The sequence below is a fragment of the Chiroxiphia lanceolata genome, chromosome Z (genome assembly GCF_009829145.1).
Source record: "Chiroxiphia lanceolata isolate bChiLan1 chromosome Z, bChiLan1.pri, whole genome shotgun sequence".
Taxonomy (NCBI): domain Eukaryota; kingdom Metazoa; phylum Chordata; class Aves; order Passeriformes; family Pipridae; genus Chiroxiphia; species Chiroxiphia lanceolata.
This window is the reverse complement of record NC_045671.1, coordinates 53,687,433-53,975,790: the sequence shown is the minus strand read 5'-3', so window position 1 is coordinate 53,975,790 and position 288,358 is coordinate 53,687,433. Positions and strand designations below refer to the sequence as shown.

The window sequence follows — 288,358 nt, the reverse complement described above, 5'->3', positions numbered from 1 at the left end:
GTAATATATATATTCCCTTTCCCCGTTTTGAGTCTCATGTGGTGTCTGGAAAACCAATCTCACATTAAGTTGAGATGTGGGAGGGGGTTTGGACTAGGGAATTGGATTTTGGAGCTCTCAAACCATGACATAAGGATATTTATTAATATCCTTATCCTGTATTAAAGAGCAACTAAGACTGTAAAGTAAAGCAAGAAAAAGTTTAGAAGTGCTAGAATTAAAGTGGCATGTGCACTATTAATTCATCTGTATTGGTTTGCATGGCATGCTTTTGGTACTGGGGGGCAAAAGACCTGGTTTCTGTCAGTGGTTTGTGAAGAACTGCAGCCCTTGGGAAGGATTCATATTGGAGAAGTCCATGTCAGACTATCTTCTGTGGGAGGTACCCAAACCTGGAGCAGGGAAGAGTATGAGGAGTCCTCCCTCTGATGAGGAAACAGCAGCAGAGACAGAGAGACAGCATGTGATGAACAGAGAGCAGCCCGAGTTCCCCATCCCCCTACACTGCTGGTGAGGAGGAGGGAGAGAACAAGGAATAAAGTTAAGCCTGGTAAGAAGAGAGGCGTGGGGGGCTGGTTTTAGATTTTTTTTTCTTTGTTTAACTTCTCAATACTCTTCTCTGATTTGAATGGTAATAAATCTAATTACTTTCCTCAAGTCATGTATGTTTTGCCCGTGATGGTAGTTGGTGAGGGCTCTGTCCCTGCCTTTATCTGAACCCCTGAACCTTTCATTATATGTTTTCTACACTGATGAGTTGAAGAGTGATAGAGTGGCTTTGGTGGGCACCTGTCACCAGGCAGGATCAACCCATCAGATCATCCTCATACGTGTGCTTTAATCATATGATCAGATGCTATCTTTTTTCTCCAGACCCCAGCTTCATTCAGCATTCATGGCTCAGTCGCAAAGTCTCTAATGACTGTCTTCAAACTGAAGAATTTTTATAAAAATATGTTGTGCTTTCATTGTATGTGAAAGCATGTTTTCCCCATGTTTTAGAAAATGTGACACTGGCACAAAGTGCCTATCTCTAATCTTTCTTGGCCCATTTTTAAAGATGGACTTCCTACATCGTTTGTCTTTTTTCAATAGCTGATTATTCTTAAACTAAGTGAAGACATATATTTGTTCCTTTGATAAATCTTCCAGAAACAAGTGTGACTTGTTACTGAACAATATAATTAAAAAAAAAAAAAAAATTAAACACTTCAGTCTGAATTTGCCAGTTAACATTTGGCAAACTCAGAAGCATTTACAAACCATCATGTCATGAAAGAGCAACTCTAAACTTAATCACTGTTAGGAATTCCAGCTGTAGGATAATTATCTACTGCATGTAGAATTGAGCTTTTTAGGTAAGGCGGTAAGCCTGTGAAACAGTATTGTGAACACAAGAAGTATATGTGTGTTCTACAGAGAGTGGACAGACACTCGAGAAATGCACCTGTTGAGATCTGTTAAACAGGTGAAATAGATGGGGATAAAGAAAACACCTAAATTAAAAATATCCTGGGAGAGGATTAGTTGGGAAAGGATTGCATTTTCTCACCCCCCTCTAACTCCTTCATAGGTCTTTATTTGCCTTTTTGTCTTCAGACTAGACTATTCTCCCATTTTTGCTATCTCTTTGCTTTGTGGCTCTGTGTTTCACTGGGCAACAGTACTACCCACATATTAGGCAGAGCACAGCCCAGAGGGGTTGTGACTTTCACCCAGAGATTGTTCAGGCCATCACTATGAATGGCATGCTGCAGATGCTGAGTTACAACGCTGGTGCCCTTCTTGACCCCGGACGTGTTCTATCCATCTGGAAGTTGTCCGTCTTTAGATACTTAATCATGGTAAATGCTCACACTTGGGCACTGCCACAACCCATTCCCTTGTTTGTGATCAAGATCCTAGCCCTTGCAAAGCAAGTCGTGTATATTAATCACAAGAAGGGGAACACAGCTTGGAAACAGTGAAACTCTTAAACCTCACCATGACACATTGCTTCACCTCTGTGTCTTAACCCCTTTTACATAATAACTATGGTGCTATTCTGTATGGAATATTGGTCTGAACCAGGAGAACTGTTATGTTGGTGGTAGCAAAGACGGGCTTAATAAACTTCTGCTTCAGGGAAATGCTCAGTACGGTACAGCCCCAGCAGGAATTGTGAGAGGAAATAAAGGCAAGACAAGTAAAATTCATGTGTGGACAGAAAATCTAGGATGTTCCACAGTTTCATTTCAGATTCCTACCATCAGATGGAAAACAAAGGGTCTGAAGAAAGAGTACAACCACCTGAGCAGCCTGCTGCTTTTTTGAGGGCTTCTAACCAGTTTTATGCATTTTATTTCCCAGATAATTTAGTAGTGATACAGAACACCTTGACCATTCCAAAATAGATTAGATGCTTGGCCATGCTTTAGTCTGGGAAAAAGCACACCCCAAATCTGATGTATTTCAACCTACACGTACAGGAATAATCATAGAAAATGTAATTCTAAATACCTTACAGTGGCTACAGCTCTCTAGTTACAGGTACTTTGGGAAACGTACTTGCTATATGAAGGGAATTTTGAGAGGAGAAACTTGAAGATCAGCAGGACAAAAAGAGGAGAATTACAAGTAAAAGTTGACAAGTTGATTGTACATAGCTTGACTCAACAAGTACCAAACAGTAAAAATAAAAAATAAAAACACTTGATATTGTAACTCCTGTCACAGAACTGAAGTTGTTATCCACAGGTGTTGGAACACTTAATTTAAGGGTAGTAGAATAAAGCTTAGAAATAGATCAGGATCAGGAAGCCTACTCTGGAAGTAACATCAGGTGGATTGCAAGTCTCCTAGGGGTGTTGGAAGAGGTTTCTGCATATAAATAATTAAATATTTAACTGGCAAGGTTCTCAATAATACTGTCATCTTGTATTAACACAGAGAAAGGCTGGATAATCTTACAGAGCGTTCTTCAAAATGCTAATGTAGGATAATATAGGATTATTTTTTCCTTAGATCATATACATCTGGAAGCAAGTTCCATTAGGAAACAATGGCTATGTAACTCTTCTTTTGAACCAATCTCTTGTATTTCACTCTGCTATGTACTACGCATAATTATTTTTCCCATGTTGTAACAAAATCTAAGTTTGACGTAGTCTAACCAAATACCTCTTTCAAGCGTTGAAGTAAAAATTACACAGCATACAAGACTTCATACATGTTCTTTCTGAAAGGCAGTGGTAGAACTATATGAGGACAACAGGAAAGACAGGAAGATAATACAATGAGCAGGACATTTATTTTGTAAATTTCATCTCTGATAACAAGAGAAAACTTGACTTCCCTGGAGAAGAAATTACTGTTCTTGTCTCTTGTGTGCTTAGCCACAATTTGAATTTACCACAAGGTCCAAACTCAGAGATGACTTGTGATAATATTTGACAACTCAGTCACAGTCAGACCTCACTGCTAAGAGAGCAAACTCTTTGCCAACTCACACACCTTTCCCGGACTTTCTTTTTCATGCCCTCAAGCAGGCACCAATTGTCACTGCATCTGTAGGGCAGAGAATGAATCAGGACATTTTCCAGAAGGGGTAGTATTTAAGGGCCCCTGCAGTTTTGTAGTAGCTTTTTCTGTGAAAAGCAGAGATTAGCTTTAGCAACCTGAAGGGTAACTCCAGTGCAATAAGAAAAATTCTTCTAGTTTTGTGAGACTTTTCATGTTAAATCAACATTTTATTCAATAATAAGTTGCTTTATATGATGTTTTCTCAAGGTAGACAGTTCTTAGGTTTTCTATTTTATTAGGTTGTAAGAAAAAGTCTTCAACACACTGAAACAGAAATTACAACATAATGTTTGACTATGTTCTTTTAAAAATTGTATGAAGCATCCTGATGTAGGGATGCTTTGGGCGAAATAGGTGCTCTGGCTAGGACACTCAAAGCCTAGAACCTATACCTATGCTCAGCATTCCACAGATCTCAGGATATGACACATCCAGATTTCCACGCATGCATTTTGCAAGTGGTTTTGGGGTTTTTTTTATTTAACCTTTGAAGTTGCTGTACATTTCATTTTGCATGACCCCCTCTAACCAACCTCAAAGAGAATCCGTCTCTCTGTCATGAAGTGATAGAAGATGAGAATAGCCAATGTAATTTTAATTATTTGGAACAAGAGATATTTATTTGACTGAAAAAACCAAACTTCTATAACAGTGCATTATGTGCAAAATCCTGAGGTTTTCACGGGAATCTAATTAAAATTATGACAGTTACTATCTAGTCATACAGTTTGCTTTAGTATCAACCATTCCATGGTGTTGGAGGTGCCTGCAACGAGGAGGAGAAATTTAAACTATTGAAGGAGAAGTTAAAAGACATCTTCGCTGAAAGCTACAAAGAAGAGAGCATGGTATAACTGGACCTAACGCAGAAGCAAATGGACTGAGACTGTTATTGTTGAAGAGTTATAAAATTATTGTTAATGCATGGTAAAGAATGTTGTACCCCTTCATATCTTTATAAAAATCCTTATTTGTCTCTCCCTCATGTCCTATCCCTCTTTCTATTGGTTAGTTGCTGCCGCAGTGCAGCTTTTCCTAATATGGTCAAAACCCTTCCCTATTTTCCCAATATGGTTATGCTCCCTCTTACACATTTCCTTATATGTTAATCTCCCTCCTACCTTTTCCTTACACGTGTTGAGCACACCCACCTTTCCAGAACCTTCCCCTCTCCCTCTATAAATAGAGGGAGCCATCTGGAATAAAGGCAGATCTGCATCCCTGTTGAACCCTGGAGGTTGTCGCATCTTTCTTCCCAAACCGCAATACCATGGTACTTAGTACCAGCATTTCTAAACAGCTTTAAAGTGATGTGGAGAGAAAGTTTGGTAAACTTTCATGACATTTCTTCTTTTTCCCACAGAGATGTGCATATTATATGGCAGTCTTTCTCTCTTTCAAAGAATAATTACAGTTTTCTGTAGAAAAAAGAAGAGAACATACTGAAAAATATGTCGAAGGTAAGCACAAAATCCAAATGGATCAATATCTAATGTTCTAGATGAAGTAACTACAGGGTTAGTGAGATCAACGCATTGATTATGAACCTTGTGGTCCCCATGAAAATGGTCAATAAGAGCTGATGTGACAGTGTTAGGATTCTACATCTGAATCTGTTTGCTTTTTTTAAAAACACATTTCAACTACTTAGCTAAAACTTATGTTCCTTATAATTAATGAAACATGGACTGTGAAGTGCTCCTTACAAAGCTGAAATCTGTGAACCTGTCTCAAGGTTACTTTTGTGCTGCCCATGGTTCTTCATCTACTGTTTTGCTGGGTACTGCCAGACGCACAGAGAAAGAGTTATTTGTGAGAGGGCGTCATCCCTGGGGATGGCCATACTGGACTTGTAGAGCATTCAGAACTGTAATTGCTGCATAGCCATGCACAATTTGATGTAAACAAAACATTTCACTTCAGAGTACCTGGCTACACTTCTCCCTGCAACAGTAGAATGTATCATGGGCTATTCCAAATCTTCAGTTTATGAGATCAGTAAAGCTGCATTTGTTCATCAAAGCTATGGCAATTTAGTTGACACTGAGAAAGAAGCCCTAAATGTTTGAGGATCTGCCTTAATAATTTGATGATCAAAACACTCATTGATTCTACACAGTAGGTAAAGAAACTACTGTTAAGCACATCTTGCATTAAGCAGCATTGCCTTTCCATGAATACCGTTTGGAGAAGGTCATATCTATTCCAGAATGTGTATGTTTCCTGAGAAAGGGCATCCCAGAAATACGTTAACACATAGTCTGAATCACGCTGAATCAATGAAGTAATTTCACTATTGTGAGCCTGCACAACAGTGAAATTAGTGGGAGAATGATACATAAATCAACAGATGGGGCCTCACAACATTCATGCTCTTACTCTCTCAACGTGATCTCCGCTGAATTTCCCTTATTTATTGTCATCACTTTCAGGACTGTGTGATGTTTTGTCTATTGTAACTAACCAAAAAGTGTTGTGCTAAAAATATTCCTCTCCAGACTGTAACACATCATATTATCAGTTTCTGACTGAGGAAAAATTCATAGATTACAGTTTATTGATTTTGGCCACTCAGTAGTAATTCTGATGTTTTGGCAATTGGTTGTCAGCACTGAAAGGTCTGTGGTGCAGAACTCTGTGCAACTTTGTTCAAGCCGTATCTTGATGAGATGAATTCTAATGAATCCCTCCTCTACAGGCTGAGGCTTAATCCCTATTCAGAAGGGATTAGTATTCAAATTTATCCTAGAATCAAGAGTGATTAGTGGTCCACCACAAACAGTATGTCATGGACTATTCACTTGAAAGCTTGTGACATTTCTTGTTTATTTCTCAATTTTTATGATATTCCTACAGTTAGCAGGGTGGTCTTTCTTGCTGTTGTCATTTTCCATTAGAAATTATTGATTAAAATGTTGCAAGGGGTTGGTGGGGAAATTTCAAGACTGACTGCACTGTGTAACACTTAGCAGCTGTATGCAAATTACAAGAAAAGTTCTTCATTTCCTGGGGGAAGGTCAGTACAAAATCTGGTTGGGAGCATTGGCTCAGTAGATGTAGTTTTGATCCTGCTTGTCTAAAGAAGTTTCTAATGGGACATTTGATCACAGTCATGTACTACAGTGGCAGGCTTGTAATGGAGCATTTGCCTGAAGAAGTCTTAGAGATGGATGACATGGGTAGTCATTCAAAGCACTCTTTAAGTTCCTCTCTTAAAAAAGTGGAGCTAGGTTTCTTCCAAAACTTAGATAAGTTTGAATCACCCAAAGAATTAGATAGAACTAGTTTGAAGAAAACAGGAAAAGTAATACCATTAAGTAAGTACCCCACCAATCAATTCAAAGTGGGAGTGGTTGCTGTTGTGAATCAAATAGTTCCTGAGTTCAGAATAACAATTTTTAAGCAAAATTTCATCACAGGAGGCTGTGTTGTCTAATGAACTCGTAATGGACTCCAAGATTTTAGATATGCATTTCAAAAGCACCTTTCTGTTTCTTCCTTTTCCTCCATAGTCCACACATAAAAAAGAGTACAAAAAATATTTCAGATTATCTCATGGTTATAGGGGGTTTGGAACGCAAATAAGAGCAATATTTCTTCCCATTTCTATTAAAAATATAAATGTATACTGGTTTATTACATACTTGTTACAATTTTTTTTCCCTTTTAGTTTGATTCAAAGACCAGTGAAATCAATGGAAATCTTTCTTTAATCTCAATGTTGTGTGGGGTTTAGCACTTAAGAGTGTTGAAGGAGAAGCAGAAGAATAGGGAAGGTTTTCAGGTCAGTAAAAATTACAAGGCACTTGATTACTGTATAGGTCACTGGATTAAAAAAAGAGCAATTATATTGTGAATATGTAAAACAACTGCCCAGTATTTATCACTTGCATATTGATACTATCAAGCAATTGCATCTCCACTCATTCTCCTGCATACTGGTATGTAGACAACCAGTAGAAGCCCAGTACCTTATGGATGTATGAAATATTTGATGTAAATAAAAAGTGTGAGCAAGGGACAGTAAGGGAGGGCATAGAAACATTGAAGGTTGTCCCTTTCCACTTAAGCTGGAAGTTGTCATCTGTCAGTAATGTGATGCTGCTTTACAATTTCTTATACATAGCTTTGGGGGTGTGATGTTTCCTAATCTCAGATGTTAGGTGAATATAAATTCTTTGTCACCCATCACCACATTTTTGGGAGTTTCTGTCATGCTGGCGTTGTGCTTATAGAAACAGTAAGAAGTTTGTCAAATGTGTCACATAAGTACCTTAAAAATGTAGTTTGCACATATATACTTAGTTTTTACAGACTCTTAAATTAGATATAGGTCATGGTCAAAGTGAACTGCAATTTATGTACAGAGAAGGAAATCATGTTCTTAGGAGGTGCAAAAACTGGGTTACTCCTTTGTTGCAATGAGTTTTAGCTCATTTTGGGATCTTTCTGTTAAAATATTAGTGCTTTGAGGGCAACAGAGTACAGAGAGTCAGATTCTGCACTGTTGTAAATAAGTTTACATCAGCCAAGCATCAGTATCACCAGCTGGCAATGCCACCTCTGTAAACAGCTGATTATACTGAAGGAAACAGGACAGCCAGGCAAGTTGGAAAACCAGAAGAGAAAAATTCTAGGAGCTGTGACATTCCTATTATAGGTATCTATGCTGTATCAGATCCCTGGTCACACCAAGGCCAAAGCCAAATAACTGTGGATTAGGTATGTCCCTTCCCCTTGTATAGTCTCGTTACAGCCTCACTGTTTAGTTAAATAAGAAATATTGTACAGCACATGTTGGAGCTCTGGAGTTATTCCCTATTACTAGCAATCAATCATTTCATACCCCAGAACATAGAATCAAATTACATTACTTTCTTAGTTTCCTGAATGTTGCGTTCAGGTTGTGAAAAGATCTCCTAAAGATCAGCTGAGAGGTGGTTATTTCAAAATAAGGTTTAATTTATGGAAGATTCCTGCTTAAAAAAAAAAAAAAAAGAGGACCAAACGAGGAATGCAAATAGTCTAGTGGAAAGAAGACAACGAGAAAGAAATACAAATGGCTTGGAAGACATTCTGAAAGGAGCTGAAAAAAGGAATTTTAGTTGGAAGTACTGCCCTTCAAGAGTAAAAACAGGTCTAATAGGCCTCAGGAAAGAAAGAAAGAAAGGACTGAATCACTTACAATGACTCATCTTACTGTGAACAAAGACATAGCTCACCTACCCAGTAAAGGTGAGCTTTACCTTTGTCTGCTGTAAAACAATGCAGTTCAAAAAATCAATTATCAGTAGTGATAATTGTCACCACCTTCCTGAACCCTAGCGAGAACAGATATTTTAACCCATCTCTGATGAGTTACATGCAGCACTGACAAGACTGCTCTAGAAGCCCTAACAAGTGAGAAGGAAGAGAAGAAGCACAACCCTATAGCAAGAGGTGGGTAGGGAACTCCTGGTAACAGTGAGGCAAATATGTATATGAGTGTGGTGAACAAAAGAAGAGGGAAATCCCTGAGTCATTCTTGAAACCTGCTTTTTGACTACCCTACTTTTGCACTGGGCTAAAACTATCACTCCTGACTGGTTAGACCACTTAGCAGCTTCATCCTTCTCACTGGAGGCTCACGCATGGTAAAATGCCATCTAAATGCATGTTGTACCACTGTTTTCTAAAAAAAAAAAAATCACCAAAAATAATGTGCTGTCCTGTGTACCCTCAAAGCATTCTTGTGCAGGCAGAGTGTGTCAGAAAATCATAGAATCACACAATGACAGAACATGCTGAGTTAGGGACCCACACAGATCACTGAGTCTAACTCTTGGCCCTCTGCAGGACACACCAAGAATCCCACCAGGTGTCTGAGAGCATTGTCCAAATGCTTCTAGAACTCTGTCAGGCTTCATTCTGTGACCACTTCCCTGGGGAGACTGTTCCAGTGCCCAGCTATCCTCTGGGTGAAAAACCTTTTCCTGATATCCAACCTAAACCTTCCCCAGCTCAGCTTCCTGCTGTTTGCTGTCACTTTTCATGAAAAAGAGATCGGTACCTGCCTCTCTGCTTCCCCTAAAGAGGATGTTGGAGATCACAAGGAAGTGTCCCCTCAGTCTCCTCTTCTCCAGGTTGCTTCTCATAAGGCTTCCCCTCCAGACCTTTCACCATCTTTGTTGTCTTCCTTTGGACACTCTCTAATAACTTAATATCTTTTCTATATTGTTGTGCCACATCATTGCAGAGCAGAGTCGGACAATCCCCTCCCTCGACCAGCTGGTGATGCTTTGCCTGATTCTCCCCAGGACATGGTTGGCCCTCCTGGCTGCCAGGGCACTGCTGACTCATATTCAACTGACCATCAACCAGGAACGCCAGCTCCCTTTCTGTGGGGCTGCTCTCCAACCTCTCATTTCCTAGTCTATACATGCAACCAGGGTTGCCCTGTCCCAGGTGTAGAATTAGGTACCTTTATAAAATTCATATGGTGGGTGATTGGCCATCTCTCTAATTTGTCAAGGTCTCTCTACACGGCCTCTCTGCCCTCAAAGGAGTTGACAGCTCCTCCCAATTTAGTGTCCTCTGCAAACTTACTTAGTATTCCTTCGAGTCCTGCATGCAAGCCGTTAATGAAGATGTTGAAGAGAACTGGGCCGATGATGGAGCCCTGTAGAACCCCATTAGAGAAGCTTCTCTCCTCTGCTGCAGTGGTTTTATTTTCATTTCTAGTGCTTCTGAATACATAAGTCTACAATTGAATAAACATAAAATTATTTAGCTACATTCCTTTACTGGTTAATTATTTATTAATCTTAGTAGCTTGAAGTCAATATAGCTAAAAAGGGGAGTAAAAGTAAAGCTTACAGAAAAGTGTCTATTTCTCTTTTATAACCCAAAATGAGAGAAAAAACTTTATAATTGTATACTGTTCAGGTCGTTGAAACAATAGCTGCTCTGTGACAGACTGGGAAGGGGAGACTGGAAGATTGTGTGTGTTAAACTCTGCAACACTAGTTACCAGTGTTAAACTCTGCAACACTAGTTACCATTCAAGAAAGTTTACTGCAGTATTGTCTTCTCTTATGTTCATGTGGTTCGAGTGGTAATCTTGTTCATTGCATAAGTAATATTGCTTGCGTCACAGATGCCTCACAATGTTTAGAGTAAATTTCCAAGGTCTTGGTTACATTACAGCCTGATGGTGCTGCAGCTTGCTGTACTATTGCTAGCTGATCTGGATTACACTGTCTCTATTTCCTGGCCAGGTATTAATAGAATTTCCTCAGTAACCCACAAGTGATTAATGAATGAGAAGATAAAATACTCCACCTGCTGCAGCACCCATGAAAACTGAATTAATGAGTAAAGAAAAAAACAAAAAGAAGTCTCAAGACTTCATTGTACTGAACAAGCAAGATCAGTTGCTTATTTGCCTCAGCTCCTAATGATGCTGTTTGTGAATCAGTTAGTTGCTTCCTCAATTAGATCACTAGCAGACAGTCAATCCAGAGAAAATTATGCATTACTATGATAATCACTGTACAGCATTAAAAAAAATCCTGTCTGTCATTAAAATTGTGATCTTAGGGAAAAAGCTTCACACTCATTACTCCTCTGTGTAGTATTTAAGAACCTTAAAGTGCCTATTAAGACACACGGTGGAATAAAAGCATTCATGAGAGTTTTGTAGGTTGTATAGATTGGTTATAATTGACATACAATTCCAGTCTTTTTTGGTTTTAATATGAAGGAAAAATCTTTATTATATTAAGCAGTTTACTTTAACAACTGTAAACTTTGGGTCCAAACTGTGTGACTCTAGCAAGACGTTGAGAAAGTTTCTCAGTCTTTATTTCAAATGTTAGTAATCTTTATTTGAAACATATGATATGCAAACAATCACTTCTTAAAACTAGATCCATTAATTTTCCCTGTTTTGTTTAAATTGATGTAAATCTTAACAATCCAAATCTAAACAGAATCCACAAGTAGTTTACCAAACAAACAAGCAATCATGTGCCCTCTCTAAATAGGTAAGCCTTTCAGCATACTCTGCAAAGTACTTAAACTGTGGAACCAGAGGGAAATCCAGAGGAATATCCAGAAGAAATCCAGAAAATCGTGATTGAAAGTGTAGTCACCATTTCTGTAGCTTATAAAAGGAATATGTCTCAGCAGCCAGGTGGATGGAAATGTAAAGACTTTTACATTTTAAACTCTCCCATTTTAAAACTAGTTTAGCAACTTTTTTTTTCAAGATCTACAGAATTTTGAAGACATTTTTGCAGCTGATTTTTTAAACTAACACTTGCAGTTTTCAGTGAACAGTCAGGAACTGATATCTGCAAGTGAGAGTTCTCACACTCAGCTACTGACTGCCAGCAGTCTTTCCACTTTCATTTCCATGGAAACTGGGCAACGAAAGGTTGTATTTTTTTTTTTAATTCTTATTTTTATTTACCTGACCACTTAACTTGCAAGGATAGGAATTAGCCCAGAGCATCCAAGGGAGTTCATATGTGACTGGTGTTTTTAGCAGACAGAGTCTAAAGCTGTCACAAGATCTCAAGTTCATTGACTTGAGTTCTCTGTGGTGACATTTTTGTCCTTTTTGGTTTTGTTTACTGGTAAGTCTCAAAAGCTTTGGTGTTTCAGAAGCAGTGTTGCTCCTAAGGTGCGTACTTAGCAGAGGGCTGATAGAAAGATGTAGATTTCTTCTGTAGAGCTCTATTCCCAATTTCTAGACTCTAACCACTGTATAGCTCTGCACCTGTCCTTGTTCCCTTCAGTTAATAGCTGAACATCACTAAAGACACAGGTCCTGATTCTGAATTAATTTCTTTCTTATTTAGCTTATGCAGTCATATCTCTTCGCTGAACCAAATTAACTAGTCCCAGATTTACCTGAAAATTTGATTCAGATCAATTCCATTTAACAAACATGAATGTCAGTGAGTACTTTGGAAACCATTGTAACATAGAATTTGGTAGTCATCTCAACGACAATACTGAAACTGCCCAAACATAATATTACTGCAAGTTCTAGAAACCTACCCACTATAACCAAATTTACCTCTATGAATCTATTTAGTTTTGTACAACACTGTTTGCAAAAAAGAAATTTTTTAAAAAAGAAGTGTTATCCACTGTCTCAACAGCCTTTGCAACAGTGCTGGATCTCATTAGTTTACTGTTTCCAGCAGCCTAAGATATTCAAAAATTCCAAAAGTGGCTGGAATAATCAGACGTCACTGAATATGATAAGGTGAATAATGAAAAAAGGAACCAAGAACCTATGGAAGTATTCTGATGATTGGTAATAAAAAGTTTAGCAATTATTTGATCATATTGTGAATAATTAAAAAAATGGAAATTTATTCAGGAAAAATGTCAAAATTTGTGTTATGAATAATTCATTATGAATAATTCATCCATCTCTACACTATATAGAAATGTTCTTGGTATTCTGCACATACATTTATACCATCACTTTAAGCCTTCATTTCCAGTGGCTCCAGGCAGTATTCAGCAGCTGAATAAATCCAGGATGCCAGCAACCTGCCCATGCAAACCAGAAGACCTAACAAACAATGCTTGCTGGTGACAGTCCAGTTGACACATTCACCATACTAGGCCAGTCGATCACGGGTGCACAGAAACAGTTGAATGTGCTCCTTTTTCAATGCTGGTTGTTGGAGTCTTCAGGGAGAGTTTCAGGCACAAGTAGTCACTAGATTTGTGAAGTTGTATCCCCTGTTCATACGCAGAAACATTTCTAAGATACCATTCTCCCTAGCTTTGTCCTTCAGGGTTGTTATTTCCCTCCCTGGGAGACATCTCAGTCGGTATCGCATTGAATTCGAAAGGCCCTTATTATACATCCTGCCTTATCTGTCTCTTTGAGCTGCTCCTGAAAATTCACAGACCAGAACCCTACCTGCAATTCAGGACCATGTTGTATGCAGTCTTTTCACAGATGCATTACTCCCACTCATTACTAAAACCCGGTATGCTCTTCTTTGGTACAGTATACTGTAGGCTTCCATATAACCATTAGCTATATTTTCTTGGAAAAGAAAATGTTTCAGAGTTGCTTTACAGTTGCTGCTACAGCTTTCACAGCTCCTATTCTAGGGAAGTTGTAACTTGAATGTCTCTTTGGACAACAGCTGTGACCTCAAAGTCCACCAAAAAAACATTTTTGCTTCAGCCTATTAGTTTCATTACTATTTCTAGTAATGAAATAGTAACCCACGCATTACTACATACAGTAGCGTAAAACATCGCAAGTTTTTTCTTTACAAGGAAAAAGCACATGTGGAGATTCTTTTCTAGATGCAGAGGAGCAGATAACAGAATTCCACAAATATTTCCGTTCTACACCAGTTTTGATGTTTCAGTGATTGTTCAGTGATTTGAATAATTATATTTTAGCAAGAAGAAAATATGGTCATTTTTACTTCCTTTTTCAAAAATGTAATCTGCAACGGTGCTCTTCTCTATCAGAGTTCCTGTTTATGTAGTTTTGTGAGTTTATTGTGATAGCATTCAAAAGGCTGTGCCTGAAAAGTTCTATAACATATGGCATATATTTAACATTGCTTGTGAATTAAAAATAACAGCCTGCCATCTGCCATTCTGAGCAGATTTTATCAAAGTCTAAATGAAAAGCTCAACAATGTGAATTTTGTCAATTAAAATATGAAACACTCGGGTTCATGACAGGGTAAAAGTGTTCAGACTTACCTTACTTGAACTTGAGTCACTAACAGCTTAGCCTCAATGTTTGAGTACTCACTTTACAGAGGGATAAAACATCATGCTAAGCATAAGATCAAGTCTTGTTTTTAAAAAATATAAGCTTCATAAGTCAGTTTATCATGTATGAACCATTTGAAAAAGTGTGATATTAGCAATTTTCGCTTATTCTAATTACTTAAATAAGAATTTCTATAAAATGTCATCAAATCTTTTCAGTAGCTATTAGCTGATAGTCTGTAGTTTTTGCTCTACTAGAGAAATACAGTATCAGCAATACCCCCAGTTTTCTCTACTTATCGAAGTTACAGTTACTAATAATTGAACATTGGCTCATTTTTGGCTCCGGGTTGTTTAATTTGGTATTTTGTGGTTTTTTTTTTCTAAGCATGCAGATACTTTTCCCCCTTTTTTTTTTAATTAGATAAAACAAAAATCCATTTTAAAATAGAAAGTCAAAACCTTTGATTTTGAAAATGTTAACAAGAAACGCCAACACTTTTGAAAGAAATCTCCCACTCCTTAATCTCATTAAACTTTTTGTCTAAAATTACACAGTAACTTGTCAAAAGATATGATGTTAGCCAGCTTAATACTGCCTGCCCATATTATTCTATATTTTTGTGAACTTCTCGCTTGATTATTGCAACTTTTTACCTGGACTACTTTCAAATCGGGTACCAGCACCTGACAAGAGAGAGTTGTTCCAGAGTTTTGTCCTCACCACCAATGGGAACCTGTTCAATCTAGAATATAACTTGAAATACACACTGGTAATAGGATCAAAATTTCATAGCTGCTGTCAGCTCAGCTCTGGATGTGCTTTCTGTTGGATGTAAATCCTTTTTCACTTTCACACTTACTTCTTAAATTCTTTACTCACTTTTCAAACTGACTAAGCTTTTTGATAAATTGAGAAGAGAGGAAGGAGCAGCACCTTTTGTTTCTGCTTTTAATATGGAACAGTACTGCAGATGTCATACTGACACTGTACAGTATCTGAGTTTATAACATCCAAAAGTTGTGTCACTGAGAAGAGTGAAGCTAGTCAATATTTCAGTCAGTTGCTCCATCCTTCACTCATGTATGATGTCATATCACACAGAAAGTTCCTAATTCAAGTGAAATCAAATAAATTGCATATATGGATGTTGTTCAACTGAACTTCGTCACCTTTAAGTGCCCTGCACTGTTACATGCTTTCTAAAAGAGAGATTCAAGGCAATATCTGGAATCTGATTGATGCAAAAAAGTGTCCACTGTTGGGGAATCCACCACTTCTCTGGGGAGATAATTCAAAATCGTTGATTGTTCTGATTGTGGAAAATTTTCCTTTTGTATCCAATCAGAATTCCCCCAGGAGTAATTTGTATCCATTACCTCTCATCTTTTTCATGTGACTCCTTGTAAAAAGGGACTCAAGTTAATTTAAATTCAATGCTCAGTTTGCTTTCAGCATTTTTAGTAAAACTTCAGTGACTTCAAAGAATGTAATAAAATTAGGTTATTATAAAACAACTGTAAGCAAGTTCCAGATTTTACACAGAAAAGCCGGGTTCCCTTTTTGAGCAGCACCATGAATTAGGGAGTATTGAGTTTCAACTAGCATATGACCTAGTCAACTCTACCTTAAACAAGCCAATATAGATTTTATTTCAATTTAACTAGGGAAGTGTTGGAGGAATTGTTATCATTGATTTAGCTTAGGGAAAAGACAAGTCTTATATTCTCTGCAACATGTAGAGCACAGAGCATGACTCCAAATAATTGAGGAAAAACACAACTTCTTCATGAAAATGAGTTTTCTCACAGTGAAGGTGCTTTGGCAACAGAAGGTGTCTGGTAATGAAAGTCTTTGAATCAGTTACCGCAAGACAGGAAAAAACAGTTTTTCAAAAATGAAGAATTAACTCAAAATTCACCCTCAAAGTAGAGGGAAAAGAAAAGAAGACATGAATAAATAGGAAGACCTTTTATCAGGCACTCCAGAAAGCTCTTAAAGCCGCAGGAGCTGTGATTCCTCCCTTACATATTCTTTTGGAATACATTTTGATAAATGTGTTTGATCAAATGCATTAGAATTTCACAGCCTGCCAAGTTCAGCATATCAATGTCCTCTCAGACACAATAAATTTGTCTAGCTGCAAACATTCAACAACCTCTCTGTAGGACAGCCTGAACTTTTGGAGTTTTACCTTTTCACAGATCTAGACTTGTTTGATTATTTATCATCATCTTGTTCCATTCTACCAGCTAAATAAATAAACAAAAGCAGAAGAGTTTAAATTTTGTCATGGATCTAGTGAAGCTTTCGTGTAACTTGATGTGCAAGTGAAGGAACAACAATCTGAGGTAAAAACATGGGTTGTAGTTTAAGCACAGGAGTAGAAGTCACGAGATGGGCTTCCTTCCTCAGTTGCCAAGGATGTTCCATGTGATTACAAGCCTGGTTTCTGCATATTGATACTTAGATTTAGCATTGATTTGGATGGAAGTAGAAGCATGCTCCCAATCTTACTCGTCATCTGGAAAAAGAACATCCTCTTTGATCCCACCGAATAGACTGTGAACCTCTTAATTGTCCTTGAAGGGCTCCTGGGAAGAACGAAACCATTTGTGATGAAGAGTAGTTGGTTGATACTCATAAGTTTATATAAAGGATGTACCTACACATATATAATTATACTTTATTCTGTACAGGTCTAAACAGATAACAAACCTTTGGGGAAAAAAACAGCACTGTATTTGTCTCCTAATAATCCTTCCTAATGGTCTCTTCCACATTTGCCTCCAAATATCATGCCCGTTATCTTCCTCTATATTTTTTAATGTGCTGAAAACATATGCTAAACTGTAAGAAGCAATTGTAATATATATTCCCAAGCCACTTCTGCCAGTTAAAAAAAAAAAAAAAAGAAACTGTTGTAGACCAGGAAGTATTTTAATTGGAATTTCTCTCCTTTCACTTCATATTTCATATGATTTGCTGCAGAAATGGAAACAATGTTTCTTAGATTTCATTACAGATTTTTAAGTCTCCTTCAGTTGCACACTTTACAGAATCATAGATTTGTTAGGATTGGAAGGGGCCTCTAGAGATCATCTAGTCCAACCCCCCTTACCAAGGCAGAGTCATTTAGGGCAGGTTACACATGACTTATTCAGGTGGGTTTTGGATGTCTCCAGAGAGGGAAACTCCACAACTTCCCGGGGCAGCCTGTTTGCGATGGACTGAAATGTCACTAATGTCTTAAATATTGTCAAAATCACAGAAAGATTTTTTTGTCAAACTACTGCCACCAAAGCCTGACTGCAACCACCGAAGCCTGACTGGAATTTAGACTGTGAAAGGGGACTTGAGATAAGACTATTGTCTAATCATCTCAGGTCTGAGGAGAAGTGAACAAGGCCCAGAGGGTAGTGGAGAAGAAGGGGTTTGGATGTGTAATGGTGAAATCTCTCCACACCAAACCAAAGGAGTAAGACAAACACACACACGCACACACACACACTTTCTCCAGGAAGACTACGTACACACAGGACATTCATGTGAGAGGCAGCTGAGAAGGGGTCATAAACCATCAAAGTGCCCAAAGCGTCCCCGCAACTCACTCCTGAGGCCTTCCACCACCAGAGGACTGCACATGATCCAAGTGAGGTAACAAATCCAGAACCTGTCACAAGAGAGTGCAAAGCTTCCCCTGGGGATGGACCCCAGGGGAGGTGCCTGCCATCTTCCAAAAATATATTAGTCCACTGGGCTGTATGTTTTGGGGGACCTTCACCACCAAGAAGACCAGAAGAACCAGACCAATGGGACACCACAAGGTTCCATGGAATGGTGATACATTTCTATTTTAATCTCTCTGACACTTTCTTTCTTCCCCCCAATCCTTTCTGCTATTTCTTTCTCTCTCTCTTTCTCTGCCTCACATTTAGCACTAAATAAAACCCATAATATTGACTTTGATATCTGGTCTTGTTTGTACCTTAATTCGGGCAGAGGCATTTCTAATAATTTTAATAACTGGATCATAACACTGTTCCAGTGCTCTGACACCCCCAATGTAAAGAATTTCTTCCTCATGTTGAGGTAAAATTTCTTGTGTTTTAGTTTATGTCCATTACTCCTTGTCCTGTTGTTGGGCACCACTGCAGAGTCTGGCAACATCCTCTTGGCATCCATCTATGAGATATTTATGTGAATTACTGAGGTCTCCCCTCAGTCTTCTCTTCTCTAAACTAGAAAGGCCCAGCTCCCACATAAAAGAGATTCTCCAGACCCATAATTATTTTTATGGCCCTCCACTGGTCCCTCTCCAACAGTTCCTTGTCTTTCTTCTACTGAGGAGTCCAGAACTGCACACAGCACTCCCAGTGTGGCCTCACTAGGGCCAAGCAGAGGAGGAGAATCCCCTCCCTCAACCTGCTGGCCACACTCTTCCTACTGCGACTCCTGACCACAAGGGCACACTACTGGCTCATGGTCAAATTGTCACCCACTAAGACTCCCAGGTCCTTCTAGTAGGTTAGCTCCAACCTGTACTGGTACTTGGGGTTATTCCTCCCCAGGTGGAGGACCCTACACTTGCCTTTGTTGAACCTCATTAGGTTTCTCTTCAGCCAATTTTCCACTCTATCAAGCAGCACAGCCTTCAGGTGTATCAGCCATTCCCCCCAGTTTTGTATCATCAGCAGACTTGCTGAAGGTACATTCTATCCCTTCATCCAAGTCACTGATAAACATGATAAACAACACTTAAGACTTAATAAACTCTGTTAATCTCATCTTTTGAAGATATACTTTTGATATGGCAATTTAAAAAGCCGTATCAGCTACAACAATCCTTTCCACACTAGGCTACGTGGACAAAGTTTTGGTAGTAAGGGTTCTGGAGTCATACCATGAACCTGTAGAAAGCAGCAACACCAGTTGTGTGTTGCAGTAGGTCCTCCCCAATGGGAGCTGAGAGTGGTTCATTTTCTTTGTTTCTTCCAAAAGTAAAGGCAAATATTACAGAATTAAGATATTATTTAAATGGGGGATAGTCAGGTTTTTTTGATTTATGGGGTTTTCTTTCTTGGTTCTTTATTCAGAATGTTGCTACATTTCAGAATGTCCTCTGCTATAGGGTTGAAAAGGAACCCTCCACAACCACATTTTATTGAATCACACTGAAATTTAAATATACTTGACATTAATTGCTTATTAGTTTGGATTAAGAGAAACAAAAAAAAAAATCACAGGAGGAATCCTAACTTACAATGCACCTGTAGGTAAAATAACAGAAGTACCTATTTTTAGAAAAGAACAATATTTTTAAAAAACAAACAAACAAAACAAAACAAAAACAAAAAAAAAAAAACAAAAACAAAAACAAAACAAAACAAAACAAAAAAAAAAACACCTCCAACCAAGTAACCCAGTTTTGGCAATCAGAAGCAAAAGATTTGATTTTCATCCCAGTAGTTTTTGGGAACTTATCTACAAAAAAAAAAAAAAAGAAGAATGATCAAATTCAGGTGGTCTTGAATCATGACTAAGTGCTTGTTTTAGGCTCCTACAATTGTCAAACTCTCTGCGAACTGCTCTTTGCCTTTTTCATGTCAAGTGTATTGACTTTAGACTGCCTTGGGATAGTGGCTCTCAGGTGGTCCTCATTGATAATTCCAGCCTTCCACCTCTGGTGACAATAGATGTTAAACCACGAAATACTTTCCAGATCTACGTTGAATTAAACTCTGTTGCCCATTAACAGAAATAAGTTGAGATAACTATATTCCTCGTAATTCTAAAAGTGAACAATATGGAGAAAAGAAAGAACTCAGAGAATGAGTCATCAATACCCAGTGTTTGTTCTTACTCTGTCCAGGGGCTACTAACTAATAAAAATGATATGCCAATGCTAAATTCTAAATGATGAATCCTAAAACCAACAGGCCCTAAAGCCAAGAGATCTAACAGTATATTACATATAAATTCATATATAGTGAAATATCTGGATAGTCCTTTCCACCTTCCTTCTATAAATATCTATTCTTCTTTAGAAGAATGTTTAGAATTTATCTGGAAAAGGATTTATGCATTTCTCTGAAGTGGTTTCTTTACTGCATTCATTTTACATATTTGGGAAAATGACAGTAATTCTTTTTACTCCAATTTTCTTTACCTTTATAGTGTAAATTAAAACACTGGTGTCTTCTGTTGGAAAATGAATTCCTGCTTTTGTACTATTCTTACAATTCCTGCTTTTCTATATAAGTGTCCTCTGATGCTTCTGGTAACCTGAACAGGAGGCAGAGGTCTCCTGGATGCATGTTCCAATCACTGTGCTTTATTAGAAGGACAACATAGTGCCAGTCATCCCACGTCTCAGTAGCTTTATAGTGTTCATGGCCCCACAGTACTTTGCAGTGTCAAGCGTGCTATGCCCGACACACACCTCTGTAACTGCACAGAAAATCTAGGGGTAGTGGAATATTACAGGTGGATGACTCCAAACCGAAAAAGGAAAAGCATTTAGCCAGGGCGAAATGGATAGTCAGCCACTGAAGGACTGAGGAAGCAAAGCAGTGTGACCTGGGATGCATGCAGGATTTGGTAGTTAGGCCAATAGCTAAGCTCTTTTGTTTCATCTTTGATGATGCCTGTGGGGTCCTAGCACATTACTGAAAAGAGCAAGGACTGCCAAGGGTTGCTGACAAACAGAGCTTCCAAAACCGCAGATCACCATGCAGCCACACCCATACCACATGCCTACAGCCAGCCCAGTCAAGCAACTGAAAATCTAGCCTCCAAACAAAGGGAACCAAGATGTCAGAAACAAACAGCCTTACACTTATGGGCAGAAAGCAGGTGCCAGAAATCTGAGATGACAATAATAAAACATCTGGAGCTCAAGCCTCGAGTCAAAGTGCATAGAAAAGGTAGGAACAAGAAAATAATCCCAGTGACACAGTAAATCTATACTGGAAGACAAAGGTATGAAAAGATGCCAGAACTCGTACAAAGAAAGAGTAGCCGAAACCACTGTGTCACCACCTACTCTTAGTGTGATGCTGTGGTATCCTATTAGTTGTATGGCATAGCCTGTTCTCTGTAATTTACGTGGTCCAAAAAAAGAGGATTATTTTTTTTGGATCTATACACACTGGCATTACAAAGGGACTCTTGAGAAGATTTACTTGCTTTAAACCCTATAGCCACTCTGAAACAAATAGTTTGTCATTAAAGAGATCAGTTGCTAGCAATAATGACAGATGTTGTTAGAGTTTGGTTAAATTGTTCTCTCTCTGCAGCAAAGTTTCCATTAAAAGACACATCTAAGTGTATCTTTCCTCAAGGATTACATTGGTAATAGGTACATACGTTTTAGGTAGCATTTTTGCCTGTATTTATTTCCCACAAAGATCTACCAAATAAATTATTTTTCCTTTGTATTAAATGAAAATGTTATGTTGATAAGGAACATATTTTTTTGAAGGAAAATAAATCTTTTCCCTGAGTAGTTTAAAAATATCATTCAGTATTTCCTACTGTTTAACAGTGCTGAGACTACCACAAGTTGAACTAATAAAACTGTAAACCAAGGGTTCTGAACAAGTTTAATAAGAATTAATGATTTCCCTTTTGAACATCTGTTCCGATCTGCTTAGATGCAAAGGGGAACCAGGTTCTAAAACATTCCCATAAGCAAGATTAAGGCACAAACAAGTCCAGATGCTGGATCCCAAATGGTAATTCACCCTCAATTTGTAACACAAAAGAGCAGAGAGAAAGAAGGAAGATAGAAAAGTGGAAAAGCTAAGGGTAACTGCTAAAAGCACAGGACGGGAGTTACCACCACCATGAAGTGCTGCTGGCTTGCAGGCTGGTAGATCTCCATGGGGCTTCTACCCTGATCGCCTTGAAGCCTCCAAGAAACGAGCTGAACTGGCAGGGTAACAGGCTGGCAGCAGCTCCCACAGCACTCCTCCAACAGCCCCCTCAGCAGTCCCCAGGCATGGCCTTAAACACCCTCGCCGTGGTAGCCCCCGGGTGCCCATCGGCCTGTTCACCAGTATCCGAGCAAAGTTCACCAGGTACCAAGATGGGCCGTGAGTGTCCATCGGCTGGTTGCCCAGTCTCCAAGTGAGATCTGCCTGGCATGCCTTATTTGGGAGAGTAAGTCCCTGACGTGTTCTTGATTGTAACAACTTTTTATCTTTATTGCTCGTCTGCCCGCCTCTGATAGCTTGCTAGGGGCCTCCTGGAGCTTCAGCAGCCTAGCTGTGGCATCAAGACTTTTTAGCAACATGCTCGAGACAATGGCGAAGCAGACTCCATTTTGTAATCAGTCCGTTACAACAGCTACTCCAAAAGCTAAGGGACTGGTATAAGTAAGTGCTGTTTTACACAGTATGTGAAGACTAGGAGGCTTTAGCAGGAGCTATGGAAGTCCTCTACTGTATCATTCAGTACAGTTTTTGTGTGTTGCAAGAAAAATAAGGGGTATATTAAGATTTGCCCCAGGCACTGAAAATTACTGGACTTGTTATCCATATAAACAAGTCTGACATATAATTCTTGCTAGCTAACGTCTAAGACGTTGTGTTAGGACATGTTAGTGTAGTGCTGCACAGAGGTAAGTGTAACCAAAATTTATGGTGCTGAAAGAAAAGAAACTAGATCCTTAAGTCCCCTTAAGAGTTCCTGTTAAATTAAACTTTAGTTTACATTTCTCCTGCTAGAAGATAAAATAAGTTGGTTTTTTTATTTAGTTCCTACACAAAACTCTGTTATATCAATTGAAATAACCAACAGCCAGCAGAAGAATAAATTAATTTGTAGATGTTTTTCCTAGGAATGTATTTACCTATCTGATGCTGCTGGTGACCAGATAGCCAGTATCTAACCTTCAGAAATTCTGTTGAGGTATGCTTCAGTATGAAATTGCACAGTAATTGTAATTTCAGATTCTGTTGCTGGTTTGCTGTACAGGTGACATGTAATGCATTTCTTTTTCCTTGCTGACATGATCTTCATACTCCTTATATCTCTCAATTATTTTGTGCCCCAGCAAGGACTAACAGGTGACCTTACAGTGTTACCAGTACCATTAAAAATATACCAAAAAAAATCATATGCAAAATATGCCTTTTTTACAAGAAAACAGCTTGAAACACAAACATAATGTAATATCTTCGAAGGCTAAAATTTGTTACATTTGTTGGAGAGCAAATCAACAACATGAGACTGTTACCAAAATGCTGTGTTTGTATCCATTTAAAATTCAGCAATATGCTGCTGATGGACTTAGATCAATGGAAAGTTTTTACAGAAATATCCACCATGGGCTTTACTAATGTGACTTCAGAACAGTAGTACAATAACCCTATGATCTGTAGCAGGTATCTGACTTAAAGTGCCAAAAGAAATATATAATGGACATGACAGACAAATACAGTGTATTTCAGTCAAGTCATGACATAGTGTGGATTTACTACAGAACATAGAAGCAGTGCCAGTGGTTGAAGATCAGGTAAGATTCATACTGGACACTTGAGGCTTTTGAATTTGTTTTTCTGTGTTACCTCCTGTGAGGAGGAGGAGGCATGTCTGACTCAAAGGGGGAAATAAAAGTGCTCTGTTTTGAGGTTTATTGAAGTACTTCTCTTTTCTAAGACAGTGACATTTTTGTATTTGCCAAAAAATCCTCAAAAGTCAAAGAATCACAGAATCATAGAATATCCTAATTTGGAAGGGATCCACAAGAACGGAGAGGTGCCTGCCACTCCACTGCCCCTCACGAGGAAGTTGTAGACTGCAATGAGGTCTCCCCTCAGTCTCCTCTTCTCCAGGCTGAACAAATCAAGTGACCTCCACTGCTCCTCATAAGGCTTCCCCTTCAGACCCTTCACCACCCTCATTGCCCTCCTTTGAATGCTCACTAATGGCTTTGCATCTTTCTAGTATTGTGGTGCCCAAAACTGCCACAATATTCAAGGTGAGACCACACCAGTGCAGAGCAGAGTGTGACAATCACCTCCTTCGTTTGGCTGGAGACGGTTTGCTTGATGGGCCTCAGAACACAGTTGGCCTGCCTGGCTGCCAGGGAACTGCTGACTCAAATTCAACTGGCCATCTACCAGAACCCCCAGGATCCTTTCCACAGTGCTGCTTTCCAGCATCTCATTCTCCAGTCTGTACAAACATCCAGAGTTACCCAACCCCAGGTGCAGAATCCGGGGCTTCCCCTTCTATCTAATTTGTTGACAACTCTCTGTAGGGACAAGGGAGTCAACAGCTCCTTCACACTTTTTGCAAACTTGCTTAGTATCCCTTTTGCTCCTGCGTCCAAGTCATTTATGAAGATGTTGAAGAGCACTGGGTCGAGGATGGAGCCCTGTGGAACCCCACTAGTGACAGGTCACCAGTCTGATGTTGCCTCAGTCACTGTTACCCTCTGTGCTTGACCCATGAGCCAATTGCTCACCCACCACATGATGTGTTTATCCAACTGTGTGGTGGACATTTTGTCCAGAAGGACACTGTGTAGGACAGTATTAAAAGCTTTACTGAAATCCAAAAGGATTACATCAACTGGCTTCCCTTAATCAACTAGATAGGTTATCTTATCATAAAAGGAAATCAGATTTGATAAGCAGGACTTTCATGAAGCCATGCTGGCTGTGACCAATGACTGTGTTGTCTTTCAGGTGTTTTTCAATGCTTCCCAGAATAATCTTCTCCATAATTTTACCAGGCACTGAAATGAGACTGACAGGCATGTGGTTTCTGGGCTCCTCCTTCTTGCCCTCCTTGAAAATCAGGATAACATTTGTCAAATTCCAGCCAGCTGGAACCTCTCCAGATTCCCAAGACCTCTCAAAAATCATCAAGAGAGGTTGTATGATGACATCAGCCAGATCTTTGAGGATTCTGAGATTAATCCTATCAGGTCTCAGAGATTTGTATGGATCTAGCTGGAGCAGCAGATCCTCCACAATTTCAGGGTTGACTGGGAGTTGATCATTCTCGGAGTCATGGTCCTCCAGCTCAGGGCACTGAGACTCCCTTGGTTCATCATTTGTGTTGAAGACAGAGGCAAAGAAAGCGTTAAATACCTCCGTCTTGTCTCTATCTCTGATGAAGAGGTGACCATCGTCATCCTGTACTGGGTTGATGTTATTTCTACACTGCCTTTTGCCACTAATATATTTTTAAAAGCTCTTTTTATTGTCCCACACATTTCTGGCCACCTTCAAGTCCAGCTGAGCAAATTTTCAGATCAAGAAGGGTATCTTTCTGAGTTGGGTCCCTTAGGACCTGTTCCATAAAGTTGTCATCTAAGTTTTTAGGAATTTTCTGGCCCAGGTTGTACCAGCTGTGTGATACTCCCTGTTAATTTCTGGCAAGTTGAAGTCCCCCATTAGGGCAAGGGCGGTTGACTTGGAAGTGTCCCTTAGTTCCTCAAAGCATAATTTGTTTGCATTATCGTCCTGGCTGGGAAGTCTATGGCAGACTCCCACAATGACATCTGCATTATTTGTTTGCCCCTTGATTCTTACCCAGAGGCTCTCAACTGTGCCATTGCCAACTGTGGGCTCCATATATTCTAACACCGATGTTACATACAGCGCCACCCCTCTGCCTCTTCTGCCCTGCCTATCCCTCCTGAAGAGCCTGTAACTGTCCAACAGGGCACTCCAGTCACAGGACTCATCTCACCAGTTTTCACTTAACACCAGTGATGTCAAATCTCTTGGACTGGGCCAAAGCTTCAAACTCCTCTTGTTTGTTCATGATACTGCATACTTTAGTGTAGAAACATTTCAGGTATGGGACATTGTAGGAAACACTGCACGAAGAAGCTTGAGGGGTCCCGTTAGTGCTCATTTCCTCAAATTTTGGCACTCCAACCCATCACTCATGACTGATGAGCCTAATTTTGTCCCTTTCTCCTTTCCAAGGTAACTTAAAGCTCTATCAATGAGCCCTACTAGCTCCTAAGCTTTTTGCCCTCTGAAATAGGTGCATCCTGTCAGGTGTCAGTAGACCAGATGAATAGAAGATCATCCTATGGTCAACAAACCCAACATTTTTCTGCTTATACCAACCTCAGAGATACTCTCAGACCCGATAGATCTGCCCATTCCTATCAATATTATTCCTTATTACTGGAACAATGAAGGAAATCAGTGTACTCCTGATCCCTCTATCAATTGTCCCAGGGCCCTGAAGTCTCTTTTGATTGCCCTCAGACTTCTCTTTGTTATTCCATTGCTGCCAGTTTGAACAACTAATAGCAGATAGTAATCAGAGTACCTTTTATGACTGGAGAGTTTTCCAGTAATGTCCCTTACCTGAACCCCGGGGAGACAACAGACTTTCCTGTGAGGTGGGTCCAGTCTGCATATCGGGCCCTCCATTCCCCTTAGAAGGGAGTCTCTTATTGCAACTCCCCTTCTTTTCCTGTTAGCAGAGAAGGTCGTGATGCGGCTACAGGTGGTGCTGTTTTAGGAGTCTCACTATCCCAAAAGGACCTTCACTCACCTCATTACCTCATAAGTTGTCCGGCCTTCTGGTTCCAGAGCCTTGTACCTATTGCAGAAGGTACCAGGCCTACCTGCCAAATTCTGAGAAAGAGGAGGAACCTTCTTCCTTGTACATGCAGTGATCTAATTCCAGCCTTCATTTTTAACAGACCCTTGACCAACTGTCCTTTGACTACTTACCCTGCAGGATTCTGAATCCATCTGCTTTTCCACTATCATGGAGGTTCGAGATACCCGAGAGCCTTGAGATGCCTCTGAAAATGATCAGTCTATCTCTTGCTCATTTGCTCAAATACTGTGTGGCCTATTCAGTTCTTCCTGTAGCTCCTTCATCTGGCAACACAGCTCCTCAACCATAGCTCTTTGCTCTTCCTTACCAGCTACTGAGTCTGTTTGCTGCCTCTATTGAGTACTCGTGGATGGTCAGAGAGGAATCTCTCCTGCTCATCCTGCCTGTGCAAACTGCTGTGCCACACCCTCGCTGATGTGCCATGCCCCTGTTTGCCCGCTCCTGTTCACCTTGCTCTGGGTTGCTTATGCTGCCTGGAGCCATTTAAAACTCCATCGGTTGCTCCAGCACCACCCCCTCCTTGCCTGGTTGGCTGCCAAGGGCTTCCAGGTTGTACCAAGGCACAGGGGCTGTTGCACACGTTTCTGAACTCAGGAACTCCCCTGTACAGTTGGATCTCACTCCCTGGACTTCTCCATTTATTCAGCTTTGGCTGTGTCATTTAAGTGACAAATACAGTTTCCCCAACTGTTTTTTTCCTTTGCAAGACAATGCCCTACTCAAAAGAGGAATCATTCTGGGTTTTTTTGCAGCAACTGAATAGATTATTGTACAGAAAATAAGACTACAGAAGTAACTAGTGGAAACATTCATCTAAGGGATTTGCCTCCCTAGTCATGAAGACACTACATAATGCCTTTGCAGTATTTCAGAGCATCCCTGGAAGATTGCTTCACAATTAGTATTTCCAGATTCTTTTTGTAGGAGCAAAGTAGAGATTTCCTGTTCATGCTGTTGTTGTGGATAGCTGCATTCTCTGTTCTTCCCTTGTGTTTCAATCCAGGAAATATGAATTTCGATTTTACTCACATTCAAACATAAGTAATTTTAGTAGGGGTAACCATAGATTTTTACTGTCATTTCACAAAATTCCTTTAGTAATAAAGAAAAAAACTTCATTTTCTTAGGACTACAACTGTCCTCGCAGATCTGCAGCTCAACAATAAAGAAGTAATAGGGTGCAATTGCCCAGGCTGAGCAGTGTGTCCTACTCTCTACACTGAAAAAGTCAAAAACTCTTCTGTAATGCTCCAGAGGGCACTTCGTGGCAATGGGTAGCTTACCAATGAAAACAAAAGACACTGATGTGAAAAGACTCCTCTTTTACATTCAGTCTCTGTTCTGGTCCCTCCTTGGCTCTTTGGTTGCACTCCAAAGGTTGTATACAGTAAATATTGATCTCACTGCAGATTCAGAAACACCAGTTTGTGATCAGATAACGATTCTAATTTTCTTTCTTTTTATTTTTTGTTCTTTAGTTGAAGGTTTTTTCCATGACATAAAGAAAAATAAATCTCCTTTAGGGCTTTTCTGTGTTCCTCTGGAAACTGCAAGTAACTTTTCTGTCAAAATCAGTTGTGTCACCTATCATCTTGTTTCATGCTATTTTCATGAGCATCTTCTGATCCCTTTTTTGCCTAATGCAGAGACCTTGAAAATGTCAGTAGTGACGGTGTAGAGGACCATAAGCAATTTCTAGATTTTATGACAGTAATTTGTTTCTGGTGGGACAATGTAATCCCTGCTGTAGAGGAAGTAAAGAATAGAGAATGGTAGTACATTTATAATAGTATTATGTGATTTATTAGGGGCATGTATTTGATCTCTAGTAAACTGTGACATGCCTTTGACTGAAAAGACAAATCTTTATACTGTCATGTGCTAATACATGGCTCTAGATGTGTAGCTTAATGAAGCAGAAGTTTATTGTGGGATTTTAGGTCACTGTGGGGGTTTTTCCTTTTATCAGTGACTTTAGAACTTTGTGAAGAGCTTCTTCAGAGTAGTGAAGAGCTTTTTTCTTTTTATTAGCAACTTCATCTTTTTCTGTATTTTAGCCTAACTTTCCAAGAATTTTAATTTCTGTGGAAAAGCACAACATTAGGCCAAAAACTATAGTGTCAAAGCTCTATTCTTTAGTGTGGAATTCACTTTTCTTAAATGGAGATGAATTCTTGTATTCTTGTGATGCCTTCATGGTCCCATACCTGTTGGCATAAGTGTTATGCCCTTTTACTAAAACAGTAGCAGGCAGGCTACACCGTGCTTGTCCTTTTGTGCACTGACTCTCTGAGAGGCCCTCTGACATTGCCTGGGTAGCTTCTTGTGACAGGCTGTGTGCAAGAGCTCATAATGTGACCTCCAACAAATACCAGTAAAATTATAAGTGACAGAAGCATCAGTGGAATGGGGCACAGTATGTGTTCAAAATGGTAGCAGAATGCTGACAATGTTTGAAGGGAAATATGAAGAAATCAGAGCTCACTCTGCTCTCTCTGCACCTAGGACACTGGGTCATGTTTGCCATTTCATTCAGCTAAGCAAGCTCACACATCTGGGCTGACAATCACAGTTCAATTATGTTTGTTTTTCTACTAGCGCTGGTGACTTACATCACTACTGCAACAAAAGGAGAGCTTCGTTGAAGTCAGGAGACACAGCATGTGATGCTTATAGGAATTGGTAATGGCAATTTAACTACATTTGTGTTCTTAATAAAGCCAACCATTTTAGAAACAGACAGGAGACGTATAGGTAAGAGGATATGTGCTGCAGCTTTTTATATTGCAGTACTTGCCATTTCCTTCAAAATGAGATAGCATGGTGAAGTGACTCAATTAAATAAGAGTCAATTAACCCTTTAATTTGTTAATTTCTCTTTGTGATCAGAGCTCTTCCTCATGTATAAGTGTCCTAGTTTTGGCCAAGAATGTGAGGGGGCAGAGCCTTGAGCCTTGTGGACATGTCTATGCTGTTGTTCTATATCACACCATGTCATTACCGTGGAGAGGAAGTAAGGGATTCTCATTTCCAATAAGAAAGAGGTATGGCTTTGTGTGGAGGACAAAAAGGGGGCTCACAGAGGGTCCACAGCCATTTTGTCTTTTTTCTAGGAGAGCAAGAGGTGAATGGAGCCATGGGGTAATGCTGGTCCCAACCAGAGTGTTCGTCCACCATTGTTTTACATCGTCTCCGGTGTGGGAGAAATATGTAGGCACAGAGAGTCCAGGGACCATTTTGTTCTTTGTCTCAGGGGGCTGCGCTGTGCCTGGTCAGATCAGTCAATCAGTGAGCATTTTTTGTATGTAAATTATCCTCTTTTTGCATACTTTTGTTATTATTGTTGCTGTTACTGTTCGCTTCCTTATTATCTCACTGCTGTTTCCAGCAAATTATTCTTATCTCAGCTCTGGATCTCTACCTTTTGTCTCTCTCACTGGAGGGGTGGGGGAATTTGAACCGCTGCATGGGACTTAATTTTCAACTGGACTTAAATCGCAACAACATATTAAATTTGTCTCCTAGACTTTATTTGAGGTGATTGAGACAGATCCTTGCCCTATTCTTGGCTGCATAAGAAGTGTTGTATAGAAATGAACATTGGTCTATCTGGCTTTCAGGCAAAGAAAACATCCTGTTGTTTTAAAGTGAGGCTGTATATTTGTTTATTTTGCATGTCAGCCTCTTATTTCATCATTGAGAATGTATCAGTTAATACCAGTCTCTTAGACAAATAACAGTCTTACTGTTCTGTAACTGGATGTCACCTGCCAAGGCACAAAGCTTTGGCTAAAGTTCTCTCTGTATCAGTTATTAAGCAGAAAAATATATGAAACATGTATGATAACAGAAAGCAAACTGAATTTATTGCTTTAGTTGCTGAATATGACTGAGCAACATGAAATATTAAATAATTTAAAAATCAGAAGCAGAATTAAACAGTTTTACTACTTTATGAGCATTTAAACCTCAATAAATATCAGTCTGTTTACTTTGGTACAATTATTGGCCCAGCCACATCCACTTCTTGCAGGAGAGTCTATAATCTAGCATATAAAAATGTTTTACATCTACCGAGGACATTTTCACCAAGTGTACAGAAGACAATGATAACACCTTATCCCTCCAAATACAGTGCCTATTCAATGTGTCATCAATAAAAGGCTGAAGTGTTCTTTTGGAAAGCTTTGTAGCAAACACACAGACACAACCAACAAAAGACTTGTTCTTAAAAAGTGATTTAATACAGAGTCTATTTGTCTTTAAACTAAACAAAACTCTCATACAGAGAATTATTTCTTTCAGGGACATTTCAAAGCAGGGAACTAACCTGGACACTCCAGGTAACTTCCCTGAATGAGGGCTTTTGTACATCCGAGTGGCAAAGAAAGAGTAGGAAAATTGCTACTTGTGGGTTTGTTTGCCTTAAGTGTCCTTAAAGTTATAAAAATTTTGCCTGTAAGATGAGCCTAAGTAAGGTAGTTACATATTAAAGAAATAGTGTGTAAATAAACAGGGAAAATATTTTTTGCTATAAATGTGATCAAACAGATGATCTGAAGGACTGGTGAGATGAAACAGAAAATAAAATAGTTACTTCTCTAAAGAAAGGATCTCTTTAGAGAAAAGAGCACTTTAGAATATAAGTATTAAACTCCATAGATGCTTCCAAACAGGATTGTTATCTAGTTGCTGGATAATTGATTTCATCCTACAATGTTCCTGACGTCTAGGAGACATTAAGCAAGCCATGTCAACATCTCTATCTTCATGTCTGAGAGTCTGGGGATTTTCAGTTTATGGTTTCAATCCTATTTTGAAATACTTCCTTAAATGGTCCAGATTTGTTTTCTAATTGTGCTTTTCATGTATAAGCTGGAATTTTTCATTTTAATGAATTTGAGCTATAAATACAACAAACCAGGCAAATAGTATGGTGAATATTTTCAAAGGATTTTGGGACTTTTGTAACCTTATTTAAAGTCTTTTTCTTATGCAAGGTGTTAAGTCAATATTAAGGCCTAAATCAAATGCTTGGTGAATCTATCAGCACAATATATACCTGAGTCTATTAAGAACTGCTGAGTTTATTGTAAGCATGGCAGAGTAAATTCAGAGTTACTTGCTGAGTTTTGACACCTAAACATAAACGGTTATTTTCTGATCTCAGATTGTCTATCCAGCAAAAAGAAATGTCTCTCCTAAGCTAAATTGGCAGGTTGCAATACCAACAACGAGGTCACACTCACATTGGCTGTGTGGGCTCTACATCTGTGTTAAATTGAGATTGGTGAGCTTAGACCAAAGCTGAAACAGGACGATTTTGTCCTGGAGTGAGTTAGGACAAAAAATGGGTGCTGCTTCTTGTCTTATTCCAGCTGAAAACAAAAGATATCTACTACAATTATTCTATCTGGGTTCACTGGCCTCTTGCAGGAAAGCAATTAGTTTCACATCTGTCTTACAGACACGATTTTTTGCCTTTCTTCTCTCCCATTCTCTGCATTTCTGTAGTCTAACCACTGGCAAATCCATTCTGACAATGGCCAAATCAAATGAGAATCAAATACATGTGACTATTACCTCTATCTAACTACTTATCTTCATTTTGTTTTAGTAAGGCAGGACAAATTTTTCCCTTAGAAAAATTTTCATATGCAGTGTGAAATAAAGCACATAGAGAACTAAGATCAAAAAGTAGATGAAATAAATTCAGATTACATGAAATTAAATATCTTTTTTGCTAATTTTAGTTTTGACTTATAATACATACCAATAGTTTCAGAGGAATTAAATTAGCATCAGTCACAGCTCAAGAACTGTATTTCCCTTTGAACTTACAGTTACGATGTTTAAAGCAGGGTTAGGGAAGAAAGCTCATAAACAATGGACCATGTTGATGGCTGGAATAAATCAACTCTTCTGAAGCCTGTTGAATATGCTGATTTAAACAAATTTTTGAGGTTTCGCAGTAGTATTCCTAAACTATAGTTTCTGTGTAACTTCAGATGGGAATATTTTTGTTCAATGTGGTAAACAATTTAAAACTTCTTACTAATTTTTTTCAGCATATGTTGTTCTTCCTCTCTTATTTGTGCTTTTCTGGTTTTTTCTTTAATATGTCTTCTTTTTCACTTGGTAATAGAAATAATCATGATTTGCATTGGGTGATTTTCAAATGTCAACTTTACTTGTTCTTTCATATGCCGTAGTCGGCTCCCTGAAGCATTTTGTTCTGGTTCCAGCCAGGACAGGGTTAATTTTTGCAGTGGCCACAAGGGGGCATGGCCAGGACCCAGAGGTTGTGCTATACCATCTCACATCCTTGCTGGGGTGGGGGAAGGGACTCTCTTCTGCAGAGAAAGGGTTCTGGTCCAGTCAAGAAAGTGTGGTGGAGGGAGCTGTCTGGTGTTGCCTATTGTCAGGAGTTTCTGTGTGAATCATTTCTTTCTTTTAGCCTCTGACATTAGTATTGTTGTTGTTACTATGCATTATCTTATCTCATTGCTGTTTCCAGTAAATCGTTCTTAGCTCATGATTAGTGCCTCCAATTCTCCTCTCCATCCTAACACAGGAGGAGGTAGACTGGAAAAGCTGGGGACTTAGAGAGCAATGCATGGTTTAGAGAATCTCAGTGGGACCACTGAACTGGGGAGTACTATTCCTAAGTCATGACATGTTCCCTCTGCGATACACAGATATTTCTTAGTTATGATGCTTTGTGAAAGAGCTGAATATAGTCCCAGATCTGCAAGGAAGGTGATTTAGCTGCAAAATTGTATACTACTATCTAAGCCTCATGCATTCAGTTGAACTTCTCATCAGTGGAATATTACATGCAGTGGTGTTAGTAACTTAGGGTTTTTGACAATAATCTCTGATTCTCTTCACTTGATGTATAGAGTATTGATCATGTCACTTTATTGTTAGGGAAAGTAAAGTAATGTGGATCTCATAGAGTTGTGTTCCTAGAATGGTTACTGCCTAATTTTTGTAGACAGACCCCAGAAATTCTCTAAAAAGGTGAAAAATCCTAGTGATAATATCTCAGCAGGTCCTCAGACTTACTGAACTGCTCAGTGTCATATCACAAGATTGACAAGCAGACATATTATGTGACCAGAATTTATAATAACCAGGAATGTTAAAGAAATGATATTTTATGCAAGGGTTCTATTTATTTTGACCATGTAAAAAAGTGTCATATAAACTTCAGTCCTCTCAACCAGAAAGTGAATTTTCTGTGTTGTCTTCTATCACAAAGTCAACTGCGAAAGAATCAAATAGCAGAAGTCTGACAACGGCATACATGGACCTATAAGAATGCAATTAATGCTGTCAGTCGGTTCAATCCTACAAGACCCCAGGGACTTTTAAATAGTGAATAAAATATCACCAACAATGATGAGTTATTCATGGCACTCTTATCTGGCAAATTCAAATAGCCTTTTCTGTTGAAAAGATATCAGATATTAGAAGCTGATAATTTTAATTTTTTAGCCCTTCCAGCCTGCATGCAGTTAAAACCTCCATGAGAGCTTTATCTCTACTGCACTAGTATTTATCTCTTAATAAGCAGTGCATGATAGAATAGACAGAGCACGTGTTTTTCCTTTTGCAAAAGTTATTCAAAATAATATTTTGGTATCACTAGGAGATAAACCAGTGCTTTCTGTTTCTTGCATTTAGGACTACTGTTCACCAACATCTGGCTTTTCACATTTAATTATATGGATATCTCAATCCATTAGCTAATATCTGTTGAAACATAATGCTCAAACAAGAAGGTTCCAGGAGGAAATCTTGCCTGTTATATAATAAGTCAACCTAATAAGCTTACAAAAAATTGGACCCCCCCAAAAATCTAATGTTTAATATTTAGTTTGAATACAGTTTGCTATTCTAAAAAGCTGCATTTGTAACTGGCAGCTCCATCAGTAGATGTGAAGCTGAAACAAATTGAAAATTATATTAAATATTCTACTGCGTTGATTTGATTCAGTCACCTTTGAAAACTAACCAGTAGGTGCTTGAAATTCAAAACCAAAACTCAGCAAAAACCTTTCACAGACTATAGAATGGCTTGGATTGGAAAGGACATTAAAGATCACCTAGTTCCAACCACTCCCTACCACAGGCAGGGACACCTTTCACTTGAACAGGTTGCTCAAAGCCCTCTCCAAGTCAACCTTGAACTCTTCCAAGGATGGGGCATAACAGCTTCTCTGAGCAACCTGTTCTTGTGCCTCACCACTCTCACAGTAGAGATTTTTTTTCTAATATCTAATCTAAACCTACCCTCTTTCAGTCTGAATGCATTCCCCCTTGTCCTGTCCCTACATGCCTATTTACATAGTCTCTCTCCGGTTTTCTCCTAGGATCCCTTCAGGTACTTGAAGGCCACAATTATGTCACCACAAAATCCTCTTTGTTCCAGGCTGAGCAACACCAATTCTCTTAGCCTTTGCTCATAGGAGAGGCACTCTGTCTCTCTTATTATCTTCATGATAATTCCTCTTCATTTTCTCCAGCAGGTTGATGTTCTTCTTATGCTGAGGCCCCCAGAGCTGGATGCAGGACTCCAGGTGGGGTCTCACCAGTGCAGAGTGGTAGAATGACCTCCTTTGACCTGTTTCCCACGCTACTCTTGATGCAGCCCAGGATACAGTTGGATTTCCAGGCCACAAGTGCACACTGAGGGTACCTGTTGAGGTTGTCACCCACCAACACCCACAAGTGCTTCTAGGCAGGGCTGCTCTCGATTTGTTCATCCTCCAGCCTATATTAATACCAGGTACAAAGTTGACCAGCGCAGGCAACACAGTGCTTGCTTGGTATGACAGACAGTCACTACAGGAAAGATATGGAGTTGCTAGAGCATGTCTAGAGAACAGCAATGGAGATGGTGAAGGGTCTAGACCACAAGTCTTATGAGGAGTATCTTAGAGAGTTGGGCTTATTTAACCTGGGGAAAAGGAGGCTCAGACCTCTCTCTGCACTCTCTAGAACTACCTGAAAGGAGGTTGTAGACAGGTGGGAATCGATCTCTTCCCTGAGGTAACAAGTGATGAGACGAGATGAAATGGTCTCAAATTGTGCCTGGCACGTTTAGATTAGATATTAGGAATTTATTTTCATTGAAAGGGTTGTGAAGCACTAGAAGAAAGTTCTCAGAGAAGTGGTAGAGACATCTTCCCTGGAAGTGTTCAAAGAACATGGGGATATGGCACTCAAGGACATGGTCTAATGGTGAACATGGTGGTGGTGTTAGGTTGGCAGTTGGACTTGATGATCTTAAAGGTCTTAATGATTCTATGATTCTATGAGAGAAATACTGCTGAATGTGCAAAATTTAAACATAATTTTCTCATCATTTTTTTACAATCTGTCTGGAGGCTAAGTTTATCTTGCCTTCATGATGCACTTGAATCTGAATTCTGTTTTCTGCCTTTTGTTGTTTCAGGGGAGTGGATCTGCAGTGCAACTCACACACTTGGAATATAGTTCTGCTGTCATGATGGCAGTGTCTAAAGTTAGTCACTCTTCCCTGGTTTTTTCTTCCCACTCTTACCTTCTGGTATCCCTCCTCCCTGCTCACACCCTCTTTCCCACCATGGGAATTTCATCTTGAGGTGTTCCTTTCAGACCAGTTATACCGCAGCAGACCTACCCAGCCTGAAATAACTTAGAGAGTGAAAAATGCATAGAAATATTAAAATATATATTTATTTCTCTGGAAGCTTTAATAAATCAAGTCAGACAAATCTACAGTGACTTGTTGCCTAAAGATTGGAAGCTAAGAAAACTCCAGGCAAATCTAGTAGAGACAAGATAAGATAGAGAGCAGTCCTTTAATGAAGACCTTCTGGCACAAGGAGTACACATGGCATGCGCGCACCTCCTTGTCCAGGGGTTCCACAATTTATAGTAGTGTCAATCCAATCCCAGAACTACCTTCCCCTTGGCTCCTCTCCCCAGCACACCTCTTCAGAATTGAGTTGGGGGTTCCCAAGACCCCTGTTCTTCCTCATCTTCCTCTTCTTCATGTACTGTCTTTGAGCTTCTCCAGGGTTCCAGGCTTGAAGGTTGCTTTAACTATGATAATATCTTGTTGTTCAGGCCTGGGGTGCAATTGCTCTTAAACAGAAAGAAGGCCTGCCTTGAAAGGAGTCTAAACAAAGAATTTAGAAAATTCAGTATGAAATGGGGGTATAGAGTTTGGTGAGTGTTTAACTACAATTCTAAAGTGTGACAGACTATACAGCTGCATTAAAACCTACAAAAGGCTAAAAATCTAAAAATTCAAAGGCAACAATTAACACCACAGAAAACTTGAAAGGACAATACAGGAAAACAGTCTCAAGAAGACAAAAAGTAGCAAACTTAGAGTTGCTGTAGTCTTTTTACAGAAAAGTTAACTTGTCGTTTAATTTGAATATTGTCCTTAAATTGAGTCCCTGTGGAAAAGGTTTTATCATTTATCTTTTGGTGGGTTTAGCTTTGTATGAGTAGGTAGGCATGAAAAATACACTACAGCTCATCTTAATGTATCATTGTAGTGGGTTTGGTTGGGATGGACTTAATTTTCTTCATAATTAAGCAGTCTGAATAGTGCTATGTTTCAGACTAGTGATCAAAACACTGCTGATAGGACAACAGTGCTTTATTCATTGCTTAATGGACTCATGAGACACCAGGACATCTAGGAAAGGATGAGCATTGTGTTTGCAGGGTGGACATGATCAATTGAGACCATTGCGCAGGTTATGCTGTGAATGCAAAACATGCTATGATCAAAAAAGCCAAGCAGGTAAAGCTTGGATCTATGGCACAGAAGATGATGGCTGAGATACTAATATATGGAGGTCTAGCAGCCTGATTGTATCACACTACCAGGAGTTTGTGTATATGTATGACCAGTCTTTGCGAACGAAGATTTGGGAAAGGTCTTTACCCTTCGAACCTGCGCAATGGACTTTTTAGGCGAGATACAGTGTGCGCTGAGCTGAGCCCACCCTTTAATCCTAAGGTTCATCTGCCGGGGCCGAGCAAGCTTGGACAGTGGTAGCGAGGTCCTCAGGACGTAGGTTTGTATAGAGTGACCTTCTCTTAGATGGATGGCCTTACAGGGCTGACGAGCTCCATCTGCCCGGGGGAGTTTCCCTGATCAGGAATCGAACCTGGGCTGCAGCGGTGAGAGTGCTGCATCCTAACCACTAGACCACCGGGGCTCCCACCTGGAGTTTACAACAGTGGAAACTATTACCAGATGGCTGAAAACATAACTCATGACCCATATCACTGCCTGAAACACCTTTCTGGCCCTTGAAAAACAAGCCTGTAATGGACTGATTGGAGTCTGCTTCGCCATTGTCTCGAGTATGTTGCTAAAAAGTCTTGATACCACAGCTAGGCTGCTGCAAGAGCTGAGCTACTTGCAAAAGCTCCAGGAGGCCCCTAGCAAGCTATCAGAGGCGGGCAGACGAGCAATAAAGATAAAAAGTTGTTACAATCAAGAACACGTCAGGGACTTACTCTCCCAAATAAGGCATGCCAGGCAGATCTCACTTGGAGACTGGGCAACCAGCCGATGGACACTCACGGCCCATCTTGGTACCTGGTGAACTTTGCTCAGATACTGGTGAACAGGCCGATGGGCACCCGGGGGCTACCACGGCGAGGGTGTTTAAGGCCATGCCTGGGGACTGCTGAGGGGGCTGTTGGAGGAGTGCTGTGGGAGCTGCTGCCAGCCTGTTTCCCTGACGGTTCGACTCGTTCCACGGAGGCTTCAAGGCGATCAGGGTAGAAGCCCCATGGAGATCTACCAGCCTGCAAGCCAGCAGCACTTCATGGTGGTGGTAACTCCCGTCCTGTGCTTTTAGCAGTTACCCTTAGCTTTTCCTACTTTTCTATCTTCCTTCTTTCTCTCTGCTCTTTTGTGTTACAAATTGAGGGTGAATTACCATTTGGGATCCAGCATCTGGCCTTGTTTGTGCCTTAATCTTGCTTATGGGAATGTTTTAGAACCTGGTTCCCCTTTGCATCTAAGCAGATCGGAACAAAGCTTCAGGGCAATAAAGCACTCCATTATGAATCAAATCAGACTATGGTACTCATAGATACTTGGGCCTATCACACACCAGCCTTTAACTGAACAGATAAAAACTATACTTGGGGTGATGGGTACTGGGTCTTTCAAGCATTTGGGATACAAATCCAGCAGAGGTCACTTGGCTGATTGACACCTGAGGGTCTGCTAAACGACCTGGCCCTGCCCAAACAAAATCTCTAGATATTGTAGAAAGACATACAATCCCTATAGTGCACAGTAGTGACACTTAGGATGTATAGATTACTCCTTGCCTGGGAAAAGGCAAACGCATTCATGGGATTCCTTTTGCCTAAGAACCCTGCTAGATAACACTGAAGGATGGGGAAATCCAATGTGCAGCTCAAGAACCTTGGGTTTAACCCTGGATGAAAATAACCCATGGTCTCAGTTGTACGTTGTCATTGCTTTGAGATACCATAGCTCTATATCAAAAGTACCAAAGGAAGAGTCACCCAAACCAGTGGAGGAAGACCCTTGTAAGGAACCAGGCAAACGCAGCAATGATCCAACAGCCCAACACAGCACACCATCTCTCCTGTCCTGAATGACCATCATGACCAGTGGGACCCAACTCGTCCACTAAATTGACTGAATGGACATTTGAATGGATATATGAATGGGGATGGCCCATGGAGGGAATGAAGGGAATTACATCTCTGAATATATCAAAGAGTAGGAAAGAGTGTGGAGGTGTCTTATTAAATAGAGTGAATAATGTAGTACCTAAGCATAATAAAAATGGTATGGAAAAAGGTAGAAACTGTAATAGCATGGAGCTAATTTTCTTCACAGCAGCTCATACGGTGATGTGGTTTTTGTGACAGAAAGTGTGTTGATACTCACTGATGTTTTAGTTATTACTGAACAGTGCTTGCACAGCATCATAACCCTCTCTATTTCTGTCTCTGACTGTTAGTGAGAAGGTTGGCTGGGAAAGGACACAGCCAAGACAGCTGACTGTATTAACCAGAGAGCTATCCCCTGCCATAGAATGTCGTGTTCAGCAACAAAGGATGGAGAAGAGTGGAAACTTTTCCAAAGTCTCTTTTGCTTGGGAACTGGCTGGACATTTATCTGCTGGTGATGATGGATTGTTTTTTGCATCATTTGTGGGTTTTTTTCATTTTTTTGAAATGTCTTTATCTCGATGCACCAGTATTCTCATTTTTGCCCTTTGGACTCTATCCCACATGCCACCAGGGGTGAAGTTAGTGAGAGTGTGCAAGTGTGTGTTCCTTAAGTAGCTTGCCATTGAAGGCACACACCTGGATGGAAGACTTAGACTCTAACTCGTTATTGACTCATTTTAGAAAAGGATTTATGTTGAAAGCTTATATTCTGTGGAGAAAGCTTGCATGCTACCTATAGATTGCTTAAGTGTCTTCCTCATTTCAGCTGATAGGTGTTCACTCAAGAAGATGTTAAATATTGGGTTCTGTCAGTCAAGGAAAGGAATTTTCAGAAATTAGATTTTTTAAATTTTTCTCTTTTCTTCTCGTGCAACAAAACCTAAACTTTTTACACTAAATAAAAGTTTTAGAAAGTTATTTCTTGTTAGAGTTACAACAAATTAGACTAAAATATTTACCTTGAAGGAAGGACTAAAATTCATGTTCTGGACATGTTTTCTACTAGGTCTGCAAAGTTAACACCTAGGGGGCTAGATGGCAGTAATGGTGATGGACACATCTTCCCTTTCCTTATAAAATGCCTTTTCTTTTACACTCATTCAGTTTTAAAAATATTTTAATTGCCAAAATAACAATAACAACAAAAACAAGATAATGATTGGGCACTAAACCAAAAAGTCCATTATTTATAAAGAGGAAATTATGCAAAAGCAGAACTCTGTAATGATGATGATGATGTCTGTAATGGATGAAATAATGCCAAAATTACAGTAAAATAATAATTCAAAGTTCGAGAACTTAAAATGACACAGGTAATTTTTAAATAAAATCATATATCATCCCGTAAAGATTAGTTAACACACACAGACATATACATACCTGGAGAGCAGTGCCATGGAAAGGGACTTGAGTGTCCTGGTCAGTGGCCAATTGAATATGAATCAGCAGTACCCTGGCAGCCAGGAGGGCCAACCGTGTCCTGGGAGGCATCAGGCAAAGCATCACCAGCTGGTCAGGGGAGGTGATTGTCCAGCTCTGCTCTGCACTGGTGTGACCTCACCTTGAATACTGTGGCAGTTGTGGGCACACAATCTGAATTTGAATTGAAAGGTTAAGATGGTAAAGGGCACCGCAGTATAAGAAACATTAAGCTCTTAGAGAGTGTCCAAAGGAGGAGAAGAGCTTAACCTTTAAATAATCATTTTTCTCTCATGAAAAAAACTTGATGCCTTTCTCATTGACCTCTGTACTTACCACAAAATACATTTATACTTGCTTAGAAGCTGTGATTCAGGTTGAACAAAGTAAAGGGACATCTCATTCTTAATTGACCTGCGATATCTCCAACCCATTCATCTATAAGAAGTGAAGAAAAAAGCAGTGTTTAGAATGAAAGTTATATATTCTAACCTTTTACTTAAGTATGGCTCACTTGTTTAGCAATCTTCTCTTCCAATCATTTTTCATTTCACCTTTTCTTTTCATTCTATCTTTTGACTGAAACTCTTGTGAGCATGGTGCTTTTTCAATTAATATACAAGTTATTTATTGTGCCAAAAACACATACAGCAGAATTCTTGTGCAATACAACACAATATGAATTGCTCAAATGCAGACTACTTGTATATCAGCACATAAAAGCACATCAGGTAGTTTCTCAGATAGTATTTGGTGTTATAGGGGTACTGTATAACAAGAAAAACGCGGCAATAGAAGCTGTTTACTTTCTGGTGTATATTTAAGGAATTATCTTCAAAGTCACTGGAGTTACTTCACAATTTATTCAGATCTATGTGGAAACTGAATGTGCCAATACTTTGATTTAATTAAGCTTTTGCATATAAAATCAAAATGGACTACACTTGCTTCCTGTTGTATTTCAGTCTAGCCAGTGACAACACACAGGCAATAAATCTGGCATTGCGTGTGTAGAATATGGAAAGCTCTGATGAGAGCCAGACAAAACCAGACATGGAGCCTGGTTTTGGAACGCAGCCCATGCAGTAATGGAGAATCATTTCGGAATAGCAAAAGTCCGTTTGGTCTCATTCTTCACTTCCTAGTTTTGTTTATGGCAGTGAATCTCAACTGAATGTTGCAGAGTTATACTAAGCTAAGTCAGTAGGGAATTTGTACTAGTGACTTTAAGAGCATCCTTACTCATCTAAGTGAGAGAATTAGCCTCACAAGTCTATCCAGAGTTTTATTTAAACCAATTGAAATAATATTTAAAGCAGTTCTTCATTTAAAGAGAACAATTGCATTCAAATTTGGGGGAATAATATTCTCAAAAATGGTCATGTTGGTCATATGGCTCAAATTCTACTAAATTCCTTCTGATATCTGTGTATTCAGAATATTTTTTTTCTGTGCAGGAGTTCAGGATATAAAGGCACTATTCCTTATAGATGATAAGTAGCTCAAGTTAAAAGTACAGTGAATTCTCATATCTAGCTGTCACACATATATCAGCAGAAAGGCTCTAGGACTTTGGAGATACTAGTGTATCCACCACTTAAACTCACATCAGAAAGCTGGTCCTTCTGCAACACTTAGTGCCATTTTTGCCATCACAGTTCACAAAACAGTATTCAAAGGATTTATATTGTTAATCATCTGCCCGGATCATATATTTACCTCAACCTTAAACATCACAGAGATTTAAGAATATGTTCTGTTGTCTGTTATGCTGATCTAAACGCAGAATCATTTCTGTGAAGTCTGTGAAATTAACCCAAAAGTACATATGTGACAGACAAATATTTCCTATCTCATCTCATTTGTTCAACATTATGCCTACCAGCTTGGAATTTTGCAGGATAAATTTCAATAGAGCATACAGCATTAATATTGCATAGTTTAATCACCTTCTGACAGTGAGTAATAATTCCAAAATTAAGGCTAGCACAATGGTCTGTTTTGGGAATTTCTGGTCTTCATTACCTAGAGAATCACTGAACCTCCTCTAACTTATTCCTGCTCTAAATCAGTTCTTTCATCTTCTCCAGGATCACAATTTTTCAAAACCTTTTAGCTACCACTGCTGGATGAACAAAATAAGGGTATTACAGGAGAGCTTTAAGGTACAAAATTACATTCAGCTCTGGGGCACAAGGCATGATGTAGCCCTAGCCACCTCCTATTTCACCTTTCTCCCTTCTAGATGTGCTGTTGATAGTGTGAGCAATTATTTCAGTTATAAGATAGGAAAGAGTTCTACAGAAAGAATAATATTTTCAAAATTTACTTCTCTTCTTTAGGGAAAATGGTGATTTTTAGAGGTGCTTCAAAGCTACCTTTGGACAGGAAATTAGGACTGGATAAGATGGATAAAGAGTCTGCTGATTAAGCTTTTTAGCACCTTTTGATGATTAGTGTTATAATGGATGTTACGGTGGGTGATAAAAGTGGCACCTTTATCACGTGTTTATTCTAACTGGGTAAAAGAAGATGAAAGCTCTAAATGCCTTCACAACTAAATAGCATTGTGTTTATCCAGGCTCTTTTAAAAATCTCAGCCTATTGAAAAAATAGTACATAAGTACAGTAGAAGATGAAGGTTACAGAATGGAATAAGAACAAGACTATATATTTTCCTCCGTCACACAGAATTTTTAACTTATAACAAATTGGTTTGCATTAAATAAGAAAAGCTTAGTCATGGATTAAATTTAAGTTTAAGTCAAAAAACTGCTGTAGTTAAAATGTTTTTGAAGATCTAAAAATGATGACTGGTATATATCTACTTACTGAGTTAATAGTGTTCTTTTCATTTGCCTATTGTCTTCTCAATTGAATCGATAGTCCAGAATATTTTGGTTTTAAATTGTTACCCAAAGAAGTAAAAATATAAGCCTAGGGGCTTGTATTACTAGAACAGTGAGAGCCTACTTTTCAATTATAGGATGGAACTTACATAATCCACATGGTAATGTTGAAATTCAGCAGCCATAAGCTATAAATTGTGTCTTTTTATTATAAAATATTTAACATAATGTTAAGCGTACAGTGCAGGCCTGCATGTTTGCCTGAAAAAGATCTAATGCCACATGCTGCAACTGTAAAATGCGGTATACTCTTCTGTGATAAGAAACCACTAGTGCAATTGCCAAGCAAAGGAAAAAATTAAATCAAATTTCTTCCAGTTCTATGTCTCTTCTTGACTCAAAATCGCTATTATATTTTAAGTGTTCATGTAAATGTATTAGAAAACCGCTAAGAGTTGGAAATCATTGTAACAGAAATTTAAAACTTATTTGCTTCAAAATAAATACTACTATTATCTTTACCTGACGGAGAATTTCACTATCTGAGTGAAATTCAGGTTTTGTAGTCTCATTACCCTTCCCAGTGAAATACGAAAAATGTTGCCATCCAAGTATAGATGCATTTTTTGAGCTAGAATGTCATGAAAATGTTGCTGCTGCTATTAAAACTGCTTAAAAAAACCCAGCATCCAAGGGTTAAGGGGAAAATATCCTAATCACAAATGTTCTTCTTTCCACAAAATTTTTATTCAGAAGCACAGAAAGGAAAAAGAAGCCCAAAATAAGAAAACAAAGTCTTTTTTGTCTGACTGTGTAAAACTTAAAGTGTGACTACCTGTCCTTATGCTCCTGTGATGTACATACTTGTAAAGCATACAGAGATATTCTTTAAAAAGTGTACGCTGTGCACCGTCTATAAATCTCCACTTGTCTATTTGGTGTATTTCAACAGAAGAAGCCTTGCAAAGAAGATCCTTGAAAATGGACTGCATAAAAGCAATAAAAGTGTGAGAAAAAGCATAGGCCAGGGCATGAAAGATTTTACCACCACTGAAATAAATGCCAGTATTGAAGCCCACCTCACAAGACATTTGTTTAAAAATTCATGTTGCTGGTTAGCAGGTTAATCTGTTTAACTAGAAAATATTTACAAAATGAGCTTCCTCAGTTTTGTAGTTCATAATAACATATAATGATAGTGATAAAATTAATAAGCAACTGAAAAATCAGATGTGTAACTCTCATGAAGAATACTTTGTACTTAATACAAAGTCTGAAACATCACATCTTACATGTATTCGCTTATTAGATTGCTATATCCTAGCAATACAATAAAATGAGACATATTTATCTGCAGTTACCTTGACAAATACTGACTGCCATAAATGTTATATGAGTACTCATCAATGATTAAATGAACAACACGTTACATCTTTTTTTACTAAGGCTGGACTGTAGCTGATATTGAAATACTTGTCTATTTCCTAATCCAAGTAGCAGAACTTGATTTGTGCTCATTAGGATTGGCTTTTAGGATGCTGAAAATTTAGCAGAATGTTATGTCCATTGAGTTGTAGCATTTTAAAGGCTAAAAAATTCAAAAGCCTAGTCTGTAATGGAATGCTGGATTGCAAGGGAGAAATTACAAACCCAGGTGACAGGGAGGTGAGACCAAGCCAACTTTCTCCACAACAGTGTGGACAGCTGGAGTTCATGGGGCAAACTCATGCTGACTGGTTTTCTGTATCCCAGAGGGAACAGACACATGATGGTACAGTTGAGTGAAGAGGAAAGCTTGGTGCAGGGTTGCAGATCTCACACAGAGTCATTGGAAAGTTGTGGCTGCATCAGAGAATGATGGTCTTGCCTGCAAAAGCCTGTGATGCTGGGAATGTAGTGGCAAGCCATGGGGCATTCAGCTGTACCACATGCAGTGCTATTTTCTGTAGTTAATCTTTGTGTGTCTTTCCCTTCTCCCATGCAAAAGCACACAAAAAATTCAGATGCCATGCTGACTAACATCTTTTCAGTCTTTTGGGAAAAAGATGTGCTTTTAAAGTCTGTAATTTTTTTTCTTTCCCTTCCTTTAACTCGTAGCATTAGGAACCTTAATTTATGATCTTGTGGGATAGGCAGGGCTCAGCACATCTCCACTTAACTTATATTTTGCCCCTGGTTTGTTTTGGAACAAAATCTGGGGGAAAAAGAATAAAAGAAAAAAAAAAGAAAAGCCACCTATATTTCTAACATCCCAATATTGAAATGTGCTTATCCTATTTGGAACTCCTTTTTTCCTTTTGTGGTTGAAGACAATAAAAAATGTATTGGCTGTTATATGCAGCTACCTATCACCATTATTATTCTTGTTCAGTTAAAAATCTCTTCTGTATATTTTTAATAGTAATCTGCCATTACTTGCTATAAGCATTTTGCACAGCTATGGTTTTTTTAGGGAATGGTGGCAACATTGTGTCAATTTGCCATAGTAATTGCTGAAAATAGCCCATCCACCCCTGTGCTCAAATAACCCCTAATAAAGTATCTTTCTTGATCCTTTCCTATGTTCATTCCCCTGGGAATTCCTATAGCTATGGCTATCCCGAAGGCAAAAATCTGCTACCTGTAGTAAAGAGGTGGCAATTATTTTCTTTGTCGTTCCTATAAGAGGCCAACTCAACAACGCTGTCATTTGTTAGTCACTTAAAATATCTAGCTCTTCCAAACCAGTCTCAAATACAAAATAGCCATTCCCTGAAAACGAAGTTCAGTTTTTGAAGAGTAAATAAACATTTCATTAAAATAGTGTCACTAAAGACAGGCAGAGAGATCTGAACTGAGCTGTCACCTTATATTAGTCACACTCATAAATTCTACCATGTTACAGTGCTCACTTGCAGTATCCCAGAGAGCTTGGAAGAGGCCGTTCTTCAGGTTTCCCTCTCTTTGTTTTGTAGTTTTGTCTGGGGGGAGGTTATCATCTTCCTTACAATGTCCAATATATGTTTGCATCAGTAATGCCACACTCGCTTTGTGAACATGTACTCAAATACTGGCTCTGACAGCAATAATTCACATTAGGCCATTGTAAATATATACTTATGTTACAAAGACTGCTATTTTTGTATTAATTCCTCTCAAGTCTCAGACACAGGACTTCTGATGTTGATGGTTTTCTAGTCTTTTAGATTCTTTTTCTCTCAAAAGCAGTGACAGTGAGTTTGGTCCTCACATTCACTTTGACATTCTGACAACTGATATCACTAGGCCACAGCTAGGAGTGGTTTATTACTTTTAGTAGGATTTATTTAATTCAGCCTCACAGCCTAAGGCAGTGGGGGAAGAGATTTAACTCAAAATTAAATTCTTGCAGGAGTCCTTTTAGTCTAAGAAAAATGGGTGAGAGAAATATGGAGAGAGGGTAGGAAAGCAAGGTTGGAAAGCATGTAATGTGAATGTGGCTATTAAATGCAATCAGTCATGGAATTGCACATGGTAAAACATGTATGAAGCAAAAAAACAGAGGAAAAAGAATATCAACAGACCTTTTAACACATATGATAGGGTATGAATAAAACCTCAGTGTCTGAGATTTTATGGGAGTACTGGCTGGATGTTTTCTTTCAATGTACAGCATTCAAAAAGGAAATACAAACTGAAGTCTAGATGAATAAATCTTGAAAGTTGTCTTTCCAATAAAAAAATCCAACAGAAACGGCTTTTTATTAAATAAATATTACTTTGCTTTCCACAATTCCAATGCTGTATTATTTTTAAAATAATAAGGAAAAAAATGTAGTGTTTTAAAAAACAGGCATAAAAGTAAGGAAGGATTAATTTGATTTTTCATGGCTTACTTCTATGACCCCTTGTTAAAAAAGGTTATGTAAACAATGAAAGTATAAGGGCTGCCTATTGCACTCAAGTATTCAAAATTCAGATACTATTCCTGGCCCAGTCCTCCCAACTGATCAGGAATTTTCCTCTCTAACCTGGACTGTCAGAAAGCAATTGTTTCTTTCACACAAACCCAAGTGCCAAACAGGGAAGTTTGATACTGCGTTTCACTGCTCATGTTGAAATTAATTTGTTCATAAACTAAACATAGGAAACAAATGGGATGGAAATAGTTAAACATAATTAGAAAATGTGCTAATCTCTACCTTTTACATAACTAACATCAGAGGACTTTTGTTCCTCTTTCCCTACATGTATTTTTTTGAATTGGTGAACCTTTCTTCTCATGACACCATGAACTATCAACTTTCTTTGATATTTTATTTGGGTTTTGGGCACACAGACCATCCAATTTGCTGAGAAAGTGAGCAGTGCTTAGTAAAAATCCATAACAGCTACCTAGCCCACAAGGAAGTTGAATGTTCTTTCCCTGCAGGGCTGGGGAATGCTTCATATCCACAGGTAACCTTTTCATGTTTATGAAGTTGGTGGGTTTTTGTATTAATGAGAAGCTTGCTGAAAAAAAGTGAATGGTTAGCTAACTGGGATATGCAGCATCTCCTTGAATGTCAAATGTGATGATAAACAATAGCCTCAAATAATAATGGAGGTAAGACAAAATTACTCCCATGCCTGTGCTTCAAGGACGTTGAAAAAAAGAAAATGGGATTACCATTTGATATTTCATGCATTCCAAGTTAATATCTGCAGTGAATTTACCCTGAACTTACTGTCAGTCGGTGAGGTGACAGCAGCAGCAGCAGCGACTGAGGCAAATCCGGACATGAATGTTGGATTGTGCTGTACAGGGAGATTCCCAAACTTAGGGATGCCCGAGCAGCAGCCCAGAGCCCTTTGTGAACTTGGAAGCCCTCACAAGCCAATCAGGCATTGAGGGGGAGCTGCCAGGAGCATCCACAGGAGATATAAATGGTTGCAGGGAGCGCGGCATGGTATCTCAGTCAGAGTGTGGCACAGCAGATCACAAACACAGGCCACAGCTTCCTACCCAGTACCCGAGGAGAACTTAGGGAGTTAGTCATCCCCCATCCAACCTGAAGAGGACTAACTGTGGTCTCCACTTGGTCAAAAGCCACTGTCAGAACAAGCGCTGTCAGATGTCAGATGGATCTCACACATAAACATGCTGTTGTACAGGTCTCCAGCTGCAGTGAGTGACTGAGCTTGTCACGGATTCTGGAGGGCAGCAGAGACAATACCTGTTTGAGGTGTCAACAGGTGGGCTATCTACTGGTGGTACTGAAAGAGTAAGTCTAGGAGTATCAGGGATTGCATGAGGGGTAGTTCACTGAACAGTAACAGGTGCACTCCGGTGAAGAACCTCCAGAAAATGGTGGTCAAGCTGCAGGAGGCGGTCAAAAGGCTGAGAGGTATCATGGAGGCTGACAGAGAATTGGGCAGCTGGTTCCAAGACCTAATGATGGGGGCAATCACAGCACTAAGAAGAGAGCAAAAATTCACCCTGTTGGCACTCGTGGAAGGGAGGGAGGGCATTAACACAGAGGGTTGGGAATTAATGAGGAAAAACAAAAAAAAAAGAGGGAAGAAACTAATGAAAAGAAGAGATGCTTTCAAAACCAGACATTCCTACTCAGCTGGACATTCCCAAACAGAACCACTTGGTAGCTCTGCAGGATAAGAAGACAACACCCAACACACACTGGAAGAACAGCCAGAGATAACTGGAGCAGCCAATATGCTTCACAAATTCAGAAATTAAGAACACCTAAGAAAAGGTAGCAGGTGATAGTAGTGGGTGCCCTACTTTGAATGGCACCAAGGCTTTCATCCATCAGCCTGACCCACTTTTGAGGGAGATGTGCTGCCTTCTGGGAGCCTGGATTAGGGATGTTACTGAGAAGCTTCCAAGCCTAGCTAAACCCATTGATTATTAACCACTATTAGTGTCCCATGTGGGCGTAGGTGATACAGCCATCATCAGCCTGGGAAGCACTAAGACAAACTAGAGAGCCTGGGACACGTGGTAAATGGCTCTGAATCTCAAGTAATTTTTTCATCAATTCTCCAGGTCTAAGGAGGGGGGTTCAAAATGGCCAGCTGAATTTGGCAGGTCAACAAATGGTTAGAACAATGGTACCATAGTCAGGGTTTTGGTTACTCACACCATGGGACTTGCTTTGGCAAGTCTGGTCTACTGGGGGCCAATGGGTCCATCTGACATGGAAGGGAAAAAGTATCTTTGGTAAGGGACTTGCCAGATTGGTGAAGGGGGCTTTAAACCACATTTGTCAAGGGAGGGGGTCATCTATCCATCTCATTCCTGCTGGTTGGATGCCAACATCTGTAATGGATGCCTGGAAGAGTGTAATGGCATTCCAGATACTCCAGCCAGCAAATCAGCTTTATCCGAGGCCCAGCTCAGATGCCTGTACACAAATGTATGTAGTAGGGAGAACAAACAAGAGGAACTAGAGACATGCACATACCTGCAAGGGTATGATATTGGTGCCATCACAGAGACATAGTGGGATGGCTCCTATGACTGGAGCACTGGAATGGAACACTTTAGGCTTTTTAGGAAAGACAAACAAAGGAGACAGAGAGTGAGTGTAGCCCTCTAGGAGCAAATTTTGGCATCTTCAAGGACTTACTTGGTAGAGTTCCTTGGGATAGAGCTCTGGAGGGCAGACAGGTCCAAAAATGCTGTCTGATATTCAAGGATCACCTCCTCCAAACTCCAGAGCCATGCATCCCAACACGGAGGAAATCAGGCAAAAATGCTAGGCGTCCATGGATGGATAAGGAGCTGCTGAGAAAACTCAGAGCAAAAAAAAAGAAGATTTCAGAAGGTGGAAGTGAGGACAGGTGGCCTGGGAGGAATACAGGAATTGTGCGGGATGCTAGGGATAAGGTCAGAAAAGCCAGTGCTGAGTTGGAATTGAGTCTGGCCAGGGATATCAAATGTAACAGGAAGGGCTTCTATAGATATGTTGCCAAAAAAAAAAAACCAAAGAGTATGGATAATGTGGACCCTCTCTAGAAGGAAACAGGAGATCTGGCTATCCTGAACAAAGAGAAAGCTGAGGTTCTTAACAATTTCTGCACCTCAGTCTTCAAAGTCAAGTGCTCCAGCAACACTATGCAATTCAAGAAAGACAAATGCAGGGACTGGGAAAATGAAGGCTCCAAGTGCACTGCAGGAGACCATCTAAAGAACTTGAATACACACAAGTCCATGGGACCTGATGAAATTCATCCACAGATCCTGAGGGAACTAGCAGACAAAGTTGCTAAGCCACTATCCATCATTTTTTAAAAATCGTGGCAGTCAGATGAAGTCCCTGGTGACTGGAAAAAGGGAAATACAACCCTCATTTTTAAAAAGGGGAATGCAGAAGACCCAGGTATGGTGGGTTGACCTTGACTGGATGCCAAGTGCCCATCCAGCCACTCTATTACTCACCTTTCCAGCCAGACAGTGAAGAGAGTTAGGTGGAAAAACAACTTGTGAGTCGGGATAAGGCAGTTTATTTAAAACAGAAAGTAAAGCGGAAGCTTGGGCGCGAAAACCCAAAGCAAAGTGAAAGATAGCAGAGTTTATTCTCTACTTCCCATCAGCAGCGGTGGTAGGCCACTTCTGAGATGCAGGGCTTCAGCATACTTGACAGTTCGTCAGTAGGCAGCCATTGGAGACAATGAATTCCTGCCTTCCTGCTCCTTGCCCCAGCTTTTATATCTGAGCTGACATTGTATGGTCTGGAATATCCCTTAGGTTAGTTTGGGTCAGTTGGCCTACTTGGGTCCCCTCCCAGAATCTTACCCTCAACTGAGGAAGGAATGTTACAGTGCTGATGCTGTGCTCAGCAGTAGCCAAAACACTGGTGTGTTATCAACACCCTTCTAGCTACCAATGCAAAGCACAGCACTGTGAGGGGTACTGTGGGGAAATGAACTCCAGCTCAGCCAGACCCAATACACCAGGGACCTATAAACCAGTCAGTCTCACCTTTATACCAGGTAGGATCGTAAAGTAGATTCTTCTGGAAACAATGCTAAGTCATGGAAAACAAAGAGGTGATTGGTAACAGCCAACATGTCTTTACTAAGGGCAAATCATGCATGACAATGTTGGTGACCTTCTATGATGGGACTACAGCATTGATGGGGACAACTAACATCATCTACCTGGATCTATGCAAAACATTTGACACTGTCTCCAAATTTGAGACACGTGGATTAGATGGATGGACCACTTGGTGGATAAAAACTGGCTGTCTGACTGCACACAAAGAGTTGTGGTCAACAGCTCATTGTCAACGTGGAGACTAGTGACAAGTGGTGTCCCTCAGGGGTTGGTACTGGGCCAGTAGTGTTCAACATCTTTGTCAGTAACATGGACAGTTGGATTGAGTGCATCTTCAGCAAGTTCACTGAAGACAACAAGTTGTGTGGTGCAATCAACATGCTGGAGGGAGGGGATGCCATTCAGAGGGACCTTGTCACTCTTGGGCTGATGCAAACCTCATGAACTACAACAAGGTGAAGTGCAAGGTCCTACATGTCATGGTTTAACAATGGTATTGTTCCCACTGAAACACTCTAAACCATGTGCTGCTCGCTCACTCCCCCATCTTGCTTACCCTCTCCACTACAGCAGGAGGGAGAGGAGAATTAGAGGCACAAAAATTAAAGATCATAGGCTGAGATAAGAACAATTTACTGGAAACAGCAAATGAAATAAGAAAATGAACAATAACAGCAACAATATTAATAACAGAGTGTACAAGAGTGGTGACTGATTGACATCCAAGTGCTCACAACATGAAACCTGGCACTACCCTGACCGCTCACTTCACCCCTGGCCTGACTGGAAGGGACCCCGTCATTCCCCACCACCTCCTGTGCATGACGTGAGGTAGTATAAAATAACCTCAGGGTCCTGGCCATGCCCATCCTGTATACTCTTAAAAATTAACCCTGTCCTGGATGGAACCAGGACAATACACCTGTGTTGCGGCAATCCCAGGCACACCTACAGGTTGGGTGGAGAAGTGATGGAGAGTAGCCCTGTGGAGAAGAATTAAGGGCGGAGGCTTGATGAAAAACTCACTTTGCGTCAGCAGTGTGTGCTCACAGGCTAAAATGCCAACCTGGTCTACATCAAAAGGAGCATGGCCAGAAGGTTGATATAGGTGATTCTCCCCCTCTACTCTGCTCTTGTGAGACTTCAGTGGGAATACTGTGTACAGCTTTGGTGCCCCGACGACAAGAAGAACATGGAACTGTTGGAGCAAGTCCAGAGGAGGGTCATAAAATTGATAAGAGGACTGGAGCACTTCTCCTGTGATGACAGACTGAGAGAGTCAGGGCTCTTGAGCCTGGAGAAGAAGTTGCATGGACACCTTACATCCACCTTCCAATATGTGAAAGAAGGCCTAGAGAGAAGCTGGAGAGGAACTCTTCATTAGGAACTGTAGGGATAGCACAAGGAGTAGTGGGTACAAAACAAAAGAGTTGAAATTTAGGCTAGATGTTTCTGAGAGGCTGAAGCATTAGTGGTTAACGACTCAAACTATTGCCTGATTACAAAATGGTAGGGTGCTTTGCTGAGGCCCGGTTTACACCCCTCAAAAGAGCGGGAGGAGGAGATGGGTGTGTGAATTGGGAGGGGAGGGGAAGGAAGGAGAGGGGAGGGAAGGGGAGGGGAGGAGAAGGGAGGGGAGGGGAGTCAGTATACAAGTCCGTCATCTGTGCACCATTGCACAGCTTCTGTGAGTTTTAGTAATGGTTTTGTTTAGAGTCTGCAAGAAATCTGAATAAATCAGTATTCTGTCAAAATTGTACTTGATCTGCACAGAAACATCATCAGGAAATCCAGATGTATAACTTAAGAGAATCATCCTGAATTAAATTATCTTAATAAAAAGGAGGCATCATTGACAGTAATTTGGTAGTGTACTATCCAGATCTTTCAACTTGTGCGTTAATATACAATCTGTACCTTTTGCCAGATTTGGGCACCTCCCTTTCAAGCTCTGACCTCACATACAAAGTCAAAACAAGCTATCTTTGAGTTTTCTGTGCTATATAGTCACGATTTAAAGACCTCAGGTAATCCATCTAAATGAAAATATAAAGTTTAGAGCCCATATTCTTTCTCACAAAAGAAACAGGTACTTGTAGGGGGTAGAATTCAGTCTTGAAAGTATAATTTTGACCCTGTCTGACTCTTTGGCATTACAAAAGTAACAGCATGGGTTTATGTAATTTCAGTGTAACCGAGGGAGAGCTTAGAAAGGTAATTATTGGATTGTGTGAATCACTTCAGCTCGTATTACTTTATTTGCTACAGTAACAAATGAGAAAGTTAAAGGACTACCATTCTACACCTATGTTTCATTTAATTGCAAACATTTCAGAATAAGTGGCCTTCTCTGAGTTAGTCAGCACTTGGAATGAGTGTGTCTTCCCAATCACAATAATTTTAAAATCTATGGCCAGTATCAATCTGACTTGACAGACAGTGCTTGGATGTGATGATGATTAAAGTTGGTAGATGAATAGGCAAAGAAGAGTATGAGGCCCAGCTGAAGACAAAATCTACAGAGCATGTTTGCATCTTTTTTTCATAAAGGAGGGGAAAAAAAGACTTTGAGAAACCTCACCTAAATTAAGGTTATTGGGAATTCACACCTTACAAGCCAAATCAACCCATCACAGGAAACAAGCTGGTAAGATGCAATCTACAGGTCTCAGAGAAGTGCTTGCAACTTTTCATTTGTTATGCAAAATTAACAGGAGACAGGGACATATGCTCCTCAAAGAGGAAAGAACCTTCAGGCTTAATAAAATTGTGTGCTCTGTTATACAACAGGTGTCTCCAGAGGGGAGGAAAAAAGCAAAGCACTACTTGAAAAGATTTTCTACTTTAACAGCTTTTTACCAAATCATGCAAAATAATTTCTTTTAAGTGTTTAGCCCCTGAAAGTACATGCTGATAACTGTAGCACTAAACCTGCATTATGTGGGGAAACTGTTGTTTAAACAGGTCTTAAAATGGCTTTTGGTGGTCTCTTTGCAAACACATGCTTCTTCTTCCCAACACCCCCCACGGTAATGTTATCTCAGGAATGTTCTGGGAAGGTGTCCTGAGGTGTTTCCCATTGGCCTTTGTTAACCTCTTCCTGTGGTTGGGTGTTCCTTGTAAGCCCCTTGAGACTTCTAATTGGTTACTCCGTAAATCCTCCTGAACCCTATAAAATGTAACATCCCCAACAATAAACCCTCTCTTGCCTCCTCTCCAGGCCCGGTGTGCTGTCTCTGTGCCGGCCATGGGGCCACGTGCGGGGGGGGAGGGGAGGGCACCTCTCCCCTCCAGCCTCAGGGACAGAAGAAACCCCTGAGAAAACCCCTGGAGTTCCCTTTCCCCATCCTTCAAGACGTCAGAATGGTTCTTCAGATGGAAATGGAACTAGAACTGGGCTGCCCCACGCCGTGGGTGGGGAAAGGGATCCAGAAGATAACAGATTCCTTAATTGAGGCATTATGAAATCAACTCTCTAGTATTACATATACACAATGTAATTACTGGAGCATTAACTTAGGTGCTTTATTCAAGGCTGTAGAACAGTTTCAATGGATCCGTGTTTCATAAAATGGACTAAGAGCTGTGAAAAATCCACCATTTGGCCAAAAATGTTTTGTGCTGAGTCACTCAGTAAAGACCATAATTGTTATTTTCTTAAGCTGAAGAAAAGTCCCATTTGTTGCACTTGGATACTATTGTATTGAAAATTGCCCCAGGTATGAGAAGTACCACAAAAAGAAAGAATTTCTGAAATTCATAGTATTAGGAGTATTAGATTACCCGATTCCATCAGCTTTTCATCATCTAAGAAGACTAAATGATATGAGCTGAATCATCACATAAACCCATATCTACTGTCTTTCTTAGGCACTTTTCTTTACACCTGAGGTACATATGAATAGATGACTGATAGAAGTGCTTTTCTACTCCAGTTGTGTCTTATATAACAAAACTAACAAATGAAAGTTGACACAAAATCGGAAAACCAAGTTGTTTCTAAATGCCTATGAGTCTTCCCTGAACAGACATGCTATATAATCCAGAAATAAAATTATTGCTCTGAAATTCAAGAAAGTTGAGACAATTTTCTCTGGCTCACAAGCCTCCTTGGGTGATCTTGCATGTGTCCCTTAGATAAGTATTTGTAAGCGCATAAATACTCCTGGAAGAAAGGTACTTAATTCAAGCTTCTGGTTTAGATTTCTGGACTATAAGGCTTATTTTTTTACGTATTATCCCTCACCTAGTTTTTGGAAGTTTCTAAGTTTTTTGGCATCTGTACTACTCCATTCTCCTCTGTTCTATTTTCTTAACTACTTCTTTTACATTTACCTCTCAAAACAGAAGTCAGGGGATATTTCGATTAGTGGAAATATTGAGTTTAGTGGTTTTCATTTATGTCACAGTGTTAGATTACATAATCAGTTCTTACTTTCATTGGTTCTGACTTTAGCACAGCTTCCTTCTCCTCAGCAGTGCTCCCCAGAGAGGCATGCTGACAATCACACAGTGCCATGTTGCTGTAGTGGGAGCAGAATGTACCCCATGCTTACAGGAATCGGGAATCTCACTGTGCATCACATCTGTTGTAGAAGGTGAAAGGGTCATTATTGTATTGATTTTTAGAGCTTGAAATGCATGAATCAGGGTCCCCAGGATTATTTATTTGTACAAGTAAGAGCTATAATTTTAAAATTAATTTTATTTGGAGACTTTTGCCTCAATCAGAAATTAAAGTTTTTAATAAGAAAGTCAGTAGCCTGGTCTGTGACAAGGAAGACCTCCATATGGTCTGTAATATGACTCTGGATCCTAAAATCAGTGTGGATTAGCATAGGTCTCCTTAATTAAAAAAGGGAGATTAATGGAATACCTTCTCTGGAGGTAGCAGATGTGAAGTGTAGCAAAGGCAGATACATCATAAGAAAGTCACATCATAAGGAAGGCAGGTTTGGGAGATTTTATTTACTAAACTCTGCCAAATATTTAGTTAGTCAGGTGATAACTTTGGTTTCTGAAAGATTCATAACTTCATCAACTAAGATGAATTTTTATGAAGATGGCAAAAGTTAACCCTTGGCAGTAAAAAGTTGGTTTTTTTTTAAAAAAGAAACAGCTTGAAAACTCCATAAAATTCTGACTTTTCCTAACTCTGAGGTTTCTTTGTACATGAAAGGAAAAGGTTGCCCTCTTTGTTAAATTTATTCTAGCACAACTGAAGAATACAAAAAAACCCCAAATATTTGTCTAATCAGAGACAAGATAATAAATTTGGGACCCTATTAATTGTTTTTGTCAGAAATATTTGTAAAATTATGAATAATTGAGGAAGGAAAACATTACATAAAAAGGAACTTGCAAATAGGAATAATTAAGTAATAAACAGAAGTGCCTGGTACAGTCAGCTGTAGTTTTGTTGGTCTCAGGTGACATAAATTTCTGCACCACACTCAGGGCAAATTATACAGGGGAAAACATATATGTACCTATTTGGAATAAAGTTTTTTAAAGAAAAAGAGAGAGACATTTCCTTAAGACAAAATGATGTCAACATGTGATTCCACAAATAGCCAGAAAAGTCACTTCTTCACTGAATTAACTCCTTTTTTAAAATTATTATTCCTTTAGCGGATTATTGTCCTTTCTAGATCTTCCTGGTTTTCCCTTTTTAAAGAATTAACCAAATAAATGAAAAGCAAAAAGGAGAACGTAGAAGAAAAATGCAAAAGCAATGTTAGAAATGCTTGCTTTTCTCCCCAGCCTTCTCCCACAGAGAGGTGGCTCACCTCAAGGAATATCCCTGTCTATGCTCAGGCCACCTCTCTCCAGAGCCAGCCCTGTCCCTGAAGATGGCTGTCCCTTTCAGCTTTACGATTGTTCCAGTGCCACTGTTTTTGCAGTGCTGGTTGCTACCCAGAGAGGTTACCTGATCCATCTTGTTCTGCAGCATCAACATGACATGCCAGGGAGGGAAAGGGGCAGGATCAACCTGTCTTATAAGCAATGTAGATTTTTTTTTGGATTAAAGTGCCTCTTTGCCCAGTCTCAATGCAAGACAAAACTGGAGAAACAGTCCTTTAATGTTTTTCAGATTCTTCCTAATTCATGGGATTATGATACTTTCAAGAGTTCTTCAGTCTGTCTCAGCATTAGGAATGATGCTGTACTGTTTTTCACATGTGACCTAAATTAAACCAGTGTGCTACCATATAGCTTTAAAGGTGCCCTTCACAATGAATAACAGGCTTTTAAACGTTATTGAAGGTGCTTAGCCATTTTTGGTGTTTGGTTTTTTCCACATAAGTTTTTCTCCTTCTCATTGACATCCCATACTACAGCAAATATTCTTTACCTAAATCTGGGACCAAATATGGGCAATAATATAGCCATTTTGAGAGGAGAATGATAGTCTTTTCACCAAACAAATATTCCCTAAAGACTGCAAAGACAAACACCAAGGCTGAAATCAATTCTGGTAACCTATGCCATCAAAGGCATCTTACTTTTTCAGAAAGCAAAGGACTGTATTTGTTTCTTGGCACCTATAACTTTATTAACAAGATGAAAATTTTAATGTCCTCTTTTATATAGTATTTCAAGACATTGCACCATCTTTTTATATATAGATTAGCATATCGGAAACTATAAGGAGCTTTCTATGGTGATGTATTACTCTTCTTAAGTCTCATTTAAATAATCTGACCCATCTCTAATGTGTAATTGGCAACATCACTCTGCATAAGTTCATCTCTCTCTGTTTTCCATAATGTCATAGGAACTAACTGCAAAAATATTTGGTATGATTTGGATCTTAGTCTAGAACTTACTTTCTCTTGCTTCTTTGGTTGAACAGCTAAATTTTATAGAAGAAATCAGTTTATATTCATTGTTTCCCAGTGATTTTCACTGTCCCTTATTCCCCAAAATAACTTTAAAAATCACTAAAATGAAATAAAAAACTAATAAATTTTGAAATAAACTATTTTATTCTAGTATATCAGAGAGAAATCAAGCTGGCATAGAATGATGTTTTGGTAGTTATGCCAACCTAAGCATGAATCTTCATTTGCAGTTCCACCAAATTGCTTGTGTGTCAGCAAAACAAACTGGATCAGGAAGCCAATACGGCTGGAAAATAACCATTTAAATTATTACTCCAGATCATGCTGTTTTTGTGGTAACAGAGGTGACTCAGAGTTTTCCAGCTTTCAGAAGGATGTTCAAGCCTACACGGCCATACCATCATGTTCATTTCCTCTGGTAGAAAAAAGCTGTATTTTTGCACCATAAAATGGATCTGGAACAACTAGGAGAATTCAAAAATATTTGTGAGCACCCACTAGATGTTAAACCTGCATTGACCAAGTTATCTAAGCCAAAAAGCAAGAGAGAGAGAGTAACTATAGGTGTGAAAATACTTGGAAAATAATATGAAATTTCATCTTATTCTTTCTCCATCTGTGCTTTTATATATACCCAACACAGAACCTTTATTACAATGGATTAAGGCTCTGTGAAGTACAGCGGTCTGTGAATAAATAATGTTCATAGTCTTTTACAACATCCCCCTAAAAATAAGATAAATCTGCTTCTGCAACCTTGATGTAAGTGGGATAATGCTTTTGACCTTTTTTCCTTTGTAGTATAAGGATTCTTCTTACTTCCTTTGAATTTTCTAGCTTAATGAAGACATTCTTTTCTGAAAAAAAAATCACATAAATATGTCAAATGCTAATAGCCTGTGTGGTGTTTTACATAAACAACCTACCCCAAATAATTTTTCCCAGATCTTTTAATTCACACATTTGAGATGCTAAAAATATCCTGTGTCAGCCTTGAATGCAATGCTGTCAAGTGAGATATATAAGAACTGCCAATTAAAAAAATGCTCTCAGTTTCTTTGAAATGCAACATTGAGATCCATTGTCAGTCATTTTTGGCTTTTTTTTTTTTTTTTTAAGAACGAGATGTTAGATGATAAAGGAACAAGACTTTATTTCAAATAAAAAGGAGCAAATGAACATGTATTACATACACTTTAAGTCTCAAAAACTGTTGCGCTATGCTCACAGTCTCATTTCACTGTCATATCCACATGAATCTCAAGACATTGGAATCACTTTAACTTTTAGTGTTTTTACAGAAAGCAATTTTTGTTCCATAACAAGACCCATTTCTCATTTCTGTTTTGAGGGATTAACTCCTGTAAGGTGGGAAAGGATTTCTTTGGCAAGTACAAACTACAACAAAATGGAGCTGGGTGTATGGCTTGCAGCTTCTGCCTCCTAAGTCCCACTGCATTTTGGGGGACTTAGTGCAGAGAATTAATATGCAGCCTCGCCTTGCAGCACAAGTCAGAAGGAAAATGGTGGAGTAACAGAACACGGGGTAGTAGAGATGCTTATTGTATAAAAATTGTCTCCCTTGAGACTGGTGACTGAAGAATAGACACTAGTTAACCATCTTTGCTCTAAAGCCACAGAATAGGTGGAATTGGAATTAACTATACCTCCCATACCAGGAAAAACATGAAGTAAATATTTAAGCCAAGATGCTTACAATTTAGCCACAATTGGTTGCTGTATTTTATTATATAAATTTAATATTATCAACTAGTTCTGTAAATCAGCAAAATATTTTATTTCACCAAATCAAAATTAAAGCTTTTATTTTTTTTTTCTCTTTGAAGTACATCATATATCTTCCATTTTAAAACAGAAGTTGCATACAAAAAATGCCTCTTATGGTTTTGGGAACCTTAATATTTTCTTTAAAATGTTAGTTTGAAAAATATCTTTAGCATTGTACTGCTAAACTGAGGGAATGAAGATGATTTTCACTGAAGAGTATTTTCCACTGGGGACTCCACTGGTATTCAGTTGTCTCATTTAATTATCACTTCCCTGATTCAACCATTATTCATGAGCTTCCTTGTGTTCTTAAAAAGCTCTGAGCTGTGCTTGCCAATGTTATGGCACATTATGAAGCACAGTTATGCAGCAAGAGGGAGGGGGTGATAATGCATTGGTCTATACTACTGGCATATTTTCTGTTTGAGCTCCTTGGCTGCCAGTGGAATGCAGAGCTCTTTATTCAAAATCTGCTGCTGTTTCTTAAGCACTGTGCTGGCATTATGATGCTTTGCATTGCTTCAGTAAAATACAGCAATACTGAAGCTGTATGAATCGCTTGCATGGAGTTTACACTAGCTTCATTTGACTGTATTTCTCTTTTGTAACAGTGGTGAAAGAAAAGCACAGAAAGAAAAGTTACTAACAGATTAAGGGAAAATATGCCTGGGTAGGTTTGAGATGAATTTTAATTGGCATCAGTTTTATTCATATATGAAACCAGAGCATACTTCATTTCATTTCTTGGTGCCCTCTCTGCCTAATTTAAATGTTTAGACTTTTAGCTGAAATATATGCTGCCAATTTACTAGGTTTGGATTTTTACTAAAAATACATATGTCCAAGGTAGTCAGACTAAAGATAAGGACAGAAAGTCTAAATTAAAAACAGCTGTTCTCCTAAATGTGCCTCAAATCATGCCATAGCTAATTTAAAGGTAGACAGAGCAACTGAAATAGTATCATTTCTGTTCTAAACCACTGAATTTAGTTTATAATATCAATAACTCTTTGGAAATTAGTCATTAATGAAGTTAACATCCAGTTTGCTAGAGTGTTATCTACCCTTGGCTTCACCCTATCATATTAAGTCTAAATCCATAACTTTTTAATAAAGATTAATTTTTAATTTTTTAATTATTGCTTAAATATTGAATTGGCACTTTATAAGCACATATAAAATTCAGGATACAGTTAAGGTGGAATATTGATTTACTGAGAGTACAGAAACATTGCTATCATTTTTTATTTTCAGATATGGAAGGCAAAACCAGGAAAAAATCTCAGCATGTTTCTTAGCAGTCTTGTATGAAATATATACAAGAGTAAAATCTGATTCTCCCAAACTTATGCTAGGGTGAAAGGAAACACCTACTAACACTTTCTACATGGCCTGGCTGAAACATTTATTATTCCAAATTCCTCTTTCAAGCATGCAGAGGTTTAAATGAAACCATGAAGCAGTTTGAAACAAGCTGCAATTCCAATAAATTCAGCAGAGTTGCTTTCACTTAAGGGTCAAACAAGTTTGAATTTGCAAAAATTATACATTAACTGAATATTTACAAAATTCTGAAGTCTTTGCTTAGTCAAACCTTGCCTTAATTTCAGTAAGGACAGTAATATTACATGAGTGGGAGGTTGCTTGAATAAGCATTAACTTCATATCCAAAGTATGAGCTATGAATGAATAAAACAGGTCAGCGTCTATTCAGAATTACATCAGTGTAAATAAGAACAGAACTTGGCTCCACGTGCTTGGCTGGGGCTACATTTGCTAGTCTATGAACTAAAGGAGCTGCTGCAACTAGTATGTGCCAACTGAGCAAGTGCTGGAGCTGTTGCACTGCCTTCACTCCACAGACTCATGGACAAAGCTACTTGCACAAAACCTATATCTCTCCAAGTGAGGACCATCCGGACTGATTTCCATGCTATAGGCCATTTTCAGGTCTACATCCTGTGGTGTAGAGCAAGATATTCAGCAAGTCACACTAAGAAAGCAAGACAGCAGTGAAAGGGATGTTTTAAAGACAAAGCCACAGTAAATTCACACAATGTGAGTTTAGTTTGGAGACAGTTGCTTAGACTTCTAACATGATAAGTAAAAACTGTTGCTAGTGCTGCTTTACAAAAGGACACAGTAAATTACTCACTGCTGGCAAATTTTAAATTAGTCTTGCTTGCTTTGTCTAAAAATTATGCTTTAATTCAAACAAGTCCCTGTGGAAACTCTATGGATTTCATTGTAAGTGCTTTCTTTCTTTATACTGCATAAATATGTTTTCCTGTAGATTTTTTTCATTACATCTACTGAATGCTACTTCCATTATTTTCTTCCCAGTTTTTGAAAGAAAAATTTTGATTTCTTGCACTTTATTTTTGCTAGCTGCCAAGTAGTCAAGTGTGGCTGACCCTGTAAATTTTTTTCCTTAGTGTTCGTGTTTTGAATAATAGCTTTTGTTAATGTTTAAAGCAATATCATGTGGGTTTAGGCTCTATATTATATTCAAAAGTTGATCTTTAGGATGTGATTTTATTTTTTTTAATTTGATTTTTATTTTAACACTAAAAGTAGTGAATCCAAAATTACTCTGTATGATAAAACAGTTTTTGTTTTCAATATTTTTTTTTTTAATGTAGGGTATGCAGTTCAATATAACAAGTACATGACCTTGCTTAAATTCAGGTTTGACATGTAAAAGAAGCCTTACCAAGAACAGCAACCCCTCACTTTTTCTGTACTCTAATTTTCCTTACAAGCCAGTATAATAAATGGGTGGTGCAGAAGAATTATAGAAAAATTACACGAGCAAGAATTTCACAGGCTGCAAGTAAAAAGGTAAATAGAGGTCTTATTTCTAGATTTTACATAGTAATCTTTCTTCTAGGTGTTGTATTTTCTTTCACTTATTAGCTTAGTTACACCTTTTCTTCCTAAGCCACTAAATTTTAATTATTATTTCTCAGTTTCACTGATAAATATTTGTTTGCCTGGGACCTTAATTTAAAGTCCCCTCTGAAGGAAATCTGGGATGACAACTGCATAGACCCTCAAATGTCACTAGGGTAGTTTTCTCTCATAGTGGTAATTCACAATTTTTTTCTGCCAAGTACCAATACAGGTTTACTATATATTTCACTTAACTGAATGTTTTGCTTTGGTAGTGCCTATATAGGTTGACAATATCACAGACAGTTTCCCTTTCATTCCATCTGATCAAGGAATCACTGCTATATGCAGATATTTCTCAGTGACATCAAGATCTGACTCTGTAAACAGAGTATACTAAATAAAAATTATATTTCTACAGCATGTACAAAGAAAACTGCACTTCCTTAAATACAAAATTTCATGGTATTTACTATGTACTTAGAAAAACATGTTTTTCAGATTCTGTAGAATGAGGTATCTGGTGAAAATATGAGACCAAACCAAAACATTTTGCCTGTACAGAACTGGGGGAAGGGAAGGAGGAGGAGAAGCATAGAAAATTTAAAATTCAGAAAAGGCAGTTTTCACTGGAAACAAATATTTTTATGTACTAGAAATACAAGACCAGACCATAAGAAGTCTTCATCTTCTGCTTATTTACCCTTATCATAGGAAGTCCTACTGTGCAGAAGAACACATGCATCATTCCACAGCTTTAAACAGTCTTCTAGGTATCTGGGACCACCTAGAAATATAAGACTCATGGAATTAGATTAAAAATTCCATAGCAAACCAGTGGAAGGTCTCTTACGCTTGGGGTAGCTGTGCCACTGTGAAAATATCACAGCTGTCTGAGTTAGTTGGAGTTCCCTAATCAACAGCAGCTTCACTTCCAGCTCTGTTTCAGGGCTGTAGTGCAGTCACAGGAAGTCATTCTTCTGGCAGAACTGGATGACGTTTCCTAGACATTAGTACATTATTGACATTTTTTTAACTGATACTTCCTGGTCTGAGTTTAGCATCAGCAAGCACCTGGGAGCAGCCATACACTGCACACATACCAAAGTGTATTTTCAGAATGATGTGGCAGGACTGCCCATAAGTAATCATTTTCTTGCTATCTCCAGATAGGACTGAGCTTTGGCTGGTTTTGGCCAGCCCATTTCTTCTTAACCATGCTGGAGGTCATAATGAGATGTAGCACAGATAGAGCTAAGCATCACATACTTCCCACCAGCATGAAGGTACTCCTCTGGTGGTTTACATAAATTATGTAGAGAGTTGAAGGGAAACAAAATTGATCCTTGTGCAGGGTAAGTTTTTACATTAGGCATCAACTGACAGAGATAGAGTTTTGCAGGCAAGACAAAGGTATGATCAATAGCTGTAAAATGCTGCAGAAGGACCTAATAGAATGAGAAGAGATTTAGTAGAGCAAGAGTATAATGTCCAAGGACAAAACAATATTTATCAATGTTGACTTCACATCTTGCACTGAAACAAAATTGTTTAAGATTGAAACTGAAGCCTTGACTTTAGCTTCTTTCTGCACAGGTATATTTGGGCATGAAAGGTTTGATTCAAAAGTATGATAGAAGCTGTTCCAAATGTGTCACGTGTAAAGTGGCTGGCCAGGGGGATGTGCACAAAGGAGAGGCTTGATTTGTTTGTTTATTTGTTTGGTGTTTGATTCTCTATATTTGGAAAAACTAAAAGTGGCTGCTTCTTTAAAGAACATGTCTGCTTCAATTGCATAGTTCATAAGACCAAGGAAGCAACAATTTTTTTTTATTTGTTTGTTATTTTTTTGGTTTAGTTTTTCGTGATGGTCGTGGTGCTGTTGTTGTTGTTGTTGTTGAACGAAAAGAAAAAGGAAATTAAACCTCCTATGACTTCACACAATTGTCATTTGAATAATGTTTCCACAATTGTCATTTGAATAATGTTTTCATCATCCTTTTGACTCCTTAGAATTATTTGTTTGGAGGTTTTTCCTGTAATTTTGAAGAGGTTTGACAGTGCTTGACATTATTTTCCTATATTTCTTGATAGTGGACTCTTTTAGTATCTTCCCAATCAAAAAGAAACACTGAGTATAGCAGTCTAAAAAATATCTGTAATATATAACTACCTAATCAATGTTGATATTATACTACCAAAGTTTTCTAACATAATACTTTTTCTCCTAAAGACAAAGCTTTTTTAAATTAGTTTGACACATACAAAAGCATACAAGCATAATACTTACACATTCTAGCAAGCCTTTAGAAGTATAGAAATTATCATACTTTACCATAAATTATCCAGGACAATGTTTATTCTCCAACAATGGTAAGCACTGTACTCTTTTATTTGCAAATAAAAAAAAAAAAACAAACCTCAACAGCTTATAGATTTCTTCAAGAGCTGAAAAAAGAAGTTTTAAAATCTTTTCCAAAACCTATCACTTGTCAGCCTTCAAAAAATCCCTACTTCTATGGATTCCAAGCATTTTCAGTCTGGTCAGACTACTGTTGCTGCACAGGGTAGAAGGAACTGTATAACATTTGCAAATTCCTCTAAAACTCAAAAGGTCTACAAGAAGCATCATGTTGCCTCCCATCCCCTCAATATTCCCTCTCTCTGGTCTCATCACAGTAATGTGTCCAGTGTGCTGGGCAGAGTTACAAAAAACATATTATACAAAACATGATGTAATACAGTAACAAGTAGAGCTTGTAAAGATCTCTCGTAAATTTATTTGGTTTTATTTTGTGTTTCTGTGTCTATTAGTACTTATCTTCCTCATTATCTCTATCCTGTTGTTCTTTTAAATAAGTGATTTTAATACAAATCCTGAAATACTATGCATAATAGATGGGAATATGATTCTTTGTCCCACGTAAGGTAAATCTCTTATTTCATATGACTAAAATGGCAGCATTTACAAATCAGCAAAGATTTGGAAAGACAATAGGATAATAAATATTACATTAATTTGAATTTGTTGTAGTTAATAAGACAGTTACTTTTGTACTTTTCTGTTTCCCTATGTAAAACTAATCTTGGGTTATAATCCCTAATTTGTGAATATGGGGGTTTTAGCCTTTCTTTTATTTCTTATTCTTACAGTTTTGAAAAATGTGTCCCTGCTGTTCTTTCTTGAATATTTTCCAAGTGTATCAATATTTTGTCTGCTAATTGAAATTACTGTTATGTTTTCATATTCCTTAATCATTGGGCCTAATACCTCTTTGTACAGTCGTCCCTTGCCCACCTGCCAAGGAAGTTAATGTGTTCTGACACATCAGCCTTCTCCCTGCAATGCAGTGGCAACCCACCATGGGCCTAGGGGACACAGGATCTTGTCGTTGTGACTGGCATTAAAAGTAAAGAAGACACACTTGATGGATTTTTACTCTGCCCTATTAGCAGCAGTAGTCTTGAAGTTGTTAATTTCACCTGAGTCTTGCAATAATTGTAGGTGTTTGGAGATTTACCTTTCATTGGCAGACACGTCTCAATAAATAGTGAGGTAGCCTTCCTTCAGAAATGCTTCTTTCATGTCACGTAAGTAGGTTTTTTTCTTGACAAAGAATCTCAAGATCAATCTCAAAGCATCTCAATAATGGCCACATTTCATGCAGGAAAGTTCTGAGTAAGGGGGAATGATATAATGAATAGGCAAAAGTTGTTAGAATAAACTAAGTAGTGTATATAATATAATATAATATAATATAATATAATATAATATAATATAATATAATATAATAAACTTTGTAGTGTATTGTATTATAGCATATAATATACATTATTACATTTTTAAAGTATATTTTATTACATTATATGGCGTAGTGCAGCTCTAGCCCAGCGAAGTGCTTTTTGCCATGTGCCTCTGCTTTGTTGGATACCTTCTGCATAAGAAGTATTACATAAAATATTGTGTAGCAGCTACCTCACAATAGCATGAAGTGCAGGACAGGCTGCTAAACTTGCCCATGTAGCAGAATAAAGTTCTTACAGAGTAAGCTCCGTGCTATCACAACTTGAGTGTTGCCAGTACCAAAAATACTTCATTTAAAGCTAACTCACTTCTTTACGCTACACAATGTCTTAGTGGGTTTTACATTTTCCTGTTCTTAGGATTAAGCTGAAGATACCAGTGGAGAACATTGACAGTTTGCCAAGTGCAACTGGTCATCCCGCAGACCTGAGATTTAAAAAACATTAACTCCTTGATCTTGCTTATTTGTGTTCAACTTGTGCATTTATCCACTCCTGAGCCAGATACGGCTGGAGGTACTTAAGTGCTGACCACTTTTATGTTGTAGTGACACACTACAATAGCATGGGCTGGTATATGTGCCTAGAACATGGTTTATACCAGCATTTATTTGTTTCAAATATATCTTATAAGAGCTTGTCCTTGCATATCTATTCACAAGTACGAGTAGTTCAGAGCTTTTGTATCTCTGTATCTAGAAGGTATCACCTGGTCTCAGTCACAGTCATATCTTATCACAGTAATTATAGCAAAAATAATTTTGAAAATCAGGCAATGTTTATGAGCTAGTTTATGTCTCTCATGCAAATATCTACATATCCTATGTAGCTTACCCAAAATGTATAAAACAAAAGGAATATTTAGAATAATGCCGCTATCTGTATTAGGTCAGCCAACATGGAAAGATTTTCTTCATATCACAATTGTAGCTAAATAAGCGTTCTGACACAGATTTTAATTCAGAAATGCACATAACCACATGTTTAATCTTAAGCATTTGCATTAGTACTTTCTCAGATCAAGACTTGCTAAATCTGTCTGTCTCGTATAAGGGGTACAGCTGAGGACATTTTTTCCCTCTTGGGATTGGCCTATGAACTGGAAGGAAAAATTAACTGCAAGAATTAAAGTGGTTCTAATACCTTTATATGAGAAAGAGCTTTTTTTAAGGAAAGAGGAGCATGGATAGTCGCTTCTGCATTCAGAGACTGTTTTTGTTATCTGGTGTAACCATCTTGTTTACTTTGCATTGGACTGTAAATGTACCATGACAAAAATAGGGGTAAGCAATCTGTAGGCTCTTTTATTCTCTTTAAAGATATGCTTTAACATCAAAAAAAAATCTGCTTTTTAGGCTGTGTATTTTAAAAAGACTGATTCTGTTTTCATCTCCTTCCAAAAACTAGGCCAACAATAGGCACTTTGAATATCCCTGGCCTTAATGCTGGGACAGTGTTTAAGCATGGCTTTTCCAACTATCTGAAAATAAGTGTATTTTCGGATATCAATTTTAAAGGTAGCTGTGTCAAAAGTAATTTTATTTTTTCCCCATAAAAGTAGGAGGTAACTGATGTATATCGTTTTCAAACTGTTTGGAGTATATACATTGCAAATAGGTAGGGGTTCTTTATGGATATCTTTTAATTATTCTTTAAAAACATAGAGGGGAAAAAAATAAGAAAACCTTTGTATATATCTCAGGAATATTGTCATGTAGTAGGTGGGTATTCCATGATGGAAAAGATTCTTTCTTTATGAGGTCATTCTATAAATACCTTCAGTCAAGAAAGAAAGAAAGAAAGAAAGAACGAAACAAAGAAACAAAGAACAAATGTAAAAAAAAGTTAGAAGAAACTAAAAAGCCGCTTTGGAATAGAAGTTCTTAAGCATCCTTAACTGTAACTGTTGCTACGAGCTACAGCTAAAGCTGTGGCATGCAGAGGTAGACTCGATGTGCAAGGGAGATTAGTCTAGAACAGAACACTAGATATGAATACCCCAAAAGCCACAAGAAAGGTAAAATATTGAAACCTGAACATTTCTCAATTGAGTGAAAATTTGAAAGAAATATGTATTATTCAGTTCAAAACCACTGAATACAGTCATTTTAAAAATGCTTAGTCAAAATTAACTTTTAGAACCAGCCCATCCTTATTCTGCAGGTATACTAACTTATCGTAACATAGTACATTACTGAATCATCAAGAGAAGGTTACAGATTACTCATTGTCAATATGTTTCATACTTCTTGCAAAGCCCAGAATGTTAGACCCTTTAAATTTTGCTGTTTCATATTCTTGTTATGCTTTATATCCAAGATTCCAGTTTCAGTCATAATGTATGTTGAAATGAATATACACCATTTGTTTTCCTTAATTTTACCTTTTTCAGAAAAGAATTATAAGTAAGCATATGCTTATCATTTACATCCTTCTCATAGTGAAAGATTGATCTAAAAAAATCATGTAAACAGCTGCGATATACTAAACAGTATGATTTTCTAAATAGATATTAGCACAGAAATAATAGTGATCTATTTTGCATACAATGAAAAAAATACAATTTTAGAAGAAAGGTTTTGGACTTCTTTGATCTTAAAATTTAAAACTCTAGTGCACAAATATGAATAGAAAAGCTGGGATTCCACATGAAAATTAATTAATTTCCTGATGAATAAAATAACTGTGGGTTGTATTTCTCCAGTGAAACAACACTAAAAATTTGAAAAATCAGACTGCTTCCATTAGGCAAAAAGAATGTTTAGCTGGGAGGTCACCATCCATTTAAACGGAAAAATCATTGGTTGTAATACATCCTCACTCGTAAACTACTTCATGAGAGCAATGCACATTTAAAGATACTCAGGTTATTTTTCCCAAGCTTTAGCCTCTGGTGCCTCAGAGGCTGCTAGAAGGAGGATTTGAAGCACTGATCTGAAGGTAGGTCTTCTGTCTCTTGCTTCTTTCCCAAAGCATTTTATTTTGCCCACATATTCCTTCTAATTTTTCTGTCTCCTTCACTGAAGACCATTCTTGGTCTTGGGTTGCCTCAAAACAAGTTAGTACCTCTTGGACCTGCCAAGGAAAGAGAAAGTGGACACAAATCTCAGAAGGTCATTGCCTCTTGGAAGCTTTTTGCTGCAGGAAGACAGTCTTTCACTGCTGCCTCCTCCCTTCATCAATATTCAAATATGCTGCAGTTTCTGCAGAGTAAACTCCAAGTTATTTCGGCATAGGTACTACTGTCAAATTTAGTTCCTTCTCTGACTGAATTTTATAACCCAAACTATAATTTCAAGTTTGTGGTGTTCTAGGGTTAATGCAGCTCTGACCAGCAATTATATCCTTACAGATAGTTTTTTCAGTTGCTGAACATTTTAGGTAAACGTCGGGGGTGGGGTGGTGATGCTGTCTTAGTATCTCAGCTAGTATCCTTTTTGTGCAAAGATATATTGAAATGGGACATTCTATAAAACGATCCAGTCATTGATACTGTACATAAAGCAGGGGAACTCACTATACAACTTCTGCCATTAGGGTAGGGGAGAACATACAGAATGAAAATGGGTTCAGTAACACTTAAAAAACCAACACATTTGTAAGAATAAAATTTTTACATCAACTATGTAAATTTTATAATAAATTTCAAGTATTATAGAAAACATCAGGTTTTAAATGTCAAGAAGTATTTGCAGGAGTTGAAATTCCTTCTTTGTGGCTAGGGATTGCTTTTCACCTCAGAAGAGAGAGGAAATAGTCAAGTATGGGTTTTAGTTTTAACTTTTTCAAGTTTCTGGTTATCCTGTCATGCATAATGCATTACATGCTTAGCCTCTAAAACTAAATTGGCATAATTAAAGATTTTCAATTGCTAAATGTTGCTTCTGATTGTGTCAGGACTTTCTAGGTCTGCTTTTAAAACCATTTTACTGGTTTGGAAGAAAATGCACAGTTCTTGAATTAAATAATATTCTGTGGAAACAGTTTAAAATTACCTGATGGTTAAAAGGCTTTACAGAAGATAAAGATAGTATAGTGTAAATGCATATTTTTTTGATTTCAAGCATAAAGAAATAGGAAAAAATTTAGAAAGTAAATCTGAAGTGAAGAATCTGTGAGAGAGCTCAGATTCCTCAGTCTGTCAATAACTCGATGCACAAGTCATAAAATGAAAAATTAGAAAGTCTTCCTCATGACTTAAATAAAGTTAGGAATGTCTGGCAATGGAGTTGTATTGGCTGGACACAGATGAGATGAAGCAAATTGTAACCAATTTAGTTCCTATTGAACCTAAGAAATAAATTTGGGCTATGGGATGCATCTGGCATCCTTTCATGTCAACACAAATTAGCCATTGACACCAGGGGAATGAAATGGGGCCTGCCTGACACGGTTTGTTTTGACCATTTTCTATTCAGTACTTTTTAATGAAGCAACTAAATTTAGGCATAACTTGCTGCAGCTCTAATGAACATATTGCAAATTATTAAAATGATAAAACTATGTGGCCTTAAATATTGTCTTAGAAGATTTGTCATCCAAAAAGCCTTGGGAAAGGAGCTAATGCAAGTGAATGTTGTGAAAGGCCATTTCTTATTGTTATTCTGCAGTGAGAATATATAATAGCAATAATATGCTTTTTTATCTATAAAATATTTATTTATATTTTAAAGTAAACCAAATTATTTCTAATACTTTAACTCTTTTTCTCTGGTGTTTTCTAAACTTTTTCTCTGAAGCACTCATCTGAAATAAGAAAAACCTGAAAAGGCTCTCTTTGAAACCTAGGATAACTAACATCTTACAAGAATAGTGGGCTGAATTGTACTACTCAATTTATTTAGCTCCTGAAGATATGTTTTCATTTTTTAGATATTCTATAAATTCCTCTATGACCCCAGATTGTATGGCTTTCTTGTGTATTGTTAACCTGCTTCAGCATATAAAAGTTTAAAGCAGCCCTACCCTATATTTTGAAATAAAGCATTTATAATTTGCCTGGTTCTCACTTAAGTTCACATATGTTTATTACATGTAGCATTTTATCGCCACCATTACTAGTGCTTAGTAGATAATATCCTAAATATTAGAATAAATTTCAAATTTAACAACTTGCTCCAGCTAGTGAAGACGTTAGCTCAGACATCATTGTACATAACATATATTAGAACAACACAGATAAATTAACTAAAAATCTACCAGGACTTCTGAAAATAGCTAAATAAAAATTGCCAGTCTGTATGGTAGTGAGAAAAATAAATGAAACCCAGGGGGCAAAATATGTCGACTTCGTAGACAGAAAAAAAAAGAAAAAGGCTTTTAATCAAAATCAAATCAAGCTAAGAGAAAATAATGGCATTTTTCTCCTCCATTGTCAAAAGCAATATAAATTCCCAATAAAGATGCAGTAGTGCAAGAGAGTAAGGTATTCTGAATGAACTGTATAGCAAGTAGACAGCTTGTTATTTACCAGTCAAAGTTTTGACTGATGTTAAGATGCGGCTTTAGAACAATTAAATCTAAAAATCATATTGGCATAAACAAGAACAACAAGACTCAGAATATGAAAAAATAGCCATTGCCTTCTCTTGAAATTCATCTGTATTTTCTTCCTGCTGCTAGGAGGGTATCCAGTAGGGAAAAAAAAATGTGTCCTGGTTGCAATACACCAAGTAGATGGAATCTCTGCTCTCTCTCCCAAGTTGCTTTTCTAAAGCCACAAGCACTATTCAGGAGCTCATTAATCTTTCACTTAAATTCCATATTAGATATTAGGTAAATTATACCTATTATGAGATAAGATGAAGATCCCATACTTCCTAACTTGCTTTGCAAAGTGATGTGTGAAAGTTGTTTTATTGCAATTATCCCAGAAACTTTTGAACATGATGAATGGGTTGAAGAGATGGCTGGTGGGAAAATCCACAGAAGAGAGTCCCAGGGGCAAGCCTGACTGCTGCCAACCACATCTGCAGAAATCTCAATTAAAAAGAAAATATGCCACTGTAAATTCCTGGTCTTGTGAAGTGTGAAGATGGAGAACATGTAACTGATATTGGAAGATATGCTGATATAAGTACAGTAAAAACCAAATATTTGGTAAGAGTTTCTGGATGAGATCTTCAGAAAATGCCCTACATGAGTATTAACAACTTTGCATGCAGTATATAAAATGCATAAATGCAATGGTGAAGAATAAAAACCCCGCCTAGTATCTTAGGAATTAGGAATGAATTTTTTTATTTTTAACTGACTGTCTTCACTACAGTGGATGCAGTTAAAATTCACCACGGTTCAGGTAAATCTAGACGTTTTCAATAGTGGCAGAGCTGATTCTTCATGTCTGTCTCAGTTTCAGTTCAAACAGGTGTTTTCAAAGAGGCTAACCACTAGAATTGCTTCCTCTAAACCTGTAACCTTGTTTCCCAGAAATAAAATGTTGCAAGTTTGCACCATGAGTGGACACTTCACTTTGCCTCTTTCCTAAAATAAATCTTAACTTTTTCAGAACAAAAGAGATCTTACCTTTGATCTCTTGCATAACAGACCTAATAGAACTTAGTCTGATAATTCATGTAGGAAAGAACAAATCTATTTGGGCAGATCCATATTTAACTTCAGAGTATAAAATATATAACCCATTTTATGAGGTCGATATTAATAATTTTGCATGGATATACTTCAGTTAAATCAGGGGTTTTCTTTCTCATTTTAGCCTTGGAGTTAGGAACTGTGAACCTCGGTACCAAGGACTTGTTTTTAAGATGATTCACTGAGATGTGCTGTGGTTGTGTGGCACGATTTACTATACAGCTGAAAAAACCTCAAAATCATAAAAACCAACAACACCCCCCGACCCTGACACCCCAAATTAAAAAGATCACGGAGTTTTGGAGAGGTTGTTTGTTTGGTTGGTTTGGCTTCTTGTTTTTGGTTTGGTTTTTTTTGGTTTGGTTTTTTTTTTTTTTTCCGTGGGGAAAACCAAAAAACATCAATTAATAAGAGGGGGAGTTTTAAGTCAAGAAAAAGTCCTGCTGCCTGTGGAACAAACCCGCTTCTGCAGAACCTTTTGCTAGTTTTACACAGGGAAAACAAACTGCTTTCGACGTCCAGATTGGCTCTTTAATGAGAAAATGACTCACCACGAAACTTTCCCACTCTCGTCGCAAAATGCGGTTCCCCGATGATGGTCACGGCGGGGAGACCGAGCGCTTTCATCTTTCTCCCCGGAGACACTGCCTCCCCACTAACAACGGCACACGAGGTGATTGATTTTCTGCGCCAGTTACTTTTCTCCACAAACTCCAGATCTCCGCAGACCAGACTCATTTCTGATTACCACCACGCCCAGCTTCGGCTGCCGGACAAGACCCGCCAGCGGCCAAGAACTCCCAGGGGGAGCAAAAGTTTCCGCGAACGGGCGGTGAGGGGCGGGCCAGCGCGGCGCGGAGCCCCCGGAGCCGCGCACACCCTGCGCGGCCGGGGCCGGGGCCGGGGCCGGGGCCGGGGCCGGGGCCGGGGCCGGGGCCGGGGCCGGGGCCGGGGCCGGGGCCGGGGCCGGGGCCGGGGCCGGAGGTGGCGGCGGCGGCACACGGGGCCACCCGCGGCGGCGGTGCCGGGCGGGCCGCGGCGATTGGCGGCGGCGCTGACAGCGGGCGGGGCTGTACCGGCGGCGCCGCCCACCCCCCGCTATAAGCCGCTTTGCCGCTTTCTCACTGGGTCTCATTTTCTCTCCGCGCGTCCCTGTGGTTGCGCAGTGGAAATCCGCACCGGGGAGCTGCTGAGGGGCGCCGTTGTCATGTGAAAGCGCACATGCTCTGCCATCCACGCGCACCCCCCTCTCTTCTGCCTCCGCGTGTTTTTCCTGTTTTTTCCTAACGTAACTCCTTTCCTCCTCCTCCTCCCCTGCTCAGCCACCCGCCGCCGCTCCGCCGCCCGGGCGACCCCCGCAGAGGCTCCGCGAGGGCAGTCGCGGGGCGGCCGCCCCGGAGGATTGCGCCCGGTGGCGGGCAGCCCGCGGAGCCGCGCCCCGCGGAGCCGCCCCGGAGGTATGGTTTTCCCGGCAGAGCAGAGCTGCGGCGGCTGCCGCCTTCGCGGGTGTTGAGACGGGATCTGTGCGGTGCGGCTCCCGGGCTCCCAGCTTCATGACTGCGCGGAGCGGGGAGCCAACACCATGCGAGGTAAGCGGGCCGGGGGGCGTCGGCTCTTTTTTGGGAGAGCTGCTGCGGAGGGGGCTGGAGAGAAGGTTTCGTGCTGGAGGAGACGGTCCGGGGGAGAAAGTTGATGGCTCGCACCCGCCTGCCGGCGTGGCTGCTGGCGGCGTGATCCCCGCATCCGTGGGGGCCGCGACACAGCCCAAGGTAGAGGGTGGGTGGACACCCCTTACGTACCTGTGCTAGGTAGCCCGGCGCAGCCCTGGCCCGTGGCGGGCAGGCAGGAGGGTGGTTGACAGTATCCGTGCCGTGAAGTCCCCATTTACAGCTGCCCACGGGGCGCGGTGGCCCTCGGCAGGTGTCCCGTACGGCAGAACCCTGCAGCTTGGTCGCGGGTCACTGTCATCACGGAGAGAGATTTTCCCTTCTCTCTACAAAAGTTTTTACTTGGACTTTTTCGCTGGCATAGTTCTATTCCCCAACCGGCATGCCGCCTGGGGATCCCCATTCCCCATGGTTTGCTAATTTGGCGGGAAGGGTTCCGCTGCCCGGGAACTCCCTCCCCGTGCCCGCAGGACTCTTCGGCCCCCCACCCTGTGCCGCCTGCGCAGTCCTGCCGTGAAGGGCAGCCTTACCCACTGTGGGTCCCGTAGGAGAACACAGGGCATCCTCACAGACGGGACACCTTCAGGAATGGAGAGCTGCTGGGCTTCTTGTCCTCTGGGGCTGGGAGGGGGGGCTGCATGCTGCTGCCGGGCGCCCAGGTGGGTGTGGAGGGTTGCGGAAGGCGTGGGAATGCGTTGTTTCCATGTCTCCAGAGCCAAACTCTGCTGGGGCCCCATCTCCGGGTCACGCGACCACCGGCACCGGGGCAAGAACAACCCCTGCCAGCCTCGGGCATCGGCGGGGGTTGCACAGCTCCTCCGACCCCCATCTTCCACATTCCCTTTTATCGCCCAGTTCTTCAGGGCGGCTGCTTGCCTCACCCGTCGCCGTGGTACAGGGACAAAAAGTAGTCTCTATCGGGGTCTTGGAACGGAGGAGAAGGCCTTACGAGGAGAGGGACACGCTCCGGGTTGACAGCGACATCGCGTGCAGATTTCCTGGGACTCTGGTTTGCTTTAATGACTGGAGACGCGCTAGAAAGAACTTCTAGTTAAGATTTCAGCTTTTGGGATGCCAGCTACTGTGAGAGCGTGCGTTAACAGCTCTAACAAATCACGTGCGCCTGTAATTTGCTTACAAGAAATTGTAACTGTGACATTTGTGCAGATCAACTTAAAAAGCCTTCTTTCCCCCAGCTTTCTTAGGGTGTTCGCTATGGGCCATCTGGCAGGAATTTGTTTAACAGTGTTTTTCTTAGGAGCAACAGGAAATTGAGAGAAAACGCTCAATTCTGTAAAGCGGCCTCTATAGCAGCTTTGCTGCTTGGGCTGGGGTTTTTCTTCTTGTTTGAGGGGTTTGTGGTTTTTTTTCTTGATGTTCTTTTTTTGTGGTTTTTTTTGTTTGTTTGAGTTTTTTGTGGTTTTTTGTTTTGTTGCTGTTGTTGTTGTTTGTGGGATTTTGGTTTTTTTTGTGGTTGGTTTGGTATTTTCTCCTCCCCTCCCCACCACTGGAGCTCCTCCAATGCAGGTCAGTGGGGGTTATTTTCGAAACGAGCCCACCCGATGCCCCCTGGGCAAGAGCCATGTCTCCTGTTTTTGTGGGCAGTTTGTCCATCTGAGCCACAGCGCCCAAGCTTTTCCTCCCCCACCTTGGGTCAGCCCGTTCTGTGGAGTGCAGGATACCCTCTTGGCAAGGGTGAAGTGAAATATCCTCCCTCTTCTCTGACCTTTTCCTTTTAAACAAGGCCCAGGATGGCCAAGCGGTGCTGGGCAGGGAGAGGGAGACAGATCTCGTTGCGCACCTGGTGGCATCGTTTGTGGGACGTGCCCCAGCACTGCCACCCCTTAACCTGTGCTATCATCTAATGTTCGTGAAAAATTGTAGCTCTTGCCCTAGAATGCAAATTTATATTTTCATTGTATTTATGCTTGCTCAATAGGGAATTTACAGGTGGGGGGAGAAGGGCTGGGATAGAGGGAGGAGAAAACAACAAACATGCAACTTTCATCTTTGTACAAAACTCATGTGCAAGAGATTACTAAACTGATGTTTTGCATCATCTTTAAATTGACATGACAGCAGTGCTTGACCACCCTCTCAAATGAATAAGAACACTGTATGTTCATTGAGCATCTGTCCATTGCATTTGTGGCTTTCCAAATAGAGGAAATTAATGAGTATCACAGTTCACAGATTGTGAGCTTCTGTGATTTTGTGCTTTTAGAGAACTGTAAGCCTTCTTGCGAAGGTGTAGTTGTTTTGTTGTTGAGTTTGAAGGAGGAAGCTCTCTGTCTTGTACATGTGAGCTCTTCCTCCAAACTTTCCCAGCTGAGCTGCAATCCTTCCAAGGTGCAGTTGGATGCAGTCAGTGCAACATGCCTGAGGTGTACGGGCACTGCTGTGTTTCTTACCCACCGCACATTGAAATGGAGGCTAAAGAGCTTCTGAAAATACCCAACTTGTGTTACTGCCTGCTGCATCCCAAAGCACTGGACAGTCACAGGGGCTGTCAATCACCCCATCCTGTGGAAGCACAACTACCTTTGGGGTAACCTCAGCTATTGTGCCCGTACATTACAGTCATTGGTCATGTCCTATTGGTCATGTCCTATACCAAATAATAATTTTCTGTACTTCAAATCTTGATTTGAATCCTCTTGAGCATTCATAGCCATGCTGCCTTACATCAGAACAATGTATAGGAGACTGAGCATTTGTTGCTTTGGAGCTCTCATTGGATATTTCTTTCTGAACTGGAAATGAGAGGTTTTGGAGTTGATAACTTTTTTACCTCTATTTTATAAAGGCAAACATGGGTATAAAAGTAACTTACAATGAGCATACCCAGGTACTCCGTTATTGAAAAAGTAATATTTAAACTTGTAGTTGGAAATCATACTAAAAAGCTTTATGTTTTATGCTTTCAAAAAAGGCACTCCACAAAACCCTGAAGCCAAGGTATCTGAGCAAGTTTTTCTGTGTAGTTTTCTCTTGTTGGTGTCAGGAATGAGAAACAATACATGTTATATGATGTTACATAGTTACTCTATTTTTTTAGCATCACTAAAATATTTGTAAGGAATTAGAAAAGTGTGATCAAACAAATCCTATCTGCAGTATTTCTGAGAGAGCTTATTAAGTAACATTTACAAATAGTCTGAATAACTAAGAAAGTTCTCCTTAATTGAATAAATGAGTACATGGAATCTTTATAAACTCATTAACTCAAAGGAAAATTATTTCACAAGTTATTCCAGGAAAAGTAAATGCAACTCTATTTGGAATATGTAACATTAATATCCTAAAATATTTCAATGAACAGATTGACTATTTAAAGAAAATATGATAAGGGAGAACTACTGATTTTGACAGACTTAAGACCTTACCCCACCATAGCAAAACCTATTTGTCATCACAGTGTAGTGCATCCAGCTAATACTAAACTGAGTAATGTTATTTGACTTCACTGAGACTCCTTGATATGTAATAGAATACAAGTTTCTGGTGTCAGGCTTTTGCAGGTAAAATTTTAATAAATGTCAGTAAATGCTTAGAAAATCATGAGTCAGTAATAAACTGTTACTGCGTCACATAATCAAAAATACAAACATGTACAGTCAATATACACCTCTCCAGAATGAACAAAAATTAAACCAGAAGCGTGAGAACTTATTTGTACCTCAGCAATGCTTTTAACTTTACATTTCATCATACTTACATTCCAAATGATATCTTCCATTATCTTAACTGTTGTATTATGCTACAGTGTTGGAGGCAGGAGTGAAGTACATAATGAAATTTCATCAAAAGAAAGCTATCTGATTTAATATCATTAGAATTTTTATCATATAATTTTTTTTTAATGACAAAATTGTTTTTCATAGAAAAAATCTGGTGGCTGTTAACTTAACAACTATGAAAATATCACGTTTACTGACTGGAAACAATTTCTCTTTTGTGATATGGAGAATGTCAGGCATCCACCATTGGTCCTTTACAAATATGGTGAGAAGCAGTAACTTGGTATGATTGTCCAATTTAACAATACAGTGATGATTTCAAGTAGAGGTCATTAAAATTGTGTTTTGTGGTTAAAAACTGTTAGCAGCATTTGGGGAGTAAATCTTTCAGATGAAAATAACCCATACGTTCTGAGTAAGCAAGAATTTGGGAAATCATAATCTGTGTTAAAAGCATACTTGTGCTAATTTGTGGAAAGTCTTCAGCATGGCGTCAAAGGTACTGCTATATGTGATAGTGACATATGCCTATTCAGAAACATATGGATAAAGTGTACCTTCAGTGGTACTGAGTGTTGTTAATCGATTCAAGGAGCTAGGATTGCTGTAGTGCAGGCACTGGTTACCTGATAAAGAAAAACGAATCAAAGGAGTGAAATATTCCCAAGCAATCCAAGAAATCCTTTTCCCATCTCTCAAGCAGTGCAGTGAATTCACAGAAATCAAGGTCTGTGCTATGAAATTGAAGAATGTATGCTTTGTAGCTGAAGATGCACAGAGGAGTAAATATTCATGAAACTAATCATCAGCTGAATAGAAATGAGTTTCATCAGTGGAGTAGTATAATGGGTTACGTTAACCAGCCCTCTTGTCCATACGCTGCCCTTTCAACCCATGACCCTGTCCATTTTGCTTTTAATGAGGGAAATCACAGGTGTTCTAACAGTATTTATGATAAATTGGAGTAAATATAGTAGTTATATAAATAAACAGTTGTAGTTACTTAGGACAAAATGGAAATTATTGGAAAAAAAAAAGAAAGTTTGAGCATTGCTACACAGTCAGGAAGTAATAGTAGTGTGTTAGTTTTACAGTTCTAAGATACTGTCCTAGATCACTTGCTGTTAAGCTTAGTAATAAACCTTGTATATCAACTTAAACCAACGTGTAAATTTTAAAAACCTGATACATTTGAATTTAAAATCAGTTTCTTTAAAGAGCATTTTTAACAGCTTGTACATTTAGCACAGTTGGGGCTTTTCATAATGACTTTCATAGACAAGCTATAGATGTCAAAATGTTGTTCTTTGTGCTTCGTGTTTATGAAGTTCAATGTTGTTCCTTCCGATTCTGTATGCAGTCTGGGCAAAGTCTGCAGTGCAGCTTTGAGAGTAAGATATCACACAGTGTCACTGGGGGTGGCAGACAGAAGGTGCCTTTTGGATTGTGCCGTTTTCCTTTTTGTTTCTAATATTGCTTTCATGAGTGTATTGAAAACTCTAATTTATGCACAAGATTGAGAATACAGTACAGCTGTGATGGCCTGGTCCTTGTTTAACTGCACAATGCTTACTCACTTGAGTGGTCCTATTAATAAGACATTTGGCCCTCTGCATTTTTGCAGTCTTGGAACTATTTTTTATAAATCAGAAATGTTCACACTTAACTTTGCCAGACACATTCTGCTGAAAATTTATGCAAACAGAATAACAGCTGTTTCTGCCTCTGCTACAAATATATACACTAATTTAGTTTGACATAAATGTTGTTATTTTGCTGCTAATTGTGAATTATTTTGATGAATTGCCAATTAAAATGCATCTACACCATTTTTGTGGAGGATCTACACTTTTATTGCTGCACAAAAATGCAATAGATTTTTTAAATCTTATGTTTATCTGGATCATGGCCATTTAAAACCACATACTCATTAAAGACTAAGCATCAAGTAATTATCCTTGTTTGACAGACAAACTCATTTAGGAAGAGTTATCATGGGCCTTCTTTATGTGAGTAGTTCAGTGAGATTTTGATGGGACTGCTGTCATGAATAAGGCAAGCTGAATTTGAGGCTGTTTGTTCTGGGTCCCTTGGAAGCTCAGTGACTTGAGATTGTAAGCAGCATGAATGATTATCAAGGCTTACAGGGAATCAACATCGTAAGAAGCATACCATGTTAAAAAAAGTCTTCTTGCCCTGAAATTTCAATAACAATAAAATCACGTTCTGCTCCTAACTGCCAATTACACTTAGGTGCTTGAATACAGCTGTTGGCTATATAAATATTTGCTGGAAAGGGATGTTGGTAAACGTGCTGCATGTTTTCTCAGCTAATGCTGACATAAAAAGTATTCCAAAACATTCTTCTGCTAATTATCAATAAACTATTTTGATTAATTATTATACTTATGCTCATTGTTGCTGGTAAATAATGGCCAAATCAATCTTGAAGTAAAGATTAAGAAAATACATATATTTGTAATATATTTAGGTATTAATATGCTGCATAGGGTTATAAGCATTTGAGCATGGCAAAAAAAGTAGTATAATTTTAAGATTAATTTTGATGATTGTTATAAAGTCATTCTTTAAAGCAGTTTGTTTACTTACAGTTGTTCTTGAGGTGGTCTCACATTTAATTGCTTCCTTTTAGTTATCCGTGGTCATTGGGTCACTTAGATTTCCTGAACACAGCAAACACCTATCACAAGAAAGTTATTCTTTTTAAGAGTCATGTTTCTACTTCATTAATCCATGTTATTTATAACTGACTTTACCCTTCAAAGTAACATTTCTAAGCAACACATGCATTCCCATTGCATTTAATTTTTTTTCACTCTCTGAAGTAATCCTTTAGACTAAAAATGTCTTTACTCTTATAAGTAATGTATTTATTACAAGTTTCAGTTGTTGGGTTTTTCTTTTCTGAGTGAAGGTGTTCATGGGGGGGAAAAGCTAGATCAAAAGAATACAAAGAAAAAGAAATTGTTAAATTGCAGTTCAGTCTACTGTCAAAATAATGAGCTGTCAAGAGGGTAGCATATTGTGTTTTGTTGGTCTCAGGTGAAATTATGGTTCTCATAAAAAAAAAAACTTCAAATGTAAAAAGTAAAGACAAGGCTGCTTATAAATCAGCAACTCCTAAATTACTATTCCCACTATAACAGGAGGTAAAGTGTGGTAGGCTTTATGCACTTTGATAGTTTGCAGAGGTTAGATTATTTAGCGTGCATTGCACATTATGTTAGATTATTTAAAGTGCATTGCACACTTATTTCAAAGATATTTGAAAGCTATAGACTCAGACCTGAAGTTGATGGCATGTATCTCTTTGTTAGCTAGCAGACTGAGAACTGTGGAGTAAATAATTTTCCAAAAGATTAATTGGAAATAAGAATCTTTTGGAGAACAGTTTAGTGAATTTACTATATGTGAACTGTGTAAAACTGGGTTTAATGAAATTAAGGACAATATTTGCATTAAAAGTGCTGTTTAGAGACATTCATACGTGTTGTCTTCTCTTTCGTTCTTGAAAAATTTGTCTGATTTTACTAGATGATGATAAACTGCTGCCAGTTAACTTTTTGATTTAAGAGCCTGCCACAGAAATGCTTTTTGGAATTCCTGATGCTTTGCTGCTAGTACATTTTTCCTTGATCGTTTGTGCCTGTCAAAAGTGCAGCACTAGTTTTGTTTCTCTAAATAAGATGGAAAAATGAAAGTAAATGTTATATTTCAGGTCCTGACAAAGTAATGAAACCAATGATCTGTTGTTTCCTTTTTATATTTGTCTGTCTAGAAGAAGAATGAAGTGGCAACTGGCTATGAAAAGCATTGTTTACTTCAATGCACATTGTTTGGGGGATTTTGTGCAATATTTGTACAATGAATTTATTTATTATTTAATTGGAATGAACTGAGAGACCTTGTACAAGAACTGAGGCCAGATATTCAAATGCAATGGCAGCATAAATATGAACAAATGCAGCACAGTCTAGTGGCACAGAGAAGTAATGACATTAGAGAAGAATACATTAATAAGGCACAATGCCTTCATCTTTGTGGAGAAAAGAAACTTTTCTTTGGGAGAAAGTTCCACTGATGACCAAGCAGAGATTAGTTTGTTTAGGAATTTATATTAAACCTGTCATTGTTTTCTTTCAGTGCATTATACAAGTGATCCAAGTACTGATCATTACTAGTATCTGTTAGCAAGCCAGACTTCTTTTAAATGACACAAATCATTCTCTCTATAGAAATATGTATGTAAATGGGAAGGTGATACAAGAAACACCAGCTTAACTGTTTTGTTTAATGTATGGAAACCTATAATAAATATCATACTATAGGTAGTATGTAAGCAGTACTGCACCAGTAATCTCTATTAGATATGCCAAATAGATTAGCAGTTAAAAGTAATGTTGCATAATATTGCGAAAAAAAAAAGTAGAAATTAGCATCGTTTTTACAAAATTTTATCATTCAGAAATCTATACATTTTAATTAGAATACTAGTTTCCTCTTAGCCATAGCCAATTTTGGAAAATTCATTTTGTATTAATCTCTCACATGATTAATCAGAATAGTGAAGAAGAATAAAACAACGTCAGTGGAGGCAAAGTATGGTTGATTATTATCCATTGAGAATAATTTAAACTACAAATTGATCCATGGCATAAAGTATGTCAACATCATGCTCCCCTACAACTTGGAAAGCAATTCTATATGCTTATGAAAATAAAATCTTTATTCAGAGCTGATTGAGAATAAAGGCATTACAAGTCTCGTGGCGGGTGTTACAATATTAAAGATGAAACCTCAAAAGTATCTAGTAACCTCCATAATTTAGGCATAATTTAATTCATAATTAATGTATTATTTAAAAAAAAAAGAAACAAAAGTATTGAAGAAAACATTGCATACAATATCTGCACTGACATTCTGATCAGCAACAATAATCGCACAAAGATTTTTTTGAGAAACTTTTCATATGTGGCAGTGTTTCAAGCAAATGTATATTATATCAACTGAGTGAAATCTTATCTGCAGATTTATGTATCTTTAATTTTAAAACAGAATTCTCTATAGATTTGGCCAGACCATTTTACTGTAAAACTCAGTGCAATATGTCTCACTGGTTGTTTACAGCCCACTGATTTTCAGAAAATGGGAGAGCTAATCACTTTTGAGTTCAGTGCGTAAGAAGGGAGAGAACTTGTGCTGTCTTAATTCAGGTGCCTATGCAGAAGTTGCTTTCTTTGTTTATCATTGATTTGAGTTTACCAAAATTCCAGTATGTATTTTTGAAAACACCATGTACCAAGATGTGTTCTAAATCAGCAATTCCTACAAACTCTAGTGAGAGTGCCATGAAAACAGAACATGAAATAAGACCTTTTGCAGCAAGTTATTTTCAGGCTTCAACAGGATTGAGAAGAAAAAGATTGTACCAGCTGTATCATAAAACTGAAGGAGAGAAATGTATGTTTTAACATTTAAGAGAAAATGAGGAGGAAAAAAGATGGTGAATTTGTATAAAAACCAAACTAAATAGAAAGGATGCTCTTTTGAAGGAGAGAGAGTGATGTGCAAGAAGTGAGTGGAAATGTAAAGGAAAACAACAGGATATAAAACAGAAGACTAAGGAAATGGAAGGGGTTTTTTATGTGAACAGTCCTGTACTACAAAGTGCTGGACTTTTCAGTTTCCACTCATTGCAGAAGGAGTTAACTACAGTGGGCATGCTGTTAAAAATGAGAGAGAAAAGTGTAAGTAATATAAACAAAGAAGAGAAATAAAGTATGAATGTACAATATCAATGTATTCATTGTACTACTTTCTATTACTTGGTGTTACAAGTAGATTTGTTGTAATGGGTCTTCAAACTGTTTGGTATTCAACTAAACACTAACATTAGACATCCTTTCCCATTCATTTCACTGTGTATATCTAGAGCTACGCTACTCAAGAGTGCTGCAAGTTGGAACATCACATATACAGTTATGTAAGCTGTCTGTACAAGTTTGGCATTCACTGCACTTCAGCCAAGTTAGTATTTCAGGAAATTAAAATGTCATTTGCAAAATATGTCCAAATCTGATCTTTTCAAACTCTGTATCAAATCAAATTAGGGGGTTTCTTTTCTATTTTCCAGTTATTTTCCTGTCCCTCTGTCTTTCTCTGTATTTTTTTTCTGTCACTTTTGTTGAAAAGCAGTACACTCAGGAAAGCACTTGACACTGAACTTCATTCACTTGTCAGAAAATGTGTAATTGGTTCTGTAGACCATGCATCATACAGCTCTGTGTGTTACAGAAAGTTACTTTGTTCTTTTCAACCTTTTGTTTCTTTTAGTTTACCTTTGTTTGGGATATGCTACAGAGAAGAAATAAACAGTTTTTTAAACCTTGGCCAGGCTACATTTCCGTCATGTACCTCTATTACATTTGTATGCCTGTAGCCTTGAAAATAGAAGAGGTCCTTGCAGCTGAATCTTGCTTGCCAGAACCTGCTTTTTATCTTGTCTGGTAAAGGAATATACTAGTATTTTTCAATTTTATTTTTTTGTTTGTTTGTTTTGTCTTTTAACAATGATCTATTATGTAGATTTTAACTTCTGGAGATGGTGGAAATGTGTAGCAATAAAGAGAGAATGTTCAGTCTGATTACAGCATAACATTTTTTTGTAAGGCAGAAATAACATCTTTAAATCTGTTTTCCATGCTCAGAAGATAAACGGGGAATGCTCATGTGATGCTCTACATTTCTACAAGAGCAGAGTGATTTTTAAGTATATAACCTTGACTAACTTTTCCTTCTGTAGCAGGCCCACAGAAGTTATTACAGAACCAAACAATTGCAGAACTCTCTAAGAGAAAAGAAAAATATCTCAATTTTCAGAAAACTACATTGGTAGTGTAGGAAGTACATTTACATGAAATCCCTTGATTTCCCACATCCTTCCTGGAATTTTCTGTAAGTCTTAGGCATAAAACAGGCAGAGAGCCAAGCTGTCATCTGTTAACATCTATTTCATCCTTTCTTAGTATCAGTTGAGCTAGAGGAGGGTGAATGTCTCAGAGGAAAGTCTCTATGCTGTTACAGAAATGTTTAGAAATGTATTAGATTTTGACCCACCGTTCACCTACATTATTTTTTGGGCAGAAATGAGGAGCAGGATAAAATCATTTCAGGAAGACAAATGCTATTAAATGTATATTGTGATTTTTCATAATCTCCAAAATAGCATTTTTGATACATGATTCACTGTGGAACAAGAAAAAGGATGAACTCTTAGTTTACTGTCAGGAATAATATAAAACATTTAGGAGTTATATTTCATTTAAGGAATAAGGCTCTTTCTGTGGAACTACTAATCATTGCCTAGCCGCTGACTGTTAAGGATATTTTAAGGAGCACTAAACAGTATCTTACTTACTGCTCAGAAAGGTAACTGAAATGGTTTTGGATTTCAGACGTATATATAGAAATGTTTCATCTTTCTTGAGGGAATAGGTGATATTTTGATACAATTATGCATAAAATGGCTTAACAATCCCTTAAAAATTAAATAATGTTGTTTTCCCATTATATGAATTTAAAAAAAAACCTTTCCATTTACAATAGGAGATATATGCACATCCATGCATACAAACTTGCCTTAAATATCTATGTCTTTTTGTACTTTATAATGAAGATGGAAAAGAGGAAATAAATTACCATGTATATGAGATTTTTCTCTTAGACCAAAGCAGTTGTTCTGATGTATGTTTATTACTTTTGTCTGTTACTGCAGTACACCTTTTAAATTTTTTTGTGCTGTATTCATTTAAGTTCCCGCCTCTACTGCTCTTTGATGACTTATTGCTTCTTGGTATGTTTCATACTCTTTAGTCTTTGTGGTTCCTAATTTTGTGAGCTGCTTCTGTCACAGGTATAGTGGAAGACTTCATAGAAAAAGGCTATTGAATAGGTGTTAAGGGTGAATTTGAAACACGAACCTTCCACACTGTTTTTTAGTCATTAGAAAGGGAGATTGAAGAAGAGCTTGTAACTCTCCATACCAAACTATGGTTACACACACTCATTAATGCTTTCTGTAGTGACGTTTAGCAAATATTCATGTACAAGAAAGCCAAAAAAACATATTGAGTTGTGTTGTTTATTTATTTTGTTCTCCTACATGGCCGTTTCTACCTCTATGAGAGGTAATAGTTCCCCTTCTATTGCAGATACAGTCAGCATCTTTGTACAGTAAGGAAAAAAAAGCCGAAACTTTTTGTACTATGAAATTTTGTCAAATCAATTAAATCGAAACTTTGCTAGGGGGCTTGCTCTCTAGTGCCTTCGCAGATGGTGTATTCATTACTAGAAAAAGGTACCAGATTGATGCTTCTTCTGTACCCTGCAAAGGTTTAACACTCTTCCTGAAGGAGTTTTTGGTATGCAAGTAGTAGAATTGGTGAGGTGACTGATTGGCAAAGGTCCTTGTAAGGCTGATCTTGTTTGGTGCAGACCTAATGGAGGTCTCAGGAGCTGAACTGCCCATGGCAGTGGAGCTCCCTCTCTCCCATGCATTTTCCCTATTGTGCCTCAACAGTGACCTTGAAAGACCCTTTTCCTGTGGCTGTTAGAACCTTGGCCTAGCCAGTGACAGCACCAACAGGGGTGCCAATTAGTGCTATGTGGTGGGTTTTGTTTTTCCTTTCTAATGAACAAAGTCCATTGAGGCCTGGATTGACACCACCAGCTTACTTCATGCAGGCCACCAAGTGCCATGGCATTTTTATTTTGCTCAGTCACTACTGACCTGGTGTTGAACCTTCGTCTGTAATCTGTATACAGTTTCTGTGTCTATCATTAATTTTAAATTGTTGCATGTGGTAGAAGACATTGGCTTCTGAAGTAAGATATGTGAATAAAACATAGTAGTACATAACAAATATGTAAAATATCTCGGGTTGCTTCTTGTAGATAGATGCTGAATTTGACTCTGCTGTTATAAAGTTCACAAGTTTTATGAAAATTCTGAAGACTCAACCAGGCATACACCAAGTTAACAGCAGGAATGACAGGAGCATTAGAATTTTATATAAAATAAAGAGGATCTTGTGTGTTACAATAAGCTTTGCCATCTAGTGTAGAAACATGAGGGTCCCTATTTTGTTACGTGCTTCTTATAAATGATCTTTGGACATTTCTCATTACCAGGGACTTTTCTGTCAAAAGTATTGTATTTAGGCATATCACAACCTTCTAAGATTTCAGAGATAGAAAATTGAGTTGAAAAATGAAATTATTGTCATAATAGGGCTGCAGGTTGAACTGTGGATATATCCTCTTCAAATAGCTGTCTCAGTGCTGAAAAGAGTATGTATTAAAAAAGAGAAAGTATTTTCAACATATATATGTAAACACACACATATATATATATCTATATATATCTCCTTGAAGAGATTGTAGAAGGAATCATGTAAATGATGAAATAGCTTAGCAAGTTATGCCAAAAAGAGAAAAAAGTATTCCAGTTCAGTACATTCATCTGGCTGAATTTCTGAGAAAGAGAGAAGACTACAAGCAGGGGGGCAAGTGTATGAGTGAGTGTGAGTGATTTTGTAAAGAATTCTGTGTTAAAGATGGGAGAACTGGGGGAGGGAGTTTAGCCTCTCCTTTCAGTACTTCTCCCTCCTGAGTACATTTACTTCCATCACGATGGGCTAGAAGAAATCTTTGTTCAGTCGTGCAGTGCCCCTGAGACCTAATTTAGCTTTTATAGCAAATTCAGAAAGCGATAGAGTGAGCAAGATAGAGCAGAACAAAGATGTGAGTTTGCACCACAGATATTGATAGTGTGAGTTGCTTCTGTAAATCCTTTAAAATTAATTCTCCTGACTTGAATTTTCTACTAAAGGAAGGCAGAACTTTAGAGATGCACATTGTTTGATTATTCAGCTGTGATAATTAGAAGGTATTAATGTGTGTTGTGGGGCAGCAGTGGCTTTATCACTCTTAAATAACAAGTAGAAAGGCATTAAAGACAAGAAGAAATGCATCAAAAAATGTTTTTGCTTCTTAAAATACATTTATTAAATCATGCTATTAGAAGCGTATATTGAGTCTAGTTCTTTGAACCTTACAAAAACATTCTCAGGAGTCTAAAAACTTATTGTACAGCATTTCTTATTCCTTTACTAGAGTGACTTCTCTGTATTTGAGAGTTCAGAATGGTTTTGCCTTCTTTTAGCACAAAATTTTGCAAAGGGCATCTTTGGCCCTTTGGATTTAGGGCCATCATGATGGTTTTGCATATTTTTTCCTGTTGTTTGCAAGTTATTATTTTCATAATGAATAAAGTTGTATTGTGTACATGTACCCCAATGAATCTTACCCAGTAGGACCCTTTACAACAGAGCATCGACATCAACTCTCAACCACAGTACAGATGTGCCTTGTTATTATTGCTGTTTTAAAAGTACAACATGAAAAAATCAGATGCGGGGGAAGTTTGCTTTGGAATAATGTACTATTCTGTTCTCAATGCACAAATAATACTTAGACATCTAGAGGTATGGACAGCCAGGTAATATATTTTTGATTAAAATGAGATGAGATTAGGTGAATCACCCATTAGTTAATTCAGTTGAGGTTTTATTGGTACTTAAATGGCTGATCCAGTTGTCCTGCAGGTTCATATTTTACTTTAACATTTCCTTCAAAGAATAGTTGATAAAACATAGGCTTGTCAACAACATATGAAAAGCTGGTTTGAGTCAACTCAAATGCATGCTTTTAAAAATGCATGCTTTTAAGGAAGTCACATTTATACTTTATTTATCATCTAATTTCAGTTGGCTTCCTGTTCCTTCTCTAAAGAGCTCTCACTAGTAAATATCCTACTTCCACAAACTTGTGCCCAGAAAGGCAATCACTGGTTTGTGTGACTTCACCTTGCTGAAACTTGTTGCTGCAGTTGCTAGGCAGCCCCGTTAGAACCAACGGAGAGCACAGAGCAATTCCCCTCAGCAGCAGATTTCAATTAAAGATCTGGATATACAGCTGGTTTCTTTGACTGGTCAGCTCCAGTAGCCAAATGAAAGGCTTCAAGAGCTGTGCTGTGCAACAGCTTGATTCCTTAAGGTTTTCTATAGTAAATTCAGGCTATCTTAGAAAAATATTTAAAGAGATAATTGAGCTGTTTGTGTTTTCTCTTGTATCAATTTGGAGAGGAAGCTACTGTTTGCACTGATAGGTTTTTTTCCTTAATTTTCAAAGTAGATTTTTTTCCAATTCTGTGGGTTGAGGAGAAAACCGACTGAACACGAACCAACGGAAAATCCCCTTTTAATCTGTTGTGTGATTAGGAATCCATCAAAAAGATCCTGTGCAAATGTTCTTTTCTGCCAAAGAGGGAAGCATATGACACATTTTTAATAATATTTTGGGGTCTTGTTGCAAGTATTAAATCTTAAACATTATTAATCTTCTGAGATTAATCAAGAAGCTTTGGGATTAGCACATTACCTTGCCATTCTAAAATTAAAAAAAAAATGGTCTGCTGAGGAGTTAATGCAGAACTCAAAATCTGGGTAAAGGAAATTATTTTAGAACAATGTCTTGGTGTGATGAGTCATGGCTGGAAAAACCGAAGTGACCAGAGCAGATTTTGGGATCATGTCATTTGTTAAAATCTAATTTAATTCTGATAATTTGACTTAAATGAGAGATTGAAGAAGCACTTTTGTAGACATGTGGCTGTCTTGTCTTACCAAAGTGTAAATACTTCACTTTTGCCAGTTGTGTTTGTCGGCAGGTAGGGCAGAATTTAGCCATTTACTTCATGTTGAGAAATATTTTGTATCCTCAATACTCTCTCAATATACATCTTTCTACCAAAGATAATGCAGAACTTCCTTCTCAGACTTACACTGATCTCAGCTTTGCTGTTGCTGCACTAATGTTTTCATCCAAATTCTGATAATACATAGAACTAATCTATTACTTAATCTTTATGTTGAGAAACATTACCAAAGGAAGAGAGTGAAATTTATTATGATTTGTATTCTGATCTGTTTGCTGGCATGCAAATCTGTAATTTTCCTTAATTTGCCAAAGTGTTACTGTGGAGATTTTCTGCAAAGTATTTTGTTTCATTAGAGGGGTGTCCAAGGGCTTGCTTTCTCACCAGTTTCTGTCCAAATGCAAAGCATGTTCCTATGCTCTGCAAAGAAAGAGATGCCATGCTTCCATTTTAAGGTAACCATTTGGTTCTTGGGCTGTATCTAGGTTGTTCAAGGCCTCCTAAAGATTTCCTGAAGTTTGTTCCTGTCTTCCACTATTTCTCATTGCCAGAAATAGTCTCTAGGGCACCTTTGGGCTGGATACTTAATTCATGAGCTCTCTCAGCATCTGTATTGAGATCATTGTAACCCTTCATACCCAAAGCTGGTGCTCCATACAAAACCCCGTGATCTACTTCGTATTGTGTCTTTGCTGTCTCATCTAATGCCATTGTCCATCTGTTACAAGGTTCCTCTGTCATCTTCTTTTCCACCCTCTGTGGACTTCATGTAGCCTGCTGGAGGTCAACATAGCTGAGTAGCACCAAAGGGGCTTGTCATGGAGGGATAGGGGGAATTAATCAAGAGAAGTTAATCAGGACATTAAATCAAGAGAGGGATTCCAGGATAATATATTCACTTAACACTCAACAGGGGCAAACAAAGCTTATTATTGACAAGTGTCAAGTACTTTGTGTCTCCTTGTTCAGACTGTAGATAAAGAATTAGTACAACTCCTCCTCTAAAAAGAAAAAGCTAAACAAAAAACGTCTGTTATGTTTTTGTTGGTTTAGGGTTTTTTTCCCAAAACTGCTCAAAACACTGGATAAGGAGTATGTTGTTGGTACAATGTGTAATGCTGTGAAATTCAGCACTTGTTTGAGAAATGACGCTGAAGCCACAAAGGTGAAAAATGGACAGTAACAAAATAAGCATCTTCCACTGTGGCTTTCTGCAAGACTGCTAAATTAATTGTACCTCTGCCTCCACAGCAAGTGGTATTAAAAAAAAAACACACCTTGTCACCAATGGCAGGGGCGTCTCAGTCCAGCTTAAAAGTAAGGATTTCCTTTCCAGACACTAAGCCTGGATGAAAAAAAAAACAAGACAATTCCCTGCCAAAAAAGTATACCATGCAAACTGTTCTAATGGCTTAAGGGTTATTGCAGTGTTCGCAGCCTTCATTTTTACTGTCTAGCCCATCACCAGACTAGTTATACTAGGGAAATATTTTTGAAGGTTATGTTGGTTTTATCTTAGCAAGATCTTTGTCTGGAATAAAACCATGCGAAATACCATGAAAATAAATCATCTTTCCTCTGTTTACAGACAGACAGGAGGAAAGGATAGACATCTTTTCTAGGATGGTAGCCCAAATGAGGATGAGTTTAACATGTGTAAGGATAGGACGGGCTGATATAATGGTCAGTCCCATCAAGTCTTGTGCTTATTCAGAAAAGATGGAGGTAAGGAGGAGAGAGAGCAGGGTGGAGCAGAAGGTCAAGAGTGGGGTCAGATCAAGTGCTGTAACTGTGAATCACTCTTGGAATTTAGCCCACTGTTTGTATTCCCTGATGTGCTACCTCTGAGAGAACCTGAGAGGGAACAAGGCTTCAGAATGCAATGTAATATCACTTTCTTTTCTTACCTTCTGAGTGAAGTATTCTGTATATCTCTATCCTGAAATAGTCAATAACTTTTTTGAGGGTGTTCAGCATCTTCCCATCTCAAAATCTAGAGGCTACCCTTGAAAGTTGTAGTTGCTGTGTGCCTTGTAGGAATGGTCTGATATCTTATGTGGCATGTTTCATAGTAATTGTGCTGTGAAGACCACCAAATGGATACTGCTGACTTGATTTTTGGCCTGTGGTAATGATCTTGGAGGGAGGAAATCATGTGAAGTCAGTGTTGCGCTTGCCCTTACGCAGCTTTCAGCCTTCTCTTGGTGACACATTTCAAACCATAGCTGAAGTCCATCTGAATGATCCTTCTTAGGAAGCAGTGTTTAATTTTGCAAGGAGTCAGCTATAGACAGGCCAGGAAAAACTGACTGTGGTAGAAACACAGCTGTTTCTGGGCACCATTCTGGGATGTAATGATGGAGTTGCCATCAGTGGCCAGTATTTTGAAGACTGCTCCTTCACAGGCTTAGGGATGCTGAGCAAATGATGCTTTCAGGCATCGCCCAAGGCAAAGATAGTATGCACAACAAGGAGGTTTTGACCAAAGGAAGTTTAACAACTGTGTTCTCACAGGACAGTGTAGATGCAGTTTAGAAATATTATTTGTTATTTGGGCTTTTCATGACACTGCTTAGATTCTCTAAGTTTGCAAACTGAATGGGACTTGGTAGGAGAGTGATGGGACGCTCGAAGAATATACTATGATTGACAGACATGTTCTGACCAACTAAAGCCAAATAGGGAATTGTGGAAGCACTGTATGTCAGAACCATACTAGCAGATGTAGGTATTATTCTAATGCTGACATTCATGTGGCTGCATGGCATACATTCTGCTCCTTTTTTCATGTAAGCAGATCAATCAAGCGTTTCTCAAGTAGCAAAATTAGGGTTCATGCAGAAGGCAACTGCACTGACCAACATTATATTCACCTACTAACTAAACCACAAAGAACAAACAAAGAGATAGGTAATTCTATAAGTCTGCTATCTGTAAAAAATATTACCTGACTGTTTTTCAGAATTTCAAATTCAACACAGGGTCACTCTGGTAACAATGAGTAATATTAGTAGCCTTATCAATGATGATTTTGTGATACCACCTCTCACCAGAAACAGTTAAGAGGACCAGATATGTTAAAAGTTTCTGAAGTGCACATTTGAAAGGCATAGCCTGCAGTTGGGTGGAATGTGCTTATGCCCCATTCACAATCTCTTTTAAGATTCTTCTGAGGATAACAGTGTTTCTCCTGAGGTTAAGGAAGTCATTACCTTGTACATCGGAGGACTCCTTCCCAGCCCTAACTTTGTAGGAGAAAGATGAAAAGAATAAATAAGGGCCAAAATGTTTTCTTGCCCACCTCTCATAAAGCATTCCAGCCACCTGTTCCAGTTTTCTTCTACTCTTGCCTGTAATTCTCTTTTACTAGTCTCTTTCTTTCATCTGAGTTTTCTGTGTTCTTCTCTGTTTTCAGTTATTTTTTTTACTCTTCGATCTCCAAGTGCCAGCTTTTGTCCCTCAGCACGGATTATTCCTCCTCTGTAGTTCTAGCCCTTAAAAGTCATGACTTTTTGCTAGTCATAGCTTTTAATGGTCAAGTTGTATTCCTTAACCCTCTGAATCTCCAAAGGTAATGCAGGATTTCTAATAAGATTAAGTTAGTTTCTTAATGTTTTCATCGAGGGTGTGTCTGCAAAATTACTCAGTGTTTTATCCTGGACATACATAGCTCTGGTTGGTTTACACAGCTTGTATTCAAACCTGTGACCTTGGCATTATTAGCACCATTCTCTAACCAACTGAGCTAATTCTTAGTGTCTGTACTCCATGAATGTTAACTATTTTAAAAGAAATTGCTGATTTCACTGTAACGTCTCACTGATTTTAAAGATAAGTTTACTCTGGCAAAGATGCACCAATATTTTTCTGGTACCATAAAAACTTAGATTATTGTCCACCAACTCATTATAAACTCAATTTGGCCCTATGATAGGGGTCAACTACAGAACTGTGACCCTAAAAGCCTTGTCTTAGCTGCTGAATCCTTAAGCTCTATGAGTCCATTTGCTTTTGACATTTACGTTCTTCAGAAATTCAAAGTTTCTGTTTTCTCCTGCATTTGTTTACATCTCCCAGTGTTTAAACACTCTTTGCAGTGTCGAGAGTGTTCCTCCAACTGTGTTCTTTTTAGGATCAAATCCATGAATACACAAGGGTATGCCTAACAGAGCAGGCTGTATACTGACAACAAATGGAGATAGAAGTGATTGAGGATTTTTATATGTTAGGGCAGAGTTAAGAATAATTCCTCAGGACCCTAGTAACTGTGATCATGTTCCCCCTCAGAAGAGTACTGTAATGAGATTGCTGTGGGCAATTTGTAACAAGAAGGGAGTGGAAATGTTAGGTTGCCATCTTACTTGTTGATGCTTCTCATTTATAATACTTCTAAATATTCACTGGGTCAGAAATAGGGCAAGCATGACCCTTTAGCCCCATAAAGCATGACTGAACATCCAAATTTCATACTCAAACCTTGGTTCTGTTTTCCACATTTGAAACTAACTGCATAAAATATGTAATGAGTCTGGAACTGAAGGAAGATCTTCCTCCCCAAGAGACTTGGTGACAATGCTAAAGAACCATGCTTGCTCTCATTCTCTTTTGATCTTCACCTTACTTCCACCTTTTACTAAGGAGTGGATAGTACAAAATTGAACAGTGACATGGGTAAAAACTAAGAATATTCATCACCCCTGTAATGTTTCTGAAACCTCACTGAGTTCATAAAGGTGAGTGTTATGGCCTTAGTTGCCATACCACAGCAGTAAAAACAACTGTCTGGATTTTCAACTTGTATTAATCATCACTATTCTGCTGTAAATGTTGAAGTTGTGATAATTTATCCAACTAATAATTTGCATAAATGGGTGAGTTGTGTTAATGTTTTTAAAGATTATAATTAGAAATGCGTAAAGAGATCTCTGTCAAAATAAAAAGTCATCATTCACTTTTAATGGAATGATGATGGTGTCTTCTAAATTTACAACTCCAAATGCCAAAGAGTAAACAAGGATATTGAAGGATAATCAAAGTCCTAAGAAATGAAACTAGATAAGGATAACTTATTTTGTTTGATGTGTATTGTCGCCATAATTTTTTTTCCATGTTCCATAACAAGACAAAGTGTCTTAGTTCCCAGTTATGTACAGTGTATGTATCCACACTGAACACAAGTTCACAAAGTCATGCTTGGTACAAGTGTTATGATAAGTGGCATGGATTAGCAATAGCTTCTGCAGCATGGAACAATGCTGTCCTCAGAGGGTAGTTCTGCCACCAGCAGCAGTCCGACTGTGGACGGTGGTTCAACAGAAGAGCAGCAGGATTGGGATTTCAATCACTTCTTGTCCTACCACATCATCAAGGTACTGTTGAACATAATTGCCCAATCAAGTTAATGCACCTTAATTTATGGACGACCCTGTGTAGCAGATTGTCCTTCAAATGGTCCCCTTGGATTTCACTGGAGAGAGTAGAGTAAGTTTGTAATCCTTACTGAATGTAAGGATTATTTTCATTTTGGAATATATTGTATTTCTATCCCTCAGCTCATCCCTTGTACACAATAAAGATATTTCACAGAAATTCAAGGGGGTTTATTGTGGTTTCTCCTAAACTATTTGATAGCCAATTGAATAATTTATTCTTTTATGTAAGCTAAACTTGATCCTCCTGCCTGGCTTCTGAGTAAAATCACTCAATCTTTTTCCATTTGCTATTTGTAAGACAAAGGCAGAGGGTATCCAAAGATACACTGATCATGTGAGCTCTGTATCTGACTTCAACACAGATAATGCAAGGTTGTTTTTTTTTTTATGTTAAAAACCTGTTTCTATAAGAAATAAGACCTTGCTCCTAGCAATTAATTTTTTTTCTCTCCACCCCCCCATTTCTTTAAGTGCTCAGGACAACATCTCCATGCAGGAGAGAGACACAGTATAGAATTACTGCTTGCATATTCCTTACATTTTCTCCTACTTAGCTCTGAATAACTCTTCAAAAACTTTTCCTTGTGCCTCATTACCAAGTTGTCTCATTGCATCTCAGTATTTCAGGTCCTTTCAGCAATTTTCTTGTCTTTTCTGCTGTTACTTGGGTGTTTCCAGCTGTTTCTGATGTGATGCTTCCTTGAGGTTTGAAGCAAACTTGAACCAAAGAATTTTTTCTCTGCCAGTGAAACCTCCTTCATATTAAGCATTTACAGCCTGTGCAGCACAGCTTGTGTTTAGAAATCTCTGCTATTAATAATAGATAGTAGTTAATTATAATTAATTAATATCAGGTCATTAATAGGTAATTAATAATTATAATATTAATTATATGTTACTTGATTGTATTATATATTATATTATAATTTAATCTTAATAATAACAAATAATGGGTAATTAATAATAGGTAATAGTTGAAGAAAATACTGCTTTCCATTGCTTAAAGACAGATTATGCGTAGCTATCTGAGGTAATGTATGCAAACCTGGCCCTGCATTTTGTGTTGCCTTATCCCTTCAGTGCCACATCCTTCTTCCTGTGTCAGGCTTTCTTCAGCAATGCAAGCCTACAACTCTATTCTCTAATTTCTCTTTCCTCGACACACTTCACTTACTGCTTCAGACAACGTGTCTGTTATTAACCACATCGTAAGTACCTTGCTTTGTGTAAACCTTTTAATGACACCTGTCTTGCTAGCCTGCACTCTATTTCTTTTGATCTTTTCCCTAGGTTAGCATCTCTGTTTCGTATTCTCTTATCCCAGAGGTGCTTTTGTGATGGACCTGTTGGAAAACTGTATTCTAATTGTCTCTCTCCAGCTATGGCGATATACTATCTGACAGACTATCTCTTTCTGTATGTTAGCAACATTTACTAAGGGAATCACAAGAAATTTCATTAACTGCATGCCCACCTAGCTATGCTCTTTGTTACTTTTCAAAAGATACTCTGTAATGTTGGTTTCCTCTTGGGGAAATCTGGCTGAACAATCAAAACACGGTCAAACATAAAAAGGTAAAACCACAGACTTTCTGACCGAATCACAGATGTGTTAAATGTCTGAAATTCTGTTATTACTACATGAAATCATGACGTCTCTAGTAATCTGAAGTATTTGGATAACGATAAGGTTCTGTTCAGTTGCCTTTGTAAGAACCTCCAGTCTGGAAAATATAAATTTTCTATATGGTTTTGATGCTTTATTAATCGTTCTACTACCTCTTTATCCCTGCTTTTATTTCCAAACTTTTTGTTGCTGTTTCCTTTCAATGAATACTTTTTCAGTAGTAAAATTTCCAGTATTAACTTGTATGCCTAAACTGCACTTTGGTAAGCTATCACAAGGTTACCTTTTCTGATAGTTCTCCACGAAAACAATTTTCTAATACCTTTTAATGTACATCAGCCTCTGTGATATTTTTTGTAATGTGTTATTTAAGATTGCCGGATCGTATCATGATCACTTTACCAGTCAATTCCTGTCACATGTCAGTGAGTGACTAATAACCCTGAGCCGTTGGTAAATGGGTTAGAGCAATAACATGGGAGCCTTTTCCTGTATTTTGACTCACATGTGTATTTGAATTACCATCTCTTCTGCAAAATTTTCTTATGAAGTTGGAGGTGATGGGCAAAATATTCAGAAGATGCACTGGAGTCAAATTTCTAATGCTCTTTTCCATTCTACCTTTCAGCTTTATTCCTTTGTAAGGTAGGTGCAACAATTGCTATACTCCTGGGACATCTGGATGTTAACTTGCTAAGATCTGCATATTGTTATATCAATACCAGGGTATTTTTAAAGTTTCTTTTACTAGATAGGAGATTTTCCCATGAGGCATTCAAACATCAGTGGCTGAAATTGGAAGCCACCGCTTTAGCCTCTCACTATCACACACTGATACAAACAAAGAGTGATTACAAATAGAAGAGGGAAAATTGCTGGAAGGAGAAGAAGGAGAAAAAGCTCCTACTGAAGTAGTCAATTAAAAGTTATTGTCATAGTTCTGAAACAAACCACACGGTGAAGTTATCTGGTATCTGATTGCCTTTTCTTGATGTTAGTGTATTGGCCTAAATAAACTATCAGGACTTTTCCCAGAACCATTGTCTAAAACATTCGGCTCATTAGGCATAGAAAGGCTTTGTATTGGAGTCTTCCCCTGTATTTTTGGCACATTTACTCTTTTTGCCTTCAGTACAGCACAGAGTAAGACCTTTTTGCAGGCCATTAGTATTTTGGAAGTGAAACGTAGAGAAGGTACCAAAATGTTTGCACATCAGAGTACATTGGAGCTTTTTAAAAATTTGTTGTTTTTATTTTAATCAAAATTGTGTATAATTGTAACTATTAGAATTTTAGTACTAAAATCTTGAGTGTTTAATTGCACAGGCATTCAGTCTCCCTTAGCTTTCCTTAATTCCTCACAATGTCTTGGGGGAATTCTCAAAAATTCCATTGAAATCTGTGTCTTTTTTGTTGATTTTAGTAGCTTTAGCGTATTTACTCTGGCACAGAAAACTCTGCATTGTGATAGGTGTTACTCTCATCAAGAGAGCTAACCAGATACCTGTTATGTTTCTTACTATAACTCATAGTATTTGACATAAGAAACTGTTTTATGGAGGAATAAGTTCAGGCTGGTAATTCATATATGTATTTTCTCCCACTATATTCTCTGCCTGTATATAAGGGTTCCTGTTGAAGTGATTTTGTTGTGCCACAATAAAGCTTTAGACTTACACTGTTGAGTAAAGAGATCATGTTTGTTTGTTCTGTCCAGGATGTGGAAATATGTTAGTTGCTTTTTGTTCTTACCTAATAATGTTTTTCTGTGTGTAAAATCATTGAAGTTAACTTTTCAGCAGAGACAGTGTTTTTCATACCACAAGGAAGCTGGACCCTTTTCTATTGCAGCTGCAAGACTAGAGATAGCTCATAAACTTACTTGTCTCAAGTTAGAAAGTTGATTAGAAATTTGAAAACATAAGCTTCAAAGTTTCATGAATGCACTTAGTACGTAGAATACATAATATAGTTAAGATGTGACATTAGAGTTCGTCAAGATGGAAGTTTAGAATCTGTCAAGGCTCACTTATGTTGTCTCTAAATAGCTGTGGCTGGTAATGCTATTTTAAATACCTAATAACTAGGTATTATTAAACAAGCAATGGATTTCTTTGCTTAATTTGTTAATTTTTATTTTAAATTTTGTGTCTAACTTAAATGAGAATAATCAGTTCATGTCATAATTACAGAACCACTATCGCGTAGTTGGAAAAAATACTGAAGAAAAAAGCAAAATAAATTTCTACATTACTGTGTATTGTTAAAAACTCAGTGAAATGGAAGACAGACATTATAAAAATAGAATGGTATATTGATTTTTCATTATTGCATAAAGGTTTGCTTACAGCTGAAAAATCATGGCAGCAAGTAGGGGCTTTGAAGTCCTTTTGTGAAAAACAACAGAAGCAGGAACACCCATCTGCCTTAGTTCTCCAATTCGTCTGGTGTGTACAGATAGTGATGCAAAACTTTTTCGTTTCTGATGTTAAGGACATGGGTGGGAAATGTTTGGTTATTTTGGCTTGTTTGGTGTATGTGTGTAACTAAATCTACAAAATGAAGGCAAATTACCCTTTTCTAAGCAATTTCTTCTATATTCTTGAGTATGCAAAATGGGACTGCAGTTCCCTTCAACTATCCACATTTAGTTGTTGAATTTCCTCCATAAATAATCTAAAGTCTATAAATTGCCCTCTTTTTTTTAATATTTGATATTTAAAATTCCAGGTGGGCTCTTACTCACTTATTGTCTTCAAAAATCTGACATATGGTACAGTTTCTATTTTTTAAGTAATGAAGGGTATTTTAACAAGTGACTTTCTAGTCTAAATATTCGCAAAATCAGAATTCCTTTTATATTAATTATTATATTTGTTCTTTTATATTTATTCAAAATCAGTTTTTTATGGAAGTTAGTAAATTTTTTTTTGCTAAAATATTTGTGGAAATTGAGTTTGAAAAGTGCACAAAAAACCTGACATTAAATACAACTTTTTTTTCTCAGAAATATTTTCTGAAGATATTTTTAGATATTTATCCATACTGCATCTATATAAAATTCTCTCACAGAGGTGCACACAGACAAATAATACATGAAGGAAAGAAGAAAAAAAAAAGGAATTGCAATTAATAACCACAGTAAATATCCTGATCTTGTACCATTGTGATATGTAGTGCCATTGTGATACTCCCCACCATGGCTAGTGGAGAGTTGTTTCTATGACCTGGTACTGTGATACATGAGCTTGCTCAGTGCCTCTAAGGGAGTTTGTGAGCACATTTTAATATCAGAACATATAAATTTAATTTCGGGGTAATAACATTTTGTTTAATTGAACAGTCATTTACTTAATTTTTTAGTTATGATTGAAGGGACAGTATCACACTACTTCTGGCACTGATAATGGTTGCTGAGTTGCTGGTTTTATAACAAATAAATAAAAAATAAACCGTTCTTTTCTGATCTTCATGCTGTGCTCATTGTAAGCACATTTGAAATAGCTGTTCTGGGGAACTTGGAGGAAGTACTAGGAAAGTAAGCTGGTTTAAATCGTTTGTTTCCCTGATAGAGGTTACTTAGTGCACAAATACGTATTCCAATCATTTACAGTTTAGTGTGAATTTTGCAGAACCATCTAGATTGTTTTATAGTCTTGCTCTAAGTGATTGGGAGGATAGGCTCCTAATTTCCGTAGAGGTTTAGCCACAGAATTCTCAAACAACTTAAGCACCCACTCTGCTCCTTTATGCATTCTTGTACTTTATAAAACTTCCTATTCCATATAGATGCCTAATTTTTCAGAAAAAAAATGACAGTTGCCAATTTTCCATGAGAATTTTTGTGAATTTGACTATGCCGCTTTCAACCTCACGGGTTACATAGCCACTAGTGAGGACAGTAATCAAGCTGTCAAACCTTTTAAAACGTTATGAAATACATCTTGAACTCCTCAGAATTCTTACTGCCAATGTTCTGTTTTCAGAACATTGTGGCTATGTGTTGTTTTTGCCAGTTTGTAACTCATTTCTGACAGTTTGCATATTCCCAACAGCATTTTTATGGTAGCTTTATTATCTAAATAAGATTGTCATTAAAAATTGAACAAGCCTTGTTTGACTTCTCTTTGGAAGAACAGCTCTTTTGAGACATTTATTAAACTTTACTCCATTACAGCCATTGTAATTCATATAACAGGAGATCTGGCAATTATGGGAAACAAACAAGCAAAAAACCAAACAAAAGCCCACAAATACTTTTGATTGATTTAAAGGGTGCAGGGGCAAATGAAGAAGCAAGAGGGCCTTCTGCCAGTAGGTTAGATGCAGACTAAACATGGCATTTAGACCTCCCACCTAGAACAAGGCTGTTCAGTTCCATTCCTAAACTTATTGTCCCAGCGTGAATGAGAGGCAGGCATTAAATTTTGTGCAGAAAGGTTTCCCTTGGGTAGCTTATTTATATACAGAAGACCTTTTTAACCTATATGACGCCCAGCTGTGTCAGCTGGGTGCCTGAAACTGTATGGGGTGTGGTGTGTCATTTAGCACCTCTGGCTACTGGTCCTCTTGGGTGGGATACAGGGCCTGACTTGCTCCTTTTGGGGTTCAAGCCCATAGCATGACAATCTTATGGGTCCCAAGAAACACGGTAGAAGAGGAATGAGAGCACAACAAGCATGTTTTGTGACTGAAATTGCAGTAAAAATGTGGCTCTTGGTGCTTAATTCAATAGTCGAAATTTACATAGTTTGGTGTTCTCATACAAGTAGGCCTTGAGTGCAAAGGACCCAGGATAGTACTGCAGGAGGAAGAGGGGAAGTCTAAAAGATGTATTTTGACAGCTTGTCAGTATTTTGACAGCAAGACCTTCCAGGAAGAGAAAAACTCAAAATAGCAAAAGAATTAATAGGAAACTGTATATGTTAAAAATAGTTCAAAAGATGGAAGTCGCTGAAAGAAGGAGAAAAGAAAACAACAACAACAAAGTAAATGCTAGAGCGAGAGGAGAAAGATTAAGAAATCTGAAAACCTGCTCTCAAAATTATTCATTATAGTAAGGCTATATGAGAGGCTTAAGTGGCTGATAGCATTTCATTGATATAAGAAAATGGTTTTGTAGAAAATTAATATTTATTAATTCCATACTAATTCATGTAACTAAGGAAGACTGGGGAGATCCAGGAAAAGTCTATTTTGACATGGTAACCTAGGAGTTGTCTGGGAGGTCTGTGCTTGCATTTACAGACAAAGTTCCTGCAACTTTTCAGGCTGCATTTCAGGTGAATTCTTTGCAAAAATGTCTGCCCAGTGCTTTTGTATCAAGATAGTGCTTCTAGTACTAAGAGCCTAGCTGCAGATGAGCACTGAATAACTTGGTAAAAAAGCAAGATGGCTGATTCACACCAATAATCATCAATAGACCTAGATTAGCTGGCACTGAGAAGCAAGAAAAGGAGGGAAATGGATTTGCCTAATATTCAAAGCTGGGAAAAGTTTTTCAAAAGGAAAATGATAAACCTCCCTACTGATTGTGTTGAAGGTAAACCAAACATAGGCCATTTCTCAGATTGTGTGGACACTCCTTCCTAAATATGAATATCTGCTTATTTCTAGACTGCTAATACCAAGATATTTCCAAGCAGTTAAGTGGACTCTAGGTTCCAAATGCACAGCTGACAGAATAAGGCATATGTAGTTATATAGATCTGTCACTTTTGCATAGATGAGGATGAGCCATTGAACTTCAGTGTCTGGGTATATAAATCCAGATCCTAGCCCTCTCTTCAGTCTTGTTCATGCACAGAGATGCATGTATGTATCCTGCAGGCGAAAGTACAATATTTGCTTCTAAATCAGACTTCCACATGGCAGAGTAATGAAGTGCATCACAGGAGCTTATAGTAGTCATAATTCTTAACTCGAGTTTTAACACAAGTGTTTCGCTGTTGCCTTGTTTTTCTTCTGCTGGGATGGAGGCAGTCCATCAGCCAGAGACTGAGACATTCCTTGGGAAAAGTCTAAGGGAAAGGTGTTAGGCATATTCCTTCTTCACAACTCTTACAATGTTATACAAAGTAAGGGAATTTCCCAGTTCCTAATTGGTAGAGGAATGTATCAGAAAAGAAGTTTTAGTTGAGACATGACTCACATAATTGGATTGTCTCAACTAGCACATCAGCTATTGTGAATGTGGTATAGCTGTTACTAGCTAACACTGAAATATGTGTTATTTTGGGGGCTTTGTTTGTTTGCCTTTTTTTTTTATAATAGCCAGTGGGGATAGCATGGAATAACTAAAAAGGGAAAATTTTTCCGATTGGGTCCTTTGGTTCAGCTGCATCATTATTTCCTTTTTCCGCATTGTTGTTTCTTATAGAATTTTTAATCTTTCTTTTCAGAAAATAAGATGGGAGGGATTGCAGGAATACACTGTGACTCCTGTTTTATAGGAAGCTTGGTAGTAAACAAGACTATTAGATATCAAGTAATATGCATTTTTTAAAAAAATATACAAAATTAAGTTTGTTGTTAATAAATAAATCTATATTAAAAGGACAGTGTTGCAGCAAATTGTTTATTTTCTATGGCATAAAGAACTTTGTGGTGATGAAGTCAGTAAATCTCAAGCCCTTTGTAATAGTCCATGAAGCCTCTAAGATCCTACCTTTTAAAGAGCCAAACCTTAACATGAATTAGATTGGATATGATGCTGAACCCTCTGCAGGGTGCTGTTACACACAATGGCTATATTGTGAGAAGTCTGACTGGTAAAGATTGTCTTACATAAAGCATATTATATAAAGTAGCTCTTCACCTGCTGGCATACATTCAGGACTCCAAAAAGTTGTGCAGATCATCCAAAGTTTGGATGTGTCACCATGTTTAAGTCTGTCTGTGCATGTAGCATATGAGATCTTATAAGCACATATGCACTGATCAAACCTCCTAGTGCATCTGAAAAAGCAATCCATGAGGAAAGAAGAGCCTGACTGTTGAAAAATTTGGCAAATACTGGCTTTGGCCAAAAATACTAGTGCAGTTTTAGTATCTGCACAGAACAAATAAGAATTTAACATGTGCATGAAAGATTTTGGGTAGTCAACTGCCTGGAATGGAACAGGAGTCTTCCTCCATATGCTGGTATAAGAGAGTTCATCATTCTGTATATGATGATTAATAGTTATTATTTTTTTATTTTACTTTTTTTTAATTGCTAGTATGCTGAAATGTGCAAGAGGAATTATATCGTAGCCTACAAGCACATCTCGTTCAGCTCAGCTTAGCTTTACAGCTCACAGGCTCTCAGCCCATTAATCAGGAGATGGCACTCCTAAGTGGTAAACCTGATGATACATATTAATATTTATGGTTTTGCTATACTGTACTCTTGCTTTTGCTATACTGGGAAAGAGCAGTGCTGTCAGTATGAGCTAACACCTCTTTAAAGCTGTAAACTGACAAGCAGCCCACTGGCATTTTTACTAATTATTTTACCAAGCTGATGACAACTAATCAAACTGAGCTGCCAGGCGGCCTGCCTATGCAGTGGTGGCACTAGTCGCTTTCAGTACCTGCTTTGTGGTTTTAGGAATTTTTTTTCTCACCAGCATCTGCTGAATATAGCATACTTCTTGAATGCAGATTGATTTACTAATCTTAAAGGAAAAACAAACAACTGTAAGGTCAGCCCAAAATCTTCCAGCCTTCAGATATTCTTTTATTTAATGTAGACAAAACATTTTCAGTGGAAGATACTGGGTCATTTGGAAATCAGACCAAGTGCCCAGGTATATGAGTATATATGTGTGTGTGTGTATATATGTAATGCTTTCAATGAAATAGTACTTTTCTATACAATATTTCAGTGTAGTAGTACTTTGCCTATAGTTGCGTACTAATCCAGCTGGCATTTTTAAAATAAATCTCAAGTGTGCAAGACATGAATTTTTTTTTTTAAATATAGGAGTTTTCTTTTGTATGTGGTTTTGGGAATTTTTTAAACAAATTTTACATTTTAGGAAATGGTGTGGTTATCTGTGGCTACTGGAAAAAGGAACTGTTAGAAATTACAGACTTTTCACATCAAAAGTGAGGACACCATTTGACTTTGAAAAGCAGAAACATTTTTTCAGTAGTCTGAGGATCTCCCACTGCCCTCATACACACAGTCCTTGAGATTCAGTCTGTGAGTCACAAACATGGATAGAGCCAGTTGTGTGAAATTTCGTTTGAAATATTCTACCTTGAAAATATTGGCTCAGCTGGTGTTTGGGTCCATGAGTGCAGAGATTTTTGGTAGCTCTTAAACTTCTGTAAAGCTAGCACTGCATGACAAAATCCTTGTGATCTTTTTTAGCCAAGCTGACAGGATGTCTCTCTAGCTGAAAATAAACTGATCCAGTGTGCTGAAACCGGATTCCAGGCTGTGCATTCTGTTAAGACTATTTTTCCTTAAGCAACTCTCCCAGTCCTTACTAAAGTCTTTAAAATATATATGTAGTGCAGTAGATAATAATGCATCTAGTGATGTTGATTTATGGAAATGATAAATAGTGGATTGGGAATATTCTCAATTGCCAACATCTGATCACTGGTACATGATAGGTTCCGAGAAAATCTGCCACCAGATACTATAAAGACATACTTGAAAGCATCTGCAGCTTTTTTGTGTGTATGTGTATCTATGAATACATATGCAGTTATATGCATTATTATATATAATATAGATTAATTTATCTATGTATACACACAGAGAGAGGCACACCTGTTTATAGAGCCACATCTTTTCTGGTCATGTTTTGGCCATCTTCCCTCACCTTTCTCTCTGTTTGAACCATTAATTATCAATTCATTCTATAATATCAAAACCAAAATAATAGAAGGGTTTTATTAATCAAAAATACTATAGATTTGATATACTAAATATTCTTTCTTAAGTTGTGTTATCATACATGTACATTGTTTGTGGAAAACTCCATCATGTTCCCTTAGGGTGCATGTATATAGTTACACACAACTCCTTTTGCTAAACCTATTATTGTATGTTGATTCAACAAGCTCTGATTAAATGTGAGACTGCATTTCAGTTGAAAAATTCAGGAAAAATAGGTTTCCATGACAGCTGTTTTGCATGTCAAGTACAGTGTTTAGTTTTATGTGAAAGAAAGTATGAGAAGTACTGCAACAGCACCAACAGGGTACCTTAGTCTCCTTGATGTACTCATTTCCTGCCACCTTGATTCCTCATCATACTGCAGTACACAGAAAGGTTATGCCTGCACTGTGTATGGGGTTTGCCCTTGATGAATCCAGTCATTTCAGCTTTCACAAACAGCAAGACTCTCTAAAACCACAGTGACTTTGTAAGGTGTTTACTAAGCTTTAAAACCCAGCATAACGGGCATGATTAAATATTACACCTATGACAAACAAATAGTTCTGTAAGGAACAGCACAGCATATAACCGTTCCACAAGTTTACTGCTGCTTGCTGCTGCTCAGGGAAACTCAAAATGTGCAAAACTTTTTCTTTCAGAATTTCTTGGAGTACTAGAAGAGCTCCATTTAATATTTATTTGGGATTTTTTGCCAATTTATTGTAAAATAGTGTTCTTCCACTGGAACCCCAAATAAAAAGACTTGTGAATAATAACACTACTGTGCTTCAGGTGTGAAGGCACTGCTGAACAAGCAGCTGGTTATTTCACTCTGTGGCAACAGACAGTTTTTTTGCTTTTTGGATATACCATAATGATGAGTGACTAGTCCATTTTATGGTCTCCCATTTAAGGGACAAACCACTGATGACCAACTTTGTGTGCTATGATTGCAGCAGGGTCTCTCTTCTGGGGACTAGCAGAGACATTTGGGCAAGGAGAAGAATCCCAGCTGCACTGAGAGAGCACCTGCAGTCCTAACACAATTCTCCATGTGAATGATGTGATAAATGCATTGCCCAAGATCATGCTGCAAGTCAGAATCAAGACTAGAAATATCACTGAGGAACACTGATTCTTTATCCGGTCATTACAAACTGCTGCATACCAGCAGTTACCTTGCTCTATACAAATGAAAACTAATACAGCTACTATTACACAGTGGGGAAAAAAGGTAAAATACATTCACTGCTATCCCTTTGATAAGCGGTAAGGAACGCAATATTCTGAATGGAGCCTTCTGTCCATCAGCAATAAAGCTGCCTTTAAGCAGTATAATTAAATACACTTGATACAGCTGATACTATCTTCCTAAAGACTCCTTTAGCTTAAAAAATAATAACTGAGAATAAAAAGCACCACCGCAAATGGGAGACCAGCAGCCACATTGCACAGGAAGGCCTAGACAACATTGTCTAAAAGCCCCGAAGAAGGTCAGATGTTGACCTACATTTAGGCCAGCACTCTCAGTTGTGTCTTGTAGAAAAGCAAAGAGAAGGGCTGGGAAAGGCTTTTGTAAATCCCATGTGCCTGACACCTCACTTTGTCAGTTTTATGCCACTATAGCTCTACTCAAATCTCTCTGGAAGTAAGGTAATTGTGATTTTGATGTGCTTTTTTGTTAAAATATTTAAGTTTACTTCTCAACTTTTTACGTCTAATCTGCCTGTGGTCAAGAGTTCTGACAAAACACATATCGGAGAGATTGAAACGGAGAAAGTTACAGGATCAACTGCAAAAAAGAGAACAGACAGAATAAAGAGGCAGAATAAAGACAGACAGAACAGGCGGAATAAAGAGTCAGAATTAAATCTGCAGGCAACCAGCACATCCCTCTTCATACTGTTCATCTCTTCTTCCACTCCTATATATTTTTATTTTTGACTTGGAGTGGATGCCACATGTGGTTTTCTGTCATCTGTCACCCATGTCTCTAGTAAGAGAGATCACAGCATCTCAGAGGAGTATAGATTTGCAGAGACAAGAAGGGCTCTTCTTCTTGCGGGTCACATGAGGTCTGCTTGAGGAGCCAGATATTTGAGCAGAGACTGTGATTTTCTTTCATTCCCACCTCTACCTGAACTCTCTACTGGGATAAGCATAAACCATCTCAGTCCACTGAGGTATGTTGGTACATGGCAATGCTTGCACTTAAAATATCAGCGTCATCCAAAAATGTTATTGCTCGTTGAACACCACACTAACAGGTCTTCTAGGCAGGCTTGGTTTTGTCTGAGAATTGGCCCGCTCAGGGCCTACCTGATTGTAGCAATAGCTTTGCAATTTTAAAGCAAGCCTTAAAAAACCAAGTAGACAATTGTTCACTACTTTGGCAGCAGTTACACGTATTGAGGCCATGTTGCTGAGAACACAGCTGTGCTGGGCAGGGCACGTCTCCACGATGAAGGACCACCGCCTCCCTAAGATCTTGCTTTATGGTGAACTTGCCACCAGCTGCCACAAGAGAGGAGCCCTGGAGAGAAGATGCAAGGACTCCCTGAAGCAACATCTCAGCCTTGGCCATATTGATCTCCATCGCTGGTCTACTCTGGCCTCCAGTCGGGAGGTCTGGAGACACACCATCTATAACGCTGCTGCTTCCTTTGAGAACACACGCAGGATCACCACTGAGGAGAAAAGACAACGCAGAAAGAATCAGGTCCCGCCGATACCATCCAAGGAGTCTTTCCCCTGTGCCTTTTGCAACCGATCTTGTCTATCTCGTATTGGCCTCTTTAGCCACCAGCGTGCTCGTAGCAAATGTGGGTAGAGCCCTTCCCAAATCTTCATTCACAAAGCCTAGCCATGATGTTTTGTGGGTTTTGGAAGTGACACATTTAGCTGTACAAAATATCTTCATTACTTGACAATGCCACAGGAAAGGTAGGCACCTGCTACCGCACTGTGCTGTGCTGGACTGTGTTGTGAGTGCACTGCAGGGACAGGGGGAGATTATGAAATAACTCCAGGACCACTGTGGCTGCCCTGGAAGACAGAGCACAGCACCACAGAGGTTCTAAGAGTGTTTTTTTCCTCCAAAAATGACTGTGTCAGGACATACCTACATATTTCTCCTGGGTTTTTAACCACAAAACTGGGCTCAGAATTTGATTTGGCAGCCACCGTAACATAGCACTATATGAGTCTAGGCAAAGAACAGATCTATCACTATATCTGACTGATCTCTCTGCTTATGCACACTGACAAATTCTCACCTCTCCACATTGATTAGCAGGCTCTGTAACCAGTCAGTCATGCATAAGTTGTGACAGCACATCACAAGCTTGGCATTTTGAAACTCCAGAGTACAACATAAAACACTCTGGTTTTTTACCTGAAAACAGCAGCCTTTTCCATTCCCATACTTTTTACCACACTGACCCCCGCAAACATCCTTTCACTAGAAGACCTCTCTATCTTCCAAGATATAGGAAAAGATGCAAAGCAATAAAGTAATGAAAACAAACCTTTGAATTTTCTGCAGTGTTTATTTCTTTTTCTTTCACATATTTTTGTTCTCTCACTTCAGGACTGATTGAGAAAGAAATTCCTCTTTGCTGTATTACCTTTAAAATGTGAAGTTGAAAACCTCAGTGTTGAGATAAAAAATCAGGTATGTGAATGTATAGAGAAAGAGAGATGGTCATGAGAAGAATAGTATAGATATGATAAATACCAGTAGTTGTCTTTGGCTTCAGGGAAAATTTGAAATACATGACTTGGTTTTACAAACTAGTGATATGGGTAAGAGATATTTTTAAAGTAGCTTTATATGTTACATTGCTTTTCTGTAGACTTTGAATTACTAAAATGCTTCGACATATCAGAAAACCCATCCCAGTTAAAGGCACTAGCTCTCATTTAGAAACACTTGGCCAGACATTCTAGAAACAAGGTATTTCAAGGAGCTGCTGAAGAGCGTGTGAATTTTGTGTTGTTTTCATGTTGAATTAAGCCATTAGTAACCACAGAAATAAGAATATGAAGTTGAAATAATAAATAAGTAAAATAATTAAGTGGACTTACAAGGTTTTTTGTTCTTAACAACAGCTATGAGGCACAAAGTGTACTTATTCTCCCTAACATAAGAATATTGAAAACACTTAAAATTACAAATAGTTGTGTTAGTTTTCTTATCTCCTCTGAAAGTGTTAGTTAAAATAAATAAGTTTCCAAGTCAGAAAGCTGAAAGGAAATTTATAGAAAGACAAATTAATAAATAAGTTTATAAAGCTTATAAGTTTAACTTTTGGGTTAAACTTGTTCTATTTTCTGTTGCATTATATGAATCTAATGGAGATCTGCCCATGACATTGCAACATTGGATTATGAAGTAAAGGCTATTAATGGCATTGCATTCAATATGATGGTTGTCAGACTTTTTCTGATCACTGTACCTAATATGTTTTCAAATTTTTTTATGAATCACTGTTCAGCCCTAGCCATAAACTTTTAATTTAAAACTTTCTTTAATATCATGTGAATGAAAATAAAGTGCTAGCTTCCTTGGAGCAGCTGCAGGCTGCTAAGCATGAACTCACAGACCGCTCAGTAATCTGTAGACCATGGTCTGGAAACTACACTTTAATGGACTTATCTGATTTATTTTTTTTAATACAGTTTGCATATAATTAGCAAGGCTCAGCTAGTTTCCTAGACTGTCATCCACTGTCTGAAAACCCTGTTTCGTTGTTGGTAGAGATCACAAACTCCAGGTTGGACATGAAACAGCTCTATATCTGCTTAAGAGAGAGTTGCTGCTTTCTGAAGCGCCAGCATGAAGGATTTCAGAAAATACTGCTCTACTGTAGCACTCTGTGCAGTGAGAGTGACTAATAAAAGAACACGTCACAAAGTATGGTCTTGGTCACTGAGACTGACATGGAAGCTAGGCAGTCCTTTGATATTAGAAAACTTGTGTGACAGTATAATAGAAGCTTTGAAACCATCCAGTATATTTATTATGCAGGGTGTATTGTTCTGGATCCCTGGTTTGCTAGGCCTGAAATAGCGTTGTTGTACAAGCCTGAAGTTGCTTGTACTGATGATTTGGGCTACCCATGTAGCAAGGAGAACATATGCTTGCAATGACTTACTTTCTTCATGAGAGGTGAAGCCTCAAAGCTTTCATTTTTTAAGTGAATATAACAGATAGAAATTCCTGGTTCATCAGTATACTTTGGTGTATACCTAATTCTGGGGCCTTGGTAGAAATAACATTTTCAATTGATACGAAATAAGACATCAGCTCTGAAATTATTATTGCTGATTTTTCTATTGTAAGAAATAGTGTGCTTTTGCAATGTTGTAAATTCTGAAATTATATGGCCATGTTCAAAATGTCCACATGCCAGTGGTTCTAAGAGGCTATTTATTAAATGAGGGAGCTCATAATGGGTGACTCTGAAGGCAGTTAAAGCTGTTTGGGATTTGTCTTCCCTCTGTAGGTTTTAATACATAACTTTGAAAATTAATTTTTTTACTTTATTTGACAAGATGTTGGAATTATTTTGTACAGGACTTGGAGAACCTCAGGGAAATGCTGTTCAGCCAGTGGTGGAATTAGCAGTTAAAAGTAAATAAACAAATTCCAGCCTCCAGAGGTGTTACCTTGTATGTGAATATTTTTAGAATGATCCATCTTATTCTCCTCAATTCATGAGGATGACCTGCTTTGAGCAGGTGGAGGAAAAAAATTGAGTCCCAGGTGAAGAAAAAAGTATAAGACTCTAAATGCTTCTACATAAGGCAGAGAAACCATCTTTTGAGGAGAGACCTAGGAAAGAATCTTCATTGCATGTCAGTGCTTTCAGAAAACATGAGGCAGCATGTGAAAGAATGGAGGGACTCTAATGAGCACATACCTTCTTCCTATCAAAGGTACCATGATATCTCTTGTGTAATTCATAAGCATCATTTCTTGAGAACCCACGATAGCAAAACCTAAACTAACAAAAAAAAATCAAAGCTAGATATTACTTCCAGCACCACAATGCTAATGATATTTACTATGGAATACTGAAATATCAGTCTGACTCGAGTTCTTAACCTGATTTCAGTTCTCCAAAGATTTATAGAGGAGGGATAACCTAATGCTTCTGAGGCTCTCTTTCCGAGTAGTAGGACAAGTCCCTTTGGCAAATACTTCTCATTCTTTTTGACCAAAAATATGAACTACCTTTGGGTGTTCCATAAACAAGCTGCCAAGGTACTCTCCAGCTGCTACTTAAAAGTAGGTGGATTTCTTTTTTTGTTTTGTTGAAAGGGGAAGAATAATTATCTGCCTAACAGAACAGTGCACTAAATTTTCAAGAAAACCGGAAAAATAACGTTAAGTTCTGCATTTACTGCCAACTCATGGTGTAATCTGAAGAAGTCTAGAACAGGTACTTTTAAGACAAAGTAACATCACATAACCTTTACATTACAGAAGGGAGAAAGGCCTCTATTTTAATCTTAACTACCTGTTACTCAGCAAACTTCCCTGTCCAAGATCAGTTTCACTTGCCCTTCCTACAAGCAACCTGCAATGCAAGACTTGGAAAAGCTGTTGTGGATTAATATTGTGTAGCTTAGTATGGAAAATACCCACATGCCCTACTCTTTTCACATTTTCTAGGGCAAAATAGTCACAATGCAACAAAACCAACATTAAAAATCAGAAATCTGAGTCGAAAGTACATCTTATTCTTTTATATCACAATAGTATGGGAAACACCTTATACTTTCTTAGTCCCCAGATGTTTCCTTCCAAAAGGTGGAGGTAATCAATGAGATAATTTTTCCTCAAATTACTTTCCATTTGTCGAAGGCAAATATGTATTCAAAGTGTTCTTATTTTTAGGTGTTCAGGTGGCTGGAACACCTTTCTTTGTTTAGCTGCTTCACCTTTAATTGCTGAAGGATGTTCTAAGATATTTTAACTTCCTACATTTCACACCATGTGCTTTTTGATTCACTGGGAGGTTTGCTGCATCTTCTGATTACATTCGCAACTTCTGCATCTATTCTTTACTTTAGGAAGGAGGAAAATACTATCATGGTGCTCTCAGTTGCACTGAAGGCAGTACAGAGACTGAGAAACAGAGAGTTGCTCCAGCACTTCCAAGATCTCTGTGACAGATAGATTATTTAGCCTGTGCTGTGCTTGTGAGTCATGGACACCCAACCACTGTGCAAGGAAGAGCACTGGTTCTGCCTAGCATCCGAGGTCAGCTGTGCCAAAGAAAGAGTCCTCAGTAGGGTTCTGGTCAGGATATAAAACTGGAGCAAGTCCTCCAGAGTTATCCCAGGGAGGTGCCTGGACAAGATCTGAGCCTCAAAGAGTGTGAAATTTGGGGGAAAGAGACAGTGTTCCTGTTGCCTGTGATCTTTAAGTCATTGTGCAAATCTGTGAGAACATTCTACAAAGATAATCACTACCCTCAATAATTGTAGATACACAATCAAACAGTCATTGGATATGTGCTAGGCAGAACGTAAACTGTTTGTTTATAAAAGATTTCTTTTTCCATGCCATGTGAAACGCCTGTTGTCCTTGCTCCCTTGATAAAGTATCTATTTCTTGGTAAGCTTTTTCAGGGAACAGAAAACTTCACTTAGGAGAATAGCTTTAATTCTCTTTCATTTGACTAAGTCAATGAATAGTTGGTAATATAAATCCCTAAGTAAAAAAAAAGAAATCAAGTCACAATCAAGTGTGCTTAGAAATGGCTTATGGTTTGTATTAGAAGAGGGGGGCTGAAATCAAGAGGCTACATTTTGCTTTTAGTTTCATACTAATTCCACTGAAACCAGAGATGGAACTGGTTTTGGAAATGGATGCAACTGAAAGTCTGATTTATACACGTGCTCCTAAAAACATAAAATAGGAAATTATCCCAAATATCTTTTCCTATATTAACAAAATGAATTTATACTGGCATAAGCTAAGAGGGAATTAGGTCTCCTGTCTTTAATCTCCTGCAATCATACACTTGCTAAATTAAATTTTGATAACCTTTACTGAGATAAGACCTCTGTTTAGCTCCTTTCTGTTTTGCAGATAAGTAACTATAATTTAGGGAAAAAGTAGGAGGACCAAAACTTTTGGGAATCATGTAGAGCTGAAATGCTTTCCAAGATTAAATAATAAAATTCTCATAGTCATACCCAACCAATGAACTGATCTATAGAAACCTTAAAGTACATTATGTAGTGCCAGGAGCTGAGTTATGCTGATAAACTGTTCAGCATTCATAGATTAAAAACTTGTATTAAGATGGTACTAGCTGATAGTGGACCATTTTGTGTCCAGAAATATTAATAGCTTGTATATGTGCATTACAAAAGGTCATAAGAAAAGTTCTGTATTCTGGTATCAGCTAGATGATGCTGGGAGTAAGGAAGTCATTGTTCAGTTCTCTGTTCAAGCAGAAGGTTAGACAAGATGACTCCAGAGCTCCCTTTTGACATGAATGATTCTGTCATTCTACCAGCTCTGAAACTAAGCCTGGGCAGAGACTTGTGAAATTCTAGGTGCTGTTACATCGGTCTAAAGAATTAGGACTGTCCTATATGGACGGAGGATATAAAGGTTGTTGGACTCTCCTCTCTGGTCCTTTGTGACATATCCTGCTTTTCTAAGTGTAATGCAGTTTAATTGGTGCCTGCATGACTTCATTTTTTTAAATGTAATTCAACTAATGAAATGTGACTTCAAAAGATGAAGCCCTTTTTTGTCATCGACCATAATGTAGGCATAGGGAAGGAGACTTGGATGGAATCAGAGGAAATGGTGTATATGAAAAGATGTAGGTGAATAGCTATCTCTTTAAAGATTTTCCCTCTGCACCAGTAAATATGCCTGTAATGAGGACAGTCCATGCTATAGCATCGAGATGTACATCAAGAGGTTATGTATTGTTCTAGCCAGATGAGGAAGAGAATAAAGGTTTTGCATAATCTCTCAGTCAAAGTCTGTGTTTAGCTTCCCAACTTGACAAAGTTTAGGGCATTTTGAAACTTTAATATAAATTCTTTTAAACAAATATTATCATTTTGGTTTTGGTGGTTTTATTTTCCTAAACAATCTAGCTAAATTTTGTGCTCGATTGTGTAAAATGTGGTCATGCATGGATGAAGCATGAACAGAAGCTCAAACTACTAAAAAGTTGACATTAACTTCTTAAATATCTCCATCTCAGGTAAATTAAGATCTCCAAGTGTCATTTTTACCATGGTACTTTGACCATGGTACTTTTGACAGTAGAGTACTATATCAGCTTCACTCTAGAAGTCATTCATAGGGGCTAGATTCATGCAAAACATGTACAACTTTTGAAAATTGTGTGTATTCTTAAGAATAATCTATAAGTTCTCTCCATCACCCTCACTGATTATGCCATAAGAAAGATTATATGGGTCAGATGATAATCTATATGCTTTTTTTCTTTTGTCTTCTCCTATATGCATATATATATATTTTAATTTTTCTTCTGCTGTTAGTCTTCTTTTTTGTGAATGTTCAGGGTCCTCCTAGGTAGCTGTACACAGCTGTACACAACTTCTCCTAGGTGGTATAATTTTGAATCCTTCCTTCTCTGCACTCCATAGTAAATGTGAGGACAAAACACACTGCTACTGAGATTTAATTTCTTTGAAAATAGTGTTTAAATATCTTTAAGAAATAAATGAAGGGCCATTATTCCTTTCACAGAATCCTTATCTGATTGAAACTCGTAGATAAGTTCCTTTTTTGTCAAAGAATGGATTAATGCAGACAGTTCAGAAGAAACAGAAAGTATTTGAAAAACTAACCTGGCTGTTATGATGATCCAAAAGTACTTAGGCAACAGAGATTGGGTGACATTTTCTTCCTTCTTCCCCAGAGAGTTTGGGTTAAATGGTGTTACACAAAATCTTGCTTGTAGTTTCTCATTACTGCTCAGGTTTAAAGTGAAAAAGTGTCATATAATTGTTCTGGGGAACATATAAATGGGAAAAAGCTGAAGCTTAGAATACTTTGTAGGACAACAAAACCAGATTGAACCTTGCTTTCTTTCCCAGTTCCCCTTTTCCCTATTCCTTTGACTGCTTGATTTCGTGATGTGCTGAAGATAGAACATAGTCTGCCTCTTAGGCAAGTCTGAAATCAGAGCTGGCATGTGGTTTCTTTCAACCTCTCAGAGATGCAGTATTCTGTATTCTATTCAACAATGCTGCTCAATACAGCATATGACTGTAAATCTTTTTACGTACACTGCAGTAGAGACCCTTGTCCCTTACGATTTACCGGGTTTTATTCAGCTGTAAAAGGACTCGTGTTCAAGAACTATTTTGGGAGGAACTTAACTAGTTGTGAGAGGGAGCATAAAGAAGGTAAAGCTCTATTATTAAACAAAAAAAACAAAGAACAGCAATGACAAAAATCCAAACAAAAAAGAAACACCACAAAGAAATAGGAACAGATCAAAATTTTAATTTTATGATTACAAAAATTCTGCACACATGTTACTTACAAAATTATAGGTCCAGAGCTAATAACTAGAGGCATAACTCTGAAAGCCTTTGTGGTCAGGAAGGCAGTATTTTGTTTAGTAACTATGCTTTTTAATTGCTGAAAGTTTTTACTGTTTATGCTAACACATAATTAAGCTAGGGCTTGGACTCATTTTTTTAAAAGTAACTGCCAACAAGAGCTAATAATGCTGTGTTTAGCTGCTTCTGAATGTAGATATAACAGGGCATCTTGTGTATGTCAGAAAGAAAGAAGGAATTACTATCTGTAAGCTTACCAGAAGTTTCCATAGAAGACATACATCAGGCAACACTGCTGAATACACAGTTTAAGCATTAAAAAAATATATATTTAAGTCTGAAAGTCCAGTTATTGTCTTTTTATTGCCAAGGTTTAACTAGACTCCACTAAAATCATGTATTGTATTGCTACTAAGTGTCATCTCTCTTCTGCCTGTATGTCATTTCAACCTAGATTTCTGAATAAAGCATTTTGGAAGAATTAAACCATGGAATTAACCAATGCTACACTGAATTTCTGAGCCATTAAGAAGATTCTTATAGATTAGTTTGAAAAGATTGTGCCAAGGTCTTTATCATTCTTAATGCCAACATCTCCCTGGAAGTACAGGGCAGATTTCCTGATCTCTGCAGAGTGATAAGGCTTAGCTGGCCAATGGAACATTTGTCCCTCCTTATAATAGGTAAATTGTAAATATAAATGTTTAAGAAACTGCTGATATTGCTATTGACCCATAACATCCAACATGCACAGGTCAATCTACTGTTTTTCAGACAGCTAGGATAAACATGAAGTCCAGAAAAGCTCACACCTAAACTCAAATAATCCAAACGTTGATTTAAAGAGGAATATTAATTTTAAAAAAATGGTTTCTTCATTTGCACAGTTTAAAAAAAATAAAATAGAAAGCCTTGGGATGATTCAAAAGCATGTGGTATCAAAGGAGACATAGGGACTAAGACAAACTCATTAATACTCTAAACATGATGCTCCAATAAGCAGCAAATGCAAATGAATGTGATGAAGTAATAGTGAATGAAGAGTTTTCTCTTGGTTGTTTATTAATTGTTCTACTAAGATGTGAAAATGCAGGGGAATGTATCTTGATTATACTTAAATGTTTACGTGCGAGGCAAAGGTTTGGAGTTTTTTTGTATTGCAAATAAGTATAAGGGAAAAATGGTGGGAAAACTGTAGTTAGTGGGTGAAAAATTGCAGGAATATTGAAATCAATGTTGTTTGATCAATAGTTAAGTTGAAATATGAGCTATTTTGTAAGTCAGTGAATAAAAGGAGTTATACACTAGATTGCAGCATTTGGGAAATGTTCAAATTCTTACCACATTTTAGGGATCATTTCTTTATATAATCATCTGAAGCAGAGTTAATTTTAGGTAATCCTTCTACAGTGCTTGAATTTGTAAAAACATTTGGCTCTCCCCTGCCTACTCATCTTGTTATTTATGTGGGCTTCATGCAAAGATAGGAATTACACTCATATTGGGATGATTGTATAAATTTTTCACAGGAAAAATTTATTACAATGCATACTGCGTTGAGTGTTGGATATTCTTGTTACTAATGTTAACTCATGTTGACACTAAAATTTTGGGATTTTTTTAAGTGTAACATTAAAAATGCATCTCCAAGTAAGAGTTTGAGTGTTTAATTATAATTTACAAGCTTTAGGGTGAGTTGTTTTCACTCAGGGAACGTAATTTTCTTTTTTCCCCAGCCAGACAATGTCTCCGTAAAACAGTAAAAATGATTCAGCTGTCAGAACATACCACAAAGGAGGGAGAAATTTTAATTTCTGTAGGAAAAGCTGAAACATGGAAGTTTTTTAAACTGAATTTTTTTTTCTCTTGCCTTTTTTATTTCTTTTGAAGTGGGACTTGGCCTTGAGTTTACCTTAAGCCCATCTTGCTTCTAATTCTGTAAAATCTTTAATGGAATATGTGATAATTTTAAGTTATTAAATGTTCCTGAAACTTTATAATTTCAGCTACTTTTGTGGTAACTATATAGTCAAATAGTTGTCATATAATTAGGGTCAAAATGCATAATCCTAGAAATGTTTAGAGCCATGTAAAATTTACTGAATTTAATTGAAATGGTTAGAAGGTTAGGAATGATATTTTAAAGGAAAGTTGTGATAGAGAGTTGGAGCTACACTTGTACATTTTTATAATTAGCTAAACTGTTAAGCAATTTCAGATTTTTTGATCATCAAATAAAAAAAACTGTGGCAACACGAAAAAGAAGGGCAGGTAAAAATACAATATAATTTCAAAACTGTGTCTTGATTCTTCTGTGGATTTTCTAGGAATACAAAGTGCAAAACTATTTTTTTTTCCTAGAATTGTGTCTGGAAGCAAGCCGTAGCTAATACCTGGTATTTAGAATCACTAGTTTTAACTAAATCAAGCCATTTGAATACCTTAAACTTGAAAGTTACTGCTAAAATCATGCACAGTGGAACATAATGCCCAAATTACTTACAGGAATGCAGAAATTGATATTACTTCCAGCTGAGAATAAATGGTGTTCAGAGGAAATGTTTCATTTGGTAACAGGCTCTGAATTCTTAGCAGATTCATCCACAAATTATTTTATTTTACAATTCAGAAACAATTTTTGCAATTTATAGAATGCAGCAGCCCTCAAAACTCTAGTGGTATGCTTTTTGCTTTCATAAATGTCTGTTATCATAGTTAAGGTTGCCAGATTATAGTCAGATAACAGTTCTCCCTCCCACTTCAATCTGATGTGTTCAATTAGCTGGATTTCTGTTCATTTGGAAATTTTTTTTCACTCCTCCATTTAGACCAGGTCATCTAACATTTTGACTAACTCTTAAAATACCCTGAAGGCTGGCACCTGCAGGTGGTTGGTATTTCTTGCAGAAATCTTCTGTGTCTTGCACACGTCTTTTGTGTGCAAGGACTGAAAGTGCCAGAAAGTAGGGTTTTTTTGGCTGATCTGTTTTAGGTGTCTGATAATAAAACACTTTTGCAAGTTTTTAACTAGTTATTTTTATTTTGGTTAATTAAAATTTCCATATGTGGTAAATTGGAAAACAATTTACAGAGTTTCAGTAGCAAAACATGCTAATCCTTTTTCATATATGTCACTAGGCTCCTTTGTCCTCCCATCTCTACACCTAGAAACACATATCAAAATTCAGCCTGCAGTTATGATATTGAATATGTATTACATGGTAGAATGCAAAATTAAATATAAGTCAGCATAGACAGCATTTTTTGAAAAATGAGTGAGTCGGATAAAAACTGCTTCATTTCTGTGTTTGGCTGCAACATTTATTTACATTAATTTTCTAGAAATTAAAGTCAATGTGATGATGATGGTGATGGTGATGATGATGATATTTCTTATTTTATTCAGTGATACAGGAAAGTGACACAGTGAGTGTGGCTATAAACAGAACTATCACTTTTTCTCCCCAGAAGATCCAATTAGAATGTAACAGATTTCTTTTCATAATAAGTAACCTATAGCTTTCAATCTTCTGTTCGTAATTTAAAACAAAACATTAAAAAAAAGGCAAATTAGAAGTGTTCTGCTGTTTAACATTCTGGGACTTCTCAAATACAAAATACTACTCTGACCCATCAAGAAAAATAAATATATTGCAACCATTTCTAAACTTCTGACGTTCTGGAATTCATGCTGTGAATCCAAACAATGAAATTCATTAGTCTCAACACTGTATATTCATAAATGAAAAATTCAGAAAAAAAACCAAGTGCTACATTATTATGTCCTGTCTATACATGCAAGCTGTCACCATCATATAGTGAACCCTGTGAAGATGCTTTACAGTGAATGTTTGAAGGGGAGACGAGGTGGTCATCAAAGACATTTAGAAAAATTGTCCTTGTACTACTGGTTTGCTGTGAAAGTGGTACTGTATTCATAAATAATCTAGCCTGTGAGTATTATGATAATAAATGTACAGGATGATTATGTATTTGGATGCATGTGCTGGTTGAATGGCTTAACTATACAGTTATAAACTCCCTGCTCATATCTTGGAAAAACAAAGGCTTTGTGTTTGTTTGGTTTTATTTGCTTGTTTTGGTGTTTTGTGGTTTTGGTTTGGTTTGGTTTTCTTTTTGGGGGGGGGGGGAAGATGGAGGTTATTTGTTTGGGTTTTTTTACCTGAATATATAGTGCAACTCACAAGTAACTAGTTTAAGAAATTATGCAACATTTTGGTAATACCTTCTATAGTAGTTAAAAAAAAAGTTCTTAAAGTACATTTTAAATCTTGTCATTCTCAAATGTGAAATCATAAAAGTAAACTTGGCCAGGTCTCAGCTGAGGTAAGTTAGTATCTCCATTAAAGTCAGTGTAATATTAGTGTACTACAGCTATGAATTTGAAGTCTGGAGTTTTACTTTACATTGCAGGTCAGGTGTCTGTGGTCAGATACACACATTTGGGTGGTGACAGACCTCACTGTCACAGGCAAGAATTGGAAAGTACTCTGGATGTAGGGAGTGTTTACAACAGGTACAGTGTACACTTTAGAGGGCCAAGACCACCATCTTACTCCTCTCACCCACTGCAGTGATTCATGTCTCTTACAATTATAGAGAGAGGAATGCACATATAAGAGTATATACAGATGCATTCACATAGATTTGCATTATCTAATTAATATAATAAGTCTTCTTAAATTACTATGGTCTTTTATACTAAAAATGCAAGCTTAACAAGTATTAAACAAAAGACCTTTAGGAAAAATGTTCCTGTTGTTTCCAGCCAATGGTATGCATGTCATTTGAATAGTATTACTTAGTCTCAAAAAACTGTCACTAGGGTAGGGAACCCAATTCTGCAAAAACTGATTTTTGTGGAACTACAGAGTTGATCTAGAGATCCTATGTAATTTTTTGCTTCCTCATACATTGTCATGGATTTGGCCAATATTCAAATACATAGCCAGTTCTTAATGATCTACTCAGTTATGGTCAGATATGTAAATTAGCATAAATAATGTTAATGTTTTCTAAGCACTTAAACTGCAAGCAGATCCAAGTGACTTCCACTAGATGGAACCAGATTGGCTCCTGCGTGCTTCTTTATCAATATAAAGTATTTAAGCTACTGTAGGAAACCATGTCAAATGAACGCCATTGGACATTTATTTGCTCACCTCATCATGGCTGGGCTTCGCGAACGAAGATTTAGGAAGACTCTAACCACATTTGTTACAAGCACGCTGGTGGCTAACGAGGCCAATACGAGACAGACATATCCGATCGCAAAAGGCACAGCAGAAAGACTCCTTAGGTGGTATATTCAGCAAGACACAATTCTTTCTGTGTTGTCTTTTCTCGTCAAGGGTAATCCTGCGTGCATTCTCAAAGGAAGCAGCAGCGTTATAGATGGTGTGTCTCCAGGCCTCCCGATTGGAGGCCAGAGTAGACCAGTTATGGTGATCAATATGGCCAAGGCTGAGATGTTGTTTCAGGGAGTCCTTGTATCTTTTCTTTGGGGCTCCTCTCTTGTGGCAGCCGGTGGCAAGTTCACCACAAAGCAAGATCTTAGGGAGGCGGTGGTCCTTCATCGTGGAGACGTGCCCTGCCCAACACAGCTGTGTTCTCAGCAACATGGCCTCAATACTTGTGACTGCTGCTTGTTCTAGAACAGATGTATTGGTCACATAATCTGACCAGTGGATGTTTAGGATTGCACGGAGACAGCGTTGATGGAAGTGTTCTAGGAGATGCAGATGGTGGCAGTAAATGACCCATGATTCATAACCATATAAGAGAGTAGACAGCACAATGGCTTTGTAAACACTGATCTTGATACTTTTCTTCAAGTGTTTATTACGCCATACTCTTTTATGGAGTTTTCCAAAAGCACTATATGCCTTTGCTAACCTGTTGTCTATCTCTCCGTCAATCTTACCATCCGAGGAGATGAGGCTACCCAGGTAATTAAACTGCTGGACTGATTTGAGCTCTGATTGGCCAATGGTGATATGGGGATGGTGGAAGACTTCCTGAGGTGCAGGTTGATAGAGAACTTCTGTCTTTTTTAAGCTGACTTCCAGCCCAAAGAGCTCAGCAGCCTCAGCAAAGCAGGATGTTAAATGCTGCAGAGCTGCTTCTGTGTGGGCAACAAGGGCGGCGTCATCAGCATAAAGGAGCTCCCGGACAAGATGGTTTAAGGTCTTAGTGTGGGCCTTCAGTCGCCTTAGGTTGAATAGGCTTCCATCAGTACGATATCAAATGTAGATACCGTCCGTCCTGATCATTGAGGTCTGCTGTGGCCCTTTGGAGCATCATGCTGAAAAGGATTGTGAATAGGGTTGGAGAGAGAACGCAGCCTTGTTTCACACTACTCTTTATTAGAAAGGGCTCTGAAAGTGCCATATCTGACTTGTCTGTGCTGATCCTCATGGAGTGAGATGATCATTTTAAGTAACTTGGGGGGACATCCTAAATGTTCCAAAATCTGCCATAGACCTTTTCTACTCACAGTATCAAAAGCCTTGGTGAGGTCAGCAAAGGTTACATAGAGACCTTTGTTCTGTTCCCTACACTTCTCTTGCAGTTGTCTGAGAACAAACACCATGTCTGTGGTGCTCCTGTTGGCTCTGAAAGCGCACTGACTTTCAGGTAGAATTCCTTCTGCTATAGCAGGTATTAATCTGTTCAAAAGTATTCTTGCCAGGATTTTGCCAGCAATGGAGAGCAGAATAACACCACGGTAATTTGAACAGTCTGATTTAACTCCTTTCTTCTTATACAAAGTGATGATGACTGCATCACGAAGGTCTGATGGGAGTTCGCCTAGTTCCCAACAGCGCACCACAAATTTGGCATGGAGCGCAAGGCCCCCATGTTTCCAGATTTCAGGTGGAATTCCATCAACCCCCGCTGCCTTGCTGATTTTCACCTGCTGTATGGCCTCAAGGGTTTCTCCTAAAGTGGGGGCAGTATCCAATTTGTATTTCACCAATTGTTGTGTGATGGACTGAATTGCTGAGTCTTGGACTACATGGTTGGTACTGAAAAGAGTCTGAAAGTGTTCAGACCATCGATTCAGAATGGAGGTTTTATCTGTTGGAAGCGTTTGACCATCAGCACTGAGTAGAGGGCTTTGGACTTGGAATGTAGGCCCGTATGCTGTTTTCAGGGCCTCAGAGAATCCTCTGTGATCACCCGTATCTGCACATAACTGAGTTTTTTCTGCTAGATTGATCCACCACCTGTTCGGGATATCACGGAGTTTCTGTTGAAGCTTGCTGCATGCAAGACAAAAGGCTGCTTTTCTTGCGTGACAGGATGGCAGTGCAAGGTGTACTTGGTGGGTGGTTCTCTTCTTCCTCAACAATTCCTGGATCTCTTGATTGTTTTCATTAAACCAGTCCTTGTTCTTCTTGAAGGAGAACCCTAAGGATTCTTCAGGATTGCAGGATGCTATTTTTAATATGGTGCCAGATTTTTTCAGGAGAGGAATCTGTAGAATCTATGGAATGGTTTTTGAGCCTAGTTTGAAGGTTTGCCTGGAATTTGTCTCTCACTGCCCCTCGTCCGGCGTGGCAGGCGTGGGCCGGGGGCCTGCCCCCGGACATTTATTAAGCTACTCATTAGTAATAGATGGCCTTTCCTTCCATTATTTTAGCCTTCTGCAAGAGTAATTAAGGAAAATAACTTTTTATTATAGTTAGTTTTAAGTTGGAACCGGACACAATAAATGGAATATAAAATATGGTAGAATCAGAAAATCAGTTGTCATATTGAGCTGTAGTCATATAGCAAATAAGGTTTTGTTTTGTCACAGCTGCTAGTGTCAGCATTATGATGGAAACAAATTGCCTCCCCATTCTACAGGTCCAATGCTAGTATATGCTTCGTATGACAACTGCTGCCAGCATCTTAATGCTTTTTGGGTACAAAAGTCTAAAGAGAAAAAGAATCCCACAGCTTCGTATCAGAAATACTCCAAACAAATAAACAAACAAAAAGCTGTTTTATACCATGAAAAGTCAAAAAGGATCAACAATGCATTTGTATGTGGAAAGATAGAAACTTTAGACCAAGCTCAACCTTGTTATAAGTGACCTGTTTCCAATGAATAAATAAAGTAATTATATCCAGGTTAGTTTTTTACATACTATTTCTTAAAACTTCACATTTAGGATTGTGTAAATACCCATGACATCATACAACTGATAGCAATTGGTACAGCCTCATCCAGCTGATGTAATAAATCTATCAGTACCATAAAATGGGCACATTCTATTCTATTTGATACCCAATCTGTGAAAAAAATAATTCTGACTGTGCATTACCATTGTAAATTTCTAATCAGAGCCTGAATTCTCTCTCTTTTAAATAAAATAAAATTTTAAAAAATACCAAAAAAAAGAGTTTGTCCAACCATTTTGCTTGCTTGTAAGGTCAGTAGAGAGACATGGAGTGACTTGTTGTTTTGTCATTATATTAAAATAAAAGAGGTTTTCCAGAATGTGTGAATGACCCACACTTTTCTTAAGGCTCATAATGCATATTAGTTTATTAGACAGTTAACAGAAATACTATGGTCTGAAGAATTCGAAGGCATTTTCTGAAATAACTGTGATGCATATTAAGTAACAGGATTTGCCTGGGCTTGACTCTAAACTCTGAGAGTGCCCAACAAAAGAGGGAGTTGTCAGTGTTGGAATTAAGTTGGGACCCACCACAACAAAGATCTGGTCACTTGGAGAGCTTCATACTTTTAAAGCAGAAAGTTAGAGCAAATGGAAAACTGAAAACTGTGTTTTCTATAGTATAATCATCTAGCAACTTGTGGGGCTCAGACAGAACCACCGGACAGTGATTAGAAATTGTATTGATAAACACTGAATTGAGAACCAAAACTGTTTGTCTCAGTGGACAGATTTAGTTGTAGCTCTATTAAGTGTCGTTATTATTGAAGTGCTATTAAACACAAGTAAAAAAAAACTTTAAAGTCTGAGGGAATAAAAGAACAATTGCCTGCCGTTCCTCTAAGTTAATGTAATGCATCTGTAGGTCCTCAATTTTGTCATATTGTAAAATCAAATCTGTGGCATTACTCAGTGAAATAAGGTAGCATTTCAAGGAGATAGAATGTACTGAAATTACTTTCCCTGCACTAATGTTGATATTGATGAAATAAGTTTGACAACTCTAACATTTTGGAAAGCAATTGATTCTGGTTTGGTTGAGATTTCTAAATTGAGCTGATGAAACATGTCCAGTGATTTATTTTTTTTTTTTCAATCTGAAAATGTTTAATATTCAGAATCAAAATTGCCTCTGGGAACAGATATACCGCATGTACAAGGATAGTGTATTTGGACCAGAACCAAAAGCCCTGATGAGGAAAAGTGAGAACTAGGAAAATCTTCTCCTGTGGCAAACTCAGTCTTTGCTGGAGGCTAAACTAGCCAGATGGACTTTGGTGTAATGTAGTTAAAGTCTCTACTGCAAGTATTTCAGTATTAGTTTGAGGTAGCATAAGCCTAAGTGGGACAGAATAGCCAATTGATGAGTAATGAGAAGATCATCTTCATTATGAGACGGCACAGATTTTATCTTCAATTAGAAGAAGCAGGACAGAGAATTAAATTTTGCTACATTCATATAAATTATTTACCCAAGTCCTGAGCTATTCTAAAGCTGATAGATATCTCTGGCATATTTTTCACAGAACACTTCTAAAGAGTGCTTGAATTTCCTATTACAGAATGAGAAAACCTGTGAAATACCCAAAATATTCACAAGGGCAGCAAAATACCTTCCCACTATATCCAAAACAACTTCAGCAGTCCTTCACAATTGGTGGATTGCAGTAGATGAAGTCAGGTACTTGGCCAGGAATGATTCAGATCAGATTCTTCGGTGACTTGAATTGTCAGTTCAATTGATGGTTTTGAGATTTTGTACATGGGTTTGGGTTTCTGTTCCCCTATTTAGAACACATACATTTATATGATGCTTTGCCAGATCTTGAGAGATATGAAACCATATGTTTTTATTTACGTTTTTGAGACTTTTTCAATCTAAGCAGGTATTCTGTAAATCAATCTGTCATTCTAGGTTCCTATCTTCAAACATCACAAACTGTAAACCACAGCTTTCAGCTGTGTGAAGAGTTTGTCATACTGAACCTAAGTGGTAGCTGCATATGAACTATGCTGTGAACAGTTCACAATATAAACAGTTTCAGGAATATTTGCAGTTTGAAGTTCCAGGAATATTTTTAATATAAATATCCCTATGCCAATGCCAAATATGTTGACTTTCAAAGTTTGAAGAAAGACCATATGACTTAAAAATATATAACTTGAGATGCAACCATGCAAAACTTCATATTGCAGTTCTCTTGAAATTTCTGCACTGTCAGGTCAGTAACTCTAGGCATAAGTGCTATCCAAATCCTCAGATTTGGATACGAAAATACGTCTTCAGTGTTTTGTATGATATATTGACTGTACAGTACGGTTCATTAACACTTTCTTGAACATTAATACCGTGACCACAAGATCACAGGTCTGAAATTACTTACTCTTTGTTAAAAATTGCTGTTTTACTTACTGAACTGGCATATGGCTTTATAGCAGTTATCTTAGAAATATCTCTTGCAGTGTTAAAGAGGCATGATCTCCTTGTGACTTTGCACTTCTGAATTTGTCAAACATTAAAGTACCAAGGTCTTATTGAGATAATAATTAAAATGCCTGTACATACACCTGATCTTCTTTACTTATGAATAAAGTTTTGGTGCAGTCAACATGTAATGCAAAATATTTTCAGACCAGGAGAGGTATATTAAATAGTTCCATTGTGATCTTTTCATCATCTTCATTCTCTTGAAAATAGGGAAAACTTAATCTGCTATCTATCTCCTTTCTGACCTTTTAGAGAATATCAAAGGTGGATGGTTAGAAGGAACAGATGAAAAGGAAGATTATTTATATCCATTTCTAATGAAAAAATCCAGGTTGTGTACAATTTTCATCTGTAAATGTAATAGAAAGTACTTTCTACTTGTAAACTATAGTGCAATACAAACAAGTGTAATCCCTCAGTGTAAAAATCTTAGAAACATGAGAAAACATCAAACTAAATTAAGGATAAAACAGCAGCCTTATTTCTTAATATTACTTTGTCTGCCTTAATTCTCTGTATCCCTGCATTGCCAGTCAGGCAATTGGCAATTAGGTCCTCTGGCCAGATAATTGGGGGACTGACACAGAACTTAAAACAGCAAAACTGTACTGTGGAAGTTTGATTTCCTCTTGGTAATTAGTCATGTCTTATGTAAGCGGTTGGATTTCAGCAGCTTAAAAATGGACATCTTTTTATACTTCATTTGGTTGTTGCTAACTGGAATGACACAAAGTTGCAAAGTTTAAAAATACATACTAGACAACTGAGACGTCTGGTCTGTTTCTTTTACATAAGGACTACATTTTTTCACAGAATAGTCTAGACAGTGGCAGAATGAAGTGAGGGAGCAGCCCACACACAGTTTGGGGAGCAAATGCTTAAACAGGTTTCTGAGTTCTTCTCCCACCCAGAGATTTTGATATGGAAAAGACTAAAAAATTTTGAAGCATCTCTAGTCCCTCTAAGCACAAGGTAGGATAGGGACAAAAGACAGCAAGTGATTAATCCCATTATTTTGACCTTTGATAGTAAGGGCACACTTTTGTGACTCAAGGTGGATTATGGGGAAAAGGGAACAAGGAGAGAGCTGGTTGTTAGTTTCTACAAGCCAGTTCTGGAGAAGTGGCAGCAATTTGTCATGAAAATCCTGATAGGGAAGGATATTCTTATAGACACAGAGTAAGGACCCATACCCTTCATGAAAGGAGGAAGGAAATGGCCAGCCTAGGTGAAAACAATCTGTAAGCAGCATAGTATTGTCTCTTATCAAAGCTAAATAATTTCCAGCCCAGAAGGGAAAAAGAAAATTCAGAATCTGATGGACCAGACAATGAAGTGTCCAACAGACAAGTCATCATACTCATTGTTCAATTCAAAGCCTGTCTGAAAAAGACAGACTTCAAGATCATCAAAGTATGTGTCTTAGGCCGAAGAAGACCAGCGAGTTCCTAGGATGTAGGGTTTTTTCTGCATTAAATAATACCCATGGTAGTGTTTTAGCATAAACAAATTAAAAAAGAAATGAGATTACCCCAATGATTCTGAGTTGCAAGACAGAAGAGCATGCGGATCTCTCATGCTTTATTTTTCTGCAAGATGGAGTATGTATTATATTCTGTGTTGGGCCAGCAGTAAGTATATTTAGACACACTTATGCAATGCACCTTTTAAATAGACTGCCCTCTGAATATCAGAATATTCCTCAATAGTTTACAGCACTGTTCTTATGACCAAAGCTTTTGAAAGAGTGAGGCTGTAACTTGCCAGAGGAAATTATACACTACTGAAAATTATTCAGCGTGGGACACCAATGAACAGTGGTTTCAGAAGGGAAACTTCCAAAAATTTTGTGCCTGCAGTGTACCTGATCAGTCAGTTGCCCTTTCTTAGTGTCAAGACACTTAGGTATGTCCACACTGCACAGAACAGTGCTGTGTTAGAGCTTAACAAAAGCTCAGGTTAAGGCCAAGGTACTCATACATGCATGGCAAAGTATAACTGTCCTGCCTGATTTGTCTCCACATCTTCATGGAAAGCTGTCTGTAACCCCTGAAAGTTTACTCTTGTGATACAAACATTTCCCTGAAATCATTTGGGAATTATTGACTTAAAGTGTTTGATAAGTATCATTCAGAATACAAAAAGAGAATAAACAGGCAGTTATGAGTGGAAAAGCTGGATTAATATGGAATACGAAGTTTTGGTTATTTCATCTCAGGCTTTTAGAGAAAGAGAAAGTAAATGATATGTTGCTGGCAGGGATATACAGTAATGGACTGAATAGAATAATTTTTCTAGGGAAGCCCCTCAGGCATCAATTTCTGTGCTGACCTTATTTAATATTATCGTTAATGACTGTGGCATTAATGGTAATACAGTCATACATAGGGATGTACTGACATCACAGAATTGGGAGGTTTTATTAATCTGGAGAATGTTTGGGATCAACTATAAGGAAAAACTATACACATGTTCATAATAGGAGTAGAAAGGGGGTGAAATTATATAATATAAATGTCATAGTCTATACTTGAGGATATAATGACTGAAGTCCTGTAATGTGGGAACTTAGCTGTGGAAAATGACAAGGAGAAAGATCAACATAAAATGGTCGATCATCAGATCTCAGTATTTTCACTGTGGGGTTTGGTTTGGTTTGGTTTGGTTTGAGTGATTGTTTATTTTGTTCATTTGGAGGTTGTTTTTAGTTTTCAGGTGAGATTCCAGAGAAGATTTAAAATATATATGCAGTATTGACTGATGTCAATAAGGCTCCCCCCCACTACAGAACTTCTCAGTTTTCCAGTATTGCAGTATTTATGTCAGTTTCCTGCGTCTTTGAGATCAAGATGCAAAGACACTGCTGCAGAGATAGAGTAACCCCCCCACTTTGGTTTGTTCCTATGCATAAAACACTAAAATAAAAAGATGTGATGGAGCATCATGAACCCCAGAGCTTCATGAACTTCTTCCTCAGGAGAGAGAAGAAATTCTACCTTATGTGATTAAATACTCACTAGTCTTAAAAAAGACAATGTAACTGCTTAGGTAGATGATAGGAAATCGGCTTGGACAATCAGTCCTATCAATGATTCTTTACAAGTCTGAATAAAACCTTCAGAATTTGAGTATTTTCCTTCTGCTTTCATTAATGCTCAAAATCTGAACAATATTTTTTCTTAGGGTTTTGTTTTCTTTTATTTCATTTTATTACTAGTAGTGGTATTATTATTTCCCAAAAGCCCACAGATATACTATTAGAAACAATTTTTTGCTGCTTATTTTCTATTTGATTTGGTCAAAAAGCCAAAAAAATCTAGCCTAACTACTAGCAAGCTCAGTATATAAAAATCCACAATTATCAATGACATACTTTAAATACATCTTTTCCTTCTATATTTTTAATCTGTTTATTCAAAAGGAGATTTATATGGGAAAAAAACCCAAACTAATCATTTTCCTAACACACTCCTTCTTTCAAATCTCTATTGCTATGGGGTTTTGTGTTTTGAAGAGGGTAGATGAGACCAGAAACCAAAAAAAACAGCCAACAGCAGCATTTGTGCATGTCGTTTTAACTAACGAATTTCTTTATTAATCTTATATTTTAGATGGCAGCTTTCACACTTTTATTTATTTCACATAGCAGCTGAAATGCAGAGCCCCTGCGAGTCTGATCTGACAACCTTCACCACAAAGGCAGAGTTCTATTGTTAGACAACTGGACTTAATGATCACAGCAAGCAGGATTGAAATTTTATTGGTGTGCTTCTATGTGATTGTGACAGTGTTGACACTAAATCAAATTCAATTAGCAAGGGCTTGCTAATGAGTTATAATGCTTTGCAAAGTAGAAAGGACAAAGCATTTTGCAATCTCCAGCCTGCAGACTAGTTACTCCCAGTGTTAACGGAGCAATAGCTTAAGGAACTGCTACAGGATTTTCTCCCTAGATTAATGTTTAAGAGTGCTTTGCTAATGAATCCCTGAACAAATGTGTTGTGTGTTACTGGAGAGGGGGGTGGCAGGAGAGAAAATACGAGCAGCTTTTTTGTCCTCAAGTGCTCTCGAAGTGATTTATAAAACCACTGTGCAGCACAGCAAGCAGTGGAAACCACATCAGCCAATGACAACATGGCTGAACACAGTATCACATAAGGAAATGTGCCCTGTGAGCCACCAGGCCTAATGCCGCTGCCCCTCGCACTGTGCTAGTGGGTGTTGCACATCCCAGGAGTCTGCAGCTGGCAGCATCTTGCGTCACTGGCCACACCCAGCAGAACTCTTGGGTAAGCCTAAAGGCTGAGGCCATGGGCCTTGGAGCCTTGGAGCCTAGGAGCCTTGGCCAAGGCTGCAGCTCTCAGCATCCACTGAGGCTGGGCTCTGTCAAGTGAACAGTAGACAAACACAGGAGCTTTGCTTATGTAGCACCCACCAGGGCAAGGTGGAAGGTGTGTGCTGTCTGCCTCAGGGGCTGTTGGACCCCTAGCTGCCTTCGTGTTCCATTTATTGCTCACTTTGTAAACCTGTCTGTGTAAATGAGGTCTTTTGGAGAAAGAACATGTAACAATCTATTGCATAATGCAAGAATGAGATGGTCCCCATTTAAATTACAGAATAGCAATAACAGTAATAATTTCCCCTTTAAGGTCTGCTGACAAGTCCAACATTTAATTCTTAAGCAAATTATGTATTTGTCATTCAAACTGAATTATCTCTTTTGTAGTCCTCTATCAATATATCAATATTAACTTACAGTGATATTTTAATTTAATATTTTGAAATATTTGTATTCCCATTAGATGTGACATCTCTCTTTGGTTTGCACACACACTTTAAATTGATAAGTATGAATAAAATCAGTGTTATATCCTGATATCATATGACTCCAACTGATTATACCTTTGTAAAATTTGAATAATTTGAACTGATGTTTTTTCCCCCAAAACTGATGATTTCCTTATCAATAAATGTTCCTGGAAAATTTTACTGAAGTATTTCATTTACTCCCAGAATGAAGTTGTGAGGACAGTACTTCATGTTGTCCAACCTGAAGCCAAGACCAAAACTAAACTGTGTGTCACTGTGTAATCAAGCTCTTCAAATTTGCTCTGTTTTGCCTCTGAGTATACATATGGCTGTTGTGTTAGCAAGCATATATAACGCATTATTTATGGCAGCTAATAAGGGATTCCAAAGTAAATCTGAACCAAATCCAGTAATTTACTATTTCAGTCCTCTCCACTGACATTTTCTTCTAAGTCAGAGCTGATCAGGGCACTCATGCCCTCACGCTACAATTCACCATGTCCTGACCTTCCTTTGTGAGAACTGTGCTGTACACCAAGTCATCGAAATCATCAGAGATATTAACATAATAATAGAGTCAAGGGTGGGGAAATGCCCTTTAGCCCTTAGCATCATCCTTTGGTGCAAACTACACTGCACTGGTGCAGCCCTATTTTAAGTCCTGTGTGCAGTTTTGGTTGTCTCATTATAAGAAGGACATAAAATTCTTAAAGCGTGCCCAGAGGAGAGTGACTAAGACAATGAAAGGCCTCAAAGGCTAGACTTAGGAGGAGTGGTTGAGGTCACTTGGTTTGTTCAGCTTGGAGAGGAGAAGGTTGAGGAGTTACCCCATTGCAGTCTTTACCTTCCTCCGGGGGCAGGGAACAGGCAAACACTGCTCTCCTCTCTCTGGGGACCAGCAACAGGACACAAGGAAAAGGAATGAAGCTGTGTCAGGGACAGTTCAGATTGGACACTATAAAAAGGTTCTTCACTGACAGCATGGTCAGTTACTGGAGCAGGGAAGTGGTCAGGTCACCAAACCTGCCAGAGTTCATGGAGCCTGTGAATGACACTCTTAGCTGTGTGGTTTAGTTTTAAGTAGTCCTGCCAAAAGCAGAGAGTTGCACTCGATGATCCTTATGGGTCCCTTCCATCTTGAGATATTCTGTAAAACACTGATGGTTTGATAAGAGTTGCCTGATTCTCAGACATACATATCCTTTCATTATCTTGGAGATGCACCTCCAGGGAAATACATCTTGCAGTTGTGCTGTACAGGCACAACATTGCTTTTGTGGTACATTCTTTGTAACTTCTCTTTATTCTGGACCTATGGCAGGCTTGGAGTAAGCAGGATTTTCTCCTGGAGCTTACCTGGGCTGTGACTAGAGCTGAAATCTGGGAGTCATCATACTATGGCCCTTCATGAAAGAATTCGCTTCAAATTGTGGCCCTCAAATTGTCTTCTCTCAAAGATGATGCTACGTAAATCAAGAGAAGACTAGGTAACCTTTTCCTCTGTCTTTTTGGGGGGGGGATTTTAACCATCAGGATTTCAAAAATTCACTGTTTCTGCATCAGATTGGATTGTTGGAGGTCTCTCACATTTGTACACAGCTATGTGCAGATAGTCATCTGTATGTGCAAAGATGAGGGGTGAAGGCCAAACTGCTTGATGGCTAATTGCCTGGAATTTTTGATCCCCAGTTGGTGTTGCTGTCCTGCCTACCTGAGATCTGCGAGAGGCTTGAAACATTGACTCCTTTTGTTGTAGCTGAATGTCATTCTTACTGACAGATAGTTTTTCTATAGCTTTTATGTCATGGTTTGAGATAGCCCAAAATCCAGTTCTCTACCTCCATTCCCCCTCCCACATCTCAATCCAATGTGAGATGGGTTTTTCCAGACAAAACACAACCAGACTCAGAATGGGCGAAAGGGAATATGTTACAGTGACTGTACAAATAAATACTACAATACATTATACACAACCTTAGCTATCTCTACTATGACATAAGTATTTACAATGGATCAGATCTCTTCTCCCCTCCAAATAAAAGTCCAGGAGGGAAAGAAGGACAGATCCCTTCCAGTCTCTCAGGGCAGCAGCTTCTTCAGAGCAGCAGTCATCTGTCCTTTTCTCATGCAGCAGCTGATGGCTGGATCTCTGCCAGCACACACGAGGGGGAATCCAAGCCCCTCGTGGCCCCGTCGCCAACCAACTGAGGGGTCTTTCGTGGACTTCGTCACCCCAGACAAGGTCGTATCACCACGTCATATCACGAAGCACAGGGGGTCTTCGTGACGGTCTGATATCTTCAGGAGTTTCAAGCTCCTTGCAGGGCCTCTGTGCCCTGTCTCAGGCTGCGAGCTTCTTTGTAGCTTGCAGCAAGGGAGGGCCCTCAAGACCAACCTCCCACACTCCGTCCTGGCTGAGCTCTCAGGACAACCGAGCTTCTTAGCTCCTTTACCCATTTAGGACTTCTAATCAGTAAGAGTCCACCTCCTCCATTTTTGGAGGGATCTCCAACGAGGTTTAGGGGAGTTTTGCAGTCCTTACCCCCAAGCTTTCTCTCTGTAGAAACTTAGTTCTGTTCTCTGCTGCCGGTTCTCTACCTCGGCTTGAGCAGCTCTGAGTCTTCCTTGGCTGCATGCTGTTTCTGCTGCTTCCCTGGTTCAGGCCTTATCAGTTGGCTTTTAGCCATAACCTCTGGACACTGCCGCCGTTTCTGCTCTGTCTCTGCTCACTCACGATGGAAAACATCCTCCAGCTCACAGCTACAGACACATAGTCCAGCTTAACACTGTTCCAAGTCTCTGTAGCCCCCAACTGAGGCTGAAGGGGGGCGGGCCCAGAGGCCCAGAGGGGCTCAGAGCCCCTTCCTCTCGTGGCTCACAACATGGCTACTTCTTCAAACCTAAAACTACCACTCTTCTCTTCCGGTCTGGTTGTGATATGTTTACACTTTCGCAGGAGCGCCTATTGGGCAGAATTTCAAAACTTCCAGGGGTTTCCACCCCTTGGGGGCTACCACTTTCTTATCCTCTGGGGGAAAACAAAGTCCAAACCACTACTAGTTAGGAAACAGCAAACATCTTAAAATTACAAATCCTTCCTTTCAGTTTCCTCAAAACTGTTTTCGTACACAGCTGACAAATCAGCATCTTAGAAGATAAACCATCTAATTAAGGAACCTTCTAAACAAGTTTACTTTTTTATTTTAATATATTTTAATATATTTTCTTATATTTGCTCCCTATTCCTCAGCTGCTGCTTTTGAAATTTGGCTTATGCCTATCTGGTTAATATACTGTAAAAATAAGTATGTTTATAATTTTAAATATTTGAATACCAATGACTATTAAAAAAATAGAAGGCTAATGAGAAAATTAAGCATTCTCTTTTTAGATCAATATTGTGTCGTGTACAGTAAATAAGACCTCAGGCCAAACATTGAACAACTAGCAGAAAACAACCTATTGACTCATTGCTTTTCAATGAACACCATCCACCCTATGTATAATGTGAGGTGGAGTTCTGTGGAGAACATGTAATTCAATGTTGTAGTTCACAGCTGTATCATAATGCATGCACACCAGAGGGGTAAATTGTTTCTGGTATTTACTGTCTTCAGAGAGTTTGAACCGTCTTCTTGTGTATGTGTTACGCACATTTTGTAGTGTGAATGATAACACTATGAGACCAGGAGATGGTTTGATATGGTCGAAGTATTCAGTCAGGAAGACTTGTAAAATACAGTATTTTGCTTAGCCAGTGAATCAGATGATATTCTGCATTTTCCACTGATGAAGAATAATGCAAGGGGAGAGTAGAACTGCAAAGCTTTTAATTTCTATTCTAGTGTTTTAAATTCATGATTGCCTTGGGGCAAATCACTTTATCAGCCTCTGATCCTGGTTATGCTGGTGAGCCTGAAGTAATTCAATCTAAAACAAAGGAGTTGGAGTCAATTTATATGACCCAAACAGATGAAAATCTATCTCTAAAAGTGCAGTGTAACAGCTAAAGGGGGTATAATTATTATTTGCTTTATTTAAGCCATCAAATTTTTACTGTCCTCATATAGAATTTCTGTAATTATTATTAAGTTTTAACCTTTGCTTGTTCAGAATGTTTCCTATCCCCTCTACAAAATGGCAAAACAAATAGTTTTGGAGGAGAAGAGAGTACTTTCTTTCCTGTTCCAACAGTATTTCAAAGATAAGATGCTATTTGAAATATCTTCCATAGAGAGAATTGTTTGGGGTAAGTATGTGGAATTGTTGTATTGAAAACAATTAAATCATGGCATCCTGCCATCCTTGAGTATATTGCATTGGAACCTAAGTGCTTCATATTGTTTTCATATAGTAATTACTTTAGGTTTTTCCTTTCGACTTTGTGGAAAGTTTCACTGTAGCCCAGGAGTTATGTTTTGCATGCAGTAAAGCCTTCCATCTATGAAAGGCCTGCAAACAAGTAAAGCCTCACAAGCAAAGCCTGTCCTGAAGGAAGAAAAAATATCTATGATAATTAACACTTAAAATGACATAACCATTCAAGTGGCAGAGCTCCCTGTTTTGGCTCTCACTTTCCAGATCTAGCTACATCACTGCCTCAATGGAGATAAAAGGTCCAGAAAATAGCTTTAATTAAATCATGAATTATGAGTCTGGTTTAGCCCTCTGCTTAGAACAGCGACAGGTATGTACAATGTAGGTAGTCCTGCAGAAAGTTTTAATTGCGGTAAACAGACTTTGATTGGGTCTAAAGCTGTAACAATGTGAGAGAAGGCGAAAAAAAGGTGGAGCCATTAACGTGATTGGAAGCATAGCGATGGTTAGGAGGTGGAAACGCCTTGATGGGTAAACACATTGGAGCCATTTATAGAGGTAAGAGAATTACAAAGGATTTTTCTCAGGGTTAAATCCTCTTGTATTGAAGGATTAAGTTGCTGTAGTTAACCTGATCATAGGTAGGCAGCAGTGTGAGTAGCAATAATAAAGTAATTTTTCTTTTCTTATCCAGAACCAAAGAGGGACTGGGCTATAGTTGGATGACTGCATATAAACCATATAATCCTTCTTCCTTCTCTGCTTTACTTCTCTCTACCTAAAATGTTAGTAACAAGTAGATAGCTATTATGAAACAGGTAAAGTAACAAGTTCGTTCATAATGTGATAAATTTGATAAACTATCGGAAAGAGTGTGATTTCTTGTTTAACTGAAAACGATTTTTGAAGTGTTTCTTTATTATGACCAGTCCGTGAGAAAAATCACTGATTCAGACTTGGTCCATATTCCAAAATGGAATTTTAAATTTTTGACTTCACTGTTAAATATTTTAGGATCTTAGTCTGTTGCTGTTAGCTAACTGATCTATTCTTCTATGGAAGAAAGGCTGCATCTCCCTATAAACTAAGTGAGCATTGTGAATGGGGAGCTCTGGCAGCATTTTAAATGTATTGGTCAATAGATTTATTTTATTAGTACTGCTGATAAGAGAGACTTGAATTTTGCTTTTTCATGATTGCATCCACGCAAGACTGCAAATAAGGAAAGGGATGCTTCCCATTCCCACTGAGACTGCAAGCCTCAATACCAGTATAACATGGGGTCTGGGGGGAAGCTAGGGCAGGAGTCTCTCCAGGCAGTTGAAGTGAAGCTGAGAAGTAGTAAAAACAGGTAGGCAAATTAGGATTTGACCATGGTTGTTAGAGAGAAGGTTCAACAGCAGATCTCTTGGGCTCTGTATTGTATGCTGATTGTGCCATGCCTTTGGGGTGGTCCAGATTAGACCTTGTATTAGGCCCCAGACTCTCCTCACAAGCTCATAGAAGGGATTTTACATCAAAAAGATATAAGACCCCAAAACCTACCTGACAGATTTATTTAAGCGCCCCTCAATTGTTTTATACTTTGAGGCCACACGTGGGAAAAATGCTACAACTTCTTCCAGGTCAAATTAATGCACTTTTACTGGCAAACTTCAGAAAATAAGGGAACTTGGCAAAGGTTTAAAGCAAACATTCAAATCAACATAAAGCATTTCACAAAGCAGTGACTTAGCAAACTGCAAGCCATACAGTTGTAAGTTACCCAAATATCAAGGAAAGGGATTTAGGAGAAGAAGCAGCAGTAAAGAAAGAGAGACAGACAGACAGACAGAAAAAAAATATAGCTACCCCCTTAGTTCGCACATAGAACCATCCAAGAAAGACCAAAGACCAATCCAAGAAAGACCAATCCAAGAAAGACAGAGCCACAACCACACAGAGGTTTTGTGCCGTGATTTTTACCTGCTCTGACCTCCTGTGGCCACCCCTTTCCCCCCATGTGGGGCTTCCAGTCTGCCAGCCTTTTTGGGGCTGAGTTCCAGGAGCTCCAGGTGGTGTGGTGTGAGATTTCAGGTCTGCCAATGGCTAATAGCCTTTCTGGGGCTGGGTTAGGGGCTCAGGGGAGGGTGTGGGTGTGCCGCTGACTGACAGCTGCACTAGAGGCTGTCAAGGAGGCGGGGTATGGGCAGCGTTCCACCTTGGCAGAACCTGACCTGGCCCTTCCCACACACACCGACTTGTTTTGAGCCAGTAATTTTTTTGATTCTCAGACTGTGCTTCTCAGTTATCAAGCTCTACCGTGTCCTTTAGAAACTGCAAGTATTATTTTGTATTCAAAGTCACTACTGGAATGACAGATTCTTGGTGCTGCCTATGCTACAGCTTGTTTTGTTGACATAAGAGTCTACAGTGACTCCTCTGGATCTTGACAACATGATCCGCCAGATTCCTGGACACTTAGCAAAAAAACTGCTGAAAGACTTTGCCAGTACTCCTAGAGCTAGGGATAAAACCAGTCTCATCTCCTTCCTGTACATCTCCCTGTTTGGAAAGAGATGTTTAGGCAAACATGCCTCTCTAATTCAGATCTACTAGACCTTTCAAATTCAGACTGTTCTTCCTCAGATAGAAAATAAAGCAAGTTAAACAGCATCTTTAGGTGCATTAAAACTGAATCTAGGAGTTGAGGAAGTCAAATGTGATTAAATGTGGAATGGCAGTTTGACCCCATTTGCCTACTACTGTAGTTGTGACTGAGCCCACCCTCTGGTGAGTGTTCAGTGCCATCATTTCACTGGGAGTTATTAAAATTCATCACCAATGAAATATTAAGTGTGCAAATACTATGAACCCTCAAAGTTCACTCTGTCTTAGACAGTGGGTTTGGGTGTACTTTTTTCTCCAGAATGGCAGGAAGCCTTGGGTATTTTGAACTGTTCTTAAAATTATCTGTGTTGGTCACTGAGTTGTTCTTAAATCTTTTTCTTGAGATACTGAAAATGTGTTAAGAGCTGTTCAAGAGTGAGTTGTTGGGACCTCTGTTCTTTCTGAAATGCAGGGGTTTAATTTTTTTACTGTATGATATGTTTGAGAAGTACTAATAAGCAATATTGGATTCTGTTGCAGATTGTTTTCAGTTCTCGACTTTTCCCCATATCAACAAGAATTTGTAATATACTAAATCATTATCATCTCTTCCTCATACTTCATAAATATTTTTCTTGTTTGGATGACTTTTGTTTTTGTATCTATTTCTGTGTCGGTCAGCTCTCAAAGCAATTAATTTATTAAACTGTTAACTTGAGTTCAGTTACCATGTCAGTTCAAAATAAAGGAGGTTTGTTGTTTGGATATTTTTTTTTATTGTTACCTGATAGCAACTTAGAGAATTTCTGAAATAAACAGGTGATGATCTGTTTTGTATGTGAAACTGTTCAGAATGAACGTGTACCTAAGGGACTGAGGGTCAGGATATTGTTAGGCAGATGAAGATCCTTTTACATTCCACTACCCTTTCATTTGATCTAATAGAAACAAGCATCCTTTGAATGAGAACTCAGAACTTGGCCAATATACATATAATTAATCTATAGGACTCTACCTAATATGTAGGCAAGAATCAAAACTACCACCTAATTTCATTATACAGACTCAGTGTACATGCATGGTAGCATAAATAACAACTGTGCTAAGAACTGAATTTGTGGTTGCAGTGATATACACACCAATCACTGTGTATTTACACTTTCATATGTACAGATACACTCTTTGTAAGGAAGGGAACATGGATACAAGTGGAAATCAAACACACTGGCTGGCTTTTGTGTCATTGGGGTTGATACTCTATGAAAATACAACTGCTGACATATGACAGCTACTCATACACCTCAAAAAGTGTACAATTAATTGTCATGGCTTGTAGCTTTTGTAATATATGTCAGTCTTTTGCAGTTTTGCAATACATCTAACTGGTTACAGGCAATAAAAATGCATGTGCCTTTGTACAGCTGGCATGCTACTATTTAGTTGAATGACTTCTGCCTTTAACATTTAATTAGCTGTTTTTCTGTGGTAGGCATAATTTTTTTTTTCTTAGATATGTGATTTGGCCTCGTTTCAGAAGCAAGTAAATAAAAAATGGGCTACCTTTAGAATGTTGAGTCCATGAACATCTTGTATTTTTTAAATTCTCCATAGGATATAACAGTGGATTAAAAAAAAATTATCTTTTAGTGCTTTCAGTACTCATTGTGATGTATTTTTTACAAAACAAGATCATGTCTACCAAACTGGAGTGTTGTACTATGCGCTGTAAGCTTTAATGAGGTCTATTCTCATTGTAGACCTAGAGACAAACTGGAAAAAAGCAACCATCTAGTGAGGGCTGAGGACATGTAGAAGAGACTATTCTAGTTGTCACTGCTGTTGCTGAATTTCAGAACTCGACAGTTTATTTTTGTCACCACTCAAATGCAAGGCATTTTGTTAACATTCTATGCTGTTATGGCTATGATTTTTAACTAAAGAAAAAAAAATTCTTATAGCTTCCCAGACTTGAGCAGAATTGCTTACATAGTTCTAGCCACCTTTCACCTGCCTGAGCGAAAAGTGTGTCATGTAGTGCAACTGATACTAGTAATTTTTGTGTTAAAAACTTCACTGCAGGTCAAGTCTGTAGTTGCTGTCAAGAAAACTGAGACTTAGATATTATGCGGCTGATTCCAGTAAGTGAAGGACAGTTATTTGATCTCTATATCTCAACTACATAATTACTGAGAATTTCATGCCAAGGAAGGGAATGGGACACATGACAGAGGAATGTAACAGTGTATGTAACAGATATATTAGACACATGACAGAGGAATGTAACAGAGTGTGTGTATCCTCTGTGAATGTACAGAGGATGTCCTGGAGGCTTTAAAACTCCTATTTTAAAGGCACTATCCAGGTATTAGTATATAACACTAATAATATAAAAAAGGACCCACTAGGACTCCCATGAGTATTTGTGTGTACAAAGCTACTGGTGACAAATGCCCTCTTTTAAAGTGAGTGCATTTAGAATGGTAGTTATTGAGAGAAAAAAATGCATATGTAGCTTTACAATGCTATTTTTTGTGAGTTTTTTTTAGAGAAAAACTGAACTTTTTTACATATTAACACTGGCAACTGTAGCCAATGCTACTAAGATTTGTTGTGTACAGAAGATTAAGGATGACAGGAGCTACCCAGTAGCAAGGGAAAACATGCTAAATAGAGTATCTGTAGATTGCTTTTTATTATTGCACAGATTTATGGATGGGAGGGAGGATAAGGCAGCTCACCATTAACCTTTTGCAGAACAACAAATTCACCACATTCTATGTGTCTGTCTCAAAATTGCTAGACCACAGACAATAAAGATGGTTGCATTTTGCTTTCAGAGTGATTCATGTATCCACTGTTTTACAATCTAAGCCAATCAGTTGAATTTCTTTAATCTATTTTAATTATTCCAGAAAAATTCAGATCTCTTAGGCCCCACTTAAAACCAGTAACTTACAATATGAGTGACTTCATAGAAATTTCATAGAATATTCTGAGTTGGAAGAGTCCCACAAGGATTATTGAGTCTGACTCTTAAGTGAATGGCCCATACAGGGATCAAAACCACAACCTTGAGGTTAGTAGCACTGTGCTCTAATCAACTGAGCTAATTTCAGGACTTGTAGACATTTATGTTGAAATTGATGCTCCTTTCCTACCCAGCCTAAAGGCAATAATCAGTTATTGCACTGGGGAAACAAGATCTGTGTGGTTGCTTAGCAGAATTTCACTGACACAAGGATTGAAACAAGCTGCAGATTCACACTATAGTTATAAAGAAAATATTTACATCCTGTGAAGAAGCAGTGATTATTTCCACTGGAAGAAAATATAAAGGAGAGAATGTTACTTAAAATATATGGGAATGACATTTATCTGTGAATGAATATCATAGCTGAGAGCCAACTTCATAACAGAGAAACACTGTAGGAAGATATGCCATGCAGAGCAGAGAAAAAAGTTACTTGTCAGGAGAAAAAATAAAAATAAAAAATAATTCATATTGACAAATGTAGAAAAGGAAAGCATATACTTTACACGAAAAAATTACAGTACCTTTTCAAGCAAAGGAAGCATTTCAATACACATCTGGAAAAAATATTTTTCTTTTGGAATTTCCTAAGTAATTCCAAAAGTACATAAGCTGAAACAATGTGTTTTGATATTTAAAAAACACTTTGTGCTTTTAAAGAGAAAAAAAAAAAGAAAAAAGATGACTTAGGTTGAAACTGGGTTTGGTAATACTCTTGTTCAGCTGTCAAGCCAAAAATCAAGTCTTTTATTCTTTTCTGCAAAAGAAGAGACTAAAGAAGGGTCTTGTTCCCTACCGCCAGGAACATGAACAGCAGAGAATTATTTTGGTTTATCAAACCTGATTTCCTTTTATGACAAGGTAACTCACGTAGTTGACCAAGGGGAGCCAGTTGGTGTAATCTTTTTGGATTTCGGTAGAGCTTTTGATACTGTCTCTCACAGGATCCTTCTGGACAAAATATCCAGCACACAGCTGGATAAACACATCATGTGATGGGTGAGCAATTGGCTCACAGGTCAAGCACAGAGGGTTATAGTGACTGGGGTAACATCAGACTGGTGACCTGTCATTAGTGGGGTTCCACAGGGCTCCATCCTTGGCCCAGTGCTCTTTGGTATCTTCATAAATGACTTGGATGCAGGACTGGAAGGGATACTAAGAAAGATTGCAGATGACACAAAAGTGGGAGGACCTGTTCACTCCCTCGAAGGCAGGGAGGCCCTGCAGAGAGACCGTGACAAATTAGAGGACTGGACAATCACCAACCATAGGAAGTTCAACAAGGGAAAGAGACAGATTCTGCACCTGGGGTGGGGCAGCCCTGGATGTTCATACAGACTGGGGAATGAGATGCTGGAAAGCAGTGCCATGGAAAGGGACCTGGGGGTCCTGGTCAATGGCAAGTTCAATATGAGTCAGCAGTGCCCTGGCAGCCAGGAGGGCCAACCGTGTGTGGGGACATCAGGCAAAGCGTCACCAGCCAGTTGAGGGAGGGGATTGTCCAACTCTGCTGGGGCGGCCCCACCTTGACTATTGTTTGCAGTTTTGGGCACCACAATACAAAAAAGATAATAAGCCATTAGAATGTCCAAAGGAGGGCAATGAAGATGGTGAAGGGCCTTGAGGCGAAGCCTTATGAGGAGAGGCTGAGGTCACTTGGTGTGTTCAGCCTGGAGAAGAGGAGACTCAGGGGGGACCTCATTGCAGTCTGCAACTTCCTTGTGAGGGGAAGAGGAGGGGCAGGTGCTGATCTCTTCTCTGTGGTGACCAGTGAGAGGAACCGAGGGAATGGCCTGAACTTGTGTCAGGGGAGGTTCTCATGGAAATGAGAAAGAGCTTGTCCTCCCAGAGGTTGTTTAGACCCTGAAACAGGCTCCTGAGGGAAGTGGTCACAGCACCAAGCCTGACAGAGTTCAAGAAGCTTTTGGGTGATACTCTCAGGCACATGGTGTGACTCTTGGGGATAGTCCTGTGCTGGGTCCAGAGTTGTACTCAATGATGCTTGTGGGTCCCTTACAACTCGGCATATCCTGTGATTCTGTGATTTATCATAATTACCCTCAGGAAACTGTCTTGATGCTATTAAGTCTCAAGATTGAGGACATTTTGTAAATTATATGTATTTTTATATATATTCATATGTGTGTATTTAGATGATTAGATGTTTAGATACATTTTTTGGTCATTTAGGGGTTTTTTTCCCATATAACCTGTTTTTTTGTAAATTGTTACACTTCCTTTTGCAGCATGTTAATACTGGCTGTCAGACATAGAACATAATGTGTTAAATAATACTTCATTTGACCCTGCAGGTATTCCACTGTCTAACAGTGAGGCATGAAATGTTTCTTAGATCTCTGTTTCTCTGCCCACTGTTTGCATTTTTGGGTTGGGAAATGCTGGGGGAAACCTCAAGAAAACTCAAGTAAGTGCTCAGTGTGTAAGCCATCACCTTGCTCTCAGGCTCTACTTCTCTGTTCCTTCTCCCATCTTAAAACTCAGAAAGTGAAAACAAGACAACAGAAATTACCTAAATCAGTCCATTAAATTCCTGGATTGCTTGAGTTATTTATATGAAGTGTGTGCCTCTGGAAATGGACATGAAAGTACTTTCTAAAAGTCTTTGATATGACTAGGATTTGTGTTTATTCCTGCCTAGTGCACAAGGTTGCCTAAAACATCATGGGAAATGGCAGTGACATGCTGTCTGAAAGGATCTCATGAAGATCACCTTGAATATGACTACAGCAATGGGAGAGTAGATATTATCAAAGACCAAACGTAAATGAATGTGGTACTTTGTACTTTAATGGAGAACATTTGATCAGGGCAATCATGTGGGGTTATCCAAATCTGTCAAAGTGTAAAGCTAGTCAAGAATATATTTTGTTGTCATTATCACTTTATTCACAGTTGCTCTATTTCTCTCCCTGGAGTTTTGACACTTCCAAGAAAATTTTAAAGCGCAAAAGGCTGTTCAGCCAAGCTCACTTGTGATCTGTGTTGGACTTTCATCATCCCTCTGGTTTTGCACTGGGGTAAATAAATACCATGGGCAATAAATGTGCTCCCATGTGTTGTTCTCAGTGGACTAGATTTTTCTTTGCTATATACTTTTAAAGATATCTATGCATTTTTAATATAATTAAACAATAAAATAAGAGCACAGCTTTCACTCTGAAGTTTAAATCTGAAAGGATTGGCTAAGGAGGACTTTCTCTTGTGAACCCATGCTGGCTATGACCAGTGATTGCATTGTGTCTTGAGTGAATTCATATAATCATAGAGTGCTTTGGTGTGGAAGGAACCTTAAAGATTATCTAGTTCCAAGACCCCCTGCTGTGGACAGGGTTATCTTCCTCTAGACCAGGTGTCTCAAAGCCCCATCCAGCCTGGCCTTGAACACTTTCAGGGATGAGGCATCCACAACTTCCCTGGGCGTTTTTTATCAGGCACGGGTAATACATAATTCTCATATAATACATACTTATTCTAATATAATGTTTCAGTATCTACGTTGAAATACGTACTTTTGTTTGCTTAGTACTGAAACATATCTGCTTTATCTCTTGAAAAAGTAGTTTTGAGCAGAATTTTATTGTTCATACAGAACTTAATGTAAGTAGCTGTGTTTGTTCCTAAATAGCATTTTAATAGCAATTTTTGTAAAAGTTCCGTTTTTATAAGAAGTCCTTTGGAATAACCAGTATAAATATATTTGTAGATTATATCAAACTAAATTAAATTGTTTACTAAATTGTTGGAGCCTTTTCTCAAATCTTTTCTTTCCTTGTTTCACTTAAAGAAAATCTCTAGTAGTTATAACTTATTTCCTTAGGACTGAAATCCACAGGCCACAGGTATTTTATTTTTTTTTAATGATAGGATATTTTTAGGTTATTTTTGTGCAAATTGCAGGTCATTTTTTCTTTCAAGATTGTTCTTTATCCTATTCATCCCCTAATGTGGATTTTGTAGCATTTCTCCCTCATCTACTGGATTATTCTTGAAAGCCTGCATAATGCTTAAGCTTCTTTTCACAGTAATATTTCTGTATGGAATATCTATTTTACTCAAGATTTGATACAAAAATCACGCAAAACTAAATTATTATTTGATTATTTAGATAACATTTCAAGCAATTTACAATAGACTGCTTATGCTGGGAGAAGCATCCACTGTAAATGAACCATTTTAAGACGTTCTTTGAAAAATAGTACAAATAGAGAAAGCATTTGACATATTTCCTCCAGTGTTCAGAACTTTCTGGTTCTTTCAAAGTTTCCAAATAGAGTGTCTTAATACCACCAGGGATGCTTTTCTTACCATTCTTCTAGGGTAAATGAAAATTTAATATATTTCACTTGGGCCTTTTTCTAACACCATATCAATAAACTGTGGCCCATGTTCAGGTCATGATTAGCATGAACTTGTCAATCTGTCTCTGACAATTAAGCTGATTTTATGCAGTGATGATTTAAATTACCATTTTTCCCTTTTGCTCTTTCAGATCATTCTACTTCCCTTTGGACCAGGTTCTGCTTATGAATATTTTGAAATCTCTGCTGTTACTATTAGTACTCTTTATAAATATGCTCTGGGATTTTTTGTTTGGTTTTGTTTGTTTTTTATCATGAAAAATACAATTTTTGAAACAAAAAAAGTGAAGCAAAAAAAGAAGGTTATTTCTGAATACTGGAGGGGGAAAGACAAGATGATTGTACCCACTCTACTGGTCAGATTCTGTTGTGGTATCTTATTCAAGTTGCATGACCTATTACTTTGTATATATTTCCTGCAAATCAAGTTTTGGCACTAGTCACTAGTTCTTTGAGAAAATAATTTATTTTCAAAGTCTCTCTTAAAGGGTGGAGATTGAAATAAGCCATGCAGGACCTGTTAAGTAGCTGACACTACAGAAGGCGTTCATGCTAGCTATATTTTATTGTAGCTATACAGGCATATTCCTAAAACCTTCTCTTCCCAGCTTAACTTTCTATGTTGGTCCAATGCCATATAACTCATTGTAAACATTAAGCACATGCTCCTTGTGAAAATGCCATTCATTTCAGTCCATCTAAGCATCCTGGTGTTCAGCAGACCACTCCAGCACAGTTTTGTTTTTGCAATTGCCATTAATATTTCCCTTTGCTCTGTTTTTCTATCTAAGAACAACTGAAATGGCTGAAATATTTACATAGTTCTCTTCATCCTATTTTTGTCTTACTCACTGTTTCCCAACAAACTTAATCACAATATTTGCTTAAAGAAAAAAGTGAATTAGTGAGACATAGTTATTTCTTTTCATGGGATGCATATGTTTATCATGCAGTACCATGTTGTGAGATAAATTTGTCTCATCTCCTAACAATATTAATGTCAAATTGTTCTGGTTCTAGCCAGGACAGGGTAATTTTTGCTGTACCCAGGAGGGGGCATGGCTAGGACCTAGAGGTTATTCATGTCACCTCGTGTTATTACCAGGGGCTGGGGAAAGGAAATCTCTTCTGAGGGGAAGGGTCTCCTAGTTGAGAAAGTATGGCAGGGGGAGCTGTCGGGTATTGTCTATTGTTGGGGTGGGGCAAGGGTGGGGCAGATGGTTCTTGTGAATCACTTCTGTTCTTGTACCCTCTGTTGTTAGTACGGTTGGTGTTACTGTTCATTTTATTATCTCATTGCTGTTTCCAGTAAATTGTTCTTATCTCAACCTATTCATCTTTGGCTTTTGTGCCTCCAATTCCCCTCTCCAGTGCACTGCAGGAGAGAGGAGAGGGGGAGTGGTATGTGATTTTAACAAGAGTACTAAATTGGAGAATACCACTACTAAACCATGACACAAGTGGTTGTCCAAATGCACTAAATGTTTATTTAAAAATGCTTGGGAAAAAAACAATAACTTTATTCTGGTACATATAGATGTAAGATTATGACTAGGAACATAATTGTCCTTTGTCTATTCTCAGACAATAGAAATAAAATATTTTAGTGTGACACTACAAGCTTCAAACCACATGATATATGCTTCACCTCCATTGTGTGCATTCCTTTCATGAGTTCTGTGCTCAGAAAAAACAGTGTGTTAAGCTTGATGTTTATCTCGTTGAGAATTTTACACTTAGGATGTCCAGAGAGACATGAGGTGTACCTGTCAATGCACAGTAAAGGTACCTCAGAAGCTGAAATTTCCTGTGTGCCAAGCTAGCAATGCATAATGTGTCTAATTTACGTAAGTTACCTACATTGCACACTAGTTGTGTGCATTATGTCTTTAAAGTTGCCCATGCTATATCTGTCAGGGATTATAAACTGCTTACAGATGTGACTATATGGCATTTATTCACTTATGGGTTCCAAAGTATTCTAGGCACTCACAAACCAGCATTATATCTTGGAACTGTGAATTTTGTATTTTGTATTTGGATCTCCACAATGGGTGAAAAATTCATACAATCTGATGATACAAAACTGGACTGATACACCTGAAGGCAGTGCTGCCTTTCAGTAGGTCCTTGATAGGCTGGAAAATTGGCTGGAGAGAAACCTAATGAGGTTCAACAAAGGCAATTGTAGAGTCCTGTACCTGGGGAGGAATAACCCCAAGTACCAGTACCAGCTGGGGGCTGACTTATTAGAGAGTAGCTCTGCAGAGAAGGACCCAGAAGTTTTGGTGAATGACAAGTTTACCATGAGCTGGCAGTATGGCCTTGGGGCCGGGAGGGCCAATGGTATCCTGGGGTACATTGGGAAGAGTGCAACCAGTGGATGATCCTCCCCCTCTACTCAGCCTTAGTGAGGCCACATCTGGAGTACTGTGTCCAGTTCTGAGCTCCTCGGTAGCTTATGAGACAAGGAGACAAGAAGACAAGGAGCTATTGGAGAGGGTCCAGCAGAGAGCCATGAAGATAATTAGGGATCTGGAGTATCTTTCTTATGAGACTGAGAGCTGGGCCTGTTTTGCCTAGAGACTGTACCATTGGTTATATAGAGAGTCAGATAACAGGAAATTCATTAATTGTTTTTTAACATAGAATCATGTTAAGAACGTTACAGTGTTAGAATGGACCTTAAAGTTCCAACCCCCCCTGCCACGGACAGGGACATGTCCCACTAAACCAGGTTACTCAAGGCCTTGTCCAACCTGGCCTTGAAAACTGCCAGCGTTGCGGCATCCACAGCCTCCTTGGGCAACCTGTTCCAGTGTCTCACCACACTCACAGTAAAGAATTTCCTCCTAATATCTGGCTTAAATTTCCCCTCTTTCAATCAGTACCCATTACTCCTTGTCCTATCACTACAGTTTCTGATGAAGAGTCCCTTTTCGACTTCTTTGAAGGCCCCCTTCAGATATGGGAAGGTTGCTGGTCTCCATGCAACTTTTTCTTCTCCAGGCTGAATAGCGCCAACTCTCTCAGCCTTCAATAGGGGAGGTGCTCCAGTTCTCTTATCAACTTTGTGGCCATTCTCAGGACTTGCTCCAACAGTTCCCTGTCCTTCCTGTGGTCAAGGCATCAGAACTGTATGCAGTTCTCCAGGTGGGATTTTATGAGAGCAAAGTTGAGGGGGAGAATCACTTTCTTCAACCTTTTGGCCCCACTCCGTTTGATGCAGCCCAGGAGTGCACACTGCTGGCTCATGTTGAGAAAGGGCTGAGAGGGGACCTCATTAATGCGTATAAATACTTCAAAAGCAAGTGTCAAGAGGATGGTACCAGATTCTTTTCAGTGGTGCCCAGAGACAGGAGGAGCAATGGCCACAATCTAAAACACAGGAAGTTCCATCTCAGCATTAGGAAGAACTTCTTTTGCTTTGAGGATGGCAGAGCACTGGAACAGACTTCTCAGGGAGGTCATGGAGTGTCCCTCTCTGGAAACATTCAAAGCCCACCTAGATGCATTGTATAAACTTCACTAGGTGACCCTGCTTTGGCAGGGAGGTTGGACTAGATGATCTCCAGAGATCCCTTCCAACCCCAACTATTCTGTGATTCTTTAATTTTATTAACTGCATCTATGCCGAGAGTTTCTTATTATCAGTTCATTTAAAGAAATGGCTACTTCGGATATATAATATATAATATATGCACACAAGCATAGAAATATGGTTTTGAGACATTTTTAGGCAAATAAAAGAAGTGTTGTTAACAATTTGAATTTACAAACATGCTGACACCTTACTTGTGTGCTAATATTATCATAAGCTTAAGGTAGACCCACTGTTATGTCCTCATATGTAATAGCATTCTAAAATAGCTTTTAGTCTGAAACTCTAGAAACAGAGGGGGAAACAATATTGAAAACCTTACCTGTCACAACAACTGCCCAGCCTTGCACATATTTTATATCTGATCAGCCAATATCTGCTTTCAGTTGTATTGCCTAAAGTGTTACTGTGTAAACTGTTACCAGGCCTGTATTGCTCAATGAACCTTGGGCTTGATATGTGATTCAGGAACTTAAATAGATCTTGAATCTTCCTCAAGGGAAAGGGACAACACAATTATACTGAAAAAAAACCCAGTAGTGGAATCAGCCACTTATGATCAAAATAACCATCAATGCTTTTCAGCACTCTTAATCAGTACTAAAGCCATATTGTTTTAGGAAAACAAAGAATTAACCTGCAATTTGCAACTTCAAAACTGTACATTTTAGAAAGATCAGATCAGCTGACTCCTGAAACAGAAAACACACCTTTAAAATTGTGGTTAAATAAATTATTTCTTAGCTGTATCAAGTTTAACACAAAGGATTGATTCACTCAGCAGGCTAATTCTGGAGAAAATTTTCCTTTGGTTCATTGTAGATAAAGAGGGAATAGCACAGTTTCAAGTTAATCTAGATAATATATGAAGCTACATAAACTTTTTACAGTCTTGTACACTTGTTTGTATTCTGAATTTTCATTTCTCTTTTTTTAAAAAAATCCTTCATTCTTAGTTTTTTGTTTGTTTATAAAAGCATTGCATTGGAACCTCTGTAACGAAAACTTCTGACTGAAATTCATGTATTCAAATTTTATAGTACCTTTAGTCTAAAAGAAAGATTTAGTTTTATTTTTTTAAATCCTTTATACTTTTGCTGGACTTTTAAGTTTCAAAGCAATTGAGAGTGTGTTAACTGTGTTCTGTTTGGTTTTATGCTTCAGCAAGTTGATCGTTAACTTTCAAATAGCTATGACCACTCAGGTAAGGCATTTGCACATTCAACTTCTACTGGAGAGAAAGCAGGGGAACTATGTTTTTATATGTGGCTGTATAAAATTCATGAGAACCGTCAGGAAAGAAGGTAGCAAGAAGGAATGGAGCATAAGACGGGTAGTTGGGAAGCTAGCAGGGAGACATCATGTGCCAGCTTTTGCAAAAAGAGACTGAGCAACATGCAACAGTGCTGATTTCATTTGTTCTGAAATCAGTAAGAAAGAGGAAAAAGAAAAGACAAAAGAAACCCTAGTTACTGTTTTCTAGATGCCTGTAGACATCCTGACAAAACAAAACATTCAAATTCATCATGGACCTAAACTGGAGAAATGCGCGATCCGTCCCATCTTTTGCGTTACCCAGTACTACACTGTAATTTAATTGCAAGCACCCTGCTAGGAGTAAGAGTGGAGGCCTATAGTAAAAGGTAATCTCAATTGTAATAGCTGTTCTCAATACATTTTTTATCATTTCAGTGTCTGTGATCCTGTTGAGAATGTATTTAGGTGCATTACTTATGTAAAGGATTCTGATGTCATGTCTGCCACATAATCAAAATTTACTGAAGTGAATGTATCATTGTGGACCAGGATTATCTGTCTTCCATACATAGAATAGAGATGAGTGTTTGCTGTTGGATAATTCTTGTACATGGGGTGATCTAAGGTAGATGTTTGCAAATGCAAATTACTCAAAGTTAAATGAATAGGTAATATTTCCTAGAAACCTTACAGTACCATATGACCATCTTGCTTAGAAAAATTAGCTGTCATCTGGAATTGAGATATAGAATCACAGAATCACAGAATCATTTAGGTTGTAAAAGACTTCTGAGATTATCAAGTCCAGCATTTGACTGATCACTACCTTGTCAACTAGACTGTGGTACTAAGTACCACATTCAGTCATTTTCCTAAACACCTCCAGGAATGGTGACTCCGCCACCTCCCTGGGCAGTCTGTTCCAAGGTTTAAAAACCCTTTCCATGAAGAAATTCCTCCTGATGTCCAACATGAATCTCCCGTAATGCAGCTTGAGGCTATCTTCTCTCATCCAGTCACTGCTTGCCTGGGAGAAGAGGCTGACTCCCACCTGAGTACAACCTCATCTCAGGTAGTTCTAGAGAGCAAAGTTAAGGCTTTCTGTCTTGCTCCCTTTCATAGAGGCCTCTGCTTATGTTGAGTCTGTTAGGTAAAATCCTACTGAAGCAGTGTACGTGGCATAAGGACAAGTGAGGATACAAAACCATCAGATATGGAGAATTCAGAAATGCAGTATCAGTGAAGAACTGTGACACGAGTCATCTAAAATTCCCTTTTTGCTTGTTTGTTTTCAGTGATTTATCTGCATTTTCAGCAAATTATTAAATGTATCAATAAAAATAGGAGGCTGTATAGTATTAATTCTTGAGGTTGCAATCAGTCTTTCAACTTTATGTCTCCTTCTGGGGAGGATTTTCTTGGAGATAAGAGAAATTCTTTCTGCAGAAAATAATTTTGGAAGTTGCCCAGTGAAGATTTGTTCTCTCATACCTAGTGACTGACATTTGGATTTGACAAGAAGGAGATTTTACATTGCCGCAAACTAACTGTTAGTAGCATCCACGTTTGAGAAATCCTTAAGCAAACAGCCTGCTGTTACATGTAAAAGATCTAACTACATTTTGGGAAAAGAGCACAAGTCACTTGAAGAAAGAAGATTCATATTTTCTCCCAGACATGTTGTTTCTTTGCATGCTCTTTAAAGACTGAACTATATAAAATAGGATTGACATTATGTGATTATTTGCCTCCTAGACTGTGCTAACTCAATTTGCTTTTCATTCCCAGGTATTTAAAAGACTATTATTTTCCCATCAGATTTTACTGTCTGCCAATTAAGGCTTTAGATCTATGATGTGGAGAGAGAAATTTGTTACAAAATGTTTCAGGTAGACATATTGAAAACATCTGTTTTGAATTGCATTTCTTTCCTTTTTTTAATGTTTTATGATTTTCACCAGATAAAAAAATTTTTGTGACATTTTCAATAATGGTTTTCAGCTTTTTTCTGCAAAGCAAAACATTTATGTCTGAATTCCAGATTTGATTAGTAATATTTGCTAAGAAAGTACAAGGAAAACCTCCAAATAATGCAGAATTTTATGTTTCTTTTGCCTTCTTGGCTTTAACAACTAAAGCTACAATGAATAAGAGGACGTCAGCATCAACCACCCGAATTGAAAGTACTAATGCTATTCACGGGTATTCAGTGTCATCTTAAGTAATAAGAGCTATATTAGTAAGGTCTGTCTCTTGTACAGTAATTTGAATTCATCTCATTTTCTTTCTGTGTAGTTTTGGGAAATGGTTGCACTTTTGAGGTGCAGAAAATCATAGTAATTGCATTATGCATGAGACCTGTGCAAAGGGGCAGATGATACACACTTTTCTTTCCCCAGAAATAGCATTTGCAGAGAAAAGAAAAATGGGTAAAAGGTCTTTATAAGCATTCATGAATATACTGTACCATTAAAACATTTTTAATAGCAATTCCCTTTTTGACAGGTGTAATATGACTGTACTTCCATGTTTAAGAATGCAACATACAGTATTTTAGTACCTAACCTTGATAAATACCTTCTTCTCCTGCATGCTTCATTTAACTTTTTAAAACAAATTAAGTTCTCAGTCTCAGCACTTACAGTGGGAAACCTTTCAAGCAGACATGTCTTGTCTAGATAAGTATGAGAATTAAAAATTCTAATAAAAATGTTTTTATTGTACCTTTTTTTATTGGATTCTTAGATTTCATCTGCTATTCTGCCTCATTAGGAAGTACCAAATTTGCATCTAATCATTTCAGTGTCTTCATCTTATATTTTTTTCAAGAACAATCAATATATACTAGTAAAGAAGGGTTATATTTCATGGCCTAGGAAATCAGAATCCTTTTACCATATATTCTTGTGTTTTATGAAGATGACTAACAATGCTAGTGAGTTATTTTTTGTCCCTAGCTTTGTTGATTGGCTGCTCTCAGAAGGGGAAGCCAGAAAAGTACACTCAACATAATGACAGCAATGCAACAGTGATCAAAATTTACAGTAACACCACTGTTCTACTGGTGGCCTCTTCTCTTTTTACAGCTTGTTCTCATTTCTTTTAAAATGACATATGAAAGGCTTCTGACAAGGATGTATTATTTCACTAGCATGGCAGGAAGCTGTACTTGTGATTCACTTGATATTGCTCTTTACTTTTGTTCCCTAGCTGGTGATAGGCTTTATCAGGGATGAAAAGGGTGAGTGGCTCTTGTTGAGGGCTCTCACCATGTCTTATGAATGTGTTCTGATACATTGTTCCTAGTACACCAGTACACAGTACACTAATTACTTAAATGTCCCTGAAGTTCTGTGTGGCTTAAACATTTCACACTTCTTGGTCTGCACAGCTGTTTGAGGTTTACAAGCCATTGTGCTTTGTCTCAGATGTGGCCACATCCCAGACACTAAATGATAGGCATAGGCTTACAAACTGTCTCTACTTTACTTTGTAGCTTTAACAAAACAAATAAACAAACAACAATAAAACCCCACCACCCAGTATGTTATATAGAGCTAGAATGACAAAGCTGCATTCCGTTTAGCCTTAATGAAATTACAGCTGTGTTCATGAAAATTTTGTCACAAAAAATGTCAGGTACTTTGGGCAAAGAGGCAAAAACACCTCTGTAAGCAGATGCTTACGTTTGGTGTATCTAATAAGAGCATAATATATGTATAAGAATAGCTCATTCACTACTTCTTCTATATTTTGATATCACTATCTATATTTTGATATCACACAATTTTATTGATTAGTTGCTGTTGAGAAGGAACTTAGGTAAATTTTCAGAATGAAAACATTCCCAGAAATGTTGCCCAAGCACCTAAGATACTTCCTTTTCTTCTCCAGCTTTTGTGTGTTACCAGTTCAAAACCAGACAGACCCAGTGGCAAATCCCTGGACTGCCTCTACCTTGTAGAAACATTTAATCACTTTATACAGCTTTACTAATCCCATTTTGAGTGAAACTGCTCTCAAGAGACAGGTGTCTGACTACCAAAGTCTTAGGAATCTGAGTTCTTTGGTGTGTTTTTGTTTCTGGCCCTAATGTATCTCAGTGTGGATGAATATCTTTTTCATGTCACCAGTCTGAATAAAGATGTTATACTGACTGGAGTTTCTCTCCATTTTATGCCTTCCTGGAGGACTTTCAAGGACAATGTCACAAGCTGTGTCATATGTTTGAAGATCCTGTTGAACACAATAACTAAAATAGCGGCACACTACATTGAGTGGCTCACACTCACCCGGTTACCTGTCTTCTGCCTGCAAACAAACATGGTCTTTGATTAATAATTAATTTTTTTCACTATTTTTAATTTTGTTGAACTCTGCATCTATCACATGCTGTGCTTGGAAACAGAGGCCTGTGGTAGTATTTAGAAAAGTTATTTGAAAGCTCTCACTTTTTCTGCCAAAAGCACAATATGTGTCCTCAGGAGGGCAAAGGAGAAGTGCTGGAAGAGACATTAAAGCAAAGTTCTGGGCTTCTTGTTTTAGACAGGTTTGACGTTCTGTTGTGTATTATTAATGAGCATGAGATTCATGTTTGGAAACCGAGCAGTGATGCTTTCTTTGTGACTGACATTATAATGTGGCAGGAAGTGTTCTTGTTTGTGAAAATTATTTGAGTTTAATGTAAGAGACAAGATCCCCAGTCTCCCCCAAGCTAGATGGAGCACTAATTCAGATGCCTACTGAAATATTTCTGCTGTGTTTGTCGTTGCACATCTCTATTTGAACTATTTGAGCTTGACAGACTGAAGGGACATCATACAAGCTTATCATACAGTTCAGAGGCAGCATTGTTGTCAGTCAAATACTGTTTGCTAATACATGTAGTGAAGAGGTCCTGAAGAGAATTTTTTGTTTCCTTACAGTAAAGTGGAATACAGAGATCTCAGACTGTATTGAGAATAGCAATTGTGGCCATTGAGACATAAATTGTCCCAGTTTAATAAGTTTGCAACTAGACATTATGGTTATAGAGCATATAGAGTTTGAATTGGAATACATTATAGAAAGCAGAGCGTGATCACAGCAGCTTATGAAAATAAAACCAAGAGGTTGTTTCATACTTTGCTTTAAGTATTGAAGAGTAAAGCTTACATTTAGATACTAGAAAACTCTTGAAAATGTTTCCTTTTAAGATGATTTATTTAATTACTAAACTTGCATAAATCCATCTATCTTGTTTTTTAATTTCAATGTGGAGTCACTACTCTTAGCAGATCACTTCAGTAATTACAGAAAAATATTTGGGTTGCTGGTATTGTTTCTTTATAAAGAACCATAGAAAGCATTTTACTCTCCTTAAAGAAAAAAAAGAAAAACTCACTTAAATTTATCTCTGCATTTCTTATGAGACATGAGTCTGTAAAGCACAGCTTTCCTTAACAGATCAGACCAAGTTCTCAGGAGATAATGGTTGTGTTGCTGCAGAAAGCTGAAATTTATTGTAGACACACAAAGAAAAGAGAAGAGCACTATCAAAATAATTTCTCTAAATGGTCAAAATTTGGGATATTTATCCTATGCAGGCAAATAAATCTACTTTTAAATATCCAAACTGTGTAGTTCATATTCAAACTATTAAACAAAATGCAAGTAATACAGATCCATGCTTTCAATTTGAAAGCAGTCATCAAAGTATTCCTGCTTCTCAGAAGGTGACTTGCAATTAAGAGATTTGCTGGCTATTTAAATCGCAGTAAAAATATCAGTTGGCCAACCAATGAAGATTGGAGCAAAGTGTGTTGGCTGAGACTGTCCATTGCCTTGTAAATGTGTGTGAATGTGGAGTGAGTCTGCTCCTTGTACAGAAGTGCTGCAATTTCTTATATATTGGATGTGGGATGGGAGTGCTCCATTTATCTCAAACCTAATATGAATATTGGTGGTAGTTTTGATGATCTCCAGGCACAAAAAAGTAAGCCTAATATGTCTATCGTTAGAGGTGTCCACACTGCTTCCAAAAGAGACTTGTTTAGTGCACCTTACTGATGGTACTGATAGTTGCAGTCACACTAGAAGAACTAAATTGACCTATGGAAATAATCAATAGTTCCACAGGCAATAGCCAATTACTAAAAATTTGTTCCAATGCTGAAATCCAATAGCAAGAGATTGACACATGAGACATGGGGCACACAAGGTTAAAAATAATGAAAACAGTGACAATTTTTTCTGGAAAATCAGTGGTTTCCTAAACCAAGGTAGTTGGTAGTCTGATTAAGTGACGTGTGAACATCTGGACTGTAAGAGTATAAAATACCTGACTCACTCCTGAATGTATTTACCTGTGAATTTCTCTTTACATGTGTCTGGGACATGCATCATCCATTTTAGAGAAGAGACATTTTTATCAAGAATGGGTCTATCACTCCTTGGGGTATAAAACAAATAAGTGGTGAGACAAAAAAGGCACTCAAAACAAATCACACAGTTCTTGCAAGTTTCCATGGGGAAGTGTAATAAAAGACCAGCTGAAAATCTGAGGCCAGCACTTTCAGTTTGGTTCAAAGGTACTATTTCTTACATATCTGTGGGTTGGGTTTTTTTCAGTTTCTCTATAGGTAACACTCTGGTCCTTAGTTCTTAACACTCATTCAATGTTTGTCAAAGACCTAAAGAGGTCTTATCAACAGAGGAAGTCTGTCACCTTTATGTTATAAGGTTGTCTAAAGATCCTTCTTTTCTGTACGTAAGGGTATAGCCTCTCTTATCATGTCTGAACTCTTTGAACTGAAGATTCACTGCATGGTGGACTAATAGACTTTTAGAGCAGGCTCTATCTCATTCATGGCTCTCCTTTACACAGTCTGCTGTGATCACTTTTCACCAGAAAAATAAAGTAAAAAAACTGACAGAAAACCCTGCTACCAATTTTTTGTGCTAATCCTTCTGCTATGACTGGGGGAATCATATATGTATGATACCATCTATATGCTATAATATAGAGCAGGTCTTATTAAAGCATCAGGATTCTTGGTACATTTCTATTGATTTTTCTTTAAACCAGAAGGTAGCATCACCATTTTTGTATCTTTAGCTTGCAAGTGGAATAGAACTTGATTCACCTTGCTGAAATGTCCTTAGGGCTGCAGAGACTTAGATTTACAGATCACAAGATTTCAGGATACAATAAGTCTTTTCTTTCTGTTATGTATCCACAGAGAAGGAAGGCCAGCGTCCGCAAGGGCATTTGCAAAGTAGATCAGAGCTGCTATGGCTGAAGAATATAAAAAGCAAAAGAGAGAGCAAGGTTCATCTCATAGCATTCCCCAAGGACAGTACCTACTTCCTAAAATGAATGAACAGAAGTACCTTCTTTGAAATTGTGCAGGGCCGCACTTAGACGCTGCTGCTCAATTTTCTACAATTACAGCAGTTAAGACCAGGAGGATGTAACATATGCAGCCTTCAGGAGGAGAACGATCCAGTGACTTACAGCCTCTGTAATAGCACTCTTTATTTTTCAGCTGTTGTGTTACGTAGGAATAAATGAGAAGAGAACTTGACCCACATGAATACAATTTAGCACACCTTCACTAACTTCAGCAACCCTGCACCAGTTCATACCAAATGAGGTTCTGAGCCAGTACAGTCTTACCTGTGCCCAGACACACACACATTTTTTTTAATTTTGCTTACTCCACAGACAGCTGGATATGTTCTGGTAAAATTATCAAGAATAGCAAGAAAAAAAAAATTTATCTACAGGTGTGTTATGGTATAGGAATGGTACTCTCAAATAGGTGCTCCCACTGAAACTCTCCATTTGCCGCTCGCTCACTCCCTCCTACTCCTTCTGTGCCCCCTCCCCTGGTTGCAGGATGGAGAGGGGAATTGGAGGCATAAAAGGTGAAAATCACTGGTTGAGATAAGAATGATTTACTGAAAACAGCAATAAAATGAGAAAACAAACAGTTAACAGCAACCATACTCATGACAGAGGGTACAAGGTACAGAGGGTACAAGGTACCATTCATGCGATTACTTGAAACTGACCACTGTTACCTGACAACTCCCTCCAGCTTGGAACTGGCATTACCCAACTATTCCCTCTGCCATGCTTACTTGACCAGAAGGAAGCCCTTCTCCTCCTAAGAGACTCCCTTGCCCCCCTCCTCCAACAATGAGGTGGTATAAAATGACATGAGGTGGTATAAAATAACCTCCAGATCCTAGCCATGCCTCCTCCTGGCTACTGCAAAAATTAACCCTGTCCTGGCTGGAAACAGGACATTATCCACCCCATATTCTATACCATCTACATCATTCCTAGATCCTATACCTTCCAACTATATACATTTATATACATATATACACAAGCACAGGTATAATTTCCATGATCAATTGCTGTCCCTCCAAGATGTTTGTTGAGTTCATTTAGGCCATGACTGTGGGTTCTAACCATTCTAGATGTCTTCCAGGACTTCCAGGAGGGCTGGTGTGCTGCCAGCTGGTTGCAAGCTGCATCAGGAGCTCATGACTGGTTATCTGGAGCAGTCCATACACACAGTAGTTATGGCATCCAGTGGCAGTGTCATCCAGCAACCAATATTATAAAATTCAACATTACAGACTGTTGTCACCCATAAATCAAATCGCCTTGAGGTGCGCATCATATTTCCCCATCCCTCTGCATTACCCACCAAGTGCGCTCAGGTCTTTGGGCAAAAATAATACCATGGATGGGCTTGCCTTTGCTTGAGACAGGACTGATCCAGGTGTCTTCCCTGACACCTTCCTCATATGCACCACAGGAACTTTATCCCCTTTTATGGTACATGCGTATTTTGAATTGGCAGGGCCAGCTTGATGTTTGGGAGCCTCTAATATTAACTAACTAGGTGACCTTTGCTAAATGTAGATCTCAATGTTTGAAGGTCTCACCACCCATTGCTTTCACTGTAGCAGTCCATTGTACCGTTCAATTTTCCCAGAGGCTGGAGCATGATAGGGAATATGGTATACCCACTCAACACCATGCTGTCTAGCCCAGGTGTCTGTGAGGCTGTTGTTGTCCAACTCAGTTCTTTCTGAGGTGCCATGCCACCACAGGACTTGCTTTTCAAGGCCCAGGATGGTGTTTCAGACATGGTGTGAGGCACGTGGTACTTTTGCAGCCATCCAATGGATGCTTTCAACATTGTAAGCATGTAGTGCTTGCCTTGGCAGGTTTGCAGAAGTGTGATGTAATCAATTTGCCAGGTCTCCCTGGAAATACTTATATTTCGACCATTGGCCACCATACCACAGAGGCTTAACCCGCTTGGTCTGCTTGAGTGCAACACGTGTTTCAGAGTTATGGATAACCTAGGAAATAGTGTTCACGGTTAAGTCCACCTCTCAATCATGAGCCCACCTATATGTTACATCTCTTCCCTGATAACCTGAGGTGTCCTGGGCCCACTGAGCCAGAAATAATTCACCCTTATGTTGCCAGTCCAGATCCCCTGAGACACTTTAATCTTTGCAGCCCGATCCACTTGTCTATTGTTGCAATGTTCTTCAATAGCCCAACTCTTGGGTACGTGTGCATCTACACAACTTCTCTACCCTGACAGTGATGTCTTGCCACAATTCAGCATCCCAGATGAATTTTCCTCTGTGCTGCCAGTTGGCCTTTTTTCATCAGTCTAGCCAACCACACAGAGCATTTGCTACCATCCACAAGTCAGTCCAGAGGTACTGCGCTGACCATTTCTCTCATTCAGTGATATCTAAAGTTAGCTGGGTGGCTTTCAACTCTGTAACCTGACTTGATTCACCTTGTCCCTCAATCGCTTCTGTGACTCACTGTGTAGGACACCATACAGCAGTTTTGCATTTTTGATGTATCTCTACAATATGCAGGAATCAGTAAAGAGAGCATATTGCTTTTCATTTTCTGGTAGCTGATTATATGGTGGGACCCCCTCAGCACATCTCACCTTTTCCTCCTCCTCTTCTGATGATAATCCAAAATTTTCACTTTTGGGCTAGTTCATGAAGACTTCCAAGAGCCCTGGTCAATTAGCATTTCCTGTTCGAGCTCACTGCATAATCAGAGAGATCCACTTAGTCCACATAGCATCAGTGGCATGATGTGTGGAGGAGACTTTCCCTTTGAATATCCAGCCCAGCACTGGCGGCTGGGGTGCGAGGAGGAGCTGTGCTTTGTGCCAATCACTTCTGAAGCAGCTCAAACCCCACCTAACCTGCCAATGTCTCTTTTTCAATTAGGGTGTAACAGCCCTCAGATTCTTTGTATTCCCAACTCCATAACCCCTGGGATCACCCTTATGTCTCCCCAGGTACTTTTTCACCAGAGACTCCAGGAAGGATAGTTCTTCCCAGCTGCAGTGTACAGCACATTTTTCACATCTTCTTGTGTCCTGACTGGCCAAAGGTTTACTGCTTGAACAATCTCCTGTGTAATTTGTTCAAAAGCTTGTTCTTATTAGGACCTCACTTAAAATTGTTCTTCTTTTCAGGTTACTTGATAGAGAGGGCTTACAATCTGACTCTAATCTGGAATATACATGCTCCAAAAGCCCACAGCACTTAGGAAAGCCTGTGCTTCCTTCTTGCTTGTTGGTGGGGACTTAGATGCAGGTTTGTTGACCACATCCATTGGAATCTGATGATGTTCATCTTGCCATTTCACTCCTAAAAACTGAATTTCCTGGGCAGGTCCTTTGACCTCACTTTGCTATATAGCAAAACTGGCCTTCAGTGGGATTTCTTCTGCTCTTTCTCAAAAACTTTCTCTGCTGTGTTGCCCCACACAATGATGTCATCAATGTATTGCAAGTGTTCTGGAGCCTCACCCTTTTCCAGTGCTGTCTGGATCAGTCGATAGCAGATGGTGGGGCTATGTTTCCATCCCTGGGGCAGTCAGTTCCAGGTGTACTGGACACCCCTACAGGTGAAGGCAAACTGTGACCTGCACTCTGCTGCCAAAGGAATGGAGAAAAACTCATTAGCAACGTTGATGGAGGCACCACTTTGCTGCCTTGGACTCCAGTTCCTGATGAAGTTCCAGGCTGTCCTGCACAGCAGCACTGAGTGGTGGTGTGACTTCATTCAGCCACGGTAGTCTGCTGTCAGTCTCCACTCTCCATTGCACTTATGCTCTGGCCATATGGGACTATTAAAGAGTGAGCGAGTCTTGCTGACCATTCCCCAGCTCTCCAGTTCACAAATCATCTCATGGATGGAGGTCACAGAGTCCTGGTTGATGAGGTATTGTTGATGGTGTGCTGTTGTGGTAGCAATCAATACCCATTTTTCTTCAATCCTCAGCAATGCCACAGCAGAAGGATCCTCTGAGGGACTAGGCAAGGTATTCAGTTGTCTAATTTCCTCTTTCTCCACAGCAGCTATCCCAGAAGACCAACCACACCCTTTTGGGTTCTTGAAATACCGTCTCCTGAGATAATCTATTCCAAGGCTACACGGGGCCTCTGGGCCAGTCACAACGGGGAGTTATTGCAGTTCATTCTGAGTCAGGCTCACTTCAGATTCCAGTACAGTCAGCTGTTGGGATCCCCCTGTCACCCCAGAAATCGAAATGAATTCTGCCCTTACATATCTTCATGGCATCAAGATACATTGCACACCGGTGTCAACTAAAACCTTATATTCTTGTGGGTGTGATGTGCCAGGCCATTGGATCTACACAGGTAAATAGATCCAATTGTCCCTTTCCCTCACCTGACTGGAGGAAGGACCCTTCTAGTTCTGATCATAGTACTTGTTGCTTACCCCCTGTAAATATGAAATGGAGGTCCCTTCAAAAGGATTGGAAGTAACATCAGCCCTTCTGTTCTGTGTGAGGACTTGCCCACTGGAAACTACAGTTACATTTATCCTTGAAGAATTTCCTTTCAACTCATGTACCCGTGCTGCTAGGGCAAAGGTGGGTTTTCCATCCCATTTAATAGAATCATAGAAGGATAGAATATGCTGAGTTGGTTCCTGACCTATCAGGAACATCGAGTCCAGCTCCTGGCCCTGCACAGGACATGCCAAGAATCACACCATATGCCTGAGAGCCTTGTCCAAACACTTCCAGAACATGGACATGTTTGTTGCTGAGACCACTTCCCTGGGGAGCCTGTTCCAGTGCCCAAACAACCTCTGGGTAGAGAAGCTTTTTCGAATTTCTAGCCTAAACCTCCCCTGACACAACTTCAGGCCATTTCCTTGAGTTCCGTCACTGATCACAAGATGAAGATATCTGTACCTGCCCCTCCACTTCCCTACAATGTGTGAGGATATTTTAGACTGCAGTGAGGTTTTCCCTCAGTCTCCTGCAGGCTGAACATGCCAGGTGACCTCAGCTGCTCCTTATACAGCCCTCCTGACCCTTTCCCATCCTCGTTGCTCTCCTTTGGATGCTGTCTAATAGCTTGATATCTTTCTTATGTTGTGGTGCCCAAAACTGCAAACAATATTCAAGGTGAGACTGCCCCAGTGCAGAGCAGAGTGGGACAATCCCCTCCCTCGCCTGGCTGGCAATGCTTTGCCTGATGCCCCCCAGGACATGGTTGGCTCTCCTGGCTGCCAGGGCACTGCTGACTCATATTCAACTGACCATCAACCAGGACTCCCAGGTTCCTTCCCACAGTTCTGATCTTCAGCTTCTCATTCCCTAGTCTATCCAAACAACCAGGATTGCCCTGTCCCAGGTCCAGAATCTGGCACTTCCCTTTGTTAAACTTCATACAGTTAGTGATTGCCCATCTCTCTAATTTGTCAAGGTCTCTCTGTAGAGCTGCTCTGGCAGTCCACAGTTCCTCCCAATTTAGTGTCATTGGCAAACTTACTTAGTACTCCTTCAAGTCCTTACATCCAGGTTGTTAATGAAGATGTTGAAGAGAACTGGGATGAGAATGGAACCCTGTGGAACCCCACTAGTGCCCAGTCACCAGCTTGATGTCACCCCATTCACTACAACTGTTTGTGCCCAACCTGCAAGCCAGCTGCTCACCCATCACATAACACGGTTATCCAGCTGTTGCTGAACATTTTGTCGAGAAGGTTGCTGTGAGAGGCAGTATCAAAAGCTTTGATGAACTCCAAAAAGATTACATCTGCTGGCTTCCCTTGATCAGTTAGGTGGGTTACCCTGTCATAGAAGGAAATCAGCTTGGGCAAGCAGGACTTCCCCCTCATGAAGCCATTCTGTCTGTGACTGATGACTGCATTGTCCTCCAGGTGTTTTTCAATACTTCCCAGAATAACCTTTTCCATGATTTTACCAGGCACTGAAGCGAGACTGAAAGGCCTGTGGTTTCCGTGCTCCTCCTCCTAGCAAATTGCAACGATGTTCGCCCGCTTCCAGTCAACTGGGATCTCTCCACATTCCCATGACCGCCCAAAAATCATCAAGAGAGTTTTTGTGATGACATCAGCCAGCTCTTTGAGGATTCTGGGATGAATCCCATAACACCCCATAGATTTGTAGGGATCCAGCTGGAGCAGCAGATCTCACACAAGTTCTGGATCAACTTGAAGTTGATCGATCTCACAGTCACGGTCCTCCAGCTCAGGGTTCTGAGACTCCCTTGTTCTGTCATCTCTGTTGAAGACAGAAGCAAAGAAAGTGTCAAATACCTCTGCCTTGTCTCTGTCCCTGGTTGGAAGGTGACCATCCTCATCCTGTAACGGGCCAATGTTATTTCTACACTGCTTTTTACCACTAATATATTTGAAAAAACCTTTTTTTATTGTCCCCCACATTTCTGGCCACCTTCAACTCTAATTTAGCTTTAGTCACAGGAATTTTCTCCCTGCAGTGGCAAGCAGCATCTCTGAATTGTTCCCATGTCACTTGACCTTTCTTCCACTGGACATACACCTTCCTTTTTTGCCTTATTTCCAAGAGAAGGTCCCTGCTTAGCCACACCGGCCTTCTGCCTTGCCTGCTTGACTTCTGACATTTGGGAATTGCCTGCTCCTGTGCCCGTAGGAGGTGATGTTTAAAAAGTGACCAGCACTGATGGACCCCAGCACATGTAAAAACATTTTCCCATGGCACTTTACTTACTAGTTCCCAGAGCAACCTAAAGTCTGCTCTTCTTTTCCAGACTTGAGATTTTGCTGGCACTTTTCCTCCTGTCAACAGAGATTTTAAAGTCAATTGCTTTGTAGTCACTGTAACCAAGACAGCCACCGGTCTCCACTTCTCTCACAAGATCTCCTCAACTGACAATCAGCAGATCGAGGAAGGCATCTTTGAGTGGGCTCCTTTAGGACCTCTTCCATAATGTCATCTAGGTTTTTTAAGAATCTTTCCTCATGTCCTCCCTGTGCTCACACAGAAAAAACCACACAGTGTGTACCCTCTCTCAAGCAGGGGGGTGCTTGCTCCCAATAGCAGGCACTGTAGTCTGTACTGGTGGTGCATGGGATATTTTTCTGACTTGATCAAGTCTTTCCAATCTGTCCACAATCTTGGACAGTCTTTCTACAGCCAAGGCACAGGTCAGTAGAGTGGAAAAAAGATGTTCTTCAGAGTACCAGAGTCAGCACTGTTTGTTCTCCTTCTTCCATTGACATCAATGCCAATGAGTTGGCATATGATTATGGCACACTTCATACAAACTTCCACCACATGGATTGTGTACACTGGACCTCTCTGGATCTTTAGGAGACTGCTCGTTATTTGAATCCCTATAGATTACCTCCAGCACAGCTAATTCTCTCAGGTACTGCATAAATTTCTCCAAGGCATCCTACCTGGCTAGGCACACTACTAGATCATCCTTGAGAGAATACCTTTTCCTCAACACTTGACAGGAGTTGCCTTCAAAGGCAGAGAGTTTCTGTCCTATTCCCAATCCCCTTGTCAATATCCACATCCTGGGAGAGGGATCCCAGTTTCTTGGCTTCACTATCATCTAGCTTCATATCACAGGCTATGGTGTCCCATCATCGGAGCAGCCAGGTCACCAAGGACCCACCCAACTTGTAGCTGAAATCTTGCTTATCTTGCAGTTCACCCAGGGATAGGGTTCTCTGGCCTTGCTTCTTCCTCCTGTTATGAGGGCCCTACTTCCTCTTCATCCTTCACTAAGTGAACTGATTTGGTCTTGGATTTCTTATTCTGCTTTTTGACGTGAGAAGTTGTTTCTCTGGTTCAGCTGCAGTTTGAGTGGCCGTGGTGCCTGTTGGTCTGCTTTTCTCCTCCTCCCCCTGAGGGTACCTTGCAGTGAGGAGCAGTGTCTGATAGATAGTAGCCAGGGCCCAGCACATCAGTGTGCCTCTGTGTAACTGCCACAGCGTTTTCCTTTCAAATATTCTGCCACTTTATAAGGGTCCTGTCGTTGTTCAAGGATGAGCTTCCAAACCACTGAAGCAGAATAATCCTTCAAAACTTGGCCCATTTTCTCCCACATTACATGCCACTCATGACCATCCACCCTTAGGGCAGATCTCTCAGTAACCGTCCTTGACTCTAAGTGTGGTGTGACTGCACTGAGGAGATCTGGCTGATTTAGCAACAAGAGCATTCTTTCCTTAACTATGCTCAGATCTGTTGTTATCTCAACTATTAGAGCCCCATATTGGGTTACAAATTAGGCTGTAATGGGAATGGTACTCCCCAGTTTAGTGCTCCCACTGAGGTTCTCTAAACCACCTGGTGCTCGCTCTCTCACCTGCCCCACTCCTTCTCCTCGCAATCCCCCCATCGCAGGCTGGGAAGTAGACTTGGAGGCACAAAAGGCAAAGACTGTGGGTTGAGATAAAAACAATTTACTGGTAACAGCAGTGAGATAAGAAAACAAACAGTGACAGCAACAATACTAATAACATACTGCACAAGATTCATATGTGATTGCTCGGAACCGGCGTTACCCAACCTCACCCTCCAGCTCAGAACTGCTGCTACCTGACCGCTCCCTCCACCGGGTTTACTTGACAGGAAGGAAGCCCTTCTCCCTGGAAGAGACTCTGTTCCCTCCTCCTTCAGCAATGACATGAGGTGGTATAGAATAATCTCTGGGTCCTGGCGATGCCCCCTTCTAGCTACTGCAAAAATTCGCTCAGTCCTGGCTGGAACCAGGACAGGGTGCATCTTGCGTCTGCTCTTAACAAGAGTAAGGCAGGTAGATGGAAGTGAATCCCACTGTGCCTCCCTCATAATCTCTACATTTGTTATCTCTAAAGTGTTGGCCAAGTTGTCTTTGGTTTAGCCATATAATTTTTACCAGACCTATGACCCAAAAAAGATTTTATCTGCAACAAGCTGAAGGACTCGCTGAACTATCGAAGTGCACAGGGTGGCTTCAGCAGACCATTTCCTCGAGTATTTGTAGTTTCTCCAAAAAGAAGTAATAACTTTGACTACCTTTGTCTTTCAGGAGGATGTTCTTAATTTTGTGGAGTTTTTTTAAAATCAGTTTGTGTACAACAACTTTTATAGCTTATTTTCTTTCTAAATTACTGAGATAAATGTTTACATTCCTCATTTCCATAGTTAATTGCTTGTGTTATAAGATGCTATTAACTGCTGAGCAAATTAGAATGATGAGAGAATTAACTCATTTAGGTTTCCATAGTGCTCATTGGTGTCAAGCTCCTGCCTCTATTATCTCAAAAAATTATACCATATTACAAAAATCTATTTTCTGTTGAACATCATCAGGCAGAAGTGAACACAGGCAACAGTTAAAAAGAAAGCAAAGCATGATGATCCCTTTTATTCATACTGCCTGTTGGTTCAGGCTATTAAGCCAGCTCATAAGAAAGCTTCCTGGTCAAAAGGTAGCTAGCAATGCAGGGATGTTAGAGCTTGCTTTAATCTGTGCTGCAGATGAGTATAGTTTTCATTTTATATTTGTTCAGCTCGTCTAATTATTCTTCAGTGTAGGTTTTTTTCAGCTGAGAGTCAGTGGGGTACATTTCCAGAAATACGAACTTAGAACTGAAAACTATGTTGTATCATTATATTTCTGTAAGAGTTAAAATAATGCCATTTTCTTCTGAAACTCAGGTCTCACTACAAAATATGAACATTACCTAAGACTTCTGCATCCAAGTTCTGCCTACCCTGATGCCTGTAGAGGCACAGCACACCCAACAGGACGTTTCTTATTAGGCTGCTAGTCAAATGATAATTCTTGACTTGAAGGTCAGTGTGTCTGGAATCATTGCTCAGTACCAGTTATATATATAGTACCAGTATATATCCTGCATAAGAAGGGTCTGTAATATTTGGCAACAATCTATTGATTTCTTTCTGACTCACGCAGAAATAATTTTCATTTACACAAATTAGAGACGCAGAAGAGGGAAAAAAACCTCTTAAATGTTGTTAATTTCTTTTGGCCATTTCTTTGATCCATGATTTTTATCTGAGAGGACAGTAGTGTGTCTAATGGGGAACTGTAATATTTTATGGAACAGTGAGACTTAAAGACCTTGTGAAGCAATCAGTACTTCAGCAGAGTGAAATGCTGTTGCAACAGAAGAAAAATTATATACCAGTTATTTACCCAGTTAAGAAAAATTATGCCCCTTAATATCAAGGGCTTCCATTAATGAAATAATAGAGAGAGGGCAATTCCTATTTTTTTACCAAGCCAGGGAATTCATCAAAATGCAGTAGGCCAAGAATTTGGTACTTTAAGGTTATAATCCCACAACAACATGTGTAGCCTATGTGACTGGTTTAGGAACAGACATTTAAAAGTAGCTGTGTAATGTTTATGCAGATTTAAGTGAGTTATTGTAAAGTAATTAACTCATCCTGTTTCTTACTATCCTTCAAATAATGTTTTCCTAATTATTGGAAAAATATTTTTTCAGCCTGACTATTCCCATGTATTTGTTTGTTTTCTGTACTTTTCCTAATCTTCAGTAATTCTGCTTATTTTCATAAACTTCAGAACTCTCCCCTAGTATTTCCTCTTGCATTGGTTTCTTTTGTTTGAAAATTCCTCAACTGTTCTAGCTAACCAGAGCAAGCATTCAAAGCAAAGTGTCTGAGATGGCAATTTTGAACTTTTTTTTTAAATAGTGTGTAGGATTAACAGTCTTTTGTATGTAACAGGCTTATTGAATCTTGAAAGTTAAGTCCTCTGTATTTTATCTTTGGCGTGAATTCCAAGGGAATGAATATGCAGATAGCAGGACAGAACTGTTACAATCTGAATCCCTTATTCCAACAAGTTGTTTATGCAAAGGTTATGACACAAGAAAATGGATTAATGAGGAAAGGTTACCTGAAAATGAAGTAACTTCACAGAGCTCTTCCAGCAAAAGAACCTGGGAATGTGTAATGGGGAGGTGAGGGGAATTCTGTCAAAGCACAGAAAATCCACAAAGACTCAGAAGGGAAAAGTGAATTAGTGAGAAGCAATGCATTTAATGTATTAGCTGTCTTGTAGAAATGCTCTCTACCTATACCCTGTTTTATTTTGTTTTGGTTTTTGTCAGAAAGCTTTTGTGAATCCTGCAGTGCTTTGTGTTCAACTGTGCTGCATTTGGTGCATAACAGCCACTACATGCCTTTGCAAGTGTAACCTATGAACCAGGATGCAATTCTAGCCACTATAGCAGCCTATGGGGGAAAAAAATTAGTAGTTACAGGCTCTGAGCAGCTCTGTTAGAGATTGATACTGATAGCTTACCCCTAAGTTCCCCCTTACTGCACAAACTTAGGGCAACTGGGAATCAATTGATACTCCTTTAATGTAATGGATGTTCAGTGGGGGCAATTCAGACAGGTCTGTCACATGACATCTAAAAACACTGGAACAAAATTTACTTTTTAGCTCTAGCTGCAGGTAGGGGTGTCATTTTGCAAGATGGGTGGATGAGTGGTTTATCTCTAGTAATTTGACATCTTATGTCTACTATTCTAATACTCCATACCTTATATTATGTCTGAAATGAAAACTGATGGCAAAGAAAAGCTGAGATTTATTTTCAGAATTTACAGAAAAATACTAATTTTTAAACTATTGTACTGGAATAAGAAATCCATTCCACATTAGCAGAGTATCAAAAGAAAATATTGTTTCATTACTTGGTTCCTCCAGCACTCTTCTTCCCTTCCTTAATGAAATGGAACAGTCTGTGCCTTTATTACTTCTTCCATTTAATCTTGTTAATGCAGTCTGTTAAGACTCCACTTTTGCAACAGCACAGGTGTAACTGTGAATAAGTAGGCTAGTAGGAAGACTACTCTTCTGCTCCTGGAAGTCTTATTTATTTACAACAAAATGTGTGACATTCAACCTAAAATAAAACTTGATGCAACTGGTGAGTTGAAACATTTTTATTCTTCACTTCATTGGCAATATGGGGCATTACAGTGAAAAATAAAAAGGGAAATATTAAATCTGCCGTACCAAGTGTACCTTTGAGACAAGTGCACTTGAAGTTTTACTAAGATCAATTCTTCCTACTGTGTTTAAAAAGATGGCAGATTAAATTGGTAAGTAGACAGTTGGTAAGTATGACATTTTTTTCAGACAGCAGCAGATGCAAATCCAAGAATATCTCCAGCTGATTTAAATGCTTTTCAAAAGATGGGGCAAAGATTTTAAATAGGAATGTGCAAAAGTAAAAATCCACAGTGATGATCAGAAATATGAAGAAATTCAAAAAGCTCTAAGAAAGCAACATCAGGAAGATTTCAGAGTCATTTCAGGCTGAAATCACTATTATTGTTTGTTTGTTGTTGCCCATATCTCCTATAGTTTTGCATTTTAGGAGTTATATTGTGTCTAATGTGTGGGGGAAGGTATTGCAAGGAAAGTGATCCAGGGAAATGTATTGAAAACGGGTTTTTTTAAATGTTATGGCAGTCACACAAAGGCCCAGACAATGCAAGTTAGATCCTCATTTTGCAGCATTGCTATAATCCTACCTGAGTGTGTTGAATTACTCATTGTTTGCCTACTGCAAATCAGAACCAAAATCTGTACCAGCAGAAATACAGTTCCCTATCCCTTCTTTTCCTTTGGCAGCCAGCTTGATGATTTTCTGTCTTAAAATTTAAAAAAAAAAAATTAAAAACAACTCCCATTTTTAAGAAAACTTTTGCTACTGAATCATGTTCATTCACAAAAATAAATATATAAACTATGCTTATGTATTTTTCCCTCTCAACTTTTCCTTGAGCATTGCAATTAGCTATCTTGGCAAGAAGCTTTAAGCTGTAAAACATTTAACATTAAAAGCTGCATTAATTAGTGGTTTATCAGTACTGCAAATATACAGTGTATATTTATATATTTTACGTGTTTGTATGTAAAATGCTTTGTGTTTTTAAGTTGCATCATGCCCTGTGGTTCACCCAAGTATTATTAATCGAAGTATATGACTGCATTAGTCAAACCACCTAAAATTTTTCTGAAGATATCTTGCATTAGGTAGTCAGAAAACAATATAATGAAGCATTTTTAATTGTAACGGAGAAATAAATTTGTATAGAAATTCCAGAAATTAGAATAATTCCACAAAAAAGGAGTGTTGAGGGTCAGGAGGAGAAAAAAGCAGGAATTGACAAGAATTTTCCTTCTCGATGTGCAAAATAACCCTTTGTACTCCCCTGTTATGCCATTTCCACATCTTTTTCATAGTCCACATTCTGTGGTGCTTGATATTCCATGTGTAGGTCTTCCTGAAAGTCCTTTATCTTTTCTGTAATTAAATGTACATGTTCAGGTGACTCGGTGTATACACTTCTTCACTGGTTGATGCTAGGCTACCTTTTGTGATTAATTTTCAGTATTGGAGGAATGAAATCTCCCAAGACTGGATTTCCTGAAATGTAATAATTGTGATATTTACTTGCTACAGTGAGTGATGAAAATTCATGCTGTGGATGTAATATTTGGGAGAAGCTGAGGATATATTAACACCCATCCCACATGATGATGCTGTTTCTTAGCTCTCCATCTCAGGTGTTGGTGCAGCCTTTATCATCCCTTTGTAGCAAGTGCTTGAGAAGCTGCTCAGAAAATAAACATTTGTAGAAGGGGAATTAAATAGGATTATACTTCAAGCCTCTGGTTCCAGAGGCTGGCTTCAGGCTCGGTTCAGTGACAACTGTGTCATGAATATTCAAATTCATCCATGTCAGCTGGTTCTGTGAGGAGTCCTGAACAGTGCAACAGTCCTCATTCCCCTTCAAAATTTTGCATGGCATAGAATTCTGGGTTGGAGTGTTACTGGAAGTACAGGAAACTGTGGACATTCAAACAAAACCGTGCAGGTAGGGTGGAAGGAAAACATTGAAAGATTGTCAGTGTGCTGCAGCTCCGATCCTATAGCAAAGAGCTGGAGAAGAGGATGCTGCCACAGATGGAGCTAAGAATAACCACTACACCGTCCTTCCACTGCAAGATGAAGTAAGTTTTAAGTTCATTTCCATCCCACTCCAGCAAGCAGTAACTCTTGGCTGGGTGAGGGGAAAGATAAGCTCATGTTGATCCCACAGCCTTGAAAAGAGGAGGTATTCACAGCATGTTCCTGCCACACCTTTCTCTGTGCTGTTTGGCTTTGTAACTGTACAGCAGAAATCTATGCATATCTAACATAAAGAGTTACCACTAAGTGTACTATAAGAGTGTCACTAAGAGTACTCTATAACCATTTCAGCCAGCTTCAACAGGTAAAATGGACTGGAAATATTTATCATGATATCCGGGCTTTTCCTTTGCCAAGTTCATTAGTTCATTTATCCATAAGGGAAAAAAAAATTAGCTCTCTGAGTAAGTACAATTTGTCCTGCTAAATGCCTGATATTTAGTAAAACATTTGAAATGAAACATCCACAAATTATGACAAACACTTTGGCAGGGTAAATACTAAGTGTAATTTTCATAGGAAAGACCTTTGCATATGCCAGAAAACATGGTCATCGGTACTCAGCCATCCTGACCAGCTTACGTAAACACTAGCTAAAGCTGCTGGAGATTATTTGCAGAACATTGGATCTGATGAGCTCAAATATAAGATAACTTCAGTAGTATATTTGGGATTACCATAATAATCTCTTTAGGGAAAGTGTGTAGTATCAGCAGCTTGAGTCTTTGAGGGAAGTAGGAACTGTACAGCATTTATTATAAACTTTCCCTGTATATTCCCTTTTTATTATAATTTTTATTATAATCTTTCCCTGTGAATAAGGCAAGTTTCTGAACTCTTTGTGGGGCCCAGGACAAGGCCTTGATACTTTTATTAGATAACTCTAATTTAACTTATCTATTCAGCCCAAATCATCAGACTAACATGTTTTTGATGTGTCACAACTTGTTTTACTATAGCACCATCCTTTGCAGTTACACACATAACTTCCATTAATTTGAATTACTAGGGAAAAGTATTCATAGATTAATATAGAGAATTCCATTATGAGAGACAACGAAAATAATTTTATACAGATTTACAGAGTGCTAGGTGAGCTGTCAAAGTTTACTGATCCTTTGACACTTCCTGACCTCTTTGAGCACAGCCTTTCAGGGATCAAGATTTGAGCCATAGCTTCTGACAAGGGAACCTGAATTCTGTCTTTTTGGATCTGGGCAGTGGGTTGTACTTTGTGTTAGTCATCACTGCCCAGCAGAGGATACAGGCAGTTCTGTTTCACTTCTGCTGTCGTCCTTGCCTGTGAACCATCCTGAAAAAGTCCAGGACAGCCTTAAACACTTGTGCTTCTTATGCACTTCAGCCACTCTGCCTTATCCAAATTAAAGAAACAAACAAGCCGCTAGGTAGCAATTTCTGCACCTTTGGCAGGTTCCTAACCTTTCAGTGTTTCATTTAGTGCTGCGCTGAAATTTTTGGCAAAAAAGCTGCACTGTATCTACCTGGAGTCCAGGAAACTGCATCACCACCACTGTCTTGTAGTAATCCCATGAAAATCCAGATTTTCTGTTAATTCACAGGTGGTTTTAATAAATTGAAATTATCAGTTCCACAGGAAATAAAAAAATACTTGTGATCCAAAATATATCCTTATCTCACTGCTTTTCAGACTCTTGTGGTTCTTTTGCTTACGGCTACCTTTTCTTCACGGAGAATCTTCCAGCCTTGCAAATCTTGCAGCTCTTCTAGTTGATTAGCATAGTGAAATTCACCTTGGAGCAATTATCTTTAACTTGTTTTAAGCTTGAAGTCCTTTGCTCCTATCTAAGGTGTGATAGAAAAGCTAGGGGTCCAAAAGCATTTCTTTTAAAACTAACGTATCCCTTGGTCTAATAAAAGATATTACATCTATCTGAAAATGTCATCTATATTCTTGGACCATCACAAGCATAACAACTTTTTACTTTTCAAAAATTGTTAAATAGCACTACTCCATTAATTCATTGTAGTTACACTTTGGAAAGGAAAGAAACAGTATTTGAATGAAACATTTTTTCTTATTTTGGTTTGTATCATGATGGGAAAAGGTTGTTATACTGTGCTCATTTTTTTCTTTATAATTTCACCTTCTCTGTAAGGGAAAGTAATCTGTGCATACCATTCTTTCCAGACTTGTTCTGAAACTACTGTGTAATAATAAGATACAAAAAGGTCAGATAGTATGAGTGATTTGGAGATTACCTTTAGCTCATGCAAGATATCTTCAAAGTATGTATCTACAGTGCAGTATGTATCTACATAAGCATATTTCTTGATATGCAGAAAGGCTAATATGTAGCATGTAATTTTAAAACTTCTAGTCAGTCTACAGACATCATCATGCATATTTCTAAGTTTTTATCTTTCAGTAAATTTTAAATGCACACAATAAGGATGCACAGAGTAACTACATAAAGACTTTTCATGAAAAAAACTTCAGGTTTTAAAATACTTTTTTCCAATAGTCTTTAGAATAGCTGTGCAATAAGAGACAGAGTTGATCTGTAAGAAGAGTAAATATACAATTCAGATTTTTGGTGGTTTTGTGGTCTGGGGTTTATTTTGTTTTGTGGGGTGAGTGTTTGGTTTGGTTTTGGTTTGGTTTGTTTATTTTTCCCCTCACAGGAAAATCATAAAAGAGGAAAGAGAAAAGAAAACATATCACCAAGTAACCTTCCAAGTGACAGTGATTGTAAACTAAAAAAACTTGCACTAAGAGTGTGAGACCGTGAAAGAAATCACACATGACAATTGCATGTATTTATGCAAGAAACATTCTTTTTTAGCAGTAATCTGTCCCACTTCTATTTTGAGCCATGATCTGTCAGATTTCTCAATATCAAACTTCACTTACCTTGAAATTTATGACAAGTTTTTACATATCACATACAGATCACATCTAATATGCTTGACCCATGAGACATAAAGATATACAAGAACTTCTCCTTGGAAATTTGTACATCTTTACTCATGAGGTGTAGGACTGGCATATTTGGGAATCGTCAACTTTGCTGTACATGCAGAGAGTCTTTGTTGCTCTAACAAAGTCTGAGTCCAGACTCACTGTCAGAGTTTAATGTATCACTGTCCAAAAGTGCCAAGATTTTATGAAAACATTACTTTCCTGGGAGAATTGCACCATATTTGCTTACTGTAATGGCTCATTTGGCTCATTTGGGGTATGTAGACAGCAAATGTGTCTACAGACACACTAATTAATTATGTGGCATTAATTAACTTGCAGAGATATTACTAACAGTATAGGTCTCACTGCATGACATTTGACAAGAGTCTGTAAACATAACTAGTATCCTCAGCTGTGTATTTTCAGGTTACTAAATACAAAGCACCTGAAGTCTTGCTGCGAAACCACAGAACATCTAATCCAGCAGCAAAGGGGATAGCAAGATCTAGCTGGCAGTCTAACTCAAAGTGGAAATTTCTATTGACAGTAATGTGCGAGGAAAAAAGCATGTCTTACCGAGGTCAGGATAAAAAAGGTAGAGTTGGCAAGTAAATAAAAATGCCGAATAGACTTACTTTGAAATCACTAAGGTGTAGAAACCTGGAAGTGAACTGGGCCAATCTAGCATTTTTTGGAGAACTCCAACTAAACGATGATAGGAGTGAAGCAAATGTCTTTTTTCTCTGTCAGTTCTCTGATTAGCCTCAATGTTTCGAAGTGCAATCCCCCCTGGATCAACAAATTATACAGAGGACTTCCTCTTCAAAGTTCACGTCCATCATGCTTTGGTAGCCTCTTTTGATCAAGAACTAAATATTGAAAGCTCAAGTCTTTTTTCCCCCTTAAACAAAAGCTACAGGTCTGGGAGATTATAATCATATCTCTCCCAACTGAAGTTCCTCAGCTATAAAACAGAAATTATATAAAATTTGAGGTTTGTTTTTTCCTGTTAGACAATATATACATGAGTGACAATCCCCACAAATACACATCAGACACATTAGCTGCCTTGTTGACTCTTACCTTTCTTTCAAGAGGAATTCAGAAAATTAACAGTGACAGTTTCAGTTACAGATTCATTCCTAATTTCACCAATATAACAACTTTTGTAACCTGATTATTTTCCTCCTTTTAGGATAATAAATTTTTTAACCATGAGTAAGCTTTTTGATGGTTAAAAAAAAAAAAAAAAGAGAGAGAGAAAGAAAAAGCATCTCAGTGTACTTGGTTTGAAGATGTTTTTAATGACATATTTGTTCTTATCCAAGTGTTCATTTCAAATGTGTGATAAGACCTTGTATTTGCTTCCTTGATAGAATTCCACCCTACTTCTTGTTATCCTGAGAGAATGAATTAGGTTCCAGGTGGTTCTCCTGTCATCTGTGGATTATTATTACTGATCATATAGAATTAATCAATCTCCATTGTGGCATTATAATTTGTATAGTGTCATGTAAAACTGGAGATAGTTCACAGCCTTAAAGAACTTTCAACTTAAGTGTAAAATAAGAGATGAATACTGCAGAGAGATGACCCTGTGGTGCTGAGGAAAGAAGCTACAGCTGGTGATAGGGAGCAGTCACAATGCAGCATGTATCCAAACATTGTAAATGTTTTTTTAGACATCAGGGCGATGGTGGTTTTGCAGGTTCTTATCTCACATCTTAATGTGCTTATTGAAAAATTGAACTAATAGACTCGAGTTTGGCTTGAAAAGAGGCAGGAACCATTATTCTTACTCATTTTATTAGAGTTGGTAGGTAAGAAGGCAAGTGGAAAGACCTTCAAAGTGGAGCTAAGTAGTTTTGCACTTATTCCTTCCTCATGTTTAATACATTCAGAGAAAATAAGTTCTATTCCTGTGCTGCTGAAAGTTATCATTGTGGCAACTCCACTATTGTTCATTCATTCCTATTGTGCCTCAATATTCAGAAGTGGTACTTAGTCAATGCATTTTAGATTTGTGAGAAATTCAGAAGAAAGCTGCTTACTTTATAATAGCTATAAAGAGAGTTGGAAATATTGGTCGCTAAACTGTTTGTTGGTGTAATACATGAAAGAAAGAAGAAAAAGAACATAAAATTGCATAAACAAAGATGGAATGTTCAAAAGGTGTAGTAGCCTCTGACAATTATTAAATCTGCAAAAGAAAAATGGTACATTCGGTGTTAATTACAGTATCTCAAGAGGCTTCTGGGAATACAACTGCTTCATTTTTTATCTGGCCTTTAAAATCAATGACTCAACATTCTGAGGTTGCTCTGCTGCTTTGTGAACAAAAAGAAATGGTTACAAGACAGTAGAAAAGAATACTTTTCCAAACTTACTCAAATGCTTTCTGTATTCTAAAGATGCTGTCTTTGCTGTGAGCAATAGTAGCAATTTCCCAGACATCCTTTAGTTGCTAATTTATAGAATGGTTATTTATGAGTAAGTGTTTGAATCAACTGATGACTTACAAGTCTACATATTAGCTGAAACCCAGAGCCTTAGCATTTTGAGACATAGTCCACAAATGCTTACCATGAAGGTGGAGATTATAATTGCAAGTCATATATGAAATTATTGATTGCTTACAGTGCTGAATGCAATGAGTGTCACAGGATTGATTCTTCTCTCTCTGTTCCCATCAGTTACAAGTGGTATATGCAAGTCACATTAAAAGTACCTTCATTTTTTTGTTGTGTTTTGTCTTGTCTTGTCTTTTCCTCAAGATCTCCTCACATTCTCACTGCAGTTCTGCCTCTGATATTGACATCTTTGAAATTTGTCAACATAAAGCAGCGCGTGGTCCCAGAGCTAAGCCTTTCTCCCTCCCCATGACTCTCAAGCAGAGATCTGAGAGCAGTTACCCAACTAGCCTCTCAAAACATCAGTGCCTGGAGGCACAGTTTAAATATTTTTATTATCTCAGTGGGGATAAGGCATAGGAATTTTTGAGCAGAATCAACCTGGCAACATTTCCAAAGAACTACAGATGCTTCTCTGTAAGGAGTTCCCTCTATATGGGATTAGGAACAGTTTGAAAAGTGGTTTGCTTGCCTAAGCCTTGCCTTGTACTTGATCAGAAACAGCATCTCAGGAAACTGAGCTCATGGTGGTGAACTAAAGTCTCTTTAGCCATCCATGAAAGTCGTTCTCCCTGGGTTCTTTTGGGATATGCTGTTCCAAGGGAATAGTTGCTTGACTTTCCAAGCATGCTAGCATTCACCTTGTGCAGTTTACCTTACTACCATCTCTGACAGTGGTATTAGTATCTTTATGTCTTGAAGCCATAATCTGAAGGATGTGAAAATTTCATCACCTCTTACTTTTTTGAAAAATGCATCAAAATATACCATGTAATTCTACCTTATCAAAATGGAAATGTGTAAGAAAAGACAATCTAGATTATTATTCAGGATGTCTAATGACTGTTATTAGCAAAAATGATTATGAAATTAACTAGTAAAAGAATTTTTTTAAAAAGCGAATATGAGGAAAAACTTACTAATTGTGAGACATCTTAAACTTTTGAATTTTTGTAGGATATGGCAGAAACTACGTAACATGAAGCATTTCAAATTTGCCACACCAAAACATTCAGAAACACACATACAATACAAAGCAGTTTTATATTGTTGGGGGTTGACCTGGTAATCTGCTCTCTAGCTCTAGTTTTCAAGATTTTCATTTGAGAGAAAAAGAAATGGAGTTGTATACTCAAAATATTTGTCTTGTTTTCTTTTTCAGCACAAATTGAAGTGATACCATGCAAAATCTGTGGTGATAAATCCTCTGGAATACACTATGGAGTCATCACATGTGAAGGCTGCAAGGTATGAGATTTTAAAACAGCATACTCATCAGCATCTGCATTAGCCTCAGGCATCTCTGTACAATAATACACTCTTACATGCTTTCAAGCAAGTGGTGCCAAAGACTGTAAAGCCTACTGCTGATAGAGATGCGTTTCATGCCTAGTTTCATTAGATGCTTTCTTTTTTATCAGATAGACTTAAGAGCTGCCTCCTTGTTTGATACTTGAATTAACTACATCTGATGCAGTGTAAGTGCTGATACCAAGGCTGGCAACTGCAAGTCACACCTGTTCTAACTGAAATCAGCTTGAGAGATGGATTTCTTATCTTGTTTCCTATACAACCCATGTAGTATTAAAGTTGGCACATTATTTCCTGTCAACATCTTAAGAGCTTACAGGTGTGAATTTGGTCCTGGTTTATCCCCTTTGCATTCTTTGCAGACCAAATTGCAATCCCCAAAGGTTAAAATTCCTTACAGTATGAGCAGTGTAAAAGGATCCTTTGTCTTCTCTTGCATAGGCTTCAGTGCAGGGCAATTGCTGGGAGTTGGAGATTTAGAAAAAAAAGGGTGGGGACGCATAAAACTGTTCCATGCTGCTTAGTCATATTAACGTATTATCTCAGGCACTAGATCAAATACCACAAATCAGACCACAAGCCAAGAGAAAAAAGGCTTCAATTTTTGACTTTAAAAATACTCTGCGATTTTGTTATCTGAGGGATTATATTATTATTCATGGAAAACCAGAATTCCATACTACATGTTAGTATTTCAGTTTTGATTGTAAATATGAAGTTGCAAAGATAGAGAGGCAGCATCTCTGATTGCTTCTATGTGGAAGCACACAAACTGGGCCACTTGAAAATGGGTGCCTATTTGTAGAGTGAAATCTCAAGTCTGTACTTACTTAGTGCTTTACAAAATTTTAGAACATCTGAAAAATCTGAAAATTTGGGTGCACCCATTTGCAAAAGAAATATTTTAATGCCAACACATTGAGAAGCAATAAACTAGTAAAATTCAGATTTCTTTCAGGAACATTAACACTTGTAAGGAGAACAATTTGCAGTGTGTCACTGTCTTATTGTGACACTAGACTAGAAATAAGCATCTTCTTATTATGATAACATGAAACAGGATTAAACTAATTGATCTGATACTACAAAGCTGGCACAAAAGCTACAGAAGAAAATTGTTTCAAGCAGAAAAGGAACATCTCTCAGCACTCAGAGCCCACAGAACAGTTAGGGGTATAGTCTTCTGTAGAAGTAATTAGGGTTAATGTTGGCCCTTGTGTGTGCCTCAAGAGGAGATGATACAAGTCAGCTCTGTGAATAGAATGCTTATTGAGATAAAGAGCTTCTCTTCCACTTATGACAGTTTTAACCCTATTGGTTTTGTGCCAGTTTTGCAGTATCAGATCAATTAGTCTAATCTTGTTTTGTGAGCCTGTGTGAAAAAAAGATGTCAGTTTTCAGGTCGGTTCCACTGGGAGCCATCTCAGACTGTCAGAGCTCCCTGTTAAGGTAAGCACTGTTTCAGGAAGTGCAGCTCTGCTCTTCATTTAAATGCTCAGCATTTAAAAAACCATTCAGCCCACGTACTAGTAACTGGTCATTTCTGGCTCCTTTTGTCTGAATATGTTAGAAATCTGAAATAATTAAGAATGGAGGTCTTATGTGGAAGAAATAGGCTAGAATCACTCCAGAAGCATGCACACACATTGAGCCAGGCACTCGATAGCTGCAGCATTTCAGGACACGGCATCCAAGAATTAAGCTGCCAGTGGCAGTGCTACAAATTTCAAGGAACAGGAAACCCTTAAAATCTGTGTCCCTACATTAGCTATGGTGCTGCAAATCCATATTATAAGTGCTTAAGGATCATCATAAATATTACTGTTGTTCTGTGTACATGCCTGCATATGCTGAATAACCTACTGGACCTGGAAAATTGCATCTCTGCCAATATCCTTACTGAAATGGTAAAACCTGAAGATAAGTTTCCATCCCATCTGTTTCTGTGGCTTCTTCTTTGCTGAGAAGCCTTTTACCCTCTCTTCTGCCTATCCCCCAGAGCAAAGTACTTGCTACCATTCTTTTGTCATGATTTAGAAAGCAGTTCACATGGCCATTTCCTTTCTCAGACTGACTGTGGGTGGTGGATGAAGTGATTTGTTCACGATGCAGAAAGACTTGTTGTCAGTGTTGGGAACATTGGGAAATCTGTCTTTAACTCTTTAGCTCCTCAGTAATGAGCTGCCTCTTTTTTCATGCAAAATGAAATTATTCTAAGTAAATATAGCCAATGCTATATAAAGATTCCATGAAAATGAAATGAAAGGATTATCTCTACTTTATAAGAGAACATTTAGATCATATACTGGAGAAAAAGAGCACAAAATTCTCCTCAGAAAAATGAATTATCTGCTGTAAATTAATTTTATTATGTAACCCTTGATACATAATGTGGTCCTTTTTTCCTAAGAGGGGCAAAGAAGAAACAAACAGATTCTTCTGAGATGAGATCAGCATTAATGGGAACAAAAAGCACTGCAGAATAAGGCACAGTCAATGCTAAATGGTTGTGAGGGGTTTTATAACATCATTTATTTAATTTGTTCTCTCAAATCCATATTGACATAGATGTTGCTAAAGTCTAAATGGTTGAAGCAGAATACCCTTCACAAGTCAAAACCAAAATTGTCTGTAAAGTTCAACAAAGAGAGTAAAAATATCTGCTATTAGCATCCATTTAGCCTTAAATTAAATGCACCTCCACAATTTCAGGAAAGTTTTGGTCAGCCAAGACCAGAGAAGTTGCCACCAGAATTTTTCTGAGAGTTCCCCTAGAGGACATCCATGTTCTCAAAAGTGCAAATCATAAAATTTAATTAGATTTTACATATACTATAATCACTGGTAAAACAAGCTCAGACCAGTTCAAGTGAGCCTCCGTATGCTTGACTTCAAGAACTAGTGCTGCCAGTGTCCTTGGTGGAACACAATGCCTGTCGCCTGTTGTTACTGACACCCTACAACACACTCATTTGGTTCGCCAGGACTTGAATGAGAATTGGGGTATAACTGTTAGCAAGTGAATTAAGCCCTGACCTCTCTACTCTCATTCCATTGCTCAGTATTACCATCTGTCAGTCTGTACAGAGATACACTGTTTTTTTCTGGTAAACGAAATCAGCAGTTGCTTTCTGGCTCCATTCAGTGGTGTTTGCAAACCAGCCCAGAAAGACACAACCACTTTGGTATCACTTCCAATGGCTGGTGTAACTCCAGTAATGATATTACTGCTCTTTTACTCCTCATAGTCTCCTGCAGTGGCTAGGCTGTCCTTCGGCTTTCCCACCACACATCCTGCAACTGTTTGCATCTAAGGGTGTCAAACTTATCAAGGAACTTCTCTTTGTTTTTTTCTCTCCGGACATAACAGCTCCTCCTGACCTTTATTTTTTTATTATTTCTTTATTTTTAAATAGATTTATTTACTTTTGTTTATCCTCACCCCCTGGTTTCATTCCTCTTGTCACCTCTGCTATTTCATGTCCATTCTACCATAACAGTGCCTTTCAGCACAGCTTGTGGCGCACCTCCTCGCAGCTAGGAGCTCGTAAGGACTTCGGTATATATGCTTTCCCTCTAGCCCTCAGATCTCTAGCCAAATAACCCACAACTAGCCAGAAAAACCTCCTAGGAGATAGAATACACATTTTTTTAAAAGATAAAATGGATAATGCTATATTCTATTGAAATGGAAAGTGTCGTTACTTTCTCATGATAGTATCTAAAGGTGTGACTTTCTCCTTTGTGTGTTGTCTTTACTTGATACAGTCATTATATCCTAGTGCTTTTGTGAAACTTGAATTTGAATTACTTTTCATTCTTGAAGGGTATAGCCCCTCCAGATCAGATCAACATTTTCCAGGTTAAACTGAAGAGCAGACTTCAGCTTCTAATGCTGTTTGTACCCAGTGACAGTTATTACCAGTCTCTTCATTAAAGGAAGAAAATATTCAAAACAAGTACATTTAATTCATCTCTTTACAAATGCTGACAAGCTTTTCCTCTATTAGGACCAAGTGTTAGATGATACATGATCAGTATTGCACAATAAAAATGCACTTTGTAACATTATTGTTTGAGTTTTAACAAAGTAGAATTACATTCTTTACAAAATAAGCAAAATTCTCCTTATAAGCAAATGTTATTTAATTTCACTGTGCAAGGCCACCATACCTGCAAAGCCACAGCATGAGCAACATTGCACTAAATAAATTTATTGTAGCCATTTGCATGGTTCTGTGTGTGTGTGTGTGTATGTGTGTGTCTGTGGATGTATGTGTGCGCACACTCACATATATGCTCATGGTAATAGTTGATCTCTCCTTGCACCCAAGGGATTCTTTAGGAGGAGTCAGCAGAACAATGCATCCTACTCCTGTCCAAGACAGAGAAACTGTTTAATTGACAGAACCAACAGAAATCGTTGCCAACACTGCCGACTGCAGAAATGCCTTGCCCTGGGAATGTCTCGAGATGGTAAGGAGTAAAATTTGTGCTTCATACCTAAGCCCTTTGAAACTCTTCTTCACTTCTGACTTATTTAAATTCCCTGTAGATTTCTGCAAAAACAGAAAGGAGAAGCTTCTTGCTTTGTAGTGCATGCACTGTGAGATGATCTTTTCCCTTTTGTTAACAAAAGAGGCTAATTTCATGGAAGGGGTGGGGAAATCACAAAATGGAGAGCAGTATTAGTTTGAAACAGAAGGAATCAGAAGTGAAATATGTGATTTTGGTCAAAAGCACAAAGCACAGATAGGTCAGCTCTGGAGAGGTGGGTTTATATTAAGCATTATATTAAACATTAACATTGTTTTTGACATTAAATATTGTTGTGTGAAAGCATACCTTTCCTTGAGATCTCTGAGGGTCTATGCCAGTAACTGGGCAGTTAAACAGAAATTTACACCTTGATAGCATTAGAGCTTTCTGTTTGTTTTATTCAGAGCACTTAACCAAATATTTTGGAGTGGAAAAAAACCCAACCTTTCTTTTACCTTCACACTGCCTCCTGTCCCTGTCTGGGTCTATAAAGGAAACATTTCCTAATTAGGCGCTGAAAATGGACCCTTTGCCAGAGGAAAGCTCAACAGTGTATCCCATCTCAGGATCCTATGGTCCTTGAAGAGCTCTGGTCCACCTTCCAAGCTGTGGTGTGATGAGCCAAGATTGCATCTGAGAATGTGCATCACAACAAAGCTGCAGGTAGTGGGAGGCTTTGGCAAGACTGCCCACAATTTTCTTCCCCCAGCCACCACTCCTCATGCAGGGGATTTCCAGCTTACAGGCACGTTTTAAATAGTCAGAAAATATAAGAAGAAAATGTTCTCTTTTTTGAAGGCAAGTTATAATAATTTCATTTGCCTGGAAGCTGTTTTCTATCTTAGAAAGTTTACACAAAATATGTATTTTGAAATTACCAGTCATTGATGGAGAAATTATCTAAAGAGCTATTTCTTTAGATGGTCCACAGATTATAAACCTGGTTTAAATTTGGACCGTAGTAGGTCTTCTTTTACCACAATGTATCTCAAGTCTCACTGAAATGACTTGGTCTCCAGTCTCACAAATCTGGGAGGAGCCATGCAGTCTGGCCTTTAATCCATTAATTCTTTTTGGTCCTAGCATCCAATTTACTTGACACCTTAGCTCCTAATTCTTCACAGTAATTAAAGTAGTAACATTTCAGTAATTTTGCAGCACATGATTTCCTCCTAGAAGTATTATCTTCCAGTGATTTAAGGTATCACAAGGGCATTTTAGTGTGACAGACAGCACTGTCTTCCCAAGAGTAATCTGGGGATCACTGCATACAGACAAAGCGAGTGATTTGTCCAAAAGCTTCGCTTTATTCTCTCGTAGTTTATGTAAGAATGTTTAAAATTAACAATATTAATAGCTCTTGCCAATTTAAAATAGACTGTATGAATTTTTTAACAGAAAAACTGAATGTGCTTTTAACCTCTCAGACATGTAATAGATTCATTTTTATCGTGCAAATGCAGGATGCTAATTGACAGCAACTGGAGAATCCAATTAATGAATATATAATCAGGATAAACAGTGGGTATTTGTTTTTATTACCGAGGCCCTAAATTTGAAGAAAATACACAATTACATTATTCAAAATACAGTCACTGTATATGTCCGTAAGGATATGCAGGAGCAGGCTTAGTTCATGTGAGGAAGCTTGCAGCCTCAGTGAAGGACTGCAGGTAAACTGAAGTTGGCAAGAAGAAGCAATTTTACATCCTCTTGGTGTAACAAAAAAAGTGAAAAGAAAGGGAAAAGGCTGCCATCTTCTTGTTCTGTCACTTTATTTTCATATTATGCTTTTCTTTTTCCTGATTGAAGAATTTCACATTTATCCATGTGTAGGCTCAAACTCCTCTTGAGGGCTAAAAGAGAGTCCTATGCTATTAGCCATGCTGTGCTAGTAAATGTGGAGGTTCTGAATTGATCCCATTTTGAGATGGACTGAAATTACATAGTGTGAAAATACACCTTATAATGAGTGGAAATGTGTGGGTTTGGAGCAATGTCCTTTTACCTGTGTTCTGACTAATTCTGCTGAATGTGTCCCTCATTTGTTTTAGAGCACAATGAACAACTACCTCTGCTCTAAGATCCTAAGATCTAGCCCAGTAGAATATCAGAATTTATAGAGACATGGTGGGGTGGGGAGTGAATGAAGAGATAGTCAGCTATGATCTACTGTATATGGAGGCTGTGTCTTTACTCCTTCTAGTTCCATAGCAGTCAGCCTGTCATTTTTGAAAATTTCAATCTCAGTATAATGAACCCTGTTTCTGGGGAAAGTGTTTTGCCCTCTGATGTTTTCCTCCCTTTCTCATCGAAAGGAGTACATGATTTGTGCACTGAGATTATGTAAATTGATTGTGTAAATCCCTAAGATTTCCTCTGTGGAAAAGATAACATTCTGTTATTCTGTTGTTTTCCTCTAAGTTCTAACTCTAACCTGTAAGATTATTTTTTTAAAGTGTGAAGATAACACCCCATTCCAAGGATGTGATAATAAGGCTTTAAGGCTCGTTTTCATACAGAGTACTAATCTTATTAGTGTACTGTTTAAAGGTTTGTGAAAAGTTAGTAAATCACATAGGATATGAATCTACATGCTGTAAATTCATACAGCTCTAGGTTGTTGTTTGGTGAACACAAAGATATAAAAGGATGCATAGTCTTTTTAACATTCTCAGTGGGATGTAAGTTGCTTGACTGAGGGCCTTCTGTCAAATAAGAGTCGTCAGTTTGTAAGTTCAAGGACTTAATACTTTTTCCTTTATGAGACGCATATGGTGTAAAGCTTTGCATCCTTTCTCATTTCCACAGAAAAAGATGTTTCCACAGCAAAATTAACCCTGAAAGTAAATATAAAAGTGAGGGGGTTGAGGGCAATCAAGAAAAACTTGTGCTTTGCTTTTCAGCTGTGAAATCGTGCTTTGCTTTTCAGCTGTGAAATTTGGAAGAATGTCCAAAAAGCAGAGGGATAGCTTGTACGCTGAAGTGCAGAAGCACCAGCAGCGACTACAGGAACAGCGGCAGCAGCAAAGTGGTGAGGCAGAAGCCCTTGCCAGGGTTTACAGCAACGGCATCAGCAATGGCTTGAACAACCTGAATAACGAAACTGGCAGCACCTACTCAAATGGGCATGTCATCGATCTGCCGAAGTCTGAGGGTTATTATAATGTGGATTCTGCCCAGCCCTCCCCAGACCAGTCTGGATTAGACATGACTGGAATCAAACAGATAAAGCAGGAACCTCTCTATGACCTCACCTCTGTACCAAACTTGTTTACCTACAGCTCTTTCAACAACGGGCAATTAGCACCAGGGATATCCATGAGTGAAATAGGTAAGAAAAATTCCTGTTCCTGTAGTGCAATGTGTACATATAAGCTAAGCTCCAGTGCTGTCTTTATTGAAATGTTATATAGCCATTCCATACACAGGTACACAATAATTACATGTTCACATATGCGTGTATGTGCACACGCATACCAAGAGTAAAGGAAAGAAAATCAGTCTGGCACTAATTGACATAATATTAAGACAGCTCTGTCTTTACCAAAATCTGCAAAATATGCAGTTTCTTAAACCCGGTACTTCATGTTCTGTTTATGAAATAGAACCATCAAAGCAGGTGACGAATCAATCATAACCAAGTGATAATTAGGAGTGGGGAGCTTGTTTCAAATGAGCTCATTACTAGCAGGGTTAAGTGATCTCTTCAGCCAACCATCTGTATTCTTGTCAACACCCAGAATCCCCATGGCAGCTAATTCTGGGATATTTACTGTGAAAAATACCAGCTTGCTACTTCTAGTGCATGGATGTCAATGCAGACCACGTTCACTGAATTTGTGAAGTGCACAGACTCTGAATGTAGTTGCTTGGATATTCCTGCTCTGCCTGAACGCCTTGGAGAACCTGTCTCTTGATTTCATCTTTGAAAAGTGGCAAAGAGACCTCTCTGTGAGATGAGACTGTTTGAAAGACAACAGCTAACCGTGATTCTTCTCTAAGGAGGATTTCTGTTCATCTAATGCTTCTAGCTGTACTTCTCCAAAGCCACTGGAGGAACTGCTTCTATTATAAGAAATAACATGAAAGAAGATTGGCATCCTAATTAGGTACCACAACAAGTGACATATGCTGCATCAGTTGTGGTTGAGAATATAATCAAAGGGTAACAATTTGTTAATGGAATTTAATTAAAAAGAAAGAAGAAGAAGAAAAAAAAATCGTATTCAAGAGCACTCTTAACAACCTAATTATTTTCACATCATAAAAATCCCTCTGTAGTTTTGGCCTGACCTTGCTGCCTCATGGATGTACATCTACATCTGTAAATTTATGTGTGTACTCAGACCTATTGAGAACCCTGGAGATGTGGCCTCCACTCAATATAGGTTGCAGTAGTGATGTATACAGTAGTTACTGTCTGATAAAAAAATGAAGTTGCAGTTAGAATCTGTAGTATGTTTTCTGCCCATGCATGCTCATGTGCAGGAGGATATATAACACATAGTGTGCTTTAGTTGCAAATTGTGCACTAGAAAGTTATGTTTTTCTGCCACTCTGTTTATTAGGACATGTTTTACTATCACATTTGGCCTAGGACTGTCCAGTGAAGTCCTACACCCATAGCATAGAATTAGCAAGGAACATCTGCACTAACTTCCCTCTCAGCTTTTGTGGGTGTATGAATATTACTTACATGTGGCTTGTGCACACCTCAGTCCTGCAACAGATCACAGTACTGCAAACCAGCTGAGAGGCAATTTAAGCCATCCTTAAGAGCTGTTTCCCTGCATCCCCCATACCAAAGGGAAATGCTTCCAGAGACTCAGAGGAGGTCTAGAAATGTGACACTTCTGATAGTCCATGGATTATGGTTTGTGCTCAGTTACAGAAATGAGCCCAAATAGAGAATATATCCTTAGTGGCTAAGGGATCTCACTGAAGGCAATGAGTTCTTTTCACTTATGAAGCTTTAGAGAATCATTTAAATTTTATCTCTTGCTGGTTCTCTTAGAAATAACTTACCATTCTTAAATTTTCACCAATTTTTTTGCTCTTCGAGCCCTAAACCAACTCCACATTTTCCAGTCTTTCATCTTGTGTGTTATCTAACCAGTGCTCACCTTCTCAAGCACATAAAGCAGGAGATAGGAAAGAGCCTGTCTCTGAGCTGACAGCAAAATTCAGATGCTCTGGGATTTACCTCTTTTCCTTTTGAAATTGAAACTGGGGCTCCTAAATTGCTAGGATTTTACCCATGTACTGCTCCCTGTCATTTGTGGCACCTACAGCTGACAGATAAGTGTGACAGTGAGAGGTACTGTAGTATAACAAATCAGCTGGCACAACTGAAAAAATAGAAGAGATATACCATAAAATACTGGGATTAGTGTACAGGCAAGTGATATTTTCAGTGCTTAAAAACAAACAAAAAGTGCCTCAGTGCTACAGCGGATTGTTGGACCATCTGTAAAGCTGAGTCTTGCAGTCGAAGTAGGAAAACTGTAAGCACTGGGATACATTGATTTCATATTATAGTGTTCTTAAATTTCACTGCAGAATCGTATCTTACTCCAGTAAGATTTGGAATAAACTCAACTCATTCTAAATAGAAGTTACGCCTTAACTGTTAGAAGAAATCATAGAGAATATATAGGAGGCATAAAAGCTATACTGCATTGATTCTTGTACCTGATAGAAGTTTCTTTCTACCATCATGACTTGTGATACACTAAAACACTAAGTACCCCAGATCTTGTTGGTTTTTTTCTGCACTGATTATTTTCTGATTAATTTCCAGTCTTAGTTTTCTTCTGGTCTTTAAATTCTTCCAATACATATATATATATATATATATATATATATATATATATATATATATATATATATATATTTAAGCACAACCTCACTTGTCACTTGCCTGATCTTGAGTGCAACCATCCTAATTTTTCCTTCCTAAATCAATGTGTGGGATTCCTTTCATCCTTGAGCTTCTAAAAGTTGCTGCAAGCTCTCCAAGGGACAGGCTTCTTCATAGGCATCCCAGAGCAAAAGTAGTCTTTGCAGCTTCTGCCTCTCATGTCAAGCAATATCCAGTTCACTTACTCCTTTGGTGTTAATGCTTAGCTTGTTTCAAACTCACTTCTCTCCAGTTTTTATTAAGATATAATTGACTGCACATTTCCAAGTTTGAATCTCATTTTCTCTTTCTTATTTTTCTAACCTTTTCAATCCTATTACATTATGTCTCAGTCTTCACTGATGCTTTGTGACTTCCTTCAATTTAGAATTATCTCTTCATTTAATTAGCATGCTATGAACCTTCTCTTTCAGATTATTATGAAAATGTTAAATGCTTGTAAAACAAGTCCTAACAATGGTCCCTGCTGACTAAAAACTTGCTGTAATTGCATATATTACTTTAGTATTTATATTTTGCTTGCTATCCAACAGTAAGTTCTCTGAAAAATCCAAGTAACAAGTCTTCCTTTCCCTGTCAGTTTGATTCAGTTATAAAAATAATATTTTCTAAAATATTCTATAATGTAATTTGCACATCACTTGCATTCTTTTCTTCAGATGTTAATTTTCTAGTTCCACCAAAAAGTAATCTAAATGGTTAGAGCTACTTTGATCTTTAACAGTTCTATGCTTTAATTTGAATGTGAAAGTGTTCTTTTTCCCAAATGTACATTCGTCTACAGAAGACTTTGTAGTGGAAATGGAAATTGTTCAACTTAACAGTTTTGAAATTCAAAATTTTTTGCACAGCAACTGTTTCAACACGTATTAGAATGGAACAGCAAGAAAAATATAGCATATCTTGCACTGCATGCTTACTAGTGTCTCTATATACTGTGCTAGCAAGTGGGGTTTCTGTAGGAGTAAGACGTGCTGACAAGTTGAAGTTATATAGAGCTCTGTCACACATATTTAGTACTCTTATATTCCTTCAAATGATTTAAATAGTCCTGGGTACAACTGAACAGTCTGATCACTGTAAGAAGCAGGATAGGAAATTTCTCCTATGAAAAAGAATGTTAAGTATAACAAAAAATTATTTTCAGACAGAGACACAAATTTCTCATGTCAGAGCTTATGATGGAGAAATGTATAAAATCAGGTAGTTTCCCATTTCCTATTAGAAAAAGAAACTCAAAGCAAAAAGAAATCAGTCCAAAGCTCATAAATAAACATACAGGATCAGAGCCTCAGCTTGGCATCAGCTGCATTTCCAGTCCAGCTCCTTTTTCTTAAAAGAGAAGTATTTTTGTCCTTAACTCAAGGCATTTTGTTGGAGACTTAATATGGAGTTGGGTGTACAGAACACGAAGTAGGTCAGATGCAGCGACCAGATGAGTTGGGCAGGTTCTTTCTCTGCTTGTCCTGCTGTCCATGGGTGGCATGATCCAGGTGTGTTCCATCAGGCAGTGACACTGCCAGCAAGGGAGACACGCATGTCCTAAGGGTGCGTGCTGCCAGGGACCTCACAGCACGGTCCTGTTTATCCCTGACCACTGTGGCATCTGCACATCTGGGAAGGCAGAAATTTCTCATATTGTGGGGACTTCAATCTGGGAGATGAAATCTTCTTGTTGTATCAAAAGTAAGAATTTGGTCATTTGCAGAATGGCTTTTTCCTCACACAATTCACGGAGGTCAGCTGGTACTGGGAAATTCTAAAGTGAGAAGGGAGCTCCAGTTCCTGATAGCAATGCTTGCTCCCAAGTGTGATTTTAAATTAGCAGGTATTAAAGACTTATTTTTAGACTTGATAAAATAAACACCATCTTGTTTAAATATATGTGCATAATATTATCTATCAGTTTTCCTCACTAAAGATGTGGCTCCAATCTTGATCTGTAAAAGTTATTGGAAGTTATAACTTCCCTGCCCTAACTGCAGTTGAGATTACAAGCCTATGATTTCTTAGAGACGAGATAAAACTATTAGCAAACACTGTTGTGGAGAAAATAAATTGGGTAAGGCTTTACTCCAAGTCAAATTGAAGAATGCCTTATTGCTGTGTATATTTAGGTCGTCAGTAAGGAACCACTAGAACATAAAGGAGGTTACATAGCCCAACCTCTATAATCACAGAAAAATGGGTTTACATAGATTTACATGATGTTTCTTCGACATTAGGGCTATTTGAAGGTACCTGATGGCCTGGAGAGCTTACATTTCTACCAAAATTAAATTAAGGTTTGTAGGCTTGGGTTTGATCTTCCCTTTTCCCAGCCCCTCTGACCCTGCTCGGCTATGTGCATCTTAGGGTGGGCAGTAACTCACTAGGACAGACACCTAATATGAATTGGAGGAGGCACCACCTGCCCTACACCATAACGCACAGCTCTTTTGATGCTGACACTTGACTGGAAAATGACAATAAGGGAAAACCTTAAAAATTTATTAAAGACTGGCTCAGGATAGTTATGTAGAAGATAAGCCCTCTTGAAAACTGCAAATGACACTGTGCATATGTAATTTATCTTAATTTAGCTGGGTGAATACATTCATCTCAGGACCACAGTGAACAACTTTATATTCTGTAAAGTTATTTAATTTCCATTGCTGCAATATCATACAAGCAGGAGCTTAGCATTTAGTTATTTCACTGTCTCAACTTGAAGGGAGATCTTCACCTTTAAACATTCTCAACTCCTCTGCTGAGGATTGGTTTGAAAGTCAGTTCCACACCTTTCTCCTTTCAGCAGAAATCTTCCCATTAACTTTAAAAGAATTTAGTTTATTCCTACATGCCTATACTTCTCATGAATTTCCACAACACTGTATGTTGCATATGCAGTATATATATGTCAGCATCAGACTGATGTCTTAAAAAGTCTGCTGTGCTTTGTTTTTGAAAGTTGCAAAAGCACTTCTCGCATGATGAGCATTTCCTACTATTATTCTTTAACTCCCTTCTCTTTATCTCCAGGGTTTGTTCCCTGTGCCAGATCAAGTGTTAACAGATAGCTTACTGAACACTTATTAATCAGTTAGATGCTCTTTAAAGGGACACTCCAAATCACACTCAAAATGCAGTGAGCTTATGTAACTAAAGTCCATACCTGTGACATTAGTAGCTATGTTTTATGTTCCCTTTACAAAGCCACCACCCACCACGCAGTGAAACATGATATTTTTGTGACTGTAGTCCTGTGTAATGTTCTTTCACCTCTTTTTCTAGGCCATAATTTAATATCTCTCCTACCAACCTGACAGTAAAAACTTGCAGGGCTGTTGTCGACACTCTGACAGCTGTACTTTAGAGGAGCAATGTTGCCACCTAGTGAGCATTTAAGATGTGGTGTGTGCATTTCTGCGCTCATGCGATCAGGGCACTGTATCTTACCATCATTACCTATTTAAAAGCGACAATCAGAATAAATTAATATTTCCGTTCTGTACTCAGTTCATGTGACAAAACTTGGAACTTCTGCTTGTTTTACAAATTAATTAAAAATATGCATAAAATGGTATTAAAAACAACCTTAACTATAGCCTGCATTTTAAAGCATCATAATATAGTTCTTTAAAGTAAGCACATTTCTAATCCATTAAAGTAATTATATAAAATAACTCCTTTTCTGCTAAGAAAAGAATGTTTTCTTGCATTACCAAGCTTGACAAAATATGTTCATTCTATTGAAAAGAAAAAAAAAGCAATTAGAAATCAAACATTTGTAGCAGTCAAAATATGTAAAATTACACATCATATATCCCATATATTACCCTATATCACGACAGTATTCTCAGAAATAACACTGTGCTGTTCACACTGAAAGATCAATGTAAATCTAATGGTATAAAGCGTACTGAGACATGCTTTAGCTGCCAGTTGTAAGAATAGCCTTTTGGTTGATTCTCTGTTGTATGTTTTGGAGCAGAAATTTCAATAGCAGAAGAAATGGTAACAGGTTTTCTGCAAGAAACCCTCAAAAAAAGAAGGCTGGAGCAGGTGCCAGAGTGTGGAGGGCCTGGGACGTATGAAGGGTGTGTGATATGTTCCAGGACTGTCTCACTCACAGCCTCCAAGGAGGCAAACTACAGATGAAAATCAAGAGGTCAAGGCAATGATGCTTTAGGAATCACTGTAGTATATGGAAGTGGCATACTGTCTGCCAAAATTTCTGTGGTTTGAATTAGTGATTATATGTTGCTTTCTTCCTCATGTGAGTAAGCCCTTTACTGGTTTAGTGTCAATGCTCCCTGTCCTTAATATTAGTGTATGGTGTTTCAGGGCAGTCAGCACTGACAATGTGCATACTTGTACTTTCTGAGAACTTAATCTGGTGTCCATAGTGTATTTCTTTGTCATTCTAAACAACGTTAGTCGATCATTCCTTAATCCTCAAGCACAAGGAAGCCAACAGAAGTTTGATTTTACACATTTTTTTTCTTCTCCTAGTACCCATGCAACATCCTAAGTTTGACTTCCGAAGGCTGTAGTTCACTTTTTCACACTGTTCGCCTTCTGTCTGGTAGATTTCATCACTCACTTCATGCTTTTCGCTGCTTTCCACTTTATTCCTGAGAATAGTGTAATTCTGCTTGTTTTGCATTTTGTGATGCTGTTCCCAGCTCCATAAGTAATGATGTCTTTCTTCAGTCCATTCAATTTCATATTTTATTTCACAGAACAGCAACAATTCTTTTATACAAGAGTGAAAAAATATGAGAAAAAGTTGAAGTGAAATGCATGGGAGAGAAACATAGATGTGTGTAGTGGAAAAATTCAATGCTACAAGATATAGGGCTCAGAAAAATGCTGAAACTGATTATCAGAACACAGATTTTACAGTGCAGTAATCTTGCACAGATGAAAGTCACATGTAAATGGGAATAGTTAAAGCAAGATATTAAGGCATGGAGCCCTGTCTTGTGTTCCTTTTTGATTGCGTGAATATTTTTTCTTTTGATCTGGCATTGCTTATGGTAACCAAATTATTTCACTTTCTGACACTATACGCTAACACAATTTCAATAAAACTTATTTGCCAAACTACAGGAAGATAGAATCATTGTTGAATATTTTATTATTACTTTTTAAAACGTTACTATAGACTGCTTAAAATCTTTACAAAAAGTGAATTGTAAGCCTGTAACAGTGAAACAAGCACTAAAAGATATGTTAAACTCTCCCAGTCTTTTGCAGATTAAGACAGGGCAAACCCTTCAAGCCCTGGTTTAAAACCATTAATATTCCAATTAGTCCATGCATATTTCTAGGTTTAATAGACAACAATTTCCACTCTACATTATGTTTGCTTAGTCATAAAAAATGAAACCACTTTTTTGTTTCAGAACAATCTCAATTTTAATATAAAGATCTCTTTCTGTAAGCTGTGCTGGAAGAAGCTAGGAAACAGCTCATCTCAATAAATTTTCTATAATTATATGATGCCTTTAGAGTCCATGTTCCATAAACTCAAGTTATTGCCTTGGTTAGTGCTGCCAGTTAAGTGATCTCTAATTAGTACAAAATATACATTTTTTACTAAATTGGCTGAGACCCGGGAGAAGTATTATTAAGTAGAGACCTTTTAGCATTTATAAAAATCCTCTAGGATTTAAAAGAATTCTGGGTCCATTCTCTAGGTTCCTTAAGATAAAGACTTCTTTCAGTTGTACTGGCATTTCTAGTAATTTATGAATGCTTTTTAGAAAGGCGAATGAAACACTGATTTACTTTGAAGGAGAGAGAGGAAATAGACAATTCACACACATAACATTTACTCAGTGGTCAGTCTCTTCGTGACAGTAACCACTGAATAACTTGAACACAGGAAAGGGTTATTCATTAACTAATTCTAGCACTCCTAGTCTCATATGAGTGTTTTTGTGTTTCATACCATCTTCTTAGGCTGCATATTTTATAATACTACAAATTTATTAAACAAATAGGGGTTATGAAACTTGCTAGTCTGTTTATAATAATTTTTGAAAGGGAAATACTCTCTGCATGATAAAGTTGAGAATGCCAAGGAGAAATGAAAAATGTAATGAGTTTTTACAACCACTTTTAGGACAAAATGTTCCTATTCTTCTGTGGAAAAGAAAAAAGTTCAGACTTTTCAGCCAGTTAATTTAAAAAATTGGGACCTATTATTCATGTTTGAAAGCAAACTCAAGACATACTTTTACTTTATTCCCTGTGTTGCTGCCTCTACGACTGTCAAAGAATTTCTTAATATACTCTGTGCAATGAAACCAAGTTTTAAAATTTTTAATTTTGCAGTCTTAATACCCTCGAGTCAGGGTGTGGAATAGTGTAGATCCAATGCTATTTTGGCAGTTTTTTGGGTCATAGAACAGAGATTTTATTTAGAATACTTGGCTGGAGTTTTGATAGTTGTACAAATTGATATGCATGCTTACAGCAGCCAGCCAAAACTGTGATGTTATTGCAGCATTAATTCAAAGTAGATCCCTACGAGAGCTCAACTTAGGGTATAAGCTGAGATGAGCTCTTAGCTACCCAACTGGATCCTAAGGGTAAGTGGCAAATTAAAGATTCATTATTCATTTTAATTGAAGAAGATTATCAGTGTTTTAGGAAGCACACTTCAAAGTTCTTCAGTTCCCTGTGCAAAATAAGGGATTGCTGAGAAAAAACTGGAGCCTCTCCTGAGAAAAGAGAGACAAATGAAAGAACTAAGGAGCCTGTAGGAAGCAAACACTGCCAAGTACTGTTGATAATTTCTACTTAACAGGCAAATTTTACAGTTAGTGAATGTTGTGTGGAGTCCATGGATTGCATCCATCCCCACCAGCATTGTACTTGACTTCAAGTTGGAGTTTTTTCTCAGTATTGTAGTTGGAGATTTCTAAATATTACAAGGAGATGCATGAAAAAGGCAGGACTGACTTATCAGCTGACAATAGACCCCTGTGGGTCTGTGCTATGCTGATTTTGGTTGTTACTATCTAGGTTGCAGTGTTGAGTTTTCTCTATGTATTTTGGATTTCAGCAATTCCTACACTGCTGATGCAATAAATGTTTGAGCAAATGTAATCTTTGGAGACTGCCTTTTGTGAGGTGACTGCTGAAATCTAAAATAAAAAATATAATGGGGGGTGGGGGGGAAGAGGAATCAAAACCAAAGCATAACAAAACCAAGAACGAACAAATAAAGAGCCCAGGAGAGCAGCCAAATCTGGAAACAGAAAGGGTCATTTATTGTTCTGGAAGTGGTGAGATGTAGTCCTAAGTTCATGCAAGAGGGCTTTTGCAGTCTTTCTGTCTGCCCAGTCCTTCTGTCAGGGCTGTCCAATGCTTCCTTAGCTACTGGCCCACTCCTATGAAAGGAAGCAGCAGTCTCAGACACTTGGGTTCCTACAACTTTTGAAGAGGAAACTACTTAAGAGGCAAAGGAGACAGACAACCTCAGGGAAAGGCAGAAACAGCAGCCAGCCCCATGTTCACCCCAAAAGGTGGTGGCTGCTGACCAATCAAACTGACCAGACCGCACATGGTACCTATTACCCACCCAGACACTGGAGATGGAAGGCCATTTCTTTTGCTGAAATGGCACTGTTCTCTTTATGGTCCTCCTCAGTTTCCTGATATACAATTTTCAATTTTCAGCTTCTTCTGGACATCTACTACTATGCATTAGACTTTTTTTTTCTTTTTTTTTTTTTTTACTGCTCCTGGTCTGGATCAGGAACAGTGTGGCCAGCAGGACTAGGAAAGTGATTCTTCCTCTCTACTCGGCACTGGTGAGGCCACACCTCAAGTATCGTGTCCAGTTCTGGGCCCCTCAGTTCAGGAAGGATATTGAGGTGCTGGAGCAGGTCCAGAGAAGTGCAATGAAGCTGGTGAAGGGTCTGGAGCACAAGTCCTGTGAGGAGAGGCTAAGGGAACTGGGGTTGTTTAGCCTGGAGAAGAGAAGGCTCAGAGGAGACCTTATCGCTCTCTACAACTACCTGAAAGGAGGGTGTAGCCAGGTGGGTATCAGTCTCTTCTCCCAAGCAACCAGCAATAGAACAAGACGGTACAGTCTAAAGCTACACCAGGGGAAGTTTAGGTTACACATTAGGAAGAAGTTCTTTATAGAAATATATGGGCTGCCCAGGGAGGTGGTGAAGTCATTGTCCCTGGAGGTATTTAAGAAGAGACTGCCATGGTGTAGTTGACAAGGTGGTGTTAGGTCAAAGGTTGGACTTAGTGATCTCAGAGGTCTATTACAACCTAGGTGATTCTGTGGTTATTCCATGATGCATTTTGTTTGAGTGTTTCTGATTTTTCAAGACCTCATATTGGTTACAACTACTGACTGTTTTCTTGATTGAGTAAGTTGTTTCTGGTTTATCTCTCTGGAAGCAAATACTTTTTTTCTAGATTTTATTTTTAATGAAGCATAGCATTTGTACAAAAAGCACCTGCTTTCTAAGAAAAATTTCAAGGCACCAATACTAAGAAATCTTCAAATTTAGAGCCAATCTACCTAATGCAAATGCTTTCAGGTCCTAGTGTATGCCAGAGTTTGGACACTGGGAGCATTATTTTCTGTGGACCATGTTTCCCAGAAAGAGTTAATCTGCCAGGATGTGGTGTGACTTTCAGATTCCCTGTTATCATTTAATATCAAGTGATCATGATGAATGGTAGGAGATTTAGCCCTAATGTAATAAACCCAGTATGTAGGCAAAAGGGGAGGAGTAAAGCAGCTAATTAACATTGTTTTCATATTGTGTCAGATAAGCTTTACAAATTCTGCAATTTACAGGCTACAGTTATTGTAATGCTAGTGGTGTACTGTCATGCAGGCTCAGGAATTCTTTCCTTTGGAATTACTAATTTTCACTCAATAGTTGCAGCAGTTGGTGCCTAGAAAATAAAATGTTGCTGACTTTGGTTCTCACACCTCTGTGGTCAGAATCATCTCTTTTGTTTTCCTTTTCATACAGCAAACCTTGCAAGCCTACTTTAGCTTATGTAAGATGGAAGCTGACAGCATTTCAAGGAGAAATGCTGTTCATATTGAGGTCACAAAAATGGAATTGCCTTTTGTAGTCCTTGCAGCCCATCCAAACAGGATTGCTAGTTGTGTACATGCAGTTTCCCAGTGAAAGGGAACCTTTGAAATCTCTGGCCTAAGATTTTTTGAAAGCAAAATAAACTAAAAGTCAGGAGTGATATGTGAAGTAACTGTAGTAGACTCTTCTAGCCTGGAAAAGAGGTCACACATAGATGTTGATTATCAACCCAGCAGGGTACCTTCACAGGCTTGAGGCCACAGCCTCAAGGCAATATCTCTCCTCCCACTGTGTATAGATGTTTGCTTGCTTTCTTCATTGTCCATTTTTCTAGTTCCACTAAAAGAATTAATCTGTTGAAGTCAGTGGTCAGCAACTTTCAGAGCTGCTAGGTCTCATAGAAATTTATCATATTTTGGGTACAGCACAGTACCTGTGACAGGACAGGTTTACATTACACGTCAGTACATTATTCCCAGTGGTTTAGGAATGTCTTTCTGCATGGGATTTTCCAAGATGCGTACTTCATTGGCAAAACGATGCTAAAATCTGAAAATGTGAGAAAAAAAAAGACAGCTATGGTCTGTGAAACCCTTTGAGAGTGATGTTCTTAGCTCTGCCTGCTTTGGATCTTCTGTTGCTGGACCATCTGAGAAGCCAAGACAAGCTTATACTCCTTTTACTTTTTGAATCATGCCAGCTCTGCCACCAAGTGTATGCTGTATTTGCATAAAGCTCCTTCCAGGGGCTTCAGCATGGAGTGTAAGCAAGCAGGCTCCTCTGCTGCTTATGCTGAATGAGCAGTTCCCTCCTCCTCTCAGACCCAGTGTACCCTTTCCATCACACGCTCAACATTGCTTAGCCTGTGGCACAAGAGTTTCAAGTCTGTCTTGCACCTGATTCCTCTTTGTATGTCAACATTCAGAGCTGCTGCTTGCTGCAATTGCCCCGGGCCTTTGCACATCTAATTGGGTTTTAATGTCAGATCAACATAAGCACAAGTACATAAGAAAAAGATGTATGGGGTAAACACAGAATGCCATTCTACAAAACCCTGAAGAGTTTCTGAACTCTTCGTTCCTAAGGTAAATGCATAAATGGGGGGAAAAGGAATGGAGCTGAGGAGCTTTGCAGTAATGGAGACCTTCTAATAAAGTATATTTTGAAGTCAGTGAAATCAAAAGGTCTTGTTTTCAGGTTGTTGGCATAGGTCACCTTATCTGATTCAAAATTTTTCTATGCAGTAATGTGAAATTATGTGAGACATTTATTGTAAGCATTTTCTCTATGCCAAGAGTGTGAATAGCTTGACAAATTGTAGCTTGTGTAACAAATTGTGGAGCTAGGAGAGCTGGGCTAAGAAGCACAAGAGAGAAGAAGACCAGACAGTGGCTGCAGAGAGCAAAAATCCTTCACCCTTGAGACTGCAGAATTGTAATGCAAGTTGAAATCATGCTCCTGCACTGTTTTTTTAGATACAAGGCCTAAATGTTCCTCTGACCATATCTCAGTTCTCTCCAGTTAAATCCTTCCAGGAACATAATTGACAAAAAAATATAGCTTGAGTTGAACTTCTGCAATGGGTTTTACAACAGCTAAGGATGTTTCCAAAAAGATAATGTAGTTAAAACTGTAAATAGAACAATCTGGGGGCAAAGTTCTCAACTTTGATCTTCTAAAAAAGGTAGGTTTTGCTTGCTTTTCTTGGTTAAAGATCCTGTAAAAAATTTGTTTTAAATCATCATCCCTTTATTCCAAGATGCCCATTTATCTCTAAGATTTTTATTATGAAATGCAACAGTTTATTATCGTGGGTTAAGAGTTGCATTCAACCTTCCATAAAAGAACAGTGGGTAGGTCACTGTACTTACTAATGTACGCTCTTGGTTGTCTTTATGCCTGAGCCAATTCTTCCATCAGGAAACCTAAATATAGTGTTGACCTTTAAAGGGATACCTGTACAGATTCAATTGAGCAGGTTTTATTTTTCTATACAAATCTACAACTCATTTATGTTTTCTTCACTGCCTTTCCACTGAGTCTCAGCTTATTAACCGTGACAGTACCACAGACATCTGTCCTTTAAATAACACTCCTATAGCAGCATTTACAGAGAGCATATACATGTTTACATTCTTTCTTCAGCTTTCCTTCTTGCTGGTATTTTTAAATTCAGTCAGTATTTGTCCAAAGAGACAGTCTTATTTTGGAACTCCAAGCTCCAGGTCCATAAACTCTGTGCAGACTGTTGAGGATGTGAACAAGTAAATGACGACATACTTAGTTCTTTCTACATCCCATGCTCAGGTCTGGCTAATGCATTGCCAATGTCCTTTCCCTTTTTTGACAAATGTTTTCTGTGCAATGCCGATTCTGCCACAAACACTTCAGTTCACTTCTGTGCCTTTGCCTTTGTTCCTTTGTTTGAAAGTCGTTTGGCTTAAGTGATGTCTTCAGGCTGAAGCACTGAGGTTTCAAAGTCACAAAATAGGAAATCATCTGTTTTCTATAGCATGTTTTATCAAGACATTTCAACTTCCAGTGTTAATGAATTCATGCTGGAAGTTTTTGTGAAAATCTTTTTAAGCCACTCAAGTAGCTTAAAGGGCAAAGGTCTGCTTTAAAATACTTCTCTAAGAAGTTTACTCCTAGTTTCAGTGGGTTTCCAGGGCACCACTGAATGCTTCCCTTTCTACTTGCATCTTGCATTTTGTGTTGAGAAGTAGTTTCTAAGGCTGCTATTTCAGGATAACTTTAAGGTAACGTAGTGTTGTATATGAGATCTATGTTCCCTATCTCTCCTTCTAAACCCCAAGATACTAGTTTTAGCTTTCACCCATTGCTAAAACCAGTCTCCATATTCTTGCTCGTCAAACTAAATCAGAAAATTAACTTGAGAAGAAAGATACCTGTTTCCTGTTTCTTTATGAGTCCGCCCAAGGTAATGCAAATGTCTGTGTCAGGTTTGAGCGATCAGTCAATTTCTGTGAGACCTAGCAGCTCTGAAAGTTGCTGACCACTGACTTCAACAGATTAATTCTTTTAGAAGAACTAGAAAGAAACTGACAATGAAGAAAGCAAGCAAACATCTACACACAGTGGGAGGAGAGATACTGCCTTGAGGCTGTGGCCTCAAGCCTGTGAAGGTACCCTGCTGAGGTGATAATCAACAGCTGTGTTCTTCATCTTCTCCAGCTTAGAAGAGTCTACCAGTTACTGCACAGGCATGAGGCAGACAAAAGTGATTGGGTAGCCAAATGGCAAAAAAATGTCCAATTGACATTTATTTAAACACCTTAAAAAACACCTTCAGAATGAAGATTCTGTATAGTTTAACAGGTATCATTTACTATGATGTACAGATCCACTGTTTATCAAGATCATTTGGCTTGGCATACTGAAACATTTTGCAATAATCATCTTCATAAATAAAAAAAAAATAGGAGAAAGGTAGCATTGGAAAGAAAATATTAATTCTGTTAATGTGCATTTTCCAACCGTTTCAATGTTTTCAACATTTTGCTGTTTCAAATCACTGTTCACTGTGTTTTATTCTCCTCTTCACAGATCGAATTGCACAGAATATCATTAAATCTCATTTGGAGACATGTCAATATACAATGGAAGAATTACATCAGCTAGCATGGCAAACCCACACATATGAAGAAATTAAGGTTTACCAGAGCAAGGTACAGTCCTGTAATATGCTTTTTCTGCTGCTTGAAATTGTTAACTGTGTAATCTATTTGGCAAGAATACACTGATGAGTTTCATGTAAGTGAAAATAGGCTGCTAAATATCTCTGAGGAACTGGTTACTGAAAGCAAAGGAGTGACACTTCATAAAAAGAAGCAGCAGCTTTCCAGCATATGGACATATGTGCTAATGTTGAAGCTTATGTACAGTCATGGAATTCAGTTTTCCATTTTTGTTATAACAGATCTAAACCTTACGCAGAAATTCAGTTGACTTTATTGTGATCACACCTGGATCCGTTGTTTTAAGGATTTTAAGAAAATAAGACAATATAACTTTGTTTCCTTATAATTTTAAAAACATGTCTGCTTTTTATGTAAATAACAAATATCTGTCACTTATATACAATAGAGAATGACAAACTGAAAGTACTCCTTAAATTGAAGCTATTCAAGATTGGGTGGAAAAATCATCTCATTGCACTATATTTTTGTTCTGCCTCTGCGATTCTCGGATCAAGTTCAGTCTGTTTTTCACTGATACCTCTTCAGATGTAGTCCAGTCAACAGAAATCTCTGTGGCACTTACACTAGTTTCATTAGCAATGGGTCTTTGGTCAGAGTTCAGTTGGCACATTGGCTGGTCAGGTAAGAGACAGGAGAGACTCCAGCTTGTTCTTTGAAATCTGAGGGTCTGGGGAGAATTAGCAGGAACAAAAGAACATCCATTTATGTTTACATGTGTATGTGTGCAAGGAAAATTATTATCAAGGAATCAAATTTTTATGTAATCCATTTCCAGATGGCAATGATATTTTAATTATATATTACTTTAAGTTTCAACTAGTAAAAATATTCTGTTGAATAACTTAACAGCATTTTGCCACTTCTTACCTAAGTGTACTCTGGGATGGATGATTGCATTTTTTATGCAGCTGTCCTGCACAAAAGCCAACATTAGAACCACATTTTAACATAGGGCAATGCATTCTGCTCCTTTGAAGAGGAAATGCCAGAGTTCAGATGACTGGTGCAATCAGCTTGTGAAAACAGCCTTCTAATGAAAAGTGCTGAGTACACTGAGAAGCAGAGATGCTGCTAGCTCTGCCTGGGAATGGGAATGAAGTCTGGGGAGTTCATCTGCAAGGCTAGCTGGAGAACTTAATGCATTGATGTACTTGCTTGCTCACCACTTTGCTTTTTCATGTGTGTTTTCCCGGAAGACCAGAGAAGCTCTGTGGCAGCAGTGTGCCATTCAGATCACCCATGCTATCCAGTATGTGGTGGAGTTTGCAAAGCGCATAACAGGCTTCATGGAGCTCTGCCAGAATGACCAAATTCTCCTCCTTAAGTCAGGTGAGTAAACACCAGAGGCTTGGGACTGGTTTGGCACCCAGCACCCTAGAAATGTGCTCAGCTGTCTTGTTCTGCAAATCATTTTAATTTTGAAGGAGTCCTAATTTAAGTTTGAAGGGGCCCTAACAGACCCCTAACTCTCTTTCATTAACCCTTCTGTATTTTTCCACATTAGTCATGTTACTGCCTTCTAATCTCCTTCCCTCTACAGTCAGTTGTAGTTATTAAGTACATACATACACACAACCGTTGCAAAAACTGCAGTCTACAACCTGACATGTGGTGGAAGGACCCTGCAAATTGAGCTGGTCCAATCAGTCATCTGCCACCCCATGAAATCACTCAGGCCTGCTTCTGTGGTCATCTCTAATCTTTTTAATGAGACTACAGAAATACCCTACAGCCTGTGCACAGGAGGGAAAATCCCTGCTGGTGCCAGTTGGTTTCAGAATAAATGAGAACAGATTACAGCAGTGTGCTCCAGCCATACTCTCTGTGCATGCCAGGTTTGCATGTGTGTGTGCATAAGGGCAAGGGGGAAAAGGCTTTCCTTACTTGTCAAGGAACTTGGTAATTTCTGTCCTCTGGAAAAATCATGACAAGATTTATCATGACTATGCAGTAACACTGCCAAACTCAGGAGGACAAAATGGCATGACCAAGTGAACCACAAGAACCACAACTGGTAATTAATTACATTTACCCTATAATATCAGTTTCTTACTCCCTTCAAATGTAAAAGGTAGGATACCGTGTGAGGCAGCTCATTAAAGCTTAAGTCTTCCTATTTCAAGAGAGGTCTCTTCCTTAAGGCTGAAAGCCCGTGTGATTCAGTATTCTGTACACAAAAGACTGCAGCTCGGTGTGGGGCTGGACTCTGATGGTGGGCACAGGTGCAAAGGGAAGTGATACAGAGACCCTGGGAACATACAGACAACATTCTGGAAAAAGGGAGTTGTAGCACAAAAACTATTCTTTTAAATCTTGTACTAATTTTGAAAATTCTCTAGATACCAGTGCACCCCTAGGAAACTTCCTTCTTTTGACTGGCAAAGCTAAGAACACAACTGCACCTTCAGGAAAAGACATATTTGACTGTACTGTCAGAAAACACTGTTAAGCTTTAGCATATAAAGATATGCCAGGTTTTATTTTCTGTTTCACTGTTAACACTGAGCAGGAAAGTCACGACTTCTCTCTCAAAAGCATGTTTGCAAAAGAATCCTCAGATTCAGAGTTCATTTTACATAACATTTGGATTTAGTTAAGGCATGTTTAAAATTTTTCCTTTCATTTTCCTAACTGCATATTTCGCAGTTAGGAAATAATATGCAAAGATAAAGAATAAAAAAGAAGTCTTCCTTTGGCTAATCAACAACCAGAACAACAGCAACAAAAACAACAAAAGAAATAAAAAAAAAACCCCAACCAAACCAAAACAAGGAAAATAAAAGTAAAACCTATTTTAGGGATGATCTTGACAGAGCTTTAACCTTTATTTTCTCTCTAAAAATGCTTTGTGATGATCTCCCTCTCCAGTCAAATTAAACTGGGATTTTTATACACATTGAATGAAGATGCTTTTTGGTATTAAAAAAAAAAGGTTTAAATATTAAAAAGAAGATTCAATAAATGCCTAATTTTAAGGATAAAATATTTCAAACTGAAATTATTTGCCCAGGTCTAAACTCAGGCTGGGGACTTAGTCCAGGCTGGGGAATTTTTTTTGCTGCGAAGGGAGAAAAAGTCAACTGAAAGAAAAGGTGGTTAGACTGGACCAGCAATGACCCCTTTCTACATGCAAAACAGACAAATATTTTTCTGCCATTCAGAGACATATAATCAAGATGTCTTCAAAGAGTGTCTATCCCTGCTGATGACTCATGTCTTCCTAAATATCTTCTTGACATTTCCTACACTCTGATATTAGGCAGTAATATATGGTTCCTTTGCTCTTTTTTCTGTCTGATAGGCTGCTTGGAAGTGGTTTTGGTGAGAATGTGCCGTGCCTTCAACCCACTCAACAATACTGTTCTGTTTGAAGGAAAGTATGGAGGAATGCAAATGTTTAAAGCTTTGGGTATGTTGCTCTTCTTCTTTTCAACCAGTTACATTGACCCACATAGCGAGAGATTTGTCTTTATGAAAATAGTGACCCACAATGAAAATCTCCAGTAAATGTTGAATCCCCAAGCCTCCAAATGTCTAGGCTGGAACAGAAAACGAAAAAAGGTGAGTCCACTTGCTCTTAGCAGTGATAGGTATTTTTCTCTAATAAAAAAGAGCAGCATCAGGGTTTTTTCAAATGGATTTCTTTGCCATCTGAAGTTTTGATAAAACATGAGTTTATGGCAGCAGCCAAGCTGTTTATCTTCACTGTTCAGTTATGCTTGATATATCAAATCACTGCCACTAATTGTGTCCTGCAGAAGGCAACTTTAGCCCCAGCAATGAGGTGACTAAAATGATGAACTGCTACGAAATATAGACAAGGACTTTCCTAAAGTATTGTTTTGCCTAAAACTTTTAAGTAAGTTCATTTATATTAATTTATTGAAAAAAATTACTTAATTTCTTAACATGATATTGAGTACGTGAAATGTTAATAGCTAAATGGATGTGTTTTGCCCATCCAACTGATATTATCAGGAATTTATTCAGGACCGAATTCAAAGATTTGAGCTATTTCCTTCAAGTGTATATATCACATTAGTATATATTTTTCTTATTGGGTATCATACACAAAACACTCTTTACAAGTTTAAAGCATTTATGAATGTGTATTGGTTGATTTATTTTGGTGTTTATGATGTTTTCACAAATTTTCATAAATATTTTTACTGATAATTAGTAAAATTATATATGGGAAAATTATTTAGTGTTGGTCTTTCATACCTCTTAGATTTAATATCTATCTAGAAATAGTAATTCTTTCCAGCTTGGGAAAATAGTGCTCTCTTCTAAGATGTCCTTGCAATTTTTGTACTTGCCCCTAATTCTTGATAATTTTTTTGCTTCAATGTATGTTTTAGTGACATTTTCAGGTTTGGTGGAATTTTAATAGTTAATGAAAGGCAGACATTCACTCACACTTTTTTGTCACAAAAACAATCCTTTTTCATGGCACGTTAAAGAGCTAATTTCTAGCACTGATTTTGTCCTCTTTGGTCTGCAGGCTCTGATGATCTGGTAAATGAAGCGTTTGACTTTGCAAAGAATTTATGTTCCTTACAGCTGACTGAGGAGGAGATTGCCTTGTTTTCATCTGCTGTTCTGATATCACCAGGTAATTTTTCATTTCAAACACCACACTGGTTTTTTTCCTCTTTGCCCACCTCTATTTCTGCTTACTTAAATATGTGTTTAAGCTGTATTAAGCAATGTTGAGCAATGCATTAAGCAGTGGAAGAATACCTGAATTACCCCAAATACACCTCACTGTCTCATTGGTAAACCATCAGGAATTACACATACTGGAAGTAGATCCAAAGTGTGGGGTAACAGACATGGAGCAGGATTGTGTGAAAAAGCAGTGAAGGCTGACGTTCTTCCAGACTACATACAGAGAAACATGGTATTTGAGGAGGTACATGTTCCTCCTGACTTTCTCAGAGAACACAAACCTCACAGCCCTGAGCAGGTTATATGGTCCATAATGATGATGGGCTTTTTCTGTGGGAATAAGAACATGAGCAGTTAAAATCTATATGGGATCCTGTCTGAATTAAATTCCAGGTGAAATGATGTGATTAGAGGTGCAACATGCTCTTTTTATGTCTTCATATTATAATTCTGCACAGACAAGCATGCATTTAAGTGAGTGATGGCTGGCTGACCACAGAAAAGACTTTTGTGATTAAGTTGACCCAGAAGATAGATCTAGCAGAGAAGCTCACCGTTTAGTGTGGGATTTTTAAGTATACCTCAGGGAACGTAGACACCCAGTTTCCTCCAAGGGTAACCTCTTGAAAGGCCTTACAAAAAACCTCACCATGTGTCTCAGTTTGAAGAGACTGGAATGTTTGCTAAAGAGGATGAGTTATGAGATAGACCAAACTCCTCTCTCTCAGCAATTGTAAATTCAAAATTAAGGGGCTTTAATCGAGGAAGTGTGGAAAAGCAGAAGAAATAACAACCCTTTATTAAAAGGTATATGTATGTTGGCAAGAACAGTAACAGAACATAAAACAACTAGACAATAGTCCTGTACCCAAAAGTCCCCTTCAAACAAAAGAAAAAGTCTGGATACTTCTCTGTCCTTTAGCGCAGTCCTAATCGTGGCCGGCAGGGGGCGCTGTTGGATCGCTGGAGGTGCAGAGCTGCAGTGCTCTGTGTTGTCCTGCAGGGGGCGCTGTTGGGCTCTGTCGGTCACCACACAGGGAGGGGTCTGGGGGTTGGTCTCGGGTCACCGGAGGAGCTGAAAAGAAGATGGGGGGTCCTTCCCCCAGTGGAAGAAAGGGGAAAGGAAAGCAGTTCACCCCCACAGGACTCACTGTTATCTCAGATGACAGTGTCTCAAGGCTCCTCCCTTTTTTCCCGTGGGCATGTAACTCTCCAATGAAAAGCCAGTAGGTCCCGGCTGGAGTCACGAGACAGCATGCGAGCCGATCGGGGCCAGTGGTCAGGCCTCACCAGGACGAAAAGCCAGAAAGACCGGCTTCCAGGCCTTTTCTCCAAAAGTACCTGAACACAGAGCCTGTCTCCGTCCTTGAGAGAGAACTCCACAGCCTGCTCCCTCCCCTCCAAGCAGAGCTAGCCACCTCCTCCCAAAACTCCTCCCCTCTTTCCCCAGCCTCTGGTGGACCATCAGTTAGGAATGCGGCCTGGCCAGACCCTTTTTTTTCCATTCGGCCTCCGTCTTCCTTACAGTGGGGGGCAGGGGGAAGAAAAATTCCCTTCTCAGATTTATCACCTATAACACCATGAATTATTTTTTCAGCTTTTTCTGCTAAAGACTTCCTCTAGGTCACTTTGCCCTTTTGCACATCTGTGGTATAGATTATGTTAGTCAGAATTAGACTAGCACAGATGGTGTCAACATGTTCATTCTCATCATTAATGACACCTACTGAAAGGACTCTTCTCCTTTTTAGTTTGACTTTGAGGAGTTCTTGCCATCATCTGCTCAGAGATGAAATAGTTGAGCTGGTGGCTCTTCATGGTGTTGGGCCAGCATATTGCAGAGATAAAACAATAACCATTTCCACCTCAGAAGTGTCCCAGCTATGTGCAGGCATGAGAGTTGCCTGTCACTATCCCCCAGAGGTCCTGACTTCCTCTGGGAAAGTGGACTTGCAGTGTCCTTGTGGGTCCCTGCTTATCAGCCCTCCCTCAGTCTGAAAAGACCAAAGCTGTGAGGGTGTCAGAGAGATGTGCTTGCTCCTGGAAAACATCAAGTGGACATAAAAATTCTGATTAATTTCTGCAGTTCTACATATGACCCTCTAGTTTGCAAGCAAGAGGATACATGTGGTATGTCCTATTCCTTTTTAAAAAAGAGAATAAAAGAAGCAAAAGTCCTTTATTCATGCAGACTGCTTATTTCTGTAGTCAGTGAGCATGTGTAACTTTAGTCATAAAACACACAGTAAGAAAGAAGTGGTGGGCTACAGCAGCATGTACATGAGTGAAAGCAGTCTCTCATCCATAAAAAGACAGCAAATTTGGACTGAGAGTGGGAAGAAAGGGAAAACAGTCCAGATTGAACTGACATTGTAATTTGCCATTTCTTTTGTTTACTTAGAGAAATAAACATTTCCTTCCACACTAGATGCTCTGGTTTCTTCACAATAAAGACTTTCATCATGGAAATATCACAGAAGTACTTGCACCAGGCTTTCCATCAACTAATACAAGCTTACAAAGTTTCCTTATGGGAAGTATTCATATTCATATTCAAGTTTCTTTTCTACAGAAGTCACCACCCTGAAAGGTGATTATTGTGCCCTTGATCTTAGTGTTTGGGCAGTTTACAGAGAACAGAGTGGTTCTATAGCGAGTAAGGGACCTAAGAACATCCACTAATAGATTTGCTAAGGTTGCAAAGCCCAGTGTCAGACCCATTTTCCATCTAATTCAGAGCACAAATCCAGATTTTCCGCTTTGGGATATGTAACCACGCTGCTTGAAGGTGATTCTTTACCTTGGTTTCTGATTTCAGAAATTAAAACAATATAAGAGTCCATAAAAGTTGCAGAGGCATCTCTACTTGCAAACTTACCAGAGCAAGGTGGTAAGATGCTAACCTGGCTGCCCCCATATGCCAATCCCTCTCCTGAAATTCTGACTTGCCATGTTCCTTCATTCCATTTTAGTTTTTGAAAAAGCAGGTGTTATAAGCTTTCTACATTTTCTTTCCTACACTATTGTCTAATGTAGTGGGCTGTGCACTCCTTAAAGATACACAAGTTCAACACTTAAAAGGAAAAGTATGTAGCTGAAGTGCTGCTTCCTTTATGAGTAGTCACTCATCTATTGACTTTTTCCTGAACTATTGTGAATAAAGCTAGAGTTACTTGGGAAATTTCAGCCAAATTTCCAGATGGTAGAAATTACATTTCAGGTGGTAGAAACCACATTTTGGGAGACAAACTTAACATTCATTATAAAAGTTTTACCTAGCTCTTGTCATGAATTTAAGAACTCTTGTGCAATATACAACATGCTTCATGACAGGCGAGAGATTAAACCTATCCTCTAACTCTCAGTCTATTTTTAAGCTTATTTTTGTGACAGAAAGGTAAATACTTTAAGGATAGACCTCTATGATAAATCTTTTTAGCTCTAGATTGCCACAATAGGCATTAATTTAATGCTGTTGAAAGACGTGTTTTTTCAATAGCATAAATTTTGGCACCTAACCTGTGAAGTCTAAATATTACTGTGTGCTTATTGTGTAGACGGTGCATGTGCTCTCAGGTAATTCTGTTTCTGTGGCCTCTGATGGCACAGGATCCATTGGCTGCAGCATGATTCTCTAAGCTTTGCATAAAGATTATTTTCTTTTCCTGATCATCTGTTAAGTAGCTGAGGTTGAGTTTTGTCTCTTTTCACAGTACTTGACAGTGAACACTTTTTATACACCCCTCTCCACAGAGAGTCAGACAAACGACAGAATTGTTTTCCTCCTGTGATGAAATGCTGCTTGGCTCCAGCCTGTGTGGCATCTGTGCTTATTGAAGCAGTTGACTTATATAATTTCTATGGGTTATTTTAGTGATGGGGATTGTGTGTAAAAGAGCTATAAAAGTGAAAGGCCTTTTTCCTGTACTTTTCAATTTGCACATGAAGATTCATGCCTTGTGATAAAATATATTTTCGTATTTCCTATTTGAAAGCTAAAATCTATACCCAATAATTGGTCTGGATTAAGGGTGGAAGAAACAAATTTGTAGCATGGGAAGACAGAAAGTTCAGTGGTGCTGCAAACACGCTGTATTAATCATTTTGGACTGCCTTGTGGTCTGCTACTTCTCTTTCTTTGTGTTTTTTCCAGAAGTTATGACTTGTGAAAATATAGATATTAAGGACAACCTCCTGCACTTGGGCCTTGAGTTCAATAGAAGCCATATGGGTTTTAAACATCTGTATCTGTAACTGTTATTCTCCCAAACAATCTTCTATTTTGTGTTGTTTAAAAGGAGAATATTTTTAAACAATGAGAAATTTACACTTCAAGGCATTTCAACAACTCATAATTTTTTTGAATTATTAAAGAAATTCTTTTGAAGGAAGCCATTTTTTTATGTAGAATATATTTGGTCTCAAAATTTTAGCCTAGTAAATAATGAGATATATTTTATTTAAATAATTGTATTCTCTTATTTTCAAAGAACTGTTTTGATCAATGTTTATTATTTGTGTATTAAGACACTGAGACAACACGCATGTTTATCACCTTGCCAGCATAAAGTTAGAAGAACACTGATTGTACCAACAGAGAATAATAAAATGGTTGGGCCATGTTTCATTTCTATTCCCATCTTTATACATAACATCCTGTTTTAAATAAAGAGGTGCAGAGCCAACATTATGTTCCTGTATGTTTTGTATATGTTAGTTAAACACTCAGGTGATCCTTTAATGTGTCAAGACACTTTGCCTCTGAAACCATGTCTTCATTACCATGCAGTCCTTCTTCATGGGAATTACGATTGCTGTAAATGCTTGCCAGCATGGCACACTGTGTGCACCATGAGCATGCCCCACATCTGTGCATTCTTTACCTCTTGTTTTCCTTTTTCTCAGATCGAGCCTGGTTAATAGAGCCAAGGAAGGTCCAGAAGCTTCAGGAAAAGATTTACTTTGCACTTCAACATGTGATCCAGAAGAACCACCTTGATGAGGAGACACTGACAAAGGTAAGTTGTTAAAACAAAAAGCCAAACACTCCTTGATCATGACTCTTTTCTTTTTGTAGTCGTTTCTACATGCACTGCCACATAATGTAAGATGAAAGTAGCGCACTGTGTGCTTGCAATGCTTAGGAGGAGATAGGCTTGTTTGATGCTTGTCTCTATTTCTTCTTACTCCATTTTTTGTTCAAAATACTAATCTTTTTAATTGATACCCTATTAAGAATGAGACTGCCTTAAAAAAATAATCCTCCTTCTAAATGTATTTTTGGCACTTGGCTAAAACTTCTGGGACAATTGTTTTTAGGCTTTTATGGTAAGAAAAATGTCTTTTGGATGGGTGGTTTTGATGAGGCTTAGAATATTGCATTCAGTTACTCAGCAAGATTCTAACAGTTCATTTTGGAAACTGTAATTTATACAAAATTTGATTCTTCCCTCTCCCCTTTTTTTTTTTTAATGTCTCACAGTTAATAGCCAAGATACCAACAATTACTGCACTTTGCAACTTGCACGGAGAGAAACTACAAGTATTTAAGCAATCTCATCCAGACATAGTGAACACACTGTTTCCTCCATTATACAAGGAGCTTTTCAATCCAGACTCAACCACTGGCTGCAAGTGAAGGGGATAATAGAATTTTCACGTAGTCATGGAATGCATCACTATTAAGACAAAAAGAAATGTTTTCATGAAGAACTTATTAAAAATGTCACTACTGCAACACTAGGAATGTCCTGCACTTAATAGAATTATTTTTCACCGCTACAGTTTGAAGAATGTAAATATGCAACTCTGAGTGGGGATGTCATTTTTCTCTTTTCTTTTTTTTTTTTTTTTTTTTTAACTGACAATGATTATACGGATTTAGGACACTGTGTGTTACCTTTTTTTTAATTTACGTTTATTGGGGGATGTTTTGGGAGACAGCTGTTCCTAGAATTTTATTGTAGATATACATGAGAATAGAGCAGTACTTTGCAGTATTACTCTTGCTGTTTATTGTTCAAATATTATTTAAGAAAATTCCACTTATTAGATTGCCTAGTTCTATGTTTTTAGATAGTTTAATGCATGTGGAAATTTGTAACTGTCTTGGAAATTATGGTGCATATATGGAATACACACATATATATATGTGCTATATACTTATATATATATATGAATATATAGATAGATATATATATGTAGGTATTATATGCATACATGCCGTCGCTTAAAAATCACATGCTTACATTTAAAGGATGCTCAGCCCAGCTGTAATGTATTTCTTAATCTCCAAGTAATGTATTAGATTTATTTTGGGCAATCAAAATTTGCTTTGCCAGTCAAGAGTTAAATTATCGGTTGCCAATGTGTAATGACAGGATCACTTCTGAGATATGTATAATGTAGTGCATGTGTACTGTGTGTAAATCAAACATCAGGAATGTAACAATGGTTCAAAAGCCTTGTCTGGATGATTTTAGTGGAGAAAGGAGTAGTTGGGTTTTTTCTATTTTCTCACTGTTGCAGGGATAGAGCATATATAAAAGTGAACATAGGACCTGATGTTAGTAAAGTGTCTGGAGTAAAAATGTAGACTATCTCATATGTACATTTTTCTGATTCCACCCATTTTATTTTATATATATTGCTTTGAAAAGTAGTTTCAAGTCTTGGTTTGTTTTTTGCTGAACTCATTAGAAAGGTAGGTTGGTCGTAAGCTCAGTGAAAACCACAGCAAGCCTAAAATATGGCTCTGAAGAGTAGTGGCAGAGGGAGAAAGGGAGGAAAGGAGGAGGAAAGTCAAAGTGGGCAAAGTCCGTGGTTGTTACAAAGGACACTATAACTATCACTGTTTCTGAGAGTCATCATCTAGATGGGACTGAGTTTCCATTACACACATGCATCTATGTATGTTTTAAACACATGCATATATGTATGTATGTATCTGTATGTATATAACTGTATCTATATATATGCATATAAGGATTTATTTTAGGCTCATTTCAGCAGAGGAGCAAAGCATTGGGGTTTTCTTTTTGTCTCTGAATGGACTGTATGTGCATTTGCTTGCAAAACCAAAGGCAAACACAGAGGGGGGTGGAAGGCTGCCATGGACTTAATCTTGTGGATTAATTAACTTAATTAGCAGTCATGATTCATGTATCTGAATTCTGCCAGTGATACGAAACACAGACTTTTTAGCTATAGAAGAGGGATTCAGTTTCTGCTACAGCTCTCTTTACCACCCCTTTTACCCATTGTGAACTTTTCCAGAGAAGTCTCCTCCTGGGATGCCAGCGGAGGGCATAGAGCACAAATAAGAAGCAGCAGCCAGTAGAGAAGAAAGGAAGTGAGACCAGGATCACAAGCAGATACCTTTCTTTATTTCAAACCATAGAGCAGTGCAATCTGAGGCAAGGCAAGGGGAAGCATGTTGGCAGGGAGGCCAAAGAACCTGCCCATCTGCCCGGGTTTACAGCAGGACAGTGTCACAGGAAGGCCCCAGGGACAGAGGTGGGCCCTAGGGTGGGTGCAGAAACTTGGTTTGTTGTAGCTATAACTTAATGACTGGCAGAGCTCTGGTCTCAGTCTTGTCTTTTCTGCATGACCAAATAATTCACTGGCTATTCCGAGTATTTCATGGAGTTTTCCCTTGAGTTTCATCAGTCAGTTTGCAAGTTTGCATACAGGTTTCGTGGTAGAATCGAGTCTAGACAACATCACAATTTGTTTGTTCTGTTTTAGCAATGTCAGAACAGGTACAAGAGTGGTTACAAACTCTCAGCTAATAAATATTTCTCTGTAGGTCCATTACAATGTAGAAAAAATCTGCACAGCAGATTTAGTTGTGCTGAGAATTTTGTTGCAAATATGACATTCTCTTTGAAATTATTTAATCCTATAGAATAGCAATTACTAAAATATCTTTTTTTGCTCCAAATTCAGAGCACATTTCTCTAGTGATTACATTAAAATGTCTTTAATTAACATAATAAAGCATTGCTCTAGATGCTTTTTTATACCACTCTAAGACTGACATTCCTTTATAAGGTGATTTATCTGTTTGCAGCCCCTTTTGCATGGCAAATCCATGAAAAGGACCACAATTCCACTTGTTTTTAATATCAAAAAACTTAATTGTGTCTGTCTACTATTTGTGTGGATTTATTTGGGAAAAAATGAGCCAAATTGAACTCTAGAAGTGCTCAGTTTTAACTGCAGGGAAGTCGTGTTTTCCTTGTCTTTTCCAACACAAGAACACACACATATATATTTGTTTGACATATATTATAAATCTATTTTCAGTATATCAAAAGTAACATATTTAACCAACCCACAGAAATACAGAATAAGTGAATAAGTACTACTGTTTATAGTGCTAACTAATAAAGAGGTTTGTCATGTTTATAAATAGTCCTCCACAATTGCATTTTACATCTTGAAAACGTTTTGTTCTTTTCAAATAAGCTAATTGTTCCTTGAGATTTTTGAGTAATTTCTTAGTCAAGATAACCAAATGGAGATCACCAGTGTAAAAGACATTATTTAATCATTATCTGCAGGGCTTTTAATCCTTAAAGCACTATTATTAAATCACTCCAACCTCATGACCTTTTCAATCAGTAACAATTGTAGCCACATTTTAAAGATGTGGAAATTAAAGAAATAAAAGTTAAATGACTTGTAAGAGACCACAGAGATAGCAATATCCAATTCAGGAATATAAATGGATTCTTGCCTTTTGTCCTAAAAATATTAAGACACTAGCATACAAAATCTTAATTGCCATTCATAGGCATTAGCCTCTGCAAACAATTACGAATATTGCCAAACAAGTTTTTACCCTCCAATAAGGTTAATTATCAGCATCTTACTCTGTTTTTATTACTACTTTTACAGAATTTAAGCAAATAGCATTATTGTTTATTTGGAAAATGAAAATTCATTTTCAAACATTATTTATTTGTAGTAACTGTAGTGTGGTAACTGTAAATATATTTTATTTAATTTTCTCTGATTTGGGATTGGCCACGTAGCTGTAATACTTCTTTTGCCCTTCATTGACTGACTGTAGAACAACAAATAATGATCACATGCTACAGGCTGGATTTTTGTGATTGGTCTTGATACATAGTCATTTACACTCAAAATTTCAAATATTTGATATTGGATTTCACATATGCAAGTTATCCAGAGACTTTAAATAATAAAATAGCATGAATTTTAGTAAATAACTTCATAATTCACTCAAAAAATCGTTTCAGAAAATATTAGTTCTTGATTTTAGTTTGTCTTGGCTTTCATTAGTCCACAGTAGTGCCTGAAGCTCTTCAATTAGATATCCAAAATTAGAATTTGTCACATCTTTCTGTAGTTATGTTTGTTAATTTTTTTAGTGACAAGCTTTTCAAATGAGACTCTTTTTTTAAGGATTGATTAAACTGGGACCTATAAAGAAAAGATATTTAAAGAGTATATTGAAGCTACTACTTCTAGCATTGCTGTCTGATAATTGAACCATATTAATCAAAATTATTCTCGGCATTGAGGAAGCAGATGTCAACTGTCCATTATACTACCACAAAGACTTTATCTTGGTGTAAATACCACTCTTACCTGCTCTTTGTTTAAAGGATTACAAGATTCGTATTTCCTTCTAATGGAGAGATTGCTTTAGCAATTACTAGAAAAGAAGCATGGTAGTAGAAGCCACTTCAGTTGAGCAAACTTATTTCTGAGAGGAATATATGGGTTTTGATTGACTTGTGATAGGCAGCATTTAGAAATTTCTTCTGCAAGTTGTCAGATTCCCTTGGCTCTAACTAGAGTCACTTGAAAATTGAGGCATGTAAACACCACACAGAAGGTGCTCAATCCATCACGAGGTCAGACGTCCTTAGCCTTAAGAGGTCTCCTATGAGTTTTGTGGAGCAGAAGGCAGATGTTATTCTCATGCTTGTATTGGAAAATTTTGACTTCATGCTTCCTGTTATTCTTTTCAGCTCAGTTTATTTCTTCTGTTACCCCTTGGGCTCCAATGCTGTTTCAATACCTATGCCAGGTTACGGTGCTGCAGATGGAGCAGCTACCAGACCTGCCCGTGAAGATGAACTTTATTATGTGATTTTCTTTGTTCAATGTCATGGTGGCAGCTTGGTACGGATATATGTTTCCCTTTGGGATAGTTTGCAGGGATTTCTGATAAAATAACTTCTACTCAAAGAGGGTGCAAAGCTGCTCCTCTGTGCTAGCCTCTTGATCTCCCACCACCAAGCTGTGGGAACTTCTCCAAGGCTTCAGCAGTCTTACAAATTGGTCAGGCAGCTTGGTTAGAGATGTGCAGCTGATGGCTCCTATTCCTGTTGACTTTTCCACCTCTCTGAAGTTGTGCTTCAAAGGTAATTTGAAAGATGTTCAGGTGCCCGGACTCCTCCTCCCTCCTGACTCTTCACTGATTGTGCTGTTTCAGAAGAGCCAAGGTCCAACCTGGAAGGTGGTTCTTAGTTTCAGAGTCATTGGCTGTTGGACATCTCAGGAATATAGGACTTGGCAATAAGATCAAACTAAAACATGGAAGTTGATTTTTTTTGTCCAAATTCATTATGTCTAAACACATATGAAATGGAAACCTGAGACAGAACAGTTTGCTTTTCCCTAGCCATAACAAAGTAGTGTATTTACACCTACCGGCCTGTTCCAGCACTTTCTGCCTCCACTCTAGAAACTAACTCCTGTCTTTGACATCCATTAGGAACAGTGTGTTGAAGACCCCCTCCTCTTCTTTACTTTTTAAGTTTCACGCTTTGTAAATGACAATCACTGCTTGATGCAAATGTTGCACTCTATGCCACTCAGGGATATTTCTTTACTAAAAATAGCTATATAAATATAACCGAATAAGGAAGAGAATGTTAAAGGCTTTGAAGAGCATGGGTTGAGCTGCCCAAGTAAACATGACCCAGACAAGGCTTTCAAGCCAGTGATTTAAAGTAACATTGGTATAAACTGAATTCACTGTCAGCATTTCCTCAGCTTGATCTCACTTCACCCATTGTTTCACAGTCAGCAGAGTCCTACTGACCCATCAACTCATGATGTTAAGGTCCTTTTGGAAACAAAATGTAAGTGAGCTTTGTACAAGTTACAGAATTTAGACAACTGACAAAAGAAAGCGCAGTTTAAGAGTGCTGAGTTTATATACATTAATGTGAGCTTATACTCAAAATTGCTGCAGACATGTAAGAAGAGAGATTAAGACATGGAATAAGTGATAGTTTGTCAGCAGTGATAGGAACACCACCTAGGATACAGAAAAATTACTATAAAGAACAAGTAGGTATGAGCAAGTGGCTAACAGCTACCATTTTCTCTCAGGGATGCAGAATCATAGCTAGCCCAGGACTCTGTAGCAATGCTTCTTCATAGTACGATCAGTCCCTTTCTCACCTCAAGAAAACATTATCTGATTTTATACTGTGCTAGTGAGCTAAAATTTTGGAATGTGCTTATCCCTAGCTTTAAACCACATGTTTTCTATATATCTGTCATTACAAGAACACACACAGAAAGATAAATTGCAGTCAAATAGATTGCCAGTCATTAAGTTAATTTCTTGTCTTCAACCAAGAGGTTGTCATCAGCTCTGAGCATTGCTTCTATTATCACAGTGAGTATGTATGGTTTTCTACTCCCTCCATCCTCTGAACTCCCTACACCTAGAAGACAGATGGACAGCTTCAAGAGGTGGAGTGGCCAGCATCCCTGTGCATCAAGGTTTTCACAATCATAATCTTTACCAACTGTTCCATTTCAATTTATATTTTAATCTTTCAGATTGTTGGGAACCATGGCCAAGTGACTTAAATTCTTGTTAGCATGATACCTTCCCGTTAAAAAAGACAGTCTTCTGGCCAGAGGATCTTGTCTCTCTTTCCTTTTCCTTTTACTCCTAGCTCCTAGTGAGTGAGGCCTTAAGTGATAAATATTCATCTTTGCGCTCAAAGTTGATCTGTACCTGCGGCTTGCAAAGGGGGCTCCACACAAGTGGTAGGAAGCAGGCTCCTTCCTCCTTTTCCTTCATGTCCTCACTTAGCTGTGTTGTCCCTGCATACATTGTCCCTGAAAAACTGTATGACAATGAGCCCAACATCCCAGTAATTTGTCATCCCAGAAGTAGTTTGGAGCTATAAAAGCCACTCGTGTATGCAGTTTGCAGACAAAAGTCATTGTGAAAAGAAGGGACCTAAAATTTCTACAGTGGTAGCTCACAGATCAGTAACTCTCCTAAAAAGGTAGCCTGAATGTCCAGTGACACAATGGCTGTGTCAGCGTCCTCCAAGTGCTCCTTGCATTTCATGTTGAGAGAATAAAGCAATGAACAAAATGCTCTGGGAAAAGAGAGCTATTTCCTGGGTGTTACTGCAGGCGGCGAGGATAATGCTGCTCATAGTGAGTTCAGTAACATGGTATACTACATTTACATATTTTCATCATTCTCACAATTCAATCACACCACATTAGGAGAGTGAAAGAAAACATCATTGGATATAGCAGCAATAAGTAAATTATAAGTGTTTCTTTGTAACTGTACTTGCAGAAATTATTTGCTTTGCACGTGGTCTTCTGTACCATAACATAAAGAAAAAAATTCATCTAATGTAGATATCACAGTGGTTTTGCATATTTGTTGAATTTGTTGGCTATAGCTGCTAATTTATGAACGAAGATACTGCTGTTGAAAAAATTGTGCTTCAGGAAAATGCTGAGGCCTGTGTTTATGACTATACATTGGCAGCAGTAAAGTATGTTAAATTAAGACTCTGTCTGGAGAGAATTAAAAAAATGGCTCCTAGTTTTCTATATTATGTTGGCCCCTTATTTGGGGAAAAAGAATGAAACTGCATTGAAAACCAAGCAAGGGTGGATGGTTAACCACCAAGAACAGGAAAGAACAGGCTTTACCTTGAAGACTGTTCCAGATAAAACCAGCTTGTTAAAAAAAAAAAAAAAAAGCACTTAAACTTGTCTTGATTAGACACACAGCTTAATAAGTCAAAGTAACTACATTAGGCTGTTGACTTTGGGGATTCAGATTCAGATGCACTACATTTGTGGGTTTTTTAATGTGTCACTTCAATGTCAGAATCAGGCAAAAAAGATGTTTTGTTGTTAGTAAGATACACCAATAATCAGTTAACCCTACAGAGTGTGGACCACACATTCTTGTGCAGTATATGGGGATTTATTCGTGCACTTATTTTTAAAAAGCCACTGAGTAGCATAGCTAGTGAACCAGCCATGATAGTCCTTGCCTCTTGCGTGACTGCAGTGTGACCTCTAGTACGCTACGGGGAGCGGCTCTGTGATTGTACTTGTGGCAACAAATAAAGCACAACTGAACTCTAAGCCGATATTAACACTCAGCTAAATCAAATGCATTGGGTATTTTGAGATTTATGCTAATCGCTGTGAGATAATTCCCATGTTAAACTAATTACTCTGGTTGTAATGAACGGATGATATAAATAATATAGGAACCAGAATAGCAACAAAATCCCTTATTTTACAGCTGCACTCTCTGCCTCATCTGATTAACACTAAAGAAGTTACTTAAAAACTAAACAAACAAAACAAGAAGAAAGAAACCTGATTATGTATTGTAGAAATGTAGAAGACAAATAAAATATTTTTTCAAATGTAATTACTTTTAATATATGCTTGTGGAAGGTCTGATATTATGTATGCTGTCTCTGTAATTTTTGCTGTAAATAACTTGGGACAGTGAATACACTGATTTTTCTATGTCTCTGTTTAAGCATAAGACTTTGTAATGTGTTTTTTTTTAAAGAGGAAAAACATCAAAGAGCAAATTATGTACTTGCTTCCTTTAAATGTAATGTACTCTTCAGTTTTTATGGAAACTGATTGTAATAGATAAAGCCTTTTGACCAGCTGTTGATATTTAGTGTATGCTTCTGTTTGTAACTGGGGGGAAAAAATATATGGGACCGTCAATGAAACATGATCTCAGTGAGTCTGTACAGTAAGTATTGTAATAATTCCTGCAGACTGCATTTGACTAATATGGTTTGAAGACAAGTTCCGTAAGCAAGTAATGCTTCCTTACAGCATATAGATTTATGAATCCTTCTGGCATGAATTATATTAATAGAAACATTTCTTTCTTTCCAATAAGCAAAATATTTTTGTATACTTTTAATCTCTTATTCAAATTTGAGGTCAGGTCACTTATTAGCTGTAATCTGAAGCCATAAATGATCTTCACCAAATGCACATTTTAAAGATCATAATGGAAAAAAGAAATTATGTCCAGTTTATCAACAGCTATAATGCAGGCAGGAGCATAAATAACAAGCAAAGTATTTGGATGCTTTTCTGGCATCCAAATATGACTAATGGCTAGTATTTTGTGATTACCAATTTATAAAAAAAAAAAATTAATACATAATTAAGATAGATATTTAGATTTAAATGAAGCTTTCTAATATTTTTTAAATATTCCTAAAAATGCTTCCTTGCTTTTAGGATTAAGAGAAGAAATGATTTTTCATATACTTCCCACTTTCAAATATCTAATGTTTTTATCCTATTTCCAGTTCATTTTGTTAGAGTGAAGTGAGATGTTAAGACCCAGGATCCAAGCCCTGAGCTATTTGGTGCTTGGTTGTAGCTATATTGTTGTAAATCAATTTAATTTGAATTTTAGGGGTGTGTTGTTTTCTACTTGGTAAGCATGTTTACCACTATTGGTAATGTAGATATCACAGGAGTTGCATTGCCTGTCAAGAAGTATGATAATAAACAATCTAATAAAATATTAATAACATCAAAATTAACCACTCTCAAAAGACGAATAAAAATACCTTTCTAAAATCAAATGCCTCATAGAGTCAACAGTGATTTATATTTTTAATGCTTAACTCTGTAATGACTAAAATGTATCTTAACTGGCTTGTAGGTGCTAAAAGCAAAACTGCAAATGAATCGTGACATACTGGGTAAAAATCTGGCTCCACTGAAACCAGCAGCAAATTGTTCACTGATTTCAACAGAGCCAGGAGTTCATCTGGCATTTTTACATCTGCAATTTTCTTCTGATCTTTCTCCCTTGTTTAATATAACTGACCTAATTTATGTGTATGTGAGTAAAAAGACAACCTGATTAATTTAGTAAGTGACCATTAAGGGTTTTATTTTTTATCATGAATTTTTAGGACCAGCATCCCTGTCAAATGAAAAGGTTCTATATTACTTTAGAATGTAATAGATTTTTGTTTTATGTCCTGTAAATTATTAGTTCAACACTGTTAGCATTCCATAATAATGCACACATGATTTTTGAATGTTTTCTGTAAATGACAATCAATGTTGATGAAATTCCTTTCTTTAATGCAAAATTAAAAAAAGAAAAAAGCAACTATAAGAAAATAAATTCTGTTGTGGGCTTTTTAAGTTGTTTTTTTTCTGTCAATTTAAACAAAATATCTGTCAGGAAAAGGTACAATGTGTGCATTTCCAAAAGAGAAAAAACCTTAACATCATGTGTCCCTGCCTACAACAGGGAGGTTGGAACCAGGTGATCTTCAAGATCCCCTTCCAACCCTAATCATTCTATGATTCTATGATCAGGAGCCCGTACTTAGTTTCAGGTTTTCTCTTAATGAAAGAATTAAATATATAGCATATTGCTACATCAACTGACAACAAAATTGGCTCTGTTTTGCAATTTAAATTAGAGCTTTGCCTTTTTCAATATGGAAATCTCTATACTTATTCACTTATTCCTCTATTTGTTTTGGGGAAAACCTCAGCTCATAGAAAAGCAAAACAACACAAGAAACAATTGCATGTAGGCGAACTGCACAGTAATGTAACAGAATGTTACCTTATTTAAAAGAACACGCTGTATTTAAAATCACAAATATCTCTTTTTTTTTTTAAGTTTGTATATGTCTAGCTGTCAAAGCTGTGGATAGTACCTTTCAAAGATACTGTCTTTTCATTTAGAGGACCCTAAATTAAAAGTAAAAGTAAATTTAAAAAGACAGTACCTGAAGGCCTCATTTTGCAAACTCCTAGGCACATGTTTATAGTGTACTGACTTCAGCAGGCTTGATGCATACACTTAAAGCCAGCTATATGTTTAAATGTTTTGTTACGTCTGTGGTAAAATGACTGGGAGTAAAAAGATAATGATATGGAAATTACGGGGAAAATATGGTTGTATTCCCTGAATGAAATGTGGTCATCTGAAAAAAATTCAGACAAGTGTAATGGAGAATTAATATATAAACATTCATATTTCAGACATCATGAAGCTGAACAGTTTACTAGCCATATGAAATAAATGGACTGTTGTATATACATTATTTTGAAACGCAATTATATAAAAGCCTGACAGGGCACAACTTACTACACTGTTGTGTTGGTAAAATGTCAGTGTAAATGTCAGTCTTCACAGGCCCACAACAGATTTACTCTAATGAGTATGAACTATTGTATACATTTTGCACATTGCAGGTTCTCGAAGATAAATGAATAAATATAGGCTTTCAAGAAAGACAATGGTGAAATGCATTTTACAAAACAACATGAAATAACAACAGCTGCCAGTTCCAGAAAAATTATATACTTACAGGTGTTCACTTGATTACAAACCCATGTATCATGAGGTATCATAGATGTATTCAACCATGACTTACCATGCACTTTGTGCAACATCTTTGTAACTGTCTCATGAAATGTGACCAACATCCTAAAAATAGTCCAGCATTTGTATTGGATAAATCAAAATCTGGTTAAGCAATTTTTCTGCATCTCTTCCTTCTTACTCCTTCACTGTTCATCTCACTTTCCACCCCCATACACATCAGAAATCTTGCAAAAAACCCTTTGAAAACTGGAATGCACATAGCTTTAGGAGGGCAAAGACTGACTTATTCTGCTGCAGGTGGAGCTGTAATTTTGGTATTATAAGCCTTGCATCTGTTCCTGGAAAATATTTGCCTACTTTCCTAATTATACAGGAGTTTTATTGTAGTTTTAATGATATGCGTATATGAGATAAGTGAGATTTACAGGAGACTTGAGAGGTTCAATTAGTCCTAATGAAGGGACCCTGATCTCAGAAGGGTTTAATTCCAATTATATTGAACAGTCTAGTAAAAATATTATCTCCCCCTACAGACATGCATTAAAAGTGTGTATGTAGCTATGATTCTTGAAAAATCTTAGCAAGTCTTTCATCTGGGCATTCTACCTGTAAGGATTCAATGTATTTGGTCAGAGAGTTGCGCTGGTCCTGTTTGCATTGCTCCTGGGTACTTTGTGTGACCTCCTCCTGCTGCTCCTCATATCTTTCTCCAGAATATGGACATTTTGAATAACCTAGGGCAATTGTGATGGTCTTCAGGTGTCCATAGACGGTCTAAGCACACAACATCCATACTTCATGTGAAAGCCTGGAATTTTGCATGTATGAAACTAAATTGATTGGACACTATCAGTGATTTAGAAATAATTGCTGTGATTTCCCTTCAAAATCCTCACAACAGTAACTGCATTACAGAGCTTGAGAGAGTACTTCAATGATCAGTAGATTCAGCCCAGTCCTAGTAAAGCTGTTGTGTAAGACACTTCCATTTCATAGAATCATAGAATCAGATGGGTTGGAAAGGACCTCTGAGATCATCAAGTCCAACCGTTGATCCACTACCACCACAGTTGCTAGACCATGGCACTAAGTGCCACGTCCATCCTCATCTTAAAAACCTCCAGGGATGGAGAATCCACCACTTCCCTGGGCAGCCCATTCCAATGGCTGATTACCCTCTCTGTAAAGAATTTCTTTCTAATATCTAACCTAAACCTCCCCTGGCGCAGCTTAAGACCATGCCCTCTTGTCCTACTGCTGATTGCCTGGGAGAAGAGACCAACCCCCACCTGGCTACAACCTCCTTTCAGGTAGTTGTAGAGAGCGATGAAGTCTCCCCTGAGCCTTCTCTTCTCAAGACTAAACAACCCCAGCTCCCTCAGCCTCTCCTCATAGGACTTGTGTTCAAGTCCCTTCACCAGCCTCATTGCCCTTCTCTGCACCTGCTCCAGCACCTCAACATCTCTCCTGAACTGAGGGGCCCAGAACTAGACACAGTACTCCAGGTAAGGCCTCACCCTCGCTGAGTACAGGGGCAGAATCACTTCCCTGGTCCTGCTGGCCACACTGTTCCTGATCCAGGCCAGGATGCCATTGGTCTTCTTGGCCAATTTCAACTAATCAACCAATAGCAATTTGGGGCAAATGCTGAATCTGTCTGCAATTTTTTCAGATTAAGAAAAGGGACCTTATCAGAGGGCTTTAAAAATTGCATCCTCCATCCCACTATTTTTGTTGCATTTTGGCATTCAAAAATTCATTCAATTATAAAGACAGCATCGCTAAAATTGCAGTTGTGGTTGATAAGCTCTGCAGCACTCCTCTAAATGACAGGCAAGGTTTAGTTTGCTTCTTTGTGACAGCTGATGACTAAACTCTATGAATTTTATGCTGGTATTACTCCCTTACTAATGAAATTTACTGTTGGCTTAGAGGTTAGGTCTGTCATTTATTTGGTTTGTAATTTCCACTGCTTCCCCAATTTTTTCTCAGGCAGTGTAGTCACTGTTATACCAAATGGAAGATAAAAGAGCTGATGGTGTGGTCATGATGTTAGGGGACAGCTCATCCTACCTTCACCTGCTGTAAGAGGCCATGCTGCTCTAATCACTATGTCCATCTTCTCAATACAAAAGAAGGAGGAAATTTCATTTATTTTTTCCAGGTTGCAAACTACGTTTGTGCACAGTGCTTCATATTAAATATTTCTGGAGACACTCCCATACATGTGAGGGGGAATAGAAGATTTCTCCCTTTTGTTCCTCAGCTCATGTGTTTGCCTGCTATGAATGTTGAACTGCCACTATTTCTGTCTCTTCTAGAGGTCCTTTACTGCCATATTATTAATGATCTTCTCTACCCTTGCTGTTTCATAACATAGGGGAAGTTGAAAGGCATACTTTTGAAGAGTCCCTGGCGAGTTAGTGGCATTAGCTTGGATGCGCTTTTTAAACTCAAACCCCATACAAAGAAATCAAGACCTCCTCCATGAAAATAAAGCTAAACATATGCTGAAATAACTGTCTGAATACAGCTACCCTTGTACCTTCAGGAAGTGCAGAACATTTTAGCAGCCAAAAGTTGTGCAGACAAATGCAGCTTTAAGAAATTAACATTTTTCAGTCTCCAAAACCTAAATCAATATACTATTATATAGATAACCGAGAAGCCTACTGGAAAATGAGAACACCACCAAGTTTAAACACTATATTTTGGTAATGCTGAGTCTGACTCATTTTAGGCAACAGATGATTTGACATCTGTATATATATTTAGCTATTCCTTGTCACCTTTGAGGTATAAGCACTGTCTTCGTCTTTACTCTAAGGTTTTCAGATGTTATCAAATAAACACATACTATCTTGTCAATCACTACCTCATTATCCTGCTGTCATTTTGGTTGTTAATGAAATACACTCCTGTCTCTGCAGTGAGTTATTTTTCCAGTCTCTCAGAGTGACTTGTTCTGTGCAGGTTAGTCTGAACTGTAACAGCTTTTACATCCTTAAGGGGAAATCCTGCAGTTCTGTGATTTCACTGAAATAGCATGCTGAGAACCTGTGGCTGTTCACAAACCAGGATTTAAAGTTGTCACTCCTAACCTTCAATGCTGCATGCTAAAGGATACCCAGCTGTACTAAAATATGCATCATTAACACCTCCTTCAAACAGTAGCAAAGCAGAGATATCATGCCTTCTACACACTAGTGAACCAAGCTAATAGATTTCAAAATCTTTCTATGAAAAAGGAAATCTAAACTTGTCAATTTTCTTTTAATTTGATAAGATGCAGGGAGAGCAATGAAAGTATGCTTTGCACTTTCAGACGTCTTGAACCTTAAGTCCCCTACACAAGATGTTATATGCCAAAAACAATTTGAGGGCATTTATGACTGAAGCTAAAAAAAGTATATACAGTCAAAAGGATAAAAAAAAATGCAATTAGAATTAGATCTAGCATTTAAAACTCTCCCATGGGCACAGTTTTCCTCCAAGGAATAGTGCATTGAAAAGTAATAGAAAATTATATAAATATGATGCAATATTTCATTAAATTTAAAAGAAAATTATATGTCTTTTTATGGTATTCCATAGAAAGACTAAGAATCAGAACACATACCACAGAAGACCAATGACAGAAGTTCTGTTTAAACTTCTTCAGTCATTTGTTGGCTGTATACAACTCAATATTTATTACAAAAGGTGAACCAAAATGTGCCCTTCGAGTGCCTGCATCAAAATTACGGGCAATAACTCCAATTCTTCTATTTTAAACTTACACACTCGAAACACCCAAGCTAAGGACTGATCTCTGTTAGCTGAGTTTGAGGCAATAAAAGCATTTGCCAATATCTTTTTAGGTTGTTTTACAAGAGGTGTAATGCTGTAATGTTCCTTCCAGTATGGAGAATTGTTGCAACATAAAAAGTCACTGACACTCTAGTCTCAACTCACAGTAAAAATGTTTATTTCATCCTGTCTCCAGCAGAGTGATGAAGGTAGGAATGCTTCACATAGGACCGATCCATTTTCTTCCATTAGAAATTGTGTTTTCCGAGTATTAAATAGAAAAAGAACCCATGCAATCATATGCCTCAAATATCATCATTGTGGGGTTTTTTAAATAGTTATTTCAATTTTTTATTTCTTTTTTATCCGATTCCCTTAGAAAACATTTGTAAGTAAACTGCAGAGTAATAGAATTGCAGGAAACAAGAAAGTGTTGACATTTTTGAGTCAAGAGCAATCCTTTTATAGGAATATTAGCCCATATTTACTCTGAAATCAGCAGGATTACTTGACAGTGATGAAACTGGGTGCAGAAAATTATCATATGAGTATAAAGATTTCCCTAAACAAATGCATACAGCAACTATATAACTTTAAGTGTAAAATAAAATAATGGCAGGTTATAAATGTTTATAGCTGCTACCAAGCGTTCAAGATTTTCTGCAAAAATTCAGTCTGTTTAAGCTAAAAAGGCCTCCCACTGAAATCTAGACATTGGCTTAACAAACCCCCAGAGTGAACAAAAAGACACCTCTGTCTTACGGAGGTTGTTTGCTGAATTTTATTGCTCATCTGCCTTTGGTCAAACAGCTTGAAGATTAGTATGATGCCAAACAATCATTCAGAGCAGATGGAAAACTTTTTATCTTATTATCTTTCATCATCCCATATGATGGTACTTTATCACTGATTGTAGCTATTGAAAACTCTGGATTAAGCAGGTTTTTCCAGCCCATGGATCAAACACAAGTCTTTCAGAGTGTTGGTCTGTGTAATTGCCACTGTGGCAGTGCTTTTTAGCCTCGGAAGGGGGCTGTAAGCAGAAGGCCTTGAAACAACATTCACTGAACATGGGTTAAATTCTACTTATTAAATTTAGGTTACTTCATCAAGTAGTTTTCATAGTGACCTACTTCTCAACTGCAGCCCCGATAGCCCGTAAAGATAGGAGTGTATAGCATCATTCACCTGAAACTAAAAGAAACATTAGAAGAAACATTCACTTCATCACATCTGGCTGAATACCTCCATGCATATGCTGCAGCCCCAGTAGCTAAATAGTATGGTTGGATCGTCATGGAAACATCTGGGTAAGTTGTTTAATGCTTTGGTCTCAGAGACTGTGTGCCATGTAACTCAGCTACAGGTTTGGCTCATCAATGCCACTGGGAGACTGTGTAACATTCCTGAATAAGTCACAACACTGTTCCTCCTTCCCTATGTTTTTCAGTTTGTTGAGAAGCAGCTGAGGGAGCTGGTGGTGATTAGCCTGGAGAAAAGGAGGCTCAGTGGGGACCTTATTATTCACTACAACTACCTGAAAAGAGGTTGCAGCCAGGTGGGGGTCAGTCTCTTCTCCCAAGTAAAAAGTGAGAGATTGAGGAAATGTCCATAAACTGTGCCAGAGGATGTGTAGATTGGATATTAGGAGAAAGTTCTTCACTGAAAGGATGATCAGTCATCGGAACAGGCTGCTCAGGGAAGTGGTGGAATCCCGTTCCCTTGAAGTACTTAAAAAGCATGTGGATGTGGCATCTGGGGACACAGTTTAGAGCTGAACACAGTGGTGGTGGGTTAATGGTTGGATTCAATGATCTTAAAGGTCTTTTTCAGCCTTAATAATTCCACCATTTTATGTTCTCCAGCATTGCCTGGTCTCTCAGGGGGCAAAGATAAATTGCAGTTTTTGGACCAACATGTCCCAAAGGGTCTTTCATTCTTCTCATTAACTCTAATGTAAGAATTTTTTCTCTGGTCCTAATCTTTTGATGAAGGAAGCTAGAGGCATTTAAATCTCTCAGGTCACCAGCATCCATGAGCCCTTTTCTGGGTGTTATTGATTGTGGGAATGGCAGCAGTGAACATGTGCTGGTCCCTACACCATGTGGTTCACAGGCTGAAAAATTAAACACAGCCCTCGTCATCTCTCACACTGAGATTTGCTAGGAAGTACCGGTCAGAGCTTTTAGGTTGCACTATATCAAAAGAGGCTCCTCCTAGAGCATATAATGTCCTTGCAGATGCCAAAATGAGCCAATGAGCACAGTAGTTCTGCTCAATAACTAGGGCAATGCTGAGCAGGAATCTCTGGTTCATGTGGATCCGAATGGAAGCATACAATGGCCTCTTCTGACCACAACACCTATGGAGGAAGTTGATGCCTATGTCGAAAGCCTTCAGTCTGAGAATGGCCAAGTTATCATAAAGACTCCTAAGGTGCTTAAACTTCAGTTTTGTCTTCATCCCATCTCCTAGATTCTTTCCAAGTCACAGAGTCAGAAACATTTAACAGCATGAGAGGCACAGGAAAACAGCTAGGAAATAAAGTAGACAGCATAGTATCTGGAAGGCTGAGGACTCTAATATGTCCCCGCAAATGTGGAACAGACACTTTCACTGGCCAGCTCTTATTTCTTCACCTTCCACTGCTAGGAAAACAAAACTCTCCTCTCACTGCACCTTCATCAGAGAAGATCAATTGCCCCAAATTTAATGTAGTCCATATTCAAACCAAGTTTACCTGTAAACAAGAGACAACAAGGTTTTTAGGCTGATGTTATTACTAGTCTACAATAGACATTAAAGAATTTTGCAGGAAAAAATAAGGAGAAAAAAAACCCCCAAACTAAATCCAGTCTTTTTAGTCGTAAGCTTACAATTAATAAAGAAATAAATACATTTGGGTGACTATCACCTTCAAAAGCCTTGAAAGAAAATAGGTTGCATTCACAGTGGTATTAATCATGCTCAATCTATTTCCCCCTCACTGCGAATCAGAGCAGTTTTCAGCTAACAAGAAAGGGTGCTCCACTTGAGCCGACAAACCCTATTCCCCCTGACAGGAGAGGCACTTAGCATGGCGTTACCATCATTACATCCCAAGGTTAAAGGCAATGAAACTCCAGGAGTGACAAAGTCAAATCAGTTCAATTGTCTGATTGTTCATACTCATGAAGTGGTGAGGCTGGCAGGGGATCCAGCATAAAACTTAGGACTTTCCAGAGGAGCTCCTTTAAGGTAATTCATTGCCCTCTACAGTAGCTTAAATCAGAATGGTCACAGTAAATGTGGCTCCCGACATTTATTAAGAGCAATATTAGCAGTAGCCAGCTGCTAAGCCAGATGTCAAAGGTGCATTAAGAGCACTTTGTTTTGATCTAAATCATTCTGATTAAACAAATCATTGGCTTTGAGCAATGCAATAAAAAAAGATTGTGATTAATGAAGCAGTACAAGTTAATAACATAGGTTGACTCCCGCTTCCTTCTCTCCAGTATTTTCACTGTCCAAAACCAGTTGTTTTACTTGCCAGCCTTACCAGGGACATGTAAAATTTTAATCATCAATCTGTGGGCCATTAAAGAAGTAGTTTTTGTTTTCTCAGCTTGAAAACCAACAGGGAAGGATAATAGGTTTGGTAAACCGAGCTGTTCAGATAATGGAGAAATTCAAAGGAAAGCTATCATAGAGTCAGCATGGGAGCTTGGTGCCATAATCCTTTTACTAACCTGACTTCAGAATGTAGGTAGGGACTGGAATTCAGGATTGAGACAGAGGAAAAAAGCCTTTCTCTTTCCCAAGGTGTTCTAATTCAGCATGGCCTGGAACAGCAAGAGAAGATAAAAGTATTTGATTCCTTGTGTCTTATCGTTTGAACAGAGGGCACACAGTCAGAAATAACTAATTAATGTCTACATTTTTGGACTTTACACTGAGTAATGAAGTAAAATTCATGCAACTGCAAATTCAAGATAGAAAAATAAATAGAATACAGAATCTAGTAAATTGTGCATATTTATAACAAGAAGTGGTGAGTAGAGCTCTCTCTCTGTTCATTAGATGGATGCAGATCATCATGCACAGAAAACATTTTTGCATAAGCTTGAGCTTGGAAAATAGAAGTGACTGACAGTATTTTGAACAAGATTCATGCAGTTCTACAAGACATTCTGTAGTCTGTGTTTGAACATCGGTTCTGCTTTTCCAAGGAGAGGAAGAGGATGAAAAGACATCAAGAATTACTGAGAGGGGAAAGTTCCAGGGGAAAAAAAAAAAGAAAAGAAAAAATGTTTTTCACACCTACCAACTTCTCTTTAAAAGTTATTTATTTATTTATTTATTTTGTGTATTATACCGTATTTGAGAGCTCATTAACAAAAAGCTTCAACTGCTCCAAAAAAACCACTGTAGCCCCACTTTGAAAGCTGCTGGAGTAAATTCATCTGAAAATACAACCATTACAGAAATTCTATTATCACATCAGAAGAGCTTACTTTAGCATGTCCCTGAATGAAACCGCAGGCTTACAGGACAAGAAGGGTTTAGGTTCAGGTGGAGTTAGCTAACTGCGAGGCTGTGCTTCCTAATGGTGCAAGGCTGGAAGTAAAATATTTTCACCTTTCCCCTTCTCACAAACTTTGCTTTCTTAGTATTTCCATATATTTTTGGTCTTTTCCTCAATTAGTTAATAAACATCCATCAGGACTTTTGGGTTTGCAGTGGTTTTGAGGTTTGGCTGCAGGTGGTATTGTTAGGGTTTTTTTGTTTGGTTTTCCTTTTTTTGGTAAGACACATGCGTGCTAAAGGAAAGGTAATCTTACAGTACCTTAATTGGAAAGCTGGCACCAGCACTTTCTATAATTTATTCCATGTTGTGGAGCCTACATGGTTCAATTAGATGTCATTGCTGTACTATTGATTCCCATTTTCTGAGGAGAAGAAAGTTGAGATCTCTTTTTAAGCTCGTATTTCCCTGTCCAGAATTTCCCAAGCCCTTGGGCCATAAACTCTCTTATAGGTGGATTAATCTGTGAAGAAGGGATTTGTACCCAAATGTAGCAAAACACCAAATTTGCAGTTTATAATCTAATTTCCTAACAATAGGCATAAGAGTCTCCAAAACCCCTTGTGACAGGAATTTTATTGTTGTTGTTGTTTTTTGGGGGGGTTTTTTTGGTACTGTTGAGTCTCCTTACTTATAAGAAAACAAAAACAAAAATCTAAACTCTAAGATAGTGGAGTAGTTTTTTATGTATACAGTCCTGGGTGGATGTAGTGCCAAGAAGCTATGGGATATGAGATTTGCCAAAACGTAATCCAGTGTTCTCATAGTTCAAGTCCAACCTCACATAAGCAGCAGTATTTGGAAATCAGGCGCAACCACTGTGCAAGTTGTCTGCCTGATCCTAAAAATGGAACAAAAGGTTTTAGCACTCCAGTAAACAGAGATCAAATCAAAAGGTTAAGCTTTGCCAGATAACAGTACATGTTTCTGTTTGAAAAAGTGCTTTTTTACCCTCTGTGTTACTTCAAAAAAGAGGTGGCTGTTTAGTTTGTCTACCCTTATGGAACAGAGATACCAGCAAAAGACAGTTTAGTCACTTGGTCCTACCATAAATATCTGAGTGTAGAAATTTCCTCCCTCGACATTTAAATGCAATCTGTAATGAAGAGTACATCAGATTTTTAATATTTTTCAGCAGAAAATGAAGAGCAGCATGTGTTACTCCTGCTTTACATGCATGAAGAGACCAATTTGATCCTAAAGTGTTATTTACAACAGTTTTAGAGTAAGAAAAATGGCAAATAAAGAAGCAATGAGATCTGGCAAAAAAAAGATGTGGAAGATTCATGAAATGATTGATGTATGGGTACTTCACTGTTTATTATCGAGGTGTTGGCTTAACTAAAGCAGGTTTCCTGGAGAGCAAAGGTTTCTCTTGTGCTCTGGAAGGAGCTGTGTGTGCTGCTCCTTTCAGGTTTAAGGGGTTTGACAAAAAGAAGGTCATGTAGGTAGACCTACCTGTAGTAAGGATTCTGTTCAAGGTACACCATTCCATAAAGGTCAGAGAGAGAATGCTTGATATCTGCCAAAGTAAAGCATTCATGTGCTGATTAACATTCTGGTCACACTTGGAACATTGAGTAGAAGGGTTTTCATTCCTATGGTAAATGATCCTGTTTCACAGGAGCAAGTGGGACATTCTGATGCTGACCCTGAGAGAGACTTTATGTTCAGCTTGATCAAGAAAACAGTACCGATACTGTTGTCATAAGAGTTAGAGCACTTACAGCAGGTATTGACTGGAAGATAGCAATCCCAATGAAACAGCTGAGAAAGAAATTTCAAGGGAGGGTTCAGGAGAGACCAAGGAAATGATGCTGCCTGCTAAGGATTACATTCCTTTTTTTTCAGTCCATTTCTAGCTGGCAAGGAATGGTATGAAGGACCATATAAAACAAAGATTGTGGGTAAGAGTAATAGTCTGAGACTGAAGTGAAGGAGATTAGTAAGGGAGGTTATGGAAGAGCCTTGAAATACCTGCCATTAATTATAAAGTTATGCAAGAGTAAGCCTTCTATCATAACAGTGCCACCCGCTAAGGAAACTAAGGCCTGATGCCCACCTACTGGCAGTCAATCATAGTAAATAAAAATATTTAGTGGCTGTGCAGTAATTACAGTTGTGCAGCCCTGAAATGCTGATCTCCAGTTCTTCCTCCTAGTAATTGAACACAGTTGATGGAGAAAAGCACAAAACTTAACTATTCTTCCATGGATCTGGAGCAACATTTAAAAGCCACAAAAAGCAAAATTTCATTCTTATTCACATAAATAATTGTGTTATATTAATTAAATGGGAGCAAGAATGTATGCTAGTGAAAGTAATTATCTGAAATTTGCTGGCACACAGAGGGTAAATAGCCAGCTGTCTGACTTCTCCCTTGGCATCTCAAAGGTTTCCAATTAGTATACATATTTGTTCAGAGGAAAAAGACAGCAAATCCATTCTGGGTTGAAACAGCCTATGCAATTTGTTTCATAGTGATCTAGTATGTATTTAAAGGCTAGTAATATAGATGTGTCTACACAAATTTGATCTGTACATCAGAGCCCTCCACACACTGCCATACACACTAGGGTACAGTAGTAGACCTTTCTTCACAGGCATATTTGCAGTGAGAGTCCTATAATTGTAGTATACCTGTCAGAGTAAAGTGACTACAAGAGTTGATGATGTGTGTGAGGAGTGATAATTGTCTAACTTGAAGAGAGGCATATTTTTCCAATTTCGATCTTGTCTTTTGCAGTGGCTACACATTTGCATTTTATCAGACTACACTTGAATCATCTAGAACACGATTGGTGTTCCGTAAGTAAAAGTTTATTAAAGCAAAGGAAACACTAAAATCCAAGGAAATGTTAGTCAAGTACGTAACACATAGGAGAGTTGAAGCTTCTAACAGGACTTGAAGTAGAAGTTTTTCTTTCTGTCTGGGTGAAAATCTACCATACAAGGCAAGACATCTGACAAAATATTTGGAATGTTGTCGAATTCAGGAAAGAAAAGGATTTATATATCTGATACAAATCAAGGTAATAAATACAAATTGTCTTGAAACTGGGTGGTGTTCTTTGAAATAGAGAATATTTTATATTTTTTTATATTGTGACTGTGCTGTTAATGTCCTTTCTAGATGGTACCACCTGTCGCACTTCTAGCTGGAATATATACATGTTCCTTAGGCTTATGATGAAGGACTATATCTTTGCTTGAAGATACCTGTGATTTTCTGTGGCTCGGTTTTATTATGGTAAGGCTATTTTTACTTATGCAGAATACACAGGGGTCATAAAAGTTTTGCTAGGTTGGCTAGTCTTGAAATCAAAACAATTGAGAGAATCATGTAGGTCTACACGAGCCAGTAGGGCCAGTTTCAGCTGACAAAAGATGGTCAGTCACTAGCACTCATGCAGAGTGGATCACAGAGACTGCACCTACTGTATAATTAACAGACCAAGCAGCAGAGAACCTCAGTGATTCTACCAGAAATACTCATGTTGTATTTAAATACCTCTGAAGAATCTACCTGATGGAAAGTAATTCTGTTCTTTAAGCAAGAGGTGCAGTACTTCACAGCAAATGCTTCCATCATTCAAATATTAAGTTAATCTCATGTTTGGCTTTGTAGAAAGTTAATACAATATTAATAGATTAAGATTTAGTATGGATTCTGAAGGTTGTATTAGACACAAACCACTGAAAGTATTTTAAGCACCTAAGTAATTCTGATACTCTTACATTTTAGAATGGAAGAGTTAGATATTCTGGTTTAGATATTATTGTGTCTTCACTAGGTATTTTTTCTTCAGAGTGAATGATGGAAATTTTTGGAAATTCTGATAGAACACAAAAAACATGAATGCAAGTGGGTCTTAGGGGAGAGGAAAACAGCAGGAAAGGTTCAGAGAGAGGGTTAGACAGCTAAAGGGGCAGATATTTTACTTGAACACTGAAGTCTATGTTTAAATCCTGGCTCCACTGAAGTCAATGGCAAAGTTGAGGACTTCCTTTAGGCCTGCTTTTTAATGTAAATAGTGTAAAAATGATGTCCTTAATGAGCAATGACATCTTGAGAGTCCTCAGTTCAGAAGATTGAAATGCTGAGTTTTCAGCTGCAGTGAGACACTAGAGTAGGACAGAGACTCCACATGCCAGTCATCAGACAGTCTGCCTCAGAGCAGGTGACCTCAGGAACTGCAGCTACCTGGTCTGGCTTTGTATTAATGTTCATAAGAAATTAGTTGCAGACTACCTGTCCTAGTCAATATGAGATTAAGCTCCAACATGTTTTGGTGCTCAGACATTACTGAGACAGCTGCCAGGCTCTACTTTTCAGATGTCATAAAGTTTCAACATACTGGCGTATTTTAAATCTCAAAATCCAGATGTGAGAGCAGGGGCATTAATTGAGATTATATCCTGTCACCACCTCTAATATTGTTATGGATGTAGTCTACAGATGGGTCACTGCACTGTTCTGCTGCTTAGGATGCAACAGGGTCATTTACTTCTTCAATACAAAGGACTCATATGAGGTCAATTACTCCTTCAGTTATTTATTCAGGGACAATATGAAAATAAATATTAATCTGTGTCCCACATTTGGGCTCAGGAGTCATGAGCCCATAGCACAATTTCTGTCCCAGTTTGCCATTCATAAAACACTGGTAAAAATTAATAGTTACATTCAATTTAGCTGAAATGTCCTATCACTAACAATCCTTAGAGTGATTACATAAAGTCCTAAAGACTTTTCTCGCTGGACCTGACTAGATCATCTGTGGCCAGCACTGAGTATCTGGAGGTCAATGCTTGTTTATGGTTCAACGTTCAACCAATATCAATTGTTGACCCAATTCAGAGAAAAAGAACATGCAAAAGTTAGCGAAATATGTGTAGAGCCCAGACAGAGAATTTCTGATCTATTTTTATATGTAGACATGTTGTTAAATCCATCTGCACAAAAACTTCAAGTTTTGTCAGGATAATTTAATTATCATTCCAGATTGCTGGTCAGATGCAACAGGTATCAATCTATCTATTACCTATGCTGCTTGAGGATTATCTGAGGTCAGCTATTGAGCCACAGTTTGGTAGTGGAAGTAAATAAAGTTAAGTAAATGAAAATTTTCACGCTTAAAGTCATATTCAGGTGAAATACTACCTCAGTCTTCTGCTGAGGAGAATAAAGGAGATCAAACATTGACAAATTCTGTGATCTATGGTTCTTTGAAGTAATATGTTGATACAGATCTCCCCACAGCTATTGTAAGAAAACTCCCCTCTTTGACCATCCAGGAGCCGCCCTGGCAGTCACACTTGCTCTACCTGAGCTAGGACTGAGGCTCCTTAGCAGCTTAACTCACCACATTCACACAGTCAGACCAGGTTGCCTTACTGGCTCGACCCTAGGTTTCCCACCCATGGCAGAGTTTCCAATTTCCCAATCCTTAAAATAATTTAATCTTCGTGCAATAACTAACAAAATAACAGCTTGAGCTGGGAGCATCCAAGGAGGGACCCCAAACAAAGGAAAACCTGGGCTTTTGTACCCTTACAGTCTATGCATGGTAAAGTCTGGGGGTTGTGAGCTCCTGCTGTCTCCGAGTATCCAGTCACCCGGCCGGCACCACAGTTCCTTTTTTGTGCAAAGGGTCAGCAGTTCATAGTCTCTTGCTTCGGGCTTGGGCTCAGCCTCAGCCTTCTGCTCCCCAGAGCTCAACCTGCAGCTCACACACTGAGCTACCAGCCCTAAATTATTCCCCAACAGCTGTCAGTAAAGGGCAGCTATTGTGAGATTTAGTTTGCTCTTTGGGATTAACAGAGATCAGTTCCCATCATATCTGTATACAGAGCAGTTAGCTGCAGTCAAGTAGAACTGCACTGCCTTGAACAAAGACCATGAAAATGGAAAGATTTACCTGGTTTTATATTAAGTGATCACCTGAGATTGAGCACAGGAATTCAGGCAGAGCCTGGAATTCATGCTGCCTGTTATCTTGGGAGCTGAGGCCCTCGAGCTTGCTTTTTTGTCAGCACCTGCTCCATGGCTAGACCCTGACCTGTAGCCTCTGCTTCATGGCTTGACATCAGACCTTCAACACTGTCTGGCAATTGGAGCTGCTGGCAACAAGAAATACGCTACTGGCATGAGTGAAGCCAGCACAAATTGTAGCCAGGGTCTTCTAGGAGCCCCACAGCAAGAGGTGCAGTAGACACAGGTTGAAACAAAGAAAATTACAATTAGATACATTAATAAAAAACAAGAGTGATCAATTACTGAAACTGGCAGCTGAGAAAAATTGTGAAATCTCCTTTGTTGGAAAAAAGCAAAATTTACCCGGAAAAGGGTGTGAACACCATCTAATTGTAAATGCTTTGTGCAGAGAGTTGAACTAGATGAACTTCAAATGACACATACAGACTGAGCTCATTTACTTTTATATTAACCAAGGATGGTCCTGGGTGTCATTTGCTCTCCAGAGATTGTCTGAGGTCAATGGGAATTGTAATTAGATGCACAAAGGTCATTGAAGCTCAGATGATTCCCATTGCCTGACCGGGGGTCATCTCAGGTCAACCTGAGAGACAATAACCTATTCAAGGAGACATGTAAGGTCAATCACAATCCTTATTTCCTGCCTAGCATCTAAAGTCTAGTTTCAATACTGTGAATTTCACTGGGGTAATCTGAGGTCTAACTAAGTATAAATTCAACGTGAAAATACCCCACATATTTTGTCTAGGGTCATCTGAGATTAACTTGATATGCAAACAGTTGACAGGGTACCATTTGACATCAGCTAAGTCCTTGTGTGGTGCATAGGAGTCAATTGACATGAACCTGAGATCCAGTTAGATCTCTAGAGGTAGTTTCAGGCTCTTGCAACCTGAGGTCATTTGACATCAACATGAGAGCCACTTGTCTATTCAGAGGTGTTATGATCTGACTAGTGACAGATGCCTCTGCCCGAATTAGGGTTCAAATGAGAGCAAATGCCGGTTCAACAATACTGACTTTATTTTGTAACATTAAGTGTGTAGAGGAAAGAGAAAGGGAGAAGAAGAAAGAGAGAAAAAGAGAAAGAGAGAAAAAGACAGAAAGAGAGAAAAAGACAGAAAGGGAAAAGGAGAGAGATAGCACAAGCAAAAGATAGTCACTATTCGTGGATCCAGCGGCATCCCATTGGTCCTTGTTCACCCCGAGTTTCTCAGTGGTGGGGCAGCGGAACCCAGTTCATTCTTCTGTTGGTACATCTGGCGCAGAGAGAGATGCTGGGTCCACAAAGTCCACCATTGACTATCAAATCTTCTTGCCATTTATACCTTTTAGCAAACAAAGGAATTAATACTTATTGGCTACCAGTTACATAGTTCTCTTATTAATTAGTATTCTATCATCTATTGGTTTAATAATTCCCTCACTTCTCATGCTAATTAGTCTACATGTTCAGTCTTTCTCTTCACTTAAGTCAGTAGATTTCTTGGATCGGTGGGCCATGAGTCGGTGGTTGCCATCTCCCCCTGCCAGAATTACCTTTTACCCAGACAGAGCCGATTTCAGCACAGTTGTGAGTTGGCTTTATTAGTTTCTTCCTTATCTTGGGAGCCCTGCTAAATATCCTCGCAGATGGTAAGTTCTGCATTCCTTGTATCCACTATCAGTGATACATCCTTCTTCCCAAATCTTGTTACCCATTCCATAGGTCCTAAAACCTGGACAACAGTTTGACCTTTATGCAGTCCAAATTCTGGGTATCCAGAGAGGTGTATTTGGGGAGCTTTGTGGCCATTGGTGGTTGCAGATGCTGTCCCATAACTTGAGATGGTCTTTGTTTGACCAATATGCATATGAGCAATTGCTTCTTGTCACACAATCACAGTGGGAAAATTTTGTTCAGACACATTAACTAGGATGTGCTAACCAGATCTTGCCTCTGCCAGGCCTGGCATTAGCACCTGTGTGTCACAAATTCCTCCCTTCTGTGGCCTTAATAGTGTTTGAGATAGGCAGCTCTGTTCTGTAACTCCAAACAGAGGCCACTGAGGCCGATTATCAGTCCCCATTTCCATGTAAGGAGCCATTGGAAATCAACTTATAATACAGATAGAGGCTCTGAATATCATCTGAGATGAATATGAGATCCAAGTAACTACTTAGGGTCATTAAAGGCTAAATTAACTGGCCTGTGATCACTGAAGGTCACCATCGCTAATCGAGAAGGTCATTTGAGATCAACTTGAGGGCTAAATAACTGCTGTAGGGTCATCTGAGGTCAACCTGATGGGTCAGTTAACCTATCTGGAATAGGGTTTATCTGGCATGATCATGAGACCCCTCTATATGCAAGGGGTTGTTTGAGGTCAACTAGGCCACTGTTTGGAGACTAAGATCATCTGAGGTCAACTTGACATACAATTACCTCCACAGAGGTCCTTTAAGGTCACCACTTTTCTCATTTGGAGGAGGGTCAAGTATTTAAAGTCTGCTTGAGACGCAATTAAGCAGTCAGGTTTCATTTGAGGTCAACCAGAGAGTCGGTCAGGGTTCATGTGAGGTCAGTGAAGCCTTTGTTCAGTGTCCAGTGGTCATTTAAGGTAAACCTGAGGTCCAATTAATTGCTTGATTTGTCATTCGAGTTCAACCTGCCCTTCATTTGGTGCCAAGGGGTCATTAGAGTTCAATCACAGACCTCGATTCCTGCCTAAGATCATCTGAGTTCAGTCTGAGATGCAACTCTCACTGCACGGTCATCTAAAGTCAACCCTCATGGTTGTGGCACACACCAATTCAAGTAAACATGAGTTCAAATTACTTATGGGAGTCACATCAGGTCCAACTGGCCCCACGTTTGAGCCCCAAGGTTCATCTGAGGTCAACATGCTAGCAAATTAGACAAAAGGGGTCACCTGGGGGCAACATGGCAGCCAATGATCTGCTTGGGGTCATCTGAGGTCAATGCTGCACTCATTTGATGCCTGGGGTCACCTTTACAGACAGTAAATTGCCCAGGGTCACATTGGTCCTTATTTTCATTCAACAGGTTATTTAAATCCAATTTAGAACCAATTAACCTGCACGTGTCATCTGAGATCAACCTTAATTCCAATTAGCTACCCCAAATGATCACTTGGGGTTACCCTGGCCTCCTTTGATGCCCAGAGGGCACCTGAAGTTAATCCAGACCACATTTCCTTAAGGTCACTTGAGGCCAACCTTAAATCCATTTAGGAGAACAGGAGTAACTTGTGGCCATTCTAGCTGACCACTCTAAACTTCCCTTGGTCTCCTTGATCAGTTGCTGACCTGACCATTTGCTGCTCAGACATTTTCAGAAGTCACGTAACACTTCAAATTTCATAGCAGGGGTCATCTGAGGAGAAGTATCTCTTCTTTCATCATCAGGTGAGACATTTACCTATTGAAACAAGGCCTCCTGGGTACATTCTATGTTTTAGTAGAGCCTGGCTCATGCTACAGACCACAGAAACAAGACGACATTGGCAGTATCTCTGGGATGAGAATTCAGTCAGGTAAAACAGCAGGAGAAAAGCTCAGAAGTCAGAGAGTGCTCTCTGTTTCCCAGCCTCCCCTCTTCTTCCTCCTCTCTCTCTCCTACTCTTTCAGTTCCTCCTCCATTCTGCCAGCTATGGGCAGGTTGGGCTGCCTGCACAGTGTCAAACCAAAATCTTACTTTTTCAGTGACAACCCAAGAAATGGAAGGTTTTAGCCATCTGCCTAAATCCTTGATACAAAGAACAGAGCTAGACTTTCTTTAGTGTGATAGTTTCAGTCTAGGCCTTCCTGGAGACCAGCTTGTAACCAGGAAGGAACTAGGGAAGTGACCAAGGACGTATTCTATGCTATTCCTTTACGTAAACTGAGGTATAAATAAGCCAGTCAGAGAGACCTCTTTCTCTTCTCTTCTGACAAGTAGATTCCTGCATTGGTCTTGCTTACCTGGAGCTGAGGCCTGCAGTGACTCCTGTTGTCTGCCACGCATGAGGTGGAGAGTGCTGGGCCGGGTCTGGCTGTCCTGCTTTTTCTCAAGGGAAGTGATGAGATTTCACTTTGCTAGTTCTTTATTCTGCTAGTTTCTGAGTTTTGGATTGTGCATATCTGTTTTGGTTTTGTCCTTTTTTGTCCCTTTTTTCTCCCTTCACTTTTAGGATTGTATATAGTACTTCAACTGTATATAACAGTACTATATGTAAATACATAAATATTTTAATATAGTTTGGCTAGTCTGGATTTTTTTTAATAGTTTTTTTTCTCTTTTACTCTTTGATGGAGGTTTTGTCCTGGGTCTTGGGGAGCTGGCAGAGAGCCAAATCAAAACTTAGACATTTAGGTAGTAAGTCACTTCTTTCCTGCAAGACTTTTCTCTGATTTTTCTTCTTGAACTTAAGTGCTTTATCACAACTGAATATCAGCATCTAAATGGACCCAGGTTATTTTAAAACACTGGTTTATTTGTTCTGTCCCTACAAACAGAACCAATGCCAGGCAGGTAAATGAACAGAGCATTACAGCTGTTTACACACTCCAATAACAAAGAGAAAAATAACTTTTGCTTGATTTTAGTTTGAAATTTTTCTTCCCCAGCAATAGGTATCATAAATTAGGATATCAAACTCTCTTCCAGAATAATTTGAAGTATGACAAATACACTAAAGAAAAGCTGAAAAGCGATAAGAGATCTTGCAAATGGTCTAGTAAAAAGGTAAGAGTTGACAACTCTGCTGTGACCACAGTTGATGGGAAGGCCCAGGACACTCCAGACAGGCTTTTATTTATCTCTGGGAACAATTTTTCAGCAAAAAGGGACTGGCATCAGCATCCTAACAATGTAAAACAGATGTAAAATGTAGATGATGTAAAATAACAGATCTGACAATGAAGTTCATGGAATGCTGTTCTTTTATATCAGCTCCCTGAGATTAAAATAAAAATAATTGACTTATTTTCTGTATGTTACTTTCACCTGTTTCCCCTAGTGCTCAGAAACATATTATTTCATTCTATACCTATCAAGAAACAGAAACATTTTGAAAATGTTCTTTTATTCTTTTGAAACAGTATGAAATAGATTGACAAAACCACAACAAATACAAATCCACTTCTAGAAAATACAGATGTAATATCCCTTTTGACTTTATTATACTAACAATAAATGAATAACCTCAAATACACCACAATTTTTAAAAAAGCCTTCCTGAGTATGAGGTTTTCAATTTCTGAAAATTTTTCATGTGTTTAAGCTATATCTCCAGTGCAGTAGATGCCAGAAACATATTTTGCTTTGAATAATCCCAAGTGAATTCCCAAGTAAGCTCTTTTAAGCTTATATTAAAATGTGAGCATATAAATACTCCAGTGGTTTTGACTTATTTTGTTTTGTTTTTTCAAAACTTTACTGCCTAATTTATCTGAACTAAGTAAACAGGTCTTTTTTTTTTCCTGAACCCACCAGAAGTATAAAATAAATTTCTGTATGTGCTTTCTAGCATCAACAAACATTGAAACTAATAATCAGAAAATCCTACGGTTTGACACACAAGTTTTCCTCTTCCTTACTGGTTGTCAAGCAGCTGCAAGAAAACCCCTGACCTCCATACTTTTCCTTCCACATATACCACAGTTTTAGTGGGTGGGGCTTGTTGCTTTTCCCATTAAAGGCTGGGAGTTTTTCATGTGTTCAGTGGGCATGGGCTCCAATCCAAGGTCACTATTTGGACACCAAAAAACAATTTAAAGAATCTACAGGATTTGTAGAAAGAAAGACACCAAAGACTCAAAAGAAATAAAAATATTTTTTTCAAATTATTTTCATTATAATTTATTACTGAACTATCAGTTGGGAGGGGAGGGTGGTCTTTAACCAAATACTCAAATCTACACTTTAGTGAAATGTGAATCAGCCCTTCCAAAAAATGCAAAAAGAAAGGTGAAGCATAATTTATTAACCAGCAGAATCACTGGACTTTTTCAACTTAGTGTCTCCATGCATGGAAAAACTAGGATACAAATACACAGTGGAAGACTTTGCAATGCCTCCTTTTCTTGTTTCATCCCCTTAATACTTCACAGTGAACAAAATTAAAGCAATCATATTTATACCTGTACTATACTGTACAGGTATAAATACTGTATAGCTAAACTATACTGTAACACAGATTATTACCTTGCAAGGATCCCCTATTTCAGTGGAAGGTAATATGTATCTTGACAGATTCCTACAAGAAGGAATAAGTAATCTACACTGAGCTACGTCGTAAGAATTCTCACAAATATTACTATGAATGCAGAAGCCACTCACTGTTAAAGGCAACAGGAGAGTTGCCAAGAAAAGATCATCTGAAGTGTGGTTTGTGTATACCTTCAAAACTTAAAAAGAAAAGAAAGGTGCTCATGCCCAGTCTGGTGGAGAGTTTATTTTTTGTGTCTAGTATATATGTGTTCAGAATTTAAGGTCATGTTTGAGGAAAGTAACACTATCAGGGCAGGAGTTAAATCATCCTTGACTTTAAAGATGTATTTATGTGTCATTTAACTTAACTGAATTTAAAGGCATATTAACAGTTAGAGACTCTTTAGTGAAAGTTCTGTCTTTAAAGTATATATGTATGCATGTAAGAACATATCTCCCTGAAGTTAGATTTTAAGGTGATAACCATGGGAATCAGAACTACTACCTTATGAGCAAAGGGACCAAAATTCACCATAAGTCTACAGAGATGCAATTAAACTATTTCTTTCACAGACAAGCTAAGTCTTCTGATAGATTGACTTGCTTCCAAAAAAAGGCTAAAGAAAAACATATATTTTGCAAAATGAAAAGTATAATCTAATAGGGGAAAATGTGGAGGGTTCCATTAAAATTATCTTATAAAAAGCTATTTTCACAAAGAAGAAAAAAAGCAATAGGAATCTCTTCTGAACATTTTCAGAAACTGCAGGCATCTCAGCTAAACATAGTGTTCAATGCCATCATTAATATCATAATCGATATAAAACCTGGAAATATGTAATTTCCAAATCCCATGTATATGTAGACACTAAATACACCAAAGTAATCACAGATCATAACAAAAAGTCCCCTTACATATTAAAATTTGCTGTCAGCTGTGATAGAAATATGATTTTGTTTCTTATTCAAGCATAAAGTTTTCTAGTGACTGACATTTGAACATTAGGTGTTTCTACTCAATAAAAAAGTACAAAGTTGCTTTAATTATACCTGTGATCTGTAATAAAACACCAGTTGTATTAGAAGAATTTCTGCTGAGCACTTCTTTTCAGTCTTTTTTCTACAAAAATCATATTGCACATAATTGATTTTTCTGCTTTCTGAACTTCAATTAAAATCAGAGGACAACAATAGAAACAGATGTAGATGCTGCCAAATATAACTGCACCACTGTTAGATAACAGTCCTATGTAAAACCTGACATTGACAAGTTTAATGCCAAATGGAACATACCATTTTTTGTGACTTCTAAAATCTTTGTTCCAATTGCAACTTTAAAACATTCAGAAGCTAAAATAATATAAAGAAAGGCAAGTCCTAAAAGTCAAATCACATTCAAGATAATTCTTTACGCTTGTATAAAGATCATAGATTTATCTACTTCATCAGCTCAGAATGAGAAATGTCAATGATGCTCGAGGGTCCAGTAATCTGCCCCTTCATTGTTCATTTTTTTTGGTATGTGAAAAGAATTCAAGGTGAAGTTTCTACAAATTTTTTCAGTCTACCTGTTTTATCAGTGACTATTTTTTAAACAACTAATTCATTTACTCATATATTCCTGGTTTGCGTCTGCATCAAAATCAACAATTAAGAGGAATATTTCTGGAATTTCCTGGAATTTTCTTCTATGCCCAAGGAACAGTGAGCATAGGGGCTGAGTGGGCTCTGACTCTAAAATTAAATTATTTGCACATGTGTATGCATTTGTTTATTTACTAAAGAGTAGAGAGAGTAACAACAAATTACTCCCCCTTGGAAATAAACTTGTCAAAGTCATTTTCCTAAGAAAGCAGAGTTTGGAACCATAATCCACGTTTAAAAACTAAAGGCACTGATGGGACAGTTCATCTACCTAGGGGGTGACCTGCTCCTTGCAATTCATTGACCTGTACAAGAAAGACCAGCAATAAAGCATGTAAAGGGAGTAAATAAAGTTAATTTTTTTATTCCTTGCCTATAGTGTACAGCAAGGGCAGATAGATGCTCCACTCAGACATCTGCATTTTGTGCTTTTGGACTGCCCCTTGGCAGTGATAATGGGCAGGTTTTCAAGCATGCAAACACATGGGCTCTCCTCAGAGCCACTGCTTCATAGTCGTGTGTCATACTCCAAAGTTTCATCTGCATTGTCAGCTCCTCTGGTGCTTGTTTCCATTTCTGTTTCGAAGGCTGGACTGTCCATTTCCAATGTGTAGGCACTTCTTCTCAAATCTATGGCAAGAAAATAAATGCCACAATGCAGCCAAGAAAACATTTGAAAACTACATACTCCCTGAGCAGCGTCCAAACCAATAACTGATCTGTTTGCTGTTTCCAGGAGGAGGAAAATCTGCAGCAAGGCAAATCAGAACCAGGGACATGAGAGTCCTTGGAGGACTTAATGGTGTGAGCAGATATGAATGAACCTTCCCTGACTGTATTCATTCAGCTGATTTTTCACTCTATTATTTCTACCTGCCACAGATACAAATAATCAAAACCAATAACACTGCAGTTTCTGTTTCAGAATCAAACAGCAATTATTACTCCATATAGGCACTGAAAGGAAAGAGCTTTCCCTATAGAAAAAAAATTGGTGCCTGGAAAGTCACCCAGAAAGCAATCTATTTTGGCTTTGAGTCTTTAAAATCTGCCCCACATCAAACAGAAACACATTTTACCAAACATAACATGAACAACTAAGCACAGGCTGCAGTGTAAATACCCTTTGCAGGACCAGGAAACATCCAGTGAGTTTTCTCCAGCTAATGCATTGCCAATTTTTCTATTGCTACTCTTTCTTATTCTAAAAATTACTGATGTTATCTGTAATGATGACACTGGAAAAATGGGCTAAATTTTGCAAAGAGAAACAATTCAATGAGAAGAAGTTTTCATGCTGAATGCCAGCATCAGGTTAGGGACCTCAAGCCCTTACATGCTAGGCAAAAGAGCCTTTGCATATAAAGACTGTGCCTACCATAAACTACCATAAACTTCAAGCTCAACAGAATTTCAGTTCTTGCTTTTATAGCACACCTAGGCCTTTACTTTTACTGGACTTAAAAAGTCATTCATAGATTAAAAATTAATTTTTACTTTACATACCAGGAAGTTTCAGCCTCCTGCAGCAAGAGTTACAATGATGCTTTGCAATGAAGTTTCTTATTGCACCTTCTCCTAGGTTTGCTGGTCCGAATACCATTTTTCCAGATCTAAAAGAAATATTAAAAATCAATGAATGCAAAATAAAGTAGATATTATAGGGGAGGGAGATTATAATGGTTTTTATTTTTTAAATGAGAGATAAATTAGCCCTTTGTAACAAGGCAATCAAAGATTAATATACATCACAAGTTTCTTAGCTCTGAGACAAAAAAACTGCCAGTTCCTGTAAAATATTAGCCTACACATACCCCACACTACTTCTCTTTTTCTCAAATGGAGATAGGACAGACCCAGCAGTTCCTACTAAAATGCTCAGAGGAAATCTGGGCACCATGACATTTTGATGACATATGCCATAACCTGAGTGACTCTGTTGCATGGAGTAAATAGTTTGGTTTCAGTTTTGATGGTGTGCACCTGGGAACACACCAGAACTAGCAAGGACTTATTTCAACCTTATTTAAAAACAGAAAGGCAAAAGCAAGCACAGCCCTAGTCACATCAATATGCAGCACAGAAAAAAATAAAATAAAAAAACAAACCCACAGTACGCTGCTTATAGGTGAAGTTTTAAAATTTATTGGCTTCTTCCTGAGCTCATTTACATGGATCTGTGCTCTGACTGTAAGTGTAGAACAACCTTCAGAAGAAGGAGGGAAAAAATAGTGTTCGCTCAGGCAAACTTTGCTGCCTGGGAGATTTTTTTCCACGAATAGCTTTACGTGTGTCACTCTCTCTGCTTGCCAGGGAGGCTGACTCCTTGTTACAAGAAGTGTTCTCACAGACATGTCTGGAGGCCCCCACAGGGGTGCCAGGCAGGCCATAAAGCACAAGGGACAACACAGCCTGGGGTTTTATTGAGCATATGAAAGGTTTTGTAGTAAAAGGCACTAAGAGAACAGGCACTCTGCATCTGCCTGGTGTAAATTAGCACCGTATTTGTTAATGGGTTTGACTTCTGGAAATAAACTTTTCCTAGATCCTTAGCTGTGGCCTGGTATGTGGGGAACCTGCGTGCATACAATTGGTCACACTGACCAATTCAACAGTGCTGCCAGGGAATCCATTTGTGAAAGCATACTGCATATTCTGAATGAAACTGTCACAATTACAAACGGAAGCAAGCTATATGCACACATGTATTAGAAGTACCACATAATTATAACAGATTCTTAATGTAGTCTGAAAGATCAGTGTTATTAATTATAGTATCGCTCCACCATTATTCTCAAGAATTTAATTGACATTCTAGACATTATGGAACACAGCACTCAAGAAACACTTCCAAGGAAACTTTACAAATGCTAGTGTTTTATTTTAATGATATGCAGAGTGGAAACAGCACATTTTAAAATCTGAAATCAATTACAGTTCTGAGAAGCTATAGGAAAAGATTTTAACTCTCTCAAATCTATCTGTAATTCACACCAGCAAAAATATATTCTGTCTAAAGAAAGCAGTTTTCAAATATGAAACTCTTCCCTTTCACACAGGAGAAAAGCAAAGATTGGTCAAAACTACTATACAAAACTTAGTATATCTTTAATTTATGGTAGACACTAGAGACTATATGTCTCCTGGATCCTCTGAAGGACTTGGCTAATCATGCTTTAATGCAAATTAACACATCAAACAAGGCAAAAGGTAAAGTATTAATCAAGTGCCATATATACACTTTAAATGACATGATCCTATATAATCATTTATATCCCTTGCTGTAATCTGATGAAATGCCAGTAGAAATAGAATGTACTGAAGTATTTGCTTGAGCGAGTATAGGAAATTGAGAAGATTTTGCTAATTCCAAGGCCACACAACCACTCTGATGCTTCCTCTGATCTAAAATTACTCCATGCGAGATGCAGCAAATAGCTTGAGACAGATTGATATTTTCTCACAGGTATATTTTTTGTAACATGTATGGGGTAATCCTTCCTCTCTACCCAGTATTGGCAATGGTTCAAGAGGAATACTGCATTTAAGTCTGGAAATCTATTTCAAGAAATATGGGGATAAACTGGAAATGATCAGCAGCCTAGAAACCATGACATGTAAAGATTAGGGTGTAGTCTAATATGAAAAAAATAAAACAAAACAAAACAAACAAACAAATAAAAAAACTTTGGAGGAGAGGACTTGTTGAATTTTTTTCTTCTCTGTGTTGACAGTAAACAGGACCAGAAAGAAACATTACAGTAAGAAAACCAGAAAACTTTCAGACAATCATGATATAAAACTATTGAAAACAGATGCTCTGGGAAGTTTTTAAGGTCGTCCTTAGAAGACTTTAAGATTTGTCTATACAAGACCTGTAAAGCCAGGAATGACCCAGATAAACTGTTTGGGTTTGCCTGTTTTTTCAATGAGAGAGAAATACTGAGCCCAGCTTTTCTATTTCCCAAGCAGGTGCATTAATGTGAGCTAATGGGCTGAAAAAAACAAAACATGTTCCTCCTTTTCTGCAAAACCTTACTTAAGAGTTATGTTCCATAAATGTCTACCAGATTGTATGACATTGGTCCAAGCAGGTTACACAGACTGCGCTGAAGCAGAGAGTGCTCCTCAATAGTCCAGAGCCAGAAATGTTTAAAGCAGATAATAAGATATTTACAGGGCTTTATCGATGGAAGGTAAAGGACTGTGGGGGCTTGGTGACAAGTAGCATCTTTCCAGGGAGGTGTTCAAGTAATTTATTCAGTATATTTTTGTAGCTTTAGCCTCCAATCCACCTGTTTCAGTTGTGCAGATTTCTAGAGTAGAAGTTCATTTCATACAGATGTTTTGTCTGTTGGCAGCAAACGAACTGGAAATTCTCTGGCTGAAAGTGCACAGTTTGGTGAAATTCAATAGATTTTTTTTCTTCAAAGCACATGCTAATGAGTAGCTTCAGAGATCATAGTCTCCACTCAACAGTAAAAACTTCAGTACATCACTATCTGCTCAAGAGCTTTCAAAAAGGAGAGTTAAGAGATCTATCACCTCTGACTCCTTTTCACATGGTTGTAATGAGATTTTTGATTACCATTTCTCTCATCTCTCTTTGTAGGTCTATTGTATCAGTTCTTTCCAATTTGAAACTCAGAACACTATTTTCCTCATCTCTGAATCTGCACTTAATGTTACTGAAAACTTTACTCTCATGCACTTTGTTGTGGATTTGGCAAATAGTACATGCTAAAGAAAGCATACAGAGTACTGCCTTATGGTAAGTCTTCTCAATGTTTGGGGGATACAGGAATCTGCAAGGACTGCACTGTGTTAAAAGCTTGTTGCTGTGCCTCAATTACATCTGCTCTTAAAGGAAATCTTTTTACGAACATTATACCTTTATCATTTTATCACATGTCCACTAGGTGAGATCTTACATTGATTTACATCAGGTCAGGATATGTCTGCATTGTCAAAGCATCAGGCATACTTTCCAAACAGATGTATTATATTTATCTTGATATTGTATATAAAACCAAGACACAATGCACTACCACAGAGATACGGGTCACACTTCACCATTGCAAATGCCTTTGCCATTTTAAGACATGCAGAATGCATAACTAAAAAGACTTACATGACACAACAATGACATGAGCCATTAAATCAATGGAGTTGAAGAACCAAAAGATAGATAATTTAACTCTAAGTTATGCTAAAATTTGGATCAGCCCCATCAGTGAAATGCCACCAGTTTTCTCCCAGTCTTCTAGAAGAGCATGAGCTCAAAGCAACTTTTGAGGCAGTGTACAGGTTAGGGTTAGTTATTAAGTATCTTACTTACAAATGAAAACTTAAAACACACCTTGCCTCTGTCAGAAATATTTCTCCTGTGAGAAAATGAAGGTTAAAGCAAAGACAGAGCTTTTACATTACTATTGATATTACTGTTTTAGAAAGTGTTTCTTCATTACTTGCTGTTCTGAAGATTTCCCTGAATATAAGAAAATCAAGCTAGTTTTGCTTAATTAATCAACGTTTGCTCTCTAACTAGGACTAACTATTTTGCAGATGATAAAAAAAAAACCTGAAAATAAGATCTGTACGATCAAGTTTTAGTAATCATGACAAAATTGTTTAATAATAAAAACAATCCAGAAGGACACTAATAAGCATAAGCTTTGAAATAATGTAGATCAATATTATCCCTGTTTTAAAGAGGATGAGTTGCCACATGAAGTACTGTGCTCAATGCCTGGCCACTGTTTTCAGCAATAACTATTACGGTTTATGCTACCACTGATATTAAAAAAATCTCCTTGAACTCCCTGCCTCTCTCCTTCCCTCCCTCCTTCCTCTCTCCTTCCTTCCTTCCCTTCAACCAGATGACATGAGCTGAGTAAGAGGGAGCCAAGATTAGCACCAGAGAGCGGAGAAGCAGAGATGTCAGGGAACATCTGGAGAGACGTGTGGGTTTAGGAAGGGTAGCCTGTAGCAGAGCAGCCATCAACACCAGTGCTTCTGCTCTCACTACAGGAAATACCATTGCAGAGCAAGGTCACAGAATGGGAGAACGGCCATAGTTCTGATCCTGAAATTTGATTCATGAAGGCAGGCTGCTCCTTCTGTGTATGTAGTCTCTCTAATTTTTGTAAGTTTCCACATCTCCATATCACAGCTCTGAAAGTTTAACACACTGCATGCTAAAATGCAACACTAAGGCCTTAAGTGTTGCAAGAGGCCTTCTCCTTATCCTCTTAAGACCTTGTGGTCCCATATACTCCATGAAACAGTGCCTCACTAGGCAGGGGAAACTAGACTGCCACATTCAAGTTACTTATTACCTCCTTTGGTAAAAATTTGTGAAGAGATGTACATCTCTTGTTTAGGTCTTCCATCTACCATTCCTGCTTTCCCTGCATAGCCCTTGAAAAATCTTACACTCCCAGCACAGCAACACAGACTCTCCTCACCTTCATACGCCTGTCACCACACGCTGAGAAATGGAACACTTACAGTCCGCTAAAGCACAGGAGAAGATACAGTCTTTCCATTGGCATCATACTTTCATTTAATTCAAACATCACGGAAAAATAATTAAATCGCACACACAAAACATAAAAAAACATACTAAATATACAGAATATCGGCATTATGTCCAAACTGAATGATAATTTCATCAGAAAGAAACCTACTTTTTGTCTTCGGGTTTAATCACTGATGGATCTGTAAGGTTTTCCCCAACACCTACAACAAATCAATAGTGTGTATGTGTTACAAAGGAAGATAGTAATGATTTCATAATCTGGCACTTAACAAAAATGTAATTAACCATTTTCAGTAGATCATAAGTTGTCAAAGTGGTCATGAGCTAAAAAGAAAATGCTATGAATATAAAAATCCATTAAGTATTGGTAAGCATGTATAGTTCCTATTACAGTCTTGACTTCAGCTTGCTTTGACGTTTATTTATATGTAGATGGAAGGTGTATGCAAATACAGTAAATGTTATATTGAAGCTCAACGAACTAAGCAAAATGTGACCAACAAAACACTGTTATTTTAGTTGGCATAAAGGATCATCAGATATGGATCTTGCAGATATCAACAGATCTACTCTCAGAGACACATTCTCTTCAAGGTAACAAACACAAAAAGCCACAACTTCACGATGCGCAGTTATTTGGGTCTGTTATCCCTCTTTTCATCTGGGTGGCCATATTAAAAAAAAATTTCATTATGATACCTGAATGTGATATCCACGTTGCAGTTTTCCCCAAACTGTTGACATACTACCATTTACGAAAAACATCTTTTTTTATATTTGAAGAAATCATTATGCTTTTACACTAAGGAAAAATCTATGATCATATGACAACACAATATGCAACTATTTTTATTTAAATCTAGTAAATTTATATTCTGCAAAAAAAAAGGTAAAGATTTCAGTAATAGCATAATGTGACTGAAATGCCCCCAAATTGCAATGAAGGCCATTTCAATTAATGTAAATTAGGAAAACGCAGTCTATATATATGTATGTGGAGATGGCTCTGATATTATGTAATAAATTGTGATATAAATTCATCCTATTAGAACTTCAAGGGAGCAGCCCTTGTACTTTTCCTTAGCTCCAGATTAGAGAATTAAAGATAAACATAAGGCCCAAACTAGATTTGACTTCAGTTAGTTTGAGATGAAAACTGAGATTTACATGGATGTTTAAATTCTTCAGTTTTGAGCCAACACAATTTGTCTGGAACTGTCAAGAGTTGTATAAGAAGCCGAAGCAAACTTCAGGCAAATTCTTGTAGGCTACAGTGAAGACACACTTATTCTCTCTGTACCTTTTTTTCATGTGCAGCTAAAACGACTAAAGGCAAGGATGGAATTATAGGTTTGCTGAATTGCTTAATAAGTATGTCTTTTGTAATTCACAGCTACTGGATGCTGTAAAATGTAAATATGCTAAGTCTTTGACTACCCATACACATTTCCCTTGACAGAAATGACAAATAGTGTTTATATGGTTTGATGGGTGATGTTTGTCTTCTGAACATTGTCAACTGTTTATCTCCTCAAGATATGCCATCTTCCCACTTACATATGTACAGTAAAGTGATGCCATGCTCTTTGAAGGAGTCACCAGACTTTGTGAATAGCATTCAGGCTTACAGTTTATGTAAACTGCTTACAGATTTATTAATATGAACAATGAAAAGAACAGATAGCAGTTCACACTCTTTTGACAGATATACCTATATATTAAGTGTGCATATACACATGGGTACACTTGAATCTCTGTAATTTTTATGTCTTATGAAAAATGAAAATACTTTAAACGTATTTTTATGCATTGTAATATGCGGAGCAGTTATTTTGGAGTTGGCTGAAGTGTTTCTGTACAGTTTATCTAACTGCTCTTTTGCTCATTCAGCCTAGAGGCATTTGAAACAAAATTATTTTCCTATTACATCTACACTAGTATAGACTGTTTTCCACAGATTCTCATTTACCAGCATCAAACAGATATTCAGGGGTTTCTTGAGCTTTGTGTTTTCTTATGTAATTGAGAATTTGGCCTATTCCTCAGCACTAAATTCTCTTTTGAGATAACTGCTTTTCATTTGCTTTCAAATAGAGATCACATGCTAGGAGTCACCTTGCAAATCCAGGACAAGGAGCTCCCCACAGGTGTACACATAGGTCCAGTGAGAGAAGGCCAGCATCAACTCTTCTAGCAAGCTGCTGGGAGTAATCTCATCTCCATTGTTGTTGTTGTATTTCCGAAATTCACCAGTCATGTACTTCTCGATGGTCAGCCACTGGTTCACTGAATGGCGGTAGATGAGGAAAACTTCCAGGAACCTGTAGATATAAATACCATCTATCAAGAGCTGGCAAGGTAATGAGCATCCTCACAGCCAGCAAAAGTCATGCTGCAGTGCAAATATACCAAAATGTCTTCCCTAGCAGGAGTGTTTTGAACAGCAGGAGATACAAAATGGTAGAGAGAACAAAGGCTCTCTTGGTCTGATAACTCTCAAAACAAAGCACACGATCAGAAAAGTATAGTTTATGAACAAACTATATAATCTGATTTACTCCAGCCCACTGTAAATGAGCTATGCCAAATTGTTTTATATTAATTGTACAAAAGGCAATTCTTGCTTAAGGAACAGTATGCTTATTTTGCTACCACATGCAGCTACAAACTTCCAAGTTGCCTAACTTTCCTCTTAAAAGTTTATTAGCTATCATTAGACATTATCATTATCACTGCAATTATCATTGCATTATCATTGCAACCCTCTATGGAAAAGGAGGCTGAATCAGACCTGGGACACAGCTGAAAAGAGAAACCTTTGCCACCTAATACTTAAAGACACTGAATTTACCTTGGAGTATAGGGAATACTATGAGGCTTCACTTGGTTGAAGGTATAGATTAACTTCTGGGCAGCCCTTTGCTGTTGGATCTCCTGAAAAAAAATAATGTTATAAATACCACTTTCATTTTCATGAAGAAAGGTGTCATGAATTTGTCAAAACAAACAGAGAAACATACACACACACTGATTAGATATTGCTTACAAATGGGAGATATATCTTCCTTAAAACTTTTTTTTCTTTACAAAAAATAACATCAAACCACATGTCAGCCATGCTGAAGACAATTAACATGTAAGTAATATAACATCAGGTTAGACCAGTCAGTGTCTTCGGTTCTGAACTCACCCTCAGGCAGAGATGTAACACTGTGCCATCGTGAAAGATCTTTTGCCAAGTTTGAACCACCTCTGGCAGAAAAGACTTCACAATAAATACTTGTCCCAACTTCAATACATCATTCTCAGACCAAGTACAAATGACCTTCATGGCCCTCCGCAGACCCCCATCCATCTCCTCCCGTGACAAGACTTGGATCATTGCAGCCATACCACGCTGGGACCAGGAAGACATGCTTTTATCAAGGTTCATAGGTGAACTTTCTTCTAGCTGATAGACTGTCACTTCCTCTCCAGCTTAAATAAAAGGAAGTTTTGTCAGCAAAAGACATATATTGCAGAAACAGGAGAGAACTGCATTTTGATTCGAAATCTTTAAGGAAGTATACATACCACTTTACACACCTTTGTAAGCCACACTTTTTTAGAAGAAAGCCTTTTTATCATAACTGTTCATCTGTCTGAAAACTTCTCCAGCCTAAACTTACACGATTTAGTACATACATTCTTCTACTATAATAATAATTGGTCCAAAGAGCTTGTATCCACCTCTAAACAGAGATGGATTTAAGACCTCCTGAATAATTCCACAGAAACAAAGTTTACATATTCTAGTATATAGTAGTAATTTAAAAGAAAATATTTTTTAAATGGTTACCATTTTTATCTCCAGTGTATGAAATCTAAATATACTGAGTGGAGCTCCTTCTCTTTATGCACTTTTTTGGAAGGGGAATTTTTAGTAAGACTTGTTTTAAGTTAATTATAATCCATGGAACACACACAGTATTTTTTTTTACTGTGTTTCACAAAGTAAACCCCAAAAATCAACAAACACCCAAACAAACCAGCAGGAGCAGAAAATCTGAAGCATTGCAAATAACATTGGAATTTGTAAGAAAATAAAATTAAAATCTTAGTTTTAAAATAATAGTTAAAATAATATTTTAAAATAACAGCTAAAAATAAATCTATGAAAAAATCATGATATCAAGCAAACACACAGAGCATGTAATAGTTATTGATTATACCATTCAAGGCCTTTAATTTTGTAGTTCATACAAAATAGACTGTAGTCAAGAGTGCCACCTTTTGGTGCAGACAGACAGCTGAGTTCTTTCAAATGTGATGACTTGGCCACAATGAGACAAGCCAGTGAAATTAGATTCAAAAGGACATTCCCACTAGAACAAGCTCAAGCAAATTAACAGGAAGCTTACAGGTTCAGTATCTTAAACTAAGATTAGATTTTTTTTTCTAGAAATTCCAGTGTTATTTGTGATGCACAAATGTTTCAGATGTTCTGCTCCTGCTAGTAACGTTTTTTCTGAAAGCAGAAACTAGTGAGCTTAAACTCATTTATATTCTGTTTCCCTCTATAGTTATACTATCATTCCTCTCTGCAACCAAATCAAGACACCTTTCTATTGCCACCATTTGTAAACTAACTGAAAACTGAAAAGTAGAGTGATTTTTTAAACTGGATTCAGATTAGTAGATTTCCTTCCCACCCTCAAATTTACCGGCACCAATAAGCATAAATGTAGATGCTGTTGAATGCTTCAATTTACACACATTTTAATTTAAAATAAAGCAACTGGAAACAGTGTCTTATGTAAAAGATGGACACGTGTATAAAGATACTATAACTAGAAACATTTTTTTAATCGTACGTTAAATCTGCATTTTATTACCTTTTGATAGTTTAATACCTAGAAAAGTATCTCCTGGGAGCTTCAAAGATTAGAATGTTCAATATGCTCATAGCTATATTAATTATCTGCAGCAATCTGGTCTCAAGAAATCCTGTGATGCTGCATGTATCAGCAATTTGTTGCTGTGAGACAAAATATTCTACCTATTGAGAAGCTGGCACCTAGATCTCAAGCATCTACAGGCAGAGCTTCTGCTGCTATAAGTCAATATTACATGCTAACTTCAGATCTCTTCCCAACGGTTTATGGAATAGTGCCCTTTAAAGCAATATCTGGTTTTCTTCTTGTTGGTGTATCCTATACATCTATTTACATCTGTGTCTGCATGTGAAAGACGAACAGAGAGAATGAAGTTATCAAGGATAAGGGGAAACTTTTTGTTGTCTTCAGCTATCCTAATAGATATATAGAAGATGGAGTTAGAGTAATCTCTGAGGTTGACAGCAATCACATGAATGCCAACAGACACAAGCTATAGCAAGGGAAACCTCAACAAATTCCAGAAAAACTACTAGATTCACAGCTATATCAGTCAAAATCTGGAAGAGGTTGCCCAACAAAACTGAGGAATTTGCATTTATAGACATATTTTAAATGTAATTGTATAGGGTGTCAGCAACCTGATCTGAATGGACCACAGAGGGAGATGGACAAGACAACCTTCAAAGTCCCCAGATTAGTGCATGACTAAAATTTTATCTGTTTCACCCCTTTCAAAAAGAAGAATTGCTGAAATTAGTCCAAGACAATTTCTCAAACACAGTCTTTAAAAAGATAATGCACTAACTATTTATAAAGCAAAAAAACATAACCAGGAAATTAGTACTCACCAAAGAGCTGGACTGGTGTAAATGGTATAGTCTGAGCAAGTCTCATTAAGTTGTTTCTTTCAACAGCTGCAAACAACATAGATTTCACTGCTATATTGAATAAACAAGCTGGCTGAATTTTAAAAACACCTGGCGGCACTTTACTATAGTGTACAAAGCCAAGGAGTACTCTAGAGTGTACAAAACAGTGTGATCCTGGGTCAGATCTGACCACCATTCACTCTGCCGAGCCAGCAACTCCCCTTTGCACACCATCATGGTTTAGGAACTGTATTCCCCAGTTTAGTGTTCCCACTGAAATGCTCCAAACCATGCGCTGCTCCCTCACTGCCCCCTCCCTATTCCCTCACTTCTGCAGTGGGATGGAGAGGAGAATTGAAGGCACAAAAAGTAGAGATCATGGGTTGAGATAAGAACAATTTACAGGAAACAGCAGTGAGATAAGAAAATGAGCAGATAAGAAAATGAGCAACACTATTAATAAGAGAGGGTAGAAGACAGGCAAATGATTCACACACGAATGCTCACCACATGGAAACCGGCAATATGCGAACCTCAGCCATGTTACCCTGACCCAGAAGAGACCCATTCCCGTGTCCCTGGAAAATGACATGAGGCAGTATAGAATAACCTCTGGGTCCTAGCCATGCCCTCTTAGATACTGCCAAGATTAGCCCTGTCCTGGCCAGAACCAGGACACACACCCATGGTATCTCACAAGCATCAGCTGCTGCTCTTCTCACCATTCATGAATTCCTTCCTTCCAAAGAAACAGCCTCTCTGGGAGAGCCCCTTGCACCCTGCTACAAGGACTGCTTCTGCTACCTCCTTATCTTCCTCCTTTCACCAATGGCTGCTGCTGCTTTCTGCTCCTGCCAATTTCCACGCAGTAATATTCACACTGTGCCAGTGAGATGCACTGGCCTCAACAGCCTTCACTGCCTGTCTCATCAGGCTCAAAAACACCTGGAGATTTAGAAAGGCCTGACAGGAAAATCCAAGCTTCCCTTGCACAGAGCACTGTTTCTTCATCTGGGCTTCCTGTCAAGCAACATCAGTAACATTATTATATCTACCTATCTGCAGCTTATTACTCAGGCTTCAAAACATTACCTTCAAAATTTCAGAGTCAACTAAATACAGTCCTCACAATAACTGAGTTATCAGGAAAGGGGAGAGAGGTGTAAAGTCAGCCACAAAAAGGGTAAGAGGGTAGAACTAGGAGGCAACTTGGATGCTACAGTTCTATCTAATTTGCCTATTCAATGGTTGAAAGCAAAACTAGCATCCAAAGTAGAGAGCGATTTCAGGGTTTAGAGATGTAACAAGAACTAATAGTATTTGCAACAGAATGTACCATGGGAACTACATATAGCTAAGCCAAGTGATTTAAACAAACTAACCAAGCAAAGTGAAGAAACAATTAAGAAGGGAATGGAGGCAGCCAGCCAAGCAACACCAAGTTACTCTACAACCAGGTGAGTTGTCCTGAAGAAGTTCATAAGGTGGTCACTTAGAACTTCAGGGGCTCCAGCCAGAGAAGACCACTGGAGACCCTCAATAAGTGTTGGGAAATTTCATGAATATGTAACAAGAACACAGGGAGCAAAAAACAAATAATCATGTAATGCTGATATATAAGCTGTAGTGAAGATACCTCTGTGTGCACTTCGGCGAAGTGATTACCAGTGCACCTGGTATGCTTAAATCATCCAGCATATTGTAATAAAAGAATGCCTGCCTGCTAAAACTCACAAATTGAGTATTAGAGGCTTCTTTTAAGAGCTGATTTTAGGCAATAAGAATGAACCACAGCAGAGCTGTGTTTCTCTGCAGAGTAACCAAAAAAGCCGTGGTGGCAGTCTTACACAGCTTGTACATTGTCTATCCTTCTTTTAAGATTACTTCTCCACGCAGAACTTAATTAGAGATTACCGAGTCCAGTAGGGTAGAGCAAAGGGGACCCATGACTCATCAACCCATGAATTAGGGTCCTCATCTGAGAAGATCTACACTTCGGACCAGTCTTGGAGCATGGACTGAAAGTTATGATCTTTCTTTGATGATGACTAGGAGCATGCTTATGAAATTAGTGCATAGCAGGGACAAGGTTGTGAACAGAGCAGCTGCCAAACCTGTCGCATCTGTCAGACCCTGCCAGCAGTCACTCTACAACCTTGAGATGACATGGACTTGCACCAGTTGCTGAATCTGGGACAAAAATCTAATTCTTTTGGATGTGCAGAGAGGCAGGATTTTATTTGCTTGCTCAGCATGATAGAAAAATGCATAAGCAATATATGGTATAGGATTTTAGTGTCCAATTTTTGGGCCTAGTTGGCTAAATTCCATTCAGGTCTTCCTGAGAAAAGAAAACTACACTGCAACCTCTTAAGATATTTGCCAACTCATAATGGAAACCACTTTCATCTGTGCTAAAAAAATCCTACCTCATCTCAAATAGTAAGCCTAACGAGGGACAAATTAATCACTACAACAACGTCAACATATCAGACAAATTACTCCCGTATAATTCATTAAAATCCAGGAGGTGTTATTGCCAGTGAAAACAATGTAGATTTTGAATTTAAGGAGGCTGCTATTACTTCTGGTTTACCCCAGTCTTGCCTGTAAAAGAGAACAAGTCCTGTGGGCAATCTACTGGCAATCTCTCCTCTGAGAAAAACTGAAATCCATGCCTCATGGGATAATCTGTGTACACTCAGCTCTGGAAAAGATAGGACTGCAGGAAATCAGCATTCAAATTATCTATTCCCTGCCAGATTTTCAGGAGTTCATAGGTAAAAAACACAGATTAAGTACTACAGCACCAATTTACTGAAGAAAAGAATTCTAGAAAGTACAAAGGAGAGTGTGGGAGGTGTGAGGGGAAGTGACAGCTATTAGCAAATTAGCACCTCTTCTGCCCCCTCAGGAATTGGATGTGCATTCATTGTTTCCAATGATATTTTGAAAGTGATTATCTACAGTCTGCTCTGGATTTGCCATATATACCCAGAACAGAGAAATTATTAGCAAGAAAATAATTAATAATGCTCTCACTTAGGTGTTAGGCATGAATTAACAGAGAACCTTCTTAGCAGTGGTCAATTGTACAACTCTTCAAAATGAAAATCACAGAAGATGACAAGGGGAGGACTAATGTTCTTTTTAATTGCTTAAATTTCTCAGCTATTATTCTGGTGCCTCTGCTGTGGCTGATTGTATTACAGGAAAAATGCTGAGGAGCATTCTGGGAAATGTAGTTCCTTATACTCTGTTGCACACGCTCCATGGCATGCTTGTATGTAATTGGTTAAACATCGTTTGTTACTTTTCAAACCCCATACATATATCAGATGTAGTTGTTTTCCATAAAGCTGATTCAGGCGTCTGCCACCCCAGGCGTCAGGGTCTGTGCCCACAGTGCCGTCACTCCTCCTTACCTGAGTAGTGATGATGCAAATCTTGAGATGTTTTCAAGCAGGCAAAGATATCTGAAATAATGTTTAAAGGATCATTACATTAATTATTATAAAAGACACAAATGTATGATTTTTTAATTCCTTCCATCCTAGAGTTTGTCATGAAACAGATTAATCAGAATTACTGTCTCAGGATTCCAAAGAGGAGAATTACTAATTGGCTTTAACTACATTGTAATGTACTGTATATTGGCAGATTTCAGTTATCAGTGTAATATAGACAGATGACTTATTTCTTTAGGAAAATGGTGGGAAAATGGTGTTATTAGTCTCAAGGACATGTTAAGCCAATTACATCTCTGGTATAACAAAAGAACTTTGCTGTCCACCATGCTTCTTGGTTTCCCAAAGTCATGATTTTTCTAAGCCATTAAGCATTCCATTAACTATACTACTGAACCAAAGTTATAATAATACTGTCCCATTAACCTGCAGCATCTAACATGCTGTTAAAATATAAGCAGGCAAACAATTTATGTGGTGACATATTTAACAGGCTCAACCAGACCAAATTTGGTCAAAAAATCTTGGTTTTACAGAAAGACGTTTTTAATACAGCCAACGTTAATGAGCATGTTCCCATTAGGTGGATGAAATAATTTTGTTCGGTTAGAAAACAGTTCTTCAAAATGCTAGATTTTAGAATTATATACACTGTACTAATGTTAATTCTGAAAAAATAAGATAATCAAAACAATGTTCATCAGATTTTTGAACTTAACACTTTTCTTCCTTATGGTGTATTCTATTTGCTTATACTTCCTTATCTAGCAAGAGATCTTATACAGAAGTATCAACAGATATTGGGGGAAGACCTTGCATTTTCACTGCCCTTAGTGATTCGAAGTTCCTTGTGCTTTCTTTCTTGCTGGATCCAACAACTCTGCTTACTGCAGTATGCTTTGGCATGGAAGTGCTTTGTGCAGAGATGAACCCTGAAAGAGCAGCACTTGAAGGAGAGACAAGACTAAGGGCTACTCATTTCTGCATCACATCTAGCCTCAAAAAGAGATAGATGCCCAGATGCTCAGCCTCTTACAGATAAAGAGTCATGTCAGGAAAACTGGAAGATAAGGCTAAAATGCAACAAATACAAGTGAAGTTAATACTCCACTTTTGACGAACAAAGTATTTCCTCACTAAAATCTTGAATTTCTTCATTGGCCATTTCAAAATAAATTCAATCCTTCACTGTTGTCATAATTTCAGGTAAACAACACAAATGGAGGAATTACACAAAATTGCAATTTGAAAAATCAAACATACATTAAAATTTTATATCACAATCTGTCTTCAGACTAACACTCCATTTAACTCAGGAGGTCTCTTATACTGTAAGGGATGAAAGCAGAACCATCATCTTAAAGATCTTTTTCCTGCTGAAATTATTGGGCAGACTAGAATAAAAATAGATTTTTCCATTTAAGATTAGGCAGTTATCATGAGAAAAACATGTCCTCATTAAAAAAAACCCTTAAAGTACAAATTAAAGTTTGTAATTGTTTGTATTGTTTCATGAAATAATGAAACAATATCTGCACATTTTCCTATAACCCTCAACTACAGTAAATTAACTTCCTTTTTGAATTTTGTACTTCAGAATTGTCAGAGTGAGATTTGCAAATGGGAATTAAAAAGAGTGACAAGCAATGAAAAACTTACTGTCAGTTTCCTCGGAAGCTCTCAACCTGTTTAAAAACAAATACTTGATATTTTAACCTGAAATTTCCGTCATTAAGCTAATACTGGTACACATCGATCGCATATAAAGAGATGTGATCTATGTGAAGGCTAAACTCACAAAGGTTTGATCAGCAATCACAAAACAAAATAACCCTCAGTGCAACTTTGTTCAACGCAGCAATCAGCAAACCACCTTCAGGTATTGAAGATGTGACACATTTTTCTGCATGTTTCTTTCTCTGCTTTATGTTGAGCTGCTCTGGATTCTGCACTGCTGTTCATATCTTTTACACTGCAATAACAGTATCAGTTACAGACCCTTCAATCACATACACAATGGTTCATTTTTCAATCAGTGTGAGATATATTAACAGTTACATGTGTCATTACCACCACTTCTGTATGTATAAAAACATACTTTTTAAATTGATGGCCTTTTGGATTAACAAGTCTGCTTCTACAAAAAGACTATTGCATCAGTAATAACATTAAAGCAGTCTTTCACAGAACACAGACGATACAATTCACCTCACAGACCAAAGAATCCTAACTGAGGACAACAGACTATGAGAATCAAGCCACTCAAGAGCCTGTATGTCCTGCTGGTACATATGTGGTTTGCTTACCACCTATAAATGAGTCGGAGTAAAGAAAAAAAAAGAAAAAAAGAAGAAAGAAAAGGAAAACCACCCAAAACCACCCAAAATAACAAAAAAACTTCGCCCAACCCTCTCACACACACACCAGTATGCATAAAAACCAAAAAAAAACCCCACAGTAACCTTTTTCCTCCTCTCCCCATGGTGAAATCACACAGGATGTGACGGCTTTCTAGTATCTTTTATTTATTACATCCACAGTGCTAAAAAATAAGATCAATCTAGAAGAAATTGATGAAAATAAGAAAGAAAAGGAAAGGGAACGTACAGACAGCACTGCATGTGGTAAAAATACTCCTAATATTAAGATAATGATTAATCAAGAGGGGGGGGATGGAAACCACTTGTGAAACCAGTATACTTTCATCAAATATAATCAAAGCTTAACAACTTTTGAAAATGTATGAAGAAAACTAAGGTAAGTATTTCATATTTTCTGCAACTCAGCACAAAACACATTAACCAGAGAGCGAGAGAAGCTTTCAGGAGCTGCTAGTATTTTAATTATTAAAAAAGGAAACATACAATTTGCACAGCAAAAGCAAATGCAACTTTTCATGCTCACTAGATTGGAAAAATGGTCAGTCAAAGATGGTTGTAAAACCACAGAATCATAGAATCGTTAAGGGTGGAAAAGGCCTTTAAGATCATGAAGTCTGACTGTCATCTTAGTGACTGACATAGAAAATTGGATTATTATAAGAATTGGAATGGGTGTGTATTCCACCCAATATCATACACTTTGTTTAAACGTATCTCCTTTATCTCCAGTAACAAGGCATCTTAAAAAACTGAATTGCCTTAACTCTTCATTTCACATAAGTTTCTCATCTGAAGTATCAGAAACAAAACTGAAGTGGAAATCTGCAGACAGTATTAGATATCTCTTTCTGAAAACATGTGAAGGGTATCTTAATACGCTAATAATACATACGAGGAGTTCCTGTTCAGATTACTTTTCTTCATATTTCCAAATACTCTATTACTCAAACCCTAAAAAAGAGAAATACTTTTACTGGTAAAATATGCACATGGCTATAATATGCACACTGCACAGCTCAAAAAGCTACAGTCTTAAAAACAGTTACTGATATGCTTATTGTTAACATAAATAATGACACCAACAGGGAGGTGAATCACAGTATTGCCAAACCTACACTAAAATGAAACTAATTACCTCACATTGCAGTGTTCCGTGTTGCCTCCATACATTTGAAATACTCAGGTACCCACCCATATCTCAATACACTCACAAAGCTTGTTAAAGATGCTCTAAAATGGACAGTATCAGAGAACTAACTTTATGTTGGAAAATTCCAGTTTAGGGATAGGCTTTACAATTGTTGAAAACAAAATTCACTCTAAACCTCTATAGCAGAAGAAGGTGACACACTGAGCAGCTTTCCAGTGATATTTAGATCACATATTTTACAGGTCTTTTGTTTAAAGAAATACTGAAGTAGTCTTTTAAACTTCCAGCAATATTAGGAAAAAATGGGTCAGCTAGGTCCTCCTAATGTGCTAGTCAGAAATAGAATTTTTCTTCTGAGTAGTAGCCAGGCAGATTTCAATTCTCAAACGAAAAAGGCCCGTCCAAAAAATGTTTGGAGACAGCTAAGTTTAAAGATAAATCAAGTAAAATTCAGCTTCTAATTTAATCTGAAACTTAACTTTTTTTTATTTCTCTCTTATTTTGACCTCAAAGCTTGATCTGCAGTTGCAAAAATCTTTTAAAAACCTTCCTACACACACCCTTGCTTTGCTCCCTGCTACCTACCAGTAGGGATTCCTAAACTACTAGTATGCAGTGGATAAATCTGAGAAGTACCACTTCAGGAAAGAGAGATTTCTTTAAAATATATCATACTCCAAGTGGAACAATTGGATGCAGCAATTTTATTACATCTCAGTGATAAATATAAACTTTCATAGTCCAGAGGGGACTTACAGAGAGGCATAATAATTCAGTGGGTATTGAAGACTATATCTTGGAAGAATAAATAATCTGAAGTCAATGTTCTGAAAGCGACTGGTTTCAGCATAACTCCAATACTGCTATTAATCATTGGATTTTTTTGAGAATTTTAAAAATCCTACTCTTGAGTTTTACCCAAGAATATCTTCATATGAGTTTTGAAGCACCAGATGACTTGGTTCCTTCACACAGTTTTCCTGACTTTACTTTTATTTTGCTTGTCTGATCTTGTGTTCAACATTTCAAAGATTTATGGATTTATACTCCAAGCTCGGGTCTTACAGAATACAAAATCAGTAAATTTATTTCTATTTCTCTCTTTCTCTTAATTTTTTCATAGAAAACCCCACCATTTTTAAAACTGGCATTCAAGCTCTCTTTCCTGGTATTTGGGATTCAAATTCTACAACACTGGCATATCTGAAATTATCTGGTTTATCTTTATTGTTAAAAAAAAAACCCTAACAGAAAAGGCAAATAATAACATTTACAGTGAAAAATAAGCTACACTTTGAAAGATCACCATTTTAATAATCATGCCAGAAGTAAAACAGACAAGGAAGGGTACTTTTGTACTGTTGAAAATGAAAAGGAAAGGATACTTTCACATTTCCTTTTCTTAACTTATTCTTTATTTCCTTTTATACTTGTGAAATACAATTGGTCTAGCTCCATCACATTGGTTTCCACAGGTTGAGGACCTTTAGATTAAGGAGCTGAAAATTAATTCTGTTAAATCACAAAATGTTTTTTAATAAGCCAGTAGTTAAGAAATCTACACTTTGCAATTCTTATCAATATTTAACTACTGTTTTGCAAGAAATAACTATCTCTATGTGATAGAGTGAACACTATGTAGCTAACTTTCCAAAATTTGCTTCTGAGCCATTCTGCCCACAGGTTCAAGACTAAGCTGTGTGCTCAGGCGTTGCCTAATGAAACATCAACACACATGTCATTTCTGACTAACTTCATATTCAGAACAACTCTGTGACTCAATAATTTAATATCTTACTTTTATAATCTTAGTAGAGTGTTAATAGATGTTAAATTATTCATTTACTTGCACACATAGACTGAGCCAGCAGACAACAAAGTTCCTCATCTCTCAAAGAGGTATGTCACGACAAAGAACCTGTAGTGGCAAATCTGGGGACAACCGTAGAGCTACCCTAGGCTCATCTCAGCCAAAATTATGGGCTAGGATGTGTAATTGTAGGTCTTACCTCTCGAGAATGCCCCAGGTAATCACAGAATGGTATGGTATGCCTACCGATGTCTTGATTTTTCATTTTCTGGTGCGTGAAACTGAGACGTTCCAGACCTAGCCGAAAGAGCACGTGAGCTATTTCTAGAGTGTAATGAACAGCTCTATCATTATAAACTAAATACCTATGCAGTGCTATAAAGTGAACATGTATATACCATATTGTCCCAGCAAACCCATATTTTATAAAAACAATAACAGAATTTCAGAGGGATAAAACAGACTATTTCCATTCTTTGTCAGCAGATTTGGGAGGAGTGCAGCCCTCCTCAGATCATGAGGTACTGAGTCACACCATTCCCCAATACTTCTCCCAGCACCTCTCGGGATGAAACCAGTGAGCTACATCACAGCAAAGCTGAACGATAAGATAAACTATACAAAGGACTTCTGAGAATGAAAGAGATGGAGAATTACTAAACAAAGAGTAAGGAAGTCATTCCTTTTCATTTAAAAAAAAAAAAAAAAGACAACACAAAATTCGTATCTTCCATTTGGAGGATGTCTTTCTGAGCAATGAAAAATGAATAATGCAAGTAGGGGATCTGCCAGAAAATACAGTATCACAGCACTGCCTGTAGTGTAAATGTCCTGGAAAATCATGAGTTCATTTTTGCAACTAGCCAGGATGCCACTTTAAAAGATACTTCAGGAGAGGAGACAAAGACACCACCCTCCTTCTTCCCACTTATTCCTGAGATCAGCACTCTATTGTCTTCCATGCAAGAGAGGCAGTGCTCTCAGAAAGATTCAACTGATCTTCCATCCAACCTATATCTCTCTTCAATGATGCAGCAAATAACCAAGCCATGTGTGCTTGCAACCAAAGACTAATTTTGTGGAAATTATGCCATGAGGTGAAAATGGTGGATTACACTTTGAATTCATGATTTATATTTACTGACTCTTTTTAAAAACTGTTCTGAAATTCACTATTTGCAAAATGTCACATACTTAGCTGACTGAAATTAGACACGGTGAGCCAATTCTTGCTGTGTTTCTCTTGCTCATCCCAGACATTGATCTCTGCAGGCTCTGAGATCACTTGAGTGTTCTGGGGACAATCATCCACTCTAATCACCTGGCAATACAGAGACAAAACAATACTCAATTTACAGGATAACTAGCATCTCTGCAGTTCCTCTGATAGCCTACGGTGTGGCCTTTCAGAGCATCACTGAAATGCCAATGACTGAACATACTACCAAACAAGAAACAGGTTTTCCAATTTTTTGTTACAAGTTGCAGAAGACATGTTGCATTTGCCTAGTAAATACAACCCATGAAAGATCTCACACTATTTAAACATATTTGAATGTCAAGACCTAATACATTCAGAGGTATTTGATCTCAAAGTTTGAGTATTTGCTTCTGTAAACAAAACAGTCTTCAGCATTCATCTCATTAAACAGTGATAACTCTTTCTAGTTGACAAAGACACTAGGAATTTCTTTATAGCTCTATAAATAGATTTTTATATATGAACACACAGATACAGTTACAAAAAGTTGCCCCATACATATGACACAATCAATATGCTTTCTGCAACACGCAAAATATTTGCCATCAAAAAAGACTGTGGGACTCTTGTAGGGAGGAGATAATCTTATGAGGCCTAGCTTCCTTGTTTACAGTTATATACCACCTGGATATGGCCCCTTCTTCAGTCTATCCTAGATCCTATGGAGCCTCCTCAAGTTCTCCTGCAAACTGAAGTGCAAGGACTGATTTATTCTTGTGTAAAATCCATATCACTCCGGTACACTATCTAGCAAAGTCCCTGAGCATCAACAAGTTCAAAAGGGAAATCCCACACATTTCAAATAAAAGGAAAACTGAAGCAAAGCTAGACACACACACGAGATACCCCAGTTTGTGTGCAGCATTTTAAATGTATACATTTTCAATTAAATCACACTGAAAAACTGCTCTTAATGAATGAAAAAGACAGTTTTGAGATATGTGATTCTCTTGCATCTGCCCATACCGGCACCTGAAGGGGTTTTTGATTCTTCTTTCCTCTCCCAGGCTTTCTGTCTCTGTTTTGCTGTTTTGCTTTTGTTGCCTCACTGTGGTGTAGCTCACTGGATCGTAAAGACTCTGCAGAAAAGAGCCAAAACCCCACCTTTAAGTAAGAGAGTTTCGTTTACTAAGGTAAGACTGAGAACTGGCAGATCTCTAAGGCAAGCTGAGAAAGACTTGTGACATCCAAAGTTAATACTCATGTAGTTCGTTGCACAGTTGTGCACCATCACAAGATATAAAACAAGAAATGTTATCCATCATCTCACATTAATCATAATTAGAACAAGAATTTGCTGTATTTTAGTTCTTGGTAAGCAAACTTCATGGTGGACAGGGAGGGATTTAAACTCACTACAAAAGTGTATACCTCTTCATTCTCCGTGCGCCCATCTGACCTACGATAATGCTAATGTATCTCTACGGGATTGCGTAATTTATTTTGGGTCCTGCAACTCTTGCACTGCATCCCCATGGCAAAGAGACTTTCCCAGAGTGAGCACAATCCTTCTGTTACTCCATTTGTGTAACCACAGACAAAGAGAGCTCATGAGAAGGGGAGAATCAGGGTGGCTGACACATAGGTGTATCACAGCTTGGGTACAAGGCACACTTCAGAAATTCCCAACAACTGCCAGACCCACAACAAAGAAAGTGAAACAGTAACTCTGGAACCTCTGCTACTACCATCAACTGCAGCTAATATCTTATCGGTGCAAATGAAAGATTTTTATAATGTCTAGGACTCTCCAGTAAAAGATACTGTACAGGTGTAATGTTTTATAATTACCGCCTATAGCCTTGCAGGTTTTCCCTGATCTCTCTTTCTTAGGGGACTGTAAGCTCTTGCTTCTGCAGAAACTCCAGTCCCTCCGGAGTGGGTTGATCCAGGAGGTGCTTCGTTTCAGCATGTTGTGAGAGATGCTGCTGCTGCTGTGATGTGACCAGTCAGAGTTGTAGGAGAAGGACTTTGATTCTACTAACTGGACATGCCTGGGAGGACTACTCTTGCAATTACTGTCCCTGTCATAGGAGGAATGTATGTACATGGCTTTCTTCTTTGAATCTGAGATGAAAACACCTTTTTCATCACCTTCAGAGAACCCCCAGTTCACATAACCACCTTCAGTTTCTTCCCCATCATTGCAGGGGGATGTTGCACTCTCTTCAATATCCAGCGGTGGCTTGAGATCCAGAGGATGATCAGACTCTACAGCACTAGTCTTTTCTGATGGCAAATGAACAGCAAAGTCTTTCTGGCTCCAATGATAATCTTCTGTCTCTTTTCCAATGAGGCTGACACTGGGCAAATTTTGCTGCATCACAGTGCTACTTTGCAGGTCATCTCTGACCACTTCATCCTTGTACTTGGCAGGAGTGCTCAAAAAGGAGAAATTTAAGGTGACATCCTCAGACAAAGACCCTCCCTGATGGTCAGGGGGCACCAGCAAAAACTGTCCATACCTAAGGGTTGACTTAGTCTCAGAGGATACTCCTGAAGTGGATGTGTCACCTCCTATCTCTACTTTTTGAGAGTAGTCTTCTATCACCTTGTTACTCTCAGACCTCCATACATGGTCTTTGCACTCTGATGGACCCGGACTCCTTACCACGCTCCGTAAGAGGGAGGGTGGCATGCTGTAGTAGTGGTATTTCTTGTCGTACAAACACTTCAGGCTGCTCAAGGTCTCAGAACAGAGTGCATTGCTCCAGCTATGTGGCAGCTTCCTACACGTTTGATGTTTTGTGTCAACCAGCAAGGCTTCTTCCACCTGCAAGGTGTCTACAGCAGAAAGGACTTTCAGGATGTCCACTGTCAAGGCAGACAAGTCTTGCAAGTGTCCTAGCTGGCTGTCCAGGGAGAGTAAAGATTCCTTGATAAAAAATATCTTCTTATGCACCTCTTTAAGCTGTAGAAACATCTCCTCCACTCTAAGTAGAAAAACAAAATATAATTAAAATACCAAAACATAGATCTTTACATCCTTTTGCAAGATGATGAAGGAAGCCATTAACGCATTTCAAAAAGTCAGTGTTTCAAGCAGGCGCTTTTTTTTTTAATGGTGACTTTCATTTTTGTCAAATATCTATACTTGACAAAGCCCAGCCAACAGCCAGTGTTTCCTAAGGAAACAGACTTTTTGCTCAAAAAGTATCTATTTTAAAAACTCTTGTTTTCCTACTAATAGCCATTCATTGCCATTGAACTACTAAACCATGGACAGCAGGCAGCTATTGCTGCCAGTGTAAAATGCTATAAAGGATATTTCTTGTCAGCTAGTCATCCTGCATTTCTACATTTCTTGCACAAGCATGAGGACAAGACTTACACAAACCTACATGTATTTTTCATTCTTACATTTTTCAAATGCTAGAGACTGCTGGGAAAGAGGTCTTCCCAAGAACCTATTTGGCCTCTGGAAGCGGATTCTCTGCATCTTATGGCATCAGTTACCTTTAGGTAAAATGCAACTTCCTAAAAAGCAAAGCCTATTTTTTTATCATCTTCAAATCTCCAGTAAAAAGTGCAAGAACTTCTTGGCCTGGAATTATATCATTTTAACCAAATAATTATTCTCACATTTCCTGAAGATACTCTCTGGTGCTTTATCACTAAGCCATTGATAAACTAGCTGCAGGTAATATGCAGTAGTCATTTCTTCCACTTGTCACAGAGTAACTAAAAGATACAGTATTAACTAATTGCTGAATAAAATCAAAGATCAGTATTCCAGAACATTTTATCTAAATTAATTTTTTGCATGAATCTTATGTAATCCTGTGAAGTGTATTTCACTTTTGCACTCAGAAAAAAATTCCTTTCCAATTCTATATTTATCCAGTAAATGAAATCTTCTTGATGTAATCAATTCTGTAGCTTTTGAACAAAGCCGTTTATTTAATTTCTTTTACAGGTGATGCTTATACTGCTTCTGTTTTGTTTTAACCTGCAGAAAGTAAGATCATAAACAGGCAAAGATTAAGAGCCTATCTTTCTGTAGGCAAAACAAATTTGTTAGGTGAGATCAGTGTTGGCATTCACTAAGACTTTTTAGAATTTTCCCTTCTTTTAACTCTTCCCCTTAAATTTAGTGGCAGATTTGCCACTGATTTCAATAGAATGCTAAATTAGGCCAATACTGAGAGTTTTGAAGCCCTACTGACAGCTGTGTATTAGCATTTTGCAAACCAAGACACTATATTGAAAATAATGCTAAAATGGTTTTATGGTTATTTCTGTAAACAGCAATTATACTCAATCACAAGCAATACTATCACAGCATTATTACACTGCTAAGCTTTTAAACAAACACATATATTATATGATGTTCTCTGGCATGTTTTTGTAGTGCTAACTGGTCTGTAAAAGTGAAACTTAGCAACACTTAACTGTACCCCTTTAACCACCTACACACATCTAGGGATGCAGTTCTGCCAGCAAGGTTTCCCAGACAGACCTGACATGCACCTCAAACAGATATATTTCCATCAAATTAGCAAGGTCTATGCATGTTCACAGTGCCCATAATCTATTTCAAAAGCATTACCTTATCAAAGTCTTTCTATATGACAAATTTATACAAAGAACACAAATCTTCAGCAAAACACACCTTTCTGTGGTCAGATGGATCCTTTCACTGTCACTGGAATTCAGGCTTTCGTTCTTTTCATGAAAATATTTTTCCACACACTGTTGCTCAAAGTCATGAAGTTTCTTTAACTCCTCATCACTCAGGTAGAGTTCTGAACAAAGGAGGTAGGAATCAGTATGAAGCATGCTGTTGATTACAATTGTTTATGAACATCCATGAGGAAAAAAAATAAAAAACCTGTCAGAACTTGTTTACACTCCCTTCCTTGAAAAGAAAGAATCAGGCCTAACTCTGTGAATTTGGTTTTATGCATAAAGACCCTACATGCCAAATAGAGGAAATTATGTTTTTCATCTTTCCTTAGACAGGGAACAAAACCATACTGACAAAAATTCCAGTGCACTTCCCTTTAAAGCCTCAAAAGCACACCCAAATGGCTGCACACAAAGATGTATTTTCTCACAAACTTTTTCCTTTATTTTGTTATGCATGTGTCACTTACAAGATGTAGATATACATATAAAGGCCTACAAAAATCTCACTCTAATGTGGTCAAGGTATTCACTTCAGGCTAATCACCTACAATTGCAGTCCTTCCAGGTATTCAAAGCTGCAAAGCTTTTTTCCCAACTAAATGCTTAACATGTGCCTATGTATAAAACATTAAGGCATTCCTAATTAACATTCATATGTATAAAACATTAAGATCTTCTCTCCACCCCCTTCCTCCCCAAGATTCCTAGAGGAGGAATAAAACACTCAGAAGTTTACAATTTGGGCTGTTCATGATGCTATTCTTCTAGCACATCAAGATTTCTGAGAGAACAGATTGATTACAAAACAGTACAAAGAAATGCATATGGTGGAAAGCTGTTTCTCTGATTCAAACTCCACATTTTCCAAGCTCCTCTTTTCTTTCTTTATTTTAGGTACCAGAGTCCTCACTGTACTTGATAAGGGGATATCTCCATCAGGTAGCAAGGCAGTGTTTGTCACAAGCATGTAAAAAAAAGCTGCAACACACAGCTCAGCAGCCAAAACCCCAGCAGTGTTCTGGGGTTCCCCCTTTCACTCCCAATGGGACTTGATCACCTTTGAGGCTCTTTCCCCCCAGAACCTATCTATGTTCTTTCCTCCAATATTTTACTCCGTATATTGGTATTTTCACTGATTTTCCACAGGGTGGCACTGGATCCTCATTGTGAAAACCAGTTAACTATAACCACACCAAAATTAAAGTAGAAGAAACTTACCAAGCGATGCTCAGGTATATAGAAAAGGGGCACAGAGGCATATAAACGGAAAAAAAATCTCCTTCTGAGAGAAGTGTAAGCAAGTCATGAGCCCTCTTCTATCCAAGGACTTCTAGATGTGCTAAGCAGGGTTTTAGTTTTTCCTTTAGCCTGATGCACCTTACAAGACACTCTCTATGCTACATCAGTGATTTACGCTATTCATACATATAAAATAATCAGTGGCACTTCAAAGTGCCTACTTTGTATCTAGTGTATCCAGTCATGATGGAGAAGGTGAGCCTGGGAGCAGCAGTAAAACAGCTTAGTGTTGATTACTTAAGCCTGGTTTTGAAGCCTGTAACTACCTGCAAGCATGCCAGGTCTCTTCAGGGATTCATTGTTTAGCAGAGCAAATCCTAAGTAAAGCATAACTCAGGCAGGATCCTCCCCACACCTCTTATTAGGTTCCAAGGGTGCATGTTGCATCAAAAAGGATGAGGCTGTATAATATTATACACCAGTGTTCCCCAATGTTTTTGTAGAAAAGGTTATAGCCACCAGCATCTCCTCCCCATTTCTCTGCCTCACCCCAACCACCAAGCCCCACTACTGAGTATTCATTCCCATCCCAACATCTTGTGGTCCTGTCCCCTCAACAGTAGAGCTACTCCTGGCAGAGCCGGCAACAGTGAGACAGGGAACTGACATCACCTTGAAGAGGCATTAGGAAGGACGCTGGGATGAAGACATCCAGGCTGGGAATGTGCAGTGATAAGCCAGTGCACAAAGGAAAGGGAAACAGTGAGAAGGTGGGAATCCTCTATGCTCTCTCTGCATCTGCCATCACTTGATCTCCTTTGTCCTTGAGTTCTGCACCTTCTTTCTCCAGGTAATGAAAAAGGAATTGTTGGTCTTTTCATGACAAACATACAAAAATTTATACCCTCACTACTATTTAATTTCTTTAAAAATAAGGCTATTAATTCCTACAGAACAAATTGCTGTCACTTTATTTCAGCTGTGTGTCACTTTATTTCAGAGCTGTGAGGTATCTTGACTGATGCACAGTATGTAGCACACCAAAGCATTCCTCTAGTCACTTAGTCATTTTTTCCTTCAAGAATTCTCACGGAGTCAAGTTAAATTCAATTTTTAAAATTAAAACAACCCTCTACCCAGAGAATATATTTTTTTCTTTTTTTTTTTCTTTTTTTTTTCTTTTTGAGGAACTCAACTTCAAGGTGATGGGAGGCTGACAAACAATTGCCACTAGCTATTTCTTTTGGTTCCCAGCTTACTTAGTCCAACATCGCCTTCCTCTTGATCCAGCTCATTTGGGGGCTGATGGCGGAAGATGCGATTTATAAGAAGTCCGATGTGGCTCAGCAGGATGAATGGTGGAGGCAGCCATGGCTTCTCATGGTAGGTCATAATGTAGCGGTACCGGTTGTACTTCCAGAGCTTGTTTGATATGGATTTCAAATCAAAATAAACATTACTGAGAAGAGAGTGACAGAGGGAGGGGAAAGGAGGGTAAAACACTGTGAGGAGTACTGCCAATATAGCACAAGACGCTTGTGTACAGACCTAATCTGACACTGAAGAAAAGTGCCATTCCTCCAGTGAGGTAAATCTGCTTAGCAACTTTCATTTAACAAAACAGCAACATGTGTCAGCAGCTAGTGCACTGAGAATGAGTGCATCAAAGCTGCCTAACAGATTTGGAGATTCGATTCCCATTCACATTAATGGAACTTGGACAGAAGATATCACTGAAGTGGCTTTGAAATCTCAGCCATATTATTTAAACTTTAATGCACAGCCTAACTGAAAATTCAACATTGTCTACCTCTTTGGACTGGACTAAAAGTAGGTACCAGGCTAAGGGAAGACCGTTAACAAAACAGTTCTGTGCACTCCCCCTAAACAAAATACTGCAGCTACATGAGCCATTCTTCTGCAGGATACTCACTGGAGCTCTGATATTATTAAACACAACTGCTGTTGCACAGAATAATTTTCCATATCTACTATCATAGACCCAAGCGCAGGAAAGCAATGTTGTGGTTGCTGGCACTGTAATTTCATTTGAACTGTCATACTACACACACAGCGTATAGTCACAAAAACATCAGCTTTGCTTCTGAGAGCATAATTAAATATATTGCTCATACCCATTTTTTGTCCCATTTCTGGAACAATCAAATCACTATGCAGAAGATTTATCATATCATCATTGCTGAAGGTTTAATTCCAGAAATAATTCAAATTGCAATTTCACAGCTGTGTGATATAAAATAATAGACAGATTCCTTGCCAAAATTTCAGGAAAGGGATTTTTAATTGGAAGTGGGAATAGAATGACTTTTGATAGTTCATTTTTCTTGAATATTAATCACTACATTTATTCATTTAAATTTTGTTTTAACCTACAGTTGACTTTTTCTTCCTCAGAAATGTTAGAACTCTAGGAAAAAATTATTAACTACTTGGGTTAGCCTGCTCTTTTCTTATATATTACAGAGCTTGATCCACTACTAGGGGCTCCCTGTTAAAACTTGAAAGGTTAAAATTACTATAAAGACAGTGATTAATTACCATAGAATTACTATGAATTACTATAGAATTAGTACGAAGACCCTTCCTACTCAGGGATTAGTAATGACAGCAGACATTAAAAGGCAGTTTGTTTAAAAAACTACAGTTACATTTCAGTCTAGAACATAAGAGATTGCATCAAACAACAGGAAATTTCAAATTATTTGCTAAAGGAAGAGCATACTCCTACAGTATTATTCTCTTCCCTTGAACACCTCCACTGATCTGCCAGCTTAAAACTTGGGCTACCCTATGATGAATGTTATATGGGTTCTCAGCACAACACATACAACTTTTAGGAACAAAATAAAATTACTTCAGAGCTGAATTCATGTTACCTTTTTTGCCAGCTGGAGTTGTCTGCTTTCACAGAGTCAGACGCTTGTTAAATGGCAAAACAGTTTAGGTGTCTTCTCACTATCCCTTTCCTTGCACTGTCTTGTTACCACCATTCTTTTTTTATTCACCTTACCCCCATGGAAGACATGGTGGTACAACACCCATTTATGGTAACAACAACCATTAACATGCCCTTGCTGGGGCATTTTTGGTGAAAGGCTTTTGAGAAGCGTTGGCAGAAGCATTAGTTGCTTTTGCAGCAATATACCAAGGTACCTACTTAAAGAAAGCAATAAGCAAGTTGACCATGATGATGTATTGCACAAAGAGGTAGACAGCTTGGAGGAACGGTGTGAGGAAGGAGCCAGGAGGACAGTCTTCATTGTTTTCACAAACTGGAAATTAAGGACATACAGAGCATAGTTAGCATGGAAATCAGAGCAGAGCACAGCAATGGCCTGTGCTTCTCATTTGTCCCAGCAAGAAACAGAAAAGTCCTCATTAATTTCACAGACACAGATCACTAAACTTCCAACTAAAAGGTCAACCTTCACCTAAAGGAAAACTGCAACCTCTTTATGTTACTACAATCCCATAGTTACCCTCGCAGTTCAGAAGCTGCAGACACCACTTCGTACATATCAGTTCTTATTCCAGTCACTTCAATTTTTTGTTAAGGGGAAAAATGATGCAGCCGAAATGCATTTGAGAGATGGCACACACTCAAGCAAACTGAAATCCAAATCTTTGATCCTTAAAGCAAGTGGCAAAGCTTTCACAGACTCCACTGTGGAAAAGATAGAGCTCAAAGGCTGCTTTATCAGTACTGGAGCTTCACACACAAAATCACGTTGACTCATATGCAAAAAGATACATAAGGCTATGCATATTTGTGGGATGAAGCAAATAATCATAGAAATTAAGGGATCTCTTTTAATGTTTTTAAAATATCAAAATAAATATTTTTCAGTCCTTTTAATGTCTAATCAAATTTCAGACCTTTGAGGAAATTTTAACACACACTTATAAAGTAGCAGTTCTAAATTCAGGACATATTCTGAGCATAAAAAGTCACTAAAGAAATCATAGCTTTATTTGGGAAGTGTCAAATTTCTAAAGGTTTAGCATTACTAAGTGATTAAGTGGATTAAACTGTGAAACTTAACAGCGTGCTTTCATTAAAAGAATTTTGACTTATATAACCAAAATACATAGTCATCATGTGACTGTTCAAATAGTAATAATGGATGCAATATTCTAAATTATTTTAATGAATTGGGTCTGTGCTGAACCATGTAACTTAAATATATGCATCTATTTCCATACCTACTTGTCCATTTTAGGGATTGTTTTACTTGTACCCATCACACAGTAGCATGACAGTGCCTTCCGTCAGTAATGCTGAAACACCTCCTGGAGTGCCTGGTTCTTCTGTCTTGCTCAGACAAGTTCAAAGCCATAACCAAGATACATTGTTTTTCCTATTTACATTGATTGGTTCTATTTTTCCTATGTTCTCATGGTTTACCTGTTTAAGAATGATGCCAGGTAACTTATTTCTCCCTTTTTTTGCCCCACCTTAATTTTTTTCTTTTTTAAGGCAATTTTGTAGTCTTTTCTTCAAGAGATCAGCAGCTTTGTATTCACCTGATTAGAAATTCATTTCAATGCCAGATCCCCCAAGCATGAAGTAGCTAAATATTACTTCCTATGTGCTTTGCTCTGAGATTTGCAATATACTTAATTTTAAACACTACATTTGAAGAGTTTAGAGCTTACTTTATTTTTAAGAAAGAAACTAATATTCTCAACATTATTCATGCAGTATTACTCATTAAGGACATATATATGCTGGAATTAGAATTGTTTGAGAAAGAACAGACTCAACAGGTAGTCAAAACTCTAGTAGCCCAAAGTAGGTGTGTTTCTGCATGTATTATATTTAAGCTGTTGAACTGTATTATGAAAATTACCTACCATCTATTTCTCCAGCATAGACCTCACCAAACATCATCCAGTAGGGCTGAAATACAATATCTCGTGCCAGAGTCCAAGAAGGAGGCTCCTCTGGTGAAAGAATTGCCTTTCGTGACACCCCAAAACTCAACAGAACTATGGCCATCATAATCACAATATAGAACATGTTTGCTGTCTGGAAGACATGTTTGTGTGAAAGAATTAGTTGTGTTAATTATATGTAAAAGAGACATACATTATAGGGAAATCTGCTTTTACAAATCAGAGTATAAAACAGGGGTAATAATCTAATATGTTGGAGAAAATAAAATATTTTATTTCTATGACCTGGACTACATGAACATTTTGTAGAGGTTAAAATCCTCCTGGACCAAAAAAGCCACAAGTCCTACTTGCTTCTTATGTCCCTCTTAGATCTTAAGCAAGATCTGAAAAATGCAGAGATCTTATGATGATGATTTTTCTCAGTGGTGTTTCTTTCAAACTGAGAGGAAAGAACACCAGTGAAAACTATTTTGCCTTCTAAAACTGAATTGGAATTACCATGCAACAAAAAATGTAAAAGTATTAAGAAGGTAGACCTCAATAACGAAGTGAAATTACAGTGGGAATTTGCACATGTCCCTCAAGACTAGGCAGCAGTTCAGCAGCAGTTCTTATACTAAAAGAGAAAAAAAATTAACTTCGATCTCTGATAAAATGGGATACAATTATTTTAATCAAGAAGTAAAATAATAATGAAACAGTTTCCAAGAACTAGGGGAACAATCTATACTATTGAGCCTATCTGCAAGAGACAGTGGCTTTTCTTCCATAATCAAGCTGGATAAGAAAATTAATTCAAATGCAACCCTTTTCTAAGGAATGACGTAAAAATGGCTTTTTTGAATAAATTCACATAATTAATAAATTAAAGAAAAATTAAATCTGATTATGGTCAACTCACAAACAGAAGAAGTCACTGCATTTTCAGGTAATACATTTACTATGAATTATTAGGTGACCTGTCCTTCGACCATCACTCTTTTCTGTGACTTCTCAGCTTTACATATTACTAAACAGATGCCTTAACTACAAAAATACTGCTCCAAAGCACAATACTTACCATTTTCCCAATCATTGTCAGGTATGGGCCAGCATGCTGGTTCACAGCAAAAAGATCAAGGAGCCGAGTATACCAAAATATAATATCCAAGCAGTAAAGTAGCCTCCCTGCAGTTTGAACAGGGGGGTTGGACCAGCGCAAACCAAAACCAATCATAAACAGGATGATAGCTATAGAATCAGTAAAATTCCAGTATTCATAAATCCACACCTTCACTTTTTGGCAGAATTTTCCAGGTTCTGAGATAAATACCTGAGTAGAATGTGGAAAAAGTCCACAATAAAATGCCATTAAAATCACAGATACATTATTTAACCTTTTCTGTTTGAACTATTTTACAATATTTGGGAATGTATCATTTCCCCCCCTGCCCCTATCCCTTTTCTTTATTTCTGCTTTAGACCCATTAACTGCATATTGCCATTCACCATCAATGGAGGTTTGTACTTAATCTATAGCATCATATTGCTCGAGTATGCCAAATAACTCTTCCTAAGGAAAAATGGATTCCAAACCTGAATCTATTCACTAAAGGGCACATACCTCAGCAGAAGAGAGCAGCCAGTATAGAATTGTTACTCATAGGTATCATTATAAATTAACAGACATTTTCTAAAAGGACAGTCATGACCTGCAGTGGCCTTTTCATAAACCCCTAAGTCATGGAAACTACCAGCCTAACCTTGCTGATGGGAAAATAACTAATGCCTTTTACTTCAGACCAAAAATATAAAGAAAGATCCTTGTATTCCACCAAGGACACCTTAAAAAACAGGAGTGCTGGCAACTAGCAAGGTAAAGAGTGAAATGTTCATTCCTTGAACTGTGAGATGCCCCAAAGGGATTTTAAGCTTCACTGAGCAAATGTGTGAAGTGGAATCTCTGGGAGGCCATAAATAAAACCTTTGCACATTGCTGCAAGTGGGGCCAATTATGCAGTGTGTAAGGTTACACTGATAAGTACCAAGTAAAGGAGAGATTTTGAAATGTTATGCCCCGATCTTGCAAGAACTTATGCATACAAACACATTAATGTAAACAAGTGATCTGGACTAACTCACATGACTAAGTAGTTGCAGGATCAGGGCCTAAGGCTTTAACAATTAGTTGATACAATCTAGAGAAACAGAAGTTTGCAGTTATATATAACAAGGCCCTCAGCAGTTAAAAGCTGCATGTGTAAGACAAAGTGTCCTACAAAGTCTTTGCCAACAGAACAGAACTAGAACATGGATAAAGAAAATCAAGTAGAAGACATCAATTTCAAACTGCGCAGTGAATGATAATGCTAGAAAGGAGAGCTGATGTTTCCACTGTCCCACCATCAAGATGATGCAAGAGTCCAACAGAGATTTCCAAATTTCAACATTTTTCTCATTTAGGGAATCTTGGTGGTTTTTTCAATCTTATCTCATGCAGACACAGAACTTGCAAGTTTATCCAAGCTTCTATAAACTTCCAGCATTTGTGCCACCCCTTGAGATCTTTCACCTCTCTCAATACTGCTGTCACAGTCTTCTGAGTGATCTGCATTAACATCAACTTCACTCAGAACTGTGGCTGACTTTTTGCTATTTATTCCTCTGGAAGTACAGCATTTCAACTGTCATACAAAAGATAATTCACATTACTATTGTTTACTATGTGCTAATTTTACAGTGAAGGTGAGTTGGCTCAGATACAATAAACTGGGAAATACATAGCTCCATTTGTCCCCACGCTCAGGTTTGGAGAGCAAGTTGTATCCAGAAGCTTGGGTCTAATCAACGGCAAATAATTGCAATCAATTTTGATTGCAGTATCATTTTTCTGTGCTCAATGTATCCAGCATTAAAAGTGGATGGTGGTTTTTTTCCAAGTTCATTTATAGAAGGTCAGTTACTCTTGAGGGAGAGCCCTAGATTTTGCTATGAATAATACTTACTAATTCATAACAATGTCCACACTCAGGTTTAATATCTAATATAAATATCTAAATATCTTCATTAATAGAAATCTAATGGTCCACTCAAAAAAATTAGGAAACATGTGACTACATCAAGGCTCCAAATCTCAATTCAGCACAGTCACTCTCAAATGACCTGCACATTACCACCAGCTCTACACAGAAAAGAAGGACAAAATTTAAGATGCGTTTTCAAGGCCAAAGCACTGGTCTTCAAATAAAAGTCTTCTAATAAATTAATTCCCTGTATAATTCTTTCCTCTGCTAAATTCTATACAAAAATAATGCAGGATTTGGTATTCTTCAGATTATGGTATTCTCTGGGTTATGATATATTCTCTACAGATGAGAAGAGTGAATGGAAAAGCTTACCTCCCTGACTTTTTCAATAGCAGTGGTGAAAATATAAATGCTAACAAGCCATTCTTGCACGCTTGGTCTTGGTCCCATCTTCACCAACACAGTATAAGTAAAGAGCATGAGGAATGCCATGTATGACATCTACAAAAGACAAGGTATATAATCCATATGCACAAAAATCTCCAACAAATTTCTGCAAACATAGTAATAACCTGAATATATGTATTCAAACTACTGGGGCACTGTCAAATGTTTGAACGCAAAATCTTTATTCTAGTTCTCCAAAGTTTTGTTTTATTTTGTTTTGTTTCTATGGGAATGTCCTTAAACACCATTTGGAAATTGCTACTATAGCACTGAAAAAATAGGTAGGAGCAGACAATAAACTATTGCAGCACATGTTCACCCTATATATGAGACAGACTATTTCATCTTGGATGTTGGACAGAATGGTCTCCAGAGGTCCCTTCCAACCCTAACTATTCTGTGATTCTGTTCTGTGGTCTGCACACTATTTCTTGAACATAAAAGCAGCCCTATGCTTTTATCCCAACCTTCTATAGGAGGTAACAATTCTCAAAGTTATATAAATCACTGCTGGTTAATCAGTGCCTTCCAAAACCCAGGAAGAACAATATGAGGTGGAAAACATGCTGTAAATGTATCTGACATAAGGGATTAACAATCTATAAAGCAGTTAAGCACAGCCCATTAAAGGAGTAAACATTTATGCACATGGTGGTCTGACCCAATGGGCAACCTGATCTCTGAGTTCCACTGACACAGGGTTACTTAAACTGATCTAATAAATGCATATTTTTCTGTTGCAAATGATCTCCCATAGATTAATATTCACTCTTTCAGAAACAGTTCCCAAAGAAAGGGACATCAATATCTGTGAGATACTAAAGGTATTTAAGGCCAGCTTCAAATCTGTCTCTACATGTGCAATTGACCACTTTTCTTTAGTTCCTTATAATTGTTTTTCTGTGGTCTTTCTTTTTGTTTGTTTTAACGCAGTTAGATGACTTTAGTAGAAAATCTTTCCACTTAATTGCCAGAGAAATATTCAAATATCATCCCAGCTACACCTACCAGTGACAGCAAAGTAAAAGCAGAATTAAGTGGCATTTGAAGGATCAAAGGAAGGATTTGTCAACCCAAGTTCTAGCACGATCACTAACCGTGTGAAACCAGAACTTGACAATTGGTGCGTTGTAGAACTCATAGATTTTTCTAGTGCCAGGTAGGTCTCCTTGTCCACCATCTACTTGGCTTTCACCAGACTTCTGAGCAAGCTTTTCCACATCATAATCCTTCTTTAAAAGAAAACAGCATTTTAAAAGTAAGAAACAACAGTCTATGATTGCAAAGGTAGTGTCGTCTCAGAGGGAAAACAAACACAAATGTCTAAACTTTGCTCTAGTCTAAACCATTACTGTAGCTTGCTTTATTCTGGTTACAACCATCTCATTTGCAATAATTACCATGCACACTTTCCCACTAGAAATACTAATTTAGAGTTTGCTCTTATGACTACAGACAGTGGACCGGGTGTCAGCAGACCTGAGTCCACTCCTATTTCTGCCACACATTTCTTTAAGCATCACGTAATCACTCTGTGTCCCACTTTCCCCATCTGTAAAATGTATATAAATAAAAACTTCCATTCAACATAACTGTGTTAGCTAGAACTCCACTAACACTTGTGATTACATTCTGAAAAAAGAACATCATATTTCTGCTCATATATACAGTTGCATAGAAAATGTGAAAGACAGTGAAATTCTAAATATGGAATCTAATTGTTATTTTTGCTGTATTTTACACCTGATTAGAAGATAAGGTTGAAATAAGTACTCTCTAACGAAGATCAACCTACACAATATAAAGATAATTTCTTTATTTTCTTCAGTAAAATAAAAACAAACTGACACCCAAGAAAGCAAACATGCTTCATTTTGTATCCACAATTTGTTTGAGTACACCTCTGAAAGTTCAAATATCTGATTGCTGCTGAAGCCTAAAATAAGCTGCAGACATAGCAGGGGACAACTGACAAAACCAGAAGGTGCTTAAAGGAGTTTAAAGGAGTTTTCAGTGATGAAGGAGGGAGGCCTGAGGGATGCACACACACATTGCTCAATTTGTTAGAAAACAGTGCTAACAATTACAAGTTTACTCGTTCGAACTATGGGCAAGGCTGAGGGAACCAAACTAACTTGTTCAGTTTTGTTTCAATGCTGGTCAATTGTCTTGGCTAATATCAGTTCTAAAACTTACTGCTACTAGATATCTACAGTATAGAACTTTTTATGTAATGTATTTATCCCTATTACACAAAGTTTCCTTGAGTTATCAGGGCGGTGGGGGGGGGACGGATTTTTTTCATCACATTAAACTTGAAAAAGGGCTAAACCACAGAATTTTATATACAGAATCATCTCAATATGTTAATATCAGATCTTCCTAGGTGAAGAAGAGAATACATCTCATGAAAGAGTGCGATTTCCAGCTGCAGCTGGTCACTGGAATTGTGAAAGATGCTCTATAAGGCATATGTACACTGTTGAAATTGTATATTTTTCTATATTATTTCCTAAAAGATTATTTAAGAAAAATCATTAGCTCAGACTTGTGCTTTAAACAATTCTGTATTAGATAAAATCAAAAGTTAAGTTTATTGCTAGTGCAGGAAGGGAGCAGCCCTATCTGAGGCAGATCAAAAAGAGTACTTATACACATTTCTCTGCAGCCTTCTGCCAGACTGCAGGGGTAGTCCTACTGCAAATAATTACAATTGGCCTGTCCTCTGTATCATAGCTGTTACCTAACCCTATAAAAATAGTTTTTGAATCATGTTAGACAAAAACCACAGGAGAGAATGGCTTTGAGCGTTTTTCTGCATCACAGAAAAAAATGTGGCAAAAATAAGTCTACCCAAAGTCCTCAAAGACAATCTGTCCTCTTTTATTGTACACAAATTGAAAGTTAATTGAGAAGGTCCCAAGCAATCTACAATATTTATCTGCTGTAAGGTAGATTTATCTCTGTAAGTAGAGAACAAAAAGTTGCCTGACAGCTCTCACTTAGCAATCATGTTTTCATGGGTTAGCACCTCATCAACATTTACCCTTTGGCATAGAAATTCTCCATGTCTGTCCATGTCTAGCTCAGACTGAAAATTTTTGGAAATTCTCAGCTCAAGGAATGTGTGGTGGAGAATGAGAAAGGGCATTAACAGAAATCTTGGAGAATTCTTGAAGATCTCAAAAGGCAAAGACATTACCTCACTTATGCTGGAGACTCCTTACCAACAAGCCTAAGAAGGACTTTTGCACAACCACCTGTCTCTGCAGCGTGTTTTGGCACTTGGTTCAGATGACTAAACCAAAAGCACGGTGCTTCCCTTTAAATAGCTTTAAGATGCTTTAAATAGCACCTTTGCTAGGCTCAAGGAATGCAGAAGACACCCTGTTTTTCATCAAGTAAGACAGGTGCTAGACCTCTGGAAGGGTACAATGTAATTCAGGAAACAAAACTACAAGGAGAGAGTAAGAGGGAAGGATGGTCATGGAGAAGGGGAGAGGCTGAGGGTGAGATGCAGAGTATTGGACACTGGTCAGGCAGAATGGGAAGGAGGAGTGAGTTGGAAAGGATGGGACCTGGACTGTCACAGTTCTGCTGTTTCCCTGCCCACCCGGGCAACCTGAATTGAGTTTTATAGTTGTGATTTTGCGTATGACATGAAATCTTTCTTAGACTATTTGGTATACAAGATTACACTGGTACACAAGATTACATAGGTATTTATCGGCAGCTTGAATAAACTTTGTGCCCTAAAAGTCCTGCAACTGACAGATAAGTATAATCTCAATACATTTGTGTGAGGTTGGGAAGGATTTTCTCATTATGACCAGTATAGAAGTGACGTCCAGGACAGATGAAGCAACTCGCCCAAGCTCACATCAGTCCGTATCCAAACCAGGGATCCAATGCCTACATCATGAGAACTGGGTTCCAGCACTTCCAGCTGATGACCATCTTTTCCTCCTTAGAATTATACTGTGGTAAACAAACAAACTCTGACACTCAAATTATAATCATCACAGACTAACCAGAGACAAAGTATCTTTAGAGCTGATTGGGCTCTGATCCCCATGATGCCATGTGAACTGGTGGAAGTCTTGAGATTGAGGAACATGAGACATTTCTGCCTTGCTTTTAAACTCTAGCATCAAGATGGCAGGAGGCAGGAGAATACTCATAATGACCTAAAAGAGAACACAAGATTCAGGAAATTATTTCAGCAGAAATAAATTGGTCAGTAGACCTGAAGCCACAGTCAGCCATGTATGGTGTCAGCACAAACCCAGTACAATTCCACTGGCTTGGGAGGAAGCCATTGGTGCTGGGAACCTCTGTATCGCACTCTTGACAGCCTCTGAAGGAGTGTATTGTTCTTGTCTGTTTTGTGGCTTTCAAGAGTGCCATGGTATCTGGGGATGCTTACGATACTGCTTCCAATGTTCAGAGAGCATTACTCCCATCAGCAGCTCTG

The 288,358-nt window shown here is 38.2% G+C and overlaps 2 protein-coding genes and 1 long non-coding RNA gene across 4 annotated transcripts; 1 reads left to right on the top strand and 2 right to left on the bottom strand.

Moving 5' to 3' along the window:
* The first annotated feature begins 75,024 nt into the window (after positions 1–75,024).
* On the top strand, positions 75,025–222,446 carry RORB (RAR related orphan receptor B). 2 transcript variants are annotated; one of them, XM_032675966.1, is made up of 10 exons: positions 75,025–75,455; positions 180,354–180,439; positions 184,837–184,978; positions 187,974–188,375; positions 203,600–203,721; positions 204,951–205,083; positions 207,056–207,163; positions 208,259–208,369; positions 213,331–213,443; positions 213,908–222,446. In XM_032675966.1, exons 1-10 carry the CDS (start codon positions 75,449–75,451, stop codon positions 214,061–214,063), a joined length of 1,380 nt encoding a protein of 459 aa, XP_032531857.1. In that variant the 5' UTR covers positions 75,025–75,448; the 3' UTR covers positions 214,064–222,446. The 2 variants fall into 2 exon arrangements, with proteins under 2 accessions (XP_032531857.1, XP_032531858.1); XM_032675967.1 differs by lacking the exon at positions 75,025–75,455 and adding an exon at positions 138,729–138,745.
* A 6,677-nt stretch (positions 222,447–229,123) lies between these two features.
* Positions 229,124–239,858, bottom strand: LOC116780686. The gene is made up of 4 exons (XR_004354573.1): positions 239,794–239,858; positions 239,375–239,576; positions 232,618–232,710; positions 229,124–231,629 (listed from the first exon to the last, which is right to left on the bottom strand). It is a non-coding gene; the product is annotated as an uncharacterized LOC116780686 (long non-coding RNA).
* Positions 239,859–243,905: 4,047 nt separating this feature from the next.
* On the bottom strand, positions 243,906–279,152 carry TRPM6 (transient receptor potential cation channel subfamily M member 6). The gene is made up of 17 exons (XM_032676146.1): positions 278,691–279,152; positions 276,772–276,971; positions 274,257–274,389; positions 271,436–272,577; positions 270,611–270,723; positions 269,578–269,704; positions 268,583–268,680; positions 266,316–266,374; positions 264,702–264,727; positions 263,001–263,051; positions 259,555–259,620; positions 257,020–257,306; positions 256,681–256,763; positions 255,945–256,150; positions 253,978–254,029; positions 248,795–248,901; positions 243,906–247,918 (listed from the first exon to the last, which is right to left on the bottom strand). Exons 1-17 carry the CDS (start codon positions 278,717–278,719, stop codon positions 247,797–247,799), a joined length of 2,901 nt encoding a protein of 966 aa, XP_032532037.1. The 5' UTR covers positions 278,720–279,152; the 3' UTR covers positions 243,906–247,796.
* Between the last annotated feature and the right edge of the window lie 9,206 nt (positions 279,153–288,358).

Bases quoted from the DNA above. Each gene is read 5' to 3' on its own strand.
- RORB (XM_032675966.1), top strand. The intron at 188,376-203,599 runs GTAAGAAAAATT...TCCTCTTCACAG, and splicing joins GATATCCATGAGTGAAATAG to ATCGAATTGCACAGAATATC. The intron at 213,444-213,907 runs GTAAGTTGTTAA...AATGTCTCACAG, and splicing joins ATGAGGAGACACTGACAAAG to TTAATAGCCAAGATACCAAC.
- TRPM6 (XM_032676146.1), bottom strand. From the start codon at position 278,719: ATGGTCAACTTGCTTATTGCTTTCTTTAA. The intron at 270,724-271,435 runs GTAATTATAAAA...TCTTTTCTGCAG, and splicing joins AACCTGCAAGGCTATAGGCG to AGTCTTTACGATCCAGTGAG. The intron at 263,052-264,701 runs GTAAGTTTTTCA...ACATTATTTCAG, and splicing joins AGCTTCCGAGGAAACTGACA to ATATCTTTGCCTGCTTGAAA.